The sequence below is a fragment of the Lynx canadensis genome, chromosome A2 (assembly GCF_007474595.2).
Source record: "Lynx canadensis isolate LIC74 chromosome A2, mLynCan4.pri.v2, whole genome shotgun sequence".
In the NCBI taxonomy this organism is placed as follows: domain Eukaryota; kingdom Metazoa; phylum Chordata; class Mammalia; order Carnivora; family Felidae; genus Lynx; species Lynx canadensis.
Window position 1 is genome coordinate 36,983,388 of NC_044304.2, and position 288,358 is coordinate 37,271,745.

The following is a 288,358-nucleotide window of genomic DNA, read 5'->3' on the forward strand; positions in this document are numbered from 1 at the left end:
AGTTGGTTATGTGACTGGCTCTTGATTTCAGCTCAGATCGTGATCTAATGGTTATGAGTTGGAGCCCCGCCTGGAGCACACTCCACCTATCCCGGCCCCCCACCTTGGGCTCCATGCTTACAGTGTAGAGAAACTTGGTAAAAATGTAGGTTCTCAATCTCTACCCCTTCAATATCCTGATTTAGTCGTTCTGCTGCTGAGCTTGGATATCTGCATTGTAATGGCATCTCAAGCGATTCTGATGGACATGGATCATAGACAACCCTTTGAGAAGAGCACACCACTTTCCTCTCCTGGTCTACACAGCATATCACCCTTCCCTCTCCCTGGGCCCCTGTCCAGTGGCTCTGGAAAACCATGGTAGACAGTACTCATAAAAACAATATATTTAGAAGACCAGGATCCAGAGACTCCTGAGGAGCAATAAATGACCACAAGGTGGTCTGTGGCACCTCTGAAGTTGCAGTGGTATTTGAACATGCTCTCTTTTCTGGTAAGAAAGAGTACAGCTTTCAGATTCTCAAAGAAATCCACTATCCAAACATTAACTCTCCAAAGCCATGAAGCAGTTTTATGCCTTGAAAATTAATTATCTTCCCTCTTGATACGTTTCATGTCTGAGCTTTGTATAGCTTAGATTGTTTTTCTCGGAACACGCCCATGTCTGGGCACATAGTCTACTGCCTTGGCAGATGTAGGAAGGACATATACTGGAAGGGTAGTAGTGAAGACTTTCCTGTTGAATGCCTCATTCCCTTCTCCTCTATTATCCTTTTCCTTAGCATTTTTCTGTCATTTATATTGTTCTGGGCCTTTTTTGCCTTCTTTTTGAAGTAATTGAACTGGGTTCTTCTTTTGAAGTAACTGAGCCTGAGTGGTTCAGTTGATTGAGCGTCTGACTCTTGATTTTGGCTCAGGTCATCATCTCAACCTCGTGGGATGGAGCGTCAGCTCCACGCTGAGCCTGGAGTCTGCTTAAGATTCTCTCTCTCGGTCTCTCTGCCTCTCTCCCGTGCTCTATCTCTCTCTCTGTCTCTCTAAAAAATAAACAAAAATTATGTAAATTGACAGCCTCATTAGTGTTCAATCCTGTGCTTATTAAAATATGCTTCAAATAAGAGAAACACAAGTTGAAAAGGGGGGTAGCTTTATGTGTTTCTGTCTACATAACTGAATTTTTTGCTTCTAGGGAGACTGCAAAATAGTGGGTTTTCTTTGTTTGTTTGTTGTTGTTGTTATTGTTGTTTTTACCTTAAGTCTCTAAAGTAGTGAGAGAGAAACAGGGTAGGGAATGGCTTTGGGTAGCTAGCATCCTTGCAGTCAGAGGTCAGAGTTTGGGCACAAAACCTAGGTCTGCCAATTGCATCAAGCCTTGACCTTGGACAGGACAACACCTAGGTGAAGCAGCTGGGACTCAGCCTAATCCTTTCTGGTGATGGGCGGTTGTGGCTATATCCAGTTCCCAGAGGCAGCATCTCGACAGTGTGCCATGTTCAGTGTCAAAGGCACAAGCTGTGATGTTTCGTGACACAGTGTTATCGGTGGTGGTGGCTTCACTAGCCCAGTTCTATGGCATAGATTTTGGAGTTGTTCCTGGTTGCACAACTTCTGCGCCAGGTCCTGTGGCCCTTTCAGAAGGTCTGGGGCTACTCAGTCTACTTTCAGTGAATTGTTTTCTGCTGAAATCAACCATCTCCTGTTGCTCTTAGATGTTTCCTCCAAACATACCTTGAGCAGCTTTGCTTCCACATCTTCCTCATGTCCTGTTTCTCCTTTTCAACGACATGTTTTTTAAATCTAACTTTATCAGCAGTGGTATACCATTTAAAAAATCATTCTGACAGTTCCCTTTTTTTTCTGTTTATTTTTTAACATGGAGATGTTAAAATGTACGCAAAGGTACAGAGAGTGGTATAGTAAACTTCCAAAGCACATTACCCAGTTTTACCATCTTATTCACATTTCCGCTCTCCTTTTCCCACTTTATGGGGGGATAGTATCGTATGGAGTATTTTATGGCAATTCCCAGACATCATATCATCTCACCCATAAATACCTTATATGTATGTCTGACTATCAGATAGGAACTTCGAAAATAAGCACGATGTCACTATCACACCTAATAAAGTTAACAATAATTAAGAAAATCTTTTTTATGTTTATTTGTTTTTGAGAGAGAGAGAGAGAGAGAGAGAGAGAGAGAGAGAGAAAGGACAGAGAGACAGAGCACCAGCCAGCGAGGGGCAGAGAAACAGGGAGACACAGAATCCGAAGGAGGCTTCAGGCTCTGAGCTGTCAGCATAGAGCCTGATGCGGGGCTCAAACTCACGAACTGTGAGATCATGACCTGAGCTGAAGTCGGACACCCAACCGACTGAGCCACCCAGGCACCCCAACAATATTTTTTTAATATCATCCAATTCCAGTCCATGTTCCTACACTTCTAGTGTTCTCCAAAATGAATTTTGACAATTGGTTTGTTCAATCAGACTCCACATAATATGTACACAATGTATGTGGGTGATATGATATGTTTGTTTTCCCAATTTGTTTTCAAAATTAAATATAATTCACATAGATCTTATGTATGTCTCTTACTTCTTTAAAAATCTATAGCAGTTCCTCCTTCCTCTTTATTTCATGCTATTTATTTTTGAAGTATTTCCCAATGTCTTGTAGAATTTCTCAATTTCTTGGTTTGTCTGAGTGCAATCTCACATGTTCCTCTCTCTCCTTTTCCCCCCTAAATTGGTGGTTAGATCTAGGGGCTTGATTAGATTCAGTTTTCATGTTTTATGTCCTATATTTTTCTCTTCTTTATTTTTCTTCACTTTATTTATTTTTAATATCTAACTTAGTCACATCTCCTCCAAGAATCCTTCACTTTATCTCCACCTCTGCCCTCGGTGGTGGCTCCTTTCTCAGACACATGTAGCACTTACCTATCTATTTATTTATCTATCAAAGCATTTTCACTTCTATTCTTAAAAAGGCAAGGACTAGGTCCTGAGTGCAGAGATCATGTATGGCTCAGAACTGCTATTTTTCTCCATATCTAGCACATAATGTGGCTGACACAGAGTAGGTGCTCCATAAATAGTTGTTGAGATAAATGGATATGAAAGTCCAAATCATATATCAACTATCAACTGCTTAGTACTTGCTGCCTTCTGTGTGGTTTCTCACTGGGTTACAAGCCTTGACTCAACTCCTGGACTATGAGTCTCTTGAGGGCAGAGAGGAAGTCAAATACATTCTTGTAGTCTGGTTACTTAACACTATGCTCTGTTTATGACCAGCGCATGTACAATGTGTCTTCGAGTGAGGACCCTTTCACATTTATCCTTGCTGTTGGATTTTTACAAGCTTAAATGAGAGGTGCGTGTGACAAGCATGAGCAAGAGTAAAATATTACATAAATGTAGGTAAGTGTGACAATAATAATCTTCTGTACTTCTTTTGCTCTTGTACTCTGAAGAGACCCAATCTCTGGTTGAAGTGTATGAAGATATTGACTTTCATCACCTTTTTAAAGAAAAGGTATCTACTCCTAGGGTTTAATTCATTCATAAAGAGGGATTACAGGGCCATCTACCAGGGGGCCAACTTTTTATCATGTGGATTAATGGTATGGCCATCCCTCGAGATGGGCCATCTATTTAAAGGAGTGAAAAGCGTTTAGGGTGATTACTCAAAGGTCTTTTGGTTGCAACTGACAAAAACCTAAAGCATAATAGTTTCAGCAAAAAGAAGAGTTTTGGATTCATATCTCTGGAAATTCTAAGGATATCTGCTTCTCTGATTGTTGATCTTATCTCACTGTGTCATTTTTGGTCAGCTTTCCAATGTGGCCATAAGTAATTAGCTTTAGGTTGTCTATCTTTGAACACCAAGCTTCCACAAAACAGACAGTCTTTCCCTGTTGCCCTGTAGAAAGGTTCAAAGGAGAACTTTTAATCATGTTACTGTCCTGTGTCCATCCCTAAAGGAATCACTGTGGCTAAGGAAAAGGGGTCATTCATTGGTCAGGATTAAATCACATACCCACTCTCACTGGGTGGTAGATGGCGCTCTAAATGACAAATGTGTCACATGTGAGGCAAGAGGAGTTTTCCCCAACTCAGAGTAGGATGAGACCAGAAGAAAAGGTGCAGGGGAAAAATAGCAGCTGTATGTGCCTCAGGGCAACCTCCACTCAGAGCTCTGTAGCCTACAGATCCCTCTGGAAGGTGCACTTGTCTGGTGGTAAGTTCAGGGCTCTTAGTTTTCTTGATAGATTTTTTTCCCCTTCACGTTTGGTCCCTTTGGTCTAGTAGGTCACTATTTGATATGAGTGCCATAATGGGCTGTTCCATTTCAGTTCTAAAGACGTTACACAGTGCAGTTCTAACATGAACTTCTTGATAGCCTTTAAGGGGTCAATGGAATTCTGGGAGATGCCCAATCATTAATCCAAACTTCTTAGAATTTTATCCTAGTATGATCATTTACTTTAATACTTCTGGAAGGAAAACTCACAGATGAAATGTTAGTCTGAATGGAATATGTTTAAGATATTATTTATTTTTTAAGATAAGATTTTATAAGATTTACCTTATAGAAAAATAAAAGAATGACCAGGAAGCATCATTTTTAAAGACTACAAATCACCTTCCCTTGCATTTGACCTTGCAACATCTTCTAAAACAGGTTTGCTAATCTCCTCTCTTACAGATGAAGAAATTGAGGCTTCTAGGAATCAATGACGTGCCCAAGATTACACAGTGCTTTAGACAGGATTTCAGGATTTCACCTCTGAGTCTCATAACTTTAAATACCACCCTCTAACTCTCTACTGCCTCCCTGATGCCTTAAGACATTTTTTAGAAGAAAGAACACATTCTACTGGAAGTAATCAGAGGGAAGGTCTGGAAGTAAACATGAGCCATAACTGAGCTTTTTATTCTGTTACCTAAATGAGTGATGGGAAGCTCAGGCGGGAGGATGACACTCATACAGTTTACGCACCCCCAAGTTCACTCCTGAATTGTTAGGACAATCTTGTTTGAACTCCCAGACAAGTGAGAAATTAAAAGCAGACAGTGACGACTCTGTTTTGTTAACTTGGTGCCTTTTAAATTAACCGGACTTTTCAAGTGCTGCTTTAGATTAAAAGTGGCTAATTGGATAAAGGGAGCAGAGCCACTGAGCTGGATGGATAGTATTGTAAAAGCTCAGACTGAGTTACAGAAAAGGAACGCACAAGAATAATTTTTACGATAATGTTTTAATTATAAAGTGAAGGCAAATTCCTCCACTCTATTCCAATCCGAGGACAAGGTAATATGTCACCGCGGCGCTGAAAAGCATACAGGCTGATACATAGTTAGGTCCTTTTATTTTAAGGCAGGCTTGAAGGCAAAAACTTTCTAGTGCCAAAACGCTTCACGAATAAAAAAAAATTTTTTTTTTAAAGGATTTGGCGTGCCCTCGCAAATATCTGCACAGGGAGTAGGGCTGACGGTGGGAGAGCAAGGCTGAGGCCATTCTTATTAATATTAAATAGCCACGTCCGTATCCTTGAAGCAAGAGAGGAGAGAGGAGGGAGAGGAGCTGCTGACATTGACAATGAATCCAAACAGGAGTTGCAATAGCGGTGTCCACCACGTTGCCTCTGCCCCCGCCTGGCCTTCTGGGAGTTGTAGTTTTCACGGGAGCGGCTCCCCTGGAAAGCCGGGAACGCCCCGTCCGGACCGAACTACAGATCCCAGGCTGCGCGCGGCCGCCCGCCCCTCCCTCCCGGGTGCGAGTGTAAACTCGCCGCGCCGGGGCGGGTGGCCGCGCGCGGGCAAGCGGGCTGAGCTGGGCACTGCGCGGGGGCACACCGCTCGGGGGACCCAGGCCCCGCCACCTTCCCTCCGCCCCAGGCTCTGTTCTCACTTTTGAGCAGTGGAAGGACGGGAAGCGGGAGCCATGCAGTCGGAATCGGGGATCGTGCCGGATTTCGAAGTCGGGGAGGAGTTTCACGAAGAGCCCAAAACCTATTACGAACTCAAAAGTCAACCTCTGAAGAGCAGGTGAGTGGTGACAGCTGGAGGGAGGCGCGGAGCGCGGCTGGGGGCCCCGTGCCCCACACCGTGGGGCGAGGAAAGCCGGTCGTCCGGGCTCTGGGACAAGGACCCCGTGTCCTTGCCCGGGGGCAGAGGGCGAACTGCCCCCGCAGTTGGGGGGCCGCTTCTGCCCAGGCGGTGCGCCTCCGGGGGCTCCGTTCAAGTGCGCTGCGGGGGCGTCGCAGGCAGCCTACGACCGCCGGCCCAGGTGAGGGGTCCCTGGGCACGGCATACTGGCCGCTGAGACCGGGTGGGGGCAGGGGAGCGACCGGGCGAGCAGGTGGGGGAGGAGGAGCGCGGGAACCGGACGCTGTCCCGGTGGGAAGGAGAAAAAAAGAGTTTCTAGTGAACCTCTTTTCTGAAGATCCCGGCGGGCTGAGTACTCGGAGAGGGAGTGCTTGGGGTGGATTGAAACGCGACGTTGATGGAAGCAATTAATTCGTTTGTGTCGCCTCCTCGGAGTCGGGCTCCTCTGGGAAAGTCCGCCCCTGGCCGCCTCCAGGTGATGTTTCCCGGAGCCCCGCCTCTCACCTTGCCCACCGGGGCACGGCGGCGCGGGCGGGTCGGGGGCAGCGGGTGGGCGTGTCACCTCGTTCAGATTAAACAACTCCCTGGGCAATAGAGTCCCATTCAAATCCAGGCCTTCCCTGGAGGGAAAAAAAAAAAAAAAAAAAAAAAAAAAGCCTCGTAACTGGAGGGTATTGGGACAGACCTGCTTGGCAGGGCCCCTGCTTGGCAGCGACACGCGTTTAATTTGCAGGGGAGTTCAAAAACTTTTTGGAGAGAAGTGAAGACACCCGCTGGTCTGGCGCCCCACCACCTCTAGTGCCCATTTCTTATGCTACCTCCGTTCCCACTCCGTTCTGTCGGAACGGGCTGGGTATCTTTCTTTCTCTGTCCGGGGGCGGTTCCAGACATTTCCCGTGTTTACGAAGAGGGACATGGTCATTGGAGGTTGTGATAGTAGAGAAGGGTTTATGTCCACCCCTCTCAGTTCTGAAATAAGGTGAAGCTATAGCTGGAGGGTTAAGCAGTGCTTCTGCACACCTACCTCAAACCTTCCTGCCTGCCCCTCACGTGGGTAAAGTCAGGGTGAATGGACCTGGCTGGCAGAGGGGGAGGAAGGTTCAGTAATCAGGGTGAATGAAGAGAAGGACAACTGGCCGGGGGGGTGAAGTAGTACATAGTCCAGTCTTTGCTTCTGGGGTGCACGGGGCTCCTGTTTGCTCTAGCCGCAGGCAGAGCCAGGTTTGTTTCCTTCGGGGCTGCGTCAGGACTCTGAGTCCAAGTTGGGGAAGAAAACCTGGGAACTGCGTATCCACTTCCCGGGGTTGCTGAAGCAGCCTCTTTGCAGTCGCTTCACAGTGATTGGAAGGAAGTGCAGTTAGATGCCTACAAGCAGCCTTTAGTTGATGGTTTCTCTTCATAATGGCTGTTTTGTGTGTGAGAGGAGATTGTGTGTGTTGGGGGTGGGGGTTTTGAGTAATATTGTGTGAAGGGTATTGTTGGTTATGCTCATTGGGGCTTTATGTGCATTCGGCTGAAGGGACCAGTGTTTTACTGAGCAGTCTCTGCTTTTGCTTCTATAAGCAAATGCTTACATGGCCAGAATGAGGGAGTGAGTGTTTGAGTGTGTGTCTGTAGTCCTGAAAGAAATGAATTAACCGGACTGTTTGGAACATTTTTGATGGGAGCTGATACATAACATTAAATGAGTTTGAGAGAGTGAGGAAAATACCATCTGGAAAAACCCAAATGAGTGCCATGAAACTCATGTTGAAGGATTTGGGCCTGTTCTTTTTCAGAGTCGGCAAAAAATTACTTGCAAGGGTGAGCGTCCTCGGTAGCTAGCTAGCATGTGTAAGGAAAAATGTGGCTACGTGGGAAGCAATGGCTTCACACGTTGAAGCTAGAAACAGGTGCGGGACAGAACCGGTATGGAGAGGAATGCTAAATTAAAAAAGTTGTTGTAAAACTTGTCTGTGGAGCAGACACATGCTCTTTGAAATAAACCAGTTAAATAAAATCTGTGAATAAATATATGGGGTTGGCAAAATTTCCCTATACTGTTTTCCACAGTTGTCTAACTTATTGTCATCGGCATCTGTTGTGTGACTTTAAAAGGGCTACATGTTGTTGGGGGCCTCCTCATGGCTTTTTGTCTGAAGTCTTTGCCAGGGTATCTCCCTTCTTGTAAGTCTTGGTTGGAAAAAGTAGAATTTGAAAGGTCAAGACTGCTGTAGCCATTTCGTCTCTCAGTTATATTCCCTAGATCGTCTCTTGGAGTTGAAAATATGTTCAGAATCTGCCCACCTCTCGGCAGGTCCCCTGCTACCACTTTGGTCCAAGTCCTCACCAGCCCATGCCAGGGTTATTGCAGTAGCCTCTTGCTTTCTACTGTTACCCCTTCTGGTGGATTTCCTATGTGACAGCCACAATGTTCCTGTTAAAATTGGTTCTCAGGCAGGATAGATATTGCTGCCCTCCCCAGGGGTCATTTGACAATGTCTGGAGAGATTTTTGGTTGTCAGAATGGAAGGGTGTTGGTACTGGTCTTTAGTACATAGAGCCCTGAGATGCTGCTAAACTTTCTGTAATGGACAAGGTAGCAACAGAGAATTATCTGGCCCTAAACTGTCACCGCTGAGGCTGAGAAACTGTGGCTTAAAACGTGCCACATCATGTCATTCTCTGCATAAAACTCTCCAGTGGCTCCTAGTTTCAGTAACACTCGAGATCCTTTAAACGGCAAAAGTCAGCCTGTATGGTCAAGTTCCCTGTCAGCTTCCTTGCTGTCCCGGAACACTCTGGGCTCCTCCACCATAAGGCCTTTGTATGTTGTATTTGGCTGGTGCCTCTGCCTGGACCATCCTTTGCCCAGAGAGCCACAGGGCTCACCACCTCACCAACTTCAGGTCTTTTAATATTCCTAGCAGGCCTACCTTGACCTCACTAGGTACAATCACTATCCCTCCAGACTCTCATCTTCTTTGCCCTGTACTATTTTTTCCATTGTACTTCTATTATAACCGACTCTCATTTCTACTATGTTTATAATAGGTTCCTCCACGCTAGACTGCTAGCTTCAAGGGAGCAGAGATTTCTGTCTGTTCCTTGTTTACTGTTGTGTCCCTAGAGTCTAGAGCAGAGTTTCTCAACCTCAGTGCAATTGACATTTCATGCTGGATTACCCTTTGTTGTGGGCACTGTCCCGGCCATTGCAGGATGTTGACCAGCACCCCTGGCCTCTGTCTACTAGAGGCCACTAGCGCCCTACTCCCAATTGTGACGTCCAGAAACGTCTCCAGACACTGCCAAATGTCCCTGAAGGTACAGTCATGCCTGCTTAGAACAATTAGCCTTGAACATTGCCTGGCACGGGAATGATTTGTTGTTTGAACAGGTGTTGCTTTCTCCCTTAGGAGTCCACCCAGTACGGGGTGCTTGGTTCTGATTTTGCATTCAACCTGGCGGCCTTTTAAAGTAGGTATCCATCAGGGTCTCTCCAAAGTGGAGATTATATATTCTTCATTTGGGCTGAGCTCGGATGTGCAGGTGTTTCATGAGGAAAGACACGTTTTCATTCCTAACCGAGACCTCCTGGCCTTTAGGAGTGTGAGGCTGCTGGAATTAGATCACGTGACCCTCCTTTTGGTCATAGTCCCTGGCAAATCTGCAGTGGAGGAAGACACACGATGAGGAAAGGTTCTAATGAAGAATTGTTTGCAGTGTGGTTCCCCCAGCAAGATTTTTGAAGCCTCTGTGTGTTCTCCTGGGAATGAGCTCTGAATGGTGGGCGGCAGGGGAAATGTGCCGAATTTCAAGGGTGAACCCAGAATTCACACACTGATGCAGTCACATCAGGGAAACAAATGTGGAACTGTTAAATGAGCTCCTATCAGTGTAGGCACTCTCTCTAGGTCTTTGGGACCTGAAAACAGCATTTTATTTTATTTAAAAAAATTTTTTTTTAAGTTTATTTATTTTTGAGACAGAGAGAGACAGAGCATGAACGGGGGAGGGGCAGAGAGAGAGGGAGACACAGAATCGGAAGCAGGCTTCAGGCTCTGAGCCATCAGCCCAGAGCCCGACACGGGGCTCGAACTCACGGACCACGAGATCGTGACCTGAGCTGAAGTCGGACGCTTAACTGACTGAGCCACCCAGGCGCCCCTGAAAACAGCATTTTAAAACATGTTAGCCTCTGTCAGGTTTATGGTCCTCTTATTCGATTGACTGGGTGCACAATTCTGTGGCTTTGTACTTGCTAATGCCCTTTTCCTGGACAGACTTCAAACTTGGCCTAATCTAGTTCCAGTTTCTTCTGTCAGAATTTTAGTTATGTTTCAGATAACTGTTGTTTAACTTCCTGCAAATTAGAAATGGGAATGAGGGCAAGTCTCGGGTTTATTATGGCAGGACAGGATACGGTGGTGGTTTCCGAAAGCTGATTCCTGGAGACATGTGTGAAGTTTTCACAGGTTTGTGGTGAATGAGAAAGACAACAACTGTTGTGTCACACGTGCACATACACGTGTTTCGGGATAAGGCCACTGCCATTTCTTGGATTTATTCTGAGAGTTTCTCTCCTGTCTTCGTAGTAAAACTACCCTTTCTTTTATGAAATGATAATCCATTCTTGGCAAAACACAGCTGTCAATCTTTTGCTGGTTTCTGAGAGTTTTCTTGATTTTTCTGCCAGTCCAGTCTGCAGGGAATTGCCAGCATTATTCTGGCATCACTGTCCCCAGCTAGCTGAGACCTTAGGCAGGCTGGGTCTAACTAACTTTAGTTTCCTCATCTGACAAATGTCGGCCTGCGTCCTAAGGGTCTTAGGAACATTCACTGTCATGTTGACTGTGGAAGAGTATTAGCCTGGTGCCTGGCCCAGTAAGGGTTCAGTAAAATGTTAGCAAGTGGTGTTCTTGGTGTTATTTCTTTATTACTTAACAGTGAGTCCTGACATTCCATGAAGCATTTGCATGTGGTTGTCCTTGGCTTTCTACCTTAAGGCCAGGGTTGTTCGTGAACAACAACCGATCTCCTAATGAATACTACTGCCACCTAATGTTTAGATTTTTTTTTTTTTTTTTTACACATTTTATATTTTTGATCCAACCCATAAAAATTTATGCCGGTTAAAAAAAAAAAGCAATTGTGGCATCAGTACCTACAGAAAACTTCATATTCAACATGTGTCTGTTGAGCCCTGTGCAAATTGCTTGTGTAAATTAATACCAGTAAACGTAGCTAACATCTGTTGAGCATGCATCACGTGTCAGTGCCTATTCTACGTGTTTTTATGTGTGTGGACTTAATATTTGCACACCTGCGAGAGATGATAATGATAAATAACAACATTAATGATCTTAATTATATTTTTAAAACGGGTAATTCTTAATGCCGTGCTTACTACCTGCCAGGACCGAGTCTGAATATTTTACTTGTGTTAATTCAGTTAGTTTTCACATCCACCCTGGGTGTCTGTGCTTTTATTATTCTTATTTTCCAGAGGAAGAAACCGAGGCATAACAAGTAGATGGGCCCAGGTTTAACCTGAGGCCATCTGGTTCTAGCCCCAGGCTCTTGTCCACTAGCCTGTACCTCCGTGTAAAAAGCACTGTGCACGACAGCAGAAATGGAGAGGAACATCATTCTGCATCTTTTCCAGAACTCTCAGTGGGTGGAGCACCTGGGGGGCTCCATCCGTTACGTGTCTGGCTTCAGCTCAGGTGATGATCTCACAGTTCATGAGTTTGAGCCCTGCATCCGGCTCACTGCTGTCAGCACCAGGCCTGCGTCGGATCCTCTGTCTCCCTCTCTCTCTGCCTTTCCCTGGCTTGTTCTCTCTCTCCAAATAAATAACAAACCTAACTTAAAAAAAAAGTCTCAGTGGGTGAAGGAAAGAACACATGGATCCAGCTAACCATGCAAGACAGAGTGTGACCTCGTGGGAAGGTGAGCATCAACAGTGGCCATTTCCTAGAGGACGGGAAATAGGAGGCCAGTTTTGTGAACGAGCAGGACTCTATGAGTTTGGCCTGGAAGTTCAAGCAATACTCAAGCATATTTCTCTATAACATTAAATAAGATGTTAGACACCCTGGAGGACATATCCTAAAATAAACTTCTGGGGGTTTTGGTTGCCTTTTAAATGTTTAAGCAGACTCTCAGACCTTCCTCACGGTCTGGGAGCTCCTGGTGGTGGCAGAGACCGGATGCGCGTGAACAGGTTCAGAGGGGGCCGTCCTGAAGTGCTGTGCCCACGGCTCTGTCACTTAACTGTGACGTGTGTGCTTGAGACACTTAGCTTCGAGGAGCCTCAATTTCCTTACCTGTAAAATGGGGCCAACATACTATTGGTAGAAGTTTTAATTTTTTTTTAAAAAATTTAATGTTTATTTATTCTTGAGAGGTGTGAGCAGAGGAGGGGCAGAGAGAGAGGGAGACACAGAATCCGAAGCAGTCTCCAGGCCCTGAGCTGTCAGTGCAGAGCCCGAAGTGGTCTTGAACTCACGAACCATGAGATCAGGACCTGAGCCAAAGTCGGATGCTTAACTGACTGAGGCACCCCTATTGGTAGAAGTTTTGAACTGGAAATAGAATCTGTAAAAGTGCTTTACAGAGTGCCTAGCACACATCAGTAATAAAACTCCTTCTTTTCTACTTTACCACGGTAATTTTTTCCTTCCTCATAACAATAACTAAGAGGCAATCTCCGAAGCAAAAGAGGCAAGATCGAGGTGCCTCATGCTGGCAGATGTTCAACTCTTCTTATGCAAATTAGTTTTGTGGTATGATTAGATGGAAAATTTGATTAAAGTGGATTCTAAGTGTTGGTTCTGTGTGTTATTGGAGATTTCCCTTTCCTGAGTCCTATTTATAGAATTTATTTAAGCGTGTGTGTGTGTGTGTGTGTGTGTGTGTGTGTGTGTGTGTGTGTGTGTGTTTAATTCCCTTTGAGTTCTGCGGTGCAGTTTGCACAGGCTGATGTTTATATCTGCTCCAGTTGTGCAAGAAGTGGAAAATATCCTTTTTTTAGAACAGGTCACATGTGCTTACTGTCAGGAATAGGACCTCAGTGTAAAAAAATGTATCTTGGGACAAATCAAAGTTACTAAATTTCTCCCTCCAACTGCTTTGTTTCAGAACTGGCAGTATTAGGATAAATAATAGGAAAAAAAAAACCCACTCGGCTATTTTTTTTGTCATTTTTCAAGGACAATAAGCAAGAATTTCACTTGTTTTGTGTGTGTGTGTGTGTATGTGTATGTGTGTTTGTGTGTTTTAAGTATAAAATGTACTTTGCTGTTATGTCCATCTCATCAAAGTAAATTGTAAAAATATGTTTGACTGCCCTCCAAATACACATAATTTGGAGAAAATAATCAAGAAGGTGGGTCAAAGATATTAAATGCTGTTACTACAGGCTTTTGATATTGTAAAGTCAAGTTTGCAGTTTATACGGAGGTTTTTGTGAGTCAAGTGAACATTGTGTACTCGAGGTAGGGCAAGAGGGAGTCATGCAGTCTGAGTCTTGATGGAGGCAGATGGAGGCTGAGGGCAGGGAGCCGTGTAAGCAGGTCTGGGTCTCTTTTCCAGTTCCTTCCCCCCTGCCTGCGCTCTCTGTTCCTCAGGATTTGGGGAGAGGCCCGGGCTCCTCATTTCTCTAGGTTGCTTCTTAAATGTGGCTCCCTTAATTCTTTGCTACATCATTGCCTCCTGTGGCCCTCTATGCATGCCACAGAGAATAGAGTACGCCTTTGTGGTGTCTACACGAGACATCTGTCTTGAGATTCAGAACCGTGAGGTTTTTGTCTTCAAGTGCCTAAATTCCCAGGGTTCTCAAGCCCTGGGCACTGCCCAGAGTGTGTTGCAGATGGTAACCCATTGGCTGTTTTCCACCTGAGTTGGAAGTTGAGCCAGGGGGAGGAGTGGAGTAAAGGTGAGAGAAAAACCCGTAGGGAAGTAAGTAAATGGTACCTCAGAATCATGAGGGCCCTGGTATCCTCCCCAAGGTGCATCGAAAACATCCCTCGGTCACTTTTAGCAGGGGCAGTAGAGCTTTGGGTCAGAAGGACCTGGATTTATTTGTGTTTTTTTTTCCTTTTTCCCTTCCCTCCCTCCTTTCTCTCTCTTCTCACAGCAGTTATTTATTAAGCGCCTCTGGTATGTCAGGCTCTGTGCTGGCCAGAGGGGATCAAAGGTAGAACCAGATAGGCAAGGTTCCCACTACCATGGTGCATCCATGTTGGAGATGCGAACACAGTTAATGATGTGCCAAATAAATGCACAATATAATTTTTGTTGCTGAAGAGGGAGTAATTGATATAGTGTGATTAGGAAACACAGGGGCTTTTTAGAGTGGGTCTGATATCAGGAATCACCTCATGGAGGAGGTGATTTTGAGGCAAGGCTTGAATGCCTGAAATAAGTGTGCAAATCTTGGTGCTTCCCCTCCCTAGCTGTATGACTTTGGACCAGTTGCCCAACTTCTTTGAATCTCAGTTCCTTCTTTTGTAAAATGGGGCAATAACTACCTTATAAGGCTGCTGTGAAGATAAAAAGTATCTCTTGTGAAGCATCTAACATTAGGCTTTACCTTATAGGTGCTCAGGAAGATGCATTGGACGGGTTTAAGGTCATAAATTGAATAGTGGAGAAAAATACAGACGTTAATCTTCCCTGCAACTGTTTATAACTTGGTTTTAAGTGTTTTCCTAATGTTGAGTGAGTCAGAGATTTATGGTTGTCTTTATAAACCTACCCTCGGACTGAAAGTGGAGATGGGTCTTGTTCTTTTTATTATCCTTTTTTTTCCCTCCGGGATCGTCTTACTTGAGTCGTCCCCTTGCACTTCTCACTGTTGTCACATTGAGATTATTCATGTTTGACCATGCTTTCACGTAGGAATAGTTTCTGGCTGGGTTTTGAAGTAATATTTGGTATACAGGACAAGTCCAAGGGCTCTTGGAGAAAAACGCAGAGCTTAAGATTCATTTAAGAAAATATACACGCGTACCACAACCAACTCTTCTGGAACTCCTGACTCGCAGTCCTATGTTTCGACCCCTAGATCATGCTTCCTGTCCACACTGAGGTGAAAGAAGCCTCTCCTCCCACACAGCACCTCGCAGCTTTGGTCAGTGTTGACATCTACAGGCAATAGCGTGTGTTTTTAATTCAGCAACTTAAAACGAAAATCTTCAAAGCTTTTGAATTCCAGTAGCTGCGTTCTTTGATTCAAGTACCCATGGAGTGGTGACTTTTAAAAGGAAAACTCCTGGGTCATGTGAGAACAAATATTTTAAATCCAAATGCAACGACTTACAAGTCTGTGGAGTAACTGGTAGAATCCTGTTCTTCTATAAGAAAATTGTGGGTTGTTGAGCAACTTCAGGAAGGCATGTGTAGCCTTCACCCTCTCCACCCCCACCCCTTCCCCAAAGTGGGATAACTTGCTGAATCATTCACATGCATTTGTCTGTTTTCCTATGTGATCAAGGGCAGAATGGGAAAAGTGGTGGTCGCCGCTGTTGGGCATGCGTAACTTGTTTTTGTAGAACACGTTTTCTCTCTAGGAGGCTTAACTTGCGTCAGTGAGAAGAAGGTTTGAAGCAGGGAGGATTCATTTATCCTGATGGCTGACATTATATATGAAATTATGGGCTGACAGATAGGACTGCTATGTTGACTTCGGTACCTTTATTATAAAATGTTCCTAGGTACTAACTGGTTTCAAGAAGTATGTTTTTCAGAACATTCCTTTTATTTTTCTAACTGGAGATTTGAACGTTGGTAGAAAGAAAAGGAAAGGTGATTTTCCTGATTAACTTGGAACCTAGCACAGTCCTCACAGAGCCTACCAGAGGACCTCAATGAGATATGGCCATGCTGTTCGTCTTGCATGCATCTGTCCCAAGCAGCTGGAGGTAGTACTCTAAAATTGAGTCTGTGAACAGACACACAGATATTGTAACAATCCCTTCTCCATCAAAAGAACTGGGTACAGTTTTGCTTTATTTTTCAGCATTTGAAGTTTTTCAATAAAAGATGGAAAGGTACTATTTCAGGGTTAGCTTTGCTTTATTGTATTACTGAGCCTGCATAACAGCCCCATCTAAATTTAGAACATTGGCACCTTGGCCAGTAGAACCCTTTGCAACTAATTTATAATGCTTTTGGCAGAGAATAGCTATGAATAAACATGAAAATAGTATTGGCCAGGTAGGGTCATTTACTTTCAAGAGAAGAGGATGACACCGGCCAGGCGTTCTTGAAAATTCCCTGTATTTATTTTTGAAGGAAGAGCTTGCGGTAGCTTAGTAAAACAGCCTCTAAAAATATAAGCAACTAGTGCGATTCCTGGTGACATTCCAAATAATAGTTTGTCCATTTGCTGCAAGGAAGCATGCCTGGAGAGTCACTTGAGAGATTGGCACTGGCTTGTGTATTGGACGATTGGTGTGTGCAGACTTTTTGGAACCATACCTTGCATCATTTAGCAAAGTCATTTGTCCACTCATCTTTGGGTAGATAAACACTAATAATGTTTTATCTAAGTAAATGCTGTGTGTGTACGTGCTAAATGATGGGATAATGGAACGCAGCTTTAATGACACTGATTATGTATGGTAGCTTTAAATCTTTGTTGATTCAGAAACGAACAAGAAGGTTTGATGGCTCTTGCTTGGTCATAGCATCATAATCACCGACAGGCACGATTTAACAGTGGGAGGCTGAATGGCAAGGACAATTAATTGGGGTTTGTTTTTGGAGTCAGTGGTACTGACTGGAGTCAGTCATTTCTGCTCATCCAGTGGACCCCTCTTTCTCACACTTGGGTTTATATACATGACATCTTTCTAATCACTTCTCACTGGCAGCCAACTTCCCTTTCCTTACGTGTTTCCCCTAGGGGACACTTCTTCTGCCTGCCCTTAATCTCCTTTCCAAATTCTTGCAACAATCCCTTCCCACCTGCTCAGCCCATACTTCAGTTTTCTGGCTCCGAGAGTGGAGGATTTGCCACAGGCCCGGCCACGTTTCTTTTTCAGGGAGACTGGTTTCGGGGAGGTACGTGTTGACTAGTGAAAATGAATCCCAGGGTTTTGCTAGGGTGCTAACAGAAAGAGATTCTCCCTTTATTTTCATTGATCTTGAATTTGGGAAGATGTCGAGGTTTAGAATGAAACCATACCTTGTAGACAGAGAAAAAACAAGTTTTTAAATTAGGTTAACTTTGTGACACCTGGGTGGATCAGTCGGTGGAGCATCTGGCTCTTGATTTTGGCTCAGGTCATGATCCGAGGGTCATGGGATCAAGCCCCACATTGGGCTCTGCACTGGGTGTAGAGCTCACTTAAGAGTCTCTCTCTCTCTCGGGGCACCTGGGTGGCTCAGTCTGTTAAATGTCAGACTTTGGCTCAGGTCATGATCTCACAGTTCATGGGTTCAGGCCCCGCATCAGGTTCTGTGCCGATGCTGGAGCCTGGAGTCTGCTTTGGATTCTGTGTCTCCCTCTCTCTCTCTCTCTCTCTCTCCCCTTCCCCTGCTCATGCACCTGTTCTCTCTCTCAAAAATAAATAAAACATTGAAAAAAAAAAGATTCTGTCTTTCCCTCTGCCCCCTCTCCCACTCAAATGGGCAGCTTGACAGGCCGCTTTCCTCCACATGGCAAACCAACTACTCAGTCTCCTTCCATCTTCTGGTTTTCCCGTTGCCTAGGGCCCTGGAGTCTTTTATGTCTGGTGGTAGAAAGGAAAAGAAGAGAAGGCATAACTAAGGTCCACAAATGACAAGCATCGCTTTTGCTCAAATTCTATTGGCAAGGACAAGACCCACGTCTTTTTCTGGTTACAGGGGTGGGAGCTGGGAAAAACAGACCCCAGCTGGACAGCGACACCTCTGTGCTAGAAAGGAGCATACAATTTTGGTGGATGGCTAGCTATCATTGCCATGATCCTGGTAGGAGTGTTTTCACCTCTGGACCAAGTTAGGCCTCTCCTTGGAGTCTTCTCCAATTAATTGGGTATTTAACCAATAAATTCCTTTTCTAAGTAAATATATTTAGTTTGGATCTTCTGCCACCTCCATGGAGACTGTTCCAGCTTATGCCTTGTCTGAATCCCACCTTTCTGCACTGCTTCCTATTCCACATTTATTGAGCAAAATCACCACCCCACCTCCCCACAAAGCAAGACATCCACCACCACTACCACCTGAGTGCAGCAGTTTTCAAAATGTGACCCTCAGGCTTGTTAGGAATGCAAATTCTCAGATTCCACTGCAGACCTGTTGAATCAGAAACCAGTGGTGGGTCCCACTTGTCTGAGCAAGTCCCCCACAGTTGGTGATACTTCCTCATGTTTGAGAAACACTACCCCAGTGCTTTCACCATAAATCCTTTGTCTCCATATTGAGTTATTCCCCTCTTTCTGTTTTGGAATGAAATACTTCCTGGGTTAGAATACATTGAGTAAAAAAATGGGGTGCTGCTTGTTATGATCAGGCTAGAGGTGATCCTTGACAGTAATTCCTCACTGATTAAAAACCAAAAACCAAAAACTTTGCCTTCTAGGAAGTCAGCTTTCAGGTCTACATTAGTGAAAACAGGTAGGATTCTTGGTTTTCTAAATGTGATCTTTGGGTGGCTTGAAGTTAACCCAGCTTTACTGCCATCAGGAGCCCTGGCCCACATCTCAAAAGAGGGTTGTAATCTAGACTCAGAGTGTGAAGCTTGAATCGTGCTGCAGTCACTTGACTGGAAAGATATGGTTGAGAAACAGGGTGATGATGATTTTGAGCATGCCCACATGACCAAATTGTTTTTCACAAAACTTCTGCTGAATAAAATTTGAAATACGGCTTTCAGCCTGTTTTCCCATCTTAATGAATTCCAGACAGTTTGCAGAGCGTAGGAGCTTCCAAAACAGAGGGACAGAATGGCTGGGACCCGCCAGCCTCTGTCTTGTCACAGTGGGGGTGTTGTGACTTCGTAGAGTTGTTCCCCTTGTTCTGAATCTCACCTGGCTGTTCACTTCTCTGATGGAGAGGTATAGATTGTAACAGGGAAGGGCAAGGCCAAGGTTGTCAGACAAATAGAGCCTATAGAAAATTTCCAGACTCCTTACTTTAGCAGGAAACTCAACCTACCCTTATGTATTTAGACCCAAGGATTTTTCTTTTGCTTCCTTCCTTCCTTCCTTCCTTCCTTCCTTCCTTCCTTCCTTCCTTCCTTCCTTCCTTTTTCTTTTCTTTTTTCTTTTCTTTTTTCTTTTCTTTTTTCTTTTCTTTTCTTTTCTTTTCTTTTCTTTTCTTTTCTTTTCTTTTCTTTTCTTTTCTTTTCTTTTCTTTTCTTCCTTTTCTTTCCTACATGCTGATCTTCTCCAGAGAAAAGACCCTCACCTCTTTTTGTGAACTGGTTAAAAGCCCAAACCCATCTAAAAAGTCTGAAGTTCTGGGTTTAACTTCCAGAATAAGACAGATTTTTAACTTAAATTCCAGTATGATGATCTATTAGCTTTTTTATAGTTGGGCAAGTTTTGCTTGTAGCTTCTGTTTCAATAGAGGGCTAAATGGGGCTCATGGATGATAATATGATCTAGGCTATAGGGTAATTGTGTGAATTAAAAAGAAATAGGTGGGTACAGTGCTGGGCCCAAAGCCTGGCTCTTGCTGCTTAATACCTGGTTCCCACATTTTGGTTCCCTTTGCATCCATGCGTCAATAAAGGTTTTGACTTGAAATGACATTTTAGTAGGCAGGAAGAGAAGAGGGTCCAAAGAAGCGAAGGGGGAGCCCTAAATGATTCGTAAACTGGACAATCAGCATCAGGATCTTTGAGAGTTGATGCAGATCAAGTAGTGGTGAAGCGTGGGGAGCCTAGCAGGGCGTTTTTCAAAGATGGTGCCTGCTGTTTATAGGTAAGGCGTTACTTTTGTGGCCAGAACAATCTTTGCCTTTATCAACATGTTTCCTTTCATCATAATTACAGACTGTAGCTAGGTGGAAGAATAAATAATAAGATGCACTAATTGAGGTGTCACAACATTGAACAGTATAGCAGCTGGTCTGTATTGCGCTTGACACACGGGTATCTGTCATTCCTAACTGTCATGTTTCATCTTTGCCTCTAGTGAGTGCCTGCTTCATCTTTTCACATTTAACTTGGCAGCCTCTGTATATAGTTGTCTTTATCCGATATAAGCCACAATGCCCTGTGTTCTTGAACCTCAAAATCTTTGTTATCTTTTATTGTTTTAAGATTTTTCCCTCCTTGTTGCCATGTATAGCTATTTTTGAGACTAGACCCTAAGTTTTATTTATTTATTTATTTATTTATTTATTTATTTATTTATTTATTTTTAGAGACACTGTTTAATTTATGCTTGCTTTTTACCATTCATTCTGAACTTTCGGAAAACTTGATTGCTAAAGTCCCTCTCATTTGTATGAGCCATTTCATTCAACCAAGTGGGTTTCCATCTACTGGTTAAATGGATCCTGTGATAAAACTTAAATGTTGTACCCACATCAATATGATAGCTTAACTGTCTTTTAGTTTTTTCCCCCTTTATTAAGGTATAGTTGACAAATAAGAATTATATATATTTAAGGTGTGCAGCTTGATTTTTTGCTGTGTGTATACTTTGTGGAACGATCACCACAAGATAGCTTGCTTTTCTTGAGCCTCAGAAAGTTTCCCCCTCAAACCTAGGGCCAAACTGGTCACCAGAAAGCAGAAAGGGGGGTTAGCCCCAATAGTGACCATCTGTCTCAGGAAAAACATTCACCTGATACTGCAAACATAAGTGGTTGCCTTCATTGTTACGGCTTTGATGTGTTACATGGATAATGAGGTCACCTGCCTCATCAGATCTCTGTGAAGATTCAGTGAGGTAATGAGGAGTCTCTATAGGAAAGGGGCAGTAGATGCCGGCTCTCTGTCGGTGCCCGATTGCCCTACCATTCCTGCCGTGCCACCATTATGTCTGTCTCGGCTTGCCAAGCTCCCATGTGCTATTGCTGGTCATTGCCATTAGAATTTAGGGGTTTACATACGAATCAAAGAAGTGGTTAATCTGGGCAGGGGCTTTGACTCTACCATTGTGTTGTCACTGTTAAGTAAATAAATTATTGGATTCTCCATAGCTTAAAACCCCCAGCCATATAGTCAATTTACAGATATTGGGGATATATGCAGCAAGTTTTCAGACCTGTACTAGCACTCATGTTTCTCCCGGGAATCTGCCAGACCACTTCCCCCAGCTATCAGCTGTTGTGTGCAGAGGAATGGAACTAATTTGATTACCAATTAATGGGAGACATGTTTTGGAAGAATCCATGCACACATTCATACCGGTACATACTGGATTCTCAAGGCAGTGTTTTTCAGAGTTTTTCAAAAGTTTGCATCTTTTCTCTGGTATTACCATGACTAATCAAAACTTCACTCTTGGTTAAACAATTCCTGTCCTGGGTCTTACAAAGAAACAGCGAAAATGACAGTTTTCCTCTTTCCCTGTGATTGAAATGCACACACACACACACACACACACACACAGCCACATGCACACACAGAAGCTTTTGAGGGAGATGCTTTTGAGTAGAGCCAGTGTGCTGTGAGAAGTAACGAACACAGGGGAGAATGAAGTCTGAGGATTGTCAGATGTGCACAGTCTGAGGGCTTCTGAGCTCTGCGTTTTTGTGAGAGGGCAGGATGAATCAGGTGCGTAGGGTAGAGTTGAGAGTTAGCACACCCATAACTAGGGGAAGAGCCAACCACTGGCCATGGACAAGGCAGTTTTGGAAGTTTTCAGAGTCGATTTAATTCTTGGGCATCTAAATAGGTGGATGTTAAGAGATCTGACACTTTACTCTTACTTTCTCAGAGTCATGGTTTGGGAATGATTGGCAGGATCTTTGGGCCAATGTTCCCTGCCCTCTGAGGTAAAATGATATTCAGTAAGTATTTGTTGAGCCCACTGTGGAGTCAGGGGATAATGTTGAGCATATACCTTTGTCGTCTTTGGCAAATGAGTGGCCACTGAGGCATGGTATGCAACCCAGATCAAGGCATCAAGGGCTAGGGGTGTACTCTTTCTGGGAGCGGGAAAAGAGCCTACTTGGTGGTCACATCAGTTACCCTCTGAAAGAAATGTATTTTAAATGGATATTTGCTGAAGAGAGCCTTCAGCTGTCACTTCACTTGAAGCTCTTATTTAAAAGATAATGAGTATTTCATTTCATTTTATTTTTTAAAAATGTTTTTATTTATTTTTGAGAGAGAGACAGAGCACGAGCAGGGGAGGGGCAGAGGGAGAGAGACACACACAGAATCAGAAGAAGGATCCAGGCTCTGAGCTGTCAGCACAGGGCCCGACACAGGGCTCTAACCCACGAACCGTGAGATCATGACCTGAGCTGAAGCCGGACGCTTAACCGACTGAGCCACCCAGGCGCCCCAGATAATGAGTATTTTAAGAAATCAAGCATCTTCTGCCTACAAGTAGGTACTTTATTGTCTGTCAATTCTCACTTGAAAGAGGCCCAGTGACAATGGGGAATTTGTTCACTGAACATCTCCAGAATCCAGGATAGCAAGAGCCCAATAAATAATTGCTGAATAAAAGTGACCAAAATGATGAGTTGTTTCTGGTGTGCAAGAAGGGGTCAGTAGCTCTTGGAAAGTCGGTTAAGCTCTTTAAGGAAAATGTGCAAGAAGTTATTTTGACTTTTTTCTTTTTTTTTCTTTTTTTTTTTTTTTAATTTTTTTTTCAACGTTTTATTTATTTTTGGGATAGAGAGAGACAGAGCATGAATGGGGGAGGGGCAGAGAGAGAGGGAGACAGAGAATCGGAAACAGGCTCCAGGCTCTGAGCCACCAGCCCAGAGCCCAACGCGGGGCTCGAACTCACGGACCGCGAGATCGTGACCTGGCTGAAGTCGGACGCTTAACCGACTGCGCCACCCAGGCGCCCCTTGACTTTTTTTCTTATTAGCTGTGGGCCCTTAAGTTTTTCTGAGGCTTATTTTTCTCCCTTAAAATATGGGAGTGGTCGTATTCCTTCTTAGCAGAGCTGTGAAGATTATAGAAGGTAATGTGTAACACACCCTGTGTATGTAAACACCTGATTAGGCTAGTAGTGGCCATGAGTGTTGTTGCTACTATGGGTGCTCAGAGATGAAATAAATATACAGTCTGTTCTTGTTATCTGTGACAGTTAGGTTCTACAAAGCCATTCATTTAGGGAGCACTGAGCCATTGCTCCTAGAGGAAGGGCACAGTTGGGTTCCTAGGAGCCTCTGGTTACATTTTTGTCACCTGATTGATCCATAACGTTGTTTTATGTGTGTTTCTGTTTAAAGACACTTTATTTAACATATATTATTGATTCATTAATATTGAACTCAAGGCTAACACCGCTGTAATTCACACTTTATTGAACCTTATCCAACACATGTATTTTCTGGGTAAGCCACATCACAGCCTTCTTATGTAGAGTAACACTAGATAACACTTCAGTGCTGGTCTTTAAGCAAGTAGGTGAATTTGCAAATAGTGAATCCATGCACAATGAGGGTTGACTGTATTAAAAATTGTTTTCTTGAATCTTTCTCTAGCAGTTCTTTCTCTGAAGAACTTAAAACATGCCCATTTGGGAAAACATTGTCAAACACTGTTTTCCTCCAACCTTGTTGCAGGTTCTACATGAAACCTCATTAATGAAGCTTTTCTAAGCACCACATCTTCAATTTTTATGTTTATTTGCCAATAAAAATGGCCCATTACTTCCAAATTTTTAAAGTTGAGTGGGATTGTTCAGATATGTTACTTTTCATTTTGATATATTTCTACCATTCTTTAGGAAGTGGAGTGTGAGAGTGAGGACCTGGAAAAAGAGCCCAGAGATATTACAGGGGCCACTGTTGATGACATAGAAATTCCGGTGTAGGCAGTTTCTGAAGAAACTGGGCTCATCTTACTCATGGCCTAGAAGACGATGGTGATGATTTTGACTTCTCGTATTGCAGATTAGCATATTATAAGGATCAGCATGGTTATTGTTACAAACATTACCTGAGCACTTGTTGGGAGTGCTTAAAATTCTTTTAAGAAAGGAGAGAAGAAAAGAATTGTTTTCAGTGGGTCCAGTAGTTTCAGGTTGCCTAGGAGACAGATCACCAAATTTAACAACAGCAAAGAAACCCAAACACCAATGATAGTAACACCAGCACCTACCATTTTTGAAGCCCTTACTACAGTGTGTGTCTTGTAGTGGTTCTTTAATATCTTATGCTTTGAGGAAACAAACTTGCTGGAATTAAAGTTTTACCTTTCATATGTCACCCACCTTGTGCATCTTCCTACTGTACTTATGTGTAGTATAAAAATAATAGCTTGCTTAGTTTGTATGCGTGTGCACATGTGTGCATGTGTGTGTCTAACTAAGTCCTGGGATCAGGAAGGTACCTGTGTACATTTTTTCCCCCAGATTTTTCCTGTGTTAGAAAAGTCAAGATGCTGAAAGAGAAGGAATGAATAATTCAGATCTAGTTGAATTAAAAACATATTAAGACACCTCCTATCTACCAGGCACTGTGTGAAACATTTGAAATGCCTCCTATGATTTAATTCTAATATGAGGTAAGTAGGATCCCATTTTATAGATGAACAAACTAAGCTTGGCCGTCTTCATTTCAGTCACTTGCCTGAAGCCATTCAAATAAGGGTGGAAGCAAGACTTAAACTGAGGACTGTCTGACTTCAAAGCTCACCCTCTCTAACTGCCATACTGCAGTAGTTACTGCATATATTGGGGTGCAGAGAGGGAGGCAGGGTAGGAAGTGATCTGGGGTGACAAGTCGTGTTGATTTTGGAATAGCAAGAGGACTAGGTTTCTGATGAAGCAAAGACAGACTCTGGGTGTGGTTGGACATCTGTATCCAAGATAAATAGGTCTATCTATTAAAGATAGTCCTTTGTTTTCAAAGCTGTTTCTAAAGAAAGAAAGGTGTGAGGCTGTGAGGACTCCAAGAAAGGTAGCAAAAGGTGGGATGGTGGACGCTTAATTATTCACAAGGATATGGTATGTAAGTTGTAGGTGTTCCTCATTCCTCATTCCAGATCTTCAGATTTTCCTTGCTGATGACATCAAGAAGTCTTGTCTATATACCCATCCTTAAGGCCTGCCACTGAACATAGAGCTCCTAACATCTTGATGTTTTTCACTTATCTTTCTCTCCTTATCTCTCCCTCCCTCCTCAACTTGACTGGTTAATTGCTTTTCCTGTGTGTCTTCATAAAGTTGTAGCTAGTTTATTCCATTCTGGACTGTTTATCTTTGAATGCCAAAGGTCTTGAAACATCATAATGTTGTGTAATGAACATAACTTCTGCCTTGACATGTGGGTGTTAAGAGCATTAGTCATTGCAAAGTATTGAGTTAAATATTTTCAATAAAAAGATATAATGATCTAATAGAGAGGAAGGAGTTATAAAAATACTAGTTGGTGACTTTACTGGTGAGCTATATATTTAGTGGGTTCCATCAGTGATGGGCTAGAGATTCACAGAATGAACATAAAAACGTTCTTACTCCATATTAGTGGGAGAGGAGAAAGATCAACAAGAGGAAAAAATCACTTGATTCTCTTACATACTGAGAAAAAGGCAGGCCATCAGATTTTCCAATGCTTTTGCTCTCGATTTACTTCCTCACATGCACCTTTAACTACCCCAAGAAATGTTGGAGATGACCATGAGATAGTTACCATCAGGGAGGCCTCTTGCTGGAAAGCCCTTAGCTTTGTAATGATGTCTTCTTTTTTTTAGAAAGCCATCAGGGCATCCCTTGCAGCACCATCTGAGAGCCAGGGCCTTCCTGAGCAAACAAGGTGTTTCTTTACCCGCGGAGTTGATTTTATGGAGAGTTTTGGTCAGCATTAGTCATTGTGAAACTATGTACCTGCTGTCCTGGTTTATCTCTGTAGACATCTCCCTGAGGCAGAAGATTGAGTCCTCATCTCTCCAGGTCTCTGGGCATCTAAAGATGTTAGAGGTGCCCTGGTTTGCTTCTTGCTGGGGTGTGTGTAGTAGGTACCGGTCTTCTCTGATGGAGTATTGCCTAGATGAGTGACAATCCATTTAACAGGTTGATGTGCTCTCTTGTTCCTTGGGGAGGTTTAAACCAGTGACACTGTGCACTAACTCTCCTTTACCTTGCCGGCAGTCTTCAGTCATTCCAGTAGATAACTTCTGAACTAAATACCTTTTCTTTCCTAGAGAGGCTATAAACAAGGAAATTAATATCGGAGTAGAAGGCCTAAACTCTGTCTATGGCTGCTAATAAAAACTTCTCAACAAGACTGGATGTTATCAAACGATGTCCAAATTAAAAAAAAAAAAAAAAACAAAAAAACCCACAAAAACGCAGGAAACAATTTTTTTCCTAGTATGATACCTTTTACCAATGGATAATTATTTTCGTGATCATGTTAGGCAGTGAGGCCATTTTTGTGGTTGGGGAGTGTGTGGAGTGCGTGGAGGGGAGATCTATTTTCACGAGGTTTCCTTGCATTTGTGGTGATATTTTTGGAAGGACTATTGATCTCTGGTCCTCCCGTGTAGGATTTTGAATGTAATTGCTATGCTTATTAACTGAATCTATAGTTAAGAAGGTAGTGTTGAAGGGGAGCCAAGGAACCTGTTGATGTAAAGTCTGTTTTACCTTTTATGATTCCCATCATTTAGCACCTCCCTCCTTCCTGGCTCAATCCCCTGTCATTTTAAGTAGGCAGCAATTACTGGTTTACTAAAGAAGCTGGCTCCTGCTGCCAAGGATCCTATTAATTATCACTCTATCTCTAATTTAGCCTTACTAGTGTTGAGAGAAGGTGCATGTAAGCGTGTGGCAGAGCAGTTGCAATCACATCTTCTTTGTAGTAATCTCCTTTCTGAGACGGTTCAGCGGACTCAATGTTCAGCCAAAGGGCCGCGGAGGCCCTGGTGAGTGTTTTCACCTCTCTTCTGTAGGTTGTTTCGTAGGTCAAGTTCGGGGTGGTTTTCTTCTCCCTTTGACTCTGACCTCAGTAAAAGCTAATGCTTGGCATTTATGTTGGGAATTCAGACCTACTCCTGGTCTGCCTGTGAACTCAGATGGGACACCTTGAAAATACTATGGTGGTTTCCCCAAGAGCTATTTTCTCTACCTGGGAAAAGGAGAGCGTGGAATTGACCCCCTGCCTGCCTTCAAGAAGGTAATGCAAACGCTAACGAAGGTAACTCAGTTCACAGGTTGTTTTATAGCAGATTTTTAAAAAAGAGAGTGGCGCGCCTGATAGAATATTGAGTCTTGGCTTCTTATCGTTCATCAATGGCTAGATTGCTTGCTGTTTGTTTTTAGAAATGTTCAGTTCGCTTGTTTGAGTGAACCTTTTTTTCAGATGTTCCACTGGATCATTGGATTAGGTTTGGAGTGCCTAAGCTTCCTTTTCCACTTTTTTTTTTTTTTTTTTGTTATTTTTGGCAGTGTTGGTGTTTGAAGCTGTTGAAGTGATTCACTGCAAAGTGAATTAATTTTCCACATTTTCAAATGTGTTTTCCAGTCGCCCCCAAGTTTCTTTTCCCCTCTCATATGATTCTGCAGTTGTAGTTCTGTCGTTCTTGCTGGATTATATATAAATGCTGATGTCACCGAATTTCTTAAATTACAGCTGGTGGGGATTAACAGAAATTGTAAAAGAATACCACTTCCTCATTTTGCTCCCTTCTTGACTAATTATTGTCCTTTCAAGTCCTGTCGGAGGATGGGGATTTGGAAGTAAGTTCTCTGTCCTCAAGTCAGAACAGCAATTTTCATTTTCCTTTTTTTCTGTTAAATCTTGTTTTTCAAAAATCATCTCGAGTTACGGATGCTACTTGCATATGCCCTTTAATAACCCCGACAGACTCTCCCCACTCATGACCTTGCATGCTCGGTTGTCTTCTATCCTGGGTGAAGGGTTTTGAATACTTCCCTTAAGTAAGTTTCCTTATATAGAATATTTTTACTCAACAGTCTTTTGCCAGCTCCAGACAGTTACTGGTATTAGGTGGAGAGTTGTGATTCATTTGTTATGTTTTTCCACAGCCTTTTGTTTCTCAAGGAACGCCGACTTCTTTCCCCATTGTTTTCTTGTTTCAAATCTTCTATGTTCTTTGCGAGAGTTCTCTTTGCTCGACACTCTCAAACATTTATTTTTCTGACCTTCTAGCCCTTGTTCTAGGAGTTGGAGCCCGGAACCCAGGCTTTCTGGTTCCCGGTTTGTGGTGTGAGTGATGGCTCCCTAAACCTTGTCCTGGGAATTCTCTGGACTTCAGGGCAGAATATCAGAGGCCACCTGGAAGTGTGTATAAATGGTGGCTGAGCACTGCATGGCTGTGGTATTGATCGAATTGCAGTCCCGTGGAAACAGAAATAGAAAGGGTTCAGCATTTGCACTTTCCTCTGGTGGTGTTTTTGCTTATTTTGTGTATTTGGAAAAGGCAGCCGTATGCAAACTGCTGACTTACTATTTTCCCTGGAATGGAAACCATTTGGATTATTTCAATGAGTTTTAGCTAAGATTTGTTTGTTCACAGTATTAGTTTTGTTTTCTGATGTCCTGTTTAGAATAAGACCAGAATGTGTCTTTTTACTTTATGGAAATAAGTGCTAGTTGGTAACTTGGGATTTTGCAAAACAACGTGAATTTGAAAAATTATGTTTACTTCAGAGTCAAAATGGAAACTCTGTAGTGAAAATTCTAGGTACTTAAATATTTCCATTTTGGGTCACTTTCTTTGAAAAAAATTTTTTTGATTAAATTATTTAAGGTTTCAGAGGAGTCTCTTTCTGGTGAATTTTTCCTACTAATTTTTTCTAATTTAAAAAAAAATGAGATTAAATAGAAGAATTATAGGACACAAATCACACGTTCCATACTATTTGATGGAGGATGGAAAATGATGACGTGTACTTTTCTGTTGCCTTTGAGGATTGAGTGAATCTAGTTGAACTTTTAGTGGTGAGGTTTGGATTAGGAATAAATATAGAATTTCCTTACTATAAGAACTATTAAGCACAGGTTTGAGTTCCTGAGTATAAGTTATGACTGTTCAGCCTCTGGAAAACGTGCACTGTAAGATCTGTATGTTCTTAGCCAACACTTGCTTCCAGCATTGTGATGTTAAATTCTTTGAATTGCGATGAGAATGGTATAGCTATCTGCAAAATATTTCAAATATCACCACAGAGCTTTTGGTTAAATATGAGTTTCAGAAAGCTTGGATAAAGAGAATAAAGGTCAGGAAGGATAAAATAGTTATGGATTGATTTAATTGTTGGGAATGAGTTATTTTTTTAAAAAGAGTTTTTATATCTATTTAGATGACTACATCTAAGAAAATGGGCATTTAATAGTCGAGGGGAGGTGGGAATTGGAAACATATCATGAGGTAGTAAGAGGATCTATGGATGAGGCGCCAGATATATGGTACAGTTTACTAGGTTGATGACCGTGAATGTTTTTGTTCATTTTATCCCAACAAATGGCACCATGCAGTACCTAATAGTTACTGAATACATGCTTAATGAATGAATGTTTTGGGAGGCCTGGATTCAGGGTCAGTTGTGCCACTAACTAATCCTGTGACCCTGAGCTAACCACTTATGGGAACTCTGTCTCCTCTTATGTATAGTGACGGATAAGGACTAGATCAGGGTGGCTGTGTGTTCCTCTGCGGCCCCTTCCCCCATCTACACCATGGTAGATGATCGCCTTGCTCTGTCCGATGAACCTGGGAGGAGCCTTAGGCCCTTCTGAATTCAGTGTGCAAGGCTTTCACAACTCATCATGGATACTAGAGGGGAAACGTACTTGTTATCTCGGAAGTACCTTCTCTCTGAGGTCCCTTGATTTGGGGTCATTTTCTTTTTGATACCTCAAGCCCACTTACAGATAGGGAATATTCTATGAAGTTTCTTGGTTAGCATGTGTTTGCTCAAACAATGCAATAACAATAGCATACACCATTGTCTCTCCTTTCAATAATTTTTTTTGGGAGATTTAGCAGATAAAGATAGACTTAATGAATGGGTAGAGACCCTATGTCTCCAGTGGAGTAAGATATCTAGAATTGATCAAATTAACAAAGGTTTTCACTTTTACTCTCTAAACCTCACTTAGCCATCTAGGAAATGATTGTTGAACACCTACTACATGCTAGACTTTATGCTAGTGGTAAGATGGCCAGCCCATAAGGCATGGGCTCTGTTTTACAACTTACAGCGACATGAGTATTATCCTGGGTTTGTAATTGTATCTTTGGGGATACAGGGATCACTTCCTGAGAGGGGAGGAGGGAAGAGTAAAGTCTTACAGGAGAAATGAAGTTTGACTTCATTATCAAAATTTGACTGCCAACCAGATGAGAAGAGGGCTTTCCAGGTAGATGGGAGATGCAGACGTATAGTCCAGTATGGTGCCTTTAGGACAGTGTAAGCTTTTGAGCATGACTAGAGCATCAGAGAGCATGGTTGGATGGAAGCAGAGGAGTAGCACTCTGGCTGCCAAATGAAGAAAGGTTTGGAGGATGGCCAGATCTGGTGTCATGGAGGCCAGTTAGGATAGTTCCAGCCTAACAGTCTCTGTGAAAATGATGATGCACATACACACTGTTCAGCCCTTAGAGCAATTGTGATTGTGAGAGGATGCAAACTGTGGGCACAGATTTTAAGGGCATGAAGGCAAAAGTAAGACTGTGTGCACACTGCTTATTAGTGACAAAAGTGAGCGCTCATTCATTTATTCATAAAACATAGTTGGATTCTTATTCTGTACCACATACCTGGAAAACATAATGGTCCCTCCCCTCAGGGAGCCTATATTCTAACGGGAGATGTGGTCAAGTAAACAGACAATGACAGATTACTGTATATTCTTTATAAGTTACTGAGAAGAATTCTAAGTGTCCATCCTGTGAACAGACCCACCCCTCTTTTCCTTCAGCTAACTCGTACTCTGACATGCTCTCTCATCCCTATAGTGGGTTTTGAGGATAAAGTTAGATAAGCATTATATTTTATATGCCTTGTATGGCACATGCTTACACACACGCACGCACACACACCCCTGGTTAAAGACATCTGTCTTTACTCCAGAGGTAAACAAGCACCTAGAATAAGACATACGAGACTTCCTAAAGGTAAGTCTGCTCCAGGTAAAGTGCCAGGTTCCGGATATCTTCTGACATTTTCTAACTCTCCTGTTTTATGTGGAATAATCCTGGCTGTTGAGTTCCAGATCCAAGAAGAAGCATCTTGCCTGTTGTGGTCCTTGCTGGTTTTAATGGCTGCTTTGAATTGGGTTTCACGTCTGTGTTCCAGGTTGCTTCCAATGTTTGGGATTCATGTGCAGGAGCAAGAATTTGCTTTAGGGCAGCAAGCAAGACTGTTTGACATTAGATAAGTGACTTATTTTAAAGAGATGCTTTGGTACAGAAATGGCAGCAACAAGAAGTTCTTCCCCCAAATAGAAATCTCTACATTCCCCATGCAGCCCTGGATAACCTCTTGATTCTGAGGAGTCAAAGTTTAGCTGAGTGGATCTGATAAAAATTCCTAGGAAGCCGTTTGAGGTTCAAACAGTGTTCTTTGAAGACAGAGCATTACAATGGTAATTGCAGCTGGTTTATGTGGGAAATGCTCCTTTTGCATTTTTCCTGGCTTGTACAGGTGGTAAACTGTAGGTGCTAAAACTCTGGAGTCAGACTGTCCTAGGCTTGAATTCTAGCTGCACTGATGAGCAGCTGTCTGAATGGGGTAAATCACTAAGACTCTCGTTTTCTTCACCTGTATATTGAGGTCATGGTTAAGCTTGTAAGCCCTATTGTTAAACCTGCCCCTGTTTGAATCTCTGCTCTCCTGTTCCATGACATTGGGCAATTCTCTTTGTCTTTGCTTTAGTTAAAAAAATTTTTTATTTTAGAGAGGAAGGGGCAACAAGAGCACTGAGAGATGGTGCGGGGGAGGGGGGGGGGAGAGAGAGAGAGAGAGAGAGAGAGAGAGAGAGAGAGAGAGAGAGAGAGAATGAGAATGAGAATCTCAAATTCCAATGTGGAATTTGACCCCATGACCCTGGGATCATGACCTCAGCTGAAATCAAGAGTCGATGCTCAATTGACTGAGCCACCCTGGTGCTCCAAGTATTTTGCTTTCTTTACAGGTGAAGTAGTAGTAGTAATGTGATGATGATGATGATGATGATGATGATGATGATGATGATGATGATAATTCCCACCTCACAAGGATGTGGTTAGAATTAAATGAGATAATGCACACAAAGGGAATGGTATATAGTACTTGGTACATGGTTAGCCCTCAGTTATTTTTCTTACATTGAGCTTCCTAAAATATTCTGTAAGGCTATTTGATGACTTATATTCTTTTTGAAAATTAAGGCTTCACAAGCTGCACATGTGCTTTCCTTTTTTCTGTTTTAAAATTGAAGACACAATACAATGTTAAGGTTTGGAGTAGGGTTGGCAGATTAAATTCTGGATGTGCAGGTAAATTTGAATTTCACATAGACAAAGAGTAATTTTTTTAGTATAAATATGCCCCAGATATTTCATGGGATACTTGTTCTGAAAACTGGTCTTTGTTTATCTAACTTCAAATGCTACAGGGCATCCTTTGTTTTTATTTGCTATATCTGGCAACCCTAGTTTGGGGGCAAAACTTACCCCTTCATGTTCTCATCTATTTTTTAATGCAGATAGATGTATATGGATGCTTATACAAGCACAGTGAATGACACCTTTGGAACATGAGCATGGAAATAGTGACACAGATTTGATGTCATATTCCCTAGTATTTCTAGTAAATCTGTCTCCTGATTCATGTAAGCAATGGGACTATCAAACTGAGATTATGTTGACACCTGAGTGTATATAGTATGAAGTTGCTTGAAAATTCTGAAATGTTCTAGTGTTGGTTCTACCCAGAGGGAATTACTAATAATGACACATTAATGGGTAGGTATGCATTCCAGAGAATCCTGAAAACGTAATCATCTTTGAAGGAAATTACCTCATTACTCTTTGAGTCGCCGATGTAGGGAGGGTCATTTCCTATGGCTGGCCTGGTTTTCCAGGTAAGAAAATAAACATACCAAGTGGTTAGGTTAATAACTTAGAATAATTTTATTTTACTTACAGTCGAAGTTAATTTTTTGGTAGGTTTGGTCCTTAAGCTATTAGACTGTTTGGAGACTTTGAGAGAATTAAATCCGAGACTGAGATCGTTTCATTTCAACCAGTATTGACAGACTGTAGAGTGGGCAGAAAGCAACTGCATAGGGGTAGAGAGGAATTTAAGGTTAGCTTCAGCCTTCAAACCTTCAAAAACTGTAGTGTTAAATGGAGCAGCAAGGCCAGAAACAATTATGATAAAAGACAGAATACATAAGGTCAGGATCCAAGGCAAGTAAAGCCAAGTCGCAGATGGTTGAAGGTAGGAAGTGATTAATTCTGAAGAATAAGTAGAATAGGAACATAATATATTAGGAATGACTTTCCTAGAGGGTCATATTTGAGAGAACTTTTCAAAGATGGGAATGATTTCTTTTGGGAAATAAATTGTTTGAGCTGTAGGCTTAGCATTAACAAAGACCTAGAGGTGGACACATTTTGAAATGTATATTATTTAGACTCAGCAAAAATATATCCAGCACGACAACTGGCTGTGACCTCTTCTCTCCTGTGTCACTGTTTCTGGTCTAGAATTTCCAGATCAGAAACCTGACTTTCTGTAGGTGGAGCTGGATTTGTTCCATGTTGGTTTCTTAAATATTTATCATGGACCTGTTGTTGCTATGTATGTAGTGGCCAGAGAGACTTGAGCAAGTTTAGACATTATTTCAGTTGGTCACTTAAACCCAACTGAAAGTCACTCTCTTTAAGTATTTTTAAGTGGAGTGAACATTTTTTTTCCCCTGAAATGCCCATTTCCAGTGATCTTTCATTTAAATTGGGCAAAAAGAAAGCAAGGATGTCTTACGAGGCAGTCTGACTTTGGGCATTTGCTTAAATGACTCTGAAGGCCAGCTGAACTCATTTCCTGTTGGGATGACACTTGTTTATTAGACTTGGCCCAAGTCAGAGTTAATAGCCTTAATGGTTTTGAATGGTCCCCAGTGATTCTCCAGCAGTGTGCCATTACCAAATGGGGAGGTTTCTGTAAATGGTGGGCAACACACATACCTGCTTCAGCCATAGTAGATTAAAGGGAAGAGCTGTTGCCAGTAGATTTACCTATGGACATTTGGAATCCTAGAAAGTAAGAATTACCATTGTAGTAAATATTAAATTATTTTCTAACAGTTCTTTCCTAGTACTTTTGGTTTTGTTTGTTTGTTTGTTTGTTTGAAATGATTACATGTGAAACGAATCCCATTTGAAAATGGTCCCAGCATTCGGAATTTCTTCAGATCACCCAGCTTCTCCAGTGAATGAATTAAACTATGATAGGGTGTCCATGTTGTCAAGGGATAATAAGGCATGTCCTGAAGAGCAGTGGGTTGGCAGTGTGCCCAGTGCCTGAGACAGACTGTTCAGGCTTTGAAATGGAAGACTCCAGTCTTCAGTCACTATGTGTGTTGGGCTGTAAGGCTCTGAATTAGGCTGGAAATTAGCAAGGCATTTAGTGATCCCTGGTATTTTATTTTTGTAAATTAGGATTAGCCAGTGTCTTTCAAGTTCTGACAGGTAGTGCTTTGTGGATATTATGCTATTTTAGGTACTGGTGGAGTGAGATAAAGCCTGGATGTAAACCTTTACGGGGTTCTTAACCATGAAAAAGCATGAACTGCTTATGTCAGTTTGAGTCTGTCTGAATGTTGTTATTTATTTTTTTTTTCCTTGATGGCTGGGCCAAATATTTTGTAGTTTTAGTATCTACCCTTGGTTCCTACCACCTTATTTTTGGCCTCTCTTAATATCTTCCTTGATATATCTGTCATTAAGTTATAATTGAAGCTTGGTGTTTTATATTTAGAATGATGCATGGAGGTTTAGCTGTGCCAGCCATTCAGGCTTAATAGCAAATGTTGGCTCATGCCAGAAAGTTTTTGAAATCTGGTCTCTTTGGGATGTCCAATCTAAGCAAATCACCCCTTTCTCCTCTTAAGCTGAAGGCCATGGGGAAGCAATTCAGAAGAGATTTCCGTATCTGTACATGTAAGAGCATCTTGTTTCTGATTAAAAAAAAAAAAAATTGGTTGGCTAGTTCACTCTCCAACCCAGAGTCATGCAGCCTCAAAGGGACTGCTTTGACAAGTCTTTATATCGCTGCGTTTCTTAGTTTACCAACTTTCACACAAGGTATCAGTGAATGCCAGTTCTAGAGTGGGCGCATAGTGATGGTAGATGACGCCCAGGCCACAGGCTGCTTCCCAGGGGCTGCCAGACACTATCAGACATTTCACAGCTCTTGAATTCTCTGGATTTGGGCCACTTTTGAACTCCATCCATAAATCCACATAACCATTTATTCAGCTAATATTTACTGAGGTTATGCCATGTGCCAGGCACCCATCTCAATTTGAGGAGTAGGGCAATGAACTCAACTTTTGAAAATCCTCTTACTCATGGAGCTTATATGTGGGGGAAGGGAGGGCTGTAGAAATAAATACATACATAAAGAGTATAATGTATAATATGGTAAAGGGTGATAAGTCCTATACAGGAGATAAAACTTGGATGGGCTTAGGGTGATGGGCAGTTTAAAACTGAGTGGTCAAGGAAAGCCCTCCTGAGAAAATGACATTTGAAGAAAGGTCTTGAGGGGGTTAGAGAGTGGGTCATGCCAGCATTTGGAGGAGAAGCCTAGCAGACAGAGGGAAGCATAAGTACGTAGGCCCTGGATAGGGTGTGCCCAATTCCGGACCAGCATGAGGGCCACAGTGGCTGGGACAGGCTGAGCAAAGGGAAGAGTGGTAGGAAAGGGATCCAAATGGAGGCAGGCACCACAGGGGTTTGTAAAGACTGCCCTTTTACTCGCCGAGAATGGGGAGCCATTGTAGATTTCCAGCTGGAGGAGTAACATGACCTGATTAGTTCAGGTGGCCCCTCAGTATGGTGAGGAACACAGTTGTCTGAGAATTTGGAGATCCTTTTAAGTCGTGGTTTTGTCATCACACAGGGACAGATTTGCTCAGCATTCTGAGCTTCCATTGTTTTTCCTCCTTATAGAGCAGAGCTGGTGGACTAGATAGTTTTTATTGACCTTGCAGATTGTGATACTGTCTCTGCATTTATTGATCCCCACCTTCATCTCCGTGTGTGTGAGCATTTTGTGTTTGTGGCTTATTACATTTCTCTTTGAGTATGCACAGCTGGACCTCAAATGTGTGACATATCTTACTGCCCTTTACTTTCTATCTTGAAATTTTCCATAAACATTTCACATTGAAAACCTTGTAAACCATGAAGTAATTTTATATATTGATGTTAAAGATTGCTTGCCAGTTAAGTGGTAGGGGTAAACCCAGATTAAAAGTTTTATCATATAGGCTCAATACTATTATTATTATTATTATTATTACTGTTACAGAAGATAGAGATAATTTATTGAGTGTTACAGTGAGCTTTCAATTGAGATAGAGTGATAAACAAAACACAGCTTCTGCCCCTCAGGAAGTTGACCAAGAGGAGACCATCCTGGTTAAGGGAGTGCTCCACAAAGCAGTCTTAATGGCAAAAATCGGGCAGGAAACATGGCTAGCTGAATGCCTGTGGGAGTCCCACATAGACTAATATTCAGATGCACCTTCACATTGGTATTACATCATCCAGTTAGACCTAGTGCCATGTAGCATGGGAGGTGCTAGGGACCCAGTAGCTTCTCTTCTGCAGCTTTGAGCAGTTTAGCTCTGCCCCAAACTTGCATCTCGCCGTTGAGCACATCAAGGTTGTGCAATTAGCTGTCTCTAAGGCAGTTTAGGGACCATCTTTTGTTCCTCAAGAATTTGGGCATCTCAAGTCTCTGCCTTCTAACAGAATATTTTCTTCCACTTCCTGTGAGAGTTTAATGCCTTTATAGACTGGTGCTTCTGGTAGGCAACGGCTGGTCAGTTCACTTATCTCCCCCGTGGAAAAATACTGCCCTAGCCTTGCCTTGCCTTCAGGTCTTCAGTGTGCATTCTGCCAGGACTCAGACGGACCCCCGGTCATGTCTCCCACAGACAATCTATGCCTCATGTTCTATTAACTGGCATCATCTTGGGCAGCTATGAAATGTTGTAAGTTTCCAGGTTGATGATTTTGGGAAGAACTCCCCAGGAGATAAGAGGGCTGCTGCTCACCCACACTGGCCCTTCAGCTGTCTCCTGACATCTGCTGGGACAGTGGAGGCCTTGATGCTGAGGACAAGCTACCATGATTGTGAGCACCCAGACTCTCAGATGGAAGAGGCCAGCCCTTTGGCACCTAAGCTGGAAACAGAGCCAAGAACTCTTGACTCTGATGTCACACTGCTTCCTTTATTTTTTTTTCTACCTCGGGCCTTTTCACACTTTCCTCCTGCCATCTGGAATACTTTTCTATCACTCTCCTCTCTTCCCCATCTTTCAGTCTCAACTTAAAGGTTGCCTCTTGACCCACTTCCTTGCCCCCTCACCTGCATTAGCGGTGCTGTTCCTTTATGGTTTCCTGATCTTTTCCTTCATACCACTTACTTACATACTTAATTACTTCCGTAATTATCCTGTTTTTATCTGTGTGTTCAGTATCTGCCTCCCAACTTCATGAGGCCAGGGAGCACAGTGATTTGACTCACTATTGTATTCCCAGAGGTTAGCCCAGGGCTGGCGCAGATAGGCACTGTATAAATATTTGTCAAGTGAGTCCATAAGTGAAGGAATAAAATGATTAAAAGGCAAATTTTGCATTTTGTCTTGTCTAGTCATATTAAGTGTCTATGTCTATCCTGGCGAAGGGTAACAACTGTTATTGACTTTGCATTTTATTGAAGATGCTGAAGATGTGATTTTTGTCTCCAGCATAACTCTGTGGCCTTGCAGAATTTTATTAAAGTTGTCTCTGCAAAAACCAAAACTCAGCGACACTCACAAATCAACACTCTGTAACTGGTGTAGGCTTGACATGTTGGGCTGTGATTTATCAGTTTATTTTGCTGTAGTTGCATTTTTATCCCTTAATTCTGTTTCCAGAAATGAGCTTTAGTTCTGTTTACATCCTCCTCCATCCAATTTATTGAAAATGAATAGAGAAACTTTTGCTTTTTCTTAATAGGATTCATAATGCTTTTCTGGAGGGAATTATGTTGGCTCACATAATGGAACTTTTAAGACGGTAGGAGTAGAAAACTGAGTAGTACTTTCTCTAGAAGGAAGAGCAAACTTTCCTACTGTGTGTGGAAAAGAAACACAACAGCAGCAGTGGGCTTTCTTTATTTCTAAAACTAAACTGTCTTAAGTGTTCATATCACAAAGATGGGCTTTTCCCAAGCCTGGTTGGCATGTTTAATTTATAGAGAAAGCATGCATTGTTCTGCAGTGTGCGTTGTGGTTACACTGGCTCCCATAAGATTAGCTCAAAGGTATCTATGAATAGTCACACCCTAAATTACATGAACTGAACAGTTTTAAAGAGGTGGAAAATCTGATGCATACTGTTTCCCAGACATACATGCCTCAGGAAAAAACTTGGGGAGGTGGGGAGTGAAACTCAAACATTGCTTACTTTGTATTTCCCATTGTGCCACTTGTTGGTTAAGTGACCCTGGAAAACCAAATTAACTTCTCTGAGCCCCGGAACCTCCATGTGTAGAGTGGAAATAAAAATATCACCTACCTCAGAGTTGTCAGAGAATTTCATGAGATAATATATGGAAAGTGTCACAATGCTCAGCACATTATAAATGCCCTAGATTCAATTATTCCTTGGAGGATAGTGCAGTGAATAGGGTGGTAGTTAAGGGCACAGACTCTGGAGATCCTGGCCTGTGTTTGAATCCTGGATCTGCAGCTTATTGGCTGGGTCATCTTGACTTAGTAACTTGACCTTTGCATGTTTGAATTTCCTCATATGTAAAATGAGTATAGTAATAATACCTGCTACATAGGGTTGTTATGAAAGCTATTTGTCAACCCCTGGTACATGCTAAGTGCTATGTACATGTTTGTGGTTGTGATTAAGAAGGCTTGTCCTACGGGTAGATGATGTAGGGTCATAAGTCAGGTTCCATTATGTACCAGATGTACCAGTACGGAGTTGTCAACGTCTTTGACAACTTGGTTTCCTCTTTTTGTCATTTGAGGATGATGCTAGTTGTAGTGCCAAGAAATCAATGAAATAATGCATATGTAAAGTGCTTAGCATAGGGATTGGAACATGGAAAATACTCAATAAATAACTACAGCGATAACTTTTCTTATAATTGTTACTACTATTATATTTCTACTATTGTATGTTTCTACTATTATGTTTCCACTATTATTTAAAAATTTTTTTAATAGTTTATTATTTTTGAGAGTGAGAGAGACAGAGCATGAGTGGGAGAGGGGCAGAGAGAGAGGGAGACACAGAATCTGAAGCAGGCTCCAGGCTCTGAGCTGTCAGCACAGAGCCCGACGCTGGGGCTCGAACCCACGAAACGCAAGATCATGACCTGACCCAAAGTTGGCCGCTTAAGCCACCCAGGCTCCCCTGTTTCTATTATTTTTAATTCTATTGCTAGCATATCTCTGGCTTATGTAGAACTTGTATTCTAAGATGTATTGTATTCCATGGAGATCAACATGTTTCATATGTAGGAAATAACGAGGTTGTTGTTACTGTTGGTGTATTTATATAAATGGAGTTATTTCAGGAAATTGAAAATAGTAGAATTCTTACAGTTATGCATTTATGCTTTTATAGGTCACAGAAGATCGAAGTTAGTCAGGGTCAGTGTTAGGTGGGCAGTTTTATATTCATGGAAAATGACTCATAGGAAATACTAGGAACTAAAATTGCCAAAATAAAGAAATAAAAAGCTAGTACATAAACCATGTTCAAGTCAAGTTTGTATGTATTTCATATCTTCACTGGGATTGTGTTCATAAAGTTTTGACATTTTCTGATGTTGAAGCTCACTCATGACTGATAACCACGCATCATCATAATAACCACGCGTCACCAGAAATGGATAAACACTGATTCCAGTGTTGGTAACATTTTCCACTGTAGTCATTTAGGTCACTATTTCTACAGTATCTGTATTTGAACTTTTGTGCTGTTTTGCAATATATCTTTAAGTTCAACTTCCTTTTTTTTTTTTTTTTTAATATAAGGTAGGGAAGGAAAAACAGTGATTGTAATACGGAGCTATAAGTGGCTTTTGAGAAAAGCAGGCCTTTGACTAGCATTTGGCCCCAAAGTCCCCTGTGTTTTAATGGAAGGTAGAAGCTTGCACTGGGCAGTTGGATGTACAAAGAAGTGCAAATGGTTGTACTAAGCCTAGGTAGTTAGATACTTTTAAGTTAAAATGTGGAAGTGTTGATAAAATTCCTAGATTATATGTTCAGGAAGGATGGGTAAAGTGGTTCAGCCAAAAGTGCATGGTAGAGTGTCCTTGGGACATGTGCAAACAATGCCAAGAGTATGGGAATGGTTTGAAGGCTGAAACCTGGAGAAGAAATTAATTCAAGTTCAGTGTCATGGGGGCCGTAGAATGACTTTTTAATCCATAATTAGGAGGATGGGCTTTATTCACAGGTTAATAGGGAGGCATGGAAAAATTTTAAGTGAGAACTATGGGATTCTGTTTATGTTTTTGAAAGATCATTGTGGCAGTGCCACAGAGAATGGATTACAAAGGGTGGTGACAAAGAAGACCAATGAAGAGCAAGCAGTTCAGGCAGGGGATGGTGCTAGCTGGGACTTGCGTGGTGGTTGGAGAATTGGAGAGAAGGGGGTAGAAATAGTAGATGCTGGGGGATGAAGAAGCAGAGGCCTGGGTGACTTAAATGGGAAGAGAGCGAGGAAGGAAGAATGGCTTTCAATCAGGTTTACATGTTCATGCCTGAAACTCAATAGCCAATTAACATTTGTTGAACCAACTAGGGATTCATTTATCTCCCATTTAAGAAGCCAGATGTCTGTGACCACTGCCGTTCTTTTAGTGGCTCCCTGGTGTCAGAACCATCCACAGTGATTTGTCTTGGCGTTTTCCTAGTGTATTTCACTCTGTGTTTGCAAAATGGCTGCTACCCCTGCAGGAGCCACATCTGCTTTAAGAAAAGGGGAACGTGAGGAGGAATAGCAGCTCTACCGAGGGAAAAACACAGGCTTTCCCAGAACCGCTCCACCCGCCCTGCAGATGCCTCCTTGCATCTCAAAGGCTGGAACTGTGTTACATGGCACATTACCTCCCTAAGCAAGTTCTGGTTCTATTAGTAGGAAACAAAGGAAGTGGAACTTAGATCTGCAAATAGCTGCCGAGTTTGCCTCACCCAGGTTTCTGGTAAGGAGTGGAGGACCATCCACAGGTACTTTTCTCTCAACTCTGCACTTGGTCCCAAGCTGTAATTTCTCATTAGCATGTAAACTACCAAGTTCTATGTAGTTGTTAGTTACCTTCAAACACATAGAACTCAGAATTGTCTTTAAAATATATTAAACATACCTTGTGTCTTGTTTGATTATAAAATTCTCAGCCTCCAAAAAGACATTTTTCTCAAATTTATTCCAAAGTTTCCTTATCCCTAGTCTCTCAGGGGACCTCTTTGGGTTTAAAGCAAATGAGAACAATTCCATCTGACATTCACTGACTGATGCGCAAGTGAAAGCAGGGATTGCATGATGGTAAATGTCATATGCTTCACTATGACTTTTGTGTCTGTGAAGGATACAATTATGCCACGTTTATAAGCAGAGAGGGGAAATGTCTGTTCACTTTTTTTGAAGGTAACGTTATTCAGGGGTCATAAGATGCAAATATTTGTCTAATACTCTTTTAATTCAAACAAGTCTTCCCACCCAATATATGCAGAATTCTGTGAGTGACTGTTTTAGCTAACAGAGGAGAAATTATTTTCCAGTTTTTGAGGTATAGCAGAAAAGCAGAGAGTTTTGGAAAGAGGCTTCTCAAGTGTGCTGCTTTGCTGTGTGATCTTGGGAATATCATTTTACCTCTCCGAATTGGTTTATTCTATGGATTGCAATGACAGCAGGAGATAGTGTTACAGTCCCTACCATATATGTATGCAGAAATGGCTCAGACACAAGGATGGCTGGGCACACTGTGGGTGCAAGCAAAACACAGGGGGCTAGGGTAGGGAGAGATTAATTTCTTCTGGGAGACTTTAAAAAGACTTTGTGGCAGAGGGAATTTAAACTCCATGTTGGAGAATGCAGAGGGTTTACAAGATAATGGAGGATGGCCCTAGGCTGGACAAATGCACACAGCATGCAGGATGCATTTGAGGATTCCAGAGATTTATTGTTTTCAACAAAGGACAAAATGAGGAAAGCCTTGAAAGTCTGTTTGAACGAGTTTGGACTTTGATCTGTAGGTGATGGGGAGCAACCAAAGACGTTTAAAAATGTCATACACATTTAATTTTGAAAGAAGTGAAATATATGGGTCCAAGAATATATGTACATTGAACATATTCATAGATTTAAAAATTAAACTTTTTATTTTGAGATAATTGTAGATTCCCAAAACACATGATTTTAAGAAATTATGTTGAGAGAGCCCGTGTGCCTGCCCATTTTTCCCCACTGGTAACATCTAGTACAGTATCACAACCAGGAAACCTACTGAAGGCTTTTGGGGGAGTCCATGATATACCTGATCTGTGTTTGAAGTGGGTGGTCCTAGTGGGGATGGATTGGAATGGATTGGAGGTACAGCATGGGGGCTAGAAGACCCTTAGGAGAGAACCTTAGGAGGTTCTTGCAGTGATCTAAGAGAGGGCATGAAGGCAGTGGTGATAGGATTGGAAAGGAGGGGATAACTGAGGTAGGAACAATAGGATTTGGCAATCACGTGGGATCGACAATAAGACCAGTTGATAATTAGTGCAATCGCTCAATCAGGTGTGGACCAACTAGTGTGCCAGTCACTCTGCTAAGGACAGTAGGGGTGAAGAGATGATCTAACAGAGACTAAGCCAGGCAGAAACTCAGACCCAACGAGACCATGAACCCTTAGTAGAGGGGCAACAACTATTCTCTCCTGCTGCTGCTGGTTATTACCGTGATGGTCTGGAGGCCGAGTGTGCTGCTATTCTGATTTCTCAGAAACCAGAAATCTACATTTTTATCTGACGTCTTCCAATTTTAAGTGTTACCTAATAAAAAAAAAAAAAAAAAACAACAACAACAAAAAAAAAACAACACAAACAAACCAGTGCTAACTAGCACTCGTTTGTGGGCTGAATTTACCTCGTGGATGCCCTGTTCCTACCCTCTGTTTTCTCAGTGGAATGTTTAGAGCTTATTTCAATTACCTACTCTTGTGTAACAAATGACCCAAACTAAGCGGCTCAAAACAATAATGATTTTATTATCTTTCACAGTTTTGAAGGTTAACTGGGCTCAACTGGGCAGTTTTTCTGCTGGTCTTGCTTGGGATCTTTCCTATAGTCGTAGTTAGGTGGTGACCAGGGCTGGAGAAATCTGGAGATCTGCCTTGGGCCCTGAGACAAATGAAACTTTCTTTTCCTCATATAATTTCAGGGTCTCTTGTGGCCTCTCTATGCAATCTCTCTAGTAGGGTCACTGAATTCCTTGCCTGGTGCCTCAGGCTTCTCTCCACAGTGAACGTTCCAAGAGAAAGTAAGTGGAAGCTACCAGTCTCCTTATGGCTAGGTCCAGAATTGCCAAAGCATCACCCTTGCCACATTCTCTTGGTTACACAAGTCAGGGGCCAGCCTACATTCACTGTGGGAGGGAACTACAAAAGGATATGAACACTGGGCAGCCTGGTTCAATTGACTGACAGCCATCATTGGAAACTACCTGCAGCTAAAGTCAAGATGGCCAGATGGTGGTGACGTTGTGTATTAGGATAAGTTGGGAAGACAGGGTAAATTCTTCTGTTTGCCAGCTCATGTCACCCTGAAGTTTTTGGAGCAAACATAATTTTTAGGTTTTTTTTTTTTTTTAATGGTGATTGTGATTACAGAGACATTTGGTTTTTGATGTAATGACTTTCTTTGAATGCATAAATCATTTGTAGTAATTTGGATTCCAGCCTTTAAAAAATGATACGATTAAATGACTAGACAGATCTATTCTGGTTTTGATGAGGGTGTGTTTTTCACATATGTGACCAGCTTGTTAATGTTTCATCCCTAATCATCCCTAATGTAGCCCTTCAGAAAAGGGGCTCTCAAATAAACTCTGTTGAAGAATTGTAAATCTTTCCTCGCTCCGAATAGGTACAGCTCAAAGGTCCACTATCCTGGTGCTTTTATATTCCTAAAACCTAGAACCAGCTACATAATTTGTGGGGCCCAGTACAAAATGGAAATGTGGGACCCCTTATTTAAAAATTAATAATTTCAACACAGTAGCAGCAGGGTATTTAACCAAACCCAAGCCCTGTGCAATTACATAAGTGACTGCCCCTCTGGCTGGCCCTGCTTAGACTCTTGAACCTGTGGGCAAATGTTGGGGTAAAGTATATTTTTCCAATAGAGGGTTTTTGGCTCTGATGAAATTCTCAGTTGATTTTGACACCCCCAAACGTTTCTGAAACACTGCTTAGACAAATCAGAAAAGGTAGAAGCTTTGTGTTTAAACAATCCTCTCTTCCAAGCAGACAGTATACCTTCTGGCCACAGCAACTGGTCTTGGCAGGTATTAGGCAGGTATTAGAGCTTCCTGCTGTTCAGTCTTCCAGAATTCCAGTGGTGCCAGTCCAGTAGGGACAGCACATGTTGTTTAGTGTTTGACAGGTTGTCGCCTGCATGTACTTTCTCTCTGTGCACCGAGCTCTGTTTCTGAAGGATGCCGAATAGATCGCCTGTCTCACCGGTGGGCACGTATGTTCGTTTGGGACAGACACTAGCACAGTTCATTGTGTTAGGGATATGGGGGTCAACATCTCTGGAGGGTAGCTGGTAGATTGTAGACAGGGCTGCCGCATTGCATTTATCGTCTCCTGGTTCTGGAGGTGCGAGTCCAGGATCAAGGGGTCAGCAGGGACATGCTCCCTCTGTGAGTGCTAGGGAGAGATACGTTCTAGGCCTGTTTCCTGTGTTTGCATGGTTCTTAGCATGTGGTAACGTAACTCCAAGTCCTCACATGGCTTCTCTTTGAGTGGGTGTCTGTGTCCAGATATCCCCGTTTTATAAGGACATCAGTCATACTCATTTGGGGCTCACGCTATTCCAGTACGACTTCATCTTAACAAATTAGATCTGCAATAACCTGGTTTCCAAATAAGGTCACATTCTGAGGTATTGGTGGTTGGGACTTGATCATATGAATCTTGAGGGCACATAACTCAACCCGTAGCAGGAGCGTGTTCTGACAATGGTCTGGGAATGGCAGCCCCTCGCATTGTGCCATGCACAACCAAAGTGGCCATGCCCTGTAAGAATCTCAGTCTCCTATAACCAGTTTTTAAATAGTTTTAATTAATTAATTAATTAATTAATTAATTATTTTTGAGGGAGAGAGAGATAGTGTGTGGGAAGGGGCAGAGAAAGAGGGAGAGGGAAAGAGAATCCCAAGCAGGCTCTGCATCCGTCAGCACAGAGTCCTGTGTGGGGCTTGAACCCACGAACTGCGAGGTCATGACCTGAGCCCAAGTTAGACGCTTAACCTACTGAGCCGCCCTGGTGCCCCCTAATATGACCATTTAAAGAGGTGTTTGTGCAGCTGAATTTTTATAATACATGAGCCACTTTGATTTACTTGTTTGGGCTCCTGATTTGTAGCATCATAATCTCTTGAGGTTTTTTTGTTTTGTTTTGTTTTTTGTTTTTTGTTTTTTTATCTTCCCTGTCAATCAGTGGATGCCAAGGTCAAATTACCCTCACACCCACACACCTGACCCTCATAATGGAGTAATAATAAGCTAACATTTATTGAATGCTTATTATGTGCTAAGAACTCTGCCTGCATTATCTAATTTTATCTTCACAACAACTCTATTAGATAGTTACTGTTATTCTTCTATTTAATAGACAAGGACACTGAGATTAAGGGTGGTTGTGTGACTTGCCCCTAGTCACGTAGGTAATTACGTGACAAGCTGTGATTTGATCCCACTTCTGTCTGATTTCCAAACCCAAGCACCATTGCGTGGGGTGTGCACTATACTTTTAGAGGAATGCTTACATATGACACTTCACCATTCAAATCCTGGTCTGTCAGGGGTCTGACAGGGGTCTTAGGGGTCTGTTTTCTTTCTTTCTAGATCATTCCTTGATTAAATATTCTCCATCCACGTTTATGTCTCTCAGGATTCTTAACTCTTTTCAGAGTAACCACTGGGCCTTCTGTTGGTTTTATTGGTATCTACTTAAGTCAATCTAGGAATATGCAATCTGAGTTAATTGAAACTACAAATGGCAAATGGTGAGTGGGATTATATTTGAGCTGTGTGTTTTACAGATCCTTAAGAGAACATTAAAATTAACTCGTTTCCTTGACAGAGATGAGAATAGAGCCTTACGCATCACCAGAGAATTTCCTACTAGTGATAAGGAAAATTAGTCTCATCTAATTTATACTGCTTTTGGTATAATGTGCTCTGTGGTGAGAGGAGAAGACCATTCCCTTGATAAATATCTTTATGCTCTGTTCCCCCCCCACCCCCACCCCGCCTTCCCTCGCGCCAGCACTAGAATTCTCTTTCTCTATCAGAGTGACTGTCAATTAAACTTATGCATATGAAAAGACAGGCTCTTTTCCAGGTGCGAGAACAATGCTGGTTTGGAAGCAGAGACCTGGGTAATCTCTGACGAATTATGGGGAAATTCAGATACCGGAAATTTGGTTTGCTTGGATGCTTGTCTCACTTTCCCATCTGTACAGTATTAAAATTGCAAACAATATGATAGAGTCATCTTTCCTAAAGTTCAGATTATTTTTGACTACCAGTCTATGTTGAGCAAGTAGAAAAGAAAGACCAGGTGCTTTACTTGACTACAGTAGACTTAGCCCAGTATATACATATACACGTAGATGCATACATAGACACACAGATGCATGCATGTACATACATGTATCTGTGTGTATATGTATATCACCTTTGTTAAAATGCCAGGTCAGGATATATTGCTTTCGGCACTACAGATATTGACTGAGGACTTTCTTATTCTAACTAAAGTATTTACCAGGAGCTATGGGACCCTTGATTATACTTACCTGCATCATTTTGATGAAAAATGTTTTAAATTACCCAGAATATATATATTTTTCTGTGTCTAAAAGCAGTGTTTCACCAAACATAGTTTGAAGGTCACATGTGTCAAAATCATCTGGGAATGAATCAAAAAATACGAATTCCTGGGACTCTAGTCCTACTGATTTGAGGGTTTTGGGAGCACTGTATTTTGCTCAGCCCCTCTCTGATTCCTTGCCACACCACGTTTGAGAACCAAAGGTCTTAAATGTATCAGCATGAGAATATAGGTTCAAGTTAATTTTATCTTTTTTTGGTTTACTTTCCTCTTGCCTATCTCTTCTCCTCTTCCCCTTCCTTTAAATACATTAAAGAAAACTATTTTAAGAGTTATTCTAACTGTTTATGTTTTTTTACTGTTCATGAAAGGCTTTTGTTAATTTTAGCAATATCAAAATTCCATCTTTTCCTTTGTGATCTGTATAAAAGGATCCATTGGGGAAGAGGTTTTTTTTTTTTTTTTTTTTTTTTAAATACCCACTATTCTCTATAGCAGATCTCCAGGAAGGAACAACATGCTGTTTGTTCTTTTCTCAGGATGAACCATGGCTTTCTTTCCTAGTGGGTGTTAGAATCAATGCTTTTCAGTAATTTATGATTCCTCCTTTTTATAAATCCCAGAGTTTATTATAGACATTTCTAAAGATTATAAAGTTACTTTTTGGGGGTGAGAGAAGGGCATCAGAATTCTTTGAGAAGTCATTTTGAAGGATTTTTTTGGATCTTGGAATAGATCATAATGATTCCTACTGTTTAGTGTTAAGGATTTTAAGATTGCTAAGTATTGGAAATAGTTGTTTCAGTGGATTTTTTAAAATATGAAGTTTTTAAGTAAAAGTATTCCAGACAAGTGAATTTCCTCCCCTCCTTCCCTCATATTAGAGAAGTTCCTTTGTTGAGAAGCTGAATTAGCAAATCAGTCTCTCCTTTAATCCATAGTATATAACTAGTTGGATTACTAGAAGTTAGGAATTTTTCAGGTGATTTGAATGGATACTAAAGGTGTATTAATCTAGACGATGATTTCAGAGGCAGGTCTTTCCTAAAGACTTCATAATGTAGGACAATCATAACTTAAGTGTTGTAAAGTTAACAAACTGTTGTGGTGACTTTTTTCTCAAGTGGCAGATCCGAGGTACGTTTTTCTATCGGAGACCCCCAGATAAATCTCAAGGGTTCTGTATCCCAATCTGGAAAGATTGGCCTAGATTGTGGGCTCTGGCAGCTCTTTGGCTCTTGTTTGTTCAGACTGGTTAATACAAGTGAGAGCCTGTGATCTTTGTCAAAGTGCTGCGGTTGGATTTTTTTTTTTTTTTTTTTTTTAATGGTACAAATCTATTATGTTCCTGCTGTGTCTCTTCCATGAAAGCTTTGTACTGGCAGAGAACTCTTGGCTGCAGAGCTGGGCTGATGGTCATGGTGCTGAATATAATTTGGGTTATCCTGCGAGGGGCTCAAACATTCCTCATGAGGGCTGAGGCAGGGCAAGCTGAGTGGAGCAGTGAGTCATGGCGTGCTGGGGCAGTTGTGTCCTGAAATAACAACAGCAGTGGTGGCATTTTAATAGCAGTAGCCAGTCTAGCATTTATTGATGCTTCCAACGTGCCAGGCACTCTGCTAAGTGCCTCACATGCATTATCTCATTTACATCAGCAACAATCCCATTAGTCGAGTTCCGCCTCTCAACTCCACGTTACAGATAAGCATCTCAAAGTCACATGACTAGCAAGGAGTAGAAGTGGGACTTGAACCCTGATCTTTTGGATGCCCAAACTCATGCCTTTCACAACAGCACTATACTCTCTTTTACTGAACTGCACGTTGTTACTGGCTTCCCTCTACCTCCTCTTAAATCACATCATCATCAGTGTTGACTTGGTAATTTTGATTTAGTAATCCAAGGACCTGGAGATACTCTCTTCTTGTTTTTCAGTGAGTTCAGGTTTTAAGTGAGAGGCAATATGACTTGAGAAAGTTAAACCTTGGGAAATTGAGCATGACCTTCTTCCTGGAACCATGTCCATTTACCGAATAGTCAAGGAAAAAAGGAATCTTATGGGGTGAAAGGTTGGGGGGCGTTCGGTAAGAGAGGAGATAGGCAGGTGGACACATCTGGGGTGATTTCTCCTTTCAGAGAGAAGAAGGGGGGATAGTAAATAGAATTTAAGAACTAGACTTGAGGGGCACTTGGGTGGTGGCTCAGTCGGTTAAGCGTCCGACTTTGGCTCAGGTCATGATCTTGTGTTCATGAGTTTGAGCGCCTCATCAGCTCTGTGCTGACTGCTCAGGGCCTGGAGCCTGCTTGAGATTCTGTGTCTCCTTCTCTCTGCCCCTCCCCTGCTTGTGTGTGCACTTTATCTCTCTCTCTCTCTTTCTCTCTCTCTCTCTCTCTCTCTCTCTCTCTCTCAAAGAGTAAGTAAACATTGAAAAAATTAAAAAGAAAACTAGACTTGAAAAGTTAGCCAAAGGGGCGCCTGGGTGGCTTAGTCAGTTAAGCATCCAACTCTTGATTTCAGCTCAGGTCGTGATCTCATGGTTCGTGAGTTCAAGTCCCCCATCGGGCTAGGCACTGACAGTGCAGAGCCAGCTTGGGATTCTCTGTCTCTCTGCCCCTGCCCTGGTTGCTCTCTGTCTGTCTCTCTTTCTCTCCCTCTCTCTCTGTCTCTTTCTCTCCCTCTCTCAAAAAACAAAAAACAAAACACATTGAAAAGCAACTACTTAAAAAAAAAGATCAGCTAGATAATTATTAATGACAAAGGAAGTTTTATGAAAAACAAAACGAAAGCAAAAGATTCTGTGATTAAGTAAATTTGAGGAACTATACACTCTAACATCCATTTGGGGAACAAGAACAACAACATTAGTACCCACAGCAGCTAACACTTACTGCTCTCTGTGTGCCCTTTAAACACTTTATATGCACCAGTCCTGTAAAGTAGGTGTTGCCGTTGACCCTTGAATGTCACAGGGGTAAGGGGCGCCCACCCCTTGCACACATGAAAATCCACGTGTAACTTTTGACTCCCCCAGAACCTAACTACTAATAGCCTCCCATTTAATGGAAGCCTTACCAATAATGTAAACAATCGACTAACATATATTTTGTGTGTTATCTGCATTACATACTGAATTCTGACAATAAAGTAAGCTGGAGGAAAGAAAGCATTATTCAGAAAATCATAAAGAAGAGAAAGTACGTTTACAGTACTGTACTGTAAAAAAATCCATGTGTAAGTGAACCAGACTAGTCCAAACCCAAGTTGTCCAGGGTCAAGTGTATTTTAATCCCCATGTCACGGATGAAGAAAGGTCATTCTGTTTTTGTGTGGTAGAGCTGGGATCCTAACCAGGGCTGTTTGGTTCTAGATACTGGACTTCTGTCTACTATTGCCTCTTCTGGTCACACCTGCTGAGCACATATGTATGCATCAGGCCTTTTCTGTGTTCTTACATGTATTTGCATTTACTCACTTAACCTTCTCCAGTATCTTAATGTGTATCAGCATATTAAAGGTTCTGAAATGTGTGGTAATCAACAAACTGGTGTATCTGTGCCTGGTGTTTCTCAGATTTACTTGATGACACAATTCTCCTGCCTGTTTTTTGGAGAGGGAAGAGAATTGAAAGGAGAATATCTGCCAGTGTGTACTTTAGGAAATCCCAAAAAAGAGAGTCACTGTATTCTGACCCCTCAAACACATGTTTGGGAGGTGATTTATTTTCAAGATAGAGTAGGGACTCCCTGAGAGCCTGGCTTCCTTCTGTAACTACCTGGTGCTTGGTGACCTTCATCAGAGCTTTATCTTTCTGCCCCCAGGCACATGAATACCTGTTTCTATCTCTTTTATAGGAATGTTGACAGTAAATGAGCATAAAGCTCTTTGGGCTCCTTAGAAGAAAGAAGTTGTTGATGTCCAAGGTCTTCATAATGTCATATCAGATCTCCACAGTTCTTTCATTTTGGTTAACATTGAAAAATGAATGTATATTCTAGTATGACAGAGTAATTAGCCTTAGATTACTCAGAGGAGGGGAAAGGAAATATACCTGGAAGATGTTTACAGCTCTCATGAGTTAAATCTTCAAGTTCTTAAGGGTGGCATTGAGATGATGGGGGACAGTCAATTGAGTAACATTAATACTCAGTTTCCCATAAGACTGTGAGAGCCAGTCTTATGGGTTTGTATGGTCTTATCCTTTTGAAGTCCAAATATTTGAGGCCAGAGACCCAAATACATGACTGGGCATATATTTTTCAAAGTGTGTTTTAGCGTTAGAGTTTGATCACAGTTTGTATAGGTAAAAATTCATGTAGTTTGTAAATGGCATTAAATGCAACTCAAGTAAAAAAAGATTTATTAGGGGCTCCTGGGTGGTTCAGTTGGTTGGGCATCCTACTTTGGCTCAGGTCATGATCTCGCGGCCCATGGGTTCAAGCCCTGTGTCGGGCTCTGTGCTCACAGCTCGGAACCTGGAGACTGCTTCGAATTCTGTGTCTCCCTCTTTCTTTCTCTGTCCCTCCCCCACTCTCTGTCACTCTCTGTCTCTCAAAAATGAATAAATGTTTAAAAAAAATAATTTATTGGTTCATTTAGGTGAAGAGTCCAGGTCCTTTCAGAGTTGAACTTCAGGGTTGGTTTGACCAAGAGGCCTAGCATTACTATCATGGGTCTGGTTTCTGATCCAGTCCATTCTGCCTTTATGGTGTGATGTCACCTTTAGTGAATTGTTGGTTCTACTTCATGTCAGGAGACTACCATGTACTCCTGGGCCTGCTTATTCTCCATATACAGAGAAAGAGAGAGAGAGAGAAAGAGAGAGAGAGAGAGAAAGAAAACGCAAATGAGAGAGAGAAAGAGAGACATATTTCTGGAAGCTCTTTCAGAATAGCAAGGTAGAAGATCAAACCTTTCTTATTGGCCATAATTAAGTCGTGTTCCCATTCGTCAACCACAGTGAAGTGAACTTTGCTGAAGGAGCTATGGATCCTGTAGGAAAATCAGGATACTTTCCAAAGTAAAGAATGGGTGTAGATATAAACAGTTGGGACACAGGACACAATTTATCTGATAGTTTTCTCTTAGACACTCATTTTAACAGTTACTTGTGAAACTGCCCTGTTAATGAATGGTGCCTTTGAGAGGCACCTAGATTGAGATTTAACTTTTATTTATTTATTTATTTAAAACTTTTTTTTTTTTTTTTTTTTAAACGTGTATTTGTTTTTGAGAGACAGAGAGAGAGCGTGAGCTGGGGAGGAGCAGAAAGAGAGGGGGAGACACAGAATCTGGAGCAGGCTCCAGGGTCTGAGCTTGTCAGTACAGAGCCCGATGCGAGGCTGGAACTCACGAACTATAAGATCATGACCTGAGCCGAAGTCAGATGTTTAACCGACTGAGCCACCTAGGCGCCTTGAGATTTAACTTTTAGTTTCACATTCTTAGTAGTACAGGCTACACCAGACTAAACTGAGATTGTTGAAAAGTCTTGTTTAGTATTGATTTGTAAAGCATTACGTTTGAGTCTGTATCTGCCCAGTGGTTCTCTGTGCCAAATACCTTTTGGACAAATGAATCTGAGGGTTCCTTAAGGTAGTATAGATTACCCTAACTTTGTTTGTTTGTTTCTTTCTATTGATCTCCTTGCTTCTGACATTGAACTTTTTGCTTTTAATAAGTAAAAGATATGTTTCCACCTGGGTCTTGTAGGTGCCTGACTTTATGTTTTATTCTATAAAAATTACGCCACTGATAAAAATAGAACATTTAATACCGAGAGTCCTAAATTCCAGGAAGGCTGCTAGTAGCCAGAAGTGGATGGAGTGCTCACTGTATGCCAGGAAAGTACTATACTAAGTACCTTATTTGACTCATTCTATTTGTTTATCGCAGCAGCCCTGGGAAAGAGGTGCTGTCCTTACTTCCATTTTACACATGGGGAAATCGAGATTAAATAATATGGCCAAGGCCACCTGGACAGGAAATGGTGGAGCCAAAACACAGATCTCTTTGACTCTGGGGCTTGTGCTCTTAACCACTGTTTCTTCCACCAGCAAAGGCAGGGTACTTCCAGTATGCTGCATCTTTTGTTAAGTTTGGAATTCCCAGGAAGTTATGTCTTTAAGTCCTTCTGAAGTTAGACACGTCTATATGTTAGTAGTGATAGAGGATTGGAAGAGAGCTTTTACCGGTGTGAGCCTTGGAAAAACTGGAGTCAGGAGTCTTTCATGAAAAATTTGCATCTGCCCCAGTAGCCAAAAGAATATTGAAAAAGAAGAACAAGGTTGGAGGGCTTACATTTCCTGATTTGAAAGCATATTGCAAAGCCACAGTAATCAAAACAGTGTGGTATTGACATAAAGACACACAAAGAGGCCAATGGAATAGAATAGAGCTCAGAAATAAATGCACCTGTGTATGGCCAAATGCTCTTTAATAGGGGTGCCAAGACCACAGAATGGGGAAAGGACAGTCTCTGTAACCAGTGGTGTTGGGAGAATGGGATATTCACCTGCAAAAAAATGAAATTGTACCCTTGTATTGCACTGTAAAAAAAATAACTCAAAATGGATTCGTGATTAAACATAAGAGCCCAAACTGTAAAATTCCTAAGGGAAGACATCAGGGAAAAGTTTCATGACTTTGGACTTAGCGATGATTTCTTCAATGGGAAAACCGAAACACAGGCAACAGAAGGGGATGATCTAAATGTGAGACTATATCAAACTTCAGAAAACTTTTGTGCCTCAAGGGACGTAATCAGCAGAACGAAGAGGTGTGACCTATGGAAGGGTAGAAAATACTTGGAGATCATATACCTGATAAGAGGTCAATATGAGAATATCTAAAGAAGTCCTGTAACGAAACAACAGAAAGTCAAATAACCCAATTTAAAAATGGGCAAAGGACCTTTCTCTGAAGCAGACAAATGACAAACAGGGATATGAGCAGATGCTCAACATCACAAATCATAAGGGAAATGCAAGTGAAGACCACAAATGAGGAAAAACCTCACACTTATTATTATTAGGATGGCTTTTATTAAAATAACAGAAAGCGTCAAGTGTTGACACAGAGGTGGAGAAGCTGGAAGCGTGTGTGCTGTTAGAGGGATTGTAAGATAGTGCCCATACCATGGAAAACTTGTGGTGGTTCCTCAAAAAATTAAAAAAAGAACTACCATGTGATCCAGCAATTCCTGCTGGGCATATATCCAAACGAATTGAAAGCAGCGTATCAAAGAGATATTTTTATATGTTTGTTCTTAACAGCGGTATTTACAATAGCCAAGAGGTGAAAGCGTCCCAAATGTCTCTGGACTATTATTGAGCCTTAAAAAGGAAGGGAATCTGTTAAATGCTCCAACAAAGATGAACGTGGAGGACATTAGAGTATGTGAAATAAGCCAGTCACAAAAAGACAAATACGGTATGATTTCACTTAATGCGAAGTACCTAGAGTCGTAAAATGTATCAAAACAGAAAGTAGAAGGGTTGTTGCTAGGGGTTTGGGGAAGGGGAAAAGGGGATTTTTGAAATGGGTGTTGTTTCTGTTTTGCAAGATGATAATGTTTTGGAGACTGGGCTGTACACTTAAAAGATGGTAAATTTTGTGTGTGTGTGTGTGTGTGTGTGTGTGTGTGTGTGTTTGTTTTGTTTTAACCAGAATTAAAAAAAAAAAAAATTGCATTTGTCTCCTGCTGCTAATTTAACTGCTTAATTGAGTTATGTGAACATTTTACTCAAAGTTGCAAACCCCAGGCCTACAGGCTGAGTGTGGCCCGCAGACACATTCGGATGGAGCAGTAAATCTGTCCTTGACAAAATATGAATTAGTGGTCAACATTTTAAAAAATTAAGAAATTTCACATAAAAATAACTTCTCTTGGAAGACTGGAAAATCTGGAAAGTCTGGAACCACATGTCTGTCTAATCACCAAGTGGCTGGAGCTGAGGAGTAGTCCAACCTCTTTTAAGACTAGGCAGGAAATTCAGACTACCTTTCACTTGTTCTGTAATTTCTTATAGCAGACTCAAGTCCTCAGATGTATACTAACTTCCTGGCCATGGTATTTGTAGGTTTAACATACTAAACTCCTTTTTTTTTTTTTTTTAATGTTTATTTATTTCTGAGACAGAGAGAGCATGAGCAGGGGAGGGGCAGAGAGAGAGGGAGACACAGAATCCGAAGCAGGCTCCAGGGCCCGAGCTGTCAGCACAGAGCCCGATGCGGGGCTCGAACTCACAAACCATGAGATCATGACCTGAGCTGAAGTCGGTCGCTCAACTGACTGAGCCACCTAGGTGCCCCTAACACACTAAACTCCTTAATGCTAGGTGCCTCTCAGAATAATACACTGTAGATGCTCTCCTAGTGCTACACTAACTATACTTAGGGGGCCTCAGCTCTAAAGTAGCATATTCTGTATTTAGATCGGGGGAGTTAGGATCTGTCTTTCCATAGGAACAAATACAGCCGCAGTGTGTGTGTGTGTGTGTGTGTGTGTGCGTGTGTGTGTGTGTGTGTGTGTGTGTTTCCTTTGCTGTTTTGCTTGCAGCAAATGTTGCCCTACAACTCATGTTCTAAATATAGATGTGTTAAATTTCAAATGTGAAAGTTTTTGATGGGTCTGAAGCCAGTTTGCTAATCAGGGGAAATGCTGTGATTGGCGCCAGTGTCTTCACAGACCCTGGGGGGATTGTGAAATCCTGCCGCAACTGTGATTCAACTCTGGGGTTGAAAGAAAGCTCAGCGACCGCTCAAGAGTTTTCCAAGTTGTTTTTCTTCTTAACAGTGTGGTGGTTCTTTGAATGTCATAACTTGGAGAAGATAAATACTTGTTCCTTGGTTCATTTTACTAGTACCGGATTAATAGTATAGTAATAAATCATTTCTGCAAGCAAAAACAAATCACGTTTTCTGATTCTTTATGTGCTATCCGTGAGTAGAAAGAAATACAGAGACTCAGGGCCTACTTGTCATGGGAACTTAAGAATGGTTACTTGTGCAAAATGTAAGAAGTTCACACTGGTCCAACTTTTCATCTTGTATCTTTTATTTTTATTTTTTTAATGTTTATTTATTTATCAGATAGGTGGAGGGAGGGGCAGAAGGAGAAGAGAGAGAGAATCCCAAGTAGGCTCTGCACTGTCCCGATGCAAGGTTTAAACCCACAAACTGTGAGATCACTACCTGAGCCAAAATCAGGAGTCGGATGTTAACCTGAGCCACCCAGGGCTCCCCATCTTGTATTTTTAAATCTTATTATATTGGCTTTCAAGATGGGGCTAGTGATGTCCATTGCAAGTGGGAACAGAACACTGGAAAAGTGTCAGTTGTACATTTTTCAAGGTTACACATTGCTTGGCATTCATACGTGCACGTAGGTATGTGTGAGTGAGGCGTTATTAGAAATGCCTCTGTGGCTCATGCTGGGTCTGTTTCATTTGTGCAGTAGAACTTGACCGATATCGTTTGATGCTTTGAATAATAGTGACCAGCAGTAAAGGAGCCCTTAGTTTTGAGTACTGGTAGAGTAGAGGTATTCAAAGAACTCTCTGGTAATGAGACTTGGGTAATTAAGTGCCTGTGCCCTGAGTTGCACCTCAAAGGAGACTGATGTGCTGAATCCTTATCTATGCTTGCCAGAAGTGAGGCTGCCATCTAGCACAGTCGGTGTCTCTTTTTGAGAAGAGATATGACCATGGTTGATTCCATCACTAGGCGGTACGAATTTTTGAAGATGGGCAGTGGCTCCGAGAAACCAGACCAAACAAGCCAGTGGAACGAAACTGCATTGCTGGTTGCAGGGGCCCGATAGTGAACAAAGGGACAGATGTTTGGAGTTGCTTTCCCCATTTTTATTTCACTGCTTGTAGCCATTACATCGGATCAACAGCAACACTCACTGGTAAAAACAGGAACAGCAGATTCAGGTTTCCCTATCGGCTGCCCTAGTGATGCTCACTTTCCCTTTCCCCGCTCTTCTCTTTCCTTTACATGCTCCATCCCTGCTTCCCTGAGCCCAGTGGCCTTAATATGGCTTTTGTAATTCCAAAAGAATAATAACATCTGAAGAAAAACTTGTTAATTTTCCTTCTCCCCAGCTTTAATCCTGCCCTTCTAAAGACATCATTATTAACAGTTTGTATGAACAATCCTTCTCTTGCTCATGCAAAACTATATATATATCTTATGTTTATATATTTTATATTTTATTTATTTATATATGCGTATTGTATTTATTGTTTTATATATTTATAAATTTATAAATATAATTTATATAATATGTATATATTTTATATTGTATACATCTAAATATACAAATTTATTCAACTTTTTACAAAAGGAGACTCATGCTGTCTGCAGTGTTCTGTAACTTTATTTATTTTCCTGACACTGTTTCATGGGTGTCTCACCAAATCAGTACATTTAGCTAAAAACCATTATTTTTAATGGCTACAGAAGATGTCATGGTATGACGTTATCATAATTTATTCACGTAATCCCCTCCCTTTTCATTGATTCAGATTGTTTACAGATTCCCTTTCTCCCTCCCCCCCAAAGCAAATAGTGCTGCTTATTTTTCATGTTTTTGGAAAAGCCATTAATTGAAGAGGAAAGTTAGCGGGCTTATTTTTTCACTTTGCTTTTATTTATTTATGTTTTGATCTGGCTTTATGAGCTTAAGTCTTTAAATTTGCTAATTTGCCTCTTGTAGTCTTTGCATACTGGTTTCTGTAGGGCTTTTCAGCCTAGGCACTATTATCATTTGGGGCCAGATGGTTCGTGTTGTGGGGGCTGTCCTGGGGGCTGTAGGATATTTAACAGTGGGTGTTTACCCACTAGATTCTGGTAATATGCCAGTCCCCACATCAAAGTTGTAATGACCCAAAGTTTTTCTAGACACTGCCAGTGTTCCTGGCAAAATCCCCCTGGTTGAGAACCATTGCTGTAATGTATAATGTATAATGTATATAACAGGGTCCTCGCTTATAAGCAATGCTGTATTCATCAAACAGTTTATTATTTGTCTGTGTTTGGGCAATACCTGTTCAAATTAGAGAACCGTGGGAAGGAGTTGGGATTGCGAATTGAGTTGTACATGGTTTTATCTGACTGGGGTTCAGGCCCTTCATGTGGTCCGTGTAGACCTGCCCATGGCCCACTGGACATTTCCAGTGTGTAGGAAGCAGTGGCACTCAGGAGCCAGTCACCTGCCACCACTCCTTATCTCTTTTCTACGGGATCTCCGCAGCTTGGATCTCCCCAGCTTCTAGCCGTGGGCAAAATAGCCCCACTTGGGAGTATCACTGGGGGGCTCTCTACTTTCCGGGATGACTTTTTTCTGGAAAGAGATGCATTGTGTAATGATTTAAGTAGCTTTACATTTTGCAAATGACAATTTTTGCACGGTATGCTTAATTAATAGGGTATGTGTTATCATATCTGGACAAAACTGGGCATCAAGCCCTTAATCAGAAATGTGACCCCTGATCAAAGCGTTGTTTGTTTGTTTATTACATAAAGTTGGACGGCCTTGTGTGGGTTTGACTTAATGCCTTATTAAGATAGGTGACTATAAAGATTACTCATGTGTCTGTGGGCTGGGGAATAAGCCATCTGCATATCCCTTCTTTGGCTTTAACTGAGAGCTTAGATGGTTGGGACTCCGTCGTCCTGTTTGGTTCGCTTTTTAGCCCTGATAGCTTTATTGTTAAGGTAATAGGCAAACATTACAATTTACACGCATTTAAGAAATGGAATGTTATCTAAGCTGCTTTGTGTTTGTGATTTATTTATTTATTACCCCCCACACCCCCAATACCCATGTAGCTGCTACCGAGATCAAGAATTCAACAGTTTTCGGGGGTGCCTGGGTGGCTCAGGCCATTAAGCATCCAATTCTTGGTTTCGGCCCGGGTCACGATCTCACAGTTCTTGAGTTTGAGCCCCACATCAGGCTCTGTGCTGACAGTGAAGCCTGCTTGGGATTCTGTCTCCCTCTCTCTCTGCCCCTCCCCTGCATACTGTCTCATTCTCTCAAAATTAATAAATACACATAAAAAAAAAAAGAATTAGTTTCCAGCACTGTAGAAGGTTCTCAGGTACCCTTCTCTGCCAGTAACCACCCTCCAAAAGAACCCCCACTTGTCTGACTTAATCACTCTTAGTTTTACCTGTTTTTGAACTTCATGTAAATGTAATCAACCAATATTTGTTCTTTGCTTTCTTTTTAAGAACGTCTGGTAAAAAACACTTCCACTAAAAAAAAAAAATACAGAAAGTTATGTAACCACTGTTCGTATGAGAAAAAGATCACCTTTGGTTTAAAAAGATAATTTTCTTTCATCGTTTAGAAATCAGTTTTGCATTGTAAAATCTTTTGTTAGGAAATAAAATTTTAATTTTCTCTTGTCAATTTTTGAGGATTTGTGTTTCCTTGTTATTCCTTTGAGAAATATGGCAAATATCCTACTTGGTGGAAAAAGAGGATCTAGTCTGGCGGGAACTTTTCTTTCAGTGCTTATGAGGAATCTTTTGAAATAGTTTTCCAGGTAGTAAGACCTTTAATGCCTTTTGGATTCGACGTGGTTTGCGAGGCTGACAAGCAGCATCTTTTTAGGATAGTTGTGAAACAAAACTGGGCGGGACTGACTTGTTACTTATTCCTCATCTGTTGCCTTGGCAATAAAGTAAACATTTCAAAATACTTGGGCAAATGCCACAAACAAATGATGCCTAGGGGTTACATTGTTTAAGCAGATGCACCAAGACCTCATTTAAATGATAAAGGTTGCAGAAACCGTACCCATTGAATAGGGGATTTTTACTGTAGGTTTTCTGACTCTAATATAAGCTAAATGCATTAGCAAAGGGAGAGCTTTCTGCTTTAAGTTTACAAATTATATTTTTATAGCACCGTGTTGTAATTTGCACTGTACTTTAGTCCAAAAGGTATACCTCTAATTATTTGGCTTTCACCAAACCAGTGTAATGCCACATGTGAATAGAAAACTGGATTACACCTGTCACAGTAGCTGAAGGTTAAGGTGATTCAGGGAAACATGAAATACCAATCTCTCTAAGTAGCCTTTTTTTTTTTTTTTTTTTTTAACGGTCGTTCTCACTTTGTATGTATTCACAGAGGTGTTGGTTGGCTGGCTGACAATATCTGCAAGTCATATAAATGAACATTTATTACAGTATCTATTATAATACTAGAGATCATTCATTAAATATTTTTGGGAGTGAACAGATGATAGGAAAAAGAAAAGATTCTCTTTGACCAAACAGAAGGGATTTTCTGTTTTGTTGGACTCGGTGTGAGATAAGTAAGTGAGTAAAGAAATCAATAAATATCCTACTGCAGCATTAGAGTTTTGGGAGAGGGCAGATTATGATGGAGTAATTAGGAATTCAGGGAGTCTCTTTCACTCTTTTCTGTTTTTCTGACTTCTCATAGTCTAAATTCTTCTTTGGTGGTAAGCGATGTTTGTTTTCGGTGTTGATTTTGAAATGTTGATACTTTCACTACACATTTGGTGAAAATCATGTGATTCCCCAGAGATGACTTGATTGTCAGAGTCATTTCTTCTTCTGCCCGATTTGGTGGAAAGACTCCCATGTTTTTCATCTATAACCGCGATTATCTTTGTCTGTAGGCGCTGTCAGTGGTGAGGTGACACATGTAGTGATACAAATCTGGGACTCCCAGGGCTGTGGGCCAGAGATTACAATGAAAACAGGAATGTTGATTTCAGAAGCAGCCTCATTTTAGGTTTTACAGACGGCTTTAACCCAATCAAGTGCTGCCTCGGAGTTTTAGTTTTTAATTAATCGCCATCCTAATGGAGAAGGAAAAACCCTCCAGAACTTTATTGTAGTGAAAGCGTGCAATTCCCTGTTCTATGGCTCTGTGACAACGTTTATGTTACCCTCAAGTGACTTGGCCCTGCCTCAGTTTCCCTGTCTGTACAGTGGGGATGCTGCTGTCCATGGGGCACCATTGTTGGGAGGATTGAAAACCTAACTGATTTTAAGCCTCACAGCATAGTTCCTGGCCCTACAGTGGGTTGATATTTTTATTCCTTTTATGATAAGGAAACTATGTTGTGTCAGTGGAAGCTGGGCAGATAGACTTCATTCAGTTCCTTGCCTATCACATGCCAATAGCCTGGGGTCCGGGCCAGGTGATTTAAGTCACTTACCTTCCTCTGGGTCTCAGTTTCCTTGATTGCAAACTGGGAATCACAATATTTACCGTTGAGAGTTGTGAGGAAAAATGATAATATATTTAAAATACACAGCATGGATCTGGGCATGAAATAAACATTCAGCAAATGACACCTGTGGCCTGTTATTATGATTGCTGTTATCATTTTTATTATTACTTAACTGTATATCCAGATGGTAAAAGGTTTGTTGCCATTTCCATAGCCCAGCTACTATCCTCTCTCCCTGTATTGTTGCAGTAGTTTTCTAACCCTTGTCCCTCTGTTGGTAAAAAGAGCCTGCATAATTAGGCCTTTGTCTATCACCTCCCCCGCCACCCCACCCCGACTCTCCCCAGTCCTTCTCCCCACATTTCTTCCCTACGGTTGTGGACTTCATTTATTTCTTCAAATGCTTTTTGCTAATTCTCTGCATGGGGGCCTTTGCATGTGCTGCTTTTTCTCCTTGGAATAGGCCTGACCTCTTTCCCCCTCCAGCTCTTCACATCCCTTGCCCGCTCCTTTATTAAGTATCCTGGCAGGTCCTTGTCCTTAACCTTTGCCTTGTACTTAGTTGTTTAAATCAAGTGTCATTTTACACTTTTTGTGTGCTCATTTAATGAACTCTCTGTCCCACCCTAGACTGTAGGTTCTGATGGAGCAGAGATAATGTCAGCTTTGGATTACCATTGTATCTTCCTATAGTTCCTTACCACACTCGTTTGCTGGGGCAGGGGGTGAATAAGTGGATGAATGACTGACCCGGTAATAGAAAATATGTGGGCAGCGTTTGAGGGAAGCAAGGAGGTTGTGGGGTGTGAGGTTCATCCCTGGGAGAATGCATCCCAAGAAGCAGATTAGCTAAAGGTCTGGCCCACTGTGGAGGAAAAGCGATGTGTTTATGCAGGAGGGAAAACCTGGAAATGAAGGAATGTGGGGAGGAAGGAACTAGCTTAGCAGGAAAGAGTGGCGGAGTATTGGAAAGGGGAAATAACTGAGAAGTGACTTGATAGAAAATCGTGCATTTATTTCCTCTGCTGTAGCTCTTATTTTTCTGGTTTACACATTTGTCACCTTTATTATTTTTTTTAAGTCTGTTTTACAATACTTACTTTCATGCCCTAGGATGCCCTGTCTACTCATTTACACAGACAGGCTTATCTACCAAAAATGAGCAAAGAAACAATAGCAGTGGAACCTTTAATTGTGTTCTGCTTTCCTAGGACCCCCCCCCCCCCCCCGCCGTGTATTAGTTTCTTTCACTGTCTTATTACTTATTCTTTCAAAAATACAGAACACTAATCATAAATTTATTTATGTTCCCTACAACGAAATGGACTTAAATACCCTTACCACACTCTCCTTACCATTTCTCGTTGTTCAGAGTCTTACCATTTACTTCCCATCTCCAGTGTCTCTGTCACTTAAGTGGACAGGGAGACTTTTCAGGGAAGAGACCACTGTCAGGTGCTGAGTGATTGCAGAGCGTGAGGAAACAACTCTACATCTGTAAGTTTAGTGCTTTTCTTTTATCATCTCTGACCTTTCCTTTGGCCATTATGTTACATGAAGATATAATTCCCATAACACAAAATTCAACATTTTAAAGTATTCATGTCAGTGGTTTCCTGTGCAGCCATCACCACTATCTAATTCTAGAGTGTCGCCATCCCTCAGAAAAGAAGGCCTGAAATAATTAGCACTTAGTCCCAACTTCCTTCTCCCCCTATCCCCTGGCAACCACTGATCTACTTTCTGTCTTGATGAATTCGCTTACTGCATGTTTCTTTTTCTTTTTTGTTTTAAACATTTATTTATTTTTGAGAGACAGAGTGAGACAGAGCACGGGTGGGGGAGGGGCAGAGAGAGGTGGGGACACAGAATCCAAAGCAGGCTCCAGGCTCCCAGCTGTCAGCACAGAGGCCGACACGGGGCTCGAACTCACGGAACGGACTGCGAGATCAGGACCTGAGCTGAAGTCGGACGCTTAACCGACTGAGCCACCCAGGCGCCCGGCTTACTGGATATTTCTTATAAATGGCATCATGCAACACGTGGCCTTTTATGTCTGGCTTCTTTGAGTGTAGTATTTTCCAGTTTCCGCCTTGCTGTAGCATGGGTCATTGCTTCATTCCTTGATATGGCCAAGGAATGTTCCATTGTAGGGATATGCTAAATTTGCTTATCCAGGCCTCAGTTGACGGACCTTTGAGTTGCTTCTGCTCTTTGGCTATTATGAATGATGCTGCTGTGAATATTCTGGGACAGGTTTTTGTGTGAACACGTTTTCGGTCTTCTTGAGCGTGTACCTTGGAGTGGAGTTGCTGGGTCCTGTGGAAACTCTGTGTTCACCTTTTGAGGAACTTGGAGATTGATTTTGACGACAGCAGTGCCATTTTACATCTCCACCAGCTGTGTACTGGTTCCAGTTCCAGTTTTCCCAATATTCTTGCAACGCTTGTTCCTTTCACTTTTTTGATTAATGTTGTAATGATGTGTGTGGAGTGGTCGTTGTGTCTGACTCTTTCAATGATGGTTTCTGGTGGGCCGTGATTGGTCCCTCTCCCTGACTCCTTTTCACTTAGGGGTGCCTAGGTGGTTCAGTGGGTTAAGCATCTGATTCTTGGTTTTGGCTCAGGTCATCATCTCACGGTTCTTGGGCTCTAGCCCTGTGTTGGGTTCTGAGCTGACAGCGCAGAACCTGCCTGCTTGGGATTCTCTTTGTCCCTCTCTTCTGCACCACCGCCCCCCCCCCCCCCCCGCATGCCCTCGCTCGCTCTCTCACACTCTCACTGTCTTTTAAAATAAGTAAATAAACTTTAAAACAAACAATTTTGTTCTTGCTATTTTTTTAGACCTGGGTTTAGAAATGGGCCTTTTCTAGGACTGAGGGAATCTTGAACAGTGTTTGAAATAGTGCTTTATGATTGGGAAGGACATGCCTGGAGAAAGTCACTGAACCGGAAAATGGCAGTTATGGCCTACAAATTAGGATTTATTTCACCAAAATAAGCCTCAAGCAAATATTCTCATGTATAAATTATAGAAACCTATCATTATAGGGAAAAAAAAGTCAAAAAAGAAGTTTGCGTAATAAAAATTTATGTCTGTCTATGGTTTGCTCCCCCCCCTTGTTTAACTTTTTTTTTTTTTAACTTTAAATGCTTATTCTTCATATGCTGTTACCATGATGATTATTCATTTGAAGGTGAATCTTATAAGATCCTTTAAACCTGTGGAAAAGGATTTTCTACACATTTTTTATTCTGTTGTTTTACGTGGATAAAACATCATGGCCAAGGGCCCAGCATTAGGAAGCGGAAACAATTACAGGTTCCTTTTCCTCACATTTATTAGATGTAGTTTAGTGTTAAAAAAAAAAAATTTTTTTTTTCCTCAGCTTCCATTGAAGTTCAGCTGTTTTAACCCCTCCTAAAATTCTGTATGTAGCTTTTTGTTTGGGGGAAGAGAAACTTAAGAAAAATGTTGGAAGGAGACAAATATTTGTTGAGGGCCTATGACTGACAAGCGATGCTGGAGGAGTATGGAGGGTAAGAGCTACGGGGCTTGGAGTCACGTGGCTTCTAACTGAATCTTGGCTGTGACAGCTCTTGAGTGTTCACAGCCTATATGGTCATTGTGAGGCTTGGAGGGATCACTGTAGGTAACTCCTCTGTTCGCAGCCTGACACATAATGATCACCCAATTAATATTAGCCTTGTTGTCATCAGAATTGTTTGTAATTACTGTCATTTTATAATTGAATTATTTCCAGCGTTACTTGAGGACTGTTTTACACTCATTTTTCATGTGAGAAAATGGAGATTAAATAATCAAGAAATTTGCGTACAGAAGTGGCTCTCGTCTGGGGATGATTTTGAGCCCCAGGAAACATCTGGTAATGTCTGCAGCAACACTTTTGGTTCTAGCCCCGCGTGGGGTTCTGAGCCGACAGGGCCGAGGGTACACTGTGATAACATCACCTAGTGAGTTGAGGCCAGGGATGCTGCTGAACATTCTGCACCCGCAGTACAGCCTCCACTAACAAAGAATAATCCGGCCTAAAATGTCAGTAATGCCAAGGTTGAGACACCCTCGCCAAGAATCATGGGCCTTCTAGGTAGAGGAATAGGATTTGAACCAACTTTTCTGAATCATCTGTTTATACTTTCCCCCTGAAACCATTCCATTTCTTCATGAGAGTCTAAGGAGTCAAGTAAATTAAGTTTTCGGCAAGTCCCTTTAAGATAATCTCATGGCTTGAGACTCAGATATGTCTTCCGGGGGAGGATGGCAAGCCAAGTCCAGAGAAACCAAGGTGATACTGGAGGGAAATGCCATTCATTTATTCCCTCACCATTCATTCCTGTATTGGTTGGATGTTCATGGATGGATTCACGTGTTGATCATTAATTCTCTGAACACTTAGCATCAGCTCCGTGCTAGTTGATGGTCTCTGTTCTCATGCCACTTCTCTTCTGCTAGCCAGACATCCACCCACCCCAAAATGGGAGAGAATATTTCTGAATTGTAACATAAGAGGAAAAAAAATCATTCAGCGTGCAAAAATCCAGTTTATGAGGTCATCTGGTTGGAACCCTCCCATTACTCTTTGTTTCTTCATTGACACCTCAAATACATTGATGCCCTGGCATCTTCTTGCTAGGAACTGTGTTAGGTCCTGACCCTGTATACTCAAGGAAATCTGTCCTCCATTTATCTTTCCAGATACCCTCAGATAGTCCTCAAAAAGAATTTGCAGTTTTATCATTCTCATTACCAGTAAAAATCTTTTCAGAAATAAGAGATGTTTGGTCTGGATTTCAGATGACTTCTGGAATTGAGGTTAAGACTCGGGGAAGGAAGATTCTTCCTTGGATATTTACTGAGCCCTGTGGTTTACTTTTAATAAGTATTTTAGTATGAACTACTTTGCTGGGTTTTGTGGGCAAAATCATAAAATACCTAATTTCCCTCACAAAAGTAAATGCTTGACTTATAAAAAACAGAGAATGGGATTAGAATAAAGCAATTCTATTTTTTACAGTGTGTCTATTAGAATAGAAATTTCCTTACTAATGGAAGGCAAGTATGTGCACCCATACCTCAAAAAGGTAAATCAAAGGCCTTGATTCTCAACAGTGTGGACTTCTTTCCTGTGAAGAAGCAAGAATTGCTACCGTTGTTGTTATTAATATGAACTCCAGTGACACAAGAACTGTGTTTTAAAAAATAAATTTTTTTTTATTAACCACAAATTTTCTCGTAGTGAGGAAGAGTTGAATAGTTTCCTTGGTGTTGGGAAGTCCCTTTTTTAGAAGCATGTCCATCATGGATAAGCTAGGCTAATATACGTATATTTCGTGTGTGTGTCTGCATGTGTGTTTCTGTTCTTGACTAAAGAGAAGAAAGAATCTGAGAGGCAGGCATACCCTGTGGTATATGCAAGGAGGAACTGAGTCAGTGCCACAGAGCTCGGTTTCTCTGGTCATTCCTGCATAGTCTGCACCATTTAAACAGTTTAAATGAACATGCACTGTCTGAGCAATTGAATTTTTTTCACTGTGGGGCAGCCAACTGTACAATCTTTCTGAAGTTCTACAAATGCATGACCATTTGTCACGATGAACGGTATAATATTTTGTTGCTTGATCAATTTTTGCCTGTTTGGTTTGTCTCCCCTCTCCTCCTGTCGACAGTTAATTTCCTTTGAACCCTCTGCACAACGTCTGGGGTCAAGGGCTCCTTTCTATTCTGCTTTTCCTCCCCTTTTCCTGTTCTTTACTGCCTGTTTCTTTTTTTCCCTATGATTCTTCCATGCCCACCGCTTACTAATTTTTATGGTCAGATCTCTTAAAAAATATATACACTGGCACTTGTTATTATTCTTGTGTTTATTTTTGTTGCTAGAAGTTGGGACAGCTCGTGTACATAAGTGCAACTAGAGTTGATAGTTTGAAAATGTCACTTGCTTTTGTGACCAACGAGGACACGAGTTTTTATTTGGCCCTAATGTGTGTACCTTCAGCCGCTTTTTGTTTTGCTTTTCAAGAGCCTCTGAAGGCCCTCAGAGGGGCCCTGAAGAGGCAGAGACTGTCTTCAGTGAGGGAGCTGTGAGTGCAGGAAAGACGTACAGTGTTGGCTCTCGTGTGGAAGGCCAGCCTGATGCAGTCCCGAGACTTCGCCATGTGGGATTTTGTCCCTTGATTTTGAAAAGCTCTGAAACAACTTGGTTCTGCTCATTGGAACAATGGAGCCACATGAGGGTGTGCACGGAGCTCACACATCTCTAGGACACATGTAGCGTTCATGACTCTACATCTTGTTTTCAAATAAAGCTTGTCATCTTCTGGATATATGGTGGAGCCGGGTGTTAACAGGAATCGTTCTCTGACTTTTCCTGCGGGTTCTATTTAAACTAACAAGAAACTGAGTCTAGAAGATGAGGTCATTTTGTCTTGCAGCTTTTTATGACCTTATAATTTCCAATTTTGCCTTCTTAGCTAGCCAGTTCAAACTAGAAAAATAATTCATCTGTTGCCACATGTTTCTTAACCTCCTCTCCATTTCTTGCCCATTTGTTCTTACTTAGCTAGATGGTAGAATTTTAAAGTAATGGATATTTTAACAATGGTTCACTATTTAAAATTTTAATGGTTACTCGATATTTTATTTGCGTATTTATTTGTAATTTAATAAAATTTTTTTTTTGTTACTTGATATTTTAAAGGTGCTCTCAGCTAAAAACAAGAAGCTCTTTGTGGTCTCTCTAGCTCCAATTATTTAAAGATTTTTTTTTTTCTTCGGGTTAAGGGAAAGACAGTGAGGCCTTCCTTGACCACTTGACGTTATACTTAATCACGGTTGCCTATTGGTTTCTTTCATAGTGATTCTGAATATTAGTGATTCTGTATTTTAATGATTTACTTATTTGTTTGTTTATTGCCATCTCTCCCATGCTATAAGGGCAGGAAGAATGTTAATTTTGTTTACTATCCTCAGTACCTAAAATATTCATGATTTATAATAGATAATATTTGGTGAGTGAAGAAATGCGTTTTCAGAGGAAAGACGTATGGAGTTATTATAATTTAGTCCATTTAGTGTGTAAGAGTTATGTGAAAATCTATCTTGTGAACCAAATTTTGGGTGCTGGCTATCTGTTTGCAGTACTTTTTTAAAATTAAAAAAAATTTTTTTTTAACATTTATTTATTTTTGAGACAGAGAGAGACAGAGCATGAACGGGGGAGGGTCAGAGAGAGGGAGGCACAGAATCTGAAACAGGCTCCAGGCTCTGAGTGGTCAGCACAGAGCCCAACGCGGGGCTCGAACTCACGGACTGCGAGATCATGACCTGAGCCGAAGTTGGCCACTTAACCGACTGAGCCCCCCAGGTGCCCCAATACTTTTTTTTTTAAGCTGAGGGATTCATTTTACTATTCTGAGAGATTTTTTTTTTAATGGGGAATTCATGTAATAATAAAGAAGCTCAAATCAAGAGCCAGTTTATAATTTGAAGCTAAGAATTCTTTCCCTAGAAAAATATAGTTAGCCTATTATAAATTTGTACATGTAACAGTAAGGTTTATGGACCTTTATATGGGATCCTTGAACCCATATGTTGAGAACTTAGGCTCTTGTCTCTGAAGCTTGGTATAAGGAACAAAACTCTGATAGGTTAAAGATGGAGCTCTTTTACTTAAAACTCTGTGAGCCTATAGACTTGTAATCAAAACCACAATTATTGTTAGATTGGTTCCATGTGTAATTAAGACAGGAAAAAAACACAAGCCAGTAAAATGAGTAATGCAAGGAAATTCTGATGCACAGCTTCCTTTTGAAGAGGGTTTTACACACTCATCCCTGTCTCTAGTTCTCTGTTGAAGATTCTTATCTTGGCTACATAGATTGTTCAGAATTTTCAACATGGAGGAAAACAAAGTGGTCTGCCTTTTCTTGCTGGAGCCCTCCCCCCACCCCCAAGAAAGTAATCCTGGCTGGGCCAGATTCTCTTGTACATGATTTCCCCCCAGCATGTTGGTTGGTGCTCTTATTGCCTGACTTCCCTTTTATCTAAAATTCCTGCGGTACATGATAACTCTCATGGAGCTGTGTTAGGGATGCCACAGTATACCTCAGACCTGAGGAACGCTTGGATGTTATTTTATTGCCTTGGGCAGTTTATGGGTCTCTAACTTCTTCATTCTGGTTAATGGGAAATTCAGAACTGAATCAGGAGATGGTTCACCCGAACCATTATTGCTTTCATGGAATTAGTGATCAGAGACTGGCTAGTGCCCAAAGCAAATATGTGAACTGTGCCTAGTTTTACATTGCCCTGCTCTAAGGCAGTTGTTCAACAAAGGCCTTTTATATTGGTTAAAGCCAATTAATAAATGGAAAGGTAATCTAATTTCTTTCACATATATGGTTGAATTTGGTGAGTCTCAGTAACATATATACAGGCAACACCTTTGTTTTGTTTTACTAGGTGCAGTAATTAAGGAGGAACACTTTTTATTGAACTTCTGTGCTAGATAAACCACTTTGATACCTTTGTTTGCGTCAAAGTGTTCTTTACACGGTCTTTGAGGTACTGACCTCATCGAAGCAGCTAATCTTCCAGTGACCTATTTTGGCGTAATATGGACACAAAGGTGCTTCTCTCGAGCGGATCTAAAGTATTGCATATTTAGTAACTCAACTTAGCGATTCTGAATGCCAGAGACTTAAGAGTTGGGTATGTATTGGATGGTTCTCTCTGTTTAGCAGTTTTCTATGTTGGAAAGCTACTTGGTAGATGTTTTTAAAAAAATATGAATATATATGTATATAAAATTAGACTTGATCCTCGTTAATAATTCAGTCACTATCTACTGACTCGAGAGTTCCTGTAGTAGTAGTTACTGGGGATTCAGTGGTGAACTAAAACTAGGATAACAGTGTAAGTTTTAGTGCAATTGAATACCTTTAGGAGGCAAAGATCTGTGGGCCCATGGAGCTGCAGTTGGTGGAAGAGATGGAGATTGATTCAACAATCAGATAATAAATACCAATTTACAGCTGTAAAAAAACATTAAAAAGTACCATATAATAAGGGAATTTGACCTGGTCTTGGGGTTAAGGAAGACCTCTTTAGGGAGGTAAATAATGTGTTGGGATGTGGAAGAAGGTAGGGGTAGAGTCTTTAAGAAGGAAAAACAATACGCAAAAGTCTTTGGGGTCGGAAGGGAGTATGGGTGTGTAGGACGCTACGAGAAGACTGGAGTGACTCAAGCATAGACCTCAAGCAGAGCACGGGGTGGGATGAGGCTGGTAAGCCTGGTAGAGCCTATACCATGCAGGACCTTGACTGCCCTGGCAGGATTGAGATTTTTACGCTAACTGAAATGGGAAGCCATTATTGAATTTAAAAAGTGGGTGGGGGGTTATATAGGTAGGTGGGCAGGTCACACGGTCCGATTTGGTTTTTGAGAGGATCATCTGGGCTGCAGAATGAAGAAGAGACTGAGTGGGGATGGCTGGAGGGAAGCAGGACTAGGGGAAGGGGTAAATCTGGGGAGGGTCGTTGTCTAAGCTGTGATGACTTCAACCAAGGTGGTAACTAACAATGAAATTGGAACAAGCGGATGGCTTTCAGAGGTATTTAGGAACAAAACTCAAAAGGACTTGGTAACAGAGTGTTATGGGGAATGAAGGGTGTTTAAAATTGTTTTGTATGTGTCTGGTCAGCCTGATTTGTAAATTAAAAATGGAAGCACTGAGCAGAAACCACAGGATAGGTAGAGCTGGCTTCACTGGCTTCTCAGATAGTCCCTGAGTGATTGGAGATAGAAGTTTGAAATGCAGACATATCTTTCTTTTTCTGTAATCATTCATCCGACTTTTTAAGTTTGTATTACAGTGTGCCATAAACACTTTTCCATGCGATAGACAAAAATCTGCTCCTGAAATACTGAGGGCTACGTTTGGATAACAGAGGTGATTGCTAAAGCAAGTATTAGCATAAGGTTAAAGCACAGGGTCTGGTGAATGCCTGCCAGGGACACTACACGAAAAGAATGTTTTCAAAACCCCTTTGTATTTAAAAGTGGGACTCTGCACCCACCCCTGGAAACTCAGAGATATTTTAACCCTTGAGTATCACTAGGGTGCCTGCCATGTAGTGTGTGGCAGAAGAAGAGCACAAAGAATGAGTTGAGTGGGGCGTGGGGGGAGTGTATCGTTTTTTACATTCTTAAGCAAGAACTGAACTTTTGGTATGATCCCAACCAGCATTGCTGTGTCATTGATTTCTCACCCTGATCTCTTCTCAACTAGCCTGTAGGGCAGTGTGACTAAGTTATCATTTAGGAGGCCAGGACAGTAATTTTCTAAATAATCCCCTGGTGCATTGAAGGGGTTAAGGGAAGGATTCCCAGATGCTTCATCTGCGATCAGGGTGCATCTTAGACTTTGGGCCAACTGGTTTATCACATGGTTCTTTTATAAGGCTGTTGCTCATCTTGAAGTGTGATGTAATAGAGCTTATGAATTAAAAATAAAAACCCACAGGGTCACGTGAGTGTGTATTAACACCAGTGAACTAAGTATATCTTTCTTTGTAGGACATAATGCCGTGGGTACAAGACTTTTGCTTTTGCAAATGGCATAGCATCAGACTAACCTTAGTATTTAAATATTTGCCGAATGATGAAATATCGTAGGCTGCCTTTCTCCTAGACTCTGCATTCCTCTTTCATTCATTCTGCCTTTATCGCTGGTATGGCGTGCATACTTTTTTAATGACAGTTAAACCAGGTCTGTCTCTGGGGCCTTCCTGCACTCAGTTCAGAGGCTGTGCTAAGAACATCAAGATTTATGTGAACATAAGAAAAATTCTGTTTACTCCTTGGGTATTAAATGTCAGTTTTATGGCATTCTCAGATTCTTAATATGGTATCTTAAATGTTCTTCCCAAAATACTGTTTCAATTAAGTAAGAGGCAGAGGTTCCTCTTCACTTCTTTTGCGGAGCTCTTTTAGCTTGGAAAGTTGCGAAATGTCTACCCCCGTTGGGACACAGAGACAAATTTCCATCAGAAGTCATTTTTGTGTGACTGGAGGTGAGGAAGGATGTTGTTAAAAATTCTAATTTTCTTTTAATTTTTCGTCTCTTCCCTTTTTCAGGTTCATTTTATTTTTTCTAAGCCGAATATTTTAAGCAGACTCATCTATCTTTAGTCCTTCATCCTGAGCCTGGCATTGGCTGGCCAGAAGAATTGGATATTATTTTTCAAAAGCTTAGAACAGATTTTGATACCTTGCTGCAGCATTTAACACTGAGAAGGACCAAGGCCAGTGTTCAGGGATAATTCAGGTGGCTTTGACTCCTGCTTGCCAACTCATTACTTTAGTAAGCATGGAGTCATATTGTAGATTAAATGTAGTTAATTTTTCCATTCATTTCTTAAAACCTTATACACTGAGTTAGATGTATGACTTGAGTTTAAAAATTTTTTTTTCAACATTTATTTATTTTTGGGACAGAGAGAGACAGAGCATGAACGGGGGAGGGGCAGAGAGAGAGGGAGACACAGAATCGGAAACAGGCTCCAGGCTCTGAGCCATCAGCCCAGAGCCCAACGCGGGGCTCGAACTCACGGACCGCGAGATCGTGACCTGGCTGAAGTCGGACGCTTAACCGACTGCGCCACCCAGGCGCCCCGGATGTATGACTTGAGTTTAAACTCTGTTCCTGGATTATCGTTCACTATGAACTTGAACAGTCCAAAGATTTTTTTTGATGGCAATATTCTCAGCTTTTGAAATTAAAAAAATTGAGCTAGTATTCAGAATAACTTTTTTAACAAGACACTTTTGATCTTTGATCAAAAGATCAGTTTTGGTTAAGTCCCTGAAAAGACATGTCGTTTCAACATTATGTGTATAGTAAGTGGAGCATATATGTTACTTCAAGTTTATGAGAGTCTTTCTCAGCTGCAAGAATCTGCATTAGTGACAGGAGCCACTGTGAGAGATAAGTAAGACCATTCATTTGTTCATTCAACAAATATTTCTTAAGCATCTACCATGTTCAAGGCACCGTGGTAGATAGACATTGGGAATATGACAGAAAAACAAACCAAAGTCTTGCCCTCATGGAGTTTATACTCTGCTTTATGTTTGTAAAACACATTATAGGTGATCAATAAATGGTAGCTCTAACTGTCAGTATAGAAGATTTTTCTGAAAGTTTCGGTTCAAAACGTGTTAAATTATTTGAGAACTTTATTTTGAATTTGAATTAAAGTAGGGTCACCGAAGAATTTCTGTGGATTTGCACATTAATTTTAAGGGTTTGAAATAGCGATTTTTAACTCTGCCCATTAGAATGAAATGGGGGGCGTTTAAACTAAAATACCAGTGTCAGAAGGCTGTCCTCAGCAATTCTGACATAATTAGTCTAGGGCGGGGCACAAGTAGTGGTATTTTTTAAACCGTTCCTAAGGTTATTCTAATGGGTGACTGTGGTAGAGAGTTACTGCTTTACAGGTAGGACATTTTATGAGTATTTACACATTGTGGGTAATCATGGATTTGCTATTTATATATCAAGATGATAGCTTGATATGAGAGAGGAACTATACCACTAGCTATGGATTGAAAAATTTCAGTGATGGGTTCCAGAATAAAATCCGTGGCCTCAGAAAACCAGGATATGTGGACTGTCGACTTTGACTGCCACAGTGCACCTGTTACTTTAGGTAAGTCATTTTAGCATTCAGACCTTAGTATTCTCCTGTTCAAAATGAGGGATTTGGTTAAATGCAGTGAGGGTGCCTGGCAGTGCTAGGATTTTGCTGTGCTATAATGTATTGGTTTAATGGTTTAATGCCCCAGTGTATAGTTTACCTGTTACCAGAATGGTTTCCTGGCCTCCTGCCTTGTTCTCTCCCTTCCCCGTAGCTAACCAAACCAATGGTAGGCACCTAACCAGAGCCTGCCAGCCCTCGTGGGGCCAACAGACAGCTAATTCACTCTGGAGAGAGTTTGAGTAAAGCTGCAATGTTGTTTTAGTCTGGGAAGCATAGAAGCATGAGGAAAGGATGGGGGACCTTGATGTTCACTTTGGACCGTAGGTGAACTGAGGCCAAGTGCACAAAGGGAGACTCCATAGAGTAGATGTATGAGGAGAGGCATAGATTTCACAAGAGGGCCTCTAGATGAGCCCTGAGAGTGATACCAAGGAGAGCTTTGCCTTTGACTTCATCCCCAGGGCCCCAACCATATGTAATTCTTGTCCTTGGGCAGCTGTCATGTCATCTGCTATTTCCTTCATATTTTTCCTTCCTTGTACTCCCTTCAGTGGGTTTCTGTCCTTTGCAACCCTGTGTACTTTGAGCAGGATATGAGGGTGGTAGACACTTTTGAGAAACAAATGGGGCAATAATAAAAATAGAAACGGGGTAAGGAGAATAAGCAAAATCGTGCAATGTTGTGGAAAGAATGAGGATAGTAAGTTATAGTCTTAGCTCTGTCCCAGAATAGCTCAGTGACCTTATCCAAGGTGCTTGACACTCCCAGGTTTGTCTGAAATGGGAACGGTACAGTCTCCTAGGGATGCTGTAGTGAACAATTAGATACCGTTAGCGTTTCAAAATGCTTTGAAAAGGTAAAGGGGCACCTCACCGAGGGGACTGCCTTGTCAACAGGTATTTGGAGAATGCGTTTTGAGATGTTTGCTCTCAGAGACGGAGATAGTAGAGAACAGAAGCTGAGTTATAAAATAGACTTAAAGGAGCAAGTTTTTAAGTGTGAATTTAACCCTAAGCGGAACACTTCTCTACTTCTGTCCGTTTTTAATTTCCATAGCGTGATTTTCCTCCCAGCGGTTATTATTTCCTTCTCAGAGCTTCTAATTATTTGCTGCCTAATCGTTTCTTGGATTCTTTGAAATATATATTTTTAGGTATAGTTCATTTTTTTCCACGAGGTTCTGCTGCAGATAGGGATAACAGGGTTCTTTTGTGTTGTGAGTTCATGCTAAAGTTATTATTTTTCTTTCTTTGGGTTCAGTGAAGAGCAGGAATTGGGTCATGAATGCAAATGATATAGTTGGTTGGTTTCCTTCTTGTCCTCACTTGGCACATCGTAAAATCATTTTGTTGTCTCCCACTCAGTGGGTTGGGCAGACAATGGGAAAGGCTTATAATTGGAGTAGTAAGGGTGTCAAGAGTTCAGGACTGAGGGAAATTGGCCCTCGGTGAACATGCTTAGCATTTGGACACCACGAAGCCTGACTCAGACAAGATTTTCTCATCCTTCTCTATTATTCTGGAAGATAACTTTTCATTGACATTGTTGGGTAACTAAGACAGTTAAGGTAAAATAAAAAGGAAGATTGGCTCAGTCAGCAGATAGAACATGTACAAAATCTTTCCAGTCATTTATGCATTTATTTACAACAAGTGGAATCATTTTCTCTTTTGGAAGTGCTGTTACATTTCCCAGTATACTTGGGCATCCATATCATTCCCTTGCTCAGAGCCACTTAACACATTCAACTGATGTAAGAAGCAAAAGTATAGGAATTTCGACAGATTTTACCGCTGGAAAGATCGAGGCCATTTTCCTTGCATTTCAAATTGTTATCTATTACTTTAGTGGAAAAGGAAGTTCATCAAATGCTGCTCGTGGATCTGACGTTGAAACACAAGTCTCTTTGTCGGCAGCTTTTATGGAGTTACCTAGCTGATATTTAAGATTTCTTTAAAAGGTGTGAAGTTTATTATTTCCAGTCAAGTATGAATGGAGTATGCAGTACTGTTCTTTTTAAAAAACTTACTGACAAGCTGATTGAAGTTTGTAGAATTAAGTTCAGGGGACAACCAGGAGTTTTCAGAGGGTGCCTTTGTTCTTTGGGTTTTTTGGTTGTTGTTATTGTCATTGTTTATGACGGGTGTTGTGAACAAAATGCAAAAATACTGCAGGATCAATAGGTAACATTCTGCAAAAACAGATGTTCACCCTGAATCACATTGTTAGGAAAATTTTTCTAGGATAAACTTTTCTGGTACACTAGTACAGCATGGCCCATGGCCTCAGGCATACAAAACACTCTGATCAAGCAGAATATTCCAAGAGCTCAGAGGTTATCTCCTCAGAGCCAATGAAGGCCAGTCCTGAAGACAGACTTTTCTTTGGAATGTGCAGGGTTTGAGCAACCCAGGCCTGCTGAGTTAAGTCCCAACTGCCCACATGTCTAGCAGTATTTTATTGCCAGTAGTTGTGAATGTCATGCTGTTGTGTCTCTGGATTTTGTTGTGTGTTGAGTTTTGTTCTGGCAGGCAGTTAATTTACCCCAAGTCAACTTGATTTTTAAAAAAAAAAATTTTTTTTTAACGTTTATTTAATCAAGAGAGAGATAGAGACAGAGCATGAGCAGGGGAGGGCAGGAAGTGAGGGAGACACAGACTCCGAAACAGGCTCCAGGCTCCACACTGTCAGCACAGAGCCTGACGTAGGGCTCGAACTCACAAACCGTGGGATCATGACCTAGCTGAAGTTGGACGCCCAACTGACTGAGCCACCCAGGCGCCCCTGATTTTTTTTTTAAAGGTTGTTTTTAATCTTTGTGAGATTAAAACCAGAGTAGCTTTATTGTATGGCTAGTTTATCTTTACTCCCAAGTCACGGACTTTCTGGAGCCTCTTTTGAATGCTGCAGGTGTTTAATGAAGTCTCCGCACTGTGAGGAGTTGGACTGTGAATGTCTCCCAGACCTTTGTGGGCTCTGAAAGTTGTTCGACGTAATAGCTTCCCAATAGGTGCTTTTTGTTGGTGGCCATTCTTTCTCTGACACCTGTTCTTTCCTCAGCCTTGTAGAGTCTCACCCTCTGCATATACATCTTGCTATTTACCTAGGAATCAAGGAGGCTCCTGTGAAGATTTTTGGATCTCTGTCTCTCTGTCTCTCTCTCTCTCTTTTTTTTTTTTTTTGGCGTCGTCCCTTCTTTTCTCTCGCTCTGGCCTCTGTATCCCAACCTCCTCGTTCTCCCTGTTTTCCAGCCCTTTTCCTCGCAACTCACTGAGATTGCCGTGCTGTGCTCAGGTGACCCCCTCTCTGCTTCACACTCTGGAAGGTACTTCTAGGCAGAAAGCTTGGTTGGTCATAATGCTTATTTCATTTGTTTCTGTTCCTTCAGAGACCACGGTCATGACATGCCTGTTGTTTTAATGACCGAGAACTGTGGTTTCATATATTTTGTCTAATTAATTTTTTTCTAGTTAATTAAAGTAGGAGAGATCATCTGGTATCAGTTACTCTGTATCGCTGGAAGTGGAATTCCCCACCCCCCCCCCCCCCACATAGTTATCATGTAATATTTAAGAGCAGGGCTTGAGAATCAGACATATGTGGTTCCATGAGATTCCGGCATTATCATCTCTTGATCTTTGGCATTTTGTTAACATCTCTCTGACTTACTTATTTCATCTGTAAAAACCCCTTATGGAGTTTTATGAGCATTATTTGTGAAAGTCCAAGTAAATCGCTTAAGATAGCTCCTGTCACATATTAGAGCTCATTTTTGATGATGATGATGGTGACAGTGATGATGATGCTACTGATATTTACTTTGATAGTACTTGGCTGTATTTGTACCTTAAGTGAGGATATTACATGGAAAAATGCTATTCTTTTGTTTTATTTTTAAATGTTTTTTATTTATTATTTTTGAGAGAGACAGAGAGAGAGAGAGACAGAATGGAGTGGGGGAGGGGCAGAGAGAGAGGGAAACACAGAATCTGAAGCAGGTTCGAGCCTCTGAGCTGTCAGCACAGAGCCTAATGCGGGACTTGAACCCACAGACTGCAAGATGACCTGAGCCGAAGTCGGATGCTTAACCGACAGACCCACCTAGCCCCCGCCACCCTGCCACCAAAATGCTATTCTTAGTGTTTGAAAGTCAAGGTGCTGCAAATCTGTGGTTGTTAATTGTCACCAAAGTGGGATAGGATAAAGGAGACCATAGACAATTTTTCCTTTTCTCTGCCTACAGAACTGTCAGAGAAGTACACAAAAATTCACTGATGACTTCTAGGCATGATTGCCAGCAGAGTTGATCTTTGTTTTGAAACTACTCATATAGCCTTTAAGGGTACACAACTCCTGAACAGCTTAACTTTGTACTATGAAGTTGTCCCAGGGTAAAACAGAAAGCAGAATGTTTTTATCACATATAAACGTCCCCAAAAGCCTTGATTAAGAATGCCTTTAAAAATCAACTTGATTATGTCTTTAATATTTTATTTCTTAAGCTCTGTCGTGAGTGTGGTTATTATATTTGTTTCCTTTTTTGGGGGGTACACCTGAAATGTTCCATAGTTAAAAAAAACATCTGGGGCGCCTGGTGGCTCAGTCGGTTGAGCGTCCAACTTCAGCTCAGGTCATGATCTCACGGTTCGTGAGTTCAGGCCCCGCATAGGGCTCTGTGCTGACAGCTCAGAGCCTGGAGCCTGCTTCGGATTCTGTGTCTCCCTCTCTCTTTCTGTCCCTCCCCGCCACACACTCTGTCTCTCTCTGCCTCTCAAAAATAAAGAAAACTAATAATAATAATAATAAAAAAAACACCTATCTTAGGCTCTCACATAGTCCTGATGTATTTTTAAAATTTATTTTTAATGTTTATTAATTTTTGAGAGATAGAGACAGAGTGCAAGCACGGGTGGGACAGAGAGAGAGAGGGAGAATTCGAAATGGGTTCTAGGCTCTGTGCTGTCAGCACAGAGCCGGATGCGGGGCTCGAACTCACTAATTGTGAAATCATGACCTAAGCCAAAGTCAGAGGCTTGCTTAACCAACTGAGCCACTCAGGTGTCCCCTGATGAATATGTTTAAAAAAATATTGAGAGAAACAAGTGGCAGTATGATGGGTAGGATAGGTTGCACTTAAAATTCATATAGAACATTATCATGTAGCCTTAATGAAAGTGTGTGTGTATGTGTGCGTGAAAAACGTGGTTTGGAAAGAAACATCAGCTTCAGGAAAGCAATTTCTTTGTGAGGAGAGAAATGGATGGGAGAAAGAGCAAGCAAGAATGCAAGAAAGTCTTAAATTGAATCCACGATGTTTTATTTCTGAAAAAAACAATAGAATCAGATATTCAGAATAGCATCTTAAGGCCTCATAAGGTACTTATGTGAGTGTTTGTTAATTCGTTGTATGCGAGGTACATATACATATAAATAGAAGTATGTAACATTAAGAAGAAATATAGTAAAAGAAATATAATAACTTTAGTCTTCAAGTTGGAACTAAAACTTTTTGCGTTAGTACCTTGGTTCATGTTTTATCAAGGCTTTTTGGGACGTTTGCATGTGATGAAAAGATTCTGCTTTCTGTTTTACCCTGGGACAACTTCATAGTACAAAGTTAAACCAGAGGTCAAGAACACCTTTCCTCCTGTGTATGTATCTGCAGTAGCTGTGAAACTTGGTGCACGATCTACCTAAGTTTGAGTTTTAGGAATCCAGACTGCAGGAACTTTTTCCTGGGCCCGATTGTGTTCTATGCCTCATCTTGACCTCCTCTGAGCCTTTCAAATCTTAAAATTATGGGATGGCTCCTCATTGAGGGGACAAAGTCCTCACACCCCCCTTTTTTTAATGTGTATTCATTTTTGAGAGAGAGAGAGAGAGAGAGAGAGAGAGCGCGTGCACGCGCATGAGTGGGGGAGGGGCAGAGAGAGAGGGAGACGACAGAATCCGAAGCAGGCTCCAGGCTCTGAGCTGTTAGCACAGAGCCCGATGTGGGGCTAGAACTCATGAAAGGTGAGATCATGACCTGAGCCAAAGTTGGACGCTTAATCAACTGAGCCACCCACTCTACCCCCCCACCCCCCCATTTTTTCTTTTTGAAAGATGTTTTCTTTTCAGTGTTCCATTCCATCTACTCAGGGCACTGGACGAAATGGCAGCTCAGAAGCAGAGAAGCTGGGGACCAACCCCCACCTTCGTGTGGGTGCCAGGAGTGCCTGCTGACCACGGAGGGCGGGGACATGCACACTCATCAGACCACAGGCCCCACAGATGCACGGTGCAGATGGGAGGGCACAGGCTGCAGGGGACAGAAGGGCCCCACTCCAGCAGCCCTCACAGGACAGGACCTGACGCACTGAGCAGGGGGTCCCTTCTCAGAGAAAGTCCTTCCTTCCTACCCTCTGAGGCTTGGCCCTGGGGAAAGAAGTCAGACCCAACCCAGGGAGATGGGGATGAGTTTGGGGCCTGGAGCACGAGCAGTCAGCAGGAGAGGACAGAAAGGGGGAGGGGGCCGGGGTGAAGGGCCACCCCCTGCCTGTAGCAGGGACACTACATGGTAGTAAAAGGAGAGTGAGGCAGAACGACAGTAGAAGCGGGGCACCTGTGAAGCCCACCCCCTTTCTCCCTTGTTGCCTCCCACCACCCTCTCTTCTTTCTTTTTGTCATTCACCCATCTTTGACTTACTTTCTTTTTCTTCTTTCGTTTCCTGTGGGTTTCTTGTTCATTCCCTCGCTTGTGTTCTGGCATATGCAATTGATTTTTCCCTCCCACTTCCCTCAATTTTCTGGGCTGTACATCCATTAAGTCTTAGCTTCACTATCCCTGTCTGTCTGTCTGTCTATCCATCCATTCATCCACTTACATTGTACAGTTCCCCCATGTTAATGTCATATCCTTACTGATATTATTTACTTGGCCATATTTTCAGTTTAGATTTGGTGCTTCACCAAGGAGAGACTATATTTGTCTCCGTTTCCCAAGTACCTCTATAGCACCTGTCTAGTGTCTAGTATAACTTAGGCAGTAAATAAATATGTATCAAGTGAATACATGAATGAAGTACAGTTTGGGCTTTTGACTGAACATATTCTCATTAGCTATTTCATCATTTTTAATAGAAAGTGCTAGATTTAAATGAAACATTTATGAATATTTTTATGAATACTTTCATAAAACACAGAAGGATTTAGGGTCAGAGGTATTTTAAAGTCAGAGAAGTAAAGTATTTACTCATAAAGGAAGCACTGCTAGAATCCATTAATAGGCTAATTTTCTTCAAATAAATTAATCAAAACATTTCTTACAAGTAGCACATGGTATGCAAAAAAAATCAAAGGGGAATGAATATTTCAAATAAAAAGCAGCAGTTCTCAGCTCCACTTTTCCTTAATGCTATCTGATTAATAGGTTGAAATTTCAATAAGAAGATTCACCTTCAAGAAGAAAAAAATAAACATTTATATATTAGAACATTGTAGTGGCTTAAGAAAAGCAGGTATAGTTGTTCAGTTGCAGGTAGGATAGGAATAAAGGTTCATACTGAAGAGACTTTTTAAGTCACGATTTGTTTTTTTAAAAATGCCATATAAAGGGTGCACTGTCTCCTCCAGTGTTAGCTTGTGTTTCCTGTAACCTTCTTCCTCAAAGGCCTATCCTAAAAAAGGTTCAGCCTTGGGGTTTTTTGTTTTTTTTTTTCCTTCTCTTTCAAAGACAGTATCTCAAAAATGGTACTAATTTAAGCCCTGCTAAAATGTCCAGATGCAGCACCTGGGAAAAATGAAGTTCAGAAGTTCAGAATTTGAAACTGCTTAAGCTAGGAGAATCTTCTTGCTGTCGTTGCATGTCTGGTTTTGGAAGCTGGTAACTTCTTTCGGGTGGGCATTGTTCCATTGTAACAGATGGCCCCAAGTGTGGACATGCCAGAGAGTGAAGCCCAAGTGTGAACTTGTCCAAGAAGTTGAAACACTTCTCAGAATATCTTCTGATGATAGCCATGTCATTGCAACTGAGTTGAAAGAGCAAACTCAAAGAAGCTTAAAAGAAGCCTTTAGAGCTTTGCCGTCCAATATGGTAGCACCAGCCACACGTGGCTATTGAGCACTTAAATGTGACTGGTCCAAATTGCGATGCACTGTGAGTGTAACATGTACATCAGATGTCATAAGTTTAATATATAAAAAAAAAAGAATGTAAAATACTGGTTTTTACTAGTGGTTAATGTTGAGACAGTATGTTGGGCGCCTTAGGTTAAATTAGATAGGATTAACTTCACCTGTTTTGTTTTTCTTAGAAACAGTTATGAGAAAATTTAAACTTATATATGTGGCTCACTTTATATTCCTATTGGACATTGTTGTTTGAGGGAGTACCTTTACCAGGGGTGTCCTGATAAACTTTGTCCAACTTACACTTCGATGTGATTGTGTATTCTGAAATACGTCAGGTCAAATTTGGAATAAAACCCTTGGAGTTTCTAAGTAACTTGCAGGTTAAATGTAGCAATAAAAGCAAGAGTAGGATTTTTTTTTTTTTTTAGTTTTAAAAGAAATTTCAAGAAACAAAGAGCGTTGCAAAGCTAAAAATTCATCCTCATTGTTTTATTTTTAAGCTCTATTTCAAGTTTCTTCCAGAACAAAAATGTTCAGTCCCTTTTGGGTTCTGATGGCCTGGTAAAACTTCTTTGTAAACCCAGGGGATGTGATAGAATTGGCACAGGAGAAAATTAATTTGGTTGGGATCCATGAGTGGAATGGAGGTAATGAGCAAAGCTTGCAGAGTCCATTGTAATCAGTCCTTGCAGAGTTTTGCTGCGGTGCTGGGCTGCCCAGCCCCCTGCACTGTGGGCAGCATCATGTCAAGGTACCTTCCTAGAGAACCCCACTCTTGTGTAAAAAAGAAAAGAGTAAACATACCCACAGAATATGTGTATAATTATAGGCCACGTATATATACCTTCAATAACATTGCTTGGCATTGATTCTTGTGTATGTGTGTGTGTGTATGTGTTTTTCTGGAAAAAAGTCAAATGGAGTTTTCCACAACTTTTTTTTCTATCAGCCTAGTTGTAGGATATTTTCCGACCCCATATTTTTCCAGTAACTTAGGCTCAAAACTCATAGCAGTGAGTCTTGTCAAAGGTGAGTCAAAAACAGGAACCTTTTAATTCTATCACATGATGCCGGATGTCAGAAAATAACAATCGCAAGGAGTTCTCCCCCCCCCCCCCCCATTCGTCAGACTCTTAGTTGCTTGACTTCTTCACCATCGCTAAAGCCAGAAATTCAGAGGCGTAAGTCGGATATTCTCCGTAGAAAATGCATTCAGGAGCATACACATTACACGGGTTATAAATAGTATCTACCCTGACAATGCTGGAATTTTCTCAGCTGCTGGAGACATTGAAGTCTTTGTTTTGTGAGTCGCTGCCCTCTCCCCCACCCCTAAGCTTGAGTCATAAAGCCTGAAAAACTAATGAGGCTACTGAAACTTAAAATCTAATTGGGAAGATGTACGGGGAAACAATGCAAGATGGCATAGACCGTGTGGAAGCCTGGATTCGGGGCACCTTCGCTGGAGCAGTGCTGTAACCTGCTCACTGTGCATTTTCCTGTTTCAGGACCCTGCATTTAGTTTTTTCCTTCAATAGCATCCAGTTAGATATAGATGGAAAAAGTTAAAACAAAATCTAAGGAGGTCATCATCGAAGCTAATTCTTGGTCCTGAATTCCCCACTTAGAATAGGAGAAAAAAAAAATCTATCCATGAAGACAAAAGTACAAGCCAGCTTTTCTTGATTGTGTGTGTATGTGTGTGTGCATTCTGAGTTTGTATATGATACTGTAGGGTAGGAATTAGTAAGCCATCATCATCGGCATCCCGCTTGCCACCTGTTCCATATATAGCCATAGAACTAAAAATGGTTTTATAATTAATAGTTGCTTTCAACCATTTAAACAAAACAAGACAAGAAACATGCACTAGAGCCCATATGTGGCCCACCAAGCCAAAAGCTAATATTACCCGGCCCTTTACCTAAATAGTTGCTGACCCTTGGTTTAGAATGTGCTTGCTGTTGTGACACTTGATATTAGGCATATAGTTGAATAAAAAGTTCCTTTCTTGGATTTTTTAAAAATTCACCCAACAAAAATTTCATGAGTATTTGTTCTGTTCCTAGCGTTGTTCTAGATAACTGGGGAAACAAAGTTAAAGAAAAGAGCTTTACCTTCCTGTCAAGGAAAAAAAAAAAAAGACCAAACCTGACCAGATCCAATGGAAATAAGAAAACGAATTCGGGGGGAGACAAAGCAGCCGAGTGTGAGATAAAGAAAAAATCCCAAAGGCAGTTTGTGTGTCTCGTCCTCTGTTATTCCTTCCGTGGACTGTGCTGTGAAGTGGTGACTAAGTTATTTCCCGGATTTTGAAAAAAAATTTTTTTTTTTCAACGTTTATTTTTTATTTTTGGGACAGAGAGAGACAGAGCATGAACGGTGGAGGGGCAGAGAGATATTTCCCGGATTTTGAATTCACCCCCCACACGCCCACACACAAACAGAAGAAACACTTATTTGCTTTTCCCTGTGATTTCCTCATTTTCTGTTTCAGCTTTGCCAAAGTCGCTCTTTGGCCCGAACTGAAATTATTCAGCCTGGGCTTCTTGAACCCTTTAGATGGGTGCTCACAAGTTCTCTTTATTTCCATCCTTCTGTTTTTCATTCAGCTCTTTTGTGTCCTTCTACCTCAGGTTCGCTGCTTATATGCAGCATACAGTTGGGTTTTGAACTTTAGAAATCCTAAGCTCCCCCCGCCCCGGCCCTGCATCTTTGATCTTTGCCAAAGTGAGTTTTGGCAAATGTTTATTCTCATCATCTTGGGTCTTTCCTGTTATTGGAATCCTTTGTGACTCTACCTGATCGTTAACCCCACGATCCTGAACATATGAGTAGTTGAGTGATTTCTTCTCTGGTTTAAAATATGCCCTCCAGCCTGCATTTTTGGTTGCAGAATGACCAGAGCTTGGACGAAAGGCCATGGCTGACACATACACAGGCCTGAAATTATCTTGTTACAAACAGTGACCACATTCATGTAAATGGCTAAGCAAAGGTCAAAATATGAGCAACATTATTTATGGCCCAGTGAGCGATTTGTTGTTCAAAGTCTGTCCTCTTTTGTTAGAATACTGGTATTATCAACGTCGGTGCCAGGCTGAGGACTGTCTATACAGTGACTTAGTACAAATCAGGGGAGGGGACAATTGAGATGTATCCCAGGAAACCAAAACCCCACACCTGACCCAGAAGTAGTGCTATTCTCTGTGCTGTCAGACTTGTTTGTTTGCCTATTGACACGAGAATTTTCCTCCCTGTCTATCAGTGGTGTCATCTGTAGCTGGGGTAGTTCTCACAGGATTAAGTGAACATCTGTGGCAGGCCTGCGGGGTATTGGGGTATTAGAACTTACTGTAACTGCTTGCTGTAGGGTCTGTGCTGGTTGTCAGTTTATTGTCTCTCAGGTTCAGAGTCATCCTCCATTGTCTGTTCTGTGACAATGGATATGGACTGTGAATGTTCTTCCTTTGACAGCTGGCATGATGTGGAGCACTGTTCGGAGAGCGTTCTGGAGAAACATTGTAGGAGGAAGGAGATTTCCTTGCTGGCTTTTCCAGCCCCTGGCTCCTGCGGCATGAGAGACATCTCTAGTGCTTGTTTCCTGCACTGCATGTGCCTCTACTTTCCCCCAGTGCCTGTGGCAGGGTGCTTCTCCAGTGCCAGGCTCCTGTAGTACCTGGTGGCCAGGGCTGCCTCTAGTAGCCTGCAGCTTCCTCTGACCTCCTTACTTGGGCAGTTTTGGAGCAGTGTGCCTCTGGCGAGCCACCTCTGTGGGGAACGGCTTTCCCTGGCACGCTGGAGGATGGATTCCAGTGAGTTCCACACATGCAACACCACAGCGAATTTCCCGCCCTGCCGGGAGCACAGTGGAACCTGGATCTCAGCCCTGGGGAGGAAGGCTGTCCTTTCGGCACTGAGGCTCAGCCCTAGAGGTGTGGCTGCTCCTTGTATCTTATATTCTTAAAGGTTCTGTTCCTATTAATTTCTCGTTATAACTCATAATTCCCTCCATGAAACTTTCTCTGTTGAAATTACTGTGCCGTTTCTCTCTCCTGTTTGGACTCTGTCTAATACAGGGTCTCATCTCATAGTGTTAGGTTCTGTGCTTGCAATGCAAGAAACAAGTTGGTAAGAGAGCCTATTGGATTTATACAAAGGAGCATGAAATAAGAGTGCATAGGCTACTGTGTATTTCTCTGCATTCTTTTGATCAAATGAACACATCTTACAAAATTCTGGAAATTTGTAATTATCTGTAGTACAGGAGGAGGTTAGTAGTTCTCTTGGTTCTAGAATAAAATACCCACGAAAGATTTTGTCTGATAAATTGGCCATTCTGTTTTTCGTGGGAGCTTTAAACTGTGTGAAGAAGCTCTCTCTCTCAAAATAAATAAACTTAAAAAATAAATACATAAAGGGGCGCCTGGGTGGCTTAATTGGTTAAGTGCCCAACTGTTGGTTTTGACTCAGGTCATGATCTTACAGTTCATGAGTTGAAGCCCTGCATTGGGCTCCAGTGTGCAGCCTGTTTGACATTCTCTCTCTCCCTCTCAGCCTCTCTCTTTGTTTCTCTCCCTCTTTCTCAAAATAAATAAATGTTAAAAAAAAAAATAAAAGTCGTTACTTTAAGATAAAAAAAAAAGAATATATGAACAAGGGTGCTGATAGGACCCATTTGGTGAGTGGTAATTCTGTTTCTGGGGATTGTCTGCAGCGCTTAGTATCTACATCGATAATCCAGTGTTGATGAGATAGAGGTACATGTCAAGCTTGTTTCCTTCTACCCTAGAATCATGTGATAAGCTTGCAAGCGGTTGCTCTTTTGTTCCCCTTTTCTGTGTGAATGCTGCAGCAATGTGATAATGGCAAGTGTAGGACTCAGAGAAAAAGAAAAGACCAGAATGAGGTGCCATGAAGATCTTCTGGTCTGATCCCTTCAGTTTTATAATGGGGAAACTGACCACAGGTGAGGCTGAATGCCTTGCTCTGGAGTATGCACCTAGTTAGAGAATAAAAGAGTACCCTAAGACAGAGTTTTTGATCCCTAGTCAGTTGTTTTTCCCTGACTCCCACCTTTTAAATTTCTAATGTATTTTTTCTTCCTATTTAAGATTTATAAAGCTTGAGAAAATATAGTACGCACTAAAGAATATTTGAATCTAAATACATGAAAAGGACAAACCAGAAAGTGCCTTGAGTATGTGAATCATTTTTTTTTTATTAAAAAAATATTTTATTGGGGCTCCTGGGTGGCTCATTTGGTTGAGTGTTCGACTTCAGCTTGGGGTCATGTTCTCACGTTTCATGGGTTCCAGCCTCGGGGCTGGCTCTGTGCTGACAGCTCAGAGCCTGGAGCCTGCTTCAGATTCTGTGTCTCCCTCTCTTTCTACTCCTCCCCCGCTCATGCTTTTTTTTTTCTCTCTCTCTCTCTCAAAACAAAACAAAACAAAACATTACCTAAAAAATAAAAAAACACTTTATTGAAGTGTAACATATGTAGAGAAAAGTGCGCTTACTATAAGTGTATAGCATGATGAATTTTGTATAAGTTGGCCTTCTGTTTACAGCATGCAGTCTAATTCATAGAACGTTACCTTGTACCCCTGATACTCCCTTCTAGTGCCCTTTGGTCGCTAACTCTCCCAAGGGTAGATACCATCCTGGCTGTTAACAGCATTGGTTAATTTTGCCTGCTTTGTACTTTTTGGAAATGGAATATCCTATAGTCAGACAGTAACTACTCACCTGTGCCTGGCCTTTATTAATCATGGTTATGTTTGTGAAATTCATCCGTGGTTGGTTGTAGTTCAATTGTTTTCAGTGCTATAGTATTTAATTGTATGAATCTTTTGGGATTTATTTTTTCATTCTACTGTCGATGGGCATTTTCTAGTTTGGGGCATTTACAAATACTGCATCTATGAACATTTGTCATTGTTGTTACTATTTTTTAATTGTTTGGGTATGAAAAGACTGCCAGGTATGAGCTTAAGGGCACAAGCTTGGAATTGGACAAACTATTAATCGTGTATGATCTTGGCCAAGTTTTTTTACCTTCTTGAGCGTGTCTCCTCATTTGTAATGGGCATATGAACTCAAGTCTTGCAGGATTTTGGAAAGAAATGAATAAAATGATGGATGATCTGCATAGCGCTTGACATAAAATGAGTACTCACAGAATGGAAGTTGCTATTACTTTTTTATTTTTTTTATTTTTATTTTATTTTATTTATTTGTTTGTTTGTTTATTTATTTATTTATTTATTTATTTATTTATTTATTTATTTATTTTTGAGAGACAGAACACAAGCTGGGGAGGGGCAGAGAGAGAAGGAGACACAGAATCCGTAGCAGGCTCCAGGGTTCGAGCTGTCAGCACAGAGCCCGACACGGGGCTCGAACTCAGAAACCGCGAGATCATGACCTGAGCTGAAGTTGGACGCTCAACCGACTGTTTCACCCAGGCGCCCCACTATTATTTTTTTAAATTAAACTTTTGTAAATTATAGCAAAGCACCCATGCAATTTATTCTTTGTATTCTATTGCTTTTACATAGTGTTTCTTTTTTCTTTTCTCTCTCTCTTGTTTTTTCTTCAGAGCGTGCACAGGCTTTGTTTGAATCTTGTTTCTCTTCCCTCTCCCTTCCTCTATTCCACTCTTTATCTGCCTGTTATAATCCAGGTATAGGGGCAGAGATTGAAGAACAGAATTCTTACCAGACTTCACTCATCCCTAAATCTTCTCAGTTTTTGCCATATAGGTTCACCATTATTCTGCTATTTACTTAACGTTTTTTTCTGATTTCGCATTTAATCAGCTCACTTTCTTTTACTTTCCCTCGTCCAAAGATGCAAGATCCTTGAGTTTGTGGCAGTATTTCGAGAGTGGTTCTTTACCATCAAAAACATTTCATGTGCCATCACTGCGTGTTACACTTTTGAAAACATTCCATTAAGCAGGGTCCTCCCTTATTGGAATTCATGGCCTGTGGATAGAGGTAGACAATTGAGCAAATAGCCCTATGTCGTATAATTTTGCCGGTGTCCTTCCTTGTTGCCACGGTCTTGGCTCACCTCCTCCTCACCTCACACCAGGCTCTTAATGCCAATATGGCTCCTCTTCAGCCTCTCTTTCGAATTAACCTAGGCCGCCTGCGGTTGATGGCGTGGTCCTTCTCCAGCCCTGCCACTATCAGTTGGTTCCTGTAGTAAGAACTTGAGAAAACTCAGCTTTACCATGAAGTCTTCAACAAACACTACAGACCTGGATACACACCAGGAGAAGGTCCTTGTGTCAGTCAGTCCTTGTGTCGGCCAAGTTTTGCCGCATTGACAAAGGACTGCAAAATGTTAGGGATTTAGAAAACAATCTCAGCCTGGCAGTGGCTGTGCTCGGTGTCCCATTCCTTCTCAAACTAAGACGTAAAGAGCGGCACCTACTTGGAACGTATTTGTCTCGAACGGAAGGAAAAGGGAAATGGTGGAATCACACACTGGCTCGTAGAAGAACCTCCCCCTGGGAAGTGGCACGTGGCAGTTGTATGCGCATCTCGTTGGCCATAACATGTCAGTGGCCAAGCCTGGTACCAGTGGGAGGGAAATACCTTCCTCCTGGAAGGAGCAGTCAGTAGGAAGGGACGTGGCAAGAAGGGGCAGCGGAGTCAGGTTTTCAACATTTCATCGCTTTAGTAGATAGGGTTTCTGGGATATATAGCTCCCAATTTTTTTTCTTCCATTGTCAGCTTTATTAAACAGCTTTATTCTTTTTTTTGCGGGGTGGGGGGGGACCTGCACATCAGTTGATGTACTTCCATGCCAGCAAACAGGCAATGCCCAAGATGTACAGAAGACGTAGGCTGCAAGTCAGTGGCCCAGGTTCCCCAGTGACTTTCAGCTTTCTTACAAAAGTCGGCCTGAGCATCAGTGACCTCAGCAGCCTATAAAAAATGAGGAATCTCAGTTTCATCCTTGGATTCAGTACATATTTACTATTTCTGCCAGATGATGTGATAGAAGCTCTATGAAGCTTGAAGGCCATGGTCTTGAGTTCTCCTTCTAGGAAATTCATGTTATAAATACAATCAAGAATACCCTCATTTTGGGGTGCCTGGGTGGCTTAGTCGGTTGAACATCCAACCTCCCATGATCTCGTGGTTCACAAGTGCAAGCCCCATGTCAGGCTCTGTGCCGACAGCTCAGAGCCTGGAGCCCGCTTTGGATTCTGTGTCTCATTCTCTCTGCCCCTTTCCAGCTTGCGCTCTGTCTCTCTCTCAAAAATAAATAAAAACGTTAAAAAATAGTCTCGTTTTTATTTATAGTTGACCTAAAACTAGGATTACTTGCATGAGTACTAGCTAACTAGTCAGTCAGTCCATATGGACTGCTTGCACGGCTTCAAGCATGCTTTTCTCCAGAATGGATGTTTAGTTGGCCTTTGAGGAAAATCATGAACTCATTCCAACTTAAGAAAGCTTTGTGAATGACTAGAGCTTTCAGGATTGTGTTTATATAGTTTCAAAGATTATGTTTTGTTTTTTAGATGAAAGATAATTTAAGAAGATTAGCTAGCATCCTCATTAACCTGGAGCTATTTTAATGGGGAAAAAAAGGGCAACCTGTTTTCTTCTTAGGAAGTCGTATATTAGTTTAATTTATAAATTATATTTAATCAAATTTTATTTAGGTTGTATAGGATAATTTTCAAGTACAGAATGTTAGCTAACCTAGAAAACACTGTGGTTCAAGTGAACATCATTTTATTAGCATTTTTAAAACCTCATCATACTAGTTTATACAATAAATGTGTTTCTGTAAAGGTACAGATATATAAATAAAGAACATAAATATATAAAGATTACATTTTGGAAATGGATGAAAGTCACCATGGTACTTAGGTTCCTAAAACCAATCCTACAATAATTATTTTCCTAAATGTAGGACCTATTATAAAATGAACATTGTGATCCTGATATCTCTTTTTAAATCTTGGGATGATTGGGAGGAAGTCATAATCAATATATTAACATATTTTTGGAGTCTGATATTATGAGCATCATGGATAGACTTGAAAGTCAAAATAAGTATTTGACAGAATTTTATTTATTTATTTATTTATTTATTTATTTATTTTCAACATTTATTTATTTTTGGGACAGAGAGAGACAGAGCATGAACGGGGGAGGGACAGAGAGAGAGGGAGACACAGAATCAGAAACAGGCTCCAGGCTCTGAGCCATCAGCCCAGAGCCCGACGCGGGGCTCGAACTCACGGACCGCGAGATCGTGACCTGGCTGAAGTCGGACGCTTAACCGACTGCGCCACCCAGGCGCCCCTGTATTTGACAGAATTTTAATAGGTAGAAGAATTTAATTTTTTTATTATCAGATGGAGAGCAAAAATATTTGCATCTGCATTGAATACTGGACTTTCCAGTGTGTGTGTGTGTGTGTGTGTGTGTGCACGTGCATGTGTGATCTAAGACTCATGCTATTCTAAGTGTGACGCATGAGTTGGACTAGTTCATGAGCTGTGTTGCTGGTCTGCAGTGAGATAAGAACAGAAATTTAGAGTGTTTAGAGATGTTTATAGCAACTGAACAGAGTAATTTTAGGTCTGTTGAATCTGATACAAACTTGGGCTTGCATATTTGTGTGTGTTTTGTTTTTTTCTTTCCATTTGTCTAAGAATTCATTTTTATTTTACTTTTTACAAAAGTATTGGTCTATGATGGATTTGGGAAGAGAACGAAACTGGTAACACGATTGATTTGGGAAGCATTGGTGAGAAACCTGCATTACTGTGGCAGAAAGGTGGTATAATTTTTAATATTTCATGTGACATTCCATATGATGTGGAATAGTGTGGCTTATGTTGTCACTTTACTAATCCCTAGTATAGTCGTATTCCCTAACCTTTCCAGCATAACTGTTCTTTCCATTTAATGGTGTCATTTTGCTCTTCTTGTTTCCTGGAGTGATTTGCAAAGAAGTATTCTTTGGATTTATTTATTCATTCAACCATTATTTACTGAGCATCTCTTAGAACAGTGTGGCGGGTACTGTTCTAAGCATTGGGAGTTCAGCAGTAACAAAACAGGTATACAATCCTGCTCTCATAGCTTATATGAAAAGAATTAAAACATATAAATATGCATGTATATACAGGCACAAATATGCATACACACATGAACTATGAGGTGGTTGATTGATCCCAAGTGTCATCCAATTCCACTTATGCCCGTCTGAGGCATACTTTCCTCTCCTTGGATATTATGATCACTGTTGATGTGGTTTTGTGTCTGAATGCTATTGTTGACAAAGTAAGAGTCCCCAGGTGACGGATATAGGTGGCTTCCCCTAGGGCCACTGATGCTTGAGCATGGCTTCCCCATATTGGTGAGGACGGTGGAACAAATAAAGCCTCAGAGACTGGAGGAACTTGGTGTTCACTGTCCTGAATCGCTGTCTCCTTTTGGGATGCCATTAAATGTAGAGTTCAATTGGGTACATTTCTTTGGTTCAGCAGGAAGGACTATGGTCTTCTGCAGGACTGTGTTCCAATCCCGATAGTCTAGAGTGTAGCACTGGGGAGGCACTGACCCTCTGAAATTAGGACAGCATTTTGTAGATGTGTACTTTTCTGGGGTAAGTCACCCAACTTTCATCAGCTTCTGTAAGTGATTTATGACCCCCAAAGCTAACGAATCATTGGTGAACGGGAGCCTCCCATGCAATTTATAGTTCGGCCCCTATTATTTAATCTGGTTTCATCTCCTCTTGTTTCCTCCCTTGAGCTTTTCTGCAATGGCTCGACCGGTCTCCTCACTGCTGCTCCCGTGTGCCAGGCACAGTCCCATCTGCAATGTATCATCTCCAACCACGCACAGAATTCATTTCCTCACCTCCTTTAAACCTTTGCGCAGATGTCATCCTCTGGGCTTCCCCTGACTGGTGGATGTAGAGTTGTATCTCTTTCCTGGCCCTGACTTGGTCCTTTTGATGCTTCTTGCTCTGCCTTACTTGTATTCCTTTAACATATTTTGTGGCTTAATTGTTTCTTGAATTTGTTGTCCGTGGACACTCTACAGGGATTTTTGCCTCTTTGCTCACTGCTGTATCCTTAGCACCTTGAACAGTGTCTGGCACATAGTAGAAAGACGGTGGCTTCCATACCTTCTGAAGGAGGAAGGCTTTGGTGGTGTGTTTATACCCCTCAGTCATCTTTGTGCGCCCTAAAGGGACAGGGCCAGTGTAGGGTAGGGTAAGCAAGAGAGGTGGATGTCCTGACTCCCCCAAGGACTGAAATAAACATAGTAGGTGTTCATTAAATATTTGATGAATAAATGAATGAATATGGAATCTGACTACCATCTGACTCTACCACATGGAGCTTAAATTTGGCCAGTTCAGCTGAGATTCCTCATGTTGCTCTGTGTGTACTCCCTCCCATAGGTTATGGTTTCGTGGATCTTAGTTCTTATGTTGCCGTAAATTGGCTTTCAGTGCATCTCTTTACTTTTCTCTCCAAGTTTCCAATATTCCATCTTTGTCTTGCTCAGTTTTGGTGTCTATGTCATCTTACTGGACCCTAGACTCTCTAAGCATTTATAGACAGTACCTTAGGCAAGTTAGCTGGCCTTTCTATCCCCTGGCTTCATGATCTGTAAAATGGGGGTGATAACATATATGACCTTGCAAGGTTGCTGTGAGAGTGAAATGAGATGAGGCTTGTTAAGTAGATTAGACAGGACCTGACAGAAATATTGGTTGCAGTAATGCTGATAAAGATACAAGCATGTCATGGCTCAGCATCATGCGTGGCATGTGCAGGCACAGAGTAAATGGCACTTGTCGGAGTTGTTATGCTTTTTCCCAACCCTTTATTACCACCACTAATGATACCGTTCCAGAGAGTCATCAAAGATTGGGGCGTTAGCAGAAGACCGTAGAGGAGAGTAAGCGTTGTCTTCCTTTCTCTTCCCGTCCCTTCTTTGACCTCGACCTCCACCTCTTCCTCTGCCTCTTCTTCTTCCGTGCTTGCTCCCTTGCCAAGCCTTGGAAGACCTTTCAAGGCTGAAACTCCCTCTGTGCTGTGCAGTGTCATGGTGGTTGTCACCACGATACAGCACTCAGCCTTTTGTGCCACATTCTCTTTGAGCAGATAGCAGTAGGAAACTTGCATGTTCCCCTGAGACATATTTCCACCCATGTATGCAACAACCATCATGATTTCTGGCAAAGGTTTTATTTTTTTGGAGGGCATTTCAAGGAGCTGCCCTGTAAGCCTCTGAATGCATGAGTTGTTTGTTTTTTTCTTTTTTCTTTTTTCCCCTCAGTGACAGGTTAGTAAAACTCCCCAGATTTGAATCTTACAATCGATCAATCAGCAAAGGTTTATTAAGTATATATATTAAACCTTTTTTTTTTTTTTTTTGAGCAGCAGAATGGCATGGTGAAAGGCAGGTTTTAGAAAGATTCACCTGGGGACTGTGTGCATAGTTGGTAGAGGGGGGTGTTGTAAATCCAGTAGAGAAGGGAGAGAAGGATATATCATAGGAATTGGTAACAGCCAGAACTGCAACAGTGCCAGTGGCCGTGGAAGCCTGGGTGGTACATGGGGTACATCTATTTTCAGATTTCTTAAGCACTGCTGGACAGTCTCCCACGACAGTTTACCAGCAGTGTCTGTGAGGTCTGGAAGCTCCCCGTTCTTGCCAACACTTGGTTACTATTGCTGGCTAACAAACGCTGTGAAAATACAGTGATTGGAAAACACAACTATCATTTTCTTATCTGTTGTGGTCTCTGTGAGCCAGGCATTCAGGAGGACTGGACTGGACTGGGAAGCTGTGGCTTGGGGTCTCTTATGACGTTGTAGAGAAATGGTGGCTTCCGTACCTTCTGAAGGGGGCGGACTTTGGTGGTCAGTTTTTACCCCTTCTTGTCATCTTCCTGAGCCCCGAAGGTATAGGGCCAGTGCAGAGTAAGCGAGAGAGGTAGAATCCTGGTTCTCCCAGGGATCGAAATAAACATTTATTGAGCACCTGCCGTGTCCTAGGCCTTGTCCAGGGTGTTCTACTATTATAGCAAGTGTTTAATTGACTTCAGCACAATCCTTCCTTCAGAGTTACCTTCCTAGACAAGGCTTTCCTTAACAACCCTACTAATTAAATATGCTTCCCTTTTTATTTCCATCTTACTGCTCAAATTATTACCTCTGTAACTCTTTTCTCTATTTATACTGTGTAGTTGTTGGCTTGTTTGTTACTTGTCTGGTTTCCTCCCCCTCCACTCCCTGGTAGCAGACTGAGGGTCCATGACAACAAGGACTCTGTCTCTTGGGTGCACTACTCTTTACTGAGGTGAACGATAGGAGAGGTGAAATAGAGGGCACCAGAGAAATTTGAATTTCAGAGCAGAACATAATATTTTAATGTAAGTATGTCCCCAGTATAGAACATTTTAAAGTATAAGTATATCCCAGATGTGGGACTTGCTTATACTAGATACTATTTGTGGTTTATTTGAAATTCAAGTTCAATTTGATGTCTGGTAGTTTTATTTGCTACATCTGAGCACTCTAGTACCTGATATTTGAGCATAGTGTATATAGCACATAGTCGAAGGTCAGTGAAGTGTTTGAATGAATGAATGAGTGAATAAATGAAAAAGCTCATTTCTTTCTCCTGAACAGTTTTGCAAGGTGGGAATTATTTTACAGATAGGGAAATTGACGTTCAAAGAAAATAGTAAGCTTGCCCATGCTCCGAGAGATAGTTGGTATAGGATGGGGATATGAGTCCAGTTTTGAAAGCTGCTATCTTTGGCTTTTAGTTAGCTCTGTTTTCTTTCCACTACATCATGTTGCCTTGCCTTGTTAAGAGATTTCCTCCTTGTAGCACATTTCTTCACTGTATCAACAGACAGCTAAGCTTGGTTCAGTTTAAGTAGAAAGAGTTTATTTCATAGAATATTCAGGAGCCTGGGACCCTTGGGAGGCCAGTGCAGCAGCCTGAGGCTGAGTAGTGAGGAACCACGCCCCAGCACACTATATAGAACAAGGACACTGATGTAGCTACCTCTGGGTGCACACATTGTAGCTTGCAACATTGACCTGACTGAGGCAGACCATTAAACCATACAGCCAAATCCTATACCCCTATGCCTTCCAGATGTAGCTGTTTCTTTCCTTGTCAGAGCACAGGTCTGCACAGTGTGGCCCAGGTACGTCTGATTGGTGGAATGGAAGGCACATGTCTTACCCTAGCTGCAAGGGAGTCTGGGAAAGTGACCACTTGGCTTTCATCATGGAAGTTGTCTCTGTCTCCCTCTGAACTCATAAGAAGAGGAATTCCCCCAAACCCAGGAAGTGTCTTAAAAGGTGCTGAGTAGCCTAAAAGATAATACACGTCCACCTAACTAATACCTGCTTCAACCTTTGTTAGCATAGTGCCTTCTAAGTTTTTAAAACAGGTATTACTTTATACCTGGTATGAAAACAGGAATTACATTTGGCTGAATTTTTTAATCTGCCCAATGAAGGACCGAGTCTGTGCTCCCTGGAGGCAGTTGATACATTAGTAAATAAAACTCAGTTCTTCGTGTGGTGGGATTTTACAGGTGACTTTAAATTTATGTATATTTTTCTAAATTTCCTATCACAAACATTTGGAATAAAAAGGAAAGTCTTCAAAATTTGGTAACTGGGAGAAATCCCGTGAACTTCCTTATCCGCAATTCTGAAATCCAGAAATCTCTGAATATTGAAGCATTTTTTTTTCTTTTTTAAATTTTACTTCATTTGGCAGAATTAGCTGACCTGAAATGACATGAGGCTATTTATCATCTTTATTGTCTCAGTTTAATATTCATATGTTTCCAGCAGAAATATTAATGCACTTGATTATGAGCTATTGCCCTATCCCACTGGGAATATTATACTGTGTGTGTACTGTTCTCTTTATAAAATCTGGAAAACTCTGGTGTCCAAGACTTACCAGTCCCCAAGAGTTTCTTTGAAGTGTGTGTGTGAATACACAGACATAGTATGTAAGTAGAAATTTGTGGAATGACATGTTAAAAGCTTTGGGCCAGTGATTAGCTCTAAGAACAGGGATTAGATGGGAAGACAGTGAGGGATCAATTTATCCTTCCTATTCTTCAGTATTTCTAATAATTTTTATAGCAAAACAATTGCCTTTTTCAATGAAAAAAGAAAGAATTGGCTGGAGGTTTTATTTATTTGGGAAAGCAGTGGTGATATTATTTTTTTTTTTTTGGTACTATTAATTTTAAAAGATATTTTGTCAAGCAGTCTGTGCCTTTACTTATTACTTCAACACTACCCACTGCTGACAAGGACCCCCAGAAAATTAGGTACACACCAGGCAGTCTGCTGCCTTTTGGACAGTAAGTGCATGCTGTAGTGGCAGGAAATTTGCATCAGCAAAAAAACACTAATTTTGCTTAGAAAAATAAAATAAAGGACTCAAAAATGTGATGAGTAAATGAAACTAGTGTTATTAGTGATGGGTTTGGCATGTTTTACGAAGTCTGAATGATTACTCATCCACTGTACGTTTGCAGAAGTTCTTTAACAAAAGCCAGATGCATACGTAGTAGCAGGGGTTAGTAGGTGGATGAGAGGATTAAACCCAGCGAGTTTTTGGAGCATTGGTTTGTAGCTGTTTTTGGCTTGTCAACAGGCTGCTTTTCTGAGTCAGCCTATAGGATGGCTTCCCAGGGTAAGTCTGATTTTGCTTTTCTGGGTTTAAACTATAAGTGGTGAAGGAGGTCTGACTAGTTGCCTTTTTTTGCACTGGATTCTGTAAATTAATAGTGCCTGCATTTCTTCTGTGAGAAAGGCATTCATCTTATTCCAGCATTTTCCAGTGTTCCTGCTGCTGATTTTTATAGCTTTGCCTCACCTCCCCCTAAGCTTGAAAGTGGAATGCCCAAGTGCTGAAAGAATTTGCAAGGGGAATTGCAAAGGTCATATGTAAGTTCTGCGGCTGGCGTGAGGAGAGCATTGTGATTGAGCCTGAGCCCTTTGTGACCCTTTCTTTTAAAGAGGATGTTTCCAATAAATTAGTGTAGCACACTTTATGTGCTTGTTTATGACCTTAAAAATGGTTTAGCTATTGCTGAGTGGCCATTACTGATGCTTTATGACATGTTATAATGATTTCAACCTGCACACTTTTTTTTTTTTTTGGATTGGAACAATGTCATGCATCAGTCGATGTGAAGCTCATTTTTTTTTTTTTTTCCTCTTAAAGGGACTGGGGAGAACATTCAAGATTAGAATAAGTCCCTGGATTCTAACCCCAAAGAATGTTGGTTCTCGAGGTCAGAATAAATGAGGATTCGCCAAGCTCTTACAAATGAGCTTTGTAGTAATTGCTGATGAAATTATAAAACCCCTGCTTTTCCCACTGGATATTAAATGCCCCTTTCATTAGCTATAGTATGGGGAGCAAAAGCATGTGATTTTTAAAAAAATGTTTAACCGTAGCTAAAAAAGGCAGTTTTCATTTTGTGGCTGCTCTTTTCCTTCCGGTATCTAGCACAGTCGAGGACTTTATCTTCTTGTATCTTCTTAGGACACGCTGATGAATAATGGGGTCTGACTAGCTCTCTCTAAACGGAAGAGCGTGCGGAGGATCCTGGGCTGGAGGGTGTGGAAGAGCCCAGTTGCATCCTCTGCCAGCCATGGGTTGGGGGTACTGCCCTTCCCCCCTTCCCCACCAGCTCTCAGGCTGACGGAGGTCACTGTGATGTGAAGGCCAGGCCATGTCGGTGGCTGATACCTTCTCTGAATGGCGCTTACATCTCTGTGGGCTCAGAAGGGACCTTACCTCAAGATTTCTGTTCATTACTGTTCAGTACTCCTGAAAGAGAACATTGATCTTGCTCTAAATCAGTCGATGAGTCCCACCTCAGGAAAGACTGGGTAAGGGAATATCCGTTGATTTTTTTTAAAAAGTGAAAACATTCACATGAGGAGCCTATAAAACAGGCTTTAAAAATTGAAGCACCCATGTCCTTAGTGCTGTGTGTGTCACCTAGAAATATCTGGAGCCCAGACAGTCTGAAGCCTCTCTGCCAAGGGCTCCCTTGGCAGTTGGAGGTGGTTAATGGGGGGGGGGGCCCTCTTTCTTGAGCATTGGTAATTCTTGTATATATTTGGAGAAGGGGAGCAAAGGTTGCAGTAATCCAACTGGTTGGTTATTTAGGAACTTTTTTCTGCTGATAAAAGCAAGAGTATATCATGGAGTAGAATTGAGATAAAATCTGAGGCTGCAAAGAGATGTCTCCTTTACTGATGGTGGATTCAGACACTGCCCCCAGGCCTTGCTTTCAGCCCTCCGGGCAAGGATGTGAGTGCTGTGCTGCGAGATTTGTGGTGGTGGGAAAGTTAGGGGGTTCGCTTTCACCCCTTCTCAAACCCAGCCTTCCCAGGAGTTTGTAAAACAAGGTGAAGTTGTGAGGTTTGAGGAAAGTTAGAGCCCATGGGGAGCTGGACACTTAATCCATCATGTTGCACACACAGAGAGGGATTTGGACTGAAGGCTTAACCACCACTGCCCCCCAGCCTCTGGAAGCTCTTAAAATAATGAAACAATTGTCTTTTTTTTTTTTTTTTTTTTTTTTTTTTTTTTTAAGAGTGAAATATTTTATTATGACTTTGGTGCAGCCGCTCTGGAAAGCAGTGTGGAGGTTCCTCAGAAAATTAAAAATAGACCTACCGTATGACCCAGCAATAGCACTGCTAGGAATTTATCCAAGGGATACAGGAGTACTGATGCATAGGGGCACTTGTACCCCAATGTTCATAGCAGCACTCTCAACAATAGCCAAATTATGGAAAGAGCCTAAATGTCCATCAACTGATGAATGGATAAAGAAATTGTGGTTTATATACACAATGGAATACTATGTGGCAATGAGAAAAAATGAAATATGGCCCTTTGTAGCAACGTGGATGGAACTGGAGAGTGTAATGCTAAGTGAAATAAGCCATACAGAGAAAGACAGATACCATATGGTTTCACTCTTATGTGGATCCTGAGAAACTTAACAGGAACCCATGGGGGAGGGGAAGGAAAAAAAAAAAAAAAAAAAGAGGTTAGAGTGGGAGAGAGCCAAAGCATAACAATTGTCTTTTTCAATGAGAGGGAGAGAAGAGTGAAATGTGGAGATTGGTACCTGAAGATACCTTGTGACCTTTTCCAGTGTTTTTTCCTCTCTTCTGGTTTGGAACTTGCACAATGACTAAGCCAAGCACCTTTTTTTTTTTTTTCTTTCTTTTTTCTTTCCCTGTAAAGGGTAGAGTAAAATCAATTATCAATGATTTCCAAAAAGATTATTATATGTATTATGGGTTGTCAAGCCTCTTTTGATTTTGTCCTATTGCCCTTATTTCTTGTTTTTTTTTTTTTTAGCATCTCATCAAATGGCAAGAGTGGATGAAATACCACTTTTTATTCCTAGTTGTTGTTGCTAGTTAGGGAATTCAGCTTAAACAGATAGAATGGCAAACATATTTCACATTTAGTAGGAAGGAAAATTTAAGAATATATATATTTGAGAGTCACCTGGGTGGCTCATTGCACCTGGGTGGCCCAGTTGGTTAAGCATCTGACTTCAGCTCAGTTCATGATCTCTCGGTTCATGGGTTCAAGCCCCGTATCGGGATTTTTGCTGACAGGGTGGAGCCTGGAGCCTGCTTCGGATTCTGTGTGTGTTTGTCTCTCTCTGCCCCTCCCCCACTCACTCTCTGTCTCTCTGTCTCTCTGTCTCTCTCAAAAATAAAACATTAAAAAAATAAAAAAAGAATATTTATATTTGAGCCCAATCTTTGATTGATACATATGCATCTATGTATATATCTATATGTGACTATATCTTGCACTTAATGTATCTCCATCTTCCATGTAATACATTCATATATTTATATCTATCTATATCTTCCGTGTAATATATACATATATTTGATCCCACACACATATACATGTGTATATCTGTATATCTTAATCTGTATCTTGTATGTAATTTACTAAAATCCTAAATCTGTATTCATAAAAAAATCAAATCTTAAAATAACTCTGCTGGAAAAAATAAAGAGGGAAAATTAGTAGGCAGTCTTCTTGATACTTTAATGTGTGTGTTTACTACTTAGAAATATTCAAATGCAGCTTTGTTTCCTATAGGTAATTTTGGTGGTACAATATTTGAAAAGGTGACAGATAAAAGGGCAGAATGTGGTCCTTGAAGCTGTAATTTGCAGGAAAGTAATAGTACAAGGCCCTTTTCTTTTCCACATGTGCTATTTATATAATTTATATTTTTAACAAATCTTAGAACTAGAATGAAAATAGTGATTAATCTTAAGGGCAAGAAATGTTGTAATTATGCCAAATTTGGAAAGTTAAAGAAATTTTCTTGGTGGTTAAGTACAGTCTATTGAGTATTCTAATTTGTATGTCACAGAGCATAGTGCTAAGCAGATAGTGTGTGCTCATTAATGTTAAATGATTGAGTCAGTTTGTCAACACTTCCCCCCTGCCCCCTCCCCCCCCTGGAAAATAAGCATATTTGACTTAGAAATGGTGGGTCAACTTTTAAGCCAAGTTAAGATAAGTAGGTCAGATGAAGTAACACGCATAGCAGGGATGGTCATATTACATATGCAAAGACAAAAGACTGAAAATGAAACATAAAAATGTTTGGATTTTAAGATTGCGGATGGTATTTATTTTTATGCCTTTTTTGGCTTTCTTTTAATTTTCTAACCTGAGCAGCTACATTCTTTGGGACTTAGTACTTTCGTAAAACATATTAGGCTTCACATAATTATTTGTTAAATACCAGGTTAATTAATTTATAATAAAAAGGATACACATCAAATAGGATGTGAATGATGTCCGGAGTACAGAGCATGGTAGCTTTGAATAGAACTTACATTGTAGCAAAATTCATCTTTCCAATTATTTTATGTCGAGTCCTAGGAGAGTCACTTCTGCTATAACACAACATATGCATTTCTAAAAAAAATCACCAGGCTAGGCAAAATCATGCAGTAGATACCATGGAGTCTATTAGAAAAAATTGGGTTAGAGATACTATACTCAAAAACTTTATCACTGACATATTAAGAGAAGAAAAGATAGGAACCTAGTTAAAAGAGTAGACAGTGTTATACTTGTTAAATGGTTAAGCAATATATAAATACAGCAATAAACTTGGTAGTTTGCCTTGAAAAGACCTGGTGTTTGCTTGTGGAAGTGAGTGTTAGAAGGACAGTAGCTTGTAAATTACAGTGAGAGGGTGGAAGGAAGCTTATCTGAAATTGATGGAAAGTTATAGCTCTAGAAGTGGATTGGTGTACATAATGTGCATGGTGAACTGTGATAGATGGCAGATGTTTGAGGTGTGTGCATTTTGTGTGTTCCTACATGGCTCGATTCAGCGGGGTGCATTTTCTGTGTTTACCCACTGCCCTTGCAAACAACATAATGCATAGCAAACCAAAATTCATTTGAGTTAGATGCAAATTGGTCTCTCACGTGGCAATCCATGTATCAGTTGTGAACAAACTTGCATTTTAGAAACAAGCGTTATAGCAGAACTGAATGGACATGAGATAGATGAAATAAAGCTGCACTAGTCCTACATATGTCAAGAGCCCAGGTTGGAATCCACCCTCACTATCAGCACCCCCCCCCAGGGATTCGATTAAGCATTGCTGTGCGGTGTAGAACTTGATTGTCCTGTTGTTCGTCACCTGGAACAGATATAGAACAATGCTCTTTTGAGACATTTGGTCCTATGTGTGTATCCTTCCTTGGCCAGTGACTGGAAGTGTGCCAGATTCTTCAGCATTCACAGAGTTCAGCCCCACTGCCAGATGGACCGTCCATTAAAGTGAATGGCCTTGAATTTATTGGCCCCATAGAATACCTCCATCCGGGACCTAGTCAGGGAATCTATCTTGAACATGGTGCTACTCAGTACTTAATCAAATCCTGCTGTGAAGGGTGCCTGGGTGGCTCAGTTGGTTAAGTGTCTGACTTCAGCTCAGGTCATGATCTCGTGGTCTGTGAGTTCAAGCCTCAAGTTGGGCTCTGTGGTAACAGCCCAAAACGTGGAGCCTGTTTTGGATTTTGTGTCTCCCTTTCTGTCTGTCTCCACCCTCACACTTTGTGTCTCTCTGTCTCTCAAAAAGGAATAAACATGAAAAAAAATATTTTAAATGCTGGTGTGAAAAACCAAGATTTAGGGATTATAGTGTGAAGGATGGAGGTTCATCCATCCCTTTGGATACTCTAAAACGGTGGGGGAAGGAGAGAATGTTGTTTGAAAAATTATTTTCCAAGGTGGCTTTTGCTTTGGTTTGTGAAATAACATTAAAGAAAAGCATGAGAATTTTATATTGATCAAAAAGGGTAATTGGTTAAAAATTAGTTAAGGGAAATCTGTAAAATCAATACTTGAAATAAACCAGACCAGCAGAAATCTCTGTATCTCAGAATTTGCCACCTGTCTACCCTGCCTTAGTTCTACTAAATTATACTTAGTGTGATGCCCTTAGCCTCTTTTGAAGGTCATTATAAGATAGAGGCCTATAAATCTTGAATGTATGGGGTGCTTATCTTGTGGATGTTCTAGAGGCCTCTGGACTCTTGGGAGAAGTGTCTCTCTGGTTTCAATACCACAGATGACTGTACTTCTTTGCAGCTTTGGGTTAGTTTATGGATATAGTTAGTCATGTAACTGATCATGTCTTCTTCCTCTTTATGGTCACACGCATGTTTTCTTTAACTCACACATGTTTTTTTAACCAAAAGAAAAGCTAGTTTGCCAACATTGGAAAATGGGAAGATTTCACACAAGCATGTTTGAATTTCTGACATTTCTTGAAAAATCAGATCTGGTAACATGGGGCTCACATGTCTCCATGGCAACCATGGGAGTCAGTAATATTATGGCATTTTCCTTAAAATAAAACAGGCACTCTTCAGTTGTTTTTCTACCTTTACTCTAACTGCTTGGCCCCCATAGACATTGGATTTTCTGTCCCCATCTTAGAAAGCAGTTTGTGACCCACCTGTAAAAAACATGCAGACTCTGTTTGCATTTTATATACTAATTTTATTAAGTTCATTTTATTTTTTTTAATGTTTATTTATTTCTGAGAAAGAGACAGCATGTGAGTGGGGGAGGGGCAGAGAGAGAGACACAGAATCTGAAATAAGCTCCAGGCTCTGAGCTATCAGCCCAGAGCCCGATGTGGGTCTTGAACCTACAAACTGCGAGATCATAACCTGAGCTGAAGTTGGACGCTTAACCGACTGAGCCACCCAGGCGCCCCTTATTAGGTTCATTTTATTTTTTTCTTGAATTCTCTTTCCTTCATCTTACTACCTTCATCCACACACATTAACTTTCTGTTGTTTCATCTTCATGCTGTGTGCTCTTACATAAGCTCCTTTAAGTCCTTTTGGGAAGAAACAAATGAAAAGTGAAATAATCAGAGAAGGAAGAAGTTACTCTCCTGTTTTTAACTTTTTGTCCAACAGGAGTTTAAAATGATTTCAGTGCTGGGACACCTGGGTGGCTCAGTCGGTTAAGCATCCGACTTCGGCTTAGGGCATGATCTTGCGGTTCATGAGTTCGAGCCCCACATCGGGCTCTGTGCAGACAGCTCAGAGCCTGGAGCCTGCTTCAGAGCCCGTGTCTCCCTTTCTCTTTGGCCCTCTCCTGCTTGTGCTCTGTCTCTCTCAAAAACAAATAAACACTTTAAAAAAGTTAAAATTATTTCAGTTCTTTCTCTGACTTATTTTAGTGTCTACATGATTCTACCATTAGGATCTCTATAAGTATTTGCTGTCTGTTTGTAATACTTCACAGAAACTCTGAGAGACATTGTTTTGTAGCAAAGATTGGTTGACTTTCCATGATCTTGCGTTAAGAACTGAAAAGCCAAGGATGTCAGAATAGCTGTTCATTCAGTTATAAAGAGGGAGGATTAGGGTACCATGAACCTCCTTGGAGGTTACTTGCCAACTGCAAAGACCATGAGAAGTCATCATTCAGTGCCCTACAGTTGGCCCTGCCGTGGCGCCTGGGGAAGTGGCCAGAGAAGACCATAGGTGTCTGAATCTTGCTGTTAGATGTGAAGGTAGCCCAAGTGGTGTTAACAGCTCTGAATTAATGTAGAAGCATTATTTTTCGTACAATTCAGGTGTCCATTTTCCTTTGAGAAATCTGAAGACCCGCTAAGAATGAGCCAGCATTCGCCCCGGGATGGGTTTGTGTCTCGTTCACCACATCCTCCCATCTCTGTTCTCTCCATGACACTAAGGCTGAATGCCATCGCTCTGAATCTCTGCATTTCCTCCATGTGTAACCTGTTATTATTAATGCCCTGTTGGTGTACCACCCCAGTTCATTTTGCCGGCTAAGTGTATCTCATACTTCAGCATATTTTCTACCTGCCATAGTTGCGTTCCATGTGCTTCACAGTCTGTCAGCTCTTTTCATAACGTTCACGTTTAATGAGTTGGATTCTTACTGGATTCTCTTCTCCCAAGTCTCGGGGTTGTAAGCTGCCACAGCAGGCGTATCATAAAGATAGAGATGTAGAAAAAAGGACTCTGGACTCATTCATGCAACAGTATTTACGGAGCACTGACTCTGTGCCCAGTACTGTTCCTATGCTAGGGATAGAGCAGTGAATAAAGCAGGCAAAAAATATGGGCCCTACTGGAGTTTACTTTCTGGTAAGCGGAGGTAAGTGCTATGAAGGAGAATAAAGCTGGGAATAAAGCTGGGAATAAAGCTGAAGGAGAATAAAGCCGCTTTCATATGAAGCTGATAGATTGGACCTCGCCTCGGAGGTTCCTCTTGAACAGAGATGTGAATTAACTAAGTGACAAGCAAGCCATGCAGCTGTGTGGAGAAGAGCACTGTAGGCTGAGCAGGTAGTAGTAACAAGAGCAGAATTCTTGAGAAGGGAACATGCTTGGATTTGACATTAGATACAGCCTCTGTTTCAGTGTTGCCTCCCCTGGCGGTGTGAGTTAGGGTCAGTTGCTTTTGCTGTCTGGACCACGTCTATGTCTGGACCGCGTCTGTGAACTCACCTCTAAGATGCTAAGATTCTCCACTGGGGAAAGACCATGCCTCTCTCTCTAGTCGCTACCCAAGGTCACATCTGGTCTTCAGCTCTTGGCACATGTTCAGTAAATAGATGTTCAATTAACAGATGGATACATTAATGGTTTTAAAAGCATATAAAGCATTTCAAAAGCAGGGTCTTAGCTAGGTATATATCACAGTCCCCTAGAATAATGACATGACCAGCCGGGAGACACGTGTACAAGGAATTTTTCTTTAATGGTGAGTCTGTATTCTCTATGCTTAGCAAGACATGTCTACAAAGTACCAGTGGGAACTCTTAGGACCCAGGAAAGGAACCTGGGAGTCCTTGAAGGTTTCCTTTTGAAGGCATAAGCCTACGCAGTAGAGGGCCAGTTCCCCAGATTCAACTTAACATTGGTACCCCTGCACAGGAAGGTAGACTGAGGGCAGGGACTATGTCCTTGTTGTTGTATCTGTTGCTCATTGGTATCTCCCAACTTATAGCATAGTAGCTGTGGGCTCATAGTAGAAGCTTAATATAAATATCTGTTAAAGAGTGAATAAATCAAAACCAGCATACATTTTCAACTCTTTTATAAGCAGTGTGGGAGTCACAATGGAAAGATACTGTGCACTCTATTTCCTTCCCAAGAAAGATACACTGGAACTAGAGAAGATCAAAAAGACTACAAGGGTGTCATGTGTTAATGTCTTGTTTGCTTTAACTCATTTACTTACTAAGCCCATTTGCAGATGGGGAAATGAAGGCTTAGAGCCAGTAAAGGGCAAAGTCAGGTAGTTTGAGTCCGGGGTTGTGTCCCTAACCCCCAGAGGGTGTTGCTTACAGTAAAGTATCACTAACAACTATAGAAATACAAATATGCAGGGATGTCTGTGTGGTTCAGTCACTTATGTGTCCTACTTTGGCTCAGGTCATGATCTCATGGTTTGTGAGTTCCAGCCCCACGATGGGCTCTGTGCTGACAGCTTGGAGTCTGGAGCCTACTTCAGATTCTGTGTCTCCCTCTCTCTCTGCCCCTCCCCAACTTGCGCTCTCTCTTTTTCTGTCAAAAATAAAATAAACATTAAAAAAATAAAAAAAAAAAAGAAACAGGAGTATGGAAAAATGCACTTAGGCTAGATGGACTGTGCTTGTGGCATTAGTAACTAATGATGCTTACTGTGATAGAATTTTCTTTCACATATGATAGGTTTTAGATGGAGAGAAAGAAAGATCTACTTTGTCAATCATACTTCTCTTGTTTTCTGGTCTATGCTCCAAATTCTGTTTCTTGAGAATTTATCAGATTTTCTAAAAGGCATTTGGGAGCCCTTTCCTAACATGAATCTTCTTTTGGTTCTGGTAAGAATTTTCTAACTGTCATAATCACATTCCACAACCTTCACAGCCTATCAGCTCTTTCCATCACATTCACGTTTAATGATGTGCTAGAAATACTATCTTTTTGTTGGCCTCAATTCTTCCCTTCTGCCCCCAACTCGTGAATACAACATTCTTCTGCTTGCTCTAGGACAATTGGGTTTTCTATTGCTTATTTCTGTTTTTGATAGGATGAATTCATTTACTACTGTGCTTTTGCAGGAGAACAAACTTAAAGCTGAAAGGAAGCTCGGTCAATTTGTAAGAGTCTCTTGGGCTCAGGAAAGATCCCTGGAATCTCTACATTTTTCTTTCATTTGTGTGCTTTAAAGTGAGGGGAACATTTTGATTTTTGTGGATGGTGTCAGCGTAGACAGCCGAGGGAAGCAGATATCCTGGCCAGCTTTTTGGGGAAGATGAGAATGGTTGTGTTTCTCATGACTTTATTTTTCCATTGCTGACTATATGGCACTATCACTCCGGCAAATATTGACTGGCCATGGAACATTTTTAAGAGCAAGGGTTTCATGAATGTTCTGTCTATTACCATGGCTGAGGAATCACAACAAAATATTCTCTACATTTCCTCGAGCATTTGTGGACGGGTTCCAGCGTATTACTTTTATGTTAGCTCCTAGACCACATGAAGAATTTAAAATAAAGTATTACTGGACACATACCGACTAAGAAGAACTGGGTAGAATATTTGCACCATTTTCTTCTTTTTGGATAGTAATGCCATGGCAGGGATAGTGACACAGAAGAATTGGGTACAGAAGGGCTCTGCAAGAATGTATGTTCTCTGACTCTCGTTATGGACATGATAGTAACGACAGCGGCACGGACCATCTCTTTAGCTCTTGATAATGACCTCTATTCTCATTTAAGAAAAGAGCAGGCACTGATGATGTTGAAAACAAGCCCACCACGGATATTCCATAATTTCTCATAATTTCTCATAATATCTGGTTTTTAACTCCCTTTTCTAGAACATACCTCTCATGTCTTTATGTGATTAATAAGAATAATAAGGTGTAAGTGTACAAGGAGAGTATTTTGAGGGCTGGCTTTTGGCACTGATTTTATTTGGGCAAAGATCCTCCTGCAGCCCCTCATGCAGCTAAGAATGTAGCGGGCTGACCCAAACACATATCAAAGAGTTTTCCTTCTGCGGGGCTGTGTTAGCATCAGGCCATGGTCCTGATGGTGGTGGTGGTGATGAGGTTGTTACAATAGCGGCTGCACTGTGCTGAGTGCCCGTACCCTCTCAGGTTTTGTGCCAAGTGCCTGCCATGCTTTTTTCCATGGGCTATCTCACAACAGCCCGTGATGTTGGGGCTCTTCTCCCTGTTTTACAGAAAAGGAATCTGAAGCTTGGAGGGTTGCAGTAATTTTCCCCTGGGTGCACAACTGATGAGACAGGAATGACCTTGGATTTGAACCCGGTTTCTTCTGACCCTAGTTTTTTCTGACCTCAGAACCTAGGCTCATAGCTTATCCTTACCACATTCTTTCTAGAAAGAGGAAACTTGCCCGGACTGTTTATGCATCCTGCTCCTCACTTCCCTGCTTCCCCCCTCTTTCGTCGTTAGATCTTTCTCCTGGTGCCAGCTTTCTGAAGCAAGTACCTCTCCATAGAAGTTCCCCTTCCTTCCTTCTTGGTCTGGTAGATTCCTCTCAGTCTTCAGGACTCCAGTGCCTTGGCTTTCTCCTTTGAGTTCACCCAACACTTTCTTTCTTAACCACCCAAAACCTCTTGCAGCTAATAGTTAGCTTATTTAAGTGTTCTGGGGATTCCTAGGATATGGCCCAAGCATTTAGCGAGTTTTGTGGGTCTGCCAGTGTGGGTCTGCCAGTTATCATATGAGTCTCAGGAAAGGATTTGATCAAAAAGGTTAAGATATTATTGTTTATAGGATTCTCCGCCCTCCCCCCAAGTAAGGACCACCTAGAGGGGAGGAGCATATTTTATTTGTTTTTATCTCCTTGGATGGGTGTAATAGTGTATGTTTTGAGTATCAGGATAAATGAATGTATTTTCTGATTGGGCTATGGGGTGGTGTAGCATCTGGGTTCAGAACATGCGATCAGATTCAGACTGCCTTGACTGAAATTCCTTGTCTGCAAACCCTTCAGCAAGTCATAAAATCTCTCTGAGCCTCATTCTCCTTGTTGGTAAAAGGGCCAGCATAGTAGAATTTAAGTTAGAGGATTTTTATTGAGGATTAAAACAAGGCGCTTCCTGGAAATGTACAGGTACCAATGTACTTAGTACAAGAGTGCATAGCACACTTTCCATAATTCATTGCTATTATTATTATTATTATTATTATTATTATTATTATTACTTAAGAGCTTTCGCAAAGGGGAAAGGATGAGGTTTTCACGATTCTTCTAGTGACCGTCATGGAGATACCACAAAAAGAGTTAATCACGTCAGTCTTGAGTTTTAAAGGCTCAGAAGTTTTAAAGGCTAACAAGCTTGAGTTTTAAAGGCTAACATGCTTCCTCTGGCTACGGTGTCAGGTGCAGTTCAGATACCAACCAGAAAGTCGTTCTTGGACATTTCCTTTCCCTTTGGCCTCAACCTTGGTCATGCAGTGGCTCAGGCTCCACAGACGGACACCTCGAAATGCCAGCTAATGGAAATTTTGTGATGTGGACACTCTGCCCCGGAGGATTTGGACATATGCTTTTTGTGTTTAAATCAACAGAAAAAAAGTGCAACTGTAGCCACCCCTGTGCATAATCGTTGCAGTAGCCCATTTGCTCGCATGTTCCTGGAGCCCTTGAGTGCCAGGCCTGTCACTAGCCTCCCCTCTATGCATCGCAAGTGAGTCCAGTAGGTCAGATGAAAGACAGAGGCCAGCAGGGCATCATCACTTATTTACATAGCACTGATGAATAGCTGTACGTAGATCAAGACATACACATTATTTCTAATAGCACAGCCATAGGGTCACATTGGCAAAAAGCCGCCTTTAGAAAAGTGCTTTAGTTGGATCCTTACAAACTCTGGCCCATTAACGTGCACTAAATATAGAAAAGGGAGCTCAGAAATCTCCTCACAGAAAATGTTTTGTGAGGTGGGTTCATTGACATCAGGGGAAAATATTGTCGACTCCTACTTTTCCCAGTCATTAAAAAAAAAAAAAAAAAAGCATATAATGTTTCTTTTTGTCACTGGTAACTGCATGACCTTGAGTGAGTGACTCCTAAGTATCCATTAAAAAAAAATATCTTCAAAGTGGATCACAGCTTTCTTCACGGTCACCACAAACTGGACCCAGCCCGAATGTCGTCTCCCTGGAGGGAGGATAAGCCAGCCACGGTTCCTCCATAGGATGGAGTCTAAGTAGCAGTGAAAAGGAAGGAGCTGCTGACGCCTCTGACAACACCAGAGATCTCAAGTGTTCTTGCTATGGGGCAGGAACTAGACTCAAAGGCCAGGTATTTGATTCTAGTTACATGTAGGACAAAACTGTACGAACGGAAGCGGGTTTCTAGGAGGTGGGAGTGGGCACTGTTTTGACTCCCAGAGGGGCAGCCTGGGGCTGTGGTTGAGGCGGTAGAACGGCTCTGTATCTTGGTTGTGGTGGTGGTTACAGCAGTCTGTATATTTCAGAACTGGCAGAACTGGATGCCCAAATGGGGAATGTTAGTGTATAAAAATAAAATAATTTCGAAAAGGGAACACCGGCCTTTACCCAACCCTCAGGAACGTAGACTTGCTTTGAAAGGGGTAATATGTGTCATTTAATCTCATAAATATTCACTGATGAGCTACTATCATGCAGTACTTTATGGGAAATCATAAAAGGAATACTTGCCTAGGTGCTCAGTGCCGTAACAATTGGACTTTGATAGACATGCACAAAAAACCATAAGGTAATTTTAGGGTCGTAATGACCTTTTGGGAATTAAATGTAGATGGAGGAGGAAGATACATCTAGTTGGGATCATGGATGGAGTAATACTGAATGGGCAGATTTTGAAAATGTTTGTCCATAAACCTTTAATTGAAGTGTAACATTTCTACTGAAAAGTCTACACGTCTTATGTGTACCACCTGATCACTTTCCACCCAGTGTACGAGACCATCGTAGCACTCTTGTGCCTTCTGGTAGGCAACCTTTCCCTGGAACATAATCGCTATCCCGACTTCTGACACCATTGATTAGTAATGTCTATGTGTTATTTAACTTTATACAAATGGAATCACGCAGTATGTACTCTCACGTCTGTGTTCTTTTCCTCAACGTTGTGTATGTGAGATTCCTCTCTCTTGTATGTGGCAGCCCTTCATTCCCATGCAGTATTCCCCTATCTAATTATGTCACTGTTTATCTCTTCTGTTGATGGTCATCTGGGTTGCCTACAGTTCTGCGTTCTTATGAGAGGTGCTGCCGTGCACATTATTGCTATATGGTTTTGGTGAACACACATAGACGTTTCTGGTTGGTATGCAGTAAGAGGTGGAATTATCAGGTTATAAGGTAGGCATATGTTCAGTTGTCTTCTTAAAAGTTTTGATTGCATTTGACGCACAATGTTGTGTTAGTTTCAGCTGTACGACATAGTGCTTCAGCTTGTCTATGTTATGCTGTGCTTGCCACAAGTGTAGCTACCATCTGTCACCATACAGCGCGAGCAGAGTATCAGTTAGTATATTCCGTATGCTGTCTTTTATTCCTGTGACTTAGCTATTCCATACCTGAAATCCTGTATCTCTCACTCCTCTTCACTCATTGGCATACTCTCCCCATGCCCAGCCCCACTAGAGACCATCATTTTGCTATACTTATACTTTTGATTCTGCTTTTTGTTTATTCATTTGTCATTTTTAGATTCCACATATGCGTGAAATATGTAATTTTTTTTCTCACTTGATTTATTTCACTTAGCAAAATACCCTCTAGGTGCTTCCATGTTGCTGCACTTGGTATGATCTCATCCTTTTTATGGCTGTGTAATATTCTAGTGTGCGTGTGTGTGTGTGTGTGTGTGTGTGCATGTATACATCACTTCTTCTGAATGTTCCATTTGCTTCCTTCCTGACCGACATTTGGCAATGCATCTCTATTTCATTTTATTGAGGAATGTATATGATTTTCCATAGAAAGGGATGATGGGTGCATGAAGGGTACTCTAGGCAAGAGGAACAACCCAAGCAAGAGTATGTAGCTAGGGTTAGAGAATTAGTATGTTTTATTTGCTTGGAAATTTTATATTGCTTGGAATACTTACAGTAGTTGAGACTAGAAAGGTAAAGTTGGCCTTGATTGCCTGCCTGCATTAGAAAATTGAACTTCATTTATTCGGTGTTGATGACACTTTAACTTTATTAAAACAGTTGCATAAAAATAGCAAGCCACGCTTTAGGAAGCGTTATCTAGTAGGTTGGTGTAGGGTACTTGGAGGGGAGTGGAGAGAATAACTTACCAGTTCAGGCCAGAACTGAATCACGGCAGAATAACCATGAGGGCAGAGGAGATGCAGTTTGGTGGCTGATGGGTTAGAAGTGGCAAGTGGCTGGACAGTGGAGGGTTAAGGGGGTAAAGACTAAAAGATACCTCTGACCTGGTGGTATGTTAGCCAGTTATGACAAGATTTACTGTTAGCCTTCTTAGTGAGGGACCTCTATTTGCTGTCTCTATTTCTTAACTTCCCATACACTTCATACTTTTTAATGTTTTGTTTCAAATTGTTGACTCCATCTAATCATTAATATGTCTAAAACCTATTGGTTTGGTAAAGAGCAATAAAATGAATAAACATGTACCCATTATATCTAAAGGCACAGAGCATTCTAGAAGTCTTATCTTTGAATTACAGCCTTCCCTTTACCCCCCACCAAGCTAACTGGTACCTTGAATTTTAGGCCAATCCCTCTCTTGATTTTCTTTCTTTCTTTTTTTTGTTTGTTTATTTTTGAGAGAGAGAGAGAGCGAGAGAGCAAGCCAGCATGCTCAAGTAGGGGAGGGGCAGAAAGATGGTGGGGGGGCGGTGGTGGACAGAGGATACGAATGGGCTCTGTGCTGACAGCAGAGAGCCCGATACGGGGCTAGATCTTGTGAACTGTGGGATCATGACCTGAGCTGAAGTTAGACCCTTAACCAGCAGAGCCACCCAGGTATCTCTCTCTTGATTTTCATTATAGTTTTACTGTCTCTTATCTGATGTTTAGCAGCATCCCTGTGCCCTGCTTGCTTAATGCCAGTAGCACGCACTTGCCTGTTTGTAACAGCTGAAAGTATCTCCAGACCTTGTCAAGTGCCCCCTGGGGACAAAATCATCCCCAGTTGAGAACCACTGCTCTCCAGTGTTAGGATTCAGTGAAATGGCATTGAGTTCCCAGGACTGACAGGAAAGAGCCATCATGTAACTTCCCTTACTTCCATCCTGCACCCTCCCAGCCCCAGGCTAGTGACTGTGGACAGTGGTACGTTCTTGTCTTTTGGTGCTGGACCTTCCCTGGTCCTGGAGGTCAGCCATTTCCTCTGCCAAGTGCTGGTGACTATTCTCCATATTCCCATGAACCAGAAGTCTACTTTATATCTACCTGCATCTCTCTTTGTCCGAATCCCTCTGCTCCTTGAGGGAGTCTTTATGGGCCTGATAAGATGCTTATTGCATTTCTTCCCAGCAAAAAAGCATGTAATTTGGAGATTGTCGTGAAAAAATATAATAAATATATATTAAAAAGTCAAAGTTAAAAGTGTCAATAAACTGAAAGATGCTCCTATTTTAAACACACATTTTATAGCATTATTGATAGTTTGATACTGATTTGGGCTTAGGCATTATGGAAAATATGCAGATTGGTAAAATGATGGGGCCTTTGATCTTTAAAATTAAAATCAGAGAAATTTAAGTGAAAATATATTTTGGTGGTACACAGCATTCCCATAAATCTGTGCCTGAAATTTTTTTTTTTTTTTTTTTTTTTAAGTACAACACAAACCTGTCCATGAATCCCAAAGCATTATAAAGTTGGCTCCATCTAGTGTGTGAAAGTATTATACAGCTAGGGGGGAAAATCTGTACTGGAAATCTCTTGGCACCTCATTATGAAATTAGAAAAAAACCAAATTAAAACGAAAGTGAACTGTAAGCTATATTTGTGCCCTAGGAGGTAACACAGGCAGAAGTGACCTTCACAGTGAGAGAGAAGTCGTTATATATTGAAGCATCAACATCAAGCATGCCTGACATTGTGTTCCAACCCAGCCTTGCCCTGCCCGCTACCCACCCCCCCATACCCACCACGTCCCCCCCCCCCCTTTTTTTTTTCTTTCTGGAGGTCTTGTTTACAGGCACGTGATGTGTCACTTCCATTGTGATGTTCTCAGTCCTACTTGGCCAGGTCCCCACTCTTCCTGTATGGAACCATATCTGAGAGTCATGCTCATTTTCGACTGTTCATTGAGCAGTTGGGGCTAGGCCCACTTCAGAACCCTACTTGATTCAGAACCCTACATGATTTTCTTTATCCCACTAAAATTCTTTGTAGCTGTCTGAGCTTTTCACTGCAGTAGAGTAGGTCCCTATTTCCAGGTTGTGTTTGATCTTGTTACCTCTGAAAGATTCTGGCACATTCTTCACTTCTTTCAGTCAGCGTTCCCCAAATTTTAGCCATTCTCATGCTAGCTTCATGACTTTTGCCCCCATTTACTACTGGGGCTTAAAAAAATTAAAAATGTATTTCAAAGGAAATGATATAATGGCAACCACAAGTGGAAGTACATATAAAATAAATGCAATAAAATTGAAAGAAAATTGTTAGATTCTTAAAGGTGTATTGTCTAAAAGTGTCTGAGCCTGAGGTCTGAGCATTTTTGGTTTACAAAGGGCAAGTGTTGAGAGCTTGAAGACATATTTGCATCAAACAGAGACTTTTCCTGGGATGAAAGAAATTTGAAAGGGCTTTTCTCACTGTGTAATTCTGTGGTTCTTTATTGTGGAGTCTGTGTGTCTCCATTTGAGATCATCTTGTGTCCCACACTTGGGCAAACTGCTCAAGTTTACCATCTTTGCCAAAGGAACTTCATAATTTTCCTCCTCGTTTCCCAAAGGACTTGTTTCCCCTAAAAAGGGGAATAATTTTTTTTGACTAATTCTTTTCTGAGCACTTCCTTCCTTCTTCTTCCATTAACAAGTATAAATTGTGCTGATATCTCACATTTTCTCACTCTCTTTTCCAACTAGATTAAGTTACTTGAGGACAAAAATTGTGTGTTTATGCTTCCTTCTAGCGAATACCATTCATTTAATTCATGCTTGGCATAAATATGGAGGGAAGCAGGCTTCATTCCTTTCTTTTCTTTCTTTTTTTTTTTTTAAGGTAAATCATGGTCAGAAGTGGTCCAAAAGATCACCATGGTCAATTAATTAATCATTTAGCTCATTGACAACTAGTTTTGGGGCACAATCTCTGGATCTGGAATGGTGCCGGGTTAAGAATGAGGAGGTGAACTTAACAGATCTGCTTTATGCCTTCATGGAATTCGGAATCTGGTGTGGGGGGTGGGGCAGAGACAACTAAAAAGGCCAGTGCAGTGCAGGCTTCTAATTATAGAATTAGTCTGCTTTTGTGATTGTTGGGTAGCTCACGTAAACTTGGAACAGAGAAGCATAAAGGAAGGCATGTGGGCCCTGGAGTTTCAAACCCCACATCTATACCTTATTAACACCCTTACTTTGGGCAGGCTGCTCACCTCTCTCCCTGTCCTTTAGTGTCTTTATTTAAATTAAAAGCGATGAAATACACATAAGGTGTGATATGCAAATACAAGGTATAGTTATCATTGTGACAATATGATAAATTCTATCCTCTCTCCTCCCTGCCCTTTTTAAAAATGAGATAGAAACATGATGTCATTTTTTTTCAAATAATTCAAATTTCCTGTCTGGCACACTTGTAAATGAAAATATATTGATCTTCCATCCAGCATTAGAAAGCAAGCATCCTTGTTAATGGGAATATCATTGTGGATAGTGCTTAAAGATGGCAAAGCCACACAATTTTCAAACTGTGTTTAAATTAATAAGTGATTTGAGCATTCAGAGGCACTCCAAAACATTTCTCTCTTCAGGCTCTACAGTCCCTGATACCAGTGTTTTATGTCAAGGATATCCAACAGTGCCTGGGACAAAGAAGGTGCTCAAAAAAATGTTTGGTGAATTTTTACCAGAATCCAGTTCCTGGGCCTCCCATAGATAGAAATGAGAACAGATCCAAAAGTCAAGGCTTTATTGGAGCTACAGCTGGAGCTGAAGGGAATTACAGCACCCAAAAGAGTAGTCAGGTTGGCCTCCCTGAACAGAGAGGAGAGGCCCCCTTATACCGAGAATGCACCTCTCAGGTTGCCTCTCTGGTCCAATAGGTTGAGGAGGTAAAGGGAAAAAAGTGGTGCCTCCTCCTGATTGGTTGGAATGGCCTCATCCTGACTGGTCCATATTGGCAGGTAAGTCAGGCAGCTCATCGGAGATTTTTGGAGCCTGGGTCCTCTGCTTTAAGCCTGGCATGTATATGGGGCCGCATCCTTGGCCACATCCTGGTTCTGCTCTGTGAGAGACCTCGTTTAACAATAACAGCCCACAGAAAGTGTCCCAGGTGCTTGTTTTTTACTTGGGGCTTGTTCCTAACTGTTAGAAGGAGTGAGTTTGAATGAGAATATGTTGATTTTTCTTATTTTTTTTATTCATGATTTAGTTTGCATCTCTTAAAAATGAAAAAAAAAAGTTATTTGATATTAGAAGCCAGATAAGCCTGAATAAGAATGGTTATTGTTATCCGCATCTGCTTTGCCATTATGCCTGTAATACCTGGCAGGTAATTAATACTTAGTAAATATTAAAGTTAGGTAGCTTTGTTGGCACTATCTCTTTTTTAAAGGACACATGGCTGAATATTTTAAAGCAAAGATTTAATTTTTCCTTTTTGTTAGTTTATGGCAGTGTTACTTGAAATTACACAGGCCATTAATTTAAAATATTGGTTATTTTAACATTTTACTATCCACATAAATATACACTTTGATTATAGGCAAGACTCCCTAGGGTGTAAATTAGGTACAGAACGCTAATATGTATCGAGTTTATTATGATTGATTGGATTTAATCAACAGACAGGAAGGATTTATGTGCAAATATTATTTTTCTCATTTTAAATCCTGTTTGCTCAGCATAACTGAAACAGGATGTCATTAGAATAAGAGTCAGTACTGAGATGCTTTAGAAGTTTGGGAAATTTGACTAGTAACACAAATTTAACGTAAGGTGATCTATTGAACACAAAGAGGTTGTTTGGTATAGTTTTGCTTATTTAAATATATGATTTCCTGCTTGACCTCTGGGTATATTTATATAGTAAAAATACAAGTTAAAAACATAAATGACATACTGCGTCAGAGCAGAGGGTTCCCTGGGCTAGAATTTTTTGCCTGTAGCTAAGACAGCCATTGAAAAGGCATAGTTAGTTGTCCACTATCACAAGTTACAGATTATCAACTTTTAGTTTTTGGTTTTTTATTATGAATGTATAATTCACAAATATCCCTCTGGACCTTTCCTGACCTGATATATATTGAGGATCTGTGTAATCTCTTCAAATAACAGTTTTCAAAAGTATCTTCACTATTGCCTCCAAATGGTAACTTTTATTTGCCATGGTGTTGAGGCTCTCAAGGCTAACTTTTTATTCCCTATAGTATTTTGAAATCAAGTACCTATATATATAGAGAGAGAGAGTGAAAGAGAAAGAGAGAGAGTGAGCAAGCACTCAGGGGAGGGGCAGAGAGAGAGGGAGAGAGAGAATCCCAAGCAGGCTTCGTGCTGTCAGTACAGAGCCTGACATGGGACTTGATCTCACGAACAATGAAATCATGACCTGAGCCAAAATCCAGAGTCAGACACTCAAAACTGACTGAGCCACCCAGGTGACCCGAGTGCGGTTTTTTTTTTTGTTTTGTTTTGTTTTTTTTGAGGCACTGTGCTAAGTATTTGCCTTATTAATTACTTCATTTAATTATCACGTTAATCCATCAAATAGGTAATATTCATGCCCCATTTTACAGATGCAGATTTTGAGACTCAGAAATTGAATGACTTGCCCTAGGTAAAATAATGAGATGAACACAGTGTGTGTGTGTGTGTGTGTGTGTGTGTGTGTGTGTGTGTGCACTTTACATGCACCACTACACTATTTTGTCTCTGATTGAAAAGTGGTTCTGTTTGTACCTCTAGGGGAGACATCTCAGTTACTCGTTTATTCATAAAATAGTGGCCTCTCAGAGGTTTGCTGCCTACTGATTGAAACCACTTTTCTGGGTCCTTACCACATCTTGTACAGATTGGGAGTTTTTGTACCTCACTCTTGACTTCCATACCACCTTCCACCATAGCGTGATTGTGTACAAGAAACAGTCTATCTCTACCTTCAACTCAGGTTTTGGAATCCAAGTACTAAAATTACATGAGTAGATGAGAAAGTTTAGCTGACGAAATATCCATCCCTTTCTTACCTTCGTGCCCTTTTCCAGCTCCTCTTTGGACCATAAGGGATTTAGGTGGTTCTTCGAGTTGTTCGTGCCCTGATACCTCTTTCAGAGATGGTAGGTTGGGAAGGATAGATTCCTTCACTTCAGCAGCTGCAGTGGTCTGTGGAGGCCATTTCTAATAGATTCTGTTGCTTTAAAATATTTTAATACCTTGACTCTTGCTGTGAAGAAGAAAGAATCTGAAGTCTTAGATGATGAGGATGATGGTGGTCGTGGTAACGCATTCCTGCTTCAGTCCTCAACACCCTTAAGAGGATGGCAAAGACATCCTATGGGCTCATTTGCTCTCCAGTCTTTAATTATTTCCAAAAAGTGACTACAATAAAAGAGAAGTCCACATTTTTCTTTTTAAATGAGTTAGGCGTTAAACACTATGGTGAGAGAAAAATACCATGGCTTTAAACTCCTGAAGTGGAAAATTTTATTTATCATGAAGTCACATCATAAATAACTTTGGGCCCCCACAATGACGACAGCCTTATCTTTTCCTGTTTATTTCCCCAGATAAAGGAAAGTAAATTGCAGTTTTACTAAATTTCTCGTTTGAAGAAATGCCAATCAAAGTGGCATAATCTCATCAGTGTTTGTCTCTCCAGCTCCTTGTTGTCTCATGAACTTGGCCTGTATTGTAGATTGTGATCTGCTTATTGCAAAATACCCCAAATAACAAAGAAACAGTCTCTGAATCTCAGTTAGTGCAAGAACCAGTGTTTCTTTTGAAGTGAACCCTAAGAGAATCTCAGAAAGCTCAATATAAAATTAATCTGTTATATTGATTATTATATTCAATGAAAGGCCAAACTGTTACTTCATGTATCTCTCCCTTCGTTAATTGCTTAAAAACTGACTTCACACAACATTTGAGATGCCTCTTTGCCAATTATATTTTTATTCTCAGGACAGGTTTTTCTAAATGGTCTTTAAAAAATTAATTTTTCGTTCCAGATGTTTGCATAAGCATTTAAACTGTTCTTTAATAATGTCGGAGTGAGCCTAAATCAAGTTTACCTGGGGTCATCTTGGTCCCATCTGCTTTTCCTTGTTGCAACCTTAAAAGGCTTCTTTGTGTACCAGGTACAGTGAGCCGTCTTTCAGAAGATGCTGGACCATCATTTTTACAGTGAGATCTGTTCTTGGTAGTAGAAGAAAATAGAAACAGGATGAAAGAGATCATCGTGATTGAATGGTACTGAACAGTTATTTCTGCAGATAGGTGGTCATTAAAAATTGCCTTCAGTCAGGCTGTGAGGGCTTCAAATTAGAACTGCTGGACCCCTTTCTTGTCACTTTGTATCTCAGTACTTACTCATGAAGGTCAATTGTGTTCAGCGACTTAAAGTTTCCAAACATAGTATATAATTGTGCTTCCCATTCATGCCTGTTGATGCTCCCTTTCTAATTAATTAAATGCTGTGAGATTGTTCTGTGGAGGGGCCTTTGTTACTGATCTTTTTTAATGTTGTTGTTCGTCTGTCCATTCTTCTTTCCACCCATCCAGCCATCCAGCTAGCAAATATTTATTGAACACTTAATCTGTGCCAGGCACTGAGAATAAAATAAATACAAAGGACCCTGCCTTCAAGGACAGAAGACAATTAGACAAATAAAATGATCATACCTGGAGAGGGGGGTGGTGGGGGTGGCGGGGGGGACTTCTCTGAGGGAAAAATGTCACGCCTGTAAAGCCCTCCTCTGGAAGGTGAAGAGGAGCCCGCTGGCGGTGGGTGGGGGGGGTCTCTGGAGGAGGCCGAGGAGAACACCTGGCATGCGTCCCCTCAACCCAGTATTATGACAGCACGGGTATGGGAGTTTGGGTTTCTGTGGTGTGAACCCCTGAAGAACAGAGTCCCTGGCTTCCTCACTGCTGTCTTGCACACGGCCCTGAGAAGACACCTCGCACATGCTGGGCCAATGTTTGCACTGCAGGGGCCTTTCAGTGCCTCGGACTTTTCCCAGAATGGGGCATAATGATGTGTGGGGAGAAGGGGGCGTGTGTTCTTTACTCTTGAGAGATTTTTGAGTTTCATCATCACACTCACGGTACTCTTTAATTACCTCATAATAAGGCTTTCACTGAACGTTCGTTCAAAGTATGTCCATAATTCCAAGTGGATGTTTTAAAGGAGTAAGCTCTACAAGTAGAAACTTCTCTATTCAACAAACAAAGGGTGCTCACCTTCTGGGGTATTTTCTTGCCACTCTTCGATAGTTTACATAGAATATATTATACATATATATGTTATAATATATTATATGTTAGTGGTTCCTGGGCCTGACTTCACATTGGACTTTTATGAGATTTTTTTTTTAAACACACAGAATTCCAAACTCACCTGCTAGAGTCTCATTCAGTCATTTGTTTCGGGAAAGATCCCTGACATTAAATGCTCCTGTGTTGATGTTGAGGGAATAGCAGGGGAGAAGAGTCCCCAGGCGCTTGTGATAGGAGTACAGGCTCAGGAACTATTGGCTGGGATCATACTGAAACATTTGAAGAGAAGGTACATGCTTCCTAAATTGGCTGTGGGGGGTAGATCATGCATCAGTATAATGCTGGGCACACAATGATCCCTCAGCTCTTAACTGTCTGAGGCCAGTGAATAGTAGAAGTGTGAGTTTCCTAAAAACAGCAATGACTATCAAAAGAAAAGACAGAAGAAAATGGTGTGCTGTGGGAGCAATAAAACATTTGATATCCAAGTAAAGTAAGAATTCTGACAGCGATAAGGGTTCTACTTTTCCTCCGCTGAGTTTTGGACAGGGTAACAAGTAAAACCTCTTATCTCTTCTCTCACCCATTCAAAGTGGTGATTGGATTTTTCCTTCCAAAAAGATTCCAAGGCCCAAATTTAGCATCTAAAGGAAAATTTGACTGTCACTTGGATGGTTGATACTTTTAAGTTCCATTTTAGTTAAGGTCATCTTTGTAAAGGTCAGTAAGAATTCTGATGACTCTAGTTTTTTTTGCTGAAATTTGGGGCAGGGAGTAGTAATTAAGATTTGAAATGCACTGGAATACAGGTAATATTTTTACTCTGCATTTGGTGTCTTGTGTTTTTTAAATATTCTTTTTCCTTTTTCTCCACTTGCATTTCTTTGTGTTTAAATTTAGGGTTTATGTGTGTGTGTGTGTGTGTGTGTGTGTGTGTGTGTGTGTGTATGTGTATGTATGTGTATATAATATATATATGTATATATATATGCATAAACATATGTATATGCAGTTGGGATACTCATCTGGATAATACAGATGTGCACAAGAGAGTTATTTTCATGTTATAGATTAATGCATTTTAAAGATTTTTTTTTAAGTAACTTTTTAAAAAAAATTTTTAGTTTTAGTGAGAGTGCGAGTGGGGGGGAAGGGTAGAGGGAGAGAGGAAGAATCTCAAGTAGGTGCCACAGAATTGAATCTCAGCACGGAGCCCAACGCAGGGTTTGATCCCATTGCCCTGGGATCATGACCTAAGCTGAAATCAAGAGAGGGATGCTCAACCGACTGAGCCAGCCACGGACCCCCATTTTAAAGATATTTATTGAACATCAACCACAGACGAGTATATTCCACTAGGTTGTAGGGATACAATGGTGAACAAAAAAGACAAGGTTCCTGCTCCTCTGAGACATTTGTTGAACAATGGGGTGACACCTTGAGGACTGGTATTTTATTTTATTTTTAAATTTGTAATTGAAGTGTAGGTGACATACAGTATTATATTAGTTTCAGGTGTACAACATAGTGAAATGACAAATACATTGCAGAACACTCACCATGATAAGTGTACTTACTGTCACTGGACAAAGTTATTACAGTGTTACTGACTGTATGCCCTTTGCTGCACTTTCTGTACCCATGCCTTATTTATTTTATAACTGGAGGTTTAATCTCTTCAACTCTTTTGCCTATCCTCCCACCCGTCTCCCCTCTGGCAACCACCAGTTTGTTTTCTTGTATTTATGAGTCTGTTTCTTTGTGTTTGTTTGTTCGTTTGTCTTCCAGATTCCATATGTAAGTGAAATTATATGGTATTTGTCTTTCTCCTGCTTATTTCACTTAGCATAATACCCTTCAGGTCCATCCATATTGTCACAAGTGGCAAGATTTCATTTTTCTTTATGGCTGAGTAATACTCCATTGTGTGTATATATACACCTCTTTATCCATTCATCTATCATTAGACACTTAGGGTTTCATATCTTGGCTATTGTAAATAATGCTGCAATAAACGTAGGGGGACATCTATCTTGAATTGGTGTTTTGTTTTCTTCCGGTAGATACCCAGAAGAGGAATTACTGGATCATATAGCAGCTCTCTTGTTAATATTTTGAGGAACCTTTATACTCTTTTCCATAGTGGCTGTACCAATTTACATTCCCACCAACAGTGCCTGAGGGTTCCTGTTTTTTTCACATCCTTGCCAATACTTGTCATTTCTTGTCTTCTTTATACTAGCTGTTCTGACATGTGTGAGGTGGTATCTCTTTGTGGTTCTGATTTGCATTTTCCTGATGAGGAGTGATGTTGAGCCTCTTCTCATGTGTCTGTTGGCCATCTGCATGGCTTCTTTGGAAAAACGTTTATTCGAGACCTCTGACCCTTTTTTTATTCAGGTGTGTATGTGTGTGTGTGAAGCAGATAGGTATTTTAGTATTGGGGAAATGTATGTAATATTTCATAAATTTTGTACATGGCAGCATATGTACACATTTAAGTCAAACTTTACTCCATTTGCTGGTGGGTATTTCAATGCTGTGGCCAAGAACACTGGCGTAATATAGATCTTTCTAAAGTACCATGAATAGTTGAACACATGCCCCTTAAAAGTAATTTTATTTAAACACTTATGTAAACAGTCAATGGACAGCCTTCTTGGGGGTGGTGGATTATCTGGGATGAAAGGTCAGGCGATGTCATTGGCTGAACGTGCCAGGGGAGCATTTGGCACCACTTTGTGTCCCTGATGGAATGGCTGGAATTGATACCATTGGTTTCATGGTCAACATTTGAGATCTCATGGAGGGTACAAATTTTCCCTGTGTGTAAGCATGTAATAAATCAGGGTTTCAGTTCTAAAACTTACCCGGTACCTTGTAACTTAATGCACTTTCAAATAGTGCCCGAAGTAAGAGGGAGTCCAGCTCAGTCTTTTTAAAGATAATCTAGCTATCCCTTAAAGTTCCAGATACAGTGATTTCCTACCCTTTCTATTTTCATTCATCTTCTACTTTCTCTTTTTTTTTTTTTTTTTTTTTTTTTTGCTATGTTCGTTTTACTTTGGTTCTCTAGGTCGGTCAATGTGAATCAAGGATAACAGCCCTAACCATCATCATAACCATAACAGCTGTTTTTTAATTGAGAGCTTACTATATGTCAGAGAGTAACACATCACTGTATTATATTCTTCAGTTCTAACAGCATCCTGTGGGATAGGCACTTATCATTTGCCTTTCTCAGGGGAAGAATCTGGGGCATGGTAAGTTTGGTAAATTTGGACAAGGTCACAGACTTAATAAGTGGTGGAATTTCAGCCTGGATAAGTTGACACCAGAACCTTTGTACTTTATTTTTATGACATTTTGTGACAGAGGTAGGAGAAGAGAGGTTGGGTAGGTTAGTGTGTATGTGTGTGTGTGTGGGGGGGGGGTTGGATAGTATAGCATCTTTCTCCTCTGTTTACCCCAGCACCCAGCACAACACCTGGTGTGTAGGAAGTACTCAATAACTATAGTTAGTGAATGCAATTATATTACATTAGGGACCTGGATTCCCTACCCTACCCTACCCCAAGTCTTTTTATTGGTCTTTAGTTTTGTCAGTACTCTGTTCACTATTCTGAACTTCTCTTCACCTTTCTACCCTCGGTGCTCTCTCATCCCCCATGAACTATCATCATGTCCTACTAGGACCATTTCAGTAGCCAATCTTGGCTCTCTTTTAGCTGAGTCTCAACATAGCAGCTAGAGGGAACTTTCTAAAACTCAAATCTGAGCCCTTTGCTCCTCTGCATATAGTCTCTCCATGGTTTCCTGTTCATCTTGGATCAAAATCAACTCCTTCTCCCTGTCCTATCAGATCCCGTGTGGTCTGGCCCAGGTCATTGCTTTGGTTTCATGGACACCATGCTTTTCCCTCCCTCTCTGTCCTCCCAACTATAGTGGATCATTCTTGTAATTCCCACCTCAGGATTCTTGCACGTATATATTATTACCACTGCTCAGAAGACTCTTCTTCCATGCTCTCCTTCCCCCCGAGAGGCTACCCCTACTGAGATCTCAGCACAGAGGTCCCTGCCCAAGAGAAGTCTTTTCTGACCCTTACATTTTAAGCCTTTCCAGCTCCCTGTAGAAGTTATTACATGTAGCATTATCTGACAGTGTGATTATTTAATATGTGTGTCCCACTAGCCCATAAACTCCAAGAGTTTACACAGTGCCTGGGACATAGTAGGTGTCCCCTAAATATTTATTAAATAAAAGAGTGAATGAATGAACAAATGAGTAAAGAATAAAAAGAACTAGCAATAGCCTGCCTGAGACTCCCGACTAGAGCTTTCCTATTATTAAAGGGAGGTGAAAACAAAGATAATTTCATTACATCATGGAATTCACGCTTGATTATGGCTTGTAGAGAATGCATTGTTTTCCCATCATTTACTTTGGAGATAAACTCTTAGGCACAGAGAGGTGAAGTAACTTGCCCAGGGCACACAGCTAACTGGTGTCACATGTCTTCGTTCTGACCTTTGAATGGTGTGTGGAGAGAAACATACATATTTTCATAACTCTCCAGCCCTCTGGTGTGCTGAGTCTGTAGGATTTCCATTAATATTTGGTAATATTGATGTTGTCATGTTGGAATTTTAAGAACGTCTTTTGAGAACGTGTGTTGTTATTTTTATTTCTTCTTGTACACCAATGCTTCCAGAATTAATTGGGTGACAGTCTAAGAATACACAGATATATGGCCTGAAGATGTGTATGTCCTAAAAGATGGTGTCCACAATTAGAAGCAGCTTGTGTTTGGCTCCCACCAGGACTTGGTAGGGACAACCCTCATCCGCTTGGGGTCTGAGGGTGAGGAAGTCTGTCTGGATCTCTAGCCTGCTAGTAGGAGAGCATGTGCGATTATCAGATCCAGTTCCAAAAATGCCCGAGATGTCTCAAACTGAGAAGGGACGCAAGCAATACTACAGCCCTCCTAAATTCTGAGACTCCGTTAAGTGTTAAAAATTCCCCGGGATGTGAAATTACTCCCTTTCAAGTTCTCCACTAACTAACGCGCAGCCGCTGCAAACCTCAGCCGGTACCTGCAATCTGGAAGGCTAAGAGAGAGCATCCTGAGGTGCTCGCCTGGCTGCTGGGTAAAGTGTTGGCCTGCCTGGGTCCTTGCATCGCCCCTTCAGCAGTGTGAGGCAGCATTTTTGTCCTGCAGGTACAGTAGGTACTGGATTAAACAGGTCTGCTGTTGAAGACAGACACCAGGCACCGTTCTAGCACGAGCTGTGTTTGGATTGGAGTTTCCAGGGCCTTATCAGGAGCCACCCCTAGTGACACAGCCAGTGCCAGAACTAACTTTGACTTTCACTCTTCGCCAAGGGCTTGAAGAGCACCTTAAAGGAAAAAAGATGGAGGCGCTTAGAGTTCAGATGTTCATGCCTTGCTCCTTTGAAAGCTTATATCTGTAAGTGAAGTTTTATTCTGGAAATAATCCCGGGACCACTTAACAGGAGCGATTTTTTTTTTTTTTTTTTTTTTTTTAAGGGGGAGGCTAGAGAACGGGAAGGTTTTATTGGGAGTTAAAAATACTGGAACTGTTACTTTGTTACTGTGGCTTTAATCAGCTTCAGCTGTAGCCTCTAATATGCGGCCAGGACAAGGATAACAACTAATTTGTTGGTGGGGGGGGGGGTGGAAATGCTGGCCCATTAGCTTTGTCTTGTTTAAAATTGAATGTCGGTCTTCAATTAATAATGCCAAAAAAAAAAAAAAAATGACCGCTTGAACAATCCGAGAACAGAGCTTGATTTATGATTATGGGGTAGGTTGCAGCTCAGCTTCGTCATGAATAAAAAAGGATTTTCTTCAGGAAAACGAGTGTCCCTAGCAGTAGCATTTGTCAAAATTGCCTTATTGCAAACCCTTTGGATTTTTTGCTTTCTCCTTTTTTTTTTTTTTAAACCTTACTGTGGAACAGTAGCAGTTGCATTTATAAACATCTCGTTTGCATTTCTGTATATTGATTTCTTTTTCTCTTTGAGAGGAAAACAAAACATCCAAACATCAGAGTCATCTGCCTGGCGTGTAAGTGTAGAACAAATTTGAAATGGGCAGTTTCAAACAAATACTAAAAAAGAGAAAGACTAAGTAGATGATAGCGCCCCCCCCAACCCCCTTTAACATTTACTTTCAATGTTAGATGATAAGATTTGAAAACAATACTAAAAGCTGTGTCCCTAAGTGAATAGGCATTCAAGCAAATCAACTTATGCAAAAGCCACCTTTGGAGCTTAATAATTATTTACTGAACGTTCCTGGGTCATGAGAGAGGTTGTGATTAAGTCAGAAAAGCATTATGTTCAGCAGCTTGTGAAGGTGTGTTTAAAGACGACAAGAATAGTGGAAAAATACTAAATGTAGCAGAACTATTTTTAGAATTTGATTCTTAAAAAATGAATCCCCACAAATTGAAGCGCAGTTAGAGTTCATTGTGTTTAGTAGGTACATCTTTAGAATTTCTTATAGTAGCTTTTAAAATGATTTCTAATTTTTTTGCGTGATTTTTGCTGTATTGAGTTTGCTTTCACTTGTATTTTTCATTCTGTAGGTCATAAAAACAGTTTAATGACTTATTTCTTTGAAAAAAATGACCATTTTATGGACAAAGTTTATGTATATTAATTATGTATTTAAAATGTCATTATGCTAGAAATGTTATAAATTTCTTCCTTGCAAAGCAGATAATAGTTAGGGAGATGATGTCTGCTCTTTGTGATTCATAACCCCACAAGAATGTACTCTGTAACTTACTAATTTTTTTAATATTAATTTAATGCAAATTAACAGATGACATGAAAGGATAAAACATGCCATTCTGATGCAGCCTAAGGACAGTGATGATGTCACCCTTGAATTTACACCAAAATTAATTCGTACAACTGCTTTTGCTTAATTGATTTTGAATTTCTTTTTCTGGTTAAAGAAAATACTCACCATAGGAGCATACTTCCCTTCTAAACTCTCAGAATGAAATTCTTAGCACACATCTTTGACAAAACTGTTCACTGAGCTGTTGCCTATTAACTTCTTTGTGCCTGTTCTTTTAGGGAGGGCACATGCTGTGAATTAATTGTTTCTTTTGTATTTTCCTCTAGGAAAGCAAAAGAACACCATAGCAGAAGGCAACATTCTAAGAGTTTTGGCTTCCTAGAAAATAACTTGTCAGTTTTTACTAGTTTTGAGATTTTAAGAAGATGCTGAGGATACCAAATCAAGAATTAAAACATAGAATAGTGTAACTTGTACTTATGGCCCACGTGGTGTGCCGGCCACCATTCTAACCCATATTAACACATTTGATTCTCATAATTGCTCTCTACCTAAGGTACTGTTTTCTCCTTCCATTTTGCAGATGAGAAAATTGAGGTTTGGGCAGGAGAAAAATCCTGCCCATGTCCTGTAACTGAGACATGATAGAGCCACATTTTCACCCTTAGGTATGCTGACTCCAGGACTTCTGCTCTTTTCTGTTATGTTTTATGGATTTTCATTTAAGATACTGAATGAATTGATGTTTCCTCCTCTGCCTTTTTACGGAGTGGTTTTCCGCAACGCACAGATTTCTGAATTACTCCAGCCATTCCTCATTTGAGCTTTTGAGGGGGGACATACCTAGTCTAGTGCCACAGTATTTGTCTTTCAAATGTATTTCCTTGTATCCAGTTCACTATTGACAATAATTATAAGGCAACTATTTGGGGCAAGAGATCTACAAAATATATACATCATTTATAGGATCTGTTCTGACTTGAGAAATCTGAAAATGTAGAAGGAAAGTTTGGCTTAGAATTAAGGAAATGCAGTAGGAGTCCAGAGCTCTTGGGAAAAATATATTCTCTGTCACTGGATGATTCAAGCAAATGATTTGACTAAAAGGTCTTCTGACACTAAGATTCTAATATTATCTGATTTTAAGAGGTGGAGTATTTGTTAGGATAGAGCCACCACATTTATTCACTAAACAGGCATTTATTTGATCCTACTGTGTGCCAAGTATTCTTCTGGGTGCTAGGGAATCTATATGTGAATAAAACATAAAACAAAAATCCTGTCCTCAATGGAGACCGGGTCATGAAGGACTATGCACATTTCAGCTCCATTCTTAAGTCTGGGCCTCATCTTTGCAGTTCAGAGTGACTGCTGGACCTCCAACCATTACAGCCAAAGTCTAGGAGACGTGATGGCAGAACTTAGACGTGAAGCTAAACTAACCAAGTTCCTGGAAAGCTGGGTAATGTTGTGAGTGGCACTGTACCAGCTAAAACGAGGAGAAAATAGGAAAATGGATATTGGATTGTTTGAGTTATAGATTTTAGGCCAAAACTTTATTTTTTCCAGAATGACTGATATTTCCTAAATGTCACAAACACCAGGTGTGGTACTGCAGGGCACATCAAACTGGGCTTAATCAAAAATGGAGGTTGGTCTTTGCAAACGAGTATCCGATGTTCAGGGTTTTCAGGGCTTCACAGGTCATTCGATTCATTTGCTCAGTGTCATCCAATGCTGGCTCCTTCTTTGCATTTCCTTCTTCTCTGTCCTTTCTTCCTTCAGTCCACATTACTGTTTCAACTAGTTTGGCTTTCTTTTCAGTTGGTCCAGGAACTTCCAGACTTAATCTCACCATCTTTCCAAATCTTTGCATAAAGAGAGTTCTTTTACCCTAGTAGTTATAGTCCAAAGCATAGGACTGACTCTTGCTGGACCACTTTGGAGCACAGGCCCATGTGATGGATATGCTGATTGGCCAATCCTGGGTTGTGTTTCTATACCTGGAGTCAGCAGCAGCGTTATAACCTCATGAACTGAAAGTGAGGAGGCTGGTCCTTCAAGATGAAATCAGGGTGTATCACCAAAGAAGTGGGGCAAGATGCTGGGCTGCTCATGAGGCCATCACTTGTCCTTTGGTCTGGATTTCCACACAGTATTGCAGACTTCCCATGTTGGGAAGGTATGTCCTAGGCATGCATAAAGAAAGTTCTTCCTTTTAAAATACTGCAGGTGGAGTGTCATGTCATGCCATCTCAATTATTTGCACCTTACAGGGGATGAGTCGTTCAGAGCATTTTAAAACATGGCAGCTAGGCACGAATGGGATTCCACAGTTGGACAGAGTAAGCAAGAATTGTAGAGTGTGGCCTAGTGGAAGGGAGCTTGATATGAAAGACAGAGAGCTTCAGTGTGCAGCATCTTAACATTATAGGTTTTATAACCTTTTGATGGCCTGGCTCTCAGAGGCACTTTCCTGTAGGGAATTGAGGGCTAAGAGTATGCCAGCCCGTAGTGGCATCTGTGGAAGATGGAGAACAGTTGTGGTCATAAAATGAGGAAATGGCATCCTCATATCCCTGGTTGAAAATATCGTTTAGTAAGAGTTGACATTCTCCTTACAGAGTGTACTGAAGTGAGAAACTCTGCGAGTGGTGAAAATAACCAACTTAAAAAAAATCTGATGATGAAATTGCCTGGAAGAACACTGGTCATATATTACTGAAGTCTCTTAAACATTTTTGGTAATCCTTCCTATTTAAAGAATTTTTTTTTCAGGCAAGGGCTTGCAACATATTTTTATTTTATTTATAAATTATAAACATGTCAATAATGTTTATATGTTAAGTACATTATTTACATTATAACTATATTACATTATTTACATGTGCCATATTGTAATGGTATAGGTATTACATTGTACAACATGTACAAAAAGAGAAAATAAAAGTGAAGGATACAATTTTTATGTAAAGAAATGTTCTTTAAAAAAATTTTTTTAACGTTTATTCATTTTTCGGAGAGAGATTGTGAGTAGGGGAGGGGCAGAGAGAGAGGGAGACACAGACTCTGAAGCAGGCTCTGAGCTGTCAGCACAGAGCATGATGTGGGACTTGAACCTCTGAACTGTGACCTGAGCCAAAGTTGAACACTTAACTGACTGAGCCATCCAGGCACCCCTATAAAGAAATGTACTCATCTTTTCTTCCTGAGCCCCAAGATATCATATTTTGTATCCTCTTTTGAAGAATATTGATAGACTAGGGGTCTTATTAGGGTTCTCTTTAATTTTGATCTAATCAGTTGCTGAGATTATTCTTGCTGATACCAGTTTAAAATTATTAATCCCGGGGCTCCTGGGTGGCTCAATTGGTTAGGTGTCTGACCCCTTATTTTGGCTCACGTCATGATCTCATGGTTCATGGGACTGAGCCTTGCATTGGGCTCTGTGCTGAACATGAAGCTTGGGATTCTCTCTCTGCCTCCCTCTCTGCCCCTCCACTCTTTCTCTCTCAAAATAAATAAATAAACTTAAAAAAAAAAAAAAGAATATTAATCCGGAATAGATGCAGAGAGTCTTCAGTTTTTACCAATGAATTGGAATCTAGGTGTTGTTGAGAAGTAGAGATTTCAGATTTTAACTTCTATGTTTGGTGTGGTTCATACTTTTTAGAATGTTTTCTTCCTTTGGTACAATGAAAGGTACAGAACTTCAAAGGACAGGAGTACCGTCCACTTAGGGCACCGTGATCTTCCTCACTCCTGGCAGGACCTGTCCCTTGGAAAACGTCCAAATATTTGGGGAAGAAAAGGAGAGGAGAAAGACAAGCTGTACTTTGCAATCCTTTTTCTTTACTCTGTGCCAGAAACCTGTAGTGTGTACTGTTTGAGCCGGTAACGTTACCAGAAAAATTTTGGCAGGCTTTCATTTTTTTTCTTGACCACTAAAACCCAGAGTTGATCATGACGGAAGTTCAGAAGATCTCCATTTTTGAAGCCGAGCTGTGAAATCTGGTACTTTCACATTTACATGGATTATAATCCATATAAATATAGTCTTAGATGTTTTCAGTACAAGTAACAACGCCTTTTCTTACTGGTGCTCGGTTGAAAAGGACATCCTTACATTTACAAAGTGATTACTTAAGAAGGAATGGGAAGGTGAAGATAATGGAAGGGCTGATCATCCGGAAATATTGGATACACAGACTGTCATTTGAAGAGATAGATCCATTTGCCAACTCTCATTTCAGTGATTTGTGCACTTGGAGGCACTGGTAGAAGATTCTTCAGAATTTCCTTTTGCTGACAGAACAAACTGGTTTGAGGGGAAGTTTCTGTAAATTCAGCCTGCTGGTTCCTTTTTCTTATGATAAAGTAGTTGTGTTGTAACCATGAAGATCCATTGGCATTACTGGAGAGATGTTTTTCATTTGTTTGGTTTTAGGGCCTCTAGTCCCCATTTCATTCCATTCCACATGTTGAAATCAGTGTAATAAAGACTCTTCGGAGCTCTTGGAAGGCTTGATGGAGATGTGGACGGGATGTGAGTTTCCTCAGATGTGGAAGACAGTGTTCTTGTCGAAGAATCAGAGATGTGAGTTCCAGTCCCTACTAAACTCCTTGAGCATGGCTAGGCATTGGATTCAGCTGCAAAATTTTTACAGACAAGCTTATTTCACCTTACCTGAACTCAGAATGTCCAGGGTGGGAGACTGGGACACAGTCCTCAGCTAAGTTTGTGGCAGTCACTCTTGGATTTGGAAACTCCTGTGGCTTAACCTGTCTATGACATGGCTTTCTCACCTGTGTTGTGCCTTCCTGTGTCTCCAGTGTGTATTTGACCCTCAGTCCTTGTGCTTTTCTGGACATAATTATATTATACTCCAGTGCAGGCTGATGCTAGGCTTTGAGCTCTATCGACTTAATGATTATCATGAAGATTAATTTTCCCTGGAGAAAAATGCTAGGATTTTTTACTTTATATTTCATGAGAGAATTGCAGGATTAAGAATCTCCCTCCACTCCTGCAAAACTTTGTCACATTCTCTGCATTAAATGGGGATTCCCTAAATCTTAAGCGACAGATCCGCTGTGGTCCAAACTTGCGTGTGGACTTGTACAAAATTGCTTCTTGGCATCAAAAAAGAAGAAGCATGTTTATGGTTTAGCATTTCTTTTACTACTAATTTTTGAACTCTGTTCCAGTTTACTGGACTCTGTGCCATTGTGGGTTTTTGTTTTTGTTTTTTTTTTACATCTGTTACAGATTTTGATCCTCATGACAATGTTGATAGGCAGATGCATTACGCAGTCCTTATAAATAAGGAAAACTGAAGCTCAAAGAGATTGAGTAACTTGGCCACGGTCACAAGTTAGTAAGTGGTGGAACTAGACTCTCGGTGGAGAGTCCTCGGTGGAACCGAGTCCTCTCGGTGGAACAGTTCCTCGGCCTGAGGAACTGAAGAGAAGAAATGAAGAAAAAAGTGTATTAGCTCCTTCAGCCCAGAGACTAAGTTTCAACTGACAACCACTTTCCTGCCTTGGGTGACCATGAGAGGGCGACCAAACTGACTCAAAAGGTCTAGTAAAGGGATATTGGCATCACTGTCAAAGATGAGGGGTGGTTGGGCAGATGTCGTGTGGATGGCAGGGGACTGGATTTCATGGAATTTCTGATATATTTAAGTGGTTGATGGGAGCAGTGGAATTCACTGTTTGGATTTAGGAATAGACAGGATACTCGGAGCACATGCCCACATACCTGTACCATCTCAGAGAAGGAGGAGGCTTTGAAGTTAAAATACAAATTCACCCATGGAGGGCGGGCGGGGGACTCTGGTGACAGGTGTGGCTGCCTGGCGTCTTACAGCTGCTGTGTTTCCGAATTTACCTTACTTAGCTCACTCAGTCACTGCCGGGCATTAAGGAGGTGGGGTTTGGAGAGGATCAGAGAGGTTGAATGGCTCATTAAAGATCAGGCTGCTCAGCAATGACTAGAACTTGTGTCCGGTTGATGGCCTTCCTGCTTGAATCACTATTGAGAAATTCACAGCTCTCGGGGAAGTTGTGCGTCTAGCTTCAGTGCTTTGGGGAAATGCTCGTAAAGGCGTTTGCCTTTCCTTCATTTGGCTGTAAAAGGGTAATTTCTTACAGAGAGAACACCTTCCCATGTGGAACTCTTTAAGAGTCAGATAATCTGGATAGCTGACTTAATTTTGGAGCATCTCAGAAGAATTTTGTGACCGTGGCTTTAGATGCTGTGAGATTAGAACCAGATATTCCCGGCACCTGGCACAGAGGAAGCACTCAGTGACTAGTTGTTGAATAAATGACCTTTCCATAATCTGATTAAAAGGAATCAGACTCACGGAATTAGGATTATCTAGTGCAGATTGAGCTTCATGGGCCTTGGATGAGCTCAGTTAGCTTTTAAAATTAAATTCATTTGGATGACTCTCCATGCTTATCACTAATGACTTAAGCATCAGATCCTCGGTTTAAAAATAAGCTTTTGAAAAAAAAAAGGTTTTGTAGCCACACGTATTGTTCTCACATAAACTTCGACTTTGAGTTTAAAACATGATGCTCATTTGTCCTGCTAGCCTTTTGAGGGGTAGATATCTTCATTTTTGTTTGTCTATAAGGTGATGATTGCAGATTCAATTACTTCTAAGAGGCTGAGGATCTGGGAGTCATCTTTAACAATGTAGAAATACCCCTCAGGGAGTGTGTGCAGTGAAGTGACTACAGTCTTCCTTTTGCATTTTTTTTTGAGAAGATTTATTAAAATAATTTCAATTAGCCAAGCTCTGCTACATTTTCTTTATTGGAGTTTCAGTTTATTTATATGGGTATACTGTATAAATATACATTTTTTTCCCCCGATAGGATATTTCTATAAATGCCTTAAATGATATTGTTGTGGGCTTAATGTCTGGAGTCTTAGCGTGGTTGATAACTAGTAATTTTAATTTAAGATGTCTCAAGAATGCTTTACTGTTAATTGAAAGGATTTTTCCCCCAGTATCACAGCCAATGGCTTGTCTTGAGCAGCTAATTAGTGCGATTATTCCACAGCTGCATTTGCTACAGCACAAAGGTTTGCTCCTGTTTTTATCAAAAGGATCAGTCTCTCTGGGAATGTTTTAACCTGACAGGCTTTGAATAGTAAGACCGTTTATTTATTTATTTTTTAATAGCTACTCCCCCCTTCTTTTCTTGGTTCAAAAAACTACATTTGAGCTTTGAACACATACTCAAAAGCGGGAAAATACATTCGCTTTTTATGCACTTTACCAGAGCCTTACCTGCTAAATATATTATTTTGGGTAACGTCTAGGTATTTTTTCTGCGTGCTTGAGTGCATCATATTAAAATAATAAGCAGGATATTAACGTTGTTCAATCTGTGTGCGTCTGTAGGAAACTGTGAAGGAAAAAGGGTTTAAGTCTTCTGGAATGCTCAAGACATGCAAGAGAACCAATGCCCTGGGTACCATCATCACTTTCCCTTCCTGCTGTCAAAATACAGTCTGCGATGTACCCCATCTCTTTTGTTCCAGGCAAAGGGGGACTTTGATTATTCAGGTCATTCCTTCATGTTTGCAGATTAGTTCATGTTCATCTTGTTCTTAAATTAGTGACATGTATTCTGCCATTGAAAAGACTGTTACGGCTTTATTATAATTTGGGGGGGGACTAAAAAAAAAGAACGAAAGAAGTTTATCTATAATTCCACTTTCCATCTGGCAGCTAAGATGACATTTATACAATCTCCGCTAAGCATGTGTATTTGTGTACATAAACACACTTTACTTATTTTAGACTAAAACATAAATACACTTTTATTTCCTACTTTTGTTCTTGTTATATACATTTTTCACTTTGCTCTGTAGTTGTACAGTTTCTTAAAAAATAGTAGTATGTGATATATATATATATATATATATTCACCTATTATAATTTTGTTTTTTAACCTATTTTACTCTTAAATATTTTAAATGGCTTTATTTTTCCCCCAACTTTACTGAAGCATAATTGACAAAAATTGCATACATTTGAGGGGCATAACATGATGACTTGGTATATGTACACGTTGTGAAATGATTACAGTCAAGCTAATTAACATATCCATCACATCGTTGCTATTTATTTTCCTTTTTTGCCGTGAGAATACTTAAGATCTACTCCTCCACCACATTCCAAGTGTACAATACGGTATTATTAACTCTAGCTGCCATGATGAACATTGAATCCCTTGAACTTGATCTTATTCCTCAAAGTTGGTGCCTTTTGACCAGTATCTCTCCTTACAATTTAATGATAAAGTAATCACTCTCATATTCAGGCAAAATTTTAGGTGGTTCGAAATATTTTGCAATTTGTCAATAGCTTTGTGATGTCAGGTTTTCCACGTTTTGAATTGTGTTCTTAGGAAAATTGTCCATGGATGTCATTTTTGAGTCATATTCTATGAACGGTATTACAGCTTTTTGATAATACTGTTTTACTCATGCTTTTCTCAGTATGGTTTTCTTAAAGGATTGTAATAATACATATCCGCAGTGGCTCAGACTAAAATGATCAGTACACTTTCTCTGGTAGTGAATATTTTTTTAATTGGGTCATACTGTGAATACTTTTTTTGTAGCTGCCTTGTGTAAGTTTGTTATATTGTGTAGTTTTTATTCCAGTCACAAATCTATTTCTTCACCATTTTTAATGGCTGCATAGTATTACATTATATGAACCTGTTATGATTTCCTGTACTAATTTCCTGTGGTGAGTGTAGTTTTTATTACGTAGCTTTCTGGAACCGTGCAAGGGAGAAGCACAAACGTCTTTTCATCCGTTAGCATGTGCAGAGTTTGAAGGTTCCTACCTTTTAAGGAGTTCATAAGATCTGCCAATGGCTTGAAGGCTTTATTTTGCCTTTTGTTGGAAGGTAAAGAAAATACTGGGATTTATACTCAAGGAAGGAAGCTAAAACTACTCATGCTTCTTTTGAAGAGGGACTTCCTTGGGAGTGACTGTTTTCTCAAATGTCACTTTTTTTTCCTGTTTCCAGGTACTAAGGTTTTGTACTGTTAGCCCTAAGCAGAGACTTTTTTTTTTTTTTTTAAGAATGCTATATTGCTGGAAATAAACAACCGAAAATTCTAGCTGATAATAATAGCCATGACAAAGCTTTATTGAGGCAGCACTACATGGCACTCATTATACTAGACAATTTATGTGTATTGTTTTATGTATTATATTATTTAATCCTCACAAAATCCCTGAGAGGTTGGCTCGTAAAATGTAAGTGATGTAAGAGAAGTTTTAAAAACACCTCCCTCTTTGATAAATGAGTAAGTGTGTAAAAAACTATTATTATCCCTCCTTTCCGGATACGGTAACTAAGGCAGAGGGAGGTTTAATAACTTGTTGATGCTATAGAGCTGGCAAGATAAGCAGTCACAACCCATATTTAGGAAAATTAGGAAGTCTTTTCTTCCTAACATAGGACTGGTGTTTAAGCTTTTTCTGTAATTTTGGATAGAGCAAGCACCAAAACCATTAGAAGTAGGCCGCATGGGGAACTCGCAGACACATGTAGGAGAGAGCTTGCCAAGATGAATCAGGAGAAAAGACGGCACAAAGAAAACCAGATGGAGAATAGGGTTGTCAAACCGGCTCGTCCTCTGCCCCCTCTCCCCCCCGCAGCCTGTAGTCGAGTCTGGTGTTAGCGTTCTGGTGCAAATGCTTCTTTCATCAATGGTTTTTACTTCCCATATCCTCGCAGAATTTCCCCATGACAGAGTTCACCCATTCTTGAAATTATTCCCCGTTAGTAAACACCTTAGACATCTTCAAGGAATTTAGATAGCGCGTAGGAGTAGGTATTTGGTGAGATTCAGTTATGAAAAAGCAAATCAAGCAATTTATTTTTACATGTGGAAATCTGGGTGCCATTAAGACGCAGTGCCTCTTGGCACTTCATATGGCGGCGCTATATTTGGTGGTGATGAGTAGTATGTGGTATAAAATGTTCAAAAAAAAAAAAAAATTAAGCCGCATGAGAAAAATGCCTAGATGCAATCAAGCTGACTTATTTTAATTCAACTCCTAATGACTTCAATCCTGTCACCTCTTGATTTTCAATTACGCGGAGTACCCTTCTGCAACTTGATTTTATCTTCGCGCAGGATCATTTTCGTAGTTGGGCGCAATTTAGGATACCCCCCAAAATGCAAACGAAAGGTCTCATTAAGAAACTAAATGTTGTGCCTTTTTTTTTTTTTTTTTCCTTTCCCTTTTTGGTTCTCCCACAGCAGTTCCGAGGAGCATCCTGGGGCCTCCAAGCCTCCGATAAGCTCCTCCAGTATGACATCACGCATCTTGCTACGCCAGCAACTCATGCGTGAGCAAATGCAGGAGCAGGAGCGCAGGGAGCAGCAGCAGAAGCTGCAGGCGGCCCAGTTCATGCAACAGAGAGTGCCAGTGAGTCAGACCCCGGCCATAAACGTCAGCGTGCCCACCACCACCCTTCCCTCTGCCACCCAGGTGCCGATGGAAGTCCTCAAGGTACGTGAGTGTCGCTCTTGTTGGTTGGGCCAAGCCCTCTTTGAGAGCAGCATTTTCCATTTCCTAGGTGTTTTCTTTCTCTGACTGTGTTTTTGGTCCTCTTGACCCCTCTGCATGCTGTCTGTCAAGGCCAACTCTACTCATGCTACCTGGCTTTGCATTTTAAAGGAAGGACGGAAAGTAACCGGGGATTTGGTAGTAGCCCTCACTATGTGGGGGAAGAGTGTTGATGTTCTACGAGAAACAGCCAGTGGGGCCAGGTGCCTGTTGCAACGCTATCTTTCCATTTTTCTTTAGGAAAGTTTCAGAAATGGATCTCTGCTAATAACTTATGTATTTTTTTTTCCTCCCTCCAAACATTCCACGGCCATCCTTTAATTTTCTTCTTTATTTAGTAAGTAATCCTGGCTATAGAATCTGACCGTTTGGGAAAGTCCCTTCTGAGATAAACCTGTAGGAGAGCTTTCTTCACTTTAATAACCAAAATGCATAATCCTTTAACTGAAGTGGTCTGTTTGGGGCCCCTTTGATTTCTTGCTAGAGTAGAACCTGCAGGAGCTTGTTAGCATCATTCTATCAGGGACATATAGCTTCCTAATTACTGGGGAAAACTGTAACAAGTCTGAGAATAGAATTCCATCTCACACATGTGTTCCTTCACATCACACTGGGACATCCTCCCTGTTGAAAGATGAGCATTCCAACTCTTAAATATGACTGATGCAGGGAAAGCTAAAAGCAAAGTGAGGGAACTTCCTCACTGAAAAGAAAATTTTTTTAACCCATTCACCTAATTGATTCATTGTAAAGAATCCCAAGTGTTACTGTTCATTAAGCAATGTGAACTTTACACACTGGTGATTCATTGTTGGTCTTTGCATTCATTCATGTGCCCAGGAGAAAAACATCTCCCGCTATTTAAAGTTTACAATTAAAGTAAATAGAGAGATGATGTGTTATAACTGGAAGCAATATATGATTCTTACCAGGAAGTACGAAAAGATTCTTTAAAAACAAATTGAAAGTCATTGTTTTTTATTTGCAAAGACCCCTTTAAAACGTAGTGATGAGATAATGAAGCTCTTTCATGAAAAAACAGGAATTTTGCGAGGGCAAAAGAAATCCAAACAGTTTAGCATAAACCATTACTCTGATGTGATTGAAGTTCTGGATATTGCCACAAATAATGGATATTTTGTATCCTCCCCACCTCCCGATAAAGGCAGGTTTTCTTTTAGAAATAGATTATATATTACATCTCTCTGTTCCGCTTGGGTGAAAATTGGTAATCGCTAAGTTTTTATAAATTTAAGATCTACGTTGTCTGGTGTTCACAGGAATCACATTTGTTTTGTCTGTGCCTTTTAAAGTTCTGTGAATTAAGTGATAATAAAATGTGGAGAAATATGTCTATTTTATTCACTGTAATAGTCTACTTTTCAATCTGAAGGATAAATTTTAGAAGAGGTGACGTGGATTTGTGCTAGTAGGTGATTTATGTCCAATTCAAAGGTAATGTTTCATATTGTATTAAAGTATATGAATTGCAATCACTACTTCTATTAAGGCAGTTATATGTGATGGTGTGGAAATCACCCACATGCAGATGCATTAAAATACCATTTCCACATCATCTTAAAAATGGACATCATTCCTAAATGTTTGTATTCCTTAAAATGCTATTTTGGAATTGCTTAACATGAAAATCTGGACTGAATGGTTTGAATAATATGCCCATTTTTCCTCACACGTTGCTGTGTCCTGATAACAGTGAGTTGAGCTACAACCTTCAATTTACTTATTACAGAAAAATGTCCAAAAGTAAAGCACACAGACGTTATTAGAACCGGGAGTACTAATCTACAAAGGAGCAATTGGTAAATTTATCTTTCATGCTGAATATAGTTTATTCTTGATTTCGTCAGTATATAAAGTAGCGAAGTGTGTCATGTAAATAAAAAAAAAGCATAGTTGGCATAGCAACGAAGACTGGTTTGATAGCTATTTAGACAAATGGTAGTACCCTTCGATAAAACACCAAATAAAAACATGTAATTTCCTATAAAATGACATCCTGAGAAATTAAAATAATATTTTGGAGGAGAGTAGCATGTAAGGGATGGCTTAAGATCTTTAAGAACTTGGTCCTTAAAAAGAGTTTACATATTTTCAGAACTTTTATGTATGAAAATACTGTTATAAAGTATTTACTATAGAAAGGTAAGCGAGAGACTGTGATCTTTTTTTCTTTTCTCTTGTACGGTTTTTAACTCGGAAGCATAATTTGGTAAATTTAAATGGTCACTAGTAAAAACTTAATTTGCTTAATCTTGGATCATTTTTCTATGAATATACATTTTCAAGGAATGAGTACTAGTATAGTAATTGAGTGCATTATGATACAGATGATGTCGAACAAATATTTTTTCATACAGTAACCTGAGTTACTTCTTCATTTAATTTTTAAAGATTTAAATTGCTAAAGCAGAACATACCTACCTCTCATTTAGGTAGATGTGTGCAGTCAGAGGTACTAGCATGTGCTAGAGAATGCTGGTTAAATTTCCCCATCTCCCACTGGTTTTCAAGAACTTGATAGAAGATCACACATGCAAACTCGTTACCGACATTTTACTATCAGTGGGTTGAATGCTTTTGAAAAGCTAACTTCGTGTTTTCAGGTTAATTCCTTTCTTTGGCAGAGTTAGGCTTAGAGAATGGAGCTTTTATAAAGCATGTTTAAAAATTGTTGACAGCTTCCTGTAAACTTAGGTCCAGTCTTTGGAATCCGGATTAGAGGTTGGAAATTTGCATTACGACTTATTCCTCACATTTTCACCATTCAGTCCGTAAATCCACAAAGTTTTGCAGGATTAGCTTCTGGTTTCTTTATTTCATTACTTTATGGCTTTATTCTTCTTATTGATTTTCTTGTTGGGTGATATGGACTGATTAGTCTCATGGCCTTATATTAAAGTATTAGATGTATCATCTGGATTTCTTAAGAACAACCTAACTCATTGGCAATTTAGGGATGCCTCTTTGTCGTAAGTTAACCCCTACTTCGAGTACCTAATGCTTTATTTATAGTAGTGAACACATCTCATATTTCAAATTATGAATTAAGAAAAAAGTCGCTAAGAACCGTTAATGGAAGCATTTCTTCTATAGGTGGGTCTTGTAGACTTGGGAGGTCATGCAAACCTTAGGTTTGCCGTTTGATCTAGCTTCTTTCAAACAAAAGCAGAGGAACCAGGGATAGACCCTGTGGACACATTTCAGGTCTCATAGCTGAAGAAACATCACAACACCAGTAGTGTGTTACCTTCTGCACATTTACCAGGCAAGTGTAATCATAATGCTGACTGATTATAGGAGTGACTGGTTGCTCCGATCTTAGACTGGCAAGTTCATCAGAATTTCTTCCTTCGTTCCCTTCCATAGCATGGGCTCTGACAGCTCATAGCTTGAAAACATGTTTGTAGTTTGAGGACATTTCTCTGTTCAGAATTTTGTAGAGAATTGCCAGCTCTTTCCCTTCCTTCCTCCATCCCTTCCTTTCTTTCACCTTGGAATTTAACAATTTAATAGTTAAGTGTTCTGTCTGGACTGGATGGTACATTGAAATGTTCTGTTCTACTTGGGAGAAAGGCTGTATGAATTTAAAAGAGAAACAATGTCTTTTTGTAATTTTGGGATATATTAAGTAGTTTGCAAGACTATACATTTTTGTTTTTTTCCTTTTTTTGATCTCAGATAATCTAAGAAGTTGGGCGGATTGCTACAAAATTTGAAATGGCACTTGTGTTCATGAAATGCACAAACATTTTGCCGGAGCCTGCTACGTGGCAAACTGAATTTACTTTGGCATTTATTGGGTTGTATAATAACGTGGTACCCCATTTAGATACTCTAGCAAGTCAGGATGGAAGTCCTGCTTCCTTGTCACCTATCTCTACACCCAGTATTCCCTGAGATTTCACTAGTGAGGGAAAGGGTAGATGACTGAATTGCTGACCTTTGTCCATAACTTTTGAAAACTACCTGGTGTAGAGTTTTCAAGGTGTTGCTTCTTAAGGTTTGAATACAGAAACATGAGAAAGGGTGTGTGGAGTTCTGTGGGCCGGTGGGTTATAGACCAGCAGAAGGGACTATTTCCACACTCCGCTATGCATTTAAGACGTCTTATTTTTTTTATCTTTTTAATGTTTATTTTTAGAGAAAGACAGAGAACGAGCGAGCGAGGGAGGGGCAGACAGAGGGAGACAAGAATCTGAAGCAGGTTCTAGGCCCCCAGCTGTCAGCAGAGAGCCCGACGCAGGGCTTGAATTCGCGAACTGGGAGATCATGACCTGAGCCGAAGTTGCCTGCTTAACCAACTGAGCCCCCCCGCCGGGGGCCCATCCACTGTGCATTTAGATTTTGTTCCTCATTTATTAGCTGGGAATACAGAACCTTATTAGCATCATGGTGGCCACAGGAAGCAGGAACAGGTTCAGCATGCTTGCCTTGTTCCCCTTAGTTAGGGGGTCTCTTACTAGAGGTGCTGACCCCAGAAGAAAGGATGTCTGAGAATTCTTCTAATACCATAGTCTGTGGGCCACCACATATTTATTCTTGTTCATCTGTGGTCCATCACATATTTTTGCCACTAGACAGTGTGACCTACACATTCCGTGAGCCTTAGTTTCAGAACTATTTATAAACGTTGGTGTCCTTTCATTTTTGGATCAAACTCTGTGTCTGGAAGGCCACATCCTTTTTCGGGCGGGGCGGGGGTGGGGGGTGGACAAACAGATTCCAGATTCAAAGAGCTTTTCATCCTCCCGGAGACCTCATTTCCCTATAGGGTCTTTGAGTCTCCTGGTTGTATCACTTTGATGTGTTCAGTGTCACACATTAGGTGATTTTTTTTTCTCTTTAAAACTCATTTTATTGATTTTTAAAAATTACAATGTCTGTTAACATGGAATCTAGTTTAATAGCGGGGAAGAAAAATCCAACAGGAAACTCCCTCCTGCCTCCCTCTTCCCTCAAGGTCCCTGGAAGGAGGTGCTATTAGCAGTTTAGGGTGCAGGCTTCTTAACCTCACTGCTTTCCAGCCCTACAGTTGCCTTCGGTGGGAGTAAGGTCTGAAGAAATACATTAGGCAGTTTTGATCAGGTAGACATATACCCTATCTTTCTCTGTGTTCACATTTACATACAGAACAAAAGAAATAAAGTTTCTACTTCCGGATTCTCTCTACTTTTGAGAATATTGCTTCAAACTGTTCTCCCTTAAGCAGAGTGGGGACTTCTTACTCTGTGTTTTTGAAAGCATTTAGATCATTTTGGGGTTTCAAGTGTGTGTACTAGCTTCCATGGGCACTGATTGACAGACCATTTGCCCCACCCCCCCTCCCCACCATGCTGCCTTACAAACCTTCGTGGGTAAGGATTTAGTAATCTCAGGGCTGGCATAGGAAGGTGCTCCATAGACTTGTCTCACGTTGGTGAAATCAAACTTAACACAGGCTAAAGTAGTGTAAGAATCTCTGTAAATGTACACTGATTAATTTTAGATATTGTTTTCTGTCTGCACTGCTTTCAGTGACTCGTAACTAGTAATGAAATGCTGACTGAAGAGAGTCACTTTTGCTTAGATTTTTAGGCCTGGTCCACTTAAGTGGGCAGGCCCATGGGGAACAACTATCTCAAACAAAATACTCAATCTTGACACAACTGAGCCTATGAATTAATTCCAGCTTTTCTGAAAACACTGAAACATCAGCTCTGATCACCTGTTCACCTGGTAATGTTAGCCCCAAATGTAAATAATTTCTCCCTGTGAGACCACAAGGCCATTTTTATGTGGCCGAGGAGTACACTAGAATCTGGGTGATTTGATTTCCTTAGGTAGTAGATAGACCAGGGGTGCTCAGTAGACACGTGAACCATGCAGGTTTGGGAGGGACACTCTCTCTTTAGGCACAAGGATCTTTATCACCTTGTCACTGGGCTACTTTGCAACCACCAAAGTCATCTTGGGGGTTTATGTGAGGGAGTGGCTGCTCAGCTCCTTTGCTTTCTGCTGCGAAAAGAAGCCATGCAGATAGACGTGTCACTGTTCATCGACACGGTTCTCATAATTCAGTTCTGGTGGCGGTCAGGGTAACATCTTACAGAGAATATTAAGGTCTGGGGCCTGGGAGTAAGGACCGAAAACTAGAGTGGATCTTTTTTTGTTTGGCTCTGAAGGGTAATTTCTTTTTAATGTGATGGGATCTGTAGAGCATGCATCCTCAACCAGGGTGATATTCCCCTCCTCCCCCGGGGGGGGGGGGAAGAGATTGGTCCTTGGAGGGCGCAAAGTTGTAGACGTTAGAGTGGTTTCGGCCTCTGAAGGGCCTTAGTATATAAAGTTTATGTGCCTGTTAAAATTTCATGGGCGTGGGATTAAGAAGAGGCAGTTTGGGGAGAAAATGTCTAAAAAGACTCCTCAGGGGGAGTGATGATTAAAAAAAAACCTTGAGAAACATTCCTGTAGAGTACTTAGCACTTTGCTCAACTCCTCTTTTTGCTTAGAGAACACTTCTCAATTCCGACATTCCAGCCAGGCTGTGTCTCCCTAGGAGAGGTGCTAGAATATCAGTAGACATGGTTGGCGTGTCCAGCACTGGGCAGTTAGTATTAGCATCCCCATGTCAGAGATATGGGAACTGAGGCAAAGGATAAGCAGTTCATCTAAAGTCGAGGGGGCAGGGGCGCCTGGGTGGCGCAGTCGGTTAAGCGTCCGACTTCAGCCAGGTCACGATCTCGCGGTCCGTGAGTTCGAGCCCCGCGTCGGGCTCTGGGCTGATGGCTCAGAGCCTGGAGCCTGTTTCTGATTCTGTGTCTCCCTCTCTCTCTGCCCCTCCCCCGTTCATGCTCTGTCTCTCTCTGTCGCAAAAATAAATAAACGTTGAAAAAAAAAATTAAAAAAAAAAAAAAAATAAAGTCGAGGGGGCAAGTGGTACAGTCAGGATTCGAACCCCCTCAGGTGGACTCCGTGGCTCAGATTTCATTCGCGGGAGAGTAAATGGTCCAAGAAACTTCTGGAGGAAGAAGTGGCAGGGTTCCTCTCTCAAGTGCCATGGTAGCCTAGGGCCTGCAGATGTTTATGAGAGAGCTTCAGGCCGTAGCTTAAAATTTTAATAAGAATTCCTGGTGTTAGGGGTGCCTGGTTGGCTCAGTCAGCAGAGCATGTAGCTCTTGATCTTGGGTTCCTGAGTTTGAGCCTCACATTGTAGAACCAACTTAACAAGAAAATAAATGTAAATAAATACATAGATAATTAATTAAATAAATACATAAATAAATAGGAATTACTGGTGTAAATGTGGTATGGCCTAAAGCAACTTGGAGGAGGAATGGCATTGACTCTACAGATATGGATCATTGGCTGTATTGGATTATAGGCTAAATGCTTGATCTTCTTTATCTGATGTATTCCTCTAGCGATCCTATGGGATAGGTAGGATAAGCACCATCTTCCAGGCGAGGAAACTGAGGCAGAGAGAGATTTGTCACTGTGGTCAGACAGTTAGGCTCCATACCTTACCCTGTGTCTCCTTGGAACCACATTCCCTGCTGCCTCTGTGTTTTCCACAAAACTCAAGGACATACATTTCTAAAGAATCACTAATAACAGAATATGTTAGAGGCAAGTGGGAAGTCAGAGAGAAGCTAAAGAGGAGTTTTATCGGAAGGATACATGATCTTAAGCATTTAGAATTATTTAAGGGCCCCTCCATATTGAATAATTAGAGTGGGTCCCTCAGTCTCCATGATATGCCAGATGAAAGATCTAGATGTGTTCTTACTGTATTAAAAAGACTGCCTGGCCACACTGACCACAAGGGCAATTTATGGTTTAGTTACAGTGTCATTACTGAACAAAAAAGCACTGCAGTGAAAGTTGCTGTGACAACATCCAAAAATTGTACCTCAGGATCACTCGTGTTCTAAAGATCCTGTTGCTCAGGCTATCACGACTTATATCCTTTATAGTCATGTATCTTTTAGTAATGCAGTAATGGCAGTAAATTGTTTTTGAAGTACTCATTTTGATGGACTCACACACATCTTTACATCCTTTAATTAGGAATTTTCTCCTGAAATTATGATTGCATTTAGAGTTCTTCTTCCCCTCCCCACCCCCTGCAGTATTCTAGCTTTTGCTGTATTTGAGCCCTTCAAACTGAAGCTTCAGTTCTGATTCTTTTTCCCTTTGCTTTTAAGTGAATAATGTCGGCTGTAATAAATCTTATATTATTACTGCACAGAAAGGTCAGAGGTCTTCTTCACAAATGTTACCTACTTATTCCCAACAATGAAAGGAAGGACTTGGATTCGAAAGACCACCTTCTGTAAATACGTCCTTGAACAACAGAGATTGTGGACGTGTGTAAGCACAATCTAATTTTACCATTGCCCTACTAACATCAGTGGGTGGGATCTGTGTTTGAAAAGATATAAATCAGCACGGTGGCTGTGCACAAGGTTATGGCTGCAATCAGCGCTAGAATATTAGCTCTTGTCCTGAATATGTCTCTTCTTGTTGACTTCTTTGAGTATTAGCCTGCACTTTAAGGAAAACTTAACTCCTGACAATACACGGGTCTTTCCGACCTTGTTTATAAAGTAAGATGTTTTTGCGTGTCCGTTTATAACTTCGCACAAGTGGGATGAACCACAATTGGAGTATTGGAGGTGGAGGTGTCAAAGGCCTTACTTTATCGTTTTTCATAGGAGAGTGTGCGCATTCATTCTTAATGTAATTAAAGTGAGCGTCTCCAGTGCATTTTGTTTAGGAGTCTTGACAGAGTCGTCTTCACTCACAACTTTCTGAGTGGCGCAGTTCTGCCAGCTGAGTTGACTAGACTTACGTACATGATGTAACCCTCGTGGCCTTGCCTGCCAGAAAGATAGCAAGGTGGACGGGTCCTGAAACTTAAAAATGAAGAAAAGGGTTTGAATCACCCTGTTGTGAACAATTTTCGAAAGTAGTTAAGAGGCCCAACATGAAAAGCAAAATTCAGGTTTTTGCCCCCTTACCACCAGGCATGGCTTTGTCGTAATCTCCCCCGTTGGCCCTGAGTTTTGTATAATTAAAATTTAGGAGCTAGAAATTTTGTTGAGACTTAATTAGAAGCGACAAACCAGAGACATTCCTGCTGGTTAGGAAGGGCTTAAGAAATTCTTATTGGCTAAATTACAAATATGTAACATTTTTTTCTGAGCACTGCATGGTAGTTCTGACCGCCTAAAGGTGACAAGATTAGCTCTGTTTTTCTAGTGAGGTAGTAAAAATTAGATTAATAAGCACCAGGCAAAGAACCTTTTCTTTTTTTCGAAAGAAATCTTACCTTGAGTATTTCTGGCTGTGGAGATCGGTGCCTTAATTAGCCACATGGTCTTTTTACCTCCTGGGAAATAAGTATGGGATAAAATTGGGGATCAAGACGTAGGCGCACATTGACTTAGCACACGCCGCTAAGTAATTCATCAAGGAATGTTGGTAATTAGTCCTGCCTCTTTCAACTCTTGGCTTATTTCATAAAACCAGTTGATTTAAAATAATGCCTGCTGATTTATTTCCAACACGTTTCAAGCCTGAGACTTGGCTTTTCAACAAAAGCGATATTGTGCAGTGATGGAAACGCGCCCTCTTGTTTTTGCATTTTTACAAATTCTGAAGGGCCATTTACAGGCCCCTCTTAACTTTGTTGTGTTGTTGTTATTATTATTATTATTATTATTATTATTATTACAATTATTTTTACCTCATTCAGCATTTTACTGGGTTTTCTTTTGTCTCTCGCTGAAGAGAAAGGGGGAGCAAATTAGAAAAAAAATTCCAGGCTCTTGGAGGTTTTGGATGTGAGGTGCTTGTCAAAGTGTATCGGCTCAGTGTGGTTTGATGGAATTTAATTTGAATCCTTCGTCTGGTCAGACAGGCTGTAGTAATGGCCTTTGCTCCTCCTGCACTCTTATGTGTTTGGTGATATTTATGACAGGCAGGTTCGTCTTAAAAGATTGAATTTATGAGAAGTACAGAACCTGATGACTTTGGCCTCATAGTCTTGGTTTCCGCACAGCCAGGCATATTATTATTCGGATTCTAAATTTCCATTCATGCACTGGTGTGCTTCTTTATGCTTTGGGATGCAAGCACAATCCACTTCCTCGATGAAAAGCCAGGATTAGCTTGACTCCAGTATATATACTGGGTGACTTTGGGCAAGTTCACTGGTTTCTCTGGGCCTCAGTATTCTCATCTGTGAAATGGAGGTCACAGTGCCTGCTCCGGAGTTTTTGTGAGGACCAGATGGGATCGTTCACCCAAAGCAATGCTGCCTGGTAGAGAGGGAGCCACATGCCGGAAGCTAAGTTTTCCGGTAGTCACATTAAAAGCAGTGAAAAGAAACAGGGAAAAATGAGATGAATAATATACTTTATTTCCTCCAGTATGTCCCCAGTATTATCATTTCGACATGTCATCAATGTAAAGATTATTAGCAAGATATTTTCATTCTTTTCATTTTTCATACCAAGTCTTCAAAACCGTGTGTATTTTACATCTGCAAGTGTATCTCAGTTCGACATTAAATTTTCGCCAGAACTACTCGGTCTGTGTTAGCTTTTTTGAGGTTTAGAGTTGAAAAAGTGACTCATAACTCCAGTTGTCTCACACAGATATAAAAGATTTCTAGTAACTAAATTGAGTATATGTCTTTAACTTTCGATTTAAATGAAGTAAAAATACAAAATCCATTGCCTCAGTCACGTTGCCCGCATTTCCAACACTAATGGTAGCCACACGTGGCCTGTGACCTCTGTGTTAGCCCAGACCCAAAGCATTTAGCACACTGCTGGGTAGATTGAAAGTGCTCAGTCAGCGATTCTGCTTTATTGTTGTTGATAATGAATGATAGAATGATTCCTAGTTACTGGACTTATAACCTAAATATACTAATTAATGTCATCTCCACGTTGACATCTTTCTATGCCTTCATTACACCTGCCTGGTACACTGGGTTCCCTGCTGCCTCCCTCCTCACCAAAGAGAACATAAAAAAAAAAATTAGTCATTATTTTCCTTTTCACAACCCTTTGGAGCCCAGGTTAGCTGGGCTCATGTATGGTTGATATTGCCTGTCAAAAACAGCCTCTCACAGGAGAGCACAGTGAACGATACCCCTGCCTAAGGTGGCAGGGACCTGTCTCTGTCAACAGCCTTCCATTCAGGCCTGACTGTGGTAACAGCTCTTGACTTGTTAGTCACACGTCTCGTTCATACTCTCGATCCAGTTTCTTTTCAGACCTCTACATGTCACACTTACCTCGTGCCTGTCCAGTGTGTTCGAGATGTCTCAAACCCTGGGAATATATAAGCATTTTGTCGTTGTTCTTGATGCAAAAAAAAAAAAAAAAAAAAAAAGACATTGAAGGAAAAGGAGATTGGTTAATCCCAGGATTAACTAATGCACTGTTTATTCATTAGTAGCTAAATTAACGTGTAGGTTATTGGAAACTTTTTTTTGGTGGTTTTTTTTTAATATGTGCATTTATTTATTTATTTATTTGCTTATTTGCTTATTTATTTATTTATTTATTTATTTATTTATTTATGTCTGTGCTCATGTTGCTAGGGCAATTTTTTTCCTCCGATAATTTGCAGTATATTTTTAGGCATTTTCAGCACAGCTGATAATTCAGTGAAACCATTTTTCTTCCTTTTCTTGTTCATTGGGCACTCAAGTTTTCTGTTTTGCTACCAGTTTTGACCATCTATTAAGCCAGAAATAATTCACCTAAAATGATAGTTTATATTTTATTAGGTACCTTGTTATTCCTAATGCAAGCAATGAGTTGATTGTATTGGAATTAAACTGTGTTTGAGAGATTTAATTTGTTCTTTATGTAATACTTCAAAAGCCTACAAAGTAACATTCTTGTTTAATTACAATCAGCAATAAAGTCAAGAAAGCAAAAATATTAACTATGCTATGATTTCCAGAAAGAAAAATCATTATGTTGTTAGATTTTATGATTTCCTTAGCTTGGAGTTTTATATTTTCTCAATGTTTATTACTTATTTTATTATCATCTTAATGTAAGTTAATAAACATAGAAGCCATTATAAAGTTGATTTCAATTTTCCTAATAGGTTTCCAGGTTTATATTAAAATCATATACCTCAAGAATTTTTTGACTCGTTAATTGGCATAACCTTGATAGAATTTATAATTCAGGTTTAGGTAATTTTGCCCATTTTTATTGATACTTGGACCACCAATATCTCATAGACAGGGGGGAAAGCAAGAACATTCTAGAAGGGTATTTAATCTTGATGTAAACTTTTTTATTCAGTTTGACATGAAGCTAATGTGTGTAGGGCTTAACCCTACATGCTGTTTCTGGGAGAATATTCTGTAACTCAGCAGCTCTCAAAGTGCAGTTGGGGGGCCTATAGCACTTACATTATCTGGGAGCTCTTTTAGAAACACAAATTCCTTGAGTCAATCCCAAACCTGTTGAGTCAGAAGCTCTGGGGGGAGGGCCATTGATCTCTATTTTAGCCAGCCCTCTGGAAGATTCTAATGCATGCTCATGTTTGAAAATCACTGCTGTGGAATTCTGGAAGTTAATTTGTAAGAAACATAAGGAAAATTGGGAAATGCCAGTACTAATGGAGCCAAGCAAGTTTCTTTCCCGTAGGGCTCCTTAGACCTATGGTAAACATGTGAAGAGCTGTGGCACATCTCCAGCCGTGGGCCGGTAGGTAAGCACTTGCTTGAGGAGAAAGTGGAGGAGGAAGCCCAGCAAAGTAGATGTTGCTTTCAGGTAAAGTTGATCATTAGAGGTTGCAGAATATCCAGCGGCTCTTAAGAGTCTCCTGGACGTGGGTACATCCCATTATATGCGTATACTTGTGCAAAGTTGATGGAAATAGATTAATCCTGTAAAATCCTGGGCAGATGAGAAATAAGAAACTCTAAAATCACATATTGGTTCCTGCTTTAAACTATAGAAACCACCGTACCTTTGAAGGAGCTCTCAGGAGTCCGTGAATCCATTGTCCACAAATATTATCAACTAAATTTATACCTCACTTACATATATGCCATACATCTGTCTCTCAAATAAATGTTGATGCTGCTGTCATGAAAAAAGTGCAAACTGATACAAAAGCCATGGATTTCATTGCTTTCCCTTATTTTTATACATTTTCTTTTTTAATATTTATTTATTTTTGAGAGAGAGAGAGAGAGGGAGAGGGAGAGAGAGAGAGAAAGAGAGAGAGAGAGGGAGAGAGAGAGAGAATATGAGGGGGGAGGGGCAGAGAGAGGGAGACACAGAATCCAAAGCAGGCTCCAGGCTGTCAGTACAGAGCCCAACACGGGGCTCGAACCCATGAGCCATGAGATCATGACCTGAGCCGAAGTCTGCCGCTCACCCGACTGAGCTACCCAGGATCCCCTTTTTTATACATTTTCTTAATGAAAATGTAAAATACAACTCCTAATCAAATAGGGCCTTAAGGTATTTGACCTGAAAGAAAGGTTAAGAGCTACTTCTTTTTAAGAAACTTTTTTTTTTTTAAACTATCAAGTGTTATTTAAATTCTGCTTTCCGAAACTACATTCCTTTTGCCACATTGGATTTAGTTAAATGGTAACACAAAATGGCCTTTCAGAGTCCGAGGGACCCTAACATCTATAATTTCACAAGCAGCAGGCCCTTGATGGTCAGTCTGTGACATCAAAGGTCTTTACTGACGTGACCGTAGTCTTGGCTTTGCCTTTTACACTGGGGCATTGACATCAACAGAAAGTGTTTTTCCTTCTTTTTTCTTTTTCAGTATTCGTGTTCTGCCTGAAGGCAGTATATCCAGTGCATGTGGCCAGCTTGCCCCCTGGTTGGAGTAAAACAAAGGTTCATTTTTGGAAGCTCCACAGGAAAGACCAACTCTTTCTGAAGCTGGAGTCCTTAACTTGCACAGCCAGCATGTGGACCTCAGTCCAGCCTTCAAAGAGCCATGGCTCACGTAGGAGCCATCAAGTGTACTTTTCTTCCACTGGAAGATAGAGATTATATTCTTATCTTCTCCTACTGAGAGGTGGAAATCAGAAATAGCCCTAAGATGCCCCTGGCTAATTTCTGCACTGAAATTTTGTCTTTGTGGTGGAGTTACCATTTTTCTATTAGTGGTCATTCAAAGAACTCTTGCCCAAAGGTGGGTGTTTGATTTTGTGCTGTGCCTGCTCTGTGGTCGCACCCTATACACCGAAGGGCATGGGACCCGGAGTTAGATTGGCAATGTCCAGATCTTTTCTGAACCACAGTTCCCTTGTCTGCATGACAAGGATAATAGAAGTCCCTAGTTCCTAGCGTTACTGTGAGAAGGCATTGTGACATGATGCTTGCAAAGCACTTAGCTCTGTACCTGGCATAGTACTTATTATTAATGCGGATCACTGTCGTCAGCGTTTCAACTAGGGACACACACCAAGTCCACAGTGACTCAGCCACATAATGGGTGCTTGAGAAATGATTAAAAGGGTAGTGCTTTGGCAAAAGGTGGGGAACGTTGATTCTATATATGATCTGGAATTAATTTCTCCAGAGGTCTATATTCTTTAACTGGTAACTATTCAGTTATATTTCAGCAGCAAGGAATTTTTATTCTTGAAAAAAATTTTTTTTTGATATTTATTTACTTTTGAGAGAGTGAGAGAGAGAGCACAAGTGAGGGAGGGGGAGGGAGAGAGGGACACACAGAATCCAAAGCAGGCTCCTGGCTCTGAGCTGTCAGCAGAGAGCCTGATGCGGGGCTCGAACCCATGAACCATGAGATCATGACCTGAACCGAAGTCTGACACTTAACTGAACCACCCAGGTGCCCCAGGAATTTTTATTTCTAAAAATCATCTGACTTTGAAGTTTCCCTTAAGAGTGACTTTTTTTTTTTTTTTAAGAGAGGAAAGATAGTGGGATGCTTGGCACAGGTTTTAACTCCCCGCCCCCCCCCCCCACTCCAAATTGCTTTACACGCATTACTTAAAATTTTTAGAAGTTGTTTTGATGATTGACCATAAAGATAAAATCTTTATTTATAAAAAATTGTGGGGAAAGTGGTATGAATTGGGGCTAAATTAAAAAAAAAAAACATTAATAGGTGTCAGGCCATCAAAATGCTCCCTGATTGTGAAATTAACCTTTCACTTACAATCTGAGAAGTTAACAATTTTGCTTCTCGAACTCTGGTTAAATATAAGTGACCATATATAATTTTATGAACTTTTTACTTTTGGAGGCATTATTGTTTTTAGGTAAGTAGAGATTCAAAATACATTTAATCACAGCATCTCATCCATGAGTTCCAGGGCCCAATTTATAGAGCCGGTCAGCTGATGGAAACCACTGTCTATGTTCAGAAATTTTCATCGCTAATCATATTGCATAATTATTTTTTCTCATATCTAAGTATTTTGATTCACATGCTCTGGGGTTACCTGACTTGTTCCTTACATGATATATCTTTTTTTTTTTTTCCTTATCTAACATCCTGCTGTCCCAGCACCGTCTCCTGTAATTTATATAAAATTTTAGTCTTGCCTTTTTGTTTTTTTGTCTTTCAGAAACATGTGTTACCTGCAGTGTTCTATACATGACACTAGCTTACTTGCTGACCTTTATTTTTGCCATTAAGGCATTTATCTTATTTCTTTGGTATATATTAAGACCAAATACCATTGTCTTCAACTGATATTACAGTGTTTGCTAGTTTATAATCAATACCACGGCGCTGAAATCAAACATACATACATAGTATCCATCCACAAGTCGGACGACCTTGGGGAAGTTGCCTTCCTGGGCCTCAGCCTCCCCATCTGACTAGCTGGTTTCAGATTTGCCTCCTAAAACTGACATTCAATGAACTGTCTCTTCTTTCTTCCATGAGAAGGGCCCACCTACACATCCCTGGGATTTAAATCGTGGTAAGATGAAGACGACAAAGGACTTTGAAAGCCCTTGAAGGAAACATTGGGTCTGTTTAAAGATGAGATACACAGAACAGTTGTCACGACAGAGAATCTCTCAGTGTACAATATGGCTCACAGTTCCACTGTAGTGTAAATGACCAGTTTCTCCTCGAGGGTGGCAAAAAGTGAGTTCGAAAACCTCTTGTATTATTATTTAGACATTCTGTTGTTTTGCCTACATGTGTCGTGCTTACTATAATAACAGCAACACTGTCCCTACTGACTGTCGTGAACTGCATCTCTGAGATGTTCCTGAAGCCTTCTAAGTGGAGACTGAGCACGGGCATAATAGGATGAGATGGCGAGGGTGGGGCCAAAGCTACCACGAGTTCATGTATACAAACTCGTGGTAAACTCGTTTAAAATCCATCTTAAGTACTGAATTCTCAGGATTACTGAGTGTCTAACATGAAAACTCATTTCTCACGTGATTTGTGGTCACAGAACATTCTATAGCTATTATTCTCTTCCCTTCTTTGCTAAGCAGAAAATGAGTGGAGGCTAAGGATGTTTGTTTACGATCTATCAGTGAGTGTGAGACCAGGAGCGTATGATTCCTTTCTCTAGATTTATTCATTTTACTTTGGCTTGTAAATACTGACTTTAATTCTTTTGAGAGAGAGAGAGAGAGAGAGAATTTGCAAATTTTCTCAAAGGCGTTCCTTTTTCAGTGAAATCGTAGCTCCTCCTTCCTTCTTCCTTAAACGCACAAATCTGGAATTACACGGCTTGTCTAGAATCCCTAGCTCTATAATTAGTAATCTTGGGCAGGTGATCTAATCTCTAGTCTGAACCTTAGTTTCCTTATCCGGAAAATGGGCACAGTATCAGTTCCTACCCCCCTCTCCATCCTGTTGCAGTGCGTTTCTTTAATGTGAGCACCTCCAGTGTTACCGGTGAATGAGGCCCTCGTGCTCGCGTAGCATGGAATTCCTCTTGAACTTGTTTTCCACACACGTAAACGTTTGAAGCCGTCAAGGACAGGCTTTATCATATTTAAAGAGAAAGCCTTCGCCATTGAGGAAGACTTTAAAATAGGCCAAATATGTACGGAGCATCTGCCCCTCCCGCAGGGTTAGTGGAATTTGGGCTTCCACAACCGCTTGCCTTTTCCACCACGCTCTGCCGTCTGGAGGGGTGTGTGCAGAAGAAGCAGGTACTAAGACATTTCTCTTTACGGCAATGCAGTCAGTCACAAAGAAGGCTCTATCCGGGATCAGGTTGTAGTTTTTAAAGAAATGATCTCCATCAGAACCACCTCACCGTCTGTACTCCACCTTGTGAGGGGAGGAAGCGGGAATCCCAGAGCTTAAAACTGTCTGTGAAGCTGGCTGCAACTGCCAGTAGAAATTTAACCAGCTCGTGTTGAATTAGGGTTTACTGATTGTTGTTATTCACGCTCTGGTTACAAAGGTCCAGCGGTTTGGCGAGGTCGGCCCCTAACCTTCTCTTTTCCTATCTGCCCTGTTGTTTATAGTGTGCGATTTCGCGGAACATGGCATTTTTTTCAGGACGGTACAGATGGAGCTCGAGCAGAAACACCTGAATCAACTCCAGAGGTGTGGTCATTTAATGAATTCATGTATGTAAAGTACGTAGCACCGGTCGTGAGGTGGTTGCCTTTGAGTGGAGTCCTGAAGAACAAGTTAGGAAAGCGCTCAATAAATATTAGCCAGGACTAGTAGAGCCTTCTAACCCTGAACCCTTCACTTCTCCAGCAACACGGGCAGTCGGTCTGCCTGGTGGCGAAGTACTATGAGCCCACGGAGGGACTGCGGTTCAGCCCCCGAAGGTGAGGTGGTTACTGTTGAGTGGAACCTTGGAGAACAAGGCGGGCCACACCAGCAGGACTGGGATAAGGGGAGCATGGCATGAGGAGAGGAGCAAGTCAGTAGCACATGCTCTGGGTCCTGGTGTGAAGCAGTCAAGGGGAAGACAGGAGAAGGAGGGACTGAGTGTGAAGTCACCGAACGGAGGTGAAGCGGGACAGGTGAGCAGGGGCCGGGTAATAAAGGGCCTGTATGTGACCCTGCGCGGCTTGGATCTGATGTCGTAGGCGTTGGGTAGCCACTGGCGGCATGTGTTTGTGTTTGTTTCTGTGGGTTTGTTCATTGATTTTTCAAGTTTGAAAAGAGATGTTCAGAAAGATGCCTTTGGGGGCTGAGGGAGGTGGGGGTTGGTTTCAGAGGAATATGATGGGAGGTGGGAAGCCAATCAAAATAATTTGGGGAACAAATTATGAAAACATTGAACCCAGAAGTCTTAGAAAGCAGTAATTAAGGAAGAAGAAGAAGAAGAAGAAGAAGAAGAAGAAGAAGAAGAAGAAGAAAAGGAGGAGGAGGAGGGGGAAGAGGAGGGGGAAGAGGAGGAGGAGGAAGAAGAAGAGGAGGAGGGGGAGGAGGAGGAAAAAAAACAGTAGTTAAAAGAAAACCACAAAAACCTGGGGCACCTGGATGGCTCATTCAGTTGAGCATCTGACTTCGGCTCAGGTCATGATCTCACAGTTTGTGGGTTCAAGCCCCATGTCAGGTTCTGTGCTGACAGCTTGGAGCCTAGAGCCTTCTTGGGATTCGACGTCTCTGTCTCTCTCTCTGCCCCTCCCCTGTTCACACTCTCTCTGTCTCTGTGTCTTTCTCAAAAATAAATAAATATTTAAAAAAACCAAACCCTTATGGGTTAAAGCAAATGGAACCTTGTTAGATAGAAAGGAGGAGGAAGGCAGCATAATACTCCATATATTTTACAGAGGAGAGAACTGAGCATAGTAGAGATGAAGACATTGGTCTATACCAGGGGTTGGGAAACAATGTCTGCAGGATTTTCTGCCTTCTGCTTATTTCTGTAAGGTTTTTTTAGAATGCAGCCATTCTAAAGGTTTTATTAGAATGCAGCCATTCTCATTTTCATGTGGTCTCTGGCTACTTTCACACTACAGAGGAGGGATGAGTAGTGCAGCAGAGGACTCAGGGCTCACACAGCAGAAAATAATTACTTTTGGGATCTTTATAGAGAAAGTTTGCTGACCTCTGGTCTCAGCACATGGCTAGTCAGTGTTGGACCTGGGCTTCCAGTCTTTGAGACTGGAGAAACCTCTGACCAAGAGCATTTGACACTGTGTCCAATATGCAGTAAGGCCTTATAAATAAACTCTAAGTGGATTAATGAATAATGAGTGTGAATGATTGAATGAATGAGCAAAGTAGCAAAGTTAAACTACCTGATTTACAGCCTGCCCATTTACATTTATTGCCGACTAATTTTTATAAAGCTATTGAGCAGGAGTTATTATATAAAATGGGTATCAAGTGGCACCAACATGCAGGGCAGTATTCTTGGTTTGAGGGTTTTAACGTGTCCTTGTGATGCTCACCGCCAATAGAAGAGACAAGTGTTCGTCAGATGATCATGGAAGTGAGTGCATGGTTGCAGGGTCAACCAGAAAAGAGGGGGGCACAGTGCTATGCGAGTTTGTGGTGGAAGATCAGTATAAAAAGTCAGAGAAGACTTTCTCGGATACCCCCATCCTGCAGTCTAAAGAGTGAGTTGACTGTAATTTGGCATAGGAACATGGGAAGAGTATATCAAGTGGATCCATGTGCAAAGGCCCTGTGCAGGTGAGAACAGGCAAACAACAAAGAGAAGGCTAGCCATGCTGGGGGGTGAGACTGGAGAGAGAGGCAGGGCCCTTGTGATCAGGATCAGGGAATCCGTCTGTTTCTGGAGTCGAGTCTGAACTTGAGCTACAAGTTTGAGACTCAGTAGTATAGAAAGTATTTTAACCCAGAGAGAGTATGGGTTTACCAGAGAGAGTGTTGTAAGAGAAGATGTGGGTCTTGAGAGCCCTGGAGCTCAACATTAGAGGGAAGGACAGCATATGGAGAAAAGAAGAGATCCAAAAAACTGGAGAGGAACAAAACCTGGAGAATCTAGTATAGCTGGTCAGTTGTTGATGGGGCGTATACGTCCAAGAAATCAAGGATTGAAAAGTATGCATTGGGTTGTTCCATTGGGAGATCACGGTGACCTTTGGAAGAGTACATTTTGGGCAGTGGAGGGGGAAGGGCAGAGCCTGTCAACCTGTCAAATGAATAAGCAGAGAGGAAATGGAACCAAGTATATATTTGTTCACTTACTCAGCAAGTAGTTATTGAGCATCTGTGTGTTAGGGATCCAGTGTTAAGCAAAACCAGACAGGGTCTTTGTTCTCCTGGGGCTTACCGTTGGGGGGAGGGTATGAAGGGGAATGGACACTTCATCGAATGATCTTCCCAGCACCACCCAAAAAGAGAAGGAAGTGCTATGAAGGGAAGAAAAAAGATTCTGTGAGAGTATGTAGCAAAGGAAAAAAAGAGTAGTCTGGGCAGGGAAGAATTCTCTCAGTGATCCTGGAAGCATAGATGATAACTCTGACATCTGTGGTGAGGGAACATTTCAGGGGGCAGAGAAAAGCTTGCGACCAGGCCTTTTGTGCCAGAGGGCTTGACGGCTCCAGCAGACAGGAAGAAGTGAAATCAGGGTGGTTGTGTGCAGAGAGCGAGGGCGAGAATGATATAGGAAGCACAAAGCTAAAAGGTGGGCAAGGGCCAGAGTATCCAAGGCTTTGGACACAGACCATCTTAAGGATTCGCGTTATCCCAAGAGTGGTGTGAAGCCATAGAAAGGGATTGACCAGGATGACCAGACTTAACCGACTTTAAGTTTCAGGAAGTGTAGCTTACTATTTATCGCAAGAATGTGAAGCTGTCATGGCTTTCTGAAGCAACGTGAGCAGACAAACCCGAGAAGGAGCCTCCTCTCCAGGGAAAGTCACTCCCTTCTCTGAGACTGGGTGTTCCAGAGCTGTTCAGGGGAAACACTAGCTCACATCCAACCTGCAAACAGTGTGAAAGTTTCTCCTGAAATCACTTGGAGAAGATACTCTTGAGGAGAATGATATCCATCTTGACTGTATACACTGTTTTACCAGGTCATTAGAATTTCTGGATCAACCAATTTTATGGAAAAAAAAAGTGCAGGTGACTTCTAAAAGGAATCATTTTCTGGGTCACTGGCTCAAGTTACCTTGGGCGGATTTCTGTGGGGACATGACTGCAAAGCAGACAAGTGTTTTTAGAGACCTCTCTCTTAAAAAGCTGTTCGTGCACCTCCTTACTTCCGCACTCCTGTTCTTAGATTTAATGAATCAAGAAAGCTGCGAACAGTAACTCACTGACATGATTTACCCCAAGAAATCTTAGTATGTTAAGAGAAGTTGGGTACTGTTGGTCCGGATGGCCAGGCCAGGGAGAAACGATAGCTTCAGTAGGACTCTCTCTGCCACACGTCTGATCACAGTAGGTGGGTGGGTGGCCTTTTCTCTGCACCCAGTCAACGCTCACCTCAACCACCCCTCTTGTAACTGGCTAATTTTTGCATCATTGATAGCCTTTCTCCATGGAATTAAAACATCGTGATACTTCCCTGCCTTGTTTGTGCCTGTGTTCTGTTTCTAAACCCTTTCTCCCTCTTTTTCCAACAGTGTCTTCTTAATTAGTTTTGCAAAAATATGTGTGGTACAATTACCTGAATTTCTTCTCATCCTTCCTGGCACCATTTGACCAAACCCGTCCCACATCTTCGTTCTCTATGCTCATCCTGATTGACTCAGGAGGCTGACACTTGGCAAACCAGTGACCTTCTTTTCCAGCTGAAGTTGACAAAAGCTGATAAAAGAGGGGAAAGGGGAGCTAGAAGCCTGCAGCCAGCCCTTTCTTCTTTCTTTCTTTCTTTCTTTCTTTCTTTCTTTCTTTCTTTCTTTCTTTCTTTCTTTTTAGTTTTTTTAACGTTTACTTATTTTTGAGAGACAGAGACAGAGGGTGAGCAGGAAAGGGCAGAGAGAGAGAGAGGGAGACACAGAATCCCAAGCAGGCTCCAGGCTCCAAGCTGTCAGCACAGAGCCTGACTCGGGGCTCGAACCCATGAACTGTGAGATCATGACCTGAGCCCAAATCGAGAGTCGGACTCTTAACCGTATGAGCTACCACCAGCCCTTTCTTTAGTAAGGAGGAAGCAGCTTGGGTGAATATATTAAGAGGAAATTATATTTTGAATATTTGACTAGATCATTTGTTCAGGGACAAAAGTAGGATAATGAAGGCAAACAGAGGATGTAGGGGAGCACTCACTAAAGGAAAATATGATCAATGGATAGAGTAAAAAAAATGAATGTACAATGTCTATTTAAAAGGTAATACTTTGTGAAAGTACTGATTTATTACCTATTAAAATTAGAAGAATTTGCCTGGAAAAATCATACACAGGAAAAGGGGGCTTAAAGTATGGTAAACACCAGAAGTCCCCCCACCTTTTAAAACCTCCCCAGAAAAGTTATTTCAATGAAAAAGGAAAAAAAAAAAAAAACGTGTGAGGATGGAATGAGATATGTGTGAAGTATATTGAGCTCTTTGGATGAAAGTTGCTGCAGTGTAACTTTTATTTATCTGTGACTTGGGTTTGGGTTGTAATTTCAAGCAGCACGCTCCTAGGCCAGCTAGATAAAAGGAATTGCTTTTTAATTAAATTAACAGTCATACGAACTGCTGTGATGTTTCAAAATTTCATATATGTTAACTAAGTCTTTGCCTCTGTGTGTGTTAGAATTAGTACTTTGCTTCATTGAGAGCCTAAATGTGAATAATTTGTTATTAATAATGCAAGTGTTACAGCTCTTTTTTTAAAATTATTTTTTTACTTTTTATTTAAAAATTTTTTTAACATTTATTTATTTTTGAGAGACAGAGACAGAGTGTGAGCGGGTGAGGGGCAGAGAGAGAGGAAGACACAGAATCCGAAGCAGGCTCCAGGCTCTGAGCTGTCAGCACAGAGCCCGATGCAGGGCTCGAACCTATAAACTGTGAGATCATGACCCGAGCTGAAGTCGGACGCTTAACTGACTGAGCCACCCAGGCGCCCCTAAAATTATTTTTTAATAACAGTTTTTGCCATTGCTGTTTTGCCAAGGTTCAGATAAATTTTATGGGTCTGAGCACATTTGTTTTCAATTTAGGAACCCAAGTTTTGAGCCATCATGCCACTGGCTACTCTTCTGCTCACCCTCCGTCCCTCTCCTACCCACCATAGTTCGTATTTCTTGAAGATGATTTTGTCAGACTACACTCAGAATGAAGAGTGTGTGAGCCCATGGACATGAGTGATCACTTTTAATTGTTTTTTCTCCTCATGGCCCCCGGTCAGTTTGAGACAAGGACCACTGGCCCTGTCTTGTGCGTACCTCCACACTTCCCCATAGATTGTTACCAGATGAAGAAGCTGATTAGTATCATAGTAAATTCTGAATATAGGCCTTGAACATGTCCTCACCTATCCAGCATTACTTGGAGCCTCCAAGATGTGCTGTATGCTGAGTGCAGCTTCCCATCCCTATGTCATTAATTGCTCACATGGTGGAGACAGTTAATTGACCCATCTATACCCAGAATATGTCAACCTTGCGGGTGCAAACTGGTAGCTATCTACTCCATGAGTACATAGGGATAATAAGGGCAGTTGGAATCCTGGTCCAGTGTGTCAAGGTGGGAGCAAATGGTAGTAGTTCGATTTGCTTTGCCCTAGAAATTGAGAGGTGGTCCCATTCCAACTGGCAATAGGGAAGGGGACCTTCCTTCTGTATTGTTTGCCTCCTGTTTGGTGAAAATAAAGATGGTGAGGGGGCCTTCAATGGAATTGAGACCTTTGACATTGGAATCATAAGATCTACTAGAAATAAATGTATTTATGTTGTGTGGCTGTTACTTTATTTTTTTCTTTTGCTTCTCCAGTGATGGATCCTTGTGCTTCATCTTTTTTTCTATTTATATACATTCATAACCATTCCATACTTAATATATTTACACTTAAAGCTTGGTTTTAGCTTCATGATAACATGGGTCTTGTCTACTTCCCTTATTGCTGGGGCCTCAGCACCTAGAGAGTACTGAGACATACTATAGGCTTACTAAGTATTTATGGGGTGGAATGACGCTTGAATTCACGACTCACTTTTCATCTCTTGATGTTTATATTTGAGCGACCTAGCTGTCCAGTGGACTTGTATGGATGATTTATGTTTTCCTCCAAATGAAGAGTTAAACAGATAGCTCATAGGTTATTCTGGTATAGAATAGACCCCTTTGAAAACCAGCCTGAGGCTTTTTTTTTTTTTTAATATATGACGCTAGTTTGATCTTCTGACAAAAATACTACTTTTAATTGCTGTGCAGTCTTTAGTTACTCTCATAACCTCTGGAACAGTGAGATGGTAACACATTCAATTCTTTGTCTTTAGAGATTTTGCTTTTTGACTTGGTTATTGGCAGTCCATGACATTTAATTAGAATTGCCTCTGGATGGAACACTTTAATATGTATTTTTTATTTAAAGATAAAAACAAAGAAAATCCAAATGCATTTGTTCTGTATTTTAAAATCAGTTACTTTGTTTTGCTTTTGTTTTGCAAAAAGATATAATAATGAAAATAATGCAACAATGATATTTTCTAAAATGTTTCATTATTTCCACTTTTGTTTATGGAGTTTATAAGCTATGGTCTCTGAATATTCAAAGAGTTTAGGAACTAGATTTCCCTTTTAATTTGGCAACACTTTATGCATTTAAATTATTATGAAGCCATAGAGAAAAAAATTCAATGTGTATCATAAGAATAGTTGGGTTTTTTTGTTGTTGTTTTGTTTTATTTTGTTTTTTGTTTTTTGTTTGTTTGTTTTTTTTTACCTAGGATGTGGGTATAGTTTGTGGTTGAGAATAATTTCCAAACTACCAAATCATTGGGATACTGGAGAGTACAAAATAAAAATAAAGGTAGCTGGGCTCAGGTCTAGGATGTGGAAGTGATCTTTCTTTTTTTTTTTTTAAATTTTTTTTTTCAACGTTTTTTAATTTATTTTTGGGACAGAGAGAGACAGAGCATGAACGGGGGAGGGGCAGAGAGAGAGGGAGACACAGAAATCGGAAACAGGCTCCAGGCTCTGAGCCATCAGCCCAGAGCCCGACGCGGGGCTCGAACCCACGGACCGCGAGATCGTGACCTGGCTGAAGTCGGACGCTTAACCGACTGCGCCACCCAGGCGCCCCAGGAAGTGATCTTTCAAAAAAAATTTTTTTTGGAAAAATTCCCCAGTGGTTTCTGATGATAAGCAAAGTCTTTTTTAGAACATTGGATCAATGAGTTCAAGGTCATCAGTGTGATTTGTCTGCTGGCCTATTGATTGTGCTCTGTTCTGTGACCTGAGACCTGCTTCTGACCCTGACCAACTCTTGGATGATGGGGTGGCTGTCGTCGTCTTCTCTAAAGGCAGCTCATTTTGTTAACTATGTCAAGCAGCAGCCTTATCACTGGGGGCTTCTTTCTTAATTTTCTAAAAATCTGTAGTCAGCAGAGGGGTGTTGTTGAGCTGCCACGAGTTGATATTTAGTGGTCCTTTGCAGTATCCACTGAAACTGGAATTCAGAAACTCAACTTCCTTCTGGAAGTGTAGCTTTTAACTCTGCCTTGGTGTGGGATATGTTTTGGGAATGTCTGATCAAAAGTGCTGGAATCAGATCACCCAGGTTTTAATTCTGCTTCTTTCATATACTAGGGGTGTGATCTTGGCAGCCAAATTACTTAACTTCTGAGACCCTCTATTTTCCCATTGGCAAGAAGTCAATAATAATGATGTAAGGTTGTTGGAGACACAAAATACTGCCTATACATGCAAAAAAGTAAGTGTTCAGTAAATGTTAATGGCTGGTATTATAACCCTATTACTAACTACAAATTTTGAATTAAGACTCTAGAGACAGCTTGTCATTGTTTTAAAGCAGTGCTACTCGTAATTGTTTCTTAATTATTGTCTTCTTTGTCCTCTCTGGAGTTTTTATTCACCTCACAAATTCTGATTTAGTATTGATTATATGCCGGCAGAGTACTAGACATTGGGAATACTGTGGTGGAGAAAAGAGGCAAGACGTAAATGAGGGCCTAAAAAATTTACCTGTTCTCTTGACATTTGGGATGTTTTTCAGTCTTGGAATATTATAAATAAAGCTGCTATAAACAGTTGTGTGTAGGTGTCTGTATGAATGCATTCTTTTTTTTTTTTTTTTCTCTTGGGTCAACACTTGGGGGACCAGCAGTATGGGACCAGCTGGACCATACAGTAGACACGTATTTAATTTTTTAAGAAGCTGCCAAACTTTTATTTTTCAAAATGGTCGTACCACTTTATATTCTAACCAGCAGTTCATGGGAGCTCCATTTCCTTACGTCTTCCCCAACACTTGGTATGGTCAGTCTTTTTAATTATCTGAGAGGTGTGTATACTGGTAGGTGTATAATGCTATCTCATTGTGGTTTTTATTCATAGCTCCTTAATGACCGATGATGTAGAGCATCTTCTCATGTATCTGTTTGTTACCTGGTATATTCTGGTATAGAATTTTATCTCTGTGTATCTTCTTTTGGTGAAATGGCTACGCAGATCATTTGCTCACTTCTTATTTGGGTTCTTTGTCTTAATTGTATTGTGAAGGTTCTTTATTTGCTCTGGACTGAGATGTCCTATTTTAGATGTCTGTTTGGCAAGTATTTTCTCACAGTTTCTAGTTTATCTTTTCATTGTTAATAGTGTCTGTGAAGAACAGAAGTTTTTTATTTGACACAGCCCAACTTATCAATCCATTCCTTTATTAATCATGTTTTTGGTGTTATTTCTAAGAACTCTCTGCCTAAGGCTGGATCATAGAGATTTTCTTCTAGAAGTTTTACAGTTTGAAGTTTTATGATTAAGTTTGAGTTAATCAGTGTATATGTTGTAAGATATGGGTTAAGGTGAGTAACACATACGTACACACATCCAATTGTTTCAACATTTGTTGAAAAGACTATATTTTTCTGTATGGTGTTGCCTTTGTACTTTTTTCAAAAAAGCAGTTGATCATATATGTGTAGGTCTATTTTTTTAATGTTTATTTATTTATTTTGAGAGAGAGAGAGAGACAGACAGACAGCAGGGCAGAGAAAGAGAGGGAGATAGTGAGAGAGAGAATCCCAAGCAGGTCCACGCTGTCAGTGCAGAGCCTGATTTGGGGCTCAAACTCACAAACTACGAGATCATGACCTTAGCCAGAATCAAGAATCAGATGCTTAACTGACTGAGCCACCTAGTCACCCCTCTATAGGTCTATTTCTGTATTTTGTCTTTTCTACTGGTCTGCCTTGACACTGATACAAACTGTCTTGGTTACTGTAATGTTCTAGTAAGCTTTGAAGTCAGGTAGTGTCTGCCTCCAGTTTGTTCTTCAGTTGTTACTTTTTAAGTAGAATATAATGGTTAATAGTGTGTGTATGACATCAGCCTTTAGAGAAGTAAAACCGAAACTTTGCTTTATCACTCTGGTTAATAAATTATCATGATCTGGCATTCTACTAGATGTCTTTCTCTCAAGATAATTTGTTGTTTTTTATTTTTCTGAGACATTTCAGAATATCCCCAAATAGCTGAGAGATGAGTTATGTACAAGTCCATTCGTGTATTCTTTAGTTTTTGCTGTTATTTTGCAAAATATTTAATGATATAATTATTTAGCATTTAGAAAGTAACTTCACAGTGCTTGTCGCAAGACTCGTCCAACTCTGGTAGATTCTAAAGTGGATTGCAGAATCCGTCCAGGAGGGTTGTGGTTGGGTTTTTGTTTGCTTGTTCTACGAGGTGCCCCAGTGGAGAGAGTCTAAAATGGAGCCTGGCGACCCATAGACTTTTGGGGGTGATTTATAATCGGGGCTATCAACACACTTCCTTTTCTACTTCTTTGACCATATGTATATAATAAAAGCAGCAGCTTTTATTCATTGGCTGCTTAATATATTCTGGTCACTGTGCTAAGTATTTCACACAAATTGTTGTATTTGGTACTTAGATTGTCTGTGTAGGTAGCTTCTGTCAGTGCCTCTTTGACTTGGAGAGAGGTTAAGAAACTTATCAGAGGCCACACAATTAGAAATGATGGATCCTGTATTTGATCCTTTCCTCGCTTCCCCAAATAATCTTTTGTTCCGAACTACTGTGCTGTAATACCCTTTGCACTGAAAGAATGAAAGGGATTCAAAACTTGAAATACAACTTAAATAGACCATTGATCTCTGGAATTCTTGCTTTCTATGTCCAAAATGTTTTCTTTTGAACTACTGGATGAAAAAGTCTCATGGTATTTAGAGATAGGGCCCTGTGGGTCAAACTGCTTGAATAAATAAATACATCATTTATTTATTGAGTAACTCACCACAAATCTGATATCTGTATAGCAGGCACGTAGAGATACTGAGTATACAGCAGCAAAACAAACAAAGAAACAGACACAAAGGTCCTTCTTTGATGAAGGTTATTTTCTGTTGGGAAGGGACATATGATGAACAACTTTGAGATAATACAGGTGAATTATTCTACGAGCTGGATGCAGTGTCCTTCTCTGATCCTGGGCTAATGGTCTGTATGGTGACAAAACTTGTATTGAAATTACCCTTGATTTCAGACAGGAGACCCAACCTGTCTGTCCCTGGCAGTTTCGAATGCTCTGTGTAGTTTCGTAGACCATCTGCTTTATTTTAGCTGAGATCATTGGCTGTACTTTCTAGCATTGAGTTTTCTGCAAGACCACTCATCTCTCCCTGTGCCCTTCAAATATATGAGTGCAGCCCCCCAAAAACATATAATAATTGTTGTTCTAGAATAAATAGCATTTGCATAAACACAAGAGAGAACGTTTCTTTTGGGCTCAAAGAGAATTTCTCAAAGTTGACTCAGGAGAAGCTTGAAAACAAACATTAAAAAAACAAATATTAAAAACAACTTTTAAAAGGAAGAAGGAAATGATCTATGTATCATCTTAATGGTTTTATTTCAAGAGTGAGGGAAATAACCCAAAATATCCAGGTCTTTTTCTTCTAAGACTCTTTTGCATAAGGTCTTACTCCACTTGTCCCACCCTTTGCCTTTTGGTTTTGCTCTGGTATCCAGGATGGATGCATGAGGTGGAAAAATAACTAAGAAGTGGTCAAAGCAGTAGGTTAGACCACCCCGTTGACTCTGGAGGTATGACTCAATTTTGTAGCATTTTAAATAGCAAGAAAACGTTCTAGGAGTATTACTCTCCTTGGGCATAGTTATGTCTTCTCCCTGTCTCCAATGCAGTTGAATAGTAAAGAAGGATTTCCATTTTTCTGCTTTACCTGATGAAATTTTAAAAACAAAACAAAATAAAACTCTTTTGTTTTTAATCCTATGTCACTCCTTTATTTGGGATGAGTTACCAGATGGACTCATTTCCCTTTATCACTTCCTTCCCATTTAAAAAAAAAATGACTGGGTGGTAGAATTTTTTTAAAAATTCAACGATGAAAGATGAAAAAAAATAGTTGCGCTTTAATAAATGTAACACAATGATTCTTTTTTTTTAATTTTTTTTTTCAACGTTTATTTATTTTTGGGACAGAGAGAGACAGAGCATGAACGGGGGAGGGGCAGAGAGAGAGGGAGACACAGGATCGGAAACAGGCTCCAGGCTCTGAGCCATCAGCCCAGAGCCTGACGCGAGGCTCGAACTCCCGGACCGCGAGATCATGACCTGGCTGAAGTCGGACACTTAACCGACTGCGCCACCCAGGCGCCCCCACAATGATTATTCTTAAAAAGTTTATACGATAACAATAATGTTATATATTATATTATATAAAAGTAAAATAGCATTACATAAAAATGAAATAGTAGCTTTTTTTGTATACAAAATTATTTGTATATCTGTGGTGGGTTTATGACACAGCAGTTCAATGTTTTATGAAGATGTGGGGAAATGGACACTCCATACACTGCCTGTAATAATGTAAATTGGTATAATTTGAGGGGTGGAAATTTGGCAAAATGCATCAAGAGCTTCAAAATTACCTTTTATCTGGTAATTCCACTTAGGATTTATTTTTCTCTTTTGGAGAAAGGAATAAAGAGCACTCTGAGAGTATCTGTTTGTACTTGAGCAAACACAATTTCTGAAGATTGTATCAGAATTAGTTCCTTTGTAGTATCAGTTCTGCTTTTAAGTTGAGATTATTTGTGTTTTAAATGTTTAATGTTAAAAAAAAATTAAAAGGGGTGCCTGAGTGGCTCAGTCGGTTAAACGTCTGACTTTGGCTCAGGTCTTGATCTCACAGGTTGTGGGTTTGAGCCCCACGTCAGGCTCTGTGCTGACAGCTCGTAGCCTGGAGCCTCCTTCTGATTCTGTGTCTTCCGCTTGGTCTGCCCCTCCTCTGCTCACTCTCTGTCTCTCAAAAATAAATAAACATTAAAATAAGTAAATAAAATATGTTTAACATGAAATAAATCCCTAGAAAATATATCTTTAATGCTTATTGTTATAGGATATGGCAGTTTCTTTACCAGTTGCTAAATTGTGTTTTTAATTTTTTTTAAACGTTTATTCATTTTTTGAGAGACAGAGAGAGACAGAGAGTGAGCGGGGGAGGGGCAGAGAGCGAGGGAGACACACAATCCAGGCTCTGAACTGACAGCACAGAGCCCAACGCAGAGCTCGAACCCACAAACCGTGAGATCCTGACCTGAGTCCAAGTCGGATGCTCAACTGTCTGAGTCACCCAGGCGCCCGTACTAAACTGTGTTTTTAAAAACACTGTCAGGAGATGGTATTATAAAAGTTGGGACATTGATGCTATGATTGTGTGAGTTCTAACTTGAAAGGCAAATTTAGTTGCAACAGAGGTGATTCTTTGTTATCATATAAGGTTTTAATCTTTTAAATTTGAATATTGTAGGAAGTGATTGTGTTTAAATAGTGCATCTATTTGCACATAGAAGCTTGCGTTTTTTTTAAAAAGCTGATTTTCCAATGTTAAGCCAGATTTTACAGAGTGACACCTTTATTATAATATTTTCAGATTAGTTCCTTAATAGGATTATTAAAAATAATTTTTGGGAAATAATTTAAATGCAGTGTTTTTTCACACTCTTTAAATTTTACTTTGGGAGATTGATGACAGTGCAGTCAGTACAAATGGAGCAAATGACAATGGGAGATCTCTTCCTATTAAGGCTGGGGTAAGCAATAATTAGGAAAACAATGTTGATAACATAAATAACAAGTGCAGGATTAGTACCTAGAATATATAAAGAACTCCTGAATATCAGTAAGAGTGGGGTAGAAGGAAGGACAAAGAATATACAGAGACAATTCACAAGAGCTCAACATGATTTATGATCTGAGAACTGCAAATTAATCAATAACCATATAATCTTTCAAATACAATCAGATTGGCCAAAATTAGAAAGTCTGATAATATCATGTTTGGACAGAACAGAGAAATCACAACACTCATATGTTGCTAGCGGGGGCACAGTTTGTACAAATACCTTGGGAACAATTTGGCAAAAGTTTTTAATGCATGGAACCTACTCTGTAGCAATTCCTGTAAAGAAACTGTAAAGGGGACATGCACAGGGATGTTCCCTGCAGTGTTTGTGTGTGTGTGTGTGTGTGTGTGTGTGTGTGTGTGTGTGTGAGTGATTGTAACAAATTGCAGTTAACCTAAATGTCTATCAGTAAGAGATTGGATTACACAGAACATTATAAAGTGGAGAAAATAAATGAATTAGGTGCATATGTATGATCATGGATAGATCTCAGAAGTGTAGCACTTAGTGATAAAAGCAAATTGGTTCAGTCATACATGTATGGTCAACGTGTATTTTTTTAAAGAAAAATCACATAAATTAACAGATATTTTATAGGTACTGTCTTGTAAGTGCACAAAGACCTGAACTGAATGGATACACAACAAATCCTGGGTAATAGTTGCACCTGGGGAGGGAGGGAAGGCAATGGGACTGGGCAGGGGAAACTGAGGGGCCTATTGTTGTTTCTAATATTTAATCTAAAGCAAACAGGCAGTATTTAATTAATTTATTTATTTTTGTTCTGGGGGGCCAGGAGGATTGCTATTGTATCATTCTGCACAAATTTAAAAAGTAAAAAAAAAAGTTACAACTGTCTGTGGTAATAGATGTTACCTAGACCCATTGCAGAGATCATTTCACAATATATATATTTATTGAATCATGCTGTACACCTGAAACTAATATAATATTATATGTCAATTATGTCTTGACAAAAATTTATAAGTTTTTAAGCCATTTAAAAATTACATATTTATTTATTTACTTTAGAATGTATTGATTTATTTACTTTTGTAATGGAGAGAGAGAAGGGGAGACAGAATCCCAAGCAGCCTCTGCCCTGTCAGCACAGAACCCAGTGTGGGGCTCGAACCCACAAACCGTGAGATCGTGACCTGAGCCGAAATCAAGAGTCAGATGCTGAACCTTAGACTGAGGCCCCCTGGCACCCCAAAATTGTTTAAAATTTTAAACACTTTAAGGAGAAAAAGTAATGCATTGAGGAACATCTCAACCAAGAGACCGCGGAAGTATTTATCACAGAAGTGTATCATGCTCTTGTGCTTGGCGAGCTCCCCTGAGTGCTGTCTTGGATATTTTTAAGTTGTCTTTTTTTTGCTATTTTTCCCTTATACTGAAATTATCTTTGGGGCAGGAGCTTTCCCTGTGATTTCTTCGAAGTCAAACTTCATAACTTTTTCCTAAGGAAAATGTGACATTCATTCATTAAGCTGCACACAAAAATTGTTAGAAAGCTTCTCAAACCTTTTGGAGTCCCTGCTGGGGAAGGATTGGGTAAATGGGCACGCGGATCCTCTGTTGGTGGGAGTATCAGTGAAATAGGCTTTTTGCAGGGAATTGGGTAGCATCTATCAAAGTGTAAAATAGGCATTCTCCTTGTCCAGCTGACTTCTACCTTAAAGATTCCACCCCTTCCGAAGCGCATCTAATGGCGTAAAATATTCATGTATGCAAGAATATGCACTTTTGCCTTGCTTATAATAGTGAAAATTGGGAACCACCTGAATGTCCTTAAATCTGGGAATGGTAAAAAAAATATTAATAGCGTTGAATACTAGGTAGCTGCTTTAAAAGAAAGAGAGACAGATCTAGGTGTGTTGACGTGGAAAACTGTCTAATATTATATTATTTTAGAAAGGCAAACTGCAGAAACATATGCATCACACAACCAGGTGTTTGTTTTAAATGCATATATTATATATATGTGACTATATTTTTATGTAATTCTATTTGAATTAGCCTGGAACTATAGAAAATGTGTGTAATTTTAAAATTGATTACTTCTAGAGAGTAGAAATAAAAGAGAAGAATGAGATAGGGCGGGTTTTTGTTCTAGATTTTTGTCTTTACTGTTTTAAGATTTTTAAAATGAGCTTGTTTTATCATTGTGTAATTAACAACCTGGTCATATTGCCAAAGTCTGGATGACATTCCTGTCTAAATATGTGAAGGAAGCATGTCGTGTGTTGCATGTCATGCTGTATGCCATTATTTTTCTTTAGGAGGTCAGTTCTTACTTGAGAGCTCTCATTTGCTCTGCATCTGCACTGTAAGGTTTTTCTACAGTTCCAAAGAAAAAGCTGAGGTAATGGAGCAGTGACAATAGCGCATCGCTGAGTTTGCATGAAGGTGACTCAGATTTCAGCCCTTGAGAGACTTGATCACCATGCGTGGTGATGGACTGCATTTCGTTTACGATAATACAGTCCATTCTTTTTAGATATAAATAATAGCACAGCTCATTGGACAGGAGGGCACAGCCGGGCAGTTCCACGGGTGTCATCAGCGTGTAAACTAAGCCAGTGATTTTATATCATTCTAACAAACGTGTTAATAGCATGATAAAACGAAGGCCCTTGGATTGTTTTGGTGGTGGTGCCTACTCAACCTTCCCACATTCAGGACGACATAAAGCTGTAACTGGCTTTCACGAATGCAGTATAGGTTTGATATTGCGCTTTTTATTAACTGTGACACTGTGGATTATGGCACTTTAAATGAGAACAGGAATTCTCTCTTTTTGAAACGTGAATTAATAAAACGCTTACTCTCGGGAGAAGTTCTTTTCATGGCCTTCTTCATTTGTTTTTGTTGTGGTTGCTCTCGTCTCCTGTCCCTTTATTAGACAGACAGATACACACACACACCCACACACACACACACACACACACACACACACACACACACTTCATACTCATCAATACTTGCTACTAGAATTGAACAATTTTGTTTAAAAATTATTTTTAATCTTTATTTTTGAGAGAGAGAGAGAGACAAGAGTACAAGCAGGGGAGGCACAGAGACAGAAGGAGGCACAGAATCCGAAGCAGGCTCCAGGCTCTGAGCTGTCAGCACAGAGCCCGATATGGGGCTTGAACTCACGAACCATGAGATCATGACCTGAGCCGAAGTCGGAGGCTTAACCGACTGAGCCACCCAGGCGCCCCAACAATTTTGTTTTTAAAGGACACTTTTGCATTTCAGAAGAGGATATTTAACTTGGGCCATGCATCGAACCTTCTCTAGCGGGTGAACTTGACACTCCCAGCATGTAGTCATTGTCTGTCTTTGTGCATTTTGTTCCTTCCTCTTGAGGGATGCTTCGTCCACCTGTGAGGTGGCAGTAGTGACACCTGCCCCACAGAGCATTGTGTCATTGTTATCATTGCACAGGATGGGATGAGAAAGTGATTGCTAGGGGCTGGTTGCTCTGCACGGGAGTGGGTTGTAACGGTTGGCTGGTTGTTACATAGGAGACTGAGATGAGGGACCCTGAGCTTGACTCCTCCTGGGGGTACTTAACCTTCAAAGATAATGAGCACTTCAGGACAGTTCACATCAATTTGGTATTTGAACAGATATTTATTAAACATCTTGTATAAGTAATGTATCGTATTAAGCAAAGGAGGAGCTATGAATCCTAGTTTAGTAGGTTCTAATGAAATGTAAACACCCTAAACAGGTGTGCTTCTTTATGTAACAAACAACGCCTATATCCTGTGGGTCACTGTAGGTTGCTGTGCAATACGTAGATACAAATGTGGATGTTAAACATAATCAGTCACCCTTTCCTCTAAAGTTAAGTAAAGATGCCATCTGCTTCCACATACTAACATTTAATTGTAACATAGAGCCCAGAGAGAAATGTTAACAGCTATTTTCCATTCCTTGCGATTGGGAAGACATCTAAGAGAATCCATTCATTTGCAGTTCTTTTATATCACAGGTTCCTTTTCTAAACTAGAGTTTGTATTCCTTTAAACACAAATTAGTCATAATCAGGCATAACTAAAATCAACCATATAGTTCTGGTTTGGATAAAAAGTTCCTAATACATGAAGATTAATGAATAATTCCCCCTTTATAGCTATGGAAATACATTTGTACATACAAATGCATATATTCATATATATTTAAGTGTGTAATATTTTATAATAAATACATATTTATAACACACTGATATATATATTTATAAAAGAAATCAAATCTTATATCAGAGTTTTTAATAGCTAGCAGTAGTAAGCAACTTTGGTTAATTGTAAAAGAAAAGAAATGTATAGACAGGATATCGGGATGCCTGCAGAGGTAGGTGGGAGAACCAGGCTTGGAGCTGTGTGGACAGGACCAGAACCTCAAACCCTACCACAGAATTGGTCTGGGGGGCGACTGCTGGAGGCTGCTGCATTCCTCCTCTTCCACGAAGAGCCCCATCTTCTCACAGCATGACCATCCCCAGCTGTGCCTGCTACCTCTCTCCCAGCACCTCAGTCCAGTGCAGGCACATTTGACTGGTGGATCCTAAGTCATGGGTTCATGCTGTGGCGCAAGGGAGGTTAGAAAAGAAGGACCTAACCCTACCCACTTCATTAGTTAGAGACCAGGACTGCAGGCTAAAATAAAATAAAATAAAATGGGCAAATTGTTATTGTAATGGTCATATCACAAACTTTGGAAATGAGAAGAGATGAAAATGTCATCATATTCCATTGTTCTGACATAAAGCTCTTTTAAAATAAAATTTTCTTGGGACGCCTCGGTGGCTCAGTCGGTTAAGCGTCCGACTTCAGCTCAGGTCATGATCTCACACTCCGTGAGTTCGAGCCCCGCGTCGGGCTCTGGGCTGACAGCTCAGAGCCTGGAGCCTGTTTCCGATTCTGTGTCTCCCTCTCTCTCTGCCCCTCCCCTGTTCATGCTCTGTCTCTCTCTGTCTCAAAAATAAATAAAAATAAAATAAAATAAAATTTTCTTGAAACTAATATAACACTGTATGTTAATTAACTGGAATTAAAATTAAAACTTAAAATAATAAATAAATAAGTAAATAAATAAATAAATAAAAGCAAAAAAGATTAAAATACAATTTTCTTAATCTTTTCCTGCCCTTCCAATTTGTTTTTATGCCATTGTGATCATAGCTTATATACTTTTACTGCATTTTATTTTTAATATCATGTTTTTATATTGCTGCATATTCTCCATATATATCATTGTTAATAATTACATAGTAATTCAAATGAATGTACCTACTTTGCCATTTTTTCTAATGTTGGAAGTTGCCAATACATTTTTTTTTATTATGAAAACTACTGGCAAAGGTGTTCATAGCTGAAGTTCTGTCATCTGGATGTTGGGGGTTAAGAACCCAGAGAGAAATCTTATAAGGTATTTCGATGTGAAATTTTATAGGTTCACGATTGAGTTAAATTTGAGGCTGTTTGAACTTTTAAAAAGTTTTTTTTTTTTAAGTTTTTGTATTTGTTTTAGTAATCTCTACACCTAGTGTGGGGCTTGAACTCACAACCCCAAGATCAAGAGTGTCATGTCCTTCTGAGTGAGCCAGCCAGACATAGACAAGCTATGTTTGTTAAGCAAACATTTACTAAATAGCACTGCTTTTAAATTTAATATTAGGATTACAAATACATGACCTAATAATAAATATCCTGTATCTAGATTAAGTAATTTGATGTGCATGGTAATAAGCTGTGGCTTATTGTGTCTTGCGACTATAAACACTTGCCTCTCAATATTGTTTAAAGTAAAACCTTTCAGTTTCATCAGGATCACATATGTTGGAATGATGCTGTCCTTATTTCGTGAATGTTCTGAGTCAATTACAGTATGTACAAGTGGATTATTTTGCTTTATTTTTTAAATTTATTTATTTAAATTCTAGTCAGTTAACATAAAATGTAGTATTGGTTTCAGGAGTAGAACCCAGTGATCCATCACTTACATATAACACCCAGTGCTTATCCCAACAAGTGCCCTCCTTAATGCCAAGTTAAATGGTATTATCATAAAATGATACCATAGTTGATTAGCCAGCCTCCTTGGTAAATCTTTCAAATCTGCCATCTTCAATCTTTAGAAGACTTGCTCTTTCTTGTGAGTTTCTTTTATCACTGTTTGTTCATTTGGGATATGTTTATTACATGTCTCATGCATGTCAGACACTGTGCTAAGTACTAGAGTACAAGAACAAGAAGGAAGTCTATTCTGCTCTCAAGGGGCTTCCTTCAAGTAGGTTAGGGTATATAATTTGAGAACTCATGTCTGAAAAATTCTCAGATAGTATTCACTATTCTTGCCTTTGAAATAGGATATTTGATTTGATACATTTGTTTTGTTTCTTTTCCTTTTCCCTTTTACTTTTAAGTGGGAAGGGTGAAGGTGGAAGGGAACGGGAAAGGGAACGTGGAAGTGGACGGGGGAATGGGCAGGGGCCGGGTAGGGTACGGGGTTTGCCGGTCGGGCGGGAGCTGAGGTTCTCTTCTCTTCTCTTCTTCTGATCTTCTTTCTCTTTCTTCTTTCTTTCTTTTCTTCTTTTTTCTTTTCTTTCTTTTCTTCTTTCTACATTGTAACCCTTGAACCCAGTCTAGGTTGTAATGCTCTTGGGGGAGGGTGGTTGTTTTTATGGTATGATATAGAAAAGACATTGGATTAGCAAAAGTAGAAAGATTGGGGGGAAGCACAGGACTTTTCAGCATTAAGTGTCTCTTTATAGCACATTCCTTGTATTCCTCACGTTGATGATTCCGTTTCTACTCCCTTGGTACCTAGCAAAGGGCTAATTGTAGCTCCAAGTGTTCTTGAATGGGGATCCTACAACATGTAATTAGAGTCCGGAGTAAAATGTAATTTAAATCAATAATCCAAATCTGAGCTCGACTTTCACAGGTTGAATTAAGTGTAATCTTGCAGGATCTTAGTGGGTAGGTTCGCAAGTATGTCTTCTGTTTTAGAGATATGTATAAATCCCACTTTTTGAACATGGTAACTTTCACTCTGGTTCTGCTAACATTGCCTGGAGGCCACATTACAATTCTCCTTTGACTGGTAGAAAGATAAATACCATAATGCTGTCAGGATTTGTCTCCCACTATGAGATTATTTGTGATTTCTTTTTCTTTCCTTTGCTCATCTTTATTCTTCAGATTTTCTTCAACCACATACATTGCATTTTTAATAAGAAAAGTCATAACATTTTTGTTCTGTCCCTAGGCTTGAGAATGATAATAAATTTAATAAAATTCCCTCAGTGAATTTTCTCTGGTGCATTCCTTTTCATGGTGACAGTTTTGGTGGCCTTTAAATAAGTGTATTTGCCATATTACTTGTTGCAGGACATTGATCACTCCTGAGTAGTGAAGCTCTGATGCACCCTGGATATTTTGGTTGGTTTGGAGCCCAACAAACTAAAGTTTAGATATTCACTATATGAGAGCAAGCAGATGACATAGGACTGGTTAGTTAACCTCTCTGCTTTTGTTTCCCTCATCTGGAGACCAGACGAGTGAGAGCACTTAACCTCTCTTGTGCACATCAAATGAGATTAATGTATTTAAAGGCCTGAGTATTATGCCTGCTATAGAAGAAATGCTCATTAGAAGTTAATTTCCTTCCCTAATTACTTTTCTCTAAACAGAGAGTGAACATTGTATTATAACTCATTCTCATACCCTCCAATGACCATGTTGAACATGGAAAATAATATTGCTTATTGTTAAGTCAAGAATCATGCTCTGTCTAAAGGAAAAGAAGCCAAAAATATTGTATCATCAGTTCTTTTATTACACTCTTTTCTTTAATCATTTCTATTATTTGGAGAATGCACACTCTCTCTTGCACACACATACTATTTTATATTAAAGGTGTAACTAACTGCATCATCACTCCATATTTTAAGGCCAACAGAAAGAGAAGGGAACGCTCTCATTTGGTCACCGCAATGCATTTCCTAGAGTGCTAATTAGATAAAACATGTAATACAAAGAAGCTTCAGTTTGGCAGTTGAAACTTGTCATTTTGCTGTAAGAAAGAGTCCTTTTAAGGTCATTTAGGTCTGCCCAATTTGTCTGTTGTAGACATCACTTGAGACTGAAACTTTGTGGGAAGAGTATTGTTTAATTAGTGCTATTTCTACAGTTTTAGGGGTTTTTTTGTTGTTTTTCTGCGTAGTTCGTAGATTTCTTTTTTTAATATAAATGATGGGAAGGCAGATAGCAAAATAAAAGTTGATCTAGAATCTTTAAGACCGCAGAGAATTTGTCACTGAAGTCATCAGGATTATTTTATGAAAACACACAAGGCCACATTTGTGTGTGTGTGTGTGTGTGTGTGTGTGTGTGTGTGTGGTTGTCTAAGAACTACTTATACTCTTTTCTTTTTTTATAACTATTATGGAAAATTTCTAATATATATGATATTGGGAAGAATCGTCCAGTGTGACTCCTTCTCCTCCATTCTTCATCTTTAACAGTTACCAGGATTGCTATGCTTCCCTTTATACTTTGAAAAGCAGTAAGAAAATAAAGTCTGTATCATATGCAAAATGATAAATTAATGGCTGTTCAAAGTTCTTGAAATATATTGAAAAAGATGTATAATATAATATGCAGCCATGGAAAAGGATGAGATCTTGCCAATTGTGACAACACGGATGGACCTAGAAGGTATTATGCCAAGTGAAATAAGTCAGAGAGAGGAAGACAGGTATCGTACGGTTTTGCCCATATGTAGAATCTAAAAAACACAACAGATGAATAAACAAACCAAAGAATCAGATGTCTAAATAGAGAACAAATTGGTGGTTGTGAGAAGGGAGGGAGTGGGGACAGGGGCAAAATGGGTGAAGGGTAGAGAGAGATACAGGATTGAAGTATTTCAGTGAATGAGTCAGAGGTATAAAAGGCTCAGCCTTGGGAATATAATCAATGATACTACCATAGGGGCTGTATGATGACAGAGGGTAGCTATACTTGCAGCGAGGGTAGTAGAACATATAGACTTGTCTGATCATTGTGTTGTACACCTGAAACTGATGTAACATTGTGTGTCAACTACACTCAAATAAAAATACTTAAAAAACTCCACCCGCTCCTCACAAAATAGGAAAAAAAGAAAAAGGAAAAGATATTTCCTCTCTTCAGATGTGGAAAATGAGGGGCACATGGGTGGCTTAGTCAGTTGAGTGTCTGACTCTTGATTTCAGCTTAGGTCATGATCTCACAGTTGTGGGTTCAAGCCCTGTGTCAGGCTCCGTGCTGAGCATGGAGCCTGCTTAAGAATCCCTCTTGCTCCCTCTGCCCCTCTTCCCTGCTCGTGCACGTGTGTGCATGCTCTCTCGTTCTTTAAAAAAAAAAAGGTAGAAAATGAAGAGATGAAGAACTATGCTTGTTTTGCTATTGACACTTTGGGACGGGAAGGAGAATTGATGTGAAGCGCTCCAAAACTAAGCATTAGTGAATGGCTTTATTTGCAAGTACTTGTTCTGTATTTTATTGGACAGAGGGGACTTGTAAGTGACACTCACTCCCTGATATCGACAGTGCACTCAGAGTTCATGTTCAGAAACACCAAAGCAGGTTCCCAATGTGCTTTTGAATAATTGGAATCATTCACATTTGTTCTGCGTAACTTTAGGGCACAGTTTGTTGTTGTGTTGAATTGATCATTCTCCATTTACCAGCATAACTTTTCCTTCCCACGTTACTTTCCAGAAGTCAAGTCGATATGAAGGGTTTTGAATTAAGCTATTGACTGTGATGACATTTCCTCCTCCTTCCAGTTAGCTAAGAAGGTGTCCTTTGCGTGTCAAGACAGGATGTGAAGTGCCCCTTGCCTAACTGTGAAGCCCAGATACAAGGAGGAAGCCCATCAATGGTTTGTGGGGTATCTGTGCCCTTCCTGTGCCTTGAGTGGTTTCATTGTCTTTTTCTGAAACTACTCCCTGCAGGCTTGGTGTGGGCAATTGACACCACATGTTCTCACTGTGGATGTGGGAGCCAGGTAATTCTCTCTTGTGCGGAGCTGTGTACCATGTGCAACATCATCCCTCCTCTGTACCCACTAGGTGTCAGCAGCAGCTCCTGCCCCCAAGAACCCCCCCCCCCCCCCCCCCCATTGCCCCCCCCCCCCCCGCCCAGCTGTGACAACCAGAAAATGTTCCCTGCAGGGCAAAATCGCCCCTGGGTGAGAACTGCTATTTATGTGTGGGTTTCTTCTTCACACCACTCACCCTAACCCTATACCTGTAAGCTCCTTGAGGACAGGAATGAGGGATTTTCATTCCTATCGAGGGCTTTCTTTCTGTCTACTGCATGTAATATACAGAGTTTTGGGGACTGATTGAACCATCGCTTTTTGTTTTTGTTTTTATCCTAACTATATAGTGCACTGGGTCTTTTTACAGAAGAGTGATCTGCACATTTCTCTTCTTCTCTATTTTGATAATGGTTTATAATTAGGTATATGGCAACTGGCATTTCCATAACACAGTGGCCTATTTTCTTTCTCATAAAAGAATGACTATATCATACAATAGTTTAATCTTTCCTTTAAAAACCCCATGATACTTAGATGCTTTTGGTTAACAAAATTCCTTTTGAATCTGGAAGACTCTGTTTGCCCACCAACCCCCCCCCCAACCCCTCCCCCACCAAAAAAAAGAGAAAAGAAAAAGTAAGAAAAAGCCATCAACTCTTAAATTACCCAACGTCCTGAGGCATTTTTCCCATAACAAATGTTCACTGTAAGTTTCTCTGTTGTAAAGTCCTGTCTTCTTTGACTCACTGCTGGCCTGAGTGCCTGTTTCTGTTCATTTAGGGATTGAGTAGAGCTTTGGTTTAAATGATCCGTGTCCACCCAGGTGAAGATCAAATATTAATGAGAGGCTTGTTCATAACCAAAGTGTGAAAGAAAACAAATACACAAAAGAATTATTATAGAGGCTCTCTGTACAGAATCAAAACCAGAAATCCTATGTTGAAATGTAAATTCTAGAGATCACTTATAACATGGCAGTGTTTAATATAGTGGCTGGGAGCAAGCCTCAGTTTTCTCATCCCTTAAATGGGAGTAATGACAGCTCCTACCTCTTAGGGTTGTAGTGAAGATGACATGACCACGTCCATTGAAAACTTTTAGAACTACCTGGCACATAGGAAGTGCTAGTAATTACTTCATTTCCACTTTTTAATTCTTTATCCTTATTATAAGAAATCCCAGTATATTCCCATTTTCTTACATCTCTTAGAATTCTCACCTTTCTTCCCCAAAGAAGTATTTTGTCTTTTTCATCTTTACTCCTTTTATCCATTGGTTTTGTCACACACAAAAATCCAAATGGGACTATCCCATTTTTTGGTTTTGCAATAGTATATCTTACCCTTATAAATTTGTATGTATTTATAGCATATTTAAAATCCCTCTGAGAGTCTGCTTTGAACAGTGTGATGAGTCATTTTTTTTTGCAAGTGTTTTTAGTGGATAAAAACAAAACTCCTCCTAAATATATTTATGGGGTGCCTGGGTGGCTCAGTTGGTTAAGCGTCCAACTCTTAGATTTTGGCTCAGGTCACGATCTCACAGTCCGTGTGAGCGAGCCCCACATCAGGCTCTGTGCTGACAGCGCACTTAAAAAAAAAGTCTTTATAAACTTAAGCTTCAGTTGTTTGTGTTTTTTTTTTTATATATGACATAAATATAGATCACTGGCCATTTTGTTTGAAAGAGGTAGTTCTGCTTTTGATCTGAAAAGGTCAATATGAATTCACTTTTATACCCTCTGCACAAATAAAAAATGTTTCATTCATGGCTAAAATATACATTCCTGCTTCGATTGGTGAGAACACTCCATAGGATCCAAATTACTTTGTGCATAAAATGTGTCTCTGCGAGTTGGTCAGGCTGACACCACCACAGAGGAATGACGTGGACCATATCGAATCCATAATCGGTTCACAAAACATAAAATCAGTTCTTTGAGAAGCAAGTTCAGGCGTAAGTCCAGAATAACAAGCAAAAAAGACATTTATGCTTATGGTAGTTTGATGGATTAACCACCTGCTTGCTTAGTAAATGTGTTGCCATCAGACTTGCCTTCTTATAGGAAAGATAAAAATGAATATAAAGAAAATATCTAATACATTAATATGTATGCTGTATGTGTGTATAGATTGTTTCAAACTCATATAAAAGCAGGGAGAATAATATAATGAGCCCCCCAAGTCCTCATCACCAAGCTTGAACAGTGACAACTCAGGGCTCAACTTGTTTCATGTGCATACCTCCCTCTCACTTGTAAATCCTAGACAGAATTTCTTCTTCAACTGTTTTCTTTTGTGAGACCTAGGAAAAATGCATCCTCAGAAGGTTTGCATGCACTTTTCAGGAGTGTCCAGTTTCCCTGAAGCCCCGTTTAAGAATCAGTGCCTGGGTTAGCTCCTTTGGAAGTGAGAGAGAGAATTTCACAAAAGCCTTCCAGAAGACACCCCCTGCCAGCAAGTGCCCCCAGGCACTAAGATTGTTTTTTACCCACTTTTATCCATAGTATCTGTGATACCTGAGTCAGCTAAAGAGAAGAGAAAAGGATGCCTGGAGGAGGCCAAACATCCTCTCCAGCCCTGCTCTCCTCTGCCCTCTCTACTCCTTCAAGGTGTCCTTTACTTTTTTTTTTTTTTTTTTTTTGAGCTGTATCATCTAAATGACCTAACACTGGTCAACTTGAATGTGAAAGCAAAAATTCCAGGGCTAACGATAATAGAGAACACTATTTATTTATTTATTTATTTATTTATTTATTTATTTATTGAGGATTTCTTATGTGCTAGGCATTTTTTGGGCATTTTGTCACTTAAACTAATCAATCTTAGCAACTACCCGGTGGGTATCCATGATCCCACCTTTGCAAATAGAAAACTAAGATTCAGAGCATCTAAGCCACGTGGCTAGGATTTTAACTCCGGTCTATCTGAAATTCCAGCTGAATATTTTTTTTTCCCCAGCCCAATATTAACAGTACTAGATCAGTTCTCTCCACTGTACTCTGACAGCTGGCCATACACTTAGCTTATGGGCCCCAAGTCTATATGGGATGCTTTATGATGTATTCATCGTTGATAATAACTTCTTGATGCTGGTGTGAGACTTTTCAGAGCATTGTGCAAGATATTTTCTGCTTTTGTTAGTTCGTTAATAGACGTGCTGTTCTTAAATTTGATGTAAGCCCAGGAGAAACCAAAGAAAAGATCCAGTAACACGTATCTCCCATGCAACTGCATCTTAATATTTGAGGCCAAGGCATCATCATTTCTCATAAACGTGGCCACAGGAGCATCCGAACTGTTTCCCCTGTGTCCGTTCCTAGCTTCTCTCTACATTAGCCCCAGAGTGATGTGTTACGAACGTTCGTCAGATCATGTCACTTCTCTGCTTAGAACCTTCCAAAGAAAGGATTCTTCTAAGTAGCAGAGAAGAAAACTCACATTCCTTACAGAGCCTACAAGGCCTCATACACCTGGCCACGGCTGGCTGTCGCAGTTCACACGCTGAGCGGCCTGCCTGGTCACAGCACCGCCCTGATTATCGTTACCGGCGTTCTTGTTTCTCCCATCTGCCAAGCTGCTTCCCAGCTTGCTGGGGTCCCAGCTTGCTGGGTTCTCCACATCCCTGGCTTCTTCAGATCCCTCAGTCTTCTTCAGCTGGAATGTCGGCACCACGGAAACTTTGTTTTATTGTTTGCTCCAAATAACTCCAAAATAACTTTGTTTTATTGTTTGCATTGCACTGAGTCACTGTATGAAATCCTTTGTTGATTTGTTTCCTTCCCGTTTGTCTGTGCTTCCCCAACTTAAACAGGCTCTTTCATGGGTTCAGGAGCCCTGCTGTAGTTGCTGCTCTCCATACGCTCAGTGCCTGTGTACCTGCTGGTTAAGTGAAGTTGGTAAAGGGGGGGCCTGCAAAGCACTCAGCACAGGGCCCAGCATGCTCGAGAGAGCTCCTGCGGGGGGGTTGTTCGTTCCAATCCGGGTTTTCATCATCCCATAATCTAGGCGACAAGTCTCAGGAATTACCCGAGACAATGCAGCTCCTCAAAAACCGGGAGACCCGTCGAGTCTCATGATACGGACCCTGAAGTCTGTGTTATTACGAGGCGGCAACTTTTTGCCAGTTTTCAGCCCGTGTGGACTTGACCTTCAAACCGGCAGCCTTCAGCTCTCATTTCTGACTGACCTTTTGCTTAAGCCCAGGGCAATGTTTTCATCTCTGACAAACTTGACCACTGCCAGTTTCTTAGGAGCGCCGGCACTTATGAAAAGGAGTTTTGCTGCCTGTGCCATAATGATCTCTAATACCCGATAAACTGCAAACAATGGGGGCATTTTGGGGGGGAAATACTAAAACAAAAAGGCGTCTGCAGTTCTGAGGCAGTGCTAAACTGGGGCAGATGGAAAAGTTCTAGCACGTGGAATGCTGCTCTCACAACTCCCATTGGGAGGGGGAGAAGTGGACGGTCCTTACAATGGGCTATTATTAGGGGACCATTGAACCACGTAATCACAGCCCTTTATAAAACCATAAAAATATGTCAAATATCATACAAACTCAAACGGTCTGGGCTTGGATGTTGGACTAAAACTGTCATAAATAACGGGGTCCTCTTAATCTGATCAAGTATTTAAAGGAAAAATTGGAGTGAGGCAGATTTCATTCCTTATATAACAGCTTTGTGGGTTTATTTATTGTTTGCAAAGTTTTCAGGAGAGGGATTCTGCCTGAATATATCTTTATTTGTCCAGACCCACAGAATTTAGTTTCTGTGGAATCTGTAGGTTTTTTTTTTTTTTAATTACAAAATTAGTGTCATGCAGATGATATAGAAAATATGGGGGGTGGGGGGGAACCAATAAAGTAAAAGTTCCCTCCAATTTCATCACCTCAGAACAGTTATTGTTAAGTTTGCTGAATGATCGGTAATTGGTCTTTTTTTGCCTCTGCAGATGTATAAGTAATATTTTGAAGCCGGTGTAGGATCACGGCGTATGTAGCGTTTCTAAGTTGCTTTACCATTCTGAACGTCCCCTCTAATTAAATAGGTTTGTAAAACAGGGATTTTAATGACTGCATTGTATCCATCTGCGTGCAGTGGTTCTCGACTGGGGGCAGTTTTGCCCCCCAGAGGATGTCTGGAAAGTCTGGTGACATATTTGCTTGTCACCACGGGTGTTGCGGGGAAGGCGCTGCTGGCATCTGTTGGGTAGAGGCCAAGGATGCTGCTGATTGTCCTACAGTGCACAGGACAGCCCTGTAACAGAGAAGTGTCTGGCCCTCGGGTCAACAGGGCCAAGGTCGGGGGAACCCTGAACGTAGGTGGCCGCCTTGTAATTAATTTAATCCATTGCCTGCTATTAGATTTTTGTTTTCTTTTACTTGTTGGTTTGTTTGTTTTACTAGATGTAAGGTTGGCAAACTTCCTATAAAGGACCACAGATGAAATATTCTAGGTTTCGGGAGATATAAGGTCTGTTGCTCAATTGTGCCATAGTACTGTTGTAACTCGAAAGCAGTCACAGACTCTTGGGCTTTAAGGTAGTAATTTGACCATTCCCATGATGGTTAATGCTCTGATGGACGTTACATCCATTGTACCTAATCTTAAATCTTGCTTACATCTGTTGATTTCCGTAGAAAAGTGCTTGATTGTTTAATTACTGGATGGATGTGCATGTACCTTTTAAAAGTTTACACCATTTTATTTTATGTATTAAGGTTATACCAATTGACTTTTTATTCTCTCCCACATCATTTAAGATTGTTCATTTAATGTGGCTCTGTAAGCACACGTATGCCACCCATTCCATCTGATTTGGAACAACGCCCAGGAATGTGAAGTGTTTAAAGGGCTCACAGTTCACGTGCCCTCAGAAGTCAGGTAGATGAGTGAGCGGAGCAGGCCACACATCAGTGTGGGTACAAGCAGTGGTGGAATGGTGGCCAAATGAAGAGCCCGTAGCTCATCCCAAGAGGGAAGCTGCCACTCAACTCTGTCCAGTGCTGGCCCGTGTGCTTTAGCATCTCTAGATCTCCTGATTGATCCAGAGAAACTAGAGATCCAAAACTTGGTTGAAAATTCCTAACTTTTAATTAACCAACTGCACAGAATGGTTTGCCATACCTGTGGACTGTGCCCATGGGCCACCTGTTTGGGGATCTCTGTTTTCATGGTGACTCATTGTGGGGTCTATAGTTTAGACATGGAGGCAGGTATCCAGGCTCATGGCCATTTCTCCTAGACTCTCAGGACCCCAGGCCTCATAGATGAGAGCTATAAGAATTGGCAGTCTCAGGGAAGATGCTGAACAGAAAAGGGAGCTTTAACTTTATCTCTCAGAGTAGGGAGGCAGACTCTGAATCACATGCTGGCCGGGAGACATAGTTCCTCCAGAGCTTTCTGAATTAGGAAGAGCCAGCACTTGTCACTTCTCCACTTCCTCAGGACATTTCTGGAGGCTGTCAGAATCCTAGCCTCCAGACACTACGGTGCCCTATACAATCTGACTCCTTGCCCTTAGCACCTCTTCCCCCCAACGTCCATGGGCTCCGTTTATTCACCGATTGACCAGATACTTGTTGAATCCCTACTGTGTGCCAGGCCATGTTCTGCACAAAGTAGAGCTGGGTACGGGGGTCAGGAGCACTGGCAGGGTATGGGTTGAGAATTTAAATAAACCCTTAGGATGGTTGTGAGAGACAAGAGCAGACAGGTCATGATTCCAGGGTGGAGTGGGCAGGGATCTTCAGACTTTGACATGCATAAGAATCTACCTGGTTAGCTTGTTAAAACATGGATTTCTGGTCCCCACTGAAAGAGTCACACTCATTAGGTGTGGGGTGGGACCCAAGACTGAATTTCTAACAAGTATGATGAATGGCACTGGTTAGGGATTGTAGGCCATTGTAAGAACATTTTTTTTCCCCTCAAGAGATAAATAGGGAGCCATTCCAGAGTTGTTTCTCCACCCCCCCCCCCCAGGGTAGTGACATGATCTGACATATTTTACAAGGATCACTCTAATCAGTGTCTTCAACATAGACTAAAAGAGGGCATAGACAGAAGCCAGAAGAGACTCTCACTATTCCAAGTGAGAAATGATGATAGCATGGATCAGATGGTAACAATACACATGGTGAAAATCAATTAAATTCTGGATATATTCTGAGAAAGGAGCCAATGCTTCTTTTTTTTTTTTAAGTTTATTTATTTATTTCTTTTGAGAGAAAGAGAGTGTATGATAGAGCGGGGTAGGGGCACAGAGAGAATCCCAAGCAGGCTCTGCACTACCAGCGCAGAGCCTGATGCGGGGCTTGAACCCATGAACTGTGGGATCAGGACCTGAGCCCACACCAAGAGTCACATGCTTAACTGACTGAGCCACCCAGGTGCCCTGGGAGCCAGTACTTCTTTATAGATTGGATGGAGGGTGTGAAGAACAGGGTCAAAGATGACCAAGGTTTTTGAATGAACAACTAGACTGAACCATATGAAGGCCACTTTTTTGATCTACAGGGGGAAAAAAGGTAATTTCCTATGTTTCAACCTAAAGGATAGAGTTTTCAACTCTACAAGTATAGAGTTGCCATCTACTAAGGTGGAGAAGACTGTGGAGGAGCTGGTTTGGAGGGAATGATGACCATGGAGGTTTGAGATGTCTGCAGTCTTCCGGATGGGGCTGTGGGGTAGGCAGGTAGAGGTGAATCTGGAGTTCAGGGACACCTGGAGACTGACGTAGATCACCAGGGCTGTGCCTTTCCATAGAGAAAATCAAGCTCTGAGCATTGAGACACTCTGATACTTAGGAGAAGACAGAGCCGGCCAAGGAGACTAAAAAGAAATATTAAAAGAGGTAAGAGGAGGGGTGCCTGGGTGGCTCAGTTAAACATCCGACTTGGGCTCAGGGTTTGTGAGTTGAGCCCTGCGTCAGACTCTCTGCTGTCAGCACACAGCCAACTTGGGATCCTCTGTCTCCCTATGTCTCTGCTCCTCCCCCACTTGTGCGTGCGCGCGCGCTCTCTCTCTCTCTCTCTCTCTCAAAAATAAACATTTAAAAGAAAAGAGGTAAGAGGAAAACCAGATGCGTGTGGTAGATTAGAAGCCAAGTGAAGTAGGTATATTAAGAGCCTCTTGCTGTTCCTTGAGCAGGCCCGGCTTGTTCATACCTGAGGACTTTTGCACTTTGCTGGGATGTTCTTCCCACCAATCTGCCTGGTTCATCTCCTCCCCAACTTCAGGCCTGTGCTTAACTGTCGCCTTCTCTCTAGAACCTCCCCTGAACAGCCTGTGTAAGAGTAGGGCAGTTGTCTGGCATCTGGTTGGTACTCAAGCAATATGTATTGAATGAATCATGAACATGTAACTTTCCTGGGAGCAAAAGTCCAGGTGAGCACGTATCACAGCCTTGCACTCCAGGTGTATGTAGCATAGTCCGTGGACCAGTAGGGTGGGCATCCCCTGGGAGCTTATTATAAATGCAGGATCTTGGGTCCCACCCCAGACCTACAGAGTCACACTGCATTTAACAAGATCCCGGGTGATTTATGTACACGTTAAGGTTTGCACTCAAACCTATATTTAGTTCTTTCTGTATACAGCACAAAGGCAACTGGGTATAGTCTCAGACAGCAATGACCCAAAATAAAAGGTTAAAACTATCAACATAAGGTTTCTTCTGTAGTTGTTTTCTGTATTCAATCAGTTGCCATCATATGATTTTTATTTATTTTTTTCTTATTATTTTTTAAATCTTTAAAAAAATTTTTTTAATGTTTATTTTTGAGAGAGACAGAGACAGAATGCAAGTGGGTTAGGGTCAGAGAGAGAAGGAGACAGAATCGGAAGCAGGCTCCAGGCTCCAAGCTGTCAGCCCAGAGCCCAACGTGGGGCTTGAACTCACAAGCTGTGAGATCGTGACCCTGAGCTGAAGTCGGACGCTCAACCGACTGAGCCACCCAGGCGCCCTGATTTTTTTTTATAAAGACTGCATGAAGAGGCTTTCAAGAATATTTAATATGGTTATCCAAGTGACTTCTTAGTTTTATTTTTAAATGGCCTCAGCTTGGAGTGAATATAAAATGCACAGTGTCTGGTTACAGGGTAGAGATTTTTGAGTGAATGAATGTTAATTCTGTTCAACATGCGTTTTAAAGTTTGGTATTTAGTATGACATATCCATGTATAATGGCTGATACAATCTTTATAGTACAGGACCTGTAAATGCATAGTTTTGTATGAAGGTGAGTAATGGATTAAGTTTATTGGGCTTTGCTGCTTCTCTCATAGGACTTTGATTCTAAAGTTGTGTTTTTATTTTGGGATTATAAATACTCTGCAGACAGTCGGCTACCAGTCTTAAATCTCATATTTCTATTTGGCTGAGATAAAAACTTGATGTTCTTTTTATACTCAGACCTTTGGCATGGTTTAGTCTGGGAGGGAAGAAAAAACAATGTATATAGTAGGAGTTTACTTATAAATACTCTATTTTTTCCCCTGGGGCTACTAAATATTGTTTGTCCTAACCCCAAAGCATGCCTACCTTGTGGTTTATAATAAGCATACTGTTATATAGGTCATCAGCTAAGGGAGGAAGACTTGTTAGGCATTTTTGGTAAAGTTGGTCTAGTTTATTCTATCAAAACATCAACATTTTAGAAAAATAGATTTGCTGTCCTCTCCTTTTGTACACACTTGTTTAAAAACTTTTTTTTTATGTGTATTTATTTTTGAAGGAGAGAGAGACAGAGTGTGAGTGGGGAAGGGCAGAGAGAGAGGGAGACACAGAATCTTAAGCGGGCTCCAGGCTCTGAGCTGTCAGCACAGAGCCCGACGCGGGGTGTGAATCCAAGAACTGTGAGATTACGACCTGAGCCGAAGTTAGACGCTTAACCGACTGAGCCACCCAGGTACCCCAACCTTTTGTACACAATTCTAACTCATTTCTCTGAATTCAGAAGCCTAGATCCTGCAAAGTGATGTGATGGGAAGTGGTGTGAACGTATAGAGGCCAGAGAAACTGGATATAAATTCGTACATATTTGAGCGTGTACACACATACATATATATATATGTGAGTGCATGTGAGTTTACATTGTTTTATCTTCCCCTGTTAGCTCAGTTAAAGCCCTAGATTAAAATTCATCAACAGCCAAGGGTGTTTGTATGATTTGCCACTGGCGACAGAATGCGGAAGACCTTGGTTGAATGTCCAGCCTTGGCAGGTCTTACAACCTTCTTTTCAGAGTTTCTGTCTGTCTTTAAAATGGGGAATCATTGAGTGCACCCGGTGTTCCTACCCGGCTGCTTATCCAGTTTAGACGATATTTGGAGAAGCCACCGCAAAATTGTGTATACATGTACTATATTTCAAAACTCCCCTCGTTCTTTCCTTCTTAAAACTTGTATTTCATCAGAAAAGCTGAATTCCAGTTAGATGAAACTTTCTTAACAGAGCAGAGGTTGGCATTTTCCGTAAAAATCCAGAGAGTAGGTATTTTAGGGTTTGGGGGCCAGGCAGGCTCTGTTGTGACTACTCATCTCTGCCACTGCAGTGTGAAAGCAGCCATGGGCAATATGCAAATGAATGGGCATGGCTGTGTGCCAAGAAAACTTTATTTATGGACACTGAAATTTGGATTTCATATCATTTTCATGTATCATGAAATCTTCTTCTTCTGCTTCTTTTCCAACCATGGAAAAATGTACAATGTATTCTTAGTTGACAGGCCAGACCAGAATAAGGAGCAGACCCAGCTGGCCGGTTGGGCAGACTCCCGGGCTAGGGAAAGGGGCTTGGGCTCGTCAGCCTTAGTCCCTTGTCTGTCTCCTTTACGGAAGCTGCCTTTGCTTTTGCTTCTTTTTTTTTTTTTTTTTTTTTTTTTTTTCAACGTTTATTTATTTTTGGGACAGAGAGAGACAGAGCATGAACGGGGGAGGGGCAGAGAGAGAGGGAGACACAGAATCGGAAACAGGCTCCAGGCTCTGAGCCATCAGCCCAGAGCCCGACGCGGGGCTCGAACTCACGGACCGCGAGATCGTGACCTGGCTGAAGTCGGACGCTTAACCGACTGCGCCACCCAGGCGCCCCTTTGCTTTTGCTTCTTGTTTGCATCTCATTTTGATTCTTTTCTCTCTTAGGTCAGGATTCGTATCCTCATGTTTATTTTCTGTGAAGAATCCCCTTGTACAGACTGTACAGAATAGATGACTGAGTGTTGGAGAACGTGTATTTTGGGCTTGAGTCCTCTTTCGTGGCATAATCGGCACAATTCGTATAATTGTGGGACTGAAAAGAACCGTGTGCCTTTCAAATGTGACCCTGGACAAGTCTTCTCCCAAGTCATTTAAGAAAGCTAGCTTTGTCAGTTCTGCCATGTTTTTCAGGGATGGTGACTGCTTAGTTGACCGTCTCTATAAATTGTCATTTTAAAAACCAGTATAAAAGAATGGTGGTTTGGAGGCAGTAGTGGATAGCAGTTGATGGAGTTACAATCCCTTTACTGTTCCTTAAACTCGCTAAGCAGCAGGGCACATTTTCTCCCTAAACATAAAATAAGAAATCTGCACTTTGTGTTGAAAAAGTGTGTGTTGAATCTGCACGTGTTGAAAAAAAAATAGATTATGAACTAAAAGGATTGCAGGAATCTTCCCTCAACTTGATTATTTACATTCTGGTTTATGAATCGTAGAGGGAATAGAAGACCAGTGGGAATTGTTTCTTTCCCTCCAGTGAATTCTTTTGTCGGTCAAGATGGTAGTTTTCTCTAGGTACCATCTCACGCTGATGTGCTCCACGATCTTTTTCAAATGAAACTGGTGGAAAATAACCTGTCATTGTCACCTAGGAAGTGGCACAGCAAAAGTGTGACAGAAGGTGATCCATTCCACCTCTCTTGGAATCAATTCAGGATCTGAAGGAAGAACAGAAGAAGCACAAAAAGAGTGTAGCAGTAACAAGGAAGAAGAATTTCAAAGCCTTTGGAGTTTTGCACTTTAACGTGATAGCTAACATCCTTTATTTATATGAAACGTCCCTTATATCGACAAAAGAGTATCTTTTGAGAGAGTATGAAGTATTCTAGCTTTATTCTGTGGTCTGTCCTTCACATGCTCAGCAATACCTAACTTGACTCTCCAAATTCATTAACTTGGGGAGGGTTAGTCTGAAGGTCACCAGCGTGCAAAAATTATCAGGCAGTCATACAGATGTTTACTGCTGCATATATGTTTTCATTTGTATGCTTGCTTGATTGGCTATTGAAAAATTAACAAAAGGGAAGTCTGAGGAGCTATGATTTAGGATGGTTTTATTTATATGGCTTTTAAAATTGTCACAGGACTTTAGAACCTCATAATATTGCTGTGAGAAGGTTCGAGGGTTCAGGTACTCGTGAACCTGTGTTCTAGATCAGCAGGTACCTGTGTTCTAGATCAGCAGGTCTCAAAGTTAATCAGAGAGCCCTGGGGGACTCCAGGACCCTTGTAGTGATTTTGCCAGGTCACAACTACTGTCTTCATAATACTAGATTATTTTCCTTTTTTTTATGCCCCTCTTGCGATTTTACAGAAGAGTTTTACAAAAGCTTCGTGAGTGTTAAAATGTCATTGTTCTGAAGACCAGTGGAATGTATGGCAGCGTGTCGTCTTGCGTTTTAAGATTTTTTTGCTTTAATTCCTAATATGGTAAGCACCGATAGCTAGGACTCACATAAATACTCCCGATTAGAACGGTTTGAAACAGTCTTAAGACAAAAAACGTTTGAGAACTGCAATGTTTCAGCTATGTTGCTAAGCCCATCAGACGTGTGTGTTCATTTAATGCGGAAATACCTGTATCATGCAGGCTCTGTTGTCATCCCTATTGAGCACGTGGGGAGACGAGAGCCTGGAAACGTTCATGACTTGCAGAGGGTCATCTAAACAGTTAAGTTGCAAAGCCACAATTCGAATGCAGGTTTCGAATTCTTAACTGTGCTGCTCGGCATGCTGTCTCTCAGGGAAGCACAAGGAAATGCCTGCATTTCGACAGTAACTTGTCCTCAGAACCTAGGCCACCCCCAGGGAATGTAGATAGGAAGATTATCCTTAAGGGTGGTGTGAGGCAGAGACCACATTCTAGTGGCTTCTGGACTGAGTCCAGCCCACAGATGTGTTTAACTTGTCTTATGCAGTGTGAAAGTCAAACAACTGGATGTCAGTTTTTTAATCTGGGAGATTTAACTTCAAAAAGAAGTGTACATTGCCTAGCTACATCTCAGAATTGGAAGATCTCCACTGGATTGATATACCCATGTGGCCACCGTCAACCACGTTTCATGTCAGCCATTCCTTTTAGATGAGACGTGTGTGTTCCAGTTAGGCACAGACCTCACTACTCCCTATTAACCCTAGAGCTCATGTTCCTCATTTATGTTACCTGTTTCCAGTGTTTGGAGACAGCTCGAGATGTTCTGCTTCCTGCATAGTGTGTATAGCTAGTCTGTTCTCAACTTATTTGGAAACTAAAATGACGCTGACCGTGAAGGGACAGAGTACATTCAACTCCGATCACCTCAACCTGGGTATTAGGAAAGAGCTTAGTGGCAGTGCCGAATAGAGAGCAGGTCGCTTCCTTTCTTACTAAAGCATAAAATTCTAATTCATTAAAGAATAAGGATCTGCCAGTGAATTAACATTTATTTTTAAATGTGTAGCCCTTTCTTTGTCTAAGTGTAATAGTGAAATAAGCACATTACACGCATTGCCCTCATTTTATGTTTATTTTAGTAATGTCTGTTGTCCTCATCATTATCGTGTCTGGACCCTTTCATAAACTTAAAATGTCTCTGTGAACCTCTATGTGCATGTTAGATCAGTCATTTGAAAACTCTCTGAGATTGTCAACGTAAAGAACTTCCATTTTCCTGGGCATTTGGACAGCATTATTGAATTTCAAATTTTTATGCTTTAAATATCTCCCCATTTCAGCAGTTGATATTAACCATTTATCACAATTTTTAGGTATTTGTTTCTTTGCCTTTTTCTTCTTTTGTCTCACCCCAGACTACAAGCTTCATGAAGCTGGCAGTCAGATCTATTTGTTCGCAACGTATATTCCGTGTCTCACACGGCGTTTAGCACATAATAACAGTAAATAATGGAGCAAATAAATGAGTAAAGATATAAGTACATCGGTCATGTATATGGTAACTCTTACTCTTCTCTATCCCTAAGAGTTATAATAAGAGTTTTGCCAAACACTTTCATGCTTCCCACCTTGGTGAAATTGGGGAGAAGTTTATTTCTTACTCTTCACGTAAATATACATCCAGCCCCGTGTGTGTGTATGTTTTTCCTGTTCTGCTTAGGGTAGTTTCCCTTCTTCCTGATTTTAAAGTCAGTAGGAGAGTTACATATCCATGCAACTAAGAATAAGATGCACACTGAGACTAGGATATAGGATGAGGCCATTGAACTTGAAAGTGCAGCACAGAGACTCCTCCAGAGACGCTCTTCCTGCAATTGCCAGTTAGAGAGTTATGTGGCCATTAGAAAGTCTCTTGTGTAATAGTAGCTTTTAGGCAGTGTCTTCTCCAAAGGGGGCATCTAGCTCTTAACCTATTGCTGAAAGAGAAATACCATTGTCTATTAATACTACTGGAACTAAAGATGAATAGTGAATCGGCCTTGATCTGACAGTGAGTTTGACTTTGATAGCTCATCACTTAAAAGGTTCTTTTATATTTATGAAAAAGCATGACGTCAAGCCAGGGGGAAAAATTGATATAAATATTGAAGACCAAGCTCGTTGAGCTTCCAAAAAAAAAAAAAAAAGAAAGAAAAGAAAAGAAAAGAAAAAAAAAAAAGCCCCTTGTGTGAATGGGTTTTTTTTTTTTTTACACGCATAACTAATTAGCTTAGGTTATTATAAGCAGGGCTGCTGTGATAAAGTTTCCGGTGGTGTCTCGGGATACCTTGTTTATAGTGCCTTCTCTATGCCAGTCAGTCTTCGAATCGGCATTACAGAAAGTAGAGGGAGTGAATAGTCTACCGTTTCTCGTTGGATTGGGGCCACCTAAAGCGTTGTTATGCTGGAAATGCTAGAATATAATCACTATCAGGTGAGCTTTACTCTTATTCATATTCAGTGTCTGAAATGCAGTGCAATAAATTGAGTAATTCACCTTTTCATTTTATTGTACTCTTTCCAATAAGTGCAAGTCTGCTAGTTTAATGCTATTTACTGCTTGTTACTATAAGAAGTAATTCAGTGTGGTTTTGAACAAAGTAAATATTAGTAGGGTTTTTTTTTTTTCCCCCTAGTGCCTGGCTGTGCTCTCTCTATCAGCTCCTGTTCGGAGCTCATAAGATCAAATTGTATTTATCAAGGAAAAAGTAACTTTAAATTGACTATCACTGATTTTTTTTAAGCCATTTTTAATCCTGTATTGTTTATAAGAAAGGAGAAAAAATATCCTGGTGCCTTAATAGCCATGCCTTTAAAAACACATACATGTAAGTGTGAGGTGTTTGAAAGAAACTGCTTAATGTTGAGTTCAAGATCTTAATTAAAATGTTGAATAATCATGTCCAAATGAAAGTGGGAGGAATTAATCTACAACTAGTTGATTTAATCATCAGAATGTTTCTGTTTATTTTCTACAACCGTTTTACAGCTGGTTCTTAAGGAGGTTTTTGTTGTTGTTTTTAAACAGAAAGCTGTTCTCTTTGCCAAGGAAAGTAAAATAAATTGTTATGCTCCTTTTTCTGTATTGTTTTGATCTCAGTAAGCCCTTCCAGTTGTGTTGGGAAAAGTTTTGCCCTACAGATGGTTGCAAATTTTAAATTCTTAGACATGAGCAGAAGGGCACAAGGTTTCCAAGAGATGTGCAGCTAATTAGCAGGGAAATAAAACAGGGCAAAGTATTACCCCAAATCCTGAGAGTTAGACTTTAAACTTCAGTAATATCAAAATCCATTAGCACAGTGCCTGGTACATAAACAGGGGCTTAATAATTTATTCTGTTGGTGGACTGGCCAGTCTCATGTTTGTGCCTGAGAAAAGAGCAGACCGAAACTCACGAATAACGGCGCTGTCTTCTCTTCCCTCCGTGGCTATGTTCAGGTGCAGACCCACCTCGAAAACCCCACCAAGTACCACATACAGCAAGCCCAAAGGCAGCAGGTAAAGCAGTACCTTTCTACCACTTTAGCAAATAAACATGCCAACCAAGTCCTGAGCTTGCCATGTCCAAACCAGCCTGGCGATCATGTCATGCCACCAGTGCCGGGGAGCAGCGCACCCAACAGCCCCATGGCTATGCTCACACTTAACTCCAACTGTGAAAAAGAGGTAATTCATGTCTCCTCCCCTCTCCTGTCTTCTTACACTAAATGAATGTCTGTTGGATATTATTCCCACACTTGACTGTGGACTCTCTAGTCTGTCTGCGGGGCCACACGCGCTGGCCTTTGTCCCAGTTTCTGCTACGTGGCTGCCGCTCTCCGGCTTCTTTCTCACCATCACCGGGTTATTGGGTTATGGCTCAGGACGGGACACCTGGCCGCTCCCGAGTGGGACGTGGAGGTGAGGACACTTTCTCTCCCACCCTGTTTCCGCTCTGTTAGCTGAGCGCTCTCTTCTCTTCAATGCCTTTCCATTTACAAAGCAGTGAAAATGCAGAGAGAGGAGAAGGCAAGGTGGAGAAGGAAAAACAAAAATAGAAAAGGTGTGGGACAGGCGGTTTAGAAGTTCCGCTTGTTGTGAATGCCTGGAATAGTATTTTTATTTCTCCCTGAGTTGAAGAGGAAAAAAAAAAAAGCACAGAATGTGCGTGGATGGATTTGAATAATGTAGCACATGAGAATTTAACAGAGAAGCAAAGGTTTAATTGCTAGATAAATTCCGTTTCATAATAAGATTGCCGCTGCCGTGAAATCTGCTTTTGTAAAGGCTGGATTGGAGACAAGATTCAAAACACACCTCAAACTAATTGTTGCATCAAAATTTGAAGCATAAAAATACCTGAGAGGAGAGTTGTGATTCAATGCCTGTTATTTCCAAATTACGAGATGGTAAGCCTCATTTTAATGGAGTTTTACAGTACTCTGAAATGTTCATGTGATTTCAGAGGTGACTTTTCTGAAGTTTTTGTATTCTAGTTTCTAGAGGGACTCAGTCTTTTTTCCCCTGGGCCCAAACCAACTGTCTTATTTTTCTCTGTCCATATTTGTCATCTATCAAGCTGATTTGATGGAAGTTCTTTGTGCACTATTTTATTTCTTGGTCACTTTTACTTTGTTTGAAAGCTTATTAGTTCATCTTGTTGCTGCACCATCAGCCTCGTGTGAACATGTCATTGAAAAGTCATTTGCAAATCCAAGTCATGGGCTGATTTTGCTTGTGTTTTTACAGGGATTTTATAAGTTTGAAGAGCAAAACAGGGCGGAAAGCGAATGCCCAACTATGAACACACATTCACGAGCGTCATGCATGCAGGTACTGAATGACTCGGCAGCCCAAGGATGTGACACTTTGTAATGAGAATCTATATTTGTGGCTCATCACGCCTTCCTGATGACTTCAGGGTTTTTTTCCCCTCATTGATTTTTTTTTTTTTTTTAAACGGAGAAAGCTATGAGCAAGGCCATTTTCCTCATTGTGGCGCATGATTAAATAACTAAATGAAATTAAACTTAAAATACATTTTCCCTAAGTTGCTTTAAGTGATTAAAAAGTGCTTGAAATCCATAAATTGTGAGACATAAAATGTAAAATGCTGTACTCATTTAGGTACTGTCATCAATGTGTTACACAAATTTGTAGGATATCAACTTCAATAGGCTATTAGTAAAACCAAGCTATGCGTGTTTGTGTGTGTGTGTGTGTGAGAGAGAGGGAGAAAGGTCTACATATTGTTTTACAAAATGGACTCTCATGAAACATGCATTTGAAATTTATTAGTTTAATAATATTTCATGGATTTTTTGCAAGTGATTAGAGATTCTTCTGTGACATCCTGTTTAATAGATGTATAAATAACACCACAAACATTTATTAACATATTTATATATTTTACAATGTGTGTATAGATATATGAGAGAAAGAAGAATAAGCAATGAAAAATTCTTTACTTTTCTGTATTTCCAATTATTAACTTGCTTTAGTGTTTTTTAAATCAGAAAAAGAAACGATTTAAAAAATTCTATCTATTCTATTTTATTAAAAATAAAAATTCTATTTATTGCATCAATAAAACCCACTAATTTTATTTCCCTAAAAATTTACAAGGAGAGGTTGTGCATAAGTCCCCTGGCCCATTTGACTGTTCGACTCAATTAGAAAATCATCCCGTAGAAGCAAACAAACCTAACTGGTCAATCTAGAAATGAAACTAAACAAACAATGTGCTGGACCTTATTCAACCCGCAATTATCGTTGTCAGAGGTCACTTAATAACTCTCATTTTTTGGGTGTTTACTATATCCATGGCACTCTGAGCCACTTTTTATGCTTTATCCTGAGATCTCACAAGAATCCAATAAGACAAGGAGTATTATTAACCCCATTTTCCAGATCGGCCTGTTGAGGCCTTTAAAAATTGAGGGCGTTGCCCTTACTACAGAAAGTGGGAGAATGAGGATTCCAACAAGCCTTGTGACATTGGGGCCTGTCCCCTTTCATTGGAAATGACAAAAAGACATGAAGAGCATTCCTCTGAGCTCTGAGACCTCACTGTGTACTTGCGAAGCATTATTGAGATTCAAGCCTGAGTGCATGCTCGCAGACACACAGGCACATACCCAGCTCAAATACATAAGGTGTTTACAACGAAATGTTCTCACAGCCTTGTCTTTGCAACTGCTGCAAGGCACATGTAATCACTGTTGTTTATTATCATAACTGATGTTTTGGTACTTGAGGAATAAAATTGATCTAGAGGGACTGTCAGCTCCACCACTGTAATGATAACCCCGTCCTGGTGTACTCCTGGGGGAGCCCCGTGCACATTGGCAGCCGCACAAGGAGACGCTTAGTTTATATAAGTCACTGTAAAGATCGGTGCAGGGTTTGCCAGTAGCCTGAGAGCCACAGTGCCCCCCCCACACAAGTCCGTAGGAGAGCAAAGGTCTGAGTGACCGCCCGTGTTTTCTTACTTCAAGGAGGGTCTACAAAGGCTATGGGGTATAGTCCTTAGAGAAAAAAAGGAAATCGCAGCTGTCTTTGAAGATGAGGTTTCCCAGTCCAGCTTTCCTGTCTAGGAGTGGCAGTTGAACATAGCGCTTGAGAGAATGGGTTCAAGTTGTGGCTCGAACTCTTCTTCTTTGGGCAAGGTGCTTCTCCTTCATCTCACCTGGAGAATGGATATACTCACAGCCCCTACCCTGTTGGGGCTACTGTGAGGGGGAAATGATTGAACCTGTCCAAAGTCCTGAGCCCGGTGCCTGGCACCTAGTAATCCCTCACTAAGCACTGGTTACCGATGTCATCCTTATCACTGGTTAGTGTCAGTGACCTTCAGTGATGTTCCTGTTTGGCAGGAAGGTATGGTAACTTAGAAATGTAAGTGAAGCGCATTCAGTGTTGAGGGTAAGAAGAGAATCATGGATCTCTCTTTGGGTTGCTTTGTACAGTTTTTGCTTATATTTGTCTCTTCCATTGCCCTTTTATTCCTACAGATGGATGATGTAATTGATGACATCATTAGCCTAGAATCAAGTTATAATGAAGAAATCCTGGGCTTGATGGATCCTGCTTTGCAGATGGCAAATACGGTATTGATGACTTTTTTTTTTTTTAAAGAATATCTTGAGTTATTTCCAGTGTTCTCTCCTTTTTTCCTGAGCTTTTAGTTTATGTCTGCAAGTGGCTGATTGAGAAACTTATTAATACTAAACCAAGGAATTGTCTCAGGATCACAAATCAGTGACTTTGACATCAGAAATTAAGAATTTCTCGTGGGTTTATCAGTAACCCCATGATAAAGCTCCACGTTCCCTGGCGTCCAAGTCCACTGTCACTAGGACAACAGGCTTCCCCCGGACATCTAGTGACCAACATAGTGCCCGCTGCCAGGGGCAATACTATGGAGTACACTATTTACAGTGGCATTCTCCTTGGCATGACAAATGAATGCACCTTTTAAAGTAAAAGGTGGTACCTTTCTATTCACAGATGATAGACTGACGTTTGAGTTACCTTTCTTCATCTAAATCTATTCAATTTTAGTTAATAAAGCAGTGGTGTATTAAATTTCCTTCTCTCTATAATTTGGAGCCTTGCCTGTATTGTTTTTTTTTTTTTTCACTCCTTAGAGTGGTGGTTTATCTTACCACTTAGCCAAAGCTTTACTGTAGGTCTTATTTAGTCCTTGTACTAATTCTGTGACTCTAGTCCTTGCAGTAATTCTGTGAGTCAAGTTGGGGTAGTATCATTACCCTCGTTTTTAGGATTAGGAAAGGTTCTCTGGTCTTGCACAGATTTACATAGCTTGAGTGTGTCAGAGACAAGACTCTTCAATTGGCTTTGGAATGCTTTGTCCAATCTTATTCTGTTTTCTCTAAGATTAATGCCACGGGGCTATCATATTCTTGAATAACCTATATTTGAAAGGCTAATTTCCATAGGAGAGAGGGATATGAGAGGAGTTCTTCTCTGATGGGTACAGAGTTTGGGATTTGTAAGATGAAGAAGTCCTCGAGATCTGTTTCACAATGATGTGAATAGACTTAGCGTTCCTGGGCTGTACACTTCAAAATGGGTAAGATGCTAAATTTTATGTTATAGGAATTTTTACCACAATAGAAAATCTTTTTAGAGCATAAGTTCCTATAAATAAATCCCCATGGCCAGGGAATATGATAGCCCTTGCTTATTTACACCAAAATAGTTTACTGTAGTACACTCAAGTTTTATAGGTAGCATTTTCTTTTCTTTTCCATCTTGTTTCACTTCTTTCAGTTCACTTACCTGAAGTCCTGAAGGGTGACAACCCCCCTTGAAACCCCAAAGTCTTTTCTAGGATCCTCAGTCTTTGTCAACTTCCTCCCCATTTAAACTCACCCCCCCCGCCCCGTTTTTGAAAGATCTGGATGTTCTGCCATCTTGACAGATGTTTCCATGCCACAGTCTCCCCACCCTCTTGGAGCGCTTAGTTGGCATCAGTCGGAACCCTTCTGCTTCCAACTTTGTGCCTCTTGTGAGGAGGGCTACCCTTGTCAGCAGTCGAAATCCTGGGATGAATGTGAGCAAAACATTTGGGAGAGCTTGCACTGTGGAATGTATAAATATACTCGGAAACATGGGTATGTTTACAATGTTTCCAATGCCCTGGCTGCAATTATTAGCAATGGCCCAATCAGCCCAAAGGAACTTTGCTTGATGAAGGTGGTCATTTTGCCAGTGGTGTCGAGTGGTATCCGGGTGCACTCAGGAAGACTATAAACTTAATATGATTTTTTTTATAAATCATTTAAAATTTTTTCTCCAATAATGAGGACCTTTGAAGTCATCTGAACCAACCGAGTACTCTGTGCATTAGCCTTCCCTTATATATCTTCCGTTTCCCCCGCATACACACATAGAATCAGTCATGCATCTTCTTTTTTTTCTATTTTTTTTTTAATTTTTTTTTTTAACGTTTATTTATTTTTGGGACAGAGAGAGACAGAGCATGAACGGGGAGGGGCAGAGAGAGAGGGAGACACAGAATCTGAAACAGGCTCCAGGCTCTGAGCCGTCAGCCCAGAGCCTGACGCAGGGCTCGAACTCACGGACCGCGAGATCGTGACCTGGCTGAAGTCGGACGCTTAACCGACTGCGCCACCCAGGCGCCCCAGTCATGCATCTTCTTGAAAGCCTCTAAAGGAGGATATGCACTAGCTCACAAGACAAACAGGAAAACACAATGGTTAAGAGTTGGGGATTTGTGCTCATATCTGGGTTCCTATCCAAAGCCTTCCATTTCCTCTGTCATCTTGCGTGTTACGTAGCTTCCTGAAGTCCTGCATTTATCCATCTGTAAAATCAGACTGATAATTGTACCTGCCTCACATGGTCATCTCATAAAGTATGTGTAGCATTCAGCATTGGAAACAAGTTGTACTTAACAACTTCGAAATTATTAAGTAATTTTTTATACTATCAAGTAATTTTGATAGTATTTTGTTCAGGTGATATTCCTTGAGCATCTATAATGTGTCTAGTTCTATTTTAAAATAACATCATACTTAATAATTATAATTCAGATGTTACAATGAGTTTCTGTATGAATTCTAGACATGGGTCCTAGTTTGCCTCATGGAGAACTTGTCCTCAGAACAATCCTTCTTCTTCTTCTTTTTTTAATGTATTGTGTTTTTTTTTAATGTTTGTTTATTTTTGAGAGAGAGAAAGAGACAGAGTTTGAGCAGGGGAGGGGGAGAGAGAGTGGGAGACACAAAATCCGAAGCAGGCTTCAGGCTCTGAGCTGTCAGCGCAGAGCCTGACGTGGGGCTCAAAACCACAAACATGAGCCGGAGTTGGAAGCTTTACCAACTGAGCCACCCAGGTGCCCCCTCATGACAAACCTTTTGAAGACAGTTTTCAAGACCCCCATTTGCTTCTCTCCTTTATTTTTTTTAATGCTTATTCTTAGAAAGAGAGAGGGAGAGAGAGAGAGAGACAGCATGAGCAGGGGAGGGGCAGAGAGAGGGAGACAGAATCCGAAGCAGGCTCCAGGCTCTGAGCTGTCAGCACAGAGCCCAACGTGGGGCTCGAACTCACAAGAGATCATGACCTGGCCGAAGTTGGATACTGAACCAACTAAGCCACCCAGGTGCCCCTGCTTCTCTCCTTTAGACTGAATACCCATGTCTCCTCAGTCATTCTACATTAGAATGGAAACCTTATTTCTTGATTATCTGATTGCTCCTAAGCTAACTTTATGATTGAATTAGCATTTACTGAATACCTACTGTGTCACCAGCCCTGAGTGAAGTGCTGTGGATGAAGATGAGTGAGGTTTCCTACCTCTGCTCATAGAGCTTCCCAGCCTGGAAAGAGGAGACTGCGTCAGACCTTGAATAGAGGAGGGTAGTTCGGGAGCAGAGGCGCAATCTCAGAGGAGCTCCTGGGTGCGAAAGATGCCCTGGGCAGCGTTGAATTAATTCCCAGCCAGGGCAGGAGTCACCTGTAGCACCCTCAGATGCCGCTTACTATCCAGGCATTCGTTACTTTTCTATATTTGCACGCTGAAAAAGTCTAAAGGTAACCCCAGCAGAACCAGACCATGACCAAAGCGGTCCAGCATTTTGCTATTAGTGGAGACCCTATAATATAGAGATTAGGAACTCAGATCATGAGCCAGACAGCTGAATTGAGTGCATACTCTTGAGTGAGTTATTTGACCTCTCTGACTCACTTTCTTTGTCTGGAAAATGGGAATAATAATAATAAGAGCATCTAAGACAATAGAATTCATATGAAATGTCAAGAGCTAATCCACAAAAAGCATTTAGAAGAGTCTTGATTCTGATACGCACTTACTAAATGTTGTTCCTAGTTCTTATTCTTGATAAACTTGGGCTTGGGTTGTCAAAAGAAACAACAAAGCTACCACACGTCACTCACATTTTAATTTTTCCCCGACAGTAGAGTTTAAACTTCACGTTCTTTATGTTAGGCATTTCTTTTCCGTTTATTTGATTCTTTGATATGCGTTATTTCAAGTTAACTTCTTGAAAAAAAAAAAAAAAGTAAAGTGGAAGGAACACTTAGAGAGGAAACTATCCTAAGGGAATTGGAGTCTAGAAATAACTATTCTAAGAGCACAAGGGCCCTCTTGTACCATTACAAACAAAGAATAAAAGTCCCAGTTTACTTGTGCTCACAGTGCTCAATTGAGATTCAGAGAAGGGGAACACCCAGAAAGAAAAAAATAATAATATTTTACAATGATCATTTACTTGGAAAAATATTCATTTTGGTGGAGCAGAACATTGAAGAACACAATTCAGGCCAAGTTTGGGGCACAGACCCATAGGCATTCACCCCCTCTTTATTTGTCCCTATCAGACTGTGGCTTCGATCTGGACATTGTACACTTCTATGCTGGAAGTGAAATTTTTTTTTTGTTTAATTTTTTTAATGTTTATTTTTGAGAGAGAGGGAGAAAGACAGAGCATGAGCGGGGGAGGGGCAGAGAGAGAGGGAGGCACAGAATCCGAAGCAGGCTCCAGGCTCTGAGCTGTCAGCACAGAGCCCGACGCAGGGCTCGAACTCACGAGCCATGAGATCATGACCTGAGCCGAAGTCGGATGCGTAACCGACTGAGCCCCCCAGGCGCCCCCGCACTATCCATGTTAACAGAAGATGCCTCTTCCTCTTCCTTAGCTTCAAAGATATATTTTGCCCTAATTATAATGTTGCTATGTTTATGGGGCAGTTTTTCTAACCCAGAAGGGGAACCACAGAATCCTTTCTTAAATATGCATGGCCAATTTGTAATTAGAAAGCCATGTTTATTTTTGTATTTATTTAAAAAAAATTAAAAAAAATTTTTTAGTGTTTTATTTATTTCTGATACAGAGAGAGACAGAGCATGAGCAGGGGAGGGGTAGAGAGAGAGGGAGATACAGAATCCGAAGCAGGTTCCAGGCTCTGAGCTGTCAGCACAGAGCCTGACGCAGGGCTTGAGCTCACAGACTGTGAGATCATGACCTGAGCTGAAGTCGGATGCTTAACCGACTGAGTCACCCAGGCACCCCTAAAATTTTTTTTTTAATGTCACTTATTTTTGAGAGAAAGAGAGACAGAGCACGAGCAAGGGAGGGGCAGAGAGAGGGGAACACCCAGAATCTGAAGCAGGCTCCAGGCTCTCAGCTGTCAGCACAGAGCCTGACGTGGGGTGCAAACCCACAAACTGGAAGATCATGACCTGAGCCGAAGTTGTATGCTTAACTGACCAACCAGGCACCCCAGAATGATGTGTAATCAACCTTCCACTTAGTAGTCTCAACGAATGACAGCCATTAACACACACAACATAAGGCACCATTTAGGGGCGGAGTCTCTCAGCTTCAGCCCCACTAACATTCGAGATGGATAATTCTTTGTTATGAGGCTGTCCTGCTCATTGCAGGATGTTTTTAGCAGCATCCCCAGTCTCCACCCATTAGATGCCAGTGGTACCCTCCACTCCCGCCAGTTGTCACACCCCAAAATGACTCTAGAAGTTGACAGATCCCCTCGGAGAAGGGGAGGGGGGTCCCCAATGGAGAAGCCTCGATTGAACACTGAGCCGTTAATACAGCCCTGTAGTTCCCTTGATTCCTATATTTAGATTTGCACTGCAGCCTGGCAAAATTGGTACAGTGGTTGACAGGCTGCATAGTAATTAACATGGCGTATGTGGTGTCATTGATCCAAGTTTAGAGCGGGTTGGGAATACAGTACTTTGTAGAAAATCATAATGTTACCAAACCTGGCAGTGTACTGATCACTTAAATACAGTGTTTCACCCCCTGTTACCTCTAATTGTTACACAACCCTGTGAGATGGGTGATGTGATCACCACTCTTCAGAGGTGGCACCATGCCTCAGAGAGGTTAATATCACACAGCAGGTCAGTAACACAGGCAGGTTTTAAGCTAGTTCTCTGGCTCCTAAGCCCACCTGTGAATGGCTGCACTACTAATGCGTAAATTTGAGCATCCATACTTGGCTAGTGAGCAACTAGGTTTTTATTTGCTTAGATCCAGCTGGAGATGACTTGAAAATTGCACTTTCTAATTGGTTTATCAGCAGGTTGACACTACCCCTCCCCCAATACTGTTATTAATATAGTATACGAACCTCCTACCACAAAGCTCTGTTCACACATAGCTAGCCCCATGGTTCTTCTGCCATAAAAGCCGTTAAGATGACATCCACAGAGTGCCTTTCTAGTTCTGTACCTGGCCCAGAGTAGGACCCCACCCAAAAAACTGTCCCCAGCAAACTATTCCGGCAAGGTACATGCTGCCAGCTCCTGTTCGGCAAGTGTTGGAAAAGCAGCTAGAGCAGGAAATCTTGCAGAGAAGTAGGTGGACACTTATGAGCCGTTCTGGGGACTGGAAGTAATGATGGTCTGACCTCAGTGGAGTACCCGATAAGGCGTCTTGTTCTAGAGATTTTGATTCATCTCCCTTCTTGGCGGGCCCCACTGTCACTCCCTGCCATTCACGGCAATCTTTTCTGGAGTTTTCAGCTCCCTCCCAATCCATTGCTCTCTGGGGGTCCCCAGTCTTGCTCTCTTTCTCCCCACCGCCATCCTGCATGTCTCTCCATCTGTCTGTCCACCTCTCTCCCCGTATGCACATGTGTCTCTCTCTTCCTGTTTCCACCCCTACTCTGAGTCTTTGTCTCTGTCTCATTCCCAATTTTTGTTTCTTTTGCTCCATGTCTGTCTGTCTCTGTCTCCCTCCCTCCCTCCCTCCCTTTCATGTGGGTCTGCATTTATTTGGTATATGTACACACATTTTCCTTTAGAATATGTTTAGAAATATGTTCTTGTCCTGGAAAAGCTTATAATCAGATATCTATTCACTGTAAGTCCTTTGGTGACTTAAAGGTTTTTTTTTTTTTTAAAGCTCTCTATGTATGTCTTGTCTATTAATTTTCCCTAACAAATCATCATCATCACACAATTGCCGTGTTGCTTACAGTTTGCATTTGAAAATATAATAGATATGATTTGTATTCTAGAGGAATGGAAATATATTTTTTTAGCTTGTTGCATTGAATTTTTAAAGCCACATTCTTAGTTTATTAATACTCAGTAGTTCTTCAAAAATCTGAAACTCTGGAAAGATAGGAGGAATCCAGAGGGGTTATGAGATGTCATAGCAGCTTTAGAAGTTTTGATGCTCTAACTGTTTACAGTGCTGTGCTGAGAGATTTGCACCCCTTTCCTTCTGGTGTCTTAAGTTGGACAAGAGTACGACTGAGCACACACAGGAAGAGGACTGACCCTAAGAAGGGACCTACTTCAAATAAAACCACTTAGTAAAATGACAGCTAATAATCACAGTCACTTTTGATCAGGTTCTTAGCTAGAGGGGCTTGAATTGTGGTTCAAGGACATTTTAAGTTATCACAGCGCATTGTTTATATGAATCTGTATAATGGGATATATATAGTACATTTATATACATAACATACATCCTGCCTTCAAAAAGAAGCAAAAGACTGAGTGGAAAAGAGAGAGAGGTGTTCTGCTGATCTGTCTGTCCTCCCTGCCCTCAGGCCCCAGTCATATTAGAGCTGGTATCTTTGTTTACCTGCCAGAAAGTACAGGCCTCCCCCATCTCTTTCGTTTGGGGTTTAGTTCGGGGTTCATTTCATAGAGCACATACTTAGAAGCCATGGTGGATAGATGGTCGAAGGCTACCGATGAAGGGAAACACATTTCTATCTTTATTTTGTGAGATATTTTTATCTGTATGTTAGTAGCCACTGGAGAAAATGAAAGGTGAAATCTTCAATGTCATCTTTATTGGAGCCCCTTGGTCAGTAAACATTCATTTTTCTCAGACGTGGAGTAAAACTTAGAGTGTATAGTCAAAGACAGGAAGGGTTAAATGATCAATTTCTTACACGGTGTTAATAGTTTACAGGAAGTGTTTGAATTAAGCTGGGAATGGGGAGTTTCTGCAGTGGCAGAAGTGAGGTCACTTAACTGTGTCCCCAGAGTGATAGTTGAGAACTTTATTTCAGCCGGTGGGAAGAGGAAATGTCCGGGGCCCCTCTTGTGCCCAAAAACGGGCACATCAGACTCTTCCAGTGAACTCAGTACAGGAAAAGCAGCACTGGGGGCAGAAATAAGTTCACTACTTCAAATGATTCAACTCAGAACTGGAGAAAAACACTCTTAAGCTAGGTTGAGAAGGCTAAATACTTTCCTTTTTTTTTTTTTTTTTTTTAAGTGTATGTTTTGTTCTTTTATTAAAGTCAGTGGGCTCCCTCTTGTGGCTTTGCGAAAGATTTCACTCTCAAGGAAAATAGCTTTTCTTTAGCAATGAGGAAACCATTTCTTTGCCAATAGAGAACACTTCTCAGTGCTTTTCCGCTGCAAAACTGCTCTTTATAGTGAAGAGAGATAAAAAGGAGAGGGTCGGAAAAAATGACTTTGATGAAAAACGTGCTTTTGTGAAAAAGTCATGCCACACAGAACCCTGTTTTACGGTAATAGCCGACCTTTACTAAACATTTAGCATATGCCCCTGGATGTGCTAGATAGTGAGTTTGCCACATTATCCATTGTCTGCACGCTCAAAATGTACGTATAAGCTGGTAATATAGCCATCTTATGGGTAGGAGATTCCGCGTCCTTCCTTCTCTCAAAGGGAATGAGCTAAGGTGACCATGTCTCTGAGTGAGTGAAAAAGTGTAAACATGTCGTGCTTTCCTGTTTTAAAAAAATGACTTTTTGCATCCTACCGTTTCTTTTAAGTAAAGTCCGGAATCGATACGGGTTCTAGCTGAATGAGGAGCTTTTCAACAGTTTGTTTCTATCACTGTTTTTCTCTCTCTAGTTACCTGTCTCTGGAAATCTGATTGATCTTTATGGCAACCAAGGACTGCCACCCCCAGGCCTCACCATCAGCAACTCCTGTCCAGCCAACCTTCCCAACATAAAAAGGGAGCTCACAGGTAAATCCTGGCAAGAGTGCCTCTTACTGGGGATTTTCTGTTGATTTCCTGACAAACACGGTTCTCAAAATTGTGACCTCCAGACTCTTGCCAATTCGTAGACATACTTTTTTTTAGGTCTATGCGGTGGTGAAAACATTGAGCAATATTTTAAGGTGGAAGATTTATACTTGGAAATTTCCAGTATTTGAGGTACTGGGAATTGGGGCTGCTGTCACTCCATGGCATTGTTAGAACTCCATGACACCCCTCATTGTGTCTTTGGCTGCTGTCCTCTTTGGGCTGGGGGCACTAGGCAACATTTTTAATGATCAGATGTCTCTAACCCATCTGGTGTTTGTGCTAAGCCCCTAGAAGCATTTGCGTTTGAGAACCCTGGGCAGATATTTTGTTGGACATACATTCAAGCCCACAGTTGTCAGGATAGGGTAAGAATGAATTTCTTAACATCTTCAGATGCCTCCTGTTATTTTTGCTAAGTCACATGCAAAAGATTTATTACACGGAGTAAAAAAATAGATTATAAAACCGAGCAATGGGTATTGTTTGTTCCTTGGGCAAGTGTGAAATTACCTATTTCACCATTTTGTTTAACGCTTTAGGGAGAGCATTTGGCCATTAAAACATGACGAAACGACATTAGAACTGGCATTCTATCATGCTGAATTTTATGGCCCTCACCTTATCCCCCTTTTTCATGTTTGGTCCTTGCATCTTGCAGGATTACGTGAACACGCTGAAAATACGGAAAATATATTCGGTGCGAAAAATTCCTATTTGATCAAGGGTGTCTTTTTAAAAAAAATATTTCAGAAGACAGTGACAAGAGAAAGACATTTGGAAAAACAAACATTGATTTGTTTTAAAAGAGTAATTAATTGGGGCACCTGGGTGGCTTAGTCGGTTAAGTGTCCAACTTTGGCTCTGGTCATGATCTCGTGGTTCGTGACTTCAGGCCCCACATCAGCTATGTGCTGACAACTCAGAACCTGAAGCCTGCTTCGTATTCTTTGTCTCCCTCTCTCTCTGCCCCTCACCTACTCCTGCTCTGTCTCTCTCTACTATAAATAAACATTAATTTTTTTTAATAAAGGATAAAACTAATTAATATTAAAACTCATCGGAAGTCAACAAAAAAGTAGGAACCCTACCAGGAAGGAACAGTGTCATGAAATTCTTAGAAAATAATGCCGAGATCTATACTAAGTAATGATAAAATGTGGTTAGCGTGACATGAACAGAATTCTTACAACTTAAGTGCAAAGAGGGGTTTTGAATTATGTGTTTGCTTCTTCAAAAACAAAAGAAAACAACAGAGGCAACAGGTGGGAATGAGAGAAATAGGTAAGGGGTAGACGTTGATTTTTTAAAGAAAGTAAGCAGATATAATGAAGTATACACTTCCAGAATCACTTTCTATTATAGAAAATGACCATTCCAGGCAGGAAAAGGAGAAATAGACAGGAATTAGGGTTCTGAACACTGCTAGTTGGAGCAGGAGTATGATGTAGCCAAAAGCTTAGGCGTCAGTTCTGATCTACAGGGAAAAAATTATCTTTCTTAAGTCTGGTTTTTCCACCTGTGTTAGATTCTGGTCAGGAAGCAGAGACCACATGGTGATTTGAACAGTGGAGGTTTAAAATATAGAATTGTTAACCAAACACAGGCTAGCAGCTACTTAGGATGATATGTTAAAGAAGATCCTGAGGCTGCAGGGGGTATCCAGGCTTGAGAAAGAACCTCTCCCACCCCCACCCCCCAGGCCAAGAGTCCACCCCCTTGGGGGGATGTGGGTGAAGCTACCAGATGGTAGAGAAGTTCACCGGATTGCCTTGGCCAAAGCTGGTCCACAGTTAGTGGGTTGAAGTTGGAAGGCAGAAAACCATGGTGTGTGGCTGGCAAACTGAAAAAAAAGGCGGGGGGCGGGGGGGGGTGGTGGGTAGAAATAAAGCGAGAAAACAAAAAATAAGATAGTGAAGTGGAGGGTGTATGAATAAAAGCTGTCTGTAATGCTCATGTGAGAAACAAATAGAAAATCATTTGGATTGAACTTCCCAGTTGAAATAATTTTGCTTCTGAATTATTTATTTGTACATAATAATACATGCATAATACATACATACATACATACATACATACATACATACTTTAGTGGCTATGAGTTATGCTAAAAAGGTTTCTATTTTGGGGTAAGATTCTGAGTTAAGGTAGTGTAATCTTTCAGATAACTCTTCTGAAAAGGAAATAACAGAGGTTCTAGAATCCCAGGATTAGTCAAAGGACTGTTTCTCTCTTGTTTTGGTTTGCTGTCCTGAAAGGTGCAAAGTAATCCCTCATCACAGAGAACTCACAAGAGTTGCTATGCAAATACATCTTTTCCAATAGAGCTGCTTCCAAATGCTTTAGTGTACCCTATTCCTCTGTTTGTTTTCATAAACCCAGACTAGGAAAATAGTTGCTCCTAAGGATCATAATTTCATTCCAGCAGGTTCTGTTGGAACCTGGCTCCCAGTTCTGAAAAAATGAGTCCATTTCCACCAGTCAGTTAGAGAGCCAATGTGATAGCTTCTGTATCCAGTTTTTTATGTCAATGTTACAAAGGCCTCGAAGAAATAACCTCAAAGTTCTGTTGCATGAAAAGAAAATTTCACTCCTGATAATAGAATATCAGCTGCAAATTTCCCTAGTTCTCTGGTTATTTATTTTCCTCTTGTATGTTTGTAGTGTGTCAGACATCTTTGTTACTGGTCTTTTACCATTTTGTAGAAGCCAAGTCTTTGCATTTATTTCGTAAGTGTTGCTTTGGAAAAAATGCAAGCTTTTTAAGAATGATAATTTGAAAAACCCTCTTTGGATTGTTAGAATCTGGTCGGGTAAGCTTCTATATATTTAGAAAATGAGGTGTTTTGTAGTTGACATCATTGTGTGCCTTGAACCGTTCCAGTTTCTAATTACTTCATTCACGTGCACAGCGTGTATTTTTCCCACAGAATCTGAAGCGAGAGCATTGGCCAAAGAGAGGCAAAAAAAGGACAATCACAACTTGAGTAAGTTGGTTTTATGTTCATGATATTTGATTGGAGCGGATGTTCCCCCTTATATCAAAATTGTTTGAAATCTTACAGGGGAGGAAAATGATACGTATAGCTGTTATAAAGATATAATTTATGGAAGGAAAATTGTTTTTCAGAGAAAGTAACATATATTTTCCCCATATTTTATCTCCAATCAAATTGAATTTTCTCCAGTATTCTGAAAAGTATTTACTTGTTTATAGTAATGGTGTGTGTGTGTGTGTGTGTGTGTGTGTGTGTGGTGAGAGGGAGACTTGATCCCCAACTACCCAATTATAAGTGTTGCTCACACTGGAACTTATTAACAAAAGGGGATGATGGGATCACCTTCTCCAGTGAGATTTGAAAGAAAAAAAAAAAAAAAAAACACCTGGAGGGGAGTCAGTGGGTAAGGTACCCTCCCAAATTTCTGACTTTACTTGTGACTTAAAAAAAAAAAAAAGTCTCCTGACATGTAAAAACACGTTTAATTTACTCTTGATCAAATCTTTAAGCTTTTTCCTATGAGAACTTAAGGTTTTTGTTTCATAAACAAAAGTAAAAGAGGCTGTACAGTTAAAAAGAATTTTTCATCTTTTGGCCTCCTGTCCTCTTCTTCCTAAATTCAGTTTTAAGAATGTAATAAGTTATGTATAGACACTTTGTTGTGGTAAAAATGATAGAATTAGACCCGAATTTTTTTTTTAAATTTTTTTTTTTCAACGTTTATTTATTTTTGGGACAGAGAGAGACAGAGCATGAATGGGGGAGGGGCAGAGAGAGAGGGAGACACAGAATCGGAAGCAGGCTCCAGGCTCTGAGCCATCAGCCCAGAGCCCGACGCGGGGCTCGAACTCACGGACCGCGAGATCGTGACCTGGCTGAAGTCGGACGCTTAACCGACTGCGCCACCCAGGCGCCCATAGACCCGAATTTAAAGTGATAGAATAAAGCTAGAATTCTCCTCTGATTCGTAAAAGTCATCATTGTTGGTTTGTTTTTCTTTTTTTTTGTCCAGTTTGTTGTTGATCTTGCCAGTCTCTGCCCATGTGTTTAAGAATACACACACGTGCACATGCACACCGAGAATAAATAGTGGGCTTTTTGGTGTCTGTTTTAACACAAGCAGTATCATGTTATCCATATTTGTTGCTGTTTGCTTTTTTATATTCAGCAGTCTTTCCTGAAGAACCTTTGCAGTTGTTAGTGTAGGTCTGTCTCCTTTTAAAAAACTGTTGTATAGTATTCCATAGCATGGCTGTGTGAAATTGAGTGATTCTCCTACTGCTAAGTGTTGAAATTACTTCCAGCTTTTCCCTGTACTTTTTTTTTTTAATGTTTATTCATTTTTGAGAGACAGAGAGTGACAGAGCACGAGAGGAGAAGGGGCAGAGAGAGAGGGAGACACAGAATCAGAAACAGGCTCCAGGCTCCGAGCTGTCAGCACAGAGCCCAACACGGAGCTTGAACTCACAAACTGTGAAATCATGACCTGAGCCAAAGTCGGACGCTTAACTGACTGGGCCACCCAGGTGCCCCCAGTTTTTCCCTGTTCTAAGCAATGCCACAGTGAGCATTTGCACACGCGCCACTCTGTCTGTGTACAGGGGAGTTTCTTTCTCCAGGTCAGGTACTGAGAAAAGGAATCGCTGGGTCCCAGAGGGGATGGGTTCTTTCTTTTAATAGATACTGTCCTTCCTAGTTCCCATTTCAGCTGGGAGAAGCTCTGCTCCTTTTAACCCAAAGATTGGGAGTAATATTTCTAAGATCTCATCTGGCTTCCAAGTAATTGTACTCTAAGACATTTGTTCTTTCTATATAACTTAGAATTAAGATCATCAGGCGTTACCCAAAACTCCACCTAACTGACCTGTGGAAAACGAAGTTGGATCTTGTCAAAAACAATACCTTTACGTAGGCACCTGAACTCTCAAGTTTAGGGTTGTCAGTAAAATATAAACATGATTAGGTCATACTCTGAGGTCTATAAAAAAAATCTTAAAATCTCATCTAACCATTAGAAATGAATACTCAAGGGGTGCATGGGTGGCTCAGTTGGTTAAGCATCCGACTTTGGCTCAGGTCAAGATCTCACAGCTCCAGAGTTCGAGCCCGGCGTCAGGCTCTGCTCTCAGTGCAGAGCACACTTTAGATCCTCTGTCCCCGCTCTCTCTGTCCCTCTCCTGCTTGTGTGCGTGCTCTCTCACCCTCTCTCTCAAAAATAAACATTAAAAAAAAAAAAAGAAATGAGTACTCAAGGTTAGATTGTCCATTGACATAGCTCTTCCTCTTCTAAGAACTTACCTTGTAAAAGTAGTTGCCAAAATGTGCAAAATAATACATTCATTTGTTTACTCATAACTATTTACTGAGCCCTCATTATGTCTGAGGCATTTTTCTACAGAAGTGAACTAGACAGATAGGCTTCTCACTTATGAGCTTCCATTTGACTCAAGGGCAGACCCAATAGATGAGCAAATGAATACATTAAGGTGGTGTTTTCAGTACAGAACAAAAACCACGATAGGAGTAAAATGTGTATGTGAGCACTGGCCAAAATATTCATTATACCATTGACAGAGGGAGAAATTAGACATAGTCTAAATATTCATCACTGGAGTGTTTGTAAATAAATTACAGTATATCCCTATAAAGGATACTCAGTGGCTCTTAAGAAGAATGGGGTTGGTCTTTTTTACCTGATTTACATGGATAGCCACAATATATTACTGAGTGAGAACAGTTAAGTGGCAGATAATATACATATTATTATCTCAGTATGTAAAAAGAATACACTAAGTGTGTGTGTATGTGTATGTATATATATATATATATAATATATTCCTCATAGAACCTTCTATCATCTGCATATTTCATTTGTTTATATATATCGTAACATATAATATGCAACATTTAATATAAAACATTTTGTTTATATTATAGTATTGTTATATTAAATTATTATGTTATGTTATCATAAATCATATATTACATAAGAAGCAAACAAATGAAATATGCAGATGGTTGAAGGTTCTATGAGGTGACAAAGTACAGGCAACAGGATAGAGTGTCAGAATAGGCATATGAGGTGGTGGTTCATTTTTAAATAGGGTGGTCAGAGAAGGCTCATAGGTAAATCTGAGGCACTGCCTGAGGTTGGTGAGGGCAGAATCATACACATATTTGGGGAAGGGTGTTCCACTCGGGGTGAACAGCAGTATGAAGTCCTAAAGTGGGAAGTGGATCTCGTTTGGTTGAGGAATTGCAGGAAGCCAGTGGGGCTAACGGGAGGTGGGACAGCGGTAAGTCACGACAGAAATGTGGTCAGAGAGGGAGAGGAGCAGAGCATGAGGTCACAAGGATGGGAGCCCACCAGATCCTTGAGGACCTGGCTTTTGTCTCAGTGAGGTGGGAAATGATTGGCGGGTTTTCAGCAAGGGGTTGGATGCTCTGCCTTAGGTTTTAACAGGATCCCTCTGGCTGTTGTGGTCTAAATAGACCAGAGTGGGTAGGAAGCAGTGGGTGTGGGTGACAGATGGTAGTTAGGAGAATTGCAGTAATCCTTAGGCAAGAGATGATGGTCGCTTCTCTCAGGTAACAGTGGAGGTTGAAAGTGGGCGGATTCTGTAGATCTTTCGAATATAGAGCCAACAGACTTTGATGATGGATCCGATGTGGGATGTGAGAGGAACAGAGGTGTAGAACTGATTCCAAGGTTTTCGCCTAAGTAACTAGAGGAATGGAGTTACAGTAAATGAGGTGGGAAAGGCTGTGGGTAGAGTCGTTTGAGCATGGAAGAACAGGAGCTTGTGTTTGGACTCTTGGGGCTGCCCATTAGACCTCCCTGTGGAACCAACTAGTAGTTGGACATGCGAGTCTGGAGTTTCAGGGACCTATCTAAGTTGGAAATACAACTGTGGGAGTCATCAGTGTTTGTGTGGCGTAGAAAACCATGAGACGAGATGAGATCACGAGTAAGTGAATATAGATGAAGAAGAGTTCCAAGAACTGTGCCCTGGGCAGGCAGCTTGGTTAGAGAATAAAAATCATCACAAAGGATATGTAAGAAACTTAACAGTGGTCGTATCTGGATCACAGGAAACTTTTACTTCACGTTATGCATTTCAGTGCTGTTTGAATTTTTCTGATTGTTCTGTGCTTGGAAAAGTAAGAAAGCATGTCATGCTTTTAGTTTTGGAGGAGGTTAGCTACAAGATCAGAGGTCCAAAAATTCCTTCTTTAGAACCAGTGAGTATCAGTGTATCTGTTTTATAAAAAAATTAATGGTAAGGCAGTATTTTAAATGCCTGGTTTAATCATAGAAGGGATCCCTCTGCTAAGAAAAAATACAGGGTGGTTGGGAAAGTATATATCATGTACCTAAACGTATGGACTACTAGTAGGTCAAATATAAATGTGTATTAGGTTATATTATGTTTAAAGTAAAATGTTAACTTTTTAATCTGATTTATTAGACCTTAAGTTATTTGGAATTTATTTGCCCGGGTAGGTAAATTAGAAACATTTATTAACCCATATGCTTTACTGTTTCACCCTCCTGAAAGAAGATGATAATTTAGCTACACATGCAACTGAATTGATAAAATAGGGACGCTGTTAGGACGCATGGTGTAGTCAAACAAGCTTAACTTAACTTCTAGGATGTGTTACCCAGCACTGTATCCCTCCACGCATCTGCCTATTGAACACTTGAAATGCGCTATAGTTCAAATTGTGATGTGCTGTAAGTATAAAATACACACTGGATTTCGGGGCGCCTGAGTGGCTCAGTCAGTTAAGTGTCAGACTCTTGATTTCGGCTCAGGTCATGATCTCAGGGTTTGTGAGCTCGAGCCTCCCATCGGGCTCTGTGCTGGCAGTGCAGAGCCTGCTTGGGATTGTCTTTCTCCCCCTCTCTCTCTGCCCTTTCCTCTGCTCATGGCCTCTCTCTCTCCAAATGAATACAACCTTTAAAAATTTAAAATAAACTCTGGATTTCAAAAATGTAGTACAAAGAAAAGAATGTTAAGTATTTAGTTACAATTCATATAGCTTACATGTTGAAAGGATGGGTATATTGGATTTAACAAGATATTCAAATTAATTTTTCCTCTTTCTTTTTACTTCTTCAATGTGATTACTTAGAAAATTTTAAATTACGGAAGTAACTCACATTGTATATATCTGTTGGGCAACACTGGGCCTAGGGCAGGGAGTTTTGTACGGCTGGTAGGCTAAGAATGTTTCTTATGTTTCTAAATGGTTAAAAAAATCAAAAGAGGAATGTTTTGTGATATGTGAGAATTATATAAAATCCAACTTCTGGCATCCAGCGCTTCTCGTTAGTCAACTGGCATTGCAAAAAAAAAAAAAAAAAAAAGTATCCAGTTAATATTGTCACATTTTGAACGTTGTCAATAAACAAAAGGAACTTATTTTCTCTTTTGTTACATAAGTATCTACATAACATCCTCAGTTTTGCCAGTTTGGCCCTCAAAGCCCAAAGTCCTCATTATCTGGCCCTATAGAAAATGTTGGTTGCCCCTAGTCTGAATGGTCAGGGTTGAGTTCAGGCTGTTTTCACTTGCTCCTGGGGACCCTTGTCAAGTCCCTAATATCCCCCAAAGTAGTTTTGTCATTTATCATTGAGGATACTTAACTCCAGTGTCAGGATGTTATAGAATCAAAGGAGAAATTACAGTCTCATCATTTTGTAAATGATGAAGTTCTGTACAAAGGTAACTCATTTGTTTGGAAGCACTTGAACCTCAGTCCCAAAACCATGATAGTATCTGGAAACCCAGATCCGGAAACACAGCCTTGGGCTGGCCAGGCTAATGCGTACATGGCTTTAACGAGATATGCTACATGTGTATGTGGTGCTGTTACTGACAGTCCCTTCCTGTCTTTTCTTGAAGTTGAAAGAAGAAGACGATTTAACATAAATGATCGCATTAAAGAACTAGGTACTTTGATTCCCAAGTCCAATGATCCGTGAGTACAATTCCATGTTAATCTGCGTTGTATATTTTGGGGACCTTAATGCTTAATCATATGTTGCAGAAAGGGCACAGTTCTAAAAACCAGAGTCAGGAAGCACCCCTGAACCATTGGTTCCACGTCTGGTATAGTTATCCCTTTCCTTGTTAGTCTGGCCAAACTAAAATTTTGAGAGAAATGAACTGAATTGTATTAAAGGGTTATTGGGCATAAGGTCTTCAGCTTTGGATACGAGGGGGCTTTCTGAAATCTGAGCTCCTTGGAAAGACCACCAAACAAATGTTGGAAGAATTCTCTTTAATGGTTGCAGGATAGAGATTTCAGTAGCTGTTCAAGCAAGAGCTGTTGACCATTTGCTGGAGAGCTCAACAGTATCTGTGGGCTGGTATAGGAGACTCCACGTCTAACACTCAACAGCCATAAGGTCAAAAAAATTTTTTTTTTAACTTCCATGCCCTTTATATGCTTTACCGATCTAGAAAAAAATAATTTTTTTAAAATTCTTTCAAGTACTGGTCAGCAGATTTGGATTTCAGCTTCCAGTCTCTGCCCACCTTCCCACCCACACCGCCCCTCTCCCCATTTCAGATGGAGAGCAGTTGTAAAGATTTTCCTACTGTGTCAGCAAGTAGGACAACAAGTACACAATTTTATCTACTAGAAAGTGACCCATCTGATGTAAGAGGCAGGAGGATGTATACGTTTTAATGACCCCCAGTGGCCTTGTCTGAAATTAGCCTTTGAATAGAACCTTTTAGCTACCTAATAAAATGTAAAGATGAAATCAAGCATTATTCATGCAAGCCTTATTAAATTTGCTATTCACGTTATTGTCAGGGAATTTGTGACAAAATAAAATAAAATCATGGCCCGTTGTAAGGTGGCTTTGATGAATGTTCAAGTACAATTTCCATCATCCACATTTTGCTTTGCCAGGTTTCAAGGAAAAGCCATTTTGAAACTCACAACATTCAAATTCTCAGTTCTGCCGCACAAATTTATCCTACTAAGGGGCTGCGACCTTCATTTCCTATAGTCAGTCTTGCATGATAGTTGAAATTGAATTCCCATTTTCCTGTTCTTTATCAGCGTTCACTTTTTAGCATATTCTTTTAAACTGTAGCATGTGAATCTCTTTAGCAACATTATGAAATTATGGGGCTGCAGTGAAAGCCTCTATTTGCATATCTTCTTTCTCTATTGTATTAGAATTCTTACGTGTTTATAATCTGAACTGATAATGATCTTTAATTGTAGGCATTGTTTTAAGATAAATGGACTATAATCTCTAATGGGAGTTTTTCCCTACCAGGTTTCTGGAACAGGCTCTGGGGCTGCTACAGAGACACCATCTAGTGAACCAGGGTCTTAGCCCCACATGCTCTCCCCCCCTATAGCAGATCTGCTTTCGCTGATTTATATATTGGGAATCTTTATACAGTTCTGTGTGGAAAAAGGGTTGCTGTCATTACCAGAAAAAACAAGTTTGAAAACCCTTCCTTTAAGCCTAAAAGCCTGATTCATTGGATGTCACAAGGAAGCAAAACCTGAGATAATTGGTTGAAAGAGTCACTTCTTAAAAACTGAGTCGCCGCTCACGTGTTTCAACGTGGGTTTTTCAACCTACTGGTCTAGTTGAGGCATCTTTCATTACGGTTACATTCCTCTCTGGCTGCTCAAGTGTTGGTTACTTTGACCTCAGCCCTGAATATTAAACAAGTCTGTGCTCCCTCTATCTCAGTACACCTCCCTGGGTAGCCATCTTTGGTGCTCAGACCCCAGGGATAAACCTCAGGGAATTCTCTAGGGGCCATAAGTCTGCCTCTCGTGGGAGAACTTCTGTTTTGTTCTTCATCTAATCCATATGAGGATCAATTACTTGGTGGCTTGTTTTAATGGCTCTCCATTCACACATCCCAGCTGATACTTCAATGTGCCTTGAGCATCTATAGATTATGGGGTAGGAGAGTTTTCATACATTAAGTCGTTTTTTTTTTTTCATTGTCCTCGTCATCATCATCATGAACACTGTGAAAGAGCTCTGATTAATTTAAAGTATTACAGAAATACCATTTATGTAATTATAATTTCATTCTTAATTATTTTTCTGAGAGTGCTCTAAATTTTTCAGCTCACTTTTACCTACATTTTAATGGTGTTCTTAATTTCCTTATATATGAGTACATTACAGCTACAGTGATTAAAAACTGAAAGGCACCAAGCTCAGGCTGCCCGGGTTTGAATTCCAAAACAGTCCCTTACTAGATATGTGATCTTGGGGAAGATGCTTGAATTCTTGTACTTGATTTTCCTCGTCTGTTAAAAAAAAAAAAAAAAGGCGGGGTGGGTGGGGGGGGTTGGATCAGAATATTCCTACCTAGTCTGCTTGTTCTAAGACCTCAGCCACATAAGAAGAACGATATTGTGGTTTAGTGCATGGAAGTCTGGAGCCAGATTCTCTAGGCTTTCTGGCTCTACTGTGTGACCTAGCTGTGTGACCTTGGGCCCTTTACCTCTCTGTGCCTTTTTTACCCGATCCATAAAATGGGGATATATCAGTGCCTAGCCATTGAGGTAGTTACGATGAAATGAGCTGTAAAACACCTTAAAATGTACCCCCATAGTAAAAGGTATTTAAAGGTAGCCATGATAATTCTCATGTTGAGCCCTTACCACAATGCCTGCTCCATCATTTGAATTGCATTCTAAACTTTTCATAGCACCTTCAGGTAACAAGCTTCCTTATATTCTAGTAACATACCTGTGAGGCTGCTCATACATGTGTAGTATCACCATTTTATAGATGAAGAAACTGGGACACAGAGAGAGGTTAGATAACTTGCCCATGAATATTCATGAGAAAATCCAAGGATACATCTTTTATGCTTCACACAGTCAAGTAGTAGGATCTCATGGAATTTTTTTTTTAACTGTAGCTTATTCTGTCTGTCTGAATGAGTTAACATTGGTAGTCCTAGAAACCTTTAACTATTTAATATAGTTTTTAAGAATACTGATTATTGTAATCAACAGACCTAAATTGAAGTCCTGGCTATACCCTATAGTAATTCTGTGACCAAGGGCAAGGTGAAGAGTGTCTTGTTTCAACACGTGCACAACGTCCCTCCCATTCAAGGCACTTGTTTGGGTTAAGATCACGCATAAGAAGTGGGTGGACAGCATCGGGCACATGGCAAGCACTTGATGAATGACAGCTGTCATCAGCTTGCCATTGTTACCAGGCCTTTAGAGATGGAGTGCACTGCATCATGGATCCTCAGTGTGCCTCCATTCCTGAGAAAGGCTGCTCTCTTCTGTCTTGGTTACAGAGACATGCGCTGGAACAAGGGAACCATTTTGAAAGCCTCTGTGGACTATATTCGAAAGTTGCAACGAGAACAGCAACGTGCAAAGGAACTTGAAACCCGACAGAAGAAACTGGAGCATGCCAACCGGCACCTGTTGCTCAGGATACAGGTACGGGCACGTACGAAGTGCCACCGACTTGGAGGTTGGGAGGGGGAGGCTGTCTAACAAGCCATGGGGGACTTGATGTACATGATCCTCGTACAGTAGGTAGTCGTTATTCGTGGATTCCCAATTTGCGAATTTGCCTACTCGTTAAAAATTTGCTGTAACTCCAAGATCCACGTTTGGGGTGCCTTCATGGTTATTGATGGATATGCTCAGAGGGCCAGATTTGAGTTAAGGTTGAACAAGGCATTGACCTGCTGTCTTCTTTCAGCTCATACTATAAACAAGCATCCTTTTTGTGGTCCTTAGTCCCATGCTTTTTTCACATTTTTGTGGGTTTCATGGGTGAATTTTGCTGCTTAAAACGGCCCCCAAGTGTAGTGCTGAAGTTGTCTGGTGTCCAAAGCACGAGAAGGCCGTGCTGTGTCTTATGGAGATAAGTTTCCTTCATATGTGACTTGCAGCGCTGTTGGCTGTGAGTTTGATGTTAATGCATCAACGTTATATATTAAATAAGGTCTCTTTAAACCTAAAATAAAGTTGCATTATGGATCAGTTGATGAAAATGTTGTGGCTGGACACTCACAGAAACCTAACCCCATATTTCCTCTGGGAATAATCATTTGGTATCTACTGAATCAGGGTTCAGAGTGACTTCATAGAACGTGACTGTCTTAGTCTGTTTGGGCTGCTGTAACAAAAATACTACAGACTGGGTGACTTTCACAACAAAGGTTATTTCTCAAAATTCTGGAGACTCAGAGCCCAAGATCAAGGTGTAGGTAGATTCGGTGTCTGATGACAGCCCACTTTCTGTTTCATAGGCCGCTGTAGTCTGTAGTCTCACTGGGTGCTAACATGGCAGTGGAGGGAGGAAACTCTCTGGGTCTCTTTTATAAGGGCACAAATCCCATTCATGAGGACTCCACCCTCATGACCTAATCATAGTCCAAAGCCCTACCTCCAGACATATCACATTAGGGATTAGATTTCAACAAATGAGTTTTCCGGAGGGGAGGGATGCATTCAGTCTATCGCAATAATTACCTCAAATAATGAGAACTGAGCATAGTTGTTGAATGCCAAGATGCCTTAGGATTTGGTGGAGTTATGTAGTCTATGGTCAAAGCCCATGTTTGTAGGGAACTTGAGGACATCCAGAAGATCTTATCCTCAAGATACAAATTTTAGAAATAGTTACAGATAGTGAAGTTATACTATATGTGTCTGTAACTTACACTATTCATTCTTAGAGAAGTACTAATTTTAATGAAGAGTGGAATTCATCTGTCATTCTGTGTATTGACTGTATGTACAAGTGTGAAGTGTGAGATGGGACAGTCTTTCTGTAGTATCAGCTGTTGGTACTTCTCTTAGGCCCTTGGTCTCTCATGCTGAGTGTAAACATAGCTTCCTCTGAAACTGTCTTGAAGAAGAGAAAGAACAACGGGCTCTGCCAATGACCAAAGGAGTTTGCAGGAGTGATTCTCATTTACCTGCTGATTCTGCGTGCAAGCCACCATTAAGAAGCAATTAACAGAACACATTCTTCTTGAGTAGATGGACCCGCCTTTTACCATTTTTTCAGGTGCCCAGTGCAACTGTTTGTGGAACACCAAAGCACAGCCTGACCCTTCAGACAGCGTTGTGTTTCAGCTGGTGGTGTTAATCCTGGACACTGAACCGCTTTAACAGAGTAAATTCATTTATAGTAATAGTCTCCGATCTTTTGAATGCCCCACAGCACTGTTGACATTTCCATGAATGTCACTTCTTTCATTTCAGTCCTGGGTGGGGGTGGCAGAAGACGATTCTCCTCTAGGGGGTGCATTTTAGAATGTCCGTAGTGCAGTAGAGATTGCTTGTCATTTGAAGATACCTTTTTTTATGATCTTTTTTTTTTTTTGGTTTTTGTTTGCTTCGTGTTCGATCTCTTCAGTTTGTAGCCATATGTCTTTTTCTCTTGAACTTAACATTCCCATTTATAAAAACAGCTCCTCCTAATGTGTTATTTCCTTCTAGAAATGTTAAAACACAGGAACTGTTTTGAAAGAGAGGCTAGGTTTTGTTTTAAGCTTCCCAACATGTCTCTTCATGTGGAATGGAATATTGTGAAATGTGTGGATTGGAAATTCCACAGTGATGATGTTTTGGGTTTCTTCCAGTGACCCTGTGAGGCAGCCTTTCGAACTTTTGCCTATCACGGAAAACGTTATTAATTAGGAAAGCACGGCCATGCAGTGAGCCTGAGGTCTCCAGATGAGATTTATCACATTATTTAGAAATCTAAGTAACGCTTTAATCAGCTGATAAACATTTTTAATTAAACAACAAAAGATCAGAGTAAGATGTTTGCCTCTTTTAATCCAGCTGTTTTTTTTTTTGTTGTTTTTTTTAAAAGACGATCTTCATGTGTGGGGAGCTGTTCTTATTAGCATGTTGGTGTAGATTTACAATAGTGCTTGTTTTCAGCTGGGGCCTAAGGGCTTCCTTTCATTTTTACTCTAAGTGATGCATGCAGAAATTTTCACAGAAGAAAGAGCTTGAAGCCTTCGTATCATTGGAACTGTAATTTTATTAAAGAGCCCAAGGCTTTAAAATGATGCCTGGAGAGACTTGTGTTTCTGGAGATTGTGCACAGGAACATGCACATACTTGGGTGACATCTCAGGCTCCCGTCTCTTATTTGTCATGCATCCAGAGAACGATCTTGCAAATTGAATGATCTTGACTACAGACTGAACGTGACTTTTCAGGAACATGTGTTTCGAGGCTCGTGGGCAGAGATTGGATGGCCGGGCCACGTTGGAGGCTACTCTTCCCTCCTTCATGAGGCAAGGTGACTTGCTTCAGATTTATTTTCTGTCAGTATCACGTTAGGGTACACGGCAAGCTTAGAAAGGATCGCCTCGGCATGTAGAAGCAGAATGCTCATCGAGAGTCAGTTGGGTTCATCCTAACAGGGTCCAGGGAAAATCACTAAGAATGGAAAGAGCTTGCTTGGAAGGCATTTTGAGGTAAGGAACCAGGGGAGGCGAGGCTGTGACACTTAGGAAGTGCGTCAGTCTGCTCAGGCTGCCAATAACAAATACCACAGGCAGGGCGGCTTAAACACCACAAAGAAACATAGCCTCTCAGGGTTCTGGAGGCTAGAAAGCCAAGGTCAGAATGTGGGCAGAGTTGGTTTTCCTGTACTTCTCTTAGAGGCTGCCTTTTCCTTGTATTTTCCCTGGGTATGTCTCTGTGTCCGAGTCTCTTCTTCTTAGGAGGACATTGGTCCTTTTGGATGTTGGACTAGAACCCACCCACAGGACCTCATTTAATTTAATTACCTCTTTAAAAAAAAGCATCTCCAGGGTCACCTGGGTGGCTCACTCGGTTAAGCATCCAACTTCAGGTCAGGTCATGATCTCACAGTTCATGGGTTCAAGCCCAGCATTGGGCTCTGTGCTGACCTTGTGGAGCCTACTTTGGATCCTCTGTCTCCCTCTCTCTCTTCCCCTCCCCTGCTCTTCTCTCTCTCTCTCTCACTCTCTGAAAAATAAATAAACATTAAAACAAAAACACTATCTCCAAGTCACATTCTGAAGGGTTGGGGTTAGCACTTGAACCTATGAGTTTTTCAGTTCACCCCATAATGGGAAGGATGTGAAGAAAGTGTAGAAAGAGATTATTCACCCTCCCTATAAGAACTTTCTTTTGGGATAACAACAAACAAACAAACGAACAACAGCAAAAAAAAAAAAAAAACAAAAAACAAGCGAAAACTTCCCTTGGCCTTGGTAAGATGAATTAAGTGATGTTTCTCAAACCTAAGTTACTTGTGTAGAACTTTTGTCACTACTATTCAGACTTTATCAGCTCATGGTACCCTTAGTACCTTGGTAATTTTTTCACTGCGTCCTAGACCAAAGAAATATGGACCATTTCTTTGTTAGGTCCAAACAGCTCATTGAATATTTAGGTCCTACCAACTTAGCAGCCATTGGAAATTATAAAACCTATAAACTGAAAGCAAAACACTAGCATTTTTATTTTATTTTTAAATAACCACATTACCTACTAATGGGATACATGTGTCTGTTGGCCACCACACAGCTTCTTCAGTCTTGGAATCCGATTGGACAGTGCCACCCTCATGTCTCACTCCTTGATTTTCATGCAATTCTTCTTTTTTTGTTTTATCGCAGCAACTGTCGAAGACTTGGCTTTGCAGGGATTATGATGTGATGGAAAAGAGTGTAGCGCCACCTAATGCTGAAACTGTGAACTGTCTTGAATTTGGTAGTTCTCAGAGTAGTGCACTATTTCCCTGGGTATTTAAAAAAAAATGTTTTTAATGTTTACTTATTTTTGAGAGAGAGAGAGAGAGAAAGAGAGAGATAGAGAGTGAGTAAGAGAGGGACAGAGAGAGACACACACACAGAGAATCAGAAGCAGGCTTCAGGCTCTGAGCTGTCAGCACAGAGCCCGATGCAGGGCTCAAACTCACAGACCACAAGATCATGTCCTTAGCTAAAGTCAGACACTTAACTGACTGAGCCACACAGGCGCCCTCCCTGGGTATTTAAAAATGTGTCAGTGTCCTGGATGTGTGTGCACAGTGGAGGGACCCCAGAACTATATTATTTACCAAATGTTTTCCTTTAATCTCACATTTTGAAATTTTATTTTCATGTTTATTTTTATTTTCATGTTTTTAAAAATTTATCTTCATGAATATTGATATCTCAGTCTCTCTATCATTAATAGATAATGAAATGCATATACCACCTAAAAATCATGTCCTTATATGATCCGTGGTTCCTATACTCTTAAGAAATAGTATTTATTAATTTAATGTTTTTTGACATTTATTCAGTTTTGAGAGACAAAGAGTGACTGGGGGAGGGGCAGAGAGAGAGGGAGACATAGAATCCAAAGCAGGCTCCAAGCTCTGAGCTGTCAGCACAGAGCCCAACATGGGGCTCCAACCCATGAACCATGAGATCATGACCTGAGCTGAAGTCGGATGCTTAACCAACTAAGCCACCCAGGCACCCCAGCATTTATTAATTTAAAAGAACAAAATAATTGTTTTCATAATGTATTGGGTTTTTTTTCCCTCTAAATGTCTGATTCTTTTTAATACTTTACTTTTTAGAGAAGTTTTATTTATATTTTAAAAATTTTTTTAATGTTTATTTATTTTTGAGACAGAGAGAGACAGAGCATGAGTGGAGGAGGGTAGAAAGAGAGAGGAAGACATAGAATCCGAAGCAGGCTCCAGGCTCTGAGCTGTCAGCACAGAGCCCGACGTGGGGCTCGAACTCATGAGCTGTGCGGTCATGACCTGAGCTGAAGTCGGACACCCAACCAACTGAGCCACCCAGGTGCCCCTAGAGAAGTTTTGGGTGCACAGGAAAATTGAGAAGGCAAAGAGATTCCCCATGTACTTCTTGCTCTCCCACATGTACAGCCTCTGGAGCTGTCACCATCCCCCATCAGAGTGGTACATTTGCTGTCACTGATGGACCTACACTGCACAACGCTGCCCCCCAAAGTCCCCCTTTACACTAACGTTCACTGTCGGTGTTGTACATTCTATGAGTTGGAGCAAATGCAGAATGACCTGTATGCCTCATTATAGTATCCTATACAGTGCTTTCACTGCCTAAAATCCTTTGTACTCCCCCTTTTTAAGCATCTGACTGTTTGCTTTTATTTTAGGAACTTGAAATGCAGGCTCGAGCTCATGGACTTTCGCTCATCCCATCCACGGGCCTCTGCTCTCCAGATTTGGTGAATCGGATCATCAAGCAAGAACCCGCTCTTGAGAACTGCAGCCAAGACCTCCTTCAGCACCACGCAGACCTCCCTTGTACGACGACACTCGATCTCACAGATGGCACCATCACCTTCAACAACAACCTTGGAGCCGGGACCGAAAGCAACCAGGCCTATAGCGTCCCCACGAAAATGGGATCCAAACTGGAAGACATCCTGATGGATGACACTCTTTCTCCCGTTGGCGTAACTGACCCACTCCTTTCGTCGGTGTCTCCCGGAGCCTCCAAAGCCAGCAGCCGAAGGAGCAGCATGAGCATGGAAGAAACCGAGCATGCTTGTTAGCAGGCCCTCCCTGCTCTGCGCTGTCCAAAACTGCTTCCTTTCTTGATTCGTAGGTTTCATAATTTACCTGAAGGGGTTTTCTTGATAATTTTCCTTTAATATGAAAAAATTTTTTTTCATGCTTTATCAATAGCCCAGGATATATTTTATTTTTAGAATTTTGTGAAACGGACTTGTATATTCTATTTTACAACTACAAATGCCTCCAAAGTATTGTACGATAAGTGTGCAGTATCTGTGAACTGAATTCACCCCGGACTCTAGCTTTCTGAGCAAGAGGATTTTTGCATCAGAGAAATTTCTGTCCATTTTTATCCAGGGGAGACTTGGTTTGAGATTTTTATGCCTGTGACATCTTTGGAAATTAAATGTCAAGCTTAATCGAAAGAATGTAAACCAACCAAATAAAAGAAACCCAGAGAGAAAGAGATTGAGGAAAGAGAAGAAGAAAAGAAATCCACACTAACCCTTTTTTTTAATTTGTAAATGTATTGATTCTTTGTACTGCCTTAAAGATCCAGTACCGTTCTAATGCCATTTAGTCTTTCTGCTGCGAACTATTTAAGGCAATACAATATTCTGTAAAAGAAAAAAAAAGTGCAACCAATTTTGTGAGGATTGTCTGTTAGAAAATGTAACTGCTCTGCCATACTTAGGTGCAAGTGAAATTGAAGGGTTAGAGACCAAGTATCTGAAACATGGGGTCTCATCTTGCTGTCCTTCACTCTCTGCTCTGATTACAGTTACCCTCATCCATGAGTGTGATTCTGTTTTCCCTAACTTGTATTTTATTTTGAAAAGGAAATGCATGTCCTCTCAAAGGAACATATTGAGGAGCCCTGAAAGTTGTCCTATTTGTTTCTCCCCCCTTCCCCCCTCTTCAATTTCACTTTTGATAAGCAAACCAAAATGGGCACATTTCTAATCAGCTTTCCTATTTTATTTTTAAATTATGTTTCCTGTTCATTGATTTGTACAGATTCTTTATTATCATCGTTCTTTCCATATGTTTGTATTAATTTGTAAGAGTATGCATCTCTAAAATGGCAAGGTTTCAATATTTTTACAACTCACTCGTGGTTTTCCGCATTCTTTGTACCACACGTGAAAGAAAACTTTTATGCAAGGTCTTGTGTTTCAAGAGAGCTTTGCGAATATTTTGTATATGACAGTCTCACTCAGAAACTGTTTTTTCCACAATTTAAGGTGTAGTATTAATAGGTGAAAACCAGCTTTCTAGAGAGGATAAACTTGCATATTTATTTTTAGTGATATAAAAGTAGCAATATTCTTGGAGACTGATAACCATAGCGTTAATACGCCCATTGTAGTCACTTAAATTGGGGTTCATTTCAGCAAACTTGCTGAATTTTCTGAAGGAGCGAAATACTGTGTTGGCAAATTACTGTTTACTTGATAACAGTGTTTTAACAAGCAGCGACGTTGTAAGTAGTCTCAGTGCATATCTTGTGTAGTCCCTATGCAATAATAGTATAGTGTTAAATGTAATCTATCTGGCCTACGTGTTTTATACAGCTGACATACGGTGTTAAGAGCCAGGCTGTTGAATGGAATTTCTCAGTAGCAGCCTACAATTGAATAGCAAGGGGCATAAAGCATATCCATTCGAAGATGACGTGCCTTAAATATAGCAGTAGTCTTTTTTGGACTAGCACTGACTGAACTATAATATAGGAGACAGTTCAAGATGGTATCTATAGTCAAGAGGATCATGGAGCATGGTGCCTATGTAGACAATATAAGAGCTTCCAATTTTCCTTCAGATATTTTAATATTAAATATATTTTAGTGACAGAGTGCCAACCTCTTTCATCAGGAAACCTGATTCAGGAGGGTTTTTTGTTTTTTTTTTTTTTTTTTTTTTTTTTTTTTTTTTTTTTTTTTTTTTTTTTTAAGGAAAACGAGTTTAAATATCAAATCTGAATTGGTGGATGGGGTATTGGATGGTTCAAAGCGAAGGTGTGATTGTCAGGTGTTTGAATGGATGGCTTCCATGAAAATAATCGACTGCATAGTTCCCATGCACGTCGGGCAACGAGAATCCTTGGAGACATTGATGATGCTATCAGTTTATAGCTTATTACTTAAGGGGGTAGGGAAAATTAATTCCATTCTTTCAGTCCCCTAATTGTATAGCTCTTTTCCTAGAATAGTGATGCAGATTTGCATGAACAGCTAACTGTACCATAGTGTTCATTGATACAATCATAGCATTGTCTGGTTTTCTCTCATATCTCTATGGGGGGAGGGGAGCGGGTGAAGAAGTCAAAGATCGCGATGGTATGATGCTTCTTTTCTTTAGCTGATTTTGAGGGTTCTTAAAAATGGTGCAAGGTTGCGTAGCCCCTGGTCCAGGGAAGGTGACCAGGGCCAAGTGACCTCATAGAAAGCTCTGTTGAGGGGAAGCATGGCATCTTGTACCACTGTCCTGACTTTCGCAACTCCTGAGCTCACTGTTGCCTGCTTCCCCATCCCCCTCTTCTTAAGAGACAATTTCTGGGATTGGCGGGTGAGTAAGCCCAGGAGAATGCTGCAGCCTCGGGGGTGGTTTTATTTCTTTCTTTTTGCCAAATCGAGTGTGGATTTGTTGTAGGGACTAGTTAAGCCAAGAAGCGGTGGTTTGGGTCGCCGTTTGTGATGAGAGAATGATCCACACCACTCCCCCCATCCCTGAGAGCAGACTGGTGCCTCGGGGTTGGGCCTCCATGTGGAGGGACCAAAATGCCAAACTTGCCCACCTGCCTCTGGGTAAGGCAACGGAAACACCAAACCTTTTGACTTTGCCAAAAACCCTACAACCAACCTGGTCATACATAGGATGACAAAGTTCTTTCTGGTTGTTTTTTAAATAATAAAGCAATAGAACAAATAAAATACATAGGAAGTTAAGAGATATAAAATAAAGCACAAAGGAATGCACTTATTAATATTTTTTAAAAATGCACTGGGGAAAAGTTGGTGTTGATAACAGTATATTAAAAAAACCCTATGTCTTGAAAAAATGACAAATGACTGTCTCTTGCGGACGCTTGGTACTGTAATGTTAATATATAGTCACCTGCTGTTGGATGCAGCAATAATTTCTGTATGGTCCATAGCACTGTATATTATGGATCGATATTAATGTATCCGATGAAATAATTGAACTGTTGTTCTTGATAGCCTCATTAAAGCATTTGGTTTTTCACATAGTGGTGGCCAGTTTTTTTTTAGTTAATTGACAATCTTGAATATTGCTTGCCTTATCAGGAATGGTAGCACCGCTTTCTTCTGATTTTACGAATAACAAATTGCATGAGAAATTTTAAAATGCCAGTAAGTACTTTTTTGGTTTTAAATGCCATTCTAAGATATTACTTTTTGGTTTTAAACATTTTTTTATTATGACTTGCACTCAGATGAACTATAATTATACAGCTTTTTTCCCCCTCTGAATTTGGGGGAGATTTTAAACTCCCAGATGCCAAGAATTCATTTTACATATAGGAGTTTTATTTAACATGTTTTAGTGAGAGGTGGCTTTACAAAAGAGAAATTGTCGGAGAAGCCCTTGCATATTTACGAAAAAGATCCTGGGTTTTTAAAATACAAATTTACAATAATGAAAGCTTAATATACCCAGGTTGCCAGCTCCTGGCTGTATTTTTTTTAAATACAGCACTTAGGAATCATTTGATAAATGTTGGATTTGACTTGGGAAGTGTCAGACAAAACATGTCTTTATTCCCCAGCTAGACCTTAAACTTCTGCCCTCTCTAAAACATTTTCTGGTTTAACCTCTGGAGAAAATGCGCAAGAAACTTCCTGTAATGCTTCTGATCTGATTGTCAGCTTTTTCTTAGATTTGATTTTTTTTTCCCTTAAATTGTAATATACAATAATCAAACCCTTTCTTTTTCAGAGTTATTTGAATTATTTATATTTCCCATAGAAATGTGATTGTGTGATGCCTTAAAAACGTGTAAAAGTAGGAAGATTTCCTCTCTGAACAAGAGGTTTTCTGGGCACCGCTGAAAGCAGGTAAGTTGAAGGTTGAAGCTCGTATCTCAGGATGTCTACTGCAGAACCTTAACACTGACCTGTCATTTGCCGGTTCACATTCACTTCACAGTCTTCTTGGATCCTTCATCTCTAGCTTCCCCCTGCCGAGGGAAAAGAAAAGAACGCATACTGTGTGTTAGAGCACTGTTACCTGATCATCAGACATTTGCCTACAACCTGTATGACTTTCTTTCGTATTCACAGACTTACACATTCTTAAATGTTTTCATTAAGCGAACCCTCGTAACAAAGAAGCATATCTGTGAAGTGACAGACCGTGGACTGCCAGCTCAATGTCCTGAATTTGACTCTTGTCTCTCTGCCCATTTCCAGCTTGTGATTTTGAGCAAGCTACTCAGCGCCTCAGTGCCTCAATTTCCTTTCTGTTCGTTGGCCAATAACAATAGCTACCACGTGGGGGGTCTTGTGAAGTCCATTCGAAGTAACAGAGTGGAGTTTTGCTTGGCAGCATGTAGTAAATGCTCAGTAAATGGTAACTGCTTTTATGTTGTCGTCATCACCTTCATTATTAAAATGACGCGCTCCCTGGACTCCCTCAGGTCAACGTAGGTATCGGCGGCGGCATGCGCTGTTTGAAAAATGCTGCACGTTGGCACAGAGCTAATATTTGTGGGAACTGTCAAGGTGACAGAAGCCACAGGGTACATTAGAGAAGAGGACCTCACTGTATCTAAGACCCTGGATTAGAATATTTTAGAGAATAATAAACCCCATTTATCACCTTTTAAAAACATCATCAACACAAATGACCTAAAATTTAATGGTATTAAATGTGTATAATCTGCACGTGTACCTCTGCCATGAGAATAATTACACTATATTATTCCCAGAAAATGTGCTCTGCTGAAGTTGAAATGTCTATTCTATTCCCTAGAGGATTAAACTTTTTAATCCTTTATGATACACACTGATGTTATGTATCTGAAGAGTGGTGTCTTGCCTATATCCTATCTGTTCACTTTCCTATCAATATTTAAATGATTTTCAGGTTTTTATTTTCAATTATACTTACATTTGATGACTTCTTTGGAATACCATCTGAGGAGTTAATCTTCATAATCCAGCCAACATAAATGAACCTTTAGAACTACCCCTGTTTTTATTTTTGTGTATGCCAAGATTTAATGCATAGCCAAGTAGCATGAGGAAAGCTCGTTTAACAGGAGTGTTGTAAAGTTAGATTTTCATTATATTTAGAGAGAGATGGTGATGATCTCTTAATTCTTTGCTGCCACATCTGAGGCTCAATAGCAATGGCTTCGTGTCTTCACCCATACTAACATGAATCCTTAATATACATCTTGTGCAGAATATAAATGAAGAAGCTTCCATTCCATTCCCAGTTTTCCCAAGAGGCATGTACCAAAAAAAAAAAAAAAAAAGTACATTTGCCATATTAAAATTGTCAAGCCTTTGTTTATACATAAAATTTAGACAAGGCTAATCTTATTTGTGTTCAATATTTATAGGTCTTTGGAGCCTATTACCTATCCCAGATATACTGGAAAGTAATATAACTATACGCAAATCCAAGTAAGTCTCAGCAACATTTCTAAATGGTAAAGGCAGTTTGCTTTTGAGAAATTTGCATTTTAAATTTCTAATTATGGAGTCAGTTGAAGTTATATCCAAATGGGTGCAATTGTCACTCAAAATGCCTTCCATATTATTCAGACAGCAAAATCTGTGTAGATAGAAACCACTAAACTAGTGTTTCCCAAACTTTGCTTTATGGAACTAGTTCCACAAGCTGTTCCAAAAGTTGCTTTGGGGAACAGGGGCTTGGAGGTTGGGGTCAGAAGCAAAATGCTGTATTTGATTTTGAAGAAGTTAATGCTGGGGAATGCAGCAGTCAACACATTTGACCAGGTATGTCTACTGAAAGACTTGTCACATTCTCAAATATGCTAATACGTCCTGAGAGTTTTCAGGATTGAGAATAGTTAGTATTTAATGTTTCACAATCTTATTTGACCACAGGATTTTGTGAGTGTGTGTGTGTGTGTGTGTATCTGTGTAAAACATTTGCTGGTGGTTCCAAAGGACAGAATTTGGGAAGTTCCAGAGATTTTTCATGAAATTATATAGAATTGATAAAAAATAATTTCTTTCATTCCCTAAGGTAAGTATGCTTACATTTGTTTCTTATTCTACAAGTAGAAACCATTGTCGCTAAAAGAAATTACTCCTGAATCAGCAAATTAGCTTAGGTTTGGAATTCCATTCAAAGTATAAAACTCCGGGTAGGGAAATTATTGCCATTAAAATATTATCATTCCTGAATTTCAGAAGTAACCTATGTTCTCATTTTCAATGGAAATGTAAATTCTCTTATGCTCACGTTCGATATACCTTTTCTATGACTGGTAAAAAGTAGTCCTTTAAACTGCGTGTCTCCCACCCATTTAAATACAAATACCCAATGTTTGGAAAGTAGGATGGAGATCTTGGCTACTGTTCAACTGGTTTATAACTCTGGGTCCTGCTCATTGATTTTTGGTGGAAGGGAGTTAGGAAGAACTGTATGGTATTCAGAATTACATAGTCGTCTCAGTGATTTCTTTTTCAATGCAGGCAAATCCTAACATTTAGGTTATATCTCAGAAGTTCAGTGAATGGGTTGTAGGCCAACCCACACAAGCCACACCAATCATCATGTGTTTGGTAAATCATAGTTTTAAGATTGTTCAAGAATTGAAATACCCTAGATTACAAAGTCTGAGGGAAAACACATCTTTCTGTTCCTTACAAATGAGATCAGACACTTCTTTCATTCAACACCTTTTTAAAAGTATGTTTTTTTTTTTTTCAGGCCCCACTCTTTGCCTGGAAAGAAATGGTGAACAGAGGAACTTTGCTTCGGTGGGACAGAGGAATTAGTTGGCTCATAGGACCACACAGTTGAAATGGTAAATGTAACTTCACATATACCTGAATTTAAGGGCTCAAAGGTATTCGATTGCCCTGTCCTTCATTTTCTTGATTCTGTACTCCTCTCTGCAGGTGAGTCTTCTCATCTAGACCCCAAGTCTAAACCCCCCCAAATCGACCCCAAGTCAAAAACCGGTACCTCTTTCCCAGTGTCCATGGCCAAGTCCCCGTATCAGTTCTGGTCAGTCCTATTGAGAGTAAAATCACCCCAGCAGGAAGATGGAACATGCCAATTGGCTAGGTCTGGGTCACATGGCCCACTCCACTAGATTCCCTCGGTGGCACCTAAACCCCGGGGACCGAGGGAAAGGAGAGTGGAGTTGATTCGCCTAGACTGCAAGGGGGTGATGCTACTCCTAAAATGGGGAGGAGACTCTGGGCAGGCAAAACCACAAGCATTCATTCTTGTAGCTCTCAAAAGTTTTGGCCAAGCTCTACCTTTGCCAGTCTCTTGCTTCTCCTGGGTGCATCAATTTGGGACATTTCCCCCCTCTAGTTTAATGGCAGGATGGTGGAAAGGGAGGGGTAGAAGGTGTTGAATCCCTTTAGTTGTATCTCCCTCCTCTCCATTTGTGGCTAGAGTTTCAGAAATAATTCTCCAGCTCTCACCTCCAGTCCCTACTCAGTCCTCTACCATGTGGACATCCTCGGACCCCAGTGCTTCCATAAGATGTTGAGGGCACTCACAAAGCACAAGTTCCTCCAAATACCCAAGAACTCTTACTTCCATCATTCCCAAAGCCCACTCGGCTGTCAGGGTATTTTCACTTGCACCAAACTTTTCATTTGGCTCAAACTGAAAAGAGGGATTTACTGGTCACGTAACAAAAAACCTGCATGGATGAAACTCACAACAGTGACCTCAGGTATTCAAATGACAGTGTCATGAATGGTGTGCTGTCTCCTACTCACCCCTGCTCTGCTCTCTATTGGCTGTATTCTCATGCAAGCTCTTTCTGGGAGATGGCAGAATGACTGATAGCCCCAAACTTGCCCTTGCAGTTTTATCAACTAGCATGGAAAAGGTTTCTCTCTCCTCCCAGAGTCTCCTTAACCCACATTAGCCAGTGTGCTTATTCCTGGACCAATCACTGTTGCCAGGAGATGGAACAGACTGCTAGGTCATGCCTCATCATATTTCCACCCATCGAGCCAGATGGACTCTGTCCCTCTGCAGGGAAAAGAGACAGGCTGAAAGCTGAGAAGGCCACCATTTCCTCCTTTGGCCCTTGTTCAGGTGTCCTTTCTGTCTGTGGGTGTCTACTTCTTGCTCTCCCAACATTTGACTTTGTATCAGTTAGGGTTCAGGTTAAATTTTACTTCTTCAGAGATGAGGGCACTGACCGCCTTTCAGAAAGGAAGCTTCATTTGTATTTTCTTAACACACCATCTTGTTTATTTTCTTCATAGCCTATTTGTTCTTCTTCTCTTCCTCCCCGTCCCGTTCCACCTTTTCCTCCACCTCTTCCTCCTTTCCTTAAACCAATGAGCTGCTTCCCTGTCACTTGTATGTAAAATCATCAGATTCGCAATCAGTAGAAAAGTACTGGCAATTTTTGCCACCATGTTATCAGTAAAGATGTAGTCTTTTTAAAAAGTAGCATGAAACATAAGTAAGATTGGAAAAGAGTACTAGGTTAAAAGAGTCTATTTGCTAAACTGTAGAAATAGCTGGTCACAAGGGTGGTCACCACATCCTCTTCATGAGAGTTCTTGGGAGAGTCCAAGCTCCATATGAATTAAATAATGTAACTTTAACTGGCCCAAATGTCCTCTTCACTATGTTGATGATAGACTTTCTCAAGTGTACTATTCCCTGCTTTTTGAAACAGAATATAAAGAATATAAGTTTACCTGAGCTTGATGGCACAAGGTCATCTTGAAGATCATCATTTCATTGAGCTGTAAGACATTCGTGTCCTTGGGGGCTTCAGAGATGGAACAGAGGTTGTGGTCCCTCTATTAAGAGGTGCTAGCGGGGCACCTGGGTGGCTCAGGTGATTGAGCGTCCAACTCTTGATTTTGGCTCAGGTCATGATCTTGTGGTTTGTGAGTTCGGGCCCCACATGGGGCTCTGCACTGACAGTGTGGAACCTGCTTGGAATTCTCTCTCTCCCTCTCTCTACCCCTCCCCACTCCTCTCCCTCTCTTTCTCTTTATCTCCCCCCCCAAAAAAAAATAAATAAACTTAAAAAAAAGCGGTGCTAAAGATGGTACTCTTACCCTGTCTTGTTTCCTCCCCAACCCCTTCCAATTTACTGTTGTGGCTCTGCCATTGGTTGGGAGAACTGCTAATCTGGTTAAGATACTTACAGTTAACAGAATTGTGTCTTGGTCCATGTATGAAGATCTGGGCATTCTTCTTAGGTGCTGTACATCGGCTTTCCTGCTTTGATTATGGCTGTGAAGAGAAGTTTTTCTCCTCCTCTCCTATTCCCCACTGGGATTTAGCTAACAGAAGTTACTGGCTTTGTGACTTGCTTAGATAAGTGCTACTATGGTTAGAAACACAGGCCACAGTGCTTGGGATCCTGGGGTTTTGTTTCGCTCTGCCCCTCATAAACCATTCTTCTTTCTGTCCTCGGCAAGAGTTTCACTAAATTAGTCCAGCTCAGACTATGACAGTGGTCAGTGAATCTTTCTGGGAAGAACCAGGTAGTAAATACCGTAGGCTTTGTGGACCTACAGGAAAAAAAATCAAGGATATTATGTTGGTACTTAAATGAGAAGAGGGAAAATAAATTGCCACAAGTTTTATTTACATTAATGAGTTTCAAGGGATAATAACAATAATTGAGTACAATTTTTGCAACACACTTGTAATCATGAGACTAATGAAGTTTTGGGAGGGAGGTAATAACATTTTGCTTAAATTGGGGTTCATTGTTAGTGTTCTCTAGCATCAAACTGATTGTAAGTGTTCATCTGTAAAAGCCATGTTAGCTCTTGAGCTATTCAAGAATAGGGTGGTGCCGGAGTTGGACCATAGTTTCTCGACCCCAGTGGCATAAGCTGATAATAGTCCCCCAATACCTATTTTTTCTTTTTCCTTTCAGTGATATAATGCTCTAGATTTTAGCTCAGCTCATAGCCACATTGCTGGGTTCCTTTTCTTTCAACTTCCCTTGCAACTCCATGGGACCAGGTCGTTCAATGCCAGATGATAAGATGTGAACAGCCCTCCATTCCTGGCCAGGAAATAGTAGATGTCCAGATGACTATGGGCAACCTGCCCCACCAGCCCTGGACCTTTCATCTCTGGACTGTTGTGTGAAAAAGAAACAAACTTATTTAAAGTATGTATTCTGAGATTTTGTTGTATAGTTGTATTTGCAAATACTGTATACTATATACGCTCTACAATTAAAAGGAAGAAATGTTTTCTCTCCTCTTTTTACTTTCCCTCCTCTTTTTCCTTCTCTCCTTCTTCATCCTTCGCTTCAATGACATTATTTTTAGGACTTTCACCCTTTCCTGCTGGCCTTCCTACTCAAGTCATTTAAATCATTGAGTTGTTTTTTTTTCTTGCTTAAGCGAAATCAAATTAAATTCCCTTTGCAAAAGTTTGAATGAGAATCGTTGAGTAGAATTTAAAAGCTACCTAAGGATTTGGTGTGTTACTAAAACGAAGCTCCTGAGATGAAGTTATTCTTTTATAATAGCAAGAAGCAAAACAAATTTGGCAAAATGTATCTTACCTCAGTTAGTGAAACCATCAGGCCCATTTTATCTGTTTACGGGAATTATTATAAAAGTCTGGATGATAACCTTGAATATTTCTTTGGTTGTCAGCTGAACGTTAATCCTATCCTGTTGGAGATGAGAACCTGCTGAGCACATTGTGTTACACACACACACACATACACACACACACACACACACACACACACACACTGCACAAAACTGAAAATCATACAAGAGGCATTGAAACTAGTACCAATGCTGTTGTCTGTGCTCTGATTTACTGCAGGAAAAGAAGGCTGTAAAGGCACGTTTCTCCTCCTTTTTTTAAGGCTGTGGGAAACGTGATGATGTCTTGGAAAAATAATTTTAGTGTTCTGAGGCTCAGTTTCCTCATCTAGATGAGGGTAAAAGTGCCCATCTCAGAGGGCTGGGGTGAGGGCTAATGAGAGAAAATGGAAAATACCCATACTTTCACACCTGGTCACACCTGATGGCTATTGTTATTTTCTCTCTGGTTGCACTTATACGACAGTGTTTTCTTTTGAGCAAGAGTTGTCTTTTCTCCGTAAAGCAAAAACAAAAACAAAAACTCCATTATTAGCCAACATAACCTAGTGGCTATATGAAGCCCCAACTGCATTTGGTCATAGTGTTTGAAATGGTATGAGATGTCAAACTTTGTTTTTGTTATCTTTTAAACAGAGCTTCTTGAGGAAAAAGGCTGGTAGTTGGTGGTTGGTTTTTTTTTTGTTGTTGTTGTTGTTTCTGGAGACAGAGTGCAAGAGAGGGAGAAACAGAGAGAGAGGGACAGAGGATCTGAAGCGGGTCTTTGCTGACAGCAGAGAGCCCGATGTGGGGTTCAAACTCATGAACTGTAAGATCATGACCTGAGCTGAAGTAAGACCCTCAATTGACTGAGCCATCCAGTGCCCTAGTTGGTTTTCTTTTATCAAAAATGCTAATAGGACTCTCTCTAGGTTTGCAAATTTTTCTATACAACCCACACAAGTTCTGTCCCATAGCAGACTTTATAATGTGCTTAAGAACATGGTTGCTGGAGACAGACTTGTAATGAGGGGCAAGATCTCTAACATCTGTTTACCTCTTTTTCCTCACGTGTAAAATGTCAGTAAATAACATTCCTTATATTGCAGTGTGGGACTTGCAGAATCAATACATATCAAAGAGTCCGTGCCTGTTACAGACTAACATTCAGTAATTGTTAGCTCTTACTGTGCCACGGACGCTGAGTTTCTTTGTTTTTTCTTGGACGGACCTTCTGTTCTAGCAATAGGTAGCTCCAGCTCATTACTTTTCTGGTGTTTTGCTTCTTTCTGGTTCCCAACGGTAGCACTTATCTATTGCTTCATTAAAAAAAAAAAAACCACAAAATTATGGTGCAAAACAAAAAGCATTTTGTTATGCTCACAGATTCTGTAGGTCAGGAATTTGGACAGGACATAGCTGAGATGGCTTGTGTTTTCTCTGCTTCATGATGACTGGGGCCTCAGCTGGGAAGATTCCAGCGACTGGTAGTGACTCAGTAGCCCAAGGCTAGAATCATTTGGAGCTTCTTCACTCACAAGTCTGGCGCCTGGGCTGTGTGACTCAAAAGACTTGGCTCGGCTGGGACCGTTGACCAAAGTGCCCACACGTGGCATTTCCATGTGGCTTCGGTTTCCCCAGCATGGTGGGTCGTTTCTGAGAAGGAGCACCCCAAGAGGAAGTATTTCAAAAAACCCAGACAAAAACTGCATGGCTTTGTGTGACCTGGCCTCAAAAGTCAACAAATGTTGCTTCTGCTCTGCCGATGGCAGCAATCATAAGTTTTCTCTGATTCCAGGGGAGGGGACATGGACGCTGCTCTGGAAGGCAGAAGGGTTGAGGAGCTGAAGTCTTATTCTCTTTTTTAAAGCCTTTCTTCCTATAGTGGCGCCTGGGTGGTTCAGTCTGTGGAGCATTCAACTCTTGACTTTGTATCGGGTCATGATTCCAGGGTGGTGGCATCTAGCCCCACGTTGGGCTCCATGCTGAGTGTGGAACCTGCTTAAAATTCTCTCTCTCTCTCTCTCTCTCTGTCTGTCTCTCTCTCTCTCCCCTCCCACTTGCTCTCTCTCAAATTAAGGGGAAAAAAATCCTATAAATATGGCTCTGTTTGGAACTTTTTACCCAAGTTCTGTGAGTGTCCCTAGTCTTCCCTGGTTGCTGTGTACCCTTGACTAATCCCAACCTGTAGGATTTGGACTCTAAAGCATCCTTCTGTCAACCTTCACTTGCTCCTTCCACAGCCCGGACAGAATTCCCTGTCACTGCCCACTCCCCAGCCCTGCCTCCTTCCTCCTTTCTTTGCTTCAGCTCATCTGCCTATGGAAGACTCATTGGGTGGAAAAAAATTTTTTTTTTCAACGTTTATTTATTTTTGGGACAGAGAGAGACAGAGCATGAACGGGGGAGGGGCAGAGAGAGAGGGAGACACAGAATCGGAAACAGGCTCCAGGCTCTGAGCCATCAGCCCAGAGCCTGACGTGGGGCTCGAACTCATGGACCGCGAGATCGTGACCTGGCTGAAGTCGGACGCTTAACCGACTGTGCCACCCAGGCGCCCCAGGAAAAATATTTTTTATAATACTAGCCCAACTTTCCCACTTCCTCCTTGGTCTGTCCACAACTTGCTGAAGCTCAACTATCTTGTGCTTCTGGACTCAGAAAAGGGAGGCATTTTCAGAAAGTAGAAAAGAGAGAAGCCTCTTCATAGGAAAATAAAAAAAGATTATCACTGGATAGGACAAATATTTGGATACAAAGACTCCCTGGTTAGTGGGGAAGAGAAGGTCAGAGGGAGAATAACGAGAACAAAGATAGGAGTGGTACCAGAAAGACAGGCCCTGTGCAGTGTTACTTCTTTGGTTGAAGCCTGGGGAGATGGCAAAAATCACAAGTAGTTTTATGGATCTGAAAACAGAGGAGGCATGAAGCTCTTCCCAGTTGAGTTCCTGGAGAGGTAGCAGTGCTCTAGAAGAAAATATGACGACCGGAGCACTGAGGTAGGATGGGGCCTAGACGCTTAGCACACCACCCACTAGGAAGACCTGGAATTGAAGAAGGAAACAACCAATCATAGAAGGATCTTGTAGAGGAGGATAAGAAAAGACTCACCAGTAACCCACATGGGCCCATTGCCAAGGACCAGAGAAAATGCCATGGAGGACAGGGTGCTCCCAGAGCCTCTTTTCTACAGACTCACATGAAACTTAGACAAAACCCCATGGGAAAAGGAAGCAGATGACCTGCACATGACGAAGATGAGCCTTCTACCTCCTTAAGAGGAGGTGATAGGCTCAAATGAGAAATTAAATCTTGTTTTAGAGAAATGAAACAAGTTCTATTTTTTTTTCTTAAACTTTTGCCCACCTAGATACGTGTACTGCAATCCATGCTCACTATATATATTCACTGTCTCATACTGAGGTTTCTGGGGAGAGGTGGACGTATGCAGTAAAATTTTATATGGCACTGAGGGTTTTTTTTTATAATCAGTTCTCATTTCTGTTGGAGTTTTATTATATATTGCATTTCTGTCAAATACATTGATAGGGACTTAGCTGTTGATTAAGCAGAAATGGTGAATGAGAGTTACCATTCATTCATTTAAACCTTTCTGAGCAACTACTCTATATCAAACATTGTTTTAAGTGAAGTTAGCACAGGTAGAAAGGCCCTTGAAAATGAAGCTTACCTTCTAACAGCTTTAGAACAGACATGATTTTTTTATGTCATCGCTAGGTTTTATGTCCCCACATATAAATGTGGGGGATCTGATCTGAACTTCTTCCTCCAAACACATAATGATAGTCCCCACGGCAGTTCCCTTCATCTGTAGTTTGGTCAACAGAGTCCAGAGAAAGGCTTGAAACACACATGCACACATGCATCCACACACACCATCTTTTTATTCTGTGGTAGGGCGTGTTGTCATTGCATGATATATTTAGACAAAAACCGCTTACTTTAGAATGATCTTTGTTCACACGAAATCTGCAGAAATAAATAGTATTACTGATTTCTTCTTTTGTTTGATGTCAGCGTGAGATATTTATTAAGAAAATGCGCAGGCTGTAATGTCACCTTAATTATAGTATGAGAAGGCTTAATGAAGGCAAATTCCCCTTTATAGCTTTAGGCTTTAATGCCACTAGGCTCTTCTGTTTATTCCAATGAATTGCATTCTGGCGCCCACGATCTCATGTAACAAATGCATAACTAATGTGACATTCACACAAAACATCGCATTAGTTCCATACGATCAGTTCTATTCCAGTGAACACGAAACCAAATCATGTTATTGTAATGTGAGTTGTGATTTAATACTCTAATTTGTAGGTAGTTTTGTCTGAATCTAGCATTATTTACACCACTCACAGTGGTTGCTAAGACATACTAGATGCCTACTTTATTTGGCTTGGCTACCTTCCCTCCCACAATAGACACACCCCAAAAAATATATCGAATAGTGCTGTATTCTGGTACTGAATGTGTTCTCAACTATCTTCCTACCAGGTTCAAAATTACCATGTGAGAATAGTTGGCTGTTTCAATAATTCAAAAATTCCCACAAGGTAACATGCTTTGAAGTTTGGAGCACTAAGAATTATGGAAGAAAAGAGACTATCATCCAGCCCAGGAAAACGTAATAGTTGCATAATATTACTTATAAAGTAAGGTCAAGGTCATTCTGAAGATGACTTCAGTCAATATATTTTGAAATAAGGCATTCTCAGGCACCTGGGTGGGTCAGTTGGTTGAGCATCTGACTCTTGGTTTTGGCTCAAGTCATGATCTCGCAGTTTCATGAGTTCGAGCCCTGCGTCAGCCTCTGTGCTGAGTGTGGAGCCTGCTTGGGTGGGATTCTGTCTCTCCCGCTTTCTGCCCCTCCCCCACTCCCAGTGTCTCTGACTCTCTCAAATAAATAAAATAAAACACTTTTAAAAAAAAGTTTGAAGTAAGGCTCACTTGTATCCTTCAGTCTTCAACTTAATTGTTAACCTCCTAAGAAGGCTTTGACTACCCTATTTAACACAGCCCCCTCTGTCTCGCTCACTATCACGTCACCCCGTGTGGCCGTGTCTGGTACCTGTCTATCTGTTCTCCCTTTTTCCTTAGTGATAAATTATTGCATAATTTCCAGGTGGGCAAATGACCACCTAGAATGAAGGCTACACATTCCAGGTTCTTTTGCAGCCATGGAATACAGCAGACTCCGAGGAGACTATGAGGAGACGAAAGCATCTTTAAGTGGGCGAGGTATGGTCCTCTTCGTGCCTTTGTCCTTCATGTAGTCGCCATGGCTGGGACTCAGGCCAGCCTTCCTGGACCACGCAGTAGAAGCCCTGTGTTTAGGATGGTGAACAAATCTAGGTCCCTGATGAATTCATGAAGCTGCCTTACCCCTTTGGAAGGAACTCCTCTAATGTGAAAGGAGAAATTAACTTTTGAAACCGTGATCATCGTTTAACATATATAGTAACTTGTCCAGCATATTAACCTGAACCCACCAGGGGGAAGAGGTACTGATCCACCAGAATAGATGCCAGTGTCAAAAAAACTCACTGTAGCTGAATCACAGCCTTGGTTTAAGCAAAATGAGTTTGAGTCTTCTGTCACTTGCAGCTAAACCTAATTTCCAGTAATATACTCTACTTCTTTTTAACCCTGTTAGCGTCTGTGATTATCCCTTCATTGTTTTACTTACTTAACGATCTTTCCCTCCCCTTAACAGCGAATCTCTGTGAGGGCAGAGAATGCCTCTGGGGTTTGCTGCTGGAACACAACTTTGTTGAATGTGGAAAGAATGAATGAACTAATTCTTTAATTTTTTATTGTGAGATACAATATTTTGGGAATTGCAGATCTGGAGGAGTGAAAAGAATTCTATTTGGAGGACTAGGGTTGGCAGTGCAATTGACAAAAGTTTTTTTTTTTTTTTTCTTCTGACTTGGAAAAAAAAAACCTGATGAAATTAGTGGTAGATAAAAATTCATTTCTCGCTTCTAACAAGGAATCACAAACAATGGAGGACATATAAATAGAGTAGCAGCTTTATTAATAATACTTTCCTACTCCATTCGTGATCTTTTGATGACAACCCTACCGGAGGCACTCTTTATCAGGCACTAAAGCAATTTAGATGCTGTCACATGCCTTTCTTGATATATACGTATTAGACATAAAGCAGTTTTCTGTTCTTTAGCTTATTTTAGTATATAATTAAAACTCTGACTGTCTGCTACTAAGCAACGGAGCATGGCAGAGGTTGATCACATGCTATCACAAAGATAGAAAGAGGAAAAATAATAAAAATAATCATACCCCTTCCTGTAATCAGCCTTCAGATCTTAATTATGTTTTAACTCCTTTGTTATGCCAAAGGCAATGCCTATTGGCATTTAAAGGACACTCTTACTTTTCTGCCTCAGTTCAATCTAGTTGTTTCATTTGGATCGTAGTCCATTTATGGAATCCTTCTGGGGACATTTAAGGTCACAAAGGATGATAGAAAACAGATAGGAGTCTGGAGGTTTGGGTTCCATTCAGCCCCAAACCTGGTCAGGTGTGCGCAGGGAAGCAGCCAGATTCTAAACTGAAGGAAAGAGGGGTGGGGTGAGGGTGCATGCAAGGCTGAACGTGGGGGGAGGGAGGCATTGGTAAGTGAGCAAGTGCGTGCATACCCAAAACAGCCCTTTACCACCTTTCTCCCTGGCTCGTGGTCTGACCTCTGAAGTTTCAATTGTGTATTTCACTCTCCTTCTAAAGATGCCTTTTTATCAGACTCTTAACTTTTATATAGTGGTATTTCTGTAGGGTTGTGAGATGCACCGGTTTTGAAGGATATATGTTCAGAGGGAATAGCTCTTGCTCTGTTCTGGCCCCCACCTCCCTCAACTCTCCAAAAGACTTCTGAATATGAACTTTATTCATTCACTCATTCACTCTCCCATTCGCTCGTGAATAACATCTGAGTCCTTATTTTACGTCACTCCCTATTCCACACGTTAGGGCTATAATCGTGGGCAAAACCGATGCCTCTTGCAAAGCCTCGGTTCCATAGGAAAGACGGCCAATAATTAAGAAAAGCTTTTTTAAAGGCAGTAAGGATTTACCATGTGTTGAGCTCTCCCTATGCCAAACACCACAGTCTCGTGATGCCGTTTACTTTTCAGCTAACAACAGAGGTATAGAGGATGCAGGAGACGGGCAGGAGACGAACTGCCTGAGCCTGATTCCCACCTCTGTCACTTCGTAGCTGTGTCATCTTTAGCAAGTTAATTAATCTCCACTTGCCTGAATTTTCTTATCTGGAGAATGGGGGTTCTATCTTTTGGGCCGTTGGGAGAATAATTGTTTAATGTATCTGTAGCTTTTAGAACAGTGCTCGGCGGTTGTACATGGGTCCAATTTTAAAGGTAAACAAACTGAAGCATAGATGAAACAACCTGAGCCAGTCCATTCAGCTAATGAAAAGCAGGAACCAAACTTCCAACTGAAGTCTGTACGTCTACGTACTGTCTACCCTTAACAGTTCTGTTTTGTTCTGCCAAAGTTTCCTAACTTCTTGGAGAATCACTTCCTGCACCTGCAATCTGGGCGTGATAACACGAAACTCTCTCCCTTGCAGTGTGTTGTGAGATTTGCCTGTGAGGACGAATTTGAAAGTTCTTTGAAAACTGTAAAGCATCATGGAAAATACAAATTGCTATTATTGTTATTATTATTATTACTGATTTGTGTTGTTACATTCCACATTTCAGTGTTGCCTGTGATGAGTTTTATTTGCATATTTGTCAGATAAGACTTTCTGCTTTATCTTTCCTGTATATTATAAGACCTTTAGGGGTGATTGGGTGCCTCAGTCAGTTAAGCGTCCAGCTCTTGGTTTCAGCTCAGGTCATCATCTTGTGGTTCATGGATCAAGGCCTGCGTTGGGCTCTGTGCTGACAGTGCAGACCCTGCTTGGGATTCTCTGTCTCTGTCTCTCTCTCTCTCTCAAAATAAATAAGTAAACATTTAAAAAGAAAAAAACATGTAACCCGCCTGAGAGTCTCCTTGCTGCCTCCTGATGGTTCATTTGTTGCTCATTCCACTTTGACAAAACAATCCCTTCTGTCACTTCTCCTCTAGATGGAAGAGAAAATACAGAAGAGAGGAACCTGATGCCATCTGATGTTTTGGATACTTGCCAGATGATGTTCTAATGTTCTGTGAAAGTTTTAGTTCGTGTGGTGGGTGAAAACATTCAAACTGTTGGCCAAAAGCATGGGACCAGAATCTGACTTACATAAGGCTAACCAAAGGAGGCTTCACTGAAAGGAAAGAGCGACAGCTTGGCCAATCCACAATAGCCAGCCTCTTTCAGGAAACGAAGTTATCCTCCTTGGTAGCAGGCTTGACCTCCTGAGGGTTCCAGATAACTTAACCTGGCCAATTCTGTACTGTAGCTTGGGAAATGTTTCATCTGGAGAAATGGCTCCCCAGGAAGAAACAATGTGATTTCTGTAACTTTATTTAAGGAATCACCTGTTGAATCAGATTTATGGACATCAATACAAGTCTTTCTCTCCATGTAAGCATGAGGAGGGCTATTTAAATGTCCCTCTTTTCCAAAGTCACTCATTCTCCGACACCCATTTACGACCACACCACCAAAAAATTTCTGACCATGTTAGGATATTCCAGAGCCCAGACCTTGTTACTTTCTTTTGGAGGGAGCGTAGGGAGGGATGATGATTGGCAACTCTTAAGGACATACAAGGAGATGAAGAAGATCTGGAGTTAAGGGGGACAGGAAAAGCTGATTGAAAACAATTAGCTAGATTAGGAAAACCCAAAAGAGTATATTTACGTGCTGGTATCTCTGCATTTGAACTATATAAATTCATGGTGGAAGGTGAGCAAGAAGAAAGAATTCTTGAGGGTGCATGATAGTCTGCTCCATTCTTTTTCTTTTTTTTTTTTTTTAATACAGTCTTCCTGCATACTAAGAAACCGAAGCTGATATGACCTCTTGTCTTTGTCCTTCTCGCCATACCTGAGCTCTTCTCCTCACAGGCCGACTGGTGTCTCAGTCATCTTTATGGCTAAAGACCCTCCATTGTCTGCCGCAGAAAGAGAGAGCATGTGTAGAGGAGATTGAAAGACCCCAATGTAACTGGTCAGCATCAGCCAATGAACCAGCTCTGTTGGAATCAGATGTCTGTCACTGACCCGATCAGCTCTCAGGGGGACAGAATAAACTTTTGAGACTTGTTCTTATCGATAAAGTAGTTGCAGATTGGGGAAAGCTTTCCAAAATTTTTCTATTTTTGCTAGTCTCTGGGCTTTTATTTTCCACGCCATGGGTCTAACTCCCATTACCTCTGGTCTCAACTGCACCTTGCAGATAGTTAACATGAGTTATATTGTCATACTTAATATTTATTCATGACTTTCTTAACTGTAGCAATGTCCAGACTACTTTTAAAAATAGCCATTGGTTGGGGCGCCTGGGTGGCTCAGTCGGTTAAGCGTCCTACTTCGACCCAGGTCACGATCTCGCGGTCCATGAGTTCGACCCCTGCGTCGGGCTCTGGGCTGATGGCTCGGAGCCTGGAGCCTGCTTCCCATTCTGTGTCTCCCTCTCTCTCTGCCCCTCCCCGGTTCATGCTCTGTCTCTCTCTGCCTCAAAAATAAATAAACGTTAAAAAAAATTAAAAAAAAAAATAGCCATTGGTCTCTGTGAGTGGAGGAGCTGAGAATCTTACACACCAGAGTTTCTCTGTTAACCATAGCCAGCCATGGGCACTCTCAGCCTGACACCTAAAAGCAGATTTACATGTACGTCTGTGTCTCATGCTTCTAGTTAATCTGTGCGGTCCCCCTATACTTAAAGTACTACGAGGAGCAACAGAATTTCTACCCTCAGGGAGTCTTAATCTCCTTGATTATGACAGATCTAAGATTTTAACATTTTCTCCAAGCTCAGCTGTGCAGTGGATAAACTGACTCCTTGAGACAAAAAATTTCCTTCAGGAGCAACTTCTATTACAAGTGCACGTAAAAGTTTTAGCTACTCTCTTGCTCGCCTCCTTTCCTTTTGGGGTGGTGCCTAGTGGTTGGCTACCACTCAGGAAAGCTTTATAATTGTAGGCACTAGCTGAGCCAAAAGGCCATGTTTTCGCTTTAGGGTAAACTTGTTAAAATTGGGCACTCCGCCAGGGTCATCCATCTAAGAACATTGTGAAAGCGCCTTACGGTTGTTCATCCAGCTATGGTCTAATTAATTTTCAAATGGACAAAGTAGCTTCTTGGGCCATGTAACAAGCATTTTCTTTCATTTAAGCGAAGCTGGATTTGGCTCCGAGCAGGGTCACGAGAAATTCTAATGGCTTCTTCTCTTCTTTGTGTGTCCTCAGGAGAGCTTGCGTTGATGTCAACAAAGCAAGATTTGTGCTCCGGGCAATCGGAGTAGAATCAGTTTCCAGAGAGCCAAGTTCTTTGACTTCCCCTAGAAGGAAAGGGTATGGAATTGAGCATATGGGAAGGCTCTCTAAACCCTTTTACATTATTGGATTTAGCTACGCTCACATAATGAAATTGTTGAGATTGTTTAAACCTTCTGCAGGGACTTCTGTTAGCAGAGAAGAAACTTGTACTAAAGCCATAAGAAGATTGTGTTATAGATATAATGGAATCTTTTTTATCTTTTGCCTGGTTTTCTGTAGAGGGCTGACATTTTTTTCTGGGCATGAAGCCAAAGGTCTATTTAATTTCTCAAAATTTCCCATGGTCACTAATACTGTCCCCCTGATGGCAGTTTCATAAATTTATAAATAAAGACAAAGCCATTAGAAAGGTTGTGAATCCTTGCAATTAACTTCAAACAACGTTTAGAAGCTTTTTTTTTTAAAGGTGCTTTTTTGCTCAGTAAACATAACACCTAGAGAAAACATGCTCTTGATTTGTCAGTTCATTTTTCACTGATAGTCCCTAAATTCCAATAAAATAATTGAACTTTGTCTTGAAACCACATCTATGATTAAATAGGGTTTGAATATAAAAACGCAAGTCAACTTACATCTGATGGATTCTCATGAACAGTTGAAACTATATCACTTTTATTTTTATTGCATTTAGGATTTGGGGGCGATAGTGGCATTTTTATTTTCAGTAGAAAATCTTTCTTTCTTCTTTTTTTTTTTTTTTACTTTTACATTTTCTAGGAGGATTTTGCCAATTTAGAGACAGAATTTGTTTGTTTTTGTTTGTTTTTTCTTTTGTCTTTTGTCTTTTGGGTTTTTTGAAAAAAAGAGAGGTTGGGGGGTAGGCAGGACCCAAGTGGCAGGCACCTCTTTTTTTTCATCAAGGACCATCATGAGAGTTTGACCATGAAAAATGTACCGCATTGAATACCACAATGTTCCAGTAAGTGACTGACCACAGAAAACCCTCTGTCCCTAGCATCCAGTTCAACAATGTCCCCAAATGGCTAGCTTGCTTCTTTGCAGCCAACCAAGGACTGCCACACGTAGCTGTAGAGAGTCATCCTGGCTTCCAAAAATCCCACCTTCACAGACACCTTACCAATCAGAGGCTATCTTAGCTTTTCCTTTTTCAATCTCTGCAGAGATTCTAATACCCTTGAATCTCGCCTGAAAGAGAAGTGACAGCCGATGGGTTCTTTTGCAAGTTTATGAATAAGTAGTCTTTGTTAATTTTGTCTCAGACTTAGTGTTGTCTTCGACAGATGTATCCCCAATTTAGAACAACACCTCGCCCAGAGAAGAGTCAAATATTTTCTCATTCAACAAATATCTGCTGATTACCTACCATATGCCAGATGATAGTCCCAGCACTGAGATAGAAGATATATAATCTGCCCTCTGTCCAGTATGCTAAATTTCATGAATAATCATTTTAGAATCTAATAATTTAATAAATAATAACATCATTAACAATGATATTGTAAGAAATAACTTATTAGCAATGCTTACTGAGATATAAAGCTGATTTTTGTACTTGAGAGAGGAGTGGATGCTCTTTTAGAAGTGGAAGGGGAAACCAAATTGTTCTACGTGCCACCAGAAACTACCTGTGATAGAAAAGCAGCTGTTGTTATTGTTGCCATCCCGTCCCCTAGCTGTGGTAAGAGAGGCACTGCATTTTCAAAGAAAAGAGGAAATTAGTTGCCACTTGCCCAGTAGAGTTTTCTCTGGCTGGTGGTATATATGCGCTTTTACTTTTTAATTTCCGAAAATAAACATAATTGTGCAGTGTCATATATTGACAATATTCCTCTCTCACCCACATTTTATATCTGCTTTCAACATTAAATGAGAAAGGATATTCTCAAAAAGCTAGCAAAAACAATGGAAAGCAAGACTTTATGCCAAATATAAACATATTTCTGTTTAGCAAATAGCAGGGGCATATAAAACATTCCCATTTCTCTTCTCGCATAACAGAATGTTCTATGCTTACTGTATTAGTTAACAAATTCAAGTCTGTTTATTTTGTTTGAAATTCCACTTCATCCATAAATTACAGCGTTACACAATAACACCAGAAGGACAATATCACCATTGTTTGCTTTTACAATCATCTCAGCCCACAAAATTCTGTTCCATTGTCAGCTTGCTGTCATCAAGCTATTGTTGTTTTCCTCTTTCCAGGGTCTCCCTACTAATATCATTCACATTATTTAGACACTCAGCAATGTTTTTGCTATCAGTGCAGACTTCTAAAGAGCTGGAGCCCCAGTGTGATGACCAAATCACCCTTGACTATTTATCTTTCCACAGTCATTATTTCCCGAGGCCTGGAGTAGCTGAGTTGCAGTGTGTGCAGAGCAGGGTGGGGGAGGGGAGCTTCCCCTGCCGAAGCTGGTTCGTTCCATTGGACAATGAGACCTTTCTGCTTGACTCTCTCTGGGCACGTACACAATGAGGCGGTTCGGGGGAGGGCAGGCAGATCATTGCTAACACCAATTCCCAAACTTCCTAGAGTAAGGAATTTTCAAATAAAAACATACATACATAGTTTTATTTCGCGGGTCCCTTTATCTCGTTTCCTAGTTGCAAACAGGCTCTTGACTCCTCCCCTCCCATAATAATAATAATAATATATGAACAGTAAGCCTCTCTCCCTGCTCTCCTCCTTAGAATTGCATTTTTTTATTCATTCTGCATCTACTTATTATGAGTGTCCTGTGTTTTTTTTAATTAAAAAAATTTTTTTATGTTTATTTATGAGACAGAGACAGTGTGAGCAGGGGAGGGGCAGAGAGAGGGAGACACAGAACCCGAAGCAGGCTCCAGGTTCCCAGTTGTCAGCACAGAGCCCATCGTGGAGCTCAAACCCACAAACTGTGAGATCATGACCTGAGCCGAAGTCGGACGCTTAACCGACTGAGCCACCCAGGCACCCCTCCTGTGTGTTGTCATTGGAAATATGCACACAGTTCTTGCCCTCATGGAATGGAGGGCCTAATGGGACATACAGATGTTAAGTTTTTTTCTAATTTTTTTTAAGATAACTTCTGTGCAAATACACATACATGATATGTATTCTCTGTATACCCTCTATATGTAATATGTCTTCTCTCATCTTTAAAGACACACCTGGTGATTTACTGTACATACACTTTTATGTTTTGTTTTATTTCTGTAATAGTGTGTGGAGGGCATTTTTAATTTTTTTCTGTACAACGTTCCTTCTTCCTTCCAAATAGCACCCTGATTTTATTTTGGAGAATCACCTCTTTCTCACTTTGCTTATTCCTTGTGGAAATTTAAATCACGTCCCTTGTCCTCTGGTATCCAAGGGTTACATATGCGCCCTGGGCTCACTCTCCCTTTAGAGTGAATCTCAACCCAAATGACTCAGGATGGAAACAGCAATATCCAGACAACAAGATGGAGTGATACTTGATGTTGAGTAGTGTGGAGCTACTAATTCGTCCTGTGCCCTCCAGCCTCCTGGCCGTTCTGTGGGCTAACTCATGTTGTTCCAATCCATTTCATTTTTGCTCGACCACTCCAGAATTGATTTCTGCTGCTTGTAATCAAAGATATTTAATCAGAGACATACAGTATTTCAGCATACTGAGACCTATCTCATTCTTCGTTAGCTCCTGAAAGGCATTTCATTATGTCGATGTTCAGGTTTCCCCCACTATCTGGACAGCAGCGCATTCCATGAAACCTTTTGTAGGCCGAAATGGTGTAAAGTGAAGAGGCAATTACCATTAATTTATATGGAAAAATGTTGAGCGTTCCCAGACCCCCAAAATAACTCCTTAGGCTTTTATGGTACCTTAGGACACATCTTGCCAACAGATGAGCAAAATCAATGGAGATAAAGCACAGATGGTTGCCGACACAGTTCAAAGCTCTGGCGGCTTGATGCTGAGATGCTGAGTGTAGTTCCTGGGAAAAGAGCTTGACGGGGCCTCTCTCACTGCTCATCGTTTGCTGCCTCTGTAACAGTTCCCTGCAAAACAAACACCAAACTCTATTTTCGCTTTTCACGTTTTCTAGTAAAAGTGCAAATCCTCTTCAGGTTTCACGTGGTTTGCAAAAACAAGTACTAATGTAGGTCTTTTGTAAAAGCCAAGGGGCATCAAGCAAACTTTTGAGAAGCGGGGACTCCTGTATCATAATTTCGTGAACCATCACTTGCAAGTGGATGTTTAAGATGCTTCCAGTATTCTGTCAACAAATACTTCAGAAAATACATCTACACACACCATATATTCTTGAATATCCATCTTTGGACAGTTATATGAATATGTTTTGGGGAATAAACTTCTAGAAGTGGAACTGCTGGGTCAAAGGATATTTTTACACATTTTTAGTACCATCAAACAGTATTGAAGCATTTCACATGAGAATGATCGCCCTATTATAACTATTGGTTGAATATATAAATAATGAAAAAGTTTTAATGATGCTTTATTTGTAATAACTCTTTATGGTCACTAATTCTTCTGAATTTAGAAAACTGAGAAAATAAGTATAAACGCACAAAAAAGGCAACTTATTTGCCTTTAAGTTTATTTATTTATTTTGAAAGAGAGAGCATGTGAGCTGAGGAAGGGCAGAGACAGGGGAAAGAGAGAGAGAATCCCAGACAGGGTCCACACTGTCAGCACAGAGCTTGATGTGGAGCTTGAATCCATGAACCCTGAGATCATGACCTGAGCTGAAACCAAGAGTCAGGTGATTAACTGACTGAGCCACCCAGATGCCCCCCACATCACTTATAATTCTCTCACCCACAATGGTAGAATTACATCTGCTCATCGTTATTATTTTTTTATCCAGCGTTTGCAAGTCTTTTTAAAAAGGATTATTATAAACAAGCAATACCATCATAGCTAGAAGTAGAGGCCATTCGTTGTATTTCTTGAATTCCAAGTATATGGGATTTCTACCTAACTTATATTTTTGATTTCCAGTTTAATTGCTAGTGGTAAGTGAACATACTCTGTATGGTTTCAGTGCTTTGCAATTTGCTAGGTCTTGCTTCATGGACCACTTTATGTTCAGTTGTGGTTGCATTTATGTGGTTGAAGAGTATCTTCTCTACTTTTGAGCAGTGTTCTTTGTACTTGCTTTGGATTGGGTTTGATATTTGTGCTATTCAAATCTACACCCTTACTGATTTTGTTTATTTGTTAATAACAGAGAAAGGTATATTAAAATTTCCTACCATGATTATGGTTTTGTCTGTTTCTTCTTATAATTCTATCACTGTTTGCTTCATATTGTCTGAGGCTCAGTTGTTAAGTGCATATAAATTTAGAATTGTTGTATTGTCCTGGTGAGTTACATATTGATTATTTATATTTTCCCTTTTCAACTCTGCTAGTATTTTTGGCTTACATCTATTTTTGTTATTTCACAGCTTCCCTTTTGTTAGTTTATATAGCATAAAATTTTCTTCTCTTGAAAATCTTTTGCTTTTAATCCATTATACTTACTCCCTGTAAACAGCTTGTAGTGGATTTTGTTTTGTTTTGTTTTGTTTTTTAACCTAGTTAAATAGTCTTTGTCATTTCAATGCAGCATTTAGTGCATTTATATTTAATATAATTATTGATATATTACAGAATGTATTCTATCTGTTCAGTCTCTTATTTTCCTTTATTTTCTGGTAATATTATTTTGAATTAAAGAGTTCTTTTTTTATTTAAAAAACTTTTTTTTAACATTTATTCATTTTTGAGAGAGAGAGAGAAAGACAGGGCATGAGCAGTGGAGGGTCAGAAAGAGAGAGAGGAGACACAGAATCAGAAGCAGGCTCCAGGCGCTGAGCTGTCAGCACAGAGCCTGACATGGGTCTTGAGCCCACAAACTGTGAGATCACGACCTGAGCCAAAGGCGGACACTTAACCGACTAAGCCACCCAGGTGCCCCCTTGAATTAAGGAGTTCTTAATTGTCTCATATTTTTCTCTAGGAATTTGAAAGTTTTATTGACATGTGTCTGTTATTTATATGGTTATTACATCCATCCTTGACTTACCAAAAGTCAAATATTAGTATTTTTAACTTGTTTATGGATAATCTGAGGAATATAACGTTAGTCACTTTAATGCTAATTTATCCCCTGCTGATGAATATGACATTGTACACTTTAATTTTATACATGACAAAAGCAAATAAAACATTAGAGTTATTGTTTTGTATATTTAATATCCATTTTTGCATATTCACCTATTTACCATTTTTGTTGCTTTTCACTCTTCTGCATCTCTATTCTTTCATCTGGGATAATGTTTTTTCTACTTAGAGGACCCTGCTTAATATATTCTGTAGTGAGCATCTGCTGGTGACAAATTCTTTTAGTCTTTTAGAATGAAAATGTCTTTATTTTGCCTTCATTGGGAATTAATTTTTTTAATTTGCCAGTTTGACAAATGATAATGGTATCATACTGCTTTAATTTGCATAGATTTTATATATTTACTACCTTTTCTCTTTCTTCTCTTAGGTATTTAATTTCTTTATAAAGTTAAAAGCATCTCTTTTTTTTTTTTTTCCAGGAGATGAGGGGAAACTAATTAGTCACATAAATGAGGTTAAAGTAGTATAATATATATTTTTGGGTAACTTGGCTGCTAATTTTGCTCGTGTGTCCCTGCACACACAAAGACACAGGAATCTAAAAGCTGCCTCTGGCTAATAAATTAACTCTTAAGACAGATAAATACATTATTAATGCCACCAAGACTTTTAAACCATTCTTGACAGTCACTCATTTCACATGGTAAAGTCCTGGACCAACTTTTCCACAACTGTGTGACACTTTGAGCATCTCTCTCTTCTCTGCAATGTTTCACAAGAGGTACTCATCCTTGAGAAACCGTTTTGAAGGGAAGAGATAATCCTAGGTCAATAGAAGCTCAGTCATTTAACCAGGTATTTTATTTTGAGGACTTACATGAAAAGTTGTGTTCAGTCCCTTATTTATCCTGCCTCTATTTAAGTTGTGTTTTTTTGAAAAACAGAGTACCCTCAAACGTAATGGCTTAAAACAATTATGATTTATTATCTTTCACAATATTTGCATCAGGAATTCTGGTAGAGCTCATCTGAGCAATTCTGTTCCATATGGGTAGGCTCGGCTGGAATGTGCAAGAAGATGTTACTTGCTTGTCCAGCATTGCAGCTCTGTGTTGTTCCACATGTCATTTCTCTCTCCCCGTGCATCTCATCATTTTGTATTCTGGCCTAAGCTCCTCTAGAGATTGACATCTGGTTTCCTACACTGAAAGTGAGGATCTTGAAAGCTCTCTTGAAGACCTTGAACCGAGCTGGCAGACTGTCATTTCTACCATATATCATTGGTTAAAGCAGATCACAGTACAGGTCCAGAATCAGGGGAGGGGAAATTGAATCTACCTCTTGATCATTGGAGTCACATGCTTGTACAGGGAAGGAAGGAATTAATGGAAGCCATCTTTGGATACCATTCACCACTCTCTGTTAGCAAGTATTTCATATTTCTTTTCTGAAGACCAGAACACATTGCTTCTTTCAAACTTGTATTTATTTTAAAGCATAAATTAGAACATGAGTCGCGCATATGCTTACCCACTTGGTCCTTTCCTTATTGACTAAAGATAGAACAGACTTGTTCTAAACAGGCTGCAGTTAATGCAAAGTATGTAGGCCACCCCTATAGAAGCTTGCTTTATAATCAAGAATTCATGTAATGTTTTAGTTTTTCATTTGCTTCAGCCCTCCTGGTATTAGCCAATAAAAGAATTATAGTTTTAATAACTAGTTGACACAGCTGATTTTATCGATTTTAATAAATAATCAAACATGCCTAAAAGCGAAAACATCAAACAAATGATTTAAATCCCTAAAACCTTGCCTGTGCTAATCACAAAACTCAGTTAAATGACAAAGATAAAAACAGATTAGTGTCATTAGGCAAAAAAAGAACACGTACCAATTACAGAATATAAGTCTTATCAGTTTGCTTAATAAAAACCTGAAATGCTAAATGAGCAGCTGCGCTCACGCACATTTGTGGAAAGCTTCAGCCTCTTGTTTCAAATAGTCGTCCAAAGGAAACCAATAACCACAGCAAATGGAGCAGCAAGAGATGTCAATGGAGCGCCTGCCCTTTCTTCATTGTGTCCTCTCTTTTGTTACTCTTATGAGACCTCTGACAGTGACCAAGATGGAAACTGAGACCTGCAGAGACGAAGCATGTAGCTCAAGGACCTACACCTCCAGAGAGCCGGAAGTGGGATTCAAACCCAGGACTCAGTGCTTCACAAAATCCATTCGGTTTCCTGCTCCCACACTGTCTCTCAAAGGGAATAAAACCGTACCTGGGACATACGGCCGGGATCATCCCGGAGCCCAGCCTGTTCTATGGTCTGTCGGTGTTCTCAACAGACAACAGAACGAGGGATGAAGGCTACTTACGTTGATGTCATTCTCATATCTCACGGTTTCTATTAAACCTCCCCAACTTCCTTTTAATAACCTACTTACAATTTCATCATACATAATCCCTCAGGAATAACTGGCTTAGATAATACAGAGCACTGGTTATTACACTTTGGGGTGTTGCTTGGGAGCTTTTAACCCTTTTTGTGCTTCAGATCCTTTGGCAGTGTGGTGAAGATACCTAAGATGAATGCTTCTAAAAGCATACAAGAAAATAAAAAGGAAGCCCGTTTTATTGAGATATGGCTTAACTTAGGAACTAGAATTTAACTTAGCTCAAGCAAAAATGGAAAACATGCTAGGAATGAAAATGAGCTGAACAGTGTGAACCAATAGGGTAGGTGTTAGCGCACTGTGGCCCATGGGCCAAATATGGCCCATTACCTATTTTTGCAATGTTTTTGTGGAACCCCTTTACTTTCATCTCTCTATGACTGCTTTCTTTCAACGTTTATTTATTTTTGGGACAGAGAGAGACAGAGCATGAGCAGGGGAGGGGCAGAGAGAGAGGGAGACACAGAATCGGAAACAGGCTCCAGGCTCTGAGCCATCAGCCCAGAGCCTGAGGCGGGGCTCGAACTCCCGGACCGCGAGATCGTGACCTGGCTGAAGTCGGACGCTTAACCGACTGCACCACCCAGGCGCCCCCTAAGGAGATAAAAAGAAAAAACAAAAACTTTCCCATTTCCTTATGCAGTGCAATCCACTTCTCCCTTGCTATTCCTCTGAATACCTAAGGGTTTGGCTAAAGCTTTGAAAGTACCTGTAGTTAAGATCTGGCCATTGACATTGTTAAATTTAAACCCAATATGTACCTGGGGAGAGTTTTTTTTTTTTTTTCTATTATTCATTCGAAATGTATATAATTTGTAATCTTAATGAAAGTCTACTTTGGCTGATGCCTGCTTTCATTTAATCTGAAATTCAAGGGAGTGAAGATATCTCAGAATTGTATGGAGCCTGAAATGGCCATAGATTTAATTTTTAAATTTATTATAGAAGTGAAGTTCATTGGTGAAGAAGTGGCTGAAAAGAAAACTCTGGGTATTTCAGTTCTATTTCTCTAATAGCAAAGAAAACAAAGATTGGGCAAATCTGATAACGCCCATTCAAACATGACCTGGGAGGGAATCCAAGAAAGCTAGCTATAAAACAAATAAATCATTGGCCGTTATGAAGCATGGAAAGCAGCACACTGATCTCAGACCTAAACAGGGAAATAATCATTATTCATATCACATTTAAAAACACAATTATTTAAGAGGGATCTATGGAAACTTATTCTGGAAGTAGCAGATGAAATTAGTTCCCGTAGGGGACTGCGCCCCTGGTAACCACAATTGACAGTGCTCTGGGTTAAAAGGCAATGTGACCTTTGGCCCAGAAGAGACAGGGATAATTGTGTGAATTATCTCCACGCCTTTATCTGACATCCCTCCTGGGCAGTAGGAGGGCCTGGTGGTTTCACCCCAAGATCATGAGCTGGAGCAGAGAGAGGCTACTTCATACTGAAAGCATGGAGCTTGAAATTATTTTCAGAAAGCAGCATCTCTTGACCTTGGGGGAAGCTAAGACCTCCTTTGCCTCTGTGGGAGCCAAAATAATGTCTTCTCAAAGATGTCCATGCTCAAATCTTTGGAACCTGTGGATATTGCACCTTGCATAGATGATGAAAGAGATGTTGCACATGCGATTAAGTTAAGACACTCGGGATGGTACCCTGGATGATCCAGGTGGGCCCATTGTAATCTCAGGCATCCTTGTAAGTGAAGGAAAGAGGCCAGAGAGTCAGAGTCAGAGAGAGATTTGAAGATAGACACTGCTGGCTTTGCAGGTGGATGAAGGGACCGTGAGTCAAGGAAGGCAGCAGCCTGTAGCAGGTGGAAGAGGCAAGGAAACAGATTCTCCCCTAGAGTCTCCAGAAGGAATGCAGCCTTACTCATCACCCATTTTAAATGTCGGATCTCCAGAACCGTAAGATGATACCTTTGTGCCTCTTTGCACCCCTAAACTTGTGGTAATGTGTCACAGCAATGATAGGAAATACACACCTACTTGCCCCTTTCCTGTCTAACTACAAGAAGGAGCGTTGGTGTGCCTTAGTCAAATCAGAAGACCCGTATCAGGTTACAGTTTAGAAGGTGAAGCTTTAAGTGTGATATATGTAGGTGGGGTTTTGTGTGGCAGATTTTCTGCTTCTTTAGTTTTTGATGAAAAATTAGGATTTCTTTAGTTTTTAGAAGCTCTGGTTTCTTATGTGGATGGGATAGCATAAAGGTCCTGGGGCCTATTCTACCTTGGAAGGAAGCACTGCTGCTCTGTTTTATCTACCTTAAAAGGCCACGGAGAGAAGACAGTAGATTGGCCAAGTTTGCGGACTCTGGTGCGAGACCATCTGGTTTTGAACTAGAATGTGATACTGTAGGCAAATAAGTTAAACTTGGTCTCTCCATTTTTGAGTAAAGGATAATAGTATCCACCTGATGAATTATTTATATAAAATCCTTGAGCAGTGCCTGGAGCATGGTAAATGTGATGATAAAGGTGATGATGGTGATGGTGACTTGTCTAGATTTTGATTCAGGCTCTCACATTAGGTTTGTGATCTTGCACCATGTTTTTATACCCAAGTGGATCCATTTTTTTTTCATCTATGAACCAGAGATAATAATAGTAACCACCTCAAATGTTGTTATAAGAAGTAAGTTCATACATATAAAGTATGTGGCACATAGTAAGTGCTCAGTAAACAAGACATGTTGTGGTCAGTGGGAATCCAAACAAAGCAGACCAGGAGTCTATCCTTAATCCTCCCTAGGCTGTAATTCTTCTTCATCTTCTTTTATTCAGCTTTCCCTTCCCCAACTTTCAGGATAGTAAGATTAAAAGGACTAAGAAAGGCACTCTTACATTCTTATTCCACAATCATGCAACTCAAAACTGGGGTCCTCAGCAATGAACCGTTAGGTGGGTGAGAAGACACTATATAAACATGGCACATCTTCCTGGAAAGTCAACTTTACTCAAAGGTAAATAATTTAACATATTTTTCTTTTAAAACAAACATGGATGTATTATGAAGGAGAATGCAAATTTTGCATGAATTTTTAAGAATAGGAGTGGATTATTTAACCACTTATCGAAGCGTTAGAAACCCCGACTCAAACTAGCTTAAGCAGAAAAAAACATTACTGCCTACTACCACTGTAGTTTGAAAGTTTGGAGGGCTACATTTCAGAGGTACGGCTGGGTTCAAGGGCTCTAAAACTGTCATCAGTTATCTTTTTTATTTTTAATTTTCTTTAAGTTTACTTATTTATTGTGTGAGAGAGAGTACAGGCAAGGGAGGCGCAGAGAGAGAAGGCGACACAGAATCCCAAGCAGGCTCTGCACCAACAGCACAGAGACAGATACGGGGCTCAAACTCACAAACTGTGAGATCATGACCTGAGCCAAGATTAAGAGTCGGACGCTTAACCGACTGCACCACCCAGGTGCCCCTGTCATCAGCAATCTTTACTTTTCCATCTTCTAAGTTTGTTTTTTTCAGGACTTTATCCACACGACAGAGGAAATCTAATTGGCCAAAGTAACCTGCTTTCCAATGAGGGTAGAGTGTCTGGGCCCTTATCTTGATATTCCACCAAGATATGGACATGTCTAAAAAGAAAATAGGAGCACTTGGGTGGCTTACTTAATCGTTTAAACGTCCAATTCTTGATTTCGGCTCAGGTCATGATCTCACAATTCGTGGGATCAAGCCCTGCATCAGGCTCTGCACTGATAGCACAGAGCCTGCTTGGGATTCTCTCCCTCTTTCTCTGCCCCTCTCTGGCTTGTGCACATGTGCCCTTTCTCTCTCCCAAAATAAGTAAAATAAAATAAAAACATTTTTAGAAAGAAGAAAGAAAGAAAAAAAAAGGAAAGAAAGAAAGAGAAAGGAAAGGAAGAAAGAAAGAAAGAAAGAAAGAAAGAAAGAAAGAAAGAAGAAAAAAGAAAATACATAAATACATTCTGGTAACTGAAGAAGGTAGAAGGGATTATAAGCATAACCAATCCTCATCTTCAATAAAGAGACATCAGAGAAATTTGCTTGCTTCTGAAGACCATGCTCCCTGATTCCTCGGGACAAAAATGTATTCTATGCTTTGACACGTTTGTCTGCTCTCTAAGCAAAAAGTCTCCCTTTGTCTGAGTCCACACATTCCAGCCAAATCCAGATGTGCTGGCTCTGCTCTGTGGGATAGAGATAGGAGTGAGCACATGGAAGATGCACCCATCTGTGAGTCTGAAAAGGTGCCACTTATGGAAAGTATGTTCAGGAGCAGAATCAGTCACCCTGACTTTCCTCTAATCCCCGGTGTAACTTCTGGCCTTGATCCTCAAGGGTTTACACTGAAATTTGAAGAAAAGACATTTTCATAAAAGTCAACTGTGTGATTTTGTGTGAGTTGTCCATCTCCGTATCTCTCAAGGACTTATGCTTCCGTTAAAGATCCAGAGCTCCCTGTCCTTAAACATCATACCCACATTACTAGGAATGATTACAGGGTTTCTAAATTCTTCCCTTAAGCAGATAGTATGGACTTGAGTTTCTGAATCTATCCAAGTTAAGACAAAAGAAGCAAATCAAGATGAAAACCGTCTTGGGACTTGCCAGAGCATTTTCTCAAGTGTTTAGGAGACCACTAATCCCATGAAATGATCTGTGAAAAAAAGTGTTGCGGTGATTAAGGAAGTGCCTCTCTGGGGAGTTTATGTTCCATATTAGCACATTAAGGCTCTGAGAAGTCTTGTAATAAGGGAGCCTGTCTGGCTTCCTCTGACTAACCTTTCTCGCCCTGATTAACACCTTGTACGCCAGTTTTTCAAATTTGGAACACTTGGTGAAGAAATGCTGCCCCAAAGTCCAGGAACTGGAAGCTCAGGAAATTCTTGCTTGGTGTCTCAGTTATAGGCAAGGAGTGTCCAAAGACTTGGTGGACCGTGTGCATCATGTCCATTACCACCAGACCAAAGCTGGCATTTTTACTATGTCAGGACACTGAGCTGAGTACCGATCGTGAATATGATTGTGCGATCAGGCAAATCCCTGGATGAATATTGGAGAAATGAATGCTGGGCGTAATAAGGTTGGGTCTAAAGTTATCTTTTAATCCTTTCTTTTAATTCTTTTCTGTCCCCTCAACTCTCTTTCCTAATCAAGAGTTAAGAGATTTTTTTTTTAATTTTTTTTTCAACGTTTATTATTTTTGGGACAGAGAGAGACAGAGCATGAACGGGGGAGGGGCAGAGAGAGAGGGAGACACAGAATCGGAAACAGGCTCCAGGCTCTGAGCCATCAGCCCAGAGCCTGACGCGGGGCTCGAACTCACGGACCGCGAGATCGTGACCTGGCTGAAGTTGGACGCTTAACCGACTGTGCCACCCAGGCGCCCCCAAGAGTTAAGAGATTTAAAATGCAAGCAAAAATTCCATAGGAACAGAATGATTCAATAGCATCCTACATGAAAGAGTAGAACTTTAACATCTGTAAATTGGCCAATGGAGCTGAGATTATCCAAATGCGTTGTATTTGGACTTTGTACTAACTCCACTGCTATGATGTTTATGTTTCTCCCAAATTCAAGTTTAAACTTAACTCTTAAGGTGATGATATTAGGAGGGGGATGCTTTGGGGCATACTCTGGTCATAAGGGTAGAGCCCTCATTCAGGAGAGTAGTACACTTACACAAAAGACTCCAGAGAGCTCCCTTGTCCCTTTTACCATTTGAAGACACCGTTAGAAGGCTGTCTATGAACCAGTCTCACCAGATCTTCCAGCACCTTGATCTTGGACTTCACAGCCTCAAGACTGTGAGAAATAAATCTCTATTACAAGCCATCCTGTCAGGGCGCCCGGGTGGCTCAGTCAGTTGAGCGTCCGACTTCAGCTTAGACCATGATCTCACAGTTCATGGGTTCGAGCTCCGCATCGGGCTCTGTGCTGACAGCTCAGAGCCTGGAGCCTGCTTCGGATTCTGTGTCTCTCTGTCTCTCTGCCCCTCCCCAGCTTACACACACACACACACACACTCTCTCTCTCTCCAAAATAAATAAACATTAAAAAAATAATTTAAAAAAAGGCATCCTGTCTACAGTATTTTGTTATGGCAATCCCAAACTGGGGCATGTGTAATAGGAGCAAATGAGTCAAGCCAGGCCTGGGCATGAAATTGTCACAGACTGGTATTTATCTCACTTCCCCACTACCGCAGGGCTGGACCTGCCAGCCCGTCTTTCACTGCTTTCATTGTACATTTCTCTCAGTCCTTCCTCATTGGCTAATCCGAGTAGTAATAATAAGAAATAATAATAATAATAGCAGTAGCAGTTACTGTTGATCGAGAACCTTCTCCAGTTCATGAGGCATGATGCAAACTGAGCACTTTACAGACATTTTCATATCATCTCCCCAACTTTATGAAACATGTATTGTTATAGAAATACACAGTGTTACTTACCAAAGGAAGGATTCAGACTGTGAAGGTGTAAGCCAATTTCTGTGTTCCACAGGTTGAGATAATGAAGGAACCACGTTTTGAAAGAGGTGGTAACAGCAAGTAAAATATTTTACCCTCCTCATTGTAATATTTGTATATTATGATGAGTATTCTGGAGATCACGGTGCCCTAGCTTCCAGGAGGGAGCTAAAAGTGGGAATTTTATGTTTCGTGGGAAATGACTTGAGAAATCTTTCTTTTTTCACCACATTGTCTGTTCACGGAGAGACTTCTGTGTGTGTGTGTGTGTGTGTGTGTGTGTGTAGGGCTGTGTTTGTGTGGGAAGGCCAGGAAGGGAAGAGGGGACAGGAGGAGAGTTGACACATGTAAGAGGCTACAAAAACCCATTTCCTGCTATTATAATTAGTACAATGAGTTTTTGTTTTCAGTTAAAAATGTACATAATTTTTTGTATTAGATTTTTCTTTTCTTTTTGTTCGGTGGGTTTACTTGTCAAGAAAGCAGCTGGCATCTGGCCTTTCAGCCTGGTTAGCTTTTTTTGCTGTTTTTATAATCATTTACCCTGTCTTTACAAATTTTAGTCTATAGAAGTTATGAGATTTACCAATTTATAAAATAAAACATCTGTGGCAAAATAAAGAAATAGCAACATGCTAAAAGAGCAGTCAAGAAAAACATACCTTGTCTAAATGATGCCAAATGTATGTCTAGTATACCTGATTATAATTTTTTTATTTTTCAAAAGCTCCCTTTGATTTTCCATAATTAATTGTCATTAAGGATCCAAATCATATTTTAGTGCAATGCCCCAAAGGATTTCTCAGATTGTGGTGATATTAACAGGGGGGAAAGTCAGCATTATTATATATTTTATTATTTCGGGATTGTTTTCAAGCCACTGGAGTAATTGGCCTGTAGCCTGTTCCAATTAATAAGGTTTTTAAATGCATTCATACAAATCTGTGTTTTGGAAGCAAAAATCTTGACTTAAAAAACTTGCTCGCAGCTGAGGCTTATTGCTATGCGTGGATAAAGCCTGGGAGCCATGTCTTTTGCAATAATTATTTTCAAAGAGACCTGTGAAATCTTCGTCAACACTTTTAAAGAAGTAGTCCTTATCAAGGAGAAGAAAGACTTTGAGATCTAAACCTGTGTAGCCACCATGGTAGGTGACAAAGTCTCATGTCACCTGCTGAGAAGTAGACTTGTGGAAGGCAACATATTAACAAGCAGGGCCTTTTGTTTTTGGCAGCCTAAATATTTTGTTTCTCCGGTAATCTCTTGTCCTTGATTCGAGGCTGGAATATATGGAGATTTTTCTACACACTGATTCTGTACGGAGACTCAGAGGATTCAAATGACATTATGTTCCCCACTGGACCCCAAAGGTACATGATTTGATTTCATTAAGGAATTATGTCATATGACAGGACAGAAGGGAGACAAGTGATTTTTTCTTTCTTTCTTTCTTTTTCTTTCTTCTTTCTTTCTTTCTTTCTTTGTTTCTCCTTCCTTCCTTCCTTCCTTCCTTCCTTCCTTCTTTCCTCTTTCTTTCTTTCTTTCTTTCTTTCTTTCATTTCTTTTTGTGTTTATTTTTGAGAGATAGAGAGGCAGGGTGTGAATGGGGGAGGAGCAGAGAAGGAGGGAGACCCAGAATTCAAAGCAGGCTCTAGGCTCTGAGCTGTCAGCAGCTCATGGGGCTCGAACTCCCAAACCATGAGATCATGACCGGAGCTGAAGTTGGATGCTTAACCATCTGAACCACCCAGTTGCCCCAACGAGTGATTATTTCTAATAGTCGTTGTGTTTTTTGTTTGTTTGGTTGGTTGTTTTGGTTTTGTTACTGCTTTGGGGTTTTTTGCTGTTGTTTTGTTGTTGTTGTTGTTGTTATTGTTCTTTTGGTTTTTCAGTTAGTAACACTTATGGGACTAATTTCATTTCTCATTGCGATATTTATGTACTAGTCTGGCTTGAGTCATGAATTACAAAGGCAATTCTAATTGACCAGATGAAGTCCCTTTGGACTGAAACATCACACCATTTCATTTTGTCTTCCCAGGTTGTTTCTCCAGAATATCATTGAAGAACTTGGTGATTCTGACTCAGTTTGGTGCACAATAAAATGGTAGCTGCCATCATTTTCAAATGAAATCACTTCTGTCATTGTAAATAATTTTCATTTATTTTTATTCTGGAGACGGGGGAAAGATTGCAAGGGAGATGTTTCTTGTGAGGATAAAGGTGGGTGGCTCTCCCCAAATTATGAAAATGGTTAGAGAGATTGAATCCAAACCCCCTCTTAATATGATATTACCCTAGATTCTTGGACATCTTGCTATGACATCAGAATTGCAAAACCTTAACTAATTTCATAATCTCTCTCCTGAAGTTGCCTCCCTAAAACATTATTCATTACAGCGAAAACTGCCAGATAATTTCCAGTCTCCAGGCTAGGAATCTTACAATAATCTTTTCTGACTTTTTCTGGATGTTTCTCAGTCACGGCTGTCTTGTAGGTTAGCTCTTCATCCTCACAGAAACTACCGTTGACAATTTCCATCTGGGAGGCAGTCTTCATAGTACGTAAATATTTGCATCCTGACTTTGCCACCCCCTCTCTTCGTGCGTCTTGATTCAGGAACTGTCAGTGGCTCCAGTTGTCCACCTCACAGACTGAGCTCCATCTCTTTGTCGTCTTTTGAAGCGAGGTCGGTTCTCCATTTCCCTCTCTCGCCATGCTCTTCTCTGTCTCTGTCCCTCCACTCACAGTGAGGCCTCCTCCCAGAGTATCCTCACTTTTTCCGTCTGCCTGTCTCAATCTAAATTTCCCTTGGTTCACACTCCTTCCTCGCCTCTTCCCAGCCATTATCACCCATAGCGGTCCAACCCTTGCTCTCAGATCTGCCTCAATCACTAACGGGTCCAAATCCCACTATTCTATGTCCATCTTGTTTTCCCAGCTAGATTGGCAGCTCTTTGACTCAAAGAACAATGTCCCATATCTCTTCTATGTTCCTGCTGTGACTGTCACAAGGCCAGACATACATACATACATACATACATATCCTTGTGTTTAATATTAAATGAGTATATGTGAGTATATGATCAATGGAATCATTGCGTGTTTTCCTGGTTTTCATTTGATATGCCATGGCAAAAAACAATAGTTTACTGTGATTTTTCATGTCTTAGCCTGTTTGTTTTTGTAAGTCACCCCTTCTATTTCCCTCAAACTAAGAATTAGGCAGACCTATCCTTTCTAATTGAAATAGAAGCTAGGAGATGATGTTAGACAAGCATCCCAAGACTCATAGTAAAATTAAGTGGTATTTATCAACAACTTATCATATGCCATCAAATGAAATGGAACTTGGAGAAAGTGAGATGCTTGCACAAAGGCACAACTAGAAAGCAGCAATGCTTCTGATGCCAGAGGACCACTCAACCAATATGGTCCACTGCATCCCAGCTGAATCTTGCTTTGTCCTGAGTTCTGTCATTCTCCACAAGGTCCCTTGGGGAAAAGGCGAAGGAAATCATCGGAATGCTCTTTTGTTGGCTGCACGTTTTACTCCAAACCTCTGACATTTAGGTTGATGCCAAGCAAAGGCTGGTTTGTTTTCCAGAGATGAGAGCATAAATCAAATTATCTGTTTCCTCCTACCTCATACAAACTTTGTATCTTACCATTGATGTCAAAGAAAAAAGGATACAGAGGAAAAGGAGCGAGAGAAGCAGAGAATTCCAGAACATTTGACTTCTTGGGTCTGTTTAGTCAGTTGTGGGAGGAGGTGAGAGAGAGATAGCCTGACTCTGTTGTGGTCCTGAGCATGTCCCATTCTTGGTGAAAGGAGTAAAGGGGCTAGAAGACGACTTGAGATTCCCACAGAGACCACCATGGGCTAATAATCCACTTAGGTGCAGAGGACACATTATTTTTAAATGAAATCAGCCAAACTCCATAATGTTTGGGGATTGCTGAGTGGGGTAATGTTTTGAGGCACACTTACTTAAAAGAGTCTGGGGGAAAAGGTATCTTGGAAAAAACACAATGGTTGTATCTTAATATTGAGCCTCCAGTGGCTTTTTTATTTAATTTGCTCAGTAAATCAGAAATCCTATTCTCAGAAAGAACTTAGAAGAGAAAACAAGAAGCAGGAAGGAGAGCAAGCTAGGATAATGGCAACAGCAAGCAGCGAAAGTTCCCTAACAGTGAAAAAGGAGGAAATAATTTTGGAAAATTATTCAATGACACAATGATATGTTCCTTAATTAAATATTTTATTTTGCCAAGGTTTTCTATTTCATGAAAGGAAATAATGTCACTGGAAGATGATATTCGGTGCTGCTCTCCAGGCATTGAATATATTCTCTTTTAACATCTGAGGATAGGATTTCTGATTTAAGATAGTTGTTAGCTCATTAAATATGAAACAATTTGAAGCTCAGCAATTTATTTCTTTTATCCCCTTCTTTTTCATTCCTTCCTCCCTTCTGCCCCCCTCTCTGTTTCTCAGTCTCTCTGACCCATCTGTATTTCTGTCCACCTCTCTGTTTCTTCCCCACCAAAATCAAGATTCCCTGCTGGTTTAGTAAATCTGTCACAAATCACGTAGGGAGATGCCCTGGCAGAGATGACAAGATGACAGAGTGTGGGAGCATCCCTGATCACCACCGATGAGTGGTCTAGACTAGGGTTTTTTCTTTCTCCACAACATCCTGTGGGAGGAAAGAGTTTGCTTGTGAAGGTCAGATAATATGATGCTCTTGTAGCAGACTGAGAGCCCCGAGAGCCCCAAGTCTCTTTTGAGATTCATGTTGGTGGGGCATGGCGTAAAAGGAGCTGGTGGTGTCTTCTGAGTTCACCACACTCAGATTCCAAGCTGATTGGCGTGTTAACACAGTTATAGGAAATACACCATTTGGACATCATGTGGGAGGGTTCATGCCTGGCATTTTATCCACTGAATCTGTTCGTCTTCTCTTAGCATGGGGAATATTGATCATCTCCAGCTGAGGAAACATGATGGGCTGATGGGATAGGGTCGCAGGTTGGACTGTGGCATCACTTGCCCTGACTCCTAGAGACACAGTGCTTAAAATGGGAAAATAGGGCCGGTTCTTGAACTGTGCTGGAGAGTTTGAAAAGCAGGCACTCCCTGCCCATTTTAAGAATGACCTTGTGGCTCTACAGATTACTGTAGTGTGCATGAATTGGGCCAGTGAGGCATTTTCATTTGCCATCATTTTCTTTGAGGTTGAATGTTCATAATGATTTATTTCAGTAGTTAGTTAAAATATTCGTGTCCTATTTAGGCAAAAGTAATGGAAAGGACAGTATTCTGGACTTTGAAGAATGAAAATGGGGGAACTAAGCTTTGGAAAAAAATGTATCATCCGCCATGTAGAAAACTAGAATTTGGTATAGACTAATTAATTGTGACTCAATTTTGGTTCTAATACCCTTGAAGACACCAGACGTTAATATCTGCTCTCTCCTTTGGAGAATCTAGTGAAAAATTTAAGTGAGCGAGAGGTGGACTAAATTAGAGTTTTCTTGAAAGCCACGATTGAAATTTATCATCAAGCTCCTGCGAGGTTATCCCTCAATGAACCAACCCACTAATTTTAGAGACCTTCCTTCTTTGTCACGAAAAATCAATTTAATGTCATGAATAATTGTCTCTTTTTTTTTAAATCAGGGAAGTTGTAAAGATTGTTATAAGTGTTAGAGGGACTGGTTGAAAATAGCAAACACTGGTTTATTTCAGAGTAACATTACCAAGGTGGATCTATACATTTATTCTCTTACCCCAGATCTATTCTTAGACTCATTTGTCCCCAGATGTTGCCATTTTTGGAGTCATACATCATCAGAGTGAGGTGTTCTTATAATGTATTACACTAATACATTGTGTGAAGGACAGCAGCGATGATAAATTTCTTAAATGATGGTGCTGTCTAAGGCTAATGACTCTAAGAGCAAATGCAAGGTAATGTAGTGATTTCTTTTCAGGCCCCAGCAAAGAATACAGAAGACATCTCAAAACCATTTTCACTTGGGGGCAATAGTGAAATAGACACTATTTCAGTGCCTTCACAATAAGCACTTAGGCAGCATTAAGGAAAATGTAAATGGATTGGCATTTTCCGTGAAAACCAGTTTAATGCTTGCCCACATGGGAGTTAAGTGTTTTTTTGTTTGTTTTGGGGGGTTTTCTTTTAGTTTTATACATCTCTCATCCAAAATTATTTCTCTTTGTGGGTGCTCTCTGCCTTGTGCTCTGAGCTCTTTATTTGAGCAGGAGGGATGTTCCCAAGGACACTGTTCTCATGATTGCAGCCAGAGGGATGGGCTCACTGGCAGAATTTGTGGCTGGAGACTCTAGTTTTGGCAAAAGATCTGTGGGTGGACGGCAAATTCCTGTGTGTGCCACAGAATTGTGTCACATCCATACTCCGAAATTGCGTGGTCATTCATTAGTTCTCAAACACTAAAATCGAGAAATTGAGAAGCAAAATGAAACATTCAATGGAATGTTTGGGTGGAAGCCATTCCTTTGGTAAGTGTGGTGTTTTCTCGTTGTGCTAAAGAAAGCAGAAACTGTGACTGAATTATTTCTTAATACTTGGGGGAGAAGCCTCTCCACATAGTATCATTCCTGTTCTTTGGGTGTATCCCAAATAAGATGTGTCGAATGTTTTTCTAAGGAAAGAAATGTAAGTCCAAATATCCACCCAACAGAGTTTCTCCCTTGGTAATAACAATAGCAATAATCATGGAAATGGATGGGGTGTTCCCGGCCCCTGCTCTGAGTGCTCCTGTGCACTGTCCCACTGAATTGAGGCAGGCACACGTTTTAGGCCCATTTTACAGATGAACAATTTAGGCTCGAGGTGATCTGCTCAGGGTGACATAGGAGATCGGACATTCGGACCATCTGACTCCTGATGCCGTGATCTAAACTATTAAACTATATTGCAGGCTCATGGGCTTTCAAGTGAAACTTACATCTCCTTCCGCATCACAAGGTGAGAGTGTAAGCATCAAGTCATAGCCTGGATTTGAAAATAATTACTTCTTTGCCCAATTTATTGACATTTACCAGATGATAATACATTTAATCCATCTGTTTTTCCATCTAAACATACACCCAAGGGTCAACTCTACTCTCTTTAGCTAGGTGTCATCAATTTTCAGGGTTTTTAAAAATGCCTTTATTCTTAGCCTGTAAACAATGGAGAAGACCAACGTGGAATCTTTTCTTTGTCTAAAGTACCTTCAAAATTCTCTCCTCTCAGTTAAGGGCTAGAATAGTGGCTCTAAACTTCCCATGCTTCCAGAAGGCAGCAATAAATTGTTACTAATTATACCTTAATTTATTGATGAAAACGGCTATGTATTGAGCTAGGTAGTGATTGGAATAGTGATGGTAGTTTCTCCTAATAAGAACATTTGGTTGAAATCCTTGCTGCTTACTGTTTGCTTGTGGATTACATTAGAAATCATTTTTTGAGGGGCATCTGACTCCTGATTTCGGCTCAGGTCATGGATTGACCTCACAGTGACATCCAGCCCCAGTTTGGGCTCTGCTCTTAACAGTGTGGAGGCTGGTTGGGATTCTCTCCCTCTCCCTCTCTCTGCCCCTCCCTGGCTCACGGGCATGCGCACACACACTCTCTTTCAAAATACATAGATAAACTTAAGAAAAAAATCCCTTTTTTTAATCTGTTAATTACCTGATAGTTTTTCCCTTCTTGAATTGTTTGCTTGAATTCATATTTATTCCAGCTCCCTTAATTGTGAGGAAAGGATACCATTGTAATGATCTTTTAAAATGAGCTTAATTTTGGTTCACACTCTATGGAATATTTATCTTGTATGAGTGCCAATAAGAGGGAAATGGGATGACATTATAGTTTATTTGATATTTTTGCCAATATATAGGCAAAAAATTACTGATAAAATAGTTACTACGTGTCGTGCTTGGCTTTACATACCAAGTCAAGTGTTTTTTTTGAACTTTTTAAAAAAACTTAACAAATTATTTATTGTTTTAATGAGATTTTCCTCTCTGAAGCTTAAGTGATTGAGAGACTGGAACCTTCCTATGTCTTCAGCTTTGTTCTTTATGAACTTTCTTTAAGAAGGAATGATACTCCAGGTGACCCTCAGAGATTATATCAAGCAACTAGTTCGGATGGGTGATAATCTTGCTTCCTTTTCTACAAAGATAACCAGAGTAGATATATAGGAACTGCACCACTTTCCTAAGAAAAGATAACTAATATATTCAGAATAGAACTACGTTTGTTGAGTCCTGACCATCTGCCGCCCATTGTACTGATTCTGCATTCCTATCTCATTTGTTTGTTACAGCGATCCCTTAAAGTGATTACTAATAACCTCATTTTACAAATAAGGAAACTAAGGATCAAGTCTTTTAAGTAGGCTCATCAGCTTGTAAACATGTATTTGTTGGTGTTGATATTGTTCAATATCACTGACTTGTGGGATATGTTTCAGAAACTTCAGTGGAAGATAATGGCACAACCTCTGGTCACTTTTTGTTTTGTTTTGCAATGCACATGTAACATAAATGTCTTATTACGTTTTAAACATTTTATGAATTACACACTTTACATGTTTAATAAAAATGATTTCAGTCTTAATGCATTAAAAGTCACAAATTATAAGATGCTTTGATGTTTGTCTTATAAGGGTCACGCAAAGAATTGTGTAACGCGGCAATGAAGTCTTTTTCTTCATGCCTTCTACCCCTGCCACTTACACTTGGCCTCCCGGTGTCTCTTCCCCAAGCAAATCACAGAGCACTGCTTTCTTAAAGAGCTTTCTTTTTTTTTTTTTTAATTTTTTTTCAACGTTTTTATTTTATTTTTGGGACAGAGAGAGACAGAGCATGAACGGGCGAGGGGCAGAGAGAGAGGGAGACACAGAATCGGAAACAGGCTCCAGGCTCTGAGCCATCAGCCCAGAGCCCGACGCGGGGCTCGAACTCACGACCGCGAGATCGTGACCTGGCTGAAGTCGGACGCTTAACCGACTGCGCCACCCAGGCGCCCCTTAAAGAGCTTTCTTTATTAAACAGCTGCTTTCTTCCCCCAGCCCTTTCTCTCCCTGCCCCCAGCATTGCTGAGATAAAATTGACATGGTAACTTGTGTAAGTTTAAGCTGTACGGTGTGACGATTTAACGCAGGTATATATGGCAAAATGATTACCACAATGGGGTTAGTTAGCGTCTCCACCACCTGATATAATTACTATTTTTGTGTGTATGGTAAGATAGCTTAAATCTACTCTAGTAGCAAGTTTAATGTATATAATACAGTGTTTTTAGCTCTCGTCATTCTATTGTTATGTTGCCAGCACTTGGTCATATTATAACGGGACGTTTGTACTCTTTGTCCAACATCTTCCTATTTGCCCCAGCCCCTGGAAACCACCCTGCTACTCTCTGTTTCTATGGATTCAGCTTTTTCAGATACTACATATAAATGAGATCATATGGTATTTGTCTTTCTCTAGCTGACTTATTTCACTCAGCATAATGCTTTCAAGGTCCATCCACGTTGTTGCAAATAGCAGGATGTTCTTTTTTATGGCTGAACACTATTCCACTGTGCATATAGACATCACATTTTCTTTATCCACTCACCTGCCAGTGATCACTTAAGTTGTTTTCATGGCTTGTCTGTTGTGAATAATGCTGCATGGAGCATGGGGACACAGATCTGTCTTCGAGAAAGTAATTTCATTTCTTTCAGATACATACTCAGAAGTGGGATCATACGGTAGTCCTATATTTAATTTTTGAGGAACCTCTATACTGTTTTCCATAGTAGCTGTACCAATTTACATTCCCACCAACCGTGCACAAGCCCTTTTGTCCACATCCTTGCCAACATTTGTTATCTCTTGGCTTTTTGACAATAACCATTCTAACAGGTGTAAGGTGTTATCTGTGGCTTTGGTTTGCATTTCTCTGATGATTAGTGATGTTGAGTATCTTTTCGTGTACCTGTTTGAGCCATAGGCTTTATAATCTCTTCATTTACAGACGGTCTGTCCATGAATGACCTCAATTATTTCCTTTGAGTTTTAAAAAAACTTCTATTTTTATGGTTTTCTGTTTCGTTTTGTTCTGTTTTGCCTGGTAACGTTTTCAAAGGGAAATACAAGATGGAACTTCAAGATGAAGTTTGAGGTAGCTGAGATGTTTCCATTACTTTTTCTGGATCCAGGGAATTGTGTGCCCTAATCTTAAGCTAGTTCTGTCTGCTGAGTCCCTTAGCTAATAATTGATAATGGATTGAATTCAGCTGGGCAGTAGTCAGCTAAACGCAGAAGTGGGGACCCATTAGTTTGAAAGATACCGCCATCTGTATCTTGTAGCCTGAGAATTGTAGAACATGTTTTGTTCATTAGTGAAATGATCCAGTATGGTAAATGGTGTCAACTTGGCTTTCCACGAGAGTCTGATGATAACATCTCAAGACAATGTCATTAAAAGTCATTAATTTTTGTTTTAAGTTTATTTATTTATTTTGAGTGACAGAGAGAGAGAGAGAGAGAGAAAGCGTGCACGCACAGTGGGGGAGGGGCAGAGAGAGGGAGAGAGAGAATCCCAAGCAGGCTTTGCACCATCAGCGCAGAACCCAATTTGGGGCTTGAACTCGCAAACTATGAGATCATGACCTGAACTGAGCTCAAGAGTCGGACACTTAACTGACTGCGCCACCCAGTCACCCTAAAAGTCATTGCTAATGGAGTTATTGCTGAGCCCTCATGGGTTGGAGAACACTGAAGCAGGTGGGTGCAATGCAACTGACCCTTACATCGGTGTGAAAACTGGAGTCAATGCTCCTCTGTATCTCGTGTGTCATGTGACATATTTAGATGTGGGGCTAAATAATAATTTAGTATTTTTAATATCAGAATTTTTCAAAATAAGGGATCTAAACAACATTGGCAAATACCATGCTAAAAATCTTATGTTTTGTGCAGTGTCAAAGACCATTTCTCTTTGCAGACAGTGTGAGACTTATTGAATTTTTGTTGCTCTCTAGTGCTTAGTTTTTACAAGTGACCCACTGGGACTAAATTCAAATATGTAAGAGGACATATATGGCCAAATGATTTTCAACAAAGATGCAAGGCCATTCAAGAGGAGAGGACAGTCTGGCATCTGCATTCAGAGGAATCAAGTTGGACTTACCTTAAGTCACATACAAGAAATTAGCTCCAAATGGAATGGAAGGCAGGAACTCAGATAATTACACACTAGTGTTCATAGCATTATTTGTGCCTATAGTCAAAAAGTGGAATCAACCCAAGTGTCCATCGATGGAGAAGTAGATAAACAAAATATAGCATCTGATACAAAGGAATATTATTCAGCCTCAAAAGGGAATGGAATTCTGATGCACGCTAGAACATGGATAAATCTTGAAAACATTATGCTAAATAAAATAAGCCAGACACTAAAGGACAAACAGTATAGGAGTCCTCTTATATGAATTACCTAGAATAGACAAATTTTTAGAGACAGAAAGTAGACACATTGAAAATGCACTTAATGTCACTGAATTGGACACTTAAAATTGTTAAAGTTATAAATTGTATTTTATGTATATTTTATATAGGTTATATTTATTGTGCATATTTTATGCATACACATATGTATATTTATATAGAGTATATATTTCATATATGAAATATATTCATATATGTATTTTATATATATTACATTTTATATATTTTATGCATAATATGTAACATATTATATATACACAGAAGGGGATAAAATACTTCTGGACAAAGAAAAGGGTAGGTAACAGCTGAAATGTAAATCCAAATATAGGCATTGGCTAAAACTGTAGGGACTACCACCTTTAACAGACGGTGAACATCTTTGAAGGGAGAAAAATTCTTGTTTTAGGTGTATGCACAATTAGTGGGATATTGGTTAGCTTTGTTAAATGCTGTCAATTTGGCTTTCCACGAGAGTCTGATGATAACATCTCAAGACAATGTGACCTTTTGGAGTCTGAGCTGGCAGATTGGCTCCGTGTGCTTAATAATAAATACAACTATTAGCACAATGCCAGCCCATGCTATGTGCTCAATAAATACCTGTTGAATGGCACGCCTAACCCTACCAAAAGTCACAATAGTTTACTTTACCTTTCAGGATTGTTGAGGAGTTGTGTATTGCACATTTCTTCCCAGCCGTATGTTTTATAAAATGGAAAAATAATCAAAGGCACTGGAATATTCCATTTTAAATTGATAGAAATTTGGGAACACGATTGTTTTGGATTAGGATGTGCATCTAATCCTGCAATTAGGATGAGGCTGTTATTGTGATCAGCCAGTTAACTTTTCTAGGCTGCCCCTCTGAACAACCACCCATATTCGTATTGAATTTATGTCAGGGTCCATCAAGCAAACAGGAAAAGAAGGGTACAGAAAAAAAATTCTTCAGATTAATCTGAATGAAGTTGGAGTAGAAAAAAATATATAGACACTTGCTTAAATTATTTTAAAGGTAACTTGTTATTGATTACGTTTACAGTAAGAACAAAATTTTGAAAATACAATAAAGATGTATTGAATACTGACTATAAAAAATATACATGTATACATTTTACATTCCTTCAGCCTGGAGCGTTTGGCTCCCTCTGTCTTTGTTACTTATTACTTTTAAAATTACAAAGGACAAGATGAAAAGGACTTTACTATAGCATTTTTGACTGAGTCTAAAGTATGTGGTTGTATATTTGACAGGGAAGGGCTGCGGATCTGAAACTTCACATTAAGGAATTGGTTTTCCTTTTTACCTGTGTTCAAAATATTTGGAATTAGACATTCAGTACCATGGAGTGGCTTCAGAAAAACTTTGTTGATTGATTCCTTTAAAAGACATTTGAGGAAAAGTATAGACCCACTGCTTTACTAGCCCCACATGTCCTTTCAGAGCTCAGGGTGGAGAGAGAAAGAGAGAGAGAGTGAGAGAGAGAGGAAGAGAGAGCAGTAAGCAGACAATCATAACACAGTCGACTAAGTGCTGTAGGAAGTCTAAGTGCAGAGGGCTTTGGAAGAACTGTTTTTGGAAGGGAAGGAGAAAGCTTTGCAAATCATGTGTAGCAGGTGTTTGGGGGGAGGGGCATTCATTACCTCCTCTTTGCCTACCTCTGACTCCTTGCCAGACAGGCACTAGTTCTGGTCCACTGGCGGTGTGAATGGGGCCTCTCAGCTTTTCTGTCAGAGAGCTTTCACTCATCCATCAGGGCTTGAAAGTATGGTGGGAACTGCCCAGGTAGTTAATGCCCCCAAGGGCGACCTCCCACTGATGGGGGAATGAAAGCCAATAGGTAAATGCTCTGTCTCTCCACTTTTATAATAACAATTCTAAGGGGCGCCTGGGTGGCTCAGTTGGTTAGACATCTGACTTTGGCCCAGCTCATGATCTCACAGTTGGTGAGTTCGAGCCTCGCATCAGGCTCCGCGCTGACTGTGCAGAGCCTGCTTGGGATTCCCTCTGTCTCTCTCTCTCTTTCTCTCTCTCTGTCCCTGCCATGCTCTCTCTCTTTCTCAAAAATAACTAAACTAAACTAACAATTCTGAGAAACATCCTGTTTCTGGGGGAACATCCAGCTTCCGGCAATCTCTTCGCAAACCAATCATCTGTGCTCAAGTGCTGGATTCAGGCTCTGTTTTAGAAGAACCCAAAGGAGGACAGAAGGTGGCAGTTGAGCTGGGAGGAGTCGGTTGAGGGGAGGAGTCGGTTGAGGTTGTGTGTGGGCCCAGGGGGCAAGGTGACTTCCACGTGGACAGCACTACAGCTGTAAAGTTACCCGGGACCAGGAGTGGTCCTTGGAGGCCTGTAAGATGATAGGATGTGTGGGGAGCAGTGGGAACGTTGGAGTATGCTGGGCTGAGGGATCTAGGAGGGTAGAGAGGTCATAGATGTCTGTTGGGGTCAATCAAGAAAAGCCTTATTAGCATGAGAAGGATTCAGGACTCTCTCGTCAGTGAGGTCAGGTAACATGCTCGGCCTGGATGCCATGTTCAGAGGTGAGAGACAGGAGACAGGGAATTAGGAGGATTTTAACAGTCCAGTTGAGAGAGGATGAATGAGGGGGCTTCCGGTGTGAAGGGGGAAGACGTGAGAGTGTGGAGAAATGTGGAAGCGGCAGGCCCGGTGGACTCAGTGGTGACCTGGAGGACTGAAGGAGACCGAAGCCAAAGTTGTCACCCCGTGTTTCAGCTTGGGAGGCCAGGTGGATGACGATGCCTCCATCCGTAGAAACCTAGTCCCCAGTGTGATTGTATCAAGAAGCAGTGCCTTTGGGAGGTGAATAGGTCACGAGGGTAGAGCCCTCATGAATGGGACTAGTAGCCTTCCAGAAGAGCCCCCGGATGGCTCCCTTGCCCCATTCACCTGTGGGAAATGCAGCCAGTGGATGGCCTCTATGAACCAGAAATTGGGCTCTCACCGACCCTGAATCTGCTGGTGCCTTGATCTCGGTCTTCCCCACCTCCCAAAACGTGAGAAATCAGTGTCGTTCAACTCACACCATCTAGGTTATTTTTGTTACAGCAGCCCAAATGGACTCAGACACCTCCTTGATGGGGAGGGATGGGCTGTCGGGTAAATTTAGCAAAGTTGTTGAGCGCAGGGCATGAAGGGAGTTGAATGCTGTATGAAGGCGTTTGGCTCTGTAAACCTACCTTTCCACGTGGGGTTCTTACAGAAGAGAAAGAAGGTCAGAGAATATGACTTAGAAATTTAAAACACTAATCTATTTGCTATGGAGAGAGAGAGAGAGTGAAAGAGAGGTAGAAAGAGAGAGGGAGAGAGAGAAAGGGAGAAAGAGAAAGAAAGTGAAGGAGAGGAGGTGGGGGAGAGAGAGAGAGAGAGAGAGGATGAAAGAGAGGGAGAGAGACGGAAGCTGAACAGGGAAGGAGAAAGTCCCAAGCGAGGATACGATTTTATATGAAGTCTAGCTTCAGTCCGATCTATAAAGTCATTCTGCCTGAACCCTTTGAATCCTATATTAATCAGTCATGGCCATCTGGATGGGGAAGGCTGGGGGCAAGCTCCAGTGAGAGTAAATTTTCTGTGTCCACTTGGTGAATGTTTTTGGGTGAGGTTAACATCTAAATGCGTGAGTTTTGAGTAAAGCAGATGGCTCTTCATAATGTGGGTGGGCCTTGCACAATCAGTCGAAGGCTTGAATACAACAAAGAAATCCAGCCTCCCAAACAAGAGGGAATCCTCCAGCACATTGCCCGTGGACTTCATCTGCACCATCATCTCTCTTGGGTCTCTGCCTGCCGGCCTTCGTACTGAAACTGTGCCACCAGCTTTCCTAGCTTCCAGGCTGCTGGCACACTGCAGAGTTAGACTTGCTGGCCTCCATGATTGTGTGGACCGATTCCTTACGCGAAATTTCTACATACACGTTCTCTGTGTTCTCCTTCCCTGGAGAATATTGATTAACCCACCCCCTGCAGGTCTCTGTCTCAGAGGAAGCGGCTCCTGTCTGCCAAAGGCAAGTTTTCTGCAAAGGTCACAGGTATAAGCAGCAGCTGGTGGCTGGATGCCCCCCCCGGGCGAGGGGGCCCTGCTGGAGCACCTGTTTGGACAGCCCTTTTATGGAGTGCTTGGACGATGATGTAGGAATAAGTAGCAAGTCAAATTTATTTACCTGCGAGGTAAGTTTATGGCCCTTCACAAATCTCTCCTCCATACTCTGTCTGCTCTTGTGGACCTCCTTTGAGTAACATTTATTAGCGGGGCAGCACAGGATGGCCCTGTAAGCTTCTCGAGATCTGATGTCAAAGAGAGATAGATGTCCCAAGGCCAACTCTTGGCTTATCTTCTGAGCCATGTGACTGACTTTCTGAGTTTGGCTTCCGCGTCTGTCTGACAAATATGGCGGATAACCTCTGTGTTATGAAGATTAAACCGAAAGCTGTGGTGAAAAGCAAATGAATGTTACCTGTGACTACTGCACTCCTGTGTGCCAGGCTGTGAGTTAAGCAACTAAAAAAGGTTACCACCTTAAATTGCCACGAGAGTTCCATAACCGAGATAGTATTCATCGTATTTCCTAACGTGGAAACTGAGGTGCAGAAAAATGAAGACGTGTGCCCAAGGTCACCGGGCCAGGAAGTGAAGGAACTGACATGGTTCCCAGCATGTATCGGGAAGTAGAGCCCTGACATAGTGTTTAGCTTCCGAGACATAGGATTCTAGAAGTGTTGTGACGTGATTGTCACTCTGGAAGCAGGAGATCTTACTCCAAGGGACCTGAGGCTATAGGCCACTGTTGTGACGCTCATGGCCATTGGGGACGTTGCAGCAAGGGAGGTGAGGGGTGGGCATGTCAAGGACTCCAGCCATCTTGAGTCCGACCCATCCAGTGGGTCTTGTGTATTCACACTGCCTCCCGAGCACAGTGGCTTGGGAAGGCGAGGAAATGGAATCGAGAGGAAAACGATACTTGTAAACTCAATTTTGGTAGGTCATTTTGTTATGTTATCATTAAGATGGGAATCTTTGGCTTGAAAAAGTCATAAACTGAAAACCTGCTTCATCTCTGAGTTTTCACAGATTTCAAGGATTTGGTCCAAATCCAGAGCCTTGAGACAATAAAAAGGCTGCTGAATGGTTACTGAGGAGAACGGCTGAACTCTCAGTGAGCTACTTCGACGGTATCTGAGGCATTTAATTTTCATGGTCTTGCAGTAAATTTAAAGGCAAATTATAAAAGTGAGGCTCGGTTTTGGTAAGGCTCCAATTTATGCGCTTTGGGCTTCTTCTAACTAGACTGTGGGGGAAGCTGGCTAAGAAAGTTTAGATTTAAAGAATTTTGCCAAGGTGTCCTGTGTGAAAAGTTCTAGTATTTTGTGGTATTTCCAAAGGAGTCTCATTGTGCACTCTTGGGCCTCATATTATTCACGGGTTTGGAAAGTGGGCCTTGGTTTCTGGCAGGTAATATTTTAATGAGCAAGTGATAAGTTAGAGGCCATTGTCTAGCGCGTTTAGGGAAATCACGTTGAATCTGTTTCAGCGTTAAAATTTCATTATTGCGTTCGTTTCGTGGTTTGCCTTTCAACGGAGAGGGAGGCCTGCAAGGGTCTGCGTAATCATTGAGACCTCAGAGCCTCAGTTTCTTCATCGGCGGCGTGTGATGTGACTAACCATCTCATGGTGACGTTTCATGGAATCAGTGGAATTAATTCAGTAATCATTGTGAAAACTTAAAGTTGTTGGCATATATTAAGTATTTATATAGTCATCATTAACAGGGAAAAAAAACCCCATCTGTTACAGGAGGAACCGAATCGTTTGTAATCCATGAGACTGAAGAAGAGCCATCTGTGGGTTTCAACCTAAACAGTAGTTGGACTCAGGTATCTGACTGAATAGCTCTGAGGAAGGTGGCCTTTAAAGGAGAGAAAATGGATTTCCTGTCTACTCTGAGCTTCAGCCGACTCTGAGAAGGCAGAGGAACAGTTTCTTGGTGCATCAGGGTTCCGTTTTTACAACTGGTTATACACACAGCCCTCCTTGGAGGGTTCAAATGGGTAGTTTAGGAGAAAAAAACCCATGTCTCTGTTCTTGAAGGCCAATTTGGGAGTGCATATCTGGGATTTGGGATCTCATTGGGAAGTCTGCGTTATTTAAGTCTCTAAAACGAGCCCTTCTAATATGACCTCAAGCTAATGTGCGGGTTTGTTTGAATAACAGCTTCAAGTTCATTTCTTCCACCCGCCTCTACTAAGCAACCCGAGACACAAGTATTGTTTTCCTGTGAGCGGTGGGCTGGTCAGGTAACAAATTGCCCCAGACTTTGGTTGGTGAAACAGAATTCAAGCTTATTTCAGTTGTTCTGGGCTTTAAAAAAAGAAACAAAACAAAACAAAACAAAACCTTTCAGAGGCTACTGATGTGAAAATACTGTGTTCTTGCCAGGGATTCTACAGATGACAGAGCTCTGTGCCTTATTTTTCTCTTCCCTCCACCCCCACCACCATCTCTCGCCAGACAGAATAGGTGAAGAGGTTGAACTGTAGATCTCCTTTCTCCTGTTTTGCTGCTTGTGAAGTCTGCCAACAGAATCCACCTTGACAAAGTCAAGGACTGTGCGTTTAATGTTGAACTGAGTGAATAAATTATGCATGAAATTGTGCCAGAGTCTCTAGTGTGCAGAATTGCTCCTTTTGATATGAAAGGTTAATTCAGAAAGGAGTCCAAAATAGCTGGAAATTGTGGGGATAAGTGGATAGTATTCACTGTTGTGAGCTGTTATTACTAGAAATTGCATTCCCTCTCTGGCTTCCCCGGAGATTTCGCTTTGCCAGTGAATATAAACTGTACTCAATAGAATAGCATTTAGGAGTAACAAGAGTGTATGTCCACACACAATAAAATATTCTAATGGCGTTTTAAAAAGAAGTTGTACTTTTTCATGTATATCATGCACCCCAAGGAAGAATTTCTATTGCATTTAGGTCAAGAACAAGGCATATCAAACGTAATGAGTTTTGCGCCTCTATGCAAGGGACTGCCTGGGACTCCCGTTTCAGAGTCAGGGCTGGTCATGCCACTGATTAGTTATGCAAGCCCGGTTCCTGATAAAGCCCAAACCATCCTTGCTTACAGAAGGAACAGCCCCCAATTGTTTTATCACTACATCTTATACATCCAGCTTTAATTCAATCTTTGGTAAATTTATGAAGCTCTTCAACCTGTTTCTCTTAAATGTCCTTTTTACACACATCCTTATATCATTTTTATGTTAGTTCATTATTTCCAGCAGAAAAACGTAGTTGTCTGGAAAGCTACATTTTACTTAAAATACACACACACATATTTTTGGAGCTTGTTAGAGACTCCTTTTTGTGTTTCCATCACAAGGGAACAGAATTGTGCCACCAGACTGTGGAAGTTGTTTATTTTTGTCCCTCTCATGTACATTTTCAGAAATCATCCCCTTCTTAATCTCCACTGGGGACTGGTAGTTTTTTCCTCTAATTATAAAGTGGTCTCATTTCTGACCTGGGGTAGTTTTTAATTTTAATTCCCGGCTTGTGTTTATAAACTGTTACACTCTATTATCCTGTTGGGAACATCGAAAGAAAGGCTTCGGTCCTCTGTGTTGGTTTTAACAATTACATATTCATTCAGTGTCTTAAAATGTATTTTGGGGGAACCAAAGATGCATTTTTGATGATTTTTTTACTTTCTGTGTTTCTCTTATCTATATATTTCACATTAGCGATAAAGCTTTTAAAACACTAGACGGGTGACAGTGAATAGTGGTAGTATTTTTAAAAGTCTAATGGGAGTGAACAAAATTGATATGGTTACTTTTTAAAGGTATTCTTCTTTATTTCAAATGTTTATGTGGAAAAAGATAGAGAACTCTTGGCATAGGGAAGGTATTCCTACAAATTTTGGCAGATGCTGGGTTAAAATAAAGTCGTTGCTCAAACGCCAAGGTGCCTGTGGGTTGTTGTTTTTTTGTTTTTAATGTTATTTTGTTACTTTATGGCATTACTGAGGAGCATTTAAAATGACCAATCCTTAACCTACTCATTAATGCCAAGAGTGTTAAGTTTCTTTATTCTGCTGTCTGTGACTCATTAGTCTGAGTTCTGGACAGCAAATTGGCAAAATGGGCTCTTGTCACTGGAAATTGTTCCTTCTGCACAGTGAGAATATTCTGTGCCTGAGGGGTTGCAAACATTTTTTCTCGTGTGAACCTGAATGCCCCAGGCTGCTAAAAGTCCACAATTAAGTCACAAGGCAGTATGGAATTGTGTGTAATATTCCGATGACTTGATTACAGGGGTGTCTGCTCCTGCGATTCTAGATTTGATGTATTTAAAATGTTTCAGGCCAACCAAAGATGCCTTTTTGATGCAGTTTCAAATGCCTCCAGCAGATCAAACTGAAAAGTCATTGAAGAAACAACTTTGTAACATGGAGGGTAGGTATTGAAGGTAGCAAAGGTGCTGATTGGTGTGTAATTATATTTTACACAATTCTGCAAGGTGAACTAAATAGTAGAAGTTTCCATAGAATTATGTGACATACACGCACACGTACACAAACTAAAAAAAAAAAAAAACAAAGATCTTTTAAGAGGTGCTCAATCTAGCATTTATATATATTTATATATGGATATAGGTATATTTGCACACCTTTATCTGCATACAAATGTTTTTACGTATATATCACATGTAATGCAGGTAATGATTTTACATATGAATGTATTTTACATAGAAAATAATTGTAAATATTTAATATAATTTTAAATATGTTTGAATAGTTCTAATTGTGTGTAAATATAGTTTGTATAATTGTAAAGTAACATGTCAATGTATTGTTTAAATACGTGATTTAAAATGACGGTGACAGAATGCTCGCTTTTACCCCAGTCATTTTTTTTCAGGCAAAGAATCACCCAAAGAAACAATTTAGAGGCAAATGGAGAATCTTTTCCACAAGTAATTAATACCTTTAAAAGCATGTTTGAAATAATTAGGTAAGAGAATCAATCTCTTTTAAAAGCTTTCAATTCACCAGAGGCTCATTCACCAGCTCACACCTGCTCACCAACAATCCAAGTACCCTGACACCATCAACATTTTCTTTATCCACCATCCTCTTTCTTGAGGGAGAGGAAAGTAGTTACACATTTCCTTAAAAATTTATAGAACCCCTCCACAAGGTCTAAAAGCATGATGCATTCACTGTTCGTCGTGAAGTGAATTTTTCAAAGCTCGGGTTTAAGATTGCATGTATTAAATGCACATAAAATGAATATTTTGTTTGTGAAATATTAAACATGAGTACTTCCCCCCCCCCCACCGAGGTTGTGAAGCACAAATATGGTCCTGCCGTGCGCCTGTGCTATCTATGTTGGGACATTCTGGGGCTTTATTAGCTTTTCTTTAAATCATACAAATTATTCCTTTTAACTATAAATGATCTTTTCTGTTGTGAAGTTTCCTTGACTCAAGATAACTTCACAAAAGCATGTGTAAGTTAACCAGAAATGCAAGGAAAAAGTAACTCTTGTTCAGAAGCGATTTATCTTTTTAAGCATCACTTGGGGGCGATATAAAAGGCAATTCTTAAAATGCAAGTAATCTTTAGGAAAAATATTATGAAAGGACTTTATTAGTATTCCGTTGTGTTGTGTTAGCATCCATTTCATGGGAAAGATGTTTCATTTTAACAAGATCCTCCGCTGCAAGAAAATTAATTTTTTTTCCCTTTGGCACAGCTCCAATCTTTCTTTTTTTCTTTCTCCTCCCAGTGGATGAAATGATCAGAGCGGAAAACACATTTTTATGAAAGAACAAATTTACAGGTGAATGTGACCAATGAAAATATTTGAAGTTAAACAATGAAAATCAAGTGATTGATGCAGCTCTTTTTTGGTGAACAGTTTGGAGTTCTGCTGACTGGTTAAAAGGAATGGCCATCTACCCCAACTAGTGAGGGAGCGTGTTTTAATCCACTAATGTTGCATATTGATCTTGGAAGATTTGCAATGTGATACGTGCGATAGATATTTTTGCAGCTGGTACCAAGTGTATCCAGTACTAATATTTATTTTATTATTCATTACATTCTTGTACTTTCCAATTTTTAGGCATAAAATTTGATATTTACCCTTGAAATACTGAAAAAAAATCAATTTTCCTACCCTTTGGAAGTCTAGGAGAACGCTTTCTCTTTTGGTTGCAGGGTGCATTGGTTTCCTATTGCTGTTGTAACAAATTACAGCAAATAAACCATGTAAATTGATTATCTTACCATTCGAATTCTCACTGAGTTAAAATCAAGATGTTGGCAGGAACTGTGTCCATTCTGGAGGCCCTAGGAGATTGTTTCCTCGTCTTTTCCAGCTTCTAGAGACTATCCACAGCCCGTGGCTCATGTCGTCAAAGCCAGCCTTGTTACGTCCCGTGACCCTTCTTCCGTGGTTCCATCTCCCTCTGCCTCTCACCTGAGCAGGCAAAGTCTCTGGTTAGGGACTCGTGTGCCGAGGTTGGGCCCATCCAGATAATCCAGGCCAACCCTCCACCTCAAAACCCTAAATGTCTGCAAAGTCATTTTTGCAAGATAAAGTTACAAGTTCACAGGTTCTAAGGATTTGGATGCAAACATCTTTGGGGGATGAATATTCTGCCTATATGTGCAGAAAGGTGAGGAAAGTCGACAGCAACAGCAGTTGTTGCCTTTTATTTTATCTGGTGCCTCTTTTTGTGCCCTCTACAAAAGTGACCACGTATGGATACATAGTCGGCACCCAACAATCATTTGTTGGATAACTGAATGAAAGATTGATCGATTCTCATCTGTTTTCATCAGACGGCATTATTTAGAGCATGTAGCTGAAATGGGAGGGCATTTCAGGACTGGTCACCACCAGCGACATGGGAAGGTTTTACAGGGGTTTACTGACAGGTGTAAGCAAATCCCGGGCTTGGTATGACGTTTTGTCAGAGGCGTGGGGGTATAATCAAACTAAGTGTCAAGTGTTCAGGTAAAGTCACAGTTCACACTCAGAGGTCTGAGTGCAAGCCTTGTACACCTGTTCCCTGAAGGAAACAGTGAGCAGAAGGTACATGATTCTGAGTATTCCTTCAATCTGTAAAATACAGGGAAGGGACCAAACAAAGCTCTGCGCACACAGGGCACCTAGAGAAATCTGGCGTCATGGATGATTCTTCTTGGCCACGGTGAACAGGGTTGTGAAGCTTCTTGTATCTCCTGAGGATTAGTGGTCATGAACCTTGTGTTTGAGAGTAAGCCAGGCACACACCTGCCTTTGTTCCCACTTTAGAGATGGAAACCTGAAGGGAAAAGTGTTGAGTTTTGGACCATTAGACCTGCATTCAGATCTTGCATCACTGGGTGACATAATGTATTTATAAAATATGATAATATCGGGGCGCCTGGGTGGCGCAGTCGGTTAAGCGTCCGACTTCAGCCAGGTCACGATCTCGCGGTCCGTGAGTTCGAGCCCCGCGTCGGGCTCTGGGCTGATGGCTCAGAGCCTGGAGCCTGTTTCCGATTCTGTGTCTCCCTCTCTCTCTGCCCCTCCCCCGTTCATGCTCTGTCTCTCTCTGTCCCAAAAATAAATAAACGTTGAAAAAAAAATTAAAAAAAAAAAAAATAAAATAAAATATGATAATATCTACCTTATGGATCAGGGGAGGGATTAAAGATATCTTTATAAGGCTTTAGTGCAGGAACAATAAAGCAGCCACTCCATAAATAACAGGTTATCACTATTATTGTTCCTATAAAACTTCTCACCCAGCTTCTCATTTTGTCGGTGTTGTGTTTTTTAAAAATAGTATTCCTCTCAGATAATTAAGGGACTTAGCTGGTTAAGAGTTTAGGTTCTGGATTTATTCATTCATTTAGTTTCATTTTTTTCACACATTCCAGCATTTTCTATTACTGATTATTCACCGTGCAGTGGGCTGTGAATACGATAATGAAGAGAACAGATGCGGTCTTTTGCCTCATAGTGCTTTCACTCTAATGGAAGGGAGAGGCCATTAAGGAAACAAACAGATTAAAGTTCAAATCCTGATGCTTCAACTTATCAGGTGTGTGGTCCTGGGCAGTTGACTGAACCTCTCTGAATCTGTTTCCTGGGGTTAACAGAGCAAAACTTGAAACATTAAATTACATCATGCATAGAAATGTTTAGCATAGTCCTTGGCACATAAGAATTATTCTTTTTTCATTTTTAAAATTATTATTTAGTACCTAAAGAAGTCATGGTACTATTGTCTTTTGATATTTTTTCCAGTTTATTTATTTTGCGCGCGCGCGAGAGAGAGAGAGAGAGAGAGAGAAACCCAAGCAGGCTCCATGCTGTCAGCACAGAGCCTGATGCAGGGTTTGAACCCATGAACTGTGAGATCAAGACCTGAGCTGAAACCAAGAGTGGGACCCTTAACTGACTGAGCTACCCAGGTGCCTTGATGTGGTCCTATTTTTGATGA

At 40.8% G+C, this 288,358-nt stretch overlaps 1 protein-coding gene and 1 long non-coding RNA gene across 6 annotated transcripts; both read left to right on the forward strand.

The window, feature by feature from the left end:
• The first annotated feature begins 5,819 nt into the window (after positions 1-5,819).
• Positions 5,820-231,291, forward strand: MITF (melanocyte inducing transcription factor). Of its 5 annotated transcripts, none has more exons than XM_030307225.2 (10): positions 5,820-6,056; positions 139,116-139,368; positions 196,896-197,123; positions 198,186-198,269; positions 200,450-200,545; positions 209,324-209,441; positions 212,414-212,488; positions 218,413-218,488; positions 221,824-221,971; positions 227,678-231,291. In XM_030307225.2, the coding sequence occupies exons 1-10, from the start codon at positions 5,953-5,955 to the stop codon at positions 228,077-228,079; spliced, it is 1,584 nt and encodes a 527-aa protein (XP_030163085.1). In that variant the 5' UTR covers positions 5,820-5,952; the 3' UTR covers positions 228,080-231,291. The 5 variants fall into 5 exon arrangements, with proteins under 5 accessions (XP_030163085.1, XP_030163087.1, XP_030163088.1 ...); XM_030307227.2 differs by having other exon boundaries at positions 212,432-212,488; XM_030307228.2 differs by lacking the exon at positions 5,820-6,056 and adding an exon at positions 127,291-127,436.
• Positions 231,292-231,895: 604 nt separating this feature from the next.
• On the forward strand, positions 231,896-235,160 carry LOC115508475. The gene is made up of 3 exons (XR_004343332.1): positions 231,896-232,120; positions 233,632-233,695; positions 234,975-235,160. It is a non-coding gene; the product is annotated as an uncharacterized LOC115508475 (long non-coding RNA).
• Positions 235,161-288,358: the final 53,198 nt, after the last annotated feature.

Coding starts and splice junctions, on each gene's coding strand:
- MITF (XM_030307225.2), top strand. CDS start 5,953: ATGCAGTCGGAATCGGGGATCGTGCCGGATTTCGAAGTCGGGGAGGAG. Junction 197,124..198,185: donor ACTCCAACTGTGAAAAAGAG/GTAATTCATGTC, acceptor GTGTTTTTACAG/GGATTTTATAAGTTTGAAGA. Junction 209,442..212,413: donor CATAAAAAGGGAGCTCACAG/GTAAATCCTGGC, acceptor TCACGTGCACAG/CGTGTATTTTTCCCACAGAA.